This window comes from Cnephaeus nilssonii, assembly GCF_951640355.1.
Source record: "Cnephaeus nilssonii genome assembly, chromosome: 1".
Lineage (NCBI taxonomy): Eukaryota > Metazoa > Chordata > Mammalia > Chiroptera > Vespertilionidae > Cnephaeus > Cnephaeus nilssonii.
Genome location: NC_137072.1, coordinates 86550974 through 86839331, shown reverse-complemented (window position 1 = coordinate 86839331; position 288358 = coordinate 86550974). Strand labels below are relative to the sequence as shown.

Genomic DNA, 288358 nt, shown 5'->3' with positions numbered 1-288358 from the left:
TAATTATCTTTTGGGGAAAAGGGGCCAGATTTGGAAAACAAAATGATTTAATATAGTCTGTGATTCTTTAAAAATTAAATTGAATTGAATTCAAATGCATAATGGAGTCTATTTTTCTACTTACTATATACACTCAATAAATTATAACTCTCAACTTGTTTTGTGACTTGTTAAAATAATTTCAAGTATCTACACATAGATGGTTCTTTGTTGATATTCTTAAAGAATATTCAATGCCAAGTTTGATTTAATTGTAAAACTGTGTTTTAATGGTAGAACACAACCACCATCAGAAATTTTGTCTAAAATAGCATATTTAGTACTGCATGTTATTTTAAAAAAAACTCTTACTATAAGAAATAATAATATTTTCATTGCATGTATTTATTCATTTTCTTGAAAGCATGAAGGAAAACCCAATGGGTGAAATTTGAATAAACAAACATGTATTTTAAGACTTGCATTCCCAGAAATCATCATTTCATTATCTCCTTTTCAATCATTTTTCAAATATAATAAAGGCAAAGTACATTATTATACTAAATGGAATGTGTTGTGCTAAAACTCTAGTTTATAAATATTAACTCACACACAAATTGCATATGGGAATAATTTCAGTATTACACAAAAGTCACAGCTATTCATTTGTTATTTTTTCTCATTATTTTAACATTTTATGTCACCAAGTATCAGCCGAGGATCTCAAAATAAAGAACATAGCTAAACGCTACAACCCACAAGAGGCACAGGCTGAAGTAAATTTCTCAGAAAAGGTATGCAGAAAGCAAAGTTCTTTTACGTCTGAAAAGGCTTTTTCTTGCCCTCATAGTTTATCTGGGTCTAGAATTCTTGGTTATAATACCTTGCTTCACTATCTTCTGGTTTTCAGGCCTGCTGCTGAGGAATGTGTGCTACTCTCATTCTTGTTCCTTTGTAGTTGAGCTTCCTTTTTCCATCTTGTGGCTCTTAGGATCTTCTCATTTTCTTATACTCAGGATTTACAGTTATTATGTCTAGTGTAGAGGGTTTTAAATTCTTTCTACTTATTTTTCAGTAAGCCTATTCAATTTGATTATGCTTTCTTCACATCTGGGAAAGTATTACATTCTTCCTTTACTAATTTCCTATTCTTTGCTTTCTCTCTTTTATCTTTTCTATTTTTTCAATGTCTTGTTCTTTCTACATTTTAGGAAATTTTCTTGATTTATATTTAAACTTGGGCTGAATTTTATTTGCACAATAATATCCGTATTTCCAAAAGCCCTTTTTAAAATAGCAACTTTACTGAGATATAATGCAAAAAAATGTAAAATTCACCCTTAAAAGTGTACAATTCAGTGGTTTTTAGTACATTCAGAGTTGTGCAATCACCACCATTATATAATTTGAGAACATTTTCATCACCCAAGACAAAACCATAACTAAATTTCCTCAGCTATGAAAAAGATATACAGATATAAAGCCATATATATTATAATGTAACCTGAATGAAATTTCAGTTCGGAGACATAACTGTACTTGGCTATACCAGGAAACTGAGAAACAACAAAAATGAGAACATTCTAGTAACTATAGCTACAACTGAACTCTGACTTTTTAAATATAATAATACTGTCATAGCATCATTTTTATTGTATTTAAAATTTTTAATAGAAGTATAAGTTCATCAAAGGTAAAAGAGGAATAGAAGAGTACTAAATGATGGAACAAAACAAACAATAAAAATAAACCTCTTATTTTCAGCTACCCAAAAAGGCTTTGCTTAGAATAAATGAAAGAAAAGGCACCGCAGCAAAGAGAGAGCCACCTGCCAGAATGTAGGGGTAACTCTAGACTCGGAAGCCTCAGGTATAATGGAAGTGACAAGTAAAACATAAAGCATACAAATTGTAAGTGTACAGTTCAATTAATGTTGACACATGTATCTATCCATGTAACCACCATCCAGCTCAATGTATAGAATATGTCTAGAAGAGTCCCTTGTGTTCTTATCCAATCAATAACCCCACAAAGGTAACATTACTACTCTTATCTCCATCACCACAGATCATTTTGTCTGCTTTTGAACACTATGTATATGGAATTGTACATTTAGTATACTCTTTTGTGTCTAGCTTATTTTGTTAACATTATCTAAAATCTCCATCTTTCTTTACTGTATTTTATCGCTCTAGTTTCTTCATCCTTTCTGCTTTGACGGACTTGGGTTTTACAATTTGGGGCCACTGTAAATAATGATGCTATGAACATTCTAATACATGCCTTTTGTTAGACATAAGCATTCATTTGTATTGAAGAAATGCCCAGGTGTGAAACTGCTGGGTGGTGGGTGCATACTTAGCTTTAGTTGATCTGTCAGTTTTCCATAGTTGTATCAATGTCTTCAGACATTTTAAATTTGATTACATTTAACAATTTAACATAATTTTTAGACTATACAGGTAATGTTTAAAATGAGGCACAACTGTATGATTGTTTTCTTCAAGGTATTTTATGCTGCATAGCAAAAACCCTCATAAGAGTAAGAGAAAACAAATTATACATTTTAAATTTGATTCAATTTAACATAATTTTTAGACTATACAAGTAATGTTTAAAATGAGGCACAACTGTATGATTGTTTTCTTCAAGGTATTTTATGCTGCATAGCAAAAACCCTCATAAGAGTAAGAGAAAACAAATTATAATAGAAACTATATTACCATACTATTAGTATGTATCTTTATTTTTTTTCTCATTATTTGTTTACTAGTACATGTTTATTTACCTACTTTCTTACCTAATTATAGAGAGAAAGGCCTGGAGGACAAGATTCTAATTTAGAAACAAAGATTGTACTGAAGAGCAAGATGGTGGGGAGGAGGAAAGGTACTTTAAACTTTCATTTTACAGATGTTATAACTGGAATTTTCTAGAAGCATGTGCTAATATTACTTTTTAAATATTCTCTTGATTCTGAAAGAAAATCATGTATGCCTCATATAGAATGAACAGACATGTATTTTTCTCTAGAAATTTTGAGTTTATTACTATCACTGATTTATACAATAGATGAAGCATTATTATTCAACAGATGAAGCAATAGAAGAAGAATAACTGCCTGCTTCCCACCACTATCGAGACCACAGGGCAAAGAAATCTGGTTAACATGCAGGTGGAAAGATTTAAGTCAGACATGAGAAAAAAAATTTCAAGATCGGGATGACCAATACACACAGAAACAAGTTATTAAAGGGGGAAGAGGGAAGACATTACCAATCTTCTCCCATAAGGATTTGAAGGTCAGTGTATACAGCCATCTGTATAGTGAAACTTGGATAAAGCCCAGCTGGGAATGGATGTCCACTTTTATAACACCATAAATACTGAAGACGGTTTTCTGGGATATCCTTTAAACAGTATACATTTCTTGTAGCACAGATTTTTATCTCTACAGTATTACCAAGAGAGAATAAGAAACTAACATAAAAAGAGCATTTTATTTATAAGAATCAATTCAATCAAATGGGTCCAAAGTTCAGAAATCTATTGCAAGACATGTTTTCAGGATAGTACAGAATAAAGTGTAATTGCTACATGACCAGGGGTCACAAATAGAAAATAAATAGCTCTCCCTGAAAGTTATACAAAACAGTGAAATATAAAACCACCAGAAACACTTATGGCTTGGCTTTCTTTGGAAATGGAGCCTTCCTGAAGTGACTTAGACATTGCATTAACGTATATACACTCAGCAAAGAGCATGGAAAGAGATAGATGGATTACCCCTGCTATCCAGGGGCCAGACTACCAGGCTACCAGGGAAGGAGCATTTCCTTGGTGGGTCTACTCTGACTTGGAAATAAATGCCTGTTCTCAGGAGAGCCTCTACATAAAGAAACTTCCACCCTGCAGCCAACAGCCTTCTAATCACATCATTTTGTTTGTTGGGCTTTATAAATTTCTTGCCCATATTCTCATGTTAAGGATCCCTTAAGTTGAGAAAACATAAAGATCAATAAGAGGAAGAGGAGGATGAAGAAGAGGAGAGAAAAAGAAGAAAATGAAGATGTAACAATTTAAGTTAAAAAAAAATATAGAGCCACAGGTAGATGCTTGAAGAAGGGACCCTAGAAATTCAGATTCCCATTTTGCAGATGAGGAACAAGAGAAACAGAGGCAACTAACTCTGTTTTAGGTAATAAAGTATAAAAGGAAATCATTTGTTTCGTGACTTTAACACTTTCATACATTATTATTTATTAATTCAATGAAAACTCTTTCTGTCTCTTTCTCTAGATTATCTTCTTCTTCATACCCTAAATGGATGTATCCCTTAAGGCTCTGCCTCCAACCCCCTTCTCATTCATCCTACCTTCTCTCTCTGGATGATCAATCTTATATTTCCTTTAGAAATATTTCTATATTCCTTATATTATATTTCCTTTAGGAAATTATGTTTCCTTTAGATTAAAGCTTCAACATAACCACTAGGTAACCAAATCCCAAATCTCTACTTTCACTTCTGGAAACCATTACTCTAGTCACATATTTCCCACTGAGATGATCAGGGAACAAATCCTGCAGAGAGAGTAATTCCACCCCTAGATCTGGTAGAGTACTCTTCATATACAATTACATGGCCATTGGTCATTATTTTCATAATGTGTTTTATCTGCCCAGAAGGCAATAACTAATTTCATTAGGCTATACACTCCTTTTACAGAACACCTTAAATTTCACAAACACTATGTTTCATATATGTAACCATCTCATCTAATTGTATAGGTACTAGAATCCCCATTTTGCAGACAGAAAAACAGATTCAGCAAATTTAAATAGCTTGTTCATTTGAAAACAAGATAATATTTTATGTTTCCTATCAACAACAAGGATCTAGTAATTGTCTATTACTTCTACATCTGGATATGTCTAGAAAAAATTTCCATGAGGTTTCCCCTCTTCTATTTTCACATCTAACTATGATTCCAATGATCTCCAGGAAACTGCCAATGTTCCACTGCAGAGGATATGGCACCCTTTTAAGTAATGGTTCTCAAAGATGTTCCACAGACCCCAGGGTCCCTGAGGCACTTTTAGATAGTCAGAAAAATCAAAACTATTTTCATACTAGTACTAAGATGTTACCTGAATTTGTTACTATGCTGTATTTGCACTGACGGTACAAAAACAATGGTGGGCAAAGTGCTGGTGCCTTGGTGTCAATCAAGGCAGTGGCACCAAATTAAATAAACAGACAATTTCACTTCAGAATGGCCATGATGAAACTGTAAGTGTTATTAATTTTAATAAATCTGAACCCTTAAGCAAATGTCAATATTCTGTGTAAAGAAATGAGAAATATACAAAAAGTACTTCTGGTGCATACCAAAATACAATGATTGCCTTGAGGAAAAACACTGGTGTGACTGAATTGTGAACTGTTCACACTATTTTATGGCACAAAATTTTTACTAGAAGACAACGGAAAAACTGGTTCTTCACACATTTTCCCCCAAAAAATGAATGAAATGGGTCTATCACTTCAAGGAAAACAACTGACAGTTTGTATTGTCAATGACTAAAGTCAAATTTTCGTGTGAAAATCATAATTCTGGGAGACTTGTATTTGTCCCCATATCTTTACATTCCCAATACTTAAAGATTTTCTAAAGATATCAATGGGGATAATAACAAGTGTGGTTTTGTTATATCGTATAATATGTGTCAACATCTGGACAATGTGCATAATTTAGAGAACCATTATTTTCCAAGTGTCACAGGATATGTCTGTCCTTTCAAAGTGCAAGAGAGACCAATGGATTTTAATATAACAAAGTATAGAGAATTTAATGACATGGATTCATATTCTACATTGCAATTAATCTATAATAAATTTCAGTCCTATTCCTTGTCATATGTAAGGCCTTAGACAACTTAAATTTTCTCTATTCCAGTTTCCTTACCTGAAAAATAGAATAGTAATGGTACCTATCTCACCAGAATTACTGTGAGAATTAAATAAGATAAATACATGTAAAGAATTAGAAGAATACCTGGCACATTGTAAATACTCAATAAATGTTATTTTCACTTTCTTATCATCTTTATGTTCCTTAAAGCTCTCATATATATACAGAAGTCATGTAACATACTGGAAGTCATGATTTTTTTTTCTTTCATTTTATGACCCTGTAACATATTTCCTTCTAGGAATCTAGGTTCATCCTTATTCCTTTACTTCCAAATTTTGTTCTTCCATTTCAACTTGATAGTTTGATTTTTAAACTCATAAATAATTAAGAATTTGGGCTAGGAATCTCAGCAAAAAAAAAAAAATTTTTTTTAATTCCTTCCAGTAAAATGTACTAATATTTACTAGATATCTAAGAGCAGGTTATAACTAAGAAAACATTTTTAAAATATAGAAATAAAGTTTCCAGAAATAAATTCTACCTATTAACCAGATTCACTATCTATACTCCATATTAACAGAATTATTTAATCAAAAAAAGTAAACCACCAAATTCCTTTTCTAAAATCAAAACATTAGTTCTCTGACTTTTTAATCAAAAGAAAAATGCTATGCCATACCTAGCTGGTTTGGCTCAGTAGATAGAGCATCGGCCTGCGGACTAAAGGGTCCCAGGTTCAGTTCTGGTCAGGGGCACATGCCTGAGTTGCAGGCTCAATCCACAGTAGGGAACGTGCAGCTGATCAATGATTCTTTCTCATCATTGATGTTTCTATTTCTCTCTCTCCCTCTCTGAAATCAATAAAAAATATATTTAAAATAAAAGAAAAAAAGCTATTTAAAACTTAAATTTCATTCAGCCAGATTCTTCTAAGACTGAAGACAAAGCTGAATGTGGTGAAAAATGAAAATGGGAAAAATAAGATGTGTAATACCCTGGTGAAGAAAGGATAACATTTATGTGACTCGACAATTAGCAGATAATTCTAAAGGTGAGAGGCCAAAGCATGTCTGTCTGCTCAACTGTTTTGCCAGCACAATAGTTCATTCATTAATTCAAAACCACTCAAAGAGTTTTCATCCACATTAAGAAGGTAGGGAGGATTTTTTAAAGGGGAAGGTGGGAAAGTATGGGTGAAATAGAATGAAGGAAGGGTGGTCCAAATCAATTTTGATAGTTTTAGATCAACTAAAGAAACTAAAAGAATTATTATTTGTATACAAGGACTCTCCTAGAATTCCGAAAATTGAGTCTAAGAAAAGGGGTCATTCTTGAGCCCCAAGAGTAGTGTGTACGTATTCCCTCCCTACTCTTTTGACAGTTTACAGATACTTCAATACTTTTATCTACATGCCATGCTGGCTAAGTTGGCTCACCAATTAGAACAGGCTTACTTACATGAACTCCCTTGGAGCCTGCAGTCACTGTCTATCCTGGGTGAAGTGGATACACTTACCCATACTCATCTTGATTGGCAGGTTTTCTCTGCTTGCTGCTTCCACTAGATGTCTCCGGACTTCCATCACTGCCTCTTTGTGCTTGGTGTTCAGTAAGGCTTCCCACAGGGCTTTGGCTGCAGTATCACTGCAATAAAACCACAGAGAGCTTTAGAATAAATTTCTACCAAATAATGGAAAAGGCTGAAAGCAAAATAATTTCTAAAATATCTTCTTTGAGCACTAAAGTAGTCTTTCCTACTGATAGATTCTAGGCATAGGATTAAATGAAGACCATCTAATCCATTTTAAACAGCACAAAATATTGAGATATTAGGGACACAAAACCAAGCAAAAAAAAAAAAAAAGGAATAAAAGCTATATTGTGCTTTGAGAAGTGGGGGAAAACTATATGATATTTTTTAGGTATGATACTTTTTTTTTTAGATTTTGCATTTTAAAGTATTTCAGAGAACAGTTCAAATTGCTACAGTAATATATAAATGCTATATAAGCCAAAATTAATACATGTTCAAAAAATGATTTATCAGTGATTATAAGCATAACAATGTGAGATAACTTACTTGTATGGAAAGCACAGAGCAATTAGCAATGAGAATTCCTGTTAAGAAACTACTCAATAGAATTCCTAATGAGTAGGTTTTCTATTGAACGAAAATAAAGAATTAGGCTAAATAACCAAGGTCTACTTTCGGCCTTAGGTTGGAAGGATGGCACATCCTTCACCATTAACTAGGATAACAGAAAGAAGCCCTGCATTGTGCAGGGTCTCATCTGGGCTCACTTGTCCAACAGCCCTCTGTCTCACCCACCACGTCATGTTTAAATTATAAATGAGCACAGTGTTCTTCCCGGAAGACCTCTACATCAGCCAAGTATACACATTTGTAGTAACGTTTCAAAACCTGAATATAAAGAAACAAAGATGACTTCTGTCCCTTTCCAATGACTTTTTCCTTCACTTAAAACTCTACTAACATCTCTTACTATCCAGTTAGCTAATAGTGTGAAAATGAATGAATTTTTAAAGTTTGGTTTTAAAAGTTATATCTAATTAGATATTAATTTAGCTTTAAAGTTATACCTAATAATATATATCTTTTAAGTTCAAATTTGATTGGGAATAATGGAATGATGTACTTCAGTGCTGAGTTTCATGTCTGGCACATACTAATCTTTCATTAAAGAGTTAGTTGTATTAACATCTATTTTTTTTTCTAGTGAACTAACATCACTGCTCAACATATGCTACTTGTTTAGATCTAATCAAAACTGTCATTATAACTCTGCACCCAATATTCTATGTTTAATTTAAATAAGCAGGTAAACTACAAGCCAAGCCCATTCCCGTGGCTGAGATATAGATAAATACAAGGAATAAGCTTTCAATGACTTAAAGGAAGAAGAGGCAGAGATACAAACAGAGAAATTATCCCCTAAAAGAAGTGTGATAAGAGGCATGATCAATGCTGGCACAGATGTAGCTGGTAGCTCAGAGGAGGGCTCTAATCCTGGCTTGGAGGGCAGAAGCTCAGAAATTGGTTTCTACTGGAAATATGAGCAAGTACACAGATACATGAATTCCAAAAACAGCCAAGGGAAGAAGTTATAACTGAATCTGGGAAGGAGAATGGTAAAGAAAGTCCACAAAGAATATATAAAATCTTTATCACAAAACAAGAGGAAGGAGGATGTTTCAATATGTGCAGATTCCTAGGTACACAACATGAATGAGGACTGTTTTGTTCCATGCTAAAGTGCCAGGGAAGGGGCATTAGAAGTAAGTGCAAAAGAGAAGGTGGGAGCTACTCTCGTAGGGTCCTGCATTACTTTCCAAGGCTTGTCAACTTCAGTCTGTAGGTAACAGGTCGCCAATGAGCATGTGCTTGATTTCACATTCTGATTAGAGTACCGTAGCTGAGCAGTTGTGAACAGTCTTAGTCATCATTCAAAACTAGGTCTATTTCCTGTGGGGTTTTGGGAAAGTTACTTAACTTCTCCAAAGCTCTGAAGGCAATGGAAAACCACTACAAAATTTTGAGCAGGGAAGTTAGTCCCAGTTTCCCCAATTTATAGTACACAATCTTTCCCTACTTTCATTCTCCAAAGCACTTCTCTGCAAAACACAGGGATTTCTCACATACTATCAACTCTGTACACAGAACTTCTAGAGTATTTACTGCCCTCTATTCCATGAGTATAATACAGAGAGTCTTCAAGATCACAGTAGGTTAGGCAATACTATGGTTGCCCCATCAGATTAGTGTGGTGATTGAAATGTGGGCTCTGGGGTTAGATAAATCCATGTTCAAACTGACCATGCACTCTTCACCCACAGTAGCTACATGGCCTCTTTAGTCTTCCTCAGGCACTCCAAGCTTAGGCACTCCTTTGCCAGTAATTCTCTTCCTACAAATATCCCCTCTCTCTTCAGGTGCCTGCTAAAATGTCACCTTATCAGAGAAGTCCTCCTTACTGCCCTATATAAAAGAGTGATGACAGCCCATCCCAGCACCGTAACCTAGCACTGCCCTCCCCCCCATTTCCCCTTCACTGGACTTTACTGTTCTACATAATCCTATTACCATATGACTTATTATATGCTTCCATGTTTGCCTATCTCCCTCATAGAAGGTAAGGTCCTTTTATGAAAACAGGTCCTTATTTTACTCATTGCTAATTTCCCAATACTTAGAACAGTGCCAGGCCTGTGGTAGGTACACTTAATAAAAATGAATGAATGAATGAATGAATGATGCTTGCTAGTTATGTAACCTGTTCACATAACTAATCCTTTCTTTACCTCTGTTTTCTCATCTGTGAGATGGAGGTAATAATAGTGATCACCTCACAGGTTGTAAGAGTTAAATAAGATAATGTACATAAAGCACAATAAATATGAGTACTTATGTGGTTGTTACTACTACTACTACTACTACTACTATTGCTACGAAAAATATTATCTTATAATTCAATGTGTTCAAGGGTTTGTATATAATTAGGTGAATTCACTTCATTATACTGAATAATTTTTACACAACACTGATTTGTTCATATTAATTAAGTCACTTGGGGCTTGTACTCTCTGGTTCTTTTCTAGTAAAACATTTTAGACGAAATACATAGTTTCCATGATCTCTAACACTGATGCCAACTCATGTTTCCTGGAAAATTGTTTTTTTAATGTAAGCCATTCTGATTGTCTAGATATGTGTGACAGTTTCTAATATCCAATTCCTATACAAAACACCTTACTAACCCCCGAATCACACATGGTCGCTTTAAAATTACCCAGTTAATATTAATACACTAATTCTGGTTCTCTAAATAATCAGCACTGAAGAAGTCAAGATCATACTTACTGACCACTCTACTGTGTTCTGCACCCATGTCTTCACCAATCACTCTGTTACTGCTGCTTGGTGGTTTATACACATACTCCTATATGAGCATCTGAGTTGAGTATGGGCGTTAATCACTGCCTTTCTCTAATATGCTCAGAAAAGTCAATCCAATAGACATTTCACACCACTGAAGTTTCACATGAAATCAATTCCTGATGTTGAATTGTATAAGTCAAGAAAAGTTCATTGAAATCCATTCTATAATCACGATGGCATATTTTATATCATTCTTTATCCTCTCCAACTGTACAAACTCTCTATTTTCCTGACGAGGAAATGAGCACTGCACAGGGGCTATCACAATAGGGCCAGTGTAGTCAACTAGTGGTAGTCAGTGCTGTAGTCTAGTAGCAGCATGGGTTCTGGAACCAAACAACAGAGGGTTCTTCTTATTCTGCCACTTGCTAGCTCTATGTCCCTAAGAGAGTTACCTAACCTCTCTGTACATGTTTCCTGTTAACTAGGGATGGTAATAGTTTCAGTGGGTTATTATAATTGAATGTACTAATATATCTAAAGCACCTAGAACAATGCCTGGCACATATTAAGTAATCAATAAACATAGCAGCCCTGGCCGGCTTGGCTCAGTGGATAGAGCGTCAGCCTGCGGACTGAACGGTCCTGGGTTTGATTCCGGCCAAGGGCACATGCCTGGTTGCGGGCTCGATCCCCAGTGAGGGGCATGCAGGAGGCAGCCCATCAATGATTCTCTCTCATCATTGATGTTTCTCTCTCTCTCTCTCCTTCTCCCTTACTCTCTAAAATCAATAAAGAAATATAAATAAATAAATAAATAAATAAATAAATAAACAAACAAACAAACAAACAAACATAGCAGCAGCAATAGTAATAAAAAATATCAAAGGTCATCCCTAGCTGGTTTGGCTCAGTGGATAAAGCATCGGCCTGCAGACTGAAGGGTCCCAGGTTTGATTCCGGTCAAGGGCACATGCCCAGGTTGCAGGCTTGATCCTCAGTAGGGGGCATGCAGGAGGCACCCTATCAATGATTCTCTCTCATCATTGATGTTTCTATCTCTCTCGCTCCCTCTTCCTTCCTTTCTGAAATCAATAAAAATATATATTTTTTAAATTAAAAAAAAATCAAAGGTCAGCATTTCCTCATAAGATATAGGAGGAAACCTGTTTCAAAAGCACATTAGTCATTTTCATCAACATGTATACTCATATGGATAATCACTGCCAGTAGCTTCGTTTTTTAATGCAGAATTCATTATGATATCCATTGAAAGACTAAAAACTTCAATTTAAGCAATCCCTTTATAATGGCAAGTTGATGTAAAGAATTTTGATATAGATTAGAGACTTAGAGCTATAGTAAGTCAATTTAATGAAGATTTTTAAGCAATGACTTCTGGGCCAGCTTCCTGCCCATTTATTTAATTACACTGAAATTCTGGAGACTGAACCAACAGGATATTTTAACATTAGTTTTGCCTAGCTGATGTGGCTCAGTGGTTGAGCGACGACTTATGAACCAGGAAGTCACAGTTCTCCCATTTAGGGCACATGCTTGGGTTGCGGGCTCGGTCCCCAGTGAGGAGCATGTGGAAGGCAGCAGATCAATGATTCTCTCTTCATTGATGTTTCTGTCTCTCTCTCTCTCTCCCTCTCCTTTCCTCTCTGAAATCAATAAAATTATATTTTTAAAAACTAAAACTAGAATTGTTACTTTTATGAGGAGTTCGATTCCATAAATATTTCCAGGCTGACTTAAAAAGTAGATGCACAACTTTTGTGGTAATGTGAACATTAGAGGCAATGTTAAATTAATCATCCTTACATCTGCAGCAGGACACTACCTAACCCAACACAGATGAAAACCTATTTTGAATTTTTGAAGGCATCCAAAGAAAGTTTTATAATATGCCTGAGAAAAACAGTACTATTTTAAACAAATCAAACTACTATTAGATTCTATTTATACCTAATCTAAACCCTTTTTGCTCTACTGTAAACCTTAGTCTTACTTAGGGTTAGTCTTCTCTCTTAAGTTTAAGAACAGCTGGATAACGTCTTTTTAACAATCAGGCCCACCCAAAAATAGTGTTTTTCTTTTTTACATGAGTAATTTAAGATTTTTGAAAAGTAAATAAAATGTAATACTAGAAAATAATTTTAAATACCATCACTACATTCTATTTTAGAAGCATTTCAGGATTTACAATACAACTTCTTATAACTCATTTGATCCTAACTTCATGAACTAAACTAGTATCCCTGACCCAATTTAAAGACCCTCAGAGAAGCCAACTGTTTTACTTAAGTACACTCAACCTGTAAATGGCAAAACCAGAACTCATGTCCAGGTACATGGCTTCTGAGCCCAATGACCTTTCTACTATACTATGCCATGCTTGTATTATGCAAATCATCAAAGAGCATCAATTATGTAGAATGTCAATTATTTTCAACTTTTCATGATGATTTTCTTTTCTTTTCTTTTCTTTATTTTTTTTAAAATATATTTTATTGATTTTTCACAGAGAGGAAGAGAGAGGGATAGAGAGTTAGAAACATCGATGAGAGAGAAACATCGAGCAGCTGCCTCTTGCACACCCCCTACTGGGGATGTGCCCGCAACCAAGGTACATGCCCTTGACCAGAATCAAACCTGGGACCCTTGAGTCCGCAGGCCGACGCTCTATCCACTGAGCCAAACCGGTTTTGGCAGATGATTTTCTTTTCAAATCCTTAATACATTCTCTATCTTCCCCTTAAGTTTACAAGTGGGCCCCACGTAAGACAATGTAATAGGGCGAATAGTGAAACAAATCCATAGTAACTCATGAAGCAGGTAAAACTTGCTCTCAGAATTTTGAACACTTTCTGTTTTAAACAGTATCATACTATTCCCCTTGTAGGTCACTATAGTCATTGACAGTCACTTTGCTATACAATGCCAATCACTTTTATTCAACTCCCTTCTTTAACTGTTTCTCTCCAAGAAGATTTTGCGAATTTTAAATCATTCTGCACATATATCATTTAAACAACTAAAAAGGCAAAAAAAAAAAAAGCCTAAATTGCCCTGAGGTATTATTTCCAATCTAGATTTTACTTGATATTCATTATATTCTTGGAAAAGAAAGAAGGAGAAATAGCCTCTAATGATTTACCACTGATAAAACTGAGAAAAATGTTCTACTTTTATATTGTACTAGAGGCCCAGTGCACAAATTCGTGCACGGGTGGGGTCCCTCTGGGTGGCCTGCAGGGATCGGGCCGAAACCCACAGTCCAACTCTGCCTGTAGCTCCTACCTGCCGCTCACGCTCATCCCAGCCCCACTGTGCCTGCCGTGGGCTCGTGCCCAATCAGTCCCAATTGGGAGAGGATTGCACTGCCACAACAGCGCTTGCCAGCCATGAGCCCTGTGTCTGGCACCCTCCCAAGGGGAGTGGCCTGCATGATCGGGCTGAAACTGGCTCTCCAACAACCCCCAAAGGGTTCTGGATTGCAAGAGGGTGCAGGCCCAACCAGTGCACCATTGGGCTGGGGAGGGACCACGGGAGGGCTCCAGGGCATGTCCCGCCCATCTTGCTCAGTCCCGATCAACCAGACCCCAGCAGCCAGCTAACCTACCGGTAGGAGCATCTGCCCCCTGGTGGTCAGTGCATGTCATAGCAACTGGTCGACCAGTTGACTGTCTGCCCCCTGGTGGTCAGTGCATGTCATAGCAAGTGGTTGAGCAGCCTTAGCATATCATTAGCATATTATGCTTTGATTGGTTGTTCGGTTTGTCTGCTGTTCAGTCTATTTGCATATTACCCTTTTATTATATAGGACTAGAGGCCCAGTGCACGGGGGGTGGGGGAGATCCCCTCAGCCCAGCCTGCACCCTCTCCAATTCGGGACCCATTGGGGGATGTCTGACTGCCAGTTTAGGCCCGAGGATCGGGCCTAAACTGGCAGTCGGACATCCCTCTCACAATCTGGGACCGTTGGCTCCTATCTGCTTACCTGCCTGCCTGCCTGATCGCCCCTAACTGTCCCTGCTTCCAGCCTGATCACCCCTAACTGCCTCTGCCTGCTGGCCTGGTCGCCCCTTACTGCCCCCACTGCCAGCCTGGTTGTCCCCAACTGACCCCCTCTGCCGGCCTGGTCATCCCTAACTGCCCCTCCACTGGCCTGGTTGCCCCTTACTGCACTCCCCTGCCGGCCTGGTCACCCCACACAGCCTGCTGTTCAGTCGTTTGGTCGTTCCTCACTAACTCCCCTGCTGGCCTGGTCGCCCCACGCAGCCTGCTGTTCAATCGTTACTGTTACTATGATGGTGTCCCGGACAATTTGCATATCCGTCTATTATTAGTATAGATGTTTCAAGGAATCTATTGAAACAAATAATAGAATATTTGTCCTATGAAAATATCCATTTTGTTACTATGAAATGGAATTAGTTTCAACATGGTCAGTAACTACATGTCAAATACATATTTAATGTATGTTCTTTTTGGTTAAACTGATAATCTTGTATCCTTAAAAATCAAACTATTATAGCAAATTGTCCAGTTTGAAGAAGACTACAGGCTAAGAATATAAACACAATAACCTGCTACAATTAACTTTTTTAAAGTCTCAGAGGACTTCTGTATATGAAGATATGGTTCTTTCAGTTAATGCTTGGCTCTTTATTCACCAGAATTACTCAATTATGAATGAAATCTTAGAGTTGTTTTCGTTTGGCATGTATGAAATGTCAAGTGCAGTCTGCTAGAAATTAACAGGATAGTCGTCACCAAATAAAATATAAATGAGACAGCATTAACTTTCAAAATGTGGCTGAATGTTGAATCCTGGTGATACTTCAATCAAATGAAAGGCATGCAATTAAGAGACTGAGGGTGAAATGTGAATGAATAGCATTATCTTGTGACTAAACTCAGAGAAATGGTTTCTTCAAGGCATGCTCAGGAAGTAAAGCTTACTCACAGGATTTGTAAGAGCAATCACAGTATTCCAACAGAAATACAATGATCTATAATAATAAAAGCATAATATGCTAATTAGACCAGATGTCTTTCCGGATGTCCTTCCTTCCAGACAAAGCCACAGCAGGCAGGGGCCGCGGCAGAGGCGGCAGAGGCCCCCGGCCACTGCGGCAGCAGGTGGGGGCCAAGGTCAAGGCCCTTGCATAAATTTCGTGCATCAGGCCTCTAGTAACAAAATAAAAAACAAACAAACATTTTCAACTAATTTTAAACAGACAGCAATCTGAGTCATAGTGTTTCCCAGCAGGAAATAATGGCTTCCATCAGTGGTGAGCTTAATGAGCTCTAAATGTAGGTTTGTTAATCAAATTATTCATAAAGGTTTCAACAGTCATCTTTCCTCTTGACTACTTTTTAAAACAATTACCTCATCTTTAACAAAATTATCTGTTACCCTTCATTTCAATAGGAGAGAAAGCAGCTAAACACAAAAGGACAGTAAAGTAGACCCGTGGCAATGGAAAGGCAGTGGGGGGGAACTTAACCAAAGAACTTACATGCATATATGCATAACCCATGGACACAGACAATAGTGTGGTAAAGGCCTGGGGACAGGGGAGGGGATCAATGGGGAAAAAAGGAGGACATCTGTAATACTTTCAACAATAAAAATAACTTAAAACAATAAATATAGTTAATATATATTATGTTTGTTTCAGGTGTATAACATAATTATTTGACATTAATATACATAATAAAATTATTACCATAAGTCTAGTAACCATCTGCCAAGGCTATTATGATATTATTGATTATATTTCCTATGCTGTACATTATAGCCCTGTGACCTATTGACTTTATAAATGGAAATTTGCATCTCTTATTTCCCTTCAATTTTGTCCCTACCCTCACCCTCCTTCACCTCTGGCAACCATCCATTTGTTCTCTGTATCTATGGATCTGTTTCTGTTTTGTATTGTTTTGTTTTTTAGATTTCACATATAAATGAAATCATACTGTATTTCTCATCTGTCTGACTTATTTCATTTAGCATATTATTTTCTCTAGGTTTGTTCATTCTTTCATAATATGAGCACTTCCTATGTATTGGGCACTCAGTGAGGTGCTACAACCATGGCTGTGAGCAACCTCCAGTGACCTGCCCTCAGGGAGCTAGGAATCTAGCAGGGAAGCTGGAACGGAGCATGCTCCTGCAGAGGCGACAAAAGCAGAGAATGGGAGCTCTGAGAGAGTAAAATACCTAACCTGGTCTGGGTGTGTGAGTGGAGGTCAGAGAGAAGCTGAGGATATGACAGTGAATCCTGAAAAGTGAGTAGGAAGTAGCCAGTTGAAGAATAGAGTAAGAGCAGTCTAGGCAGGAATAGCATCATGGGTAGATGTCATGAGAAGAGAACTTGAGACCTTTGCAAGGAAATGAAAACAAGCATGAATGGAATATGAAGATCTAATATGACACTGCCCTGAGCTCATGACAAATCATGCAAGGCCTGGTAACCCACATTAGGGATTATACACTTTTTTCCAAGGGCAACTAAAGGGTCTTCAGCAACAGACTGACCTAATCAGGTTTACAGTAAAAGATCACTCTGGCCTCACTGTAGAGAATGGATCTCAGGTCTGAGTGAGAGGCTACCACATAGCCCAAGCAAGAATTAATAATAGCTTAACCTAGAGTGACTTCCTAAAGCTATCAGAGTATATTATTCCCCTGTTCAAAACCATTCCATACTTCCTACTAATATTACAGTAAAATCTAAGCTCTTTATTTTTATACTAGACGCCCAGTGCATAAAAATTCATGCACTGGAGGGGGGTCCCTCATCCCGGCCTGCCCCCTCTCACAGTCCGGGATCCCTCAGGGGTGGGAGGCAACCCGGTGGTCAGGGGAAGGAGACACCTCATCACACTTGTGCTGCTGCCACTACCGGCAGTGCAAGCCTCTGCCAGCCCTGGTTACCTGAGCCTCGGGTGGCCCTGGGCGGCTGGGTAGCCGCCATCCAAGGCTTGCCTGCACCTTGGGCCGGTCCTGGGCGGCTGGGGGGCTGAGGGGACTGAGGGACTCCGGAGGCAGGCACGCAGGGTGGGCCCGGCCTTGCCACACACCTGCCACCCCAGTAGGGCTGAGGGGACTGGGCACCACCATCTTGTGGCTATGGGCGCCACCATCTTTGAGGGCATGGCAGTCAGTTAGCATATTCCCTCCTTATTAGCTGTGGGCACTGACATCTTTGAGGGCAGGACAGTCAATTAGCATATTCCCTCCTTATTGGCTGTGGGCACCGCCATCTTTGCAACAGCATGAGGGTCAATTAGCATATTCCCTCTTTATTAGATAGGATTATATCTAAAACTTTATCTCTCGTCTTCTTAGCTTCATCTATTAGGCCTCAGCCACGCTGGCCTGATTTCTGCCTCTTCAATGGGATTAAGTACGTTCCCAACTCAGGGCTTTTGTATTTGCTATGCTCTTTGCCAAGAACCCTCTTTCTCCAGATGTTCACTGATTAGGTCTCATTCATTCAACAAATGTTAACTGAGCCCCTATCAAATGCCAGTTCTATACTAGGTAGAGCTCAAGGTTTACCACCTTGACCACTCAAGTTAATTTGTCACTCCTTATCCAAATTCCACTTGTTTTATTTTACTTTATTTATAACATTTGGAAATTGTTATTTCTGCTCCTGAGGATGAAAATTATATATCATTAAATAAAGTTTATTTTATTGACTTGGGATTAGAAATGATGAGAGGGCATTAAATACAGAAGCTTTCTGGCTTAACCATAATGTCAGCATCCTGGGCCCATGGGTGGCAGGGCACTCAGGCCACCAATATACCATGGCCCTCAGCTGTGCCAGGCACTGTTGGTGCAACAGTGTATAAGGGTGAACAAGTCAGAGACAGATCTCTCAGCAAACTTCCAAAGTCTAGCTGGAGAGAATAGACCAGTGATGGGCAACCTTTTGAGCTTGGTGTGTCAAACTTCGCCAAAAAACTGAGCATAACTCGGGTAGTGTGTCACTTTGAGGAAAAACTAACTCCAAGACTCTAGTCGCAAATGTTTCATCCTCAGGAGCAGCAAATGTTTTATCCTCGGCATGCGGCCACGTGTCATCAGAAATTGCTACGCGTGTCAGTGCTGACACGTGTGTCATAGGTTCGCCATCACTGGAATAGACACTAGTAATGCTATATAATAAAAGGCTAATATGCAAATTGACCGAACGGCACAACAACGGGTCACTATGACGTGCACTGACCACCAGAGGGCAGACGCTCAACACAGGAGCTGCCCCGGTGGTCAGTGCACTCCCACAGGGGGAGCGCCACTCAACCAGAAGCCGGGCTTATGGCTGACAAGTGCAGCAGTTGTGGCGGGAGCCTTTCCCACCTCTGCAGCAGCGCTAAGGACTCCTCAGAGGATGTCCAAGTGGGCCTAAGCTGGCAGTCGGACATTCCCCAAAGGGTCCCGGACTGTGAGAGGGTGCAGGCCAGGCTGAGGGGCCCCCTCCCGAATGTCGTGCACCAGGCCTTTAGTTATAATATAATGCACTATGAACTAAATTAAGAAACAAAGGGTGCTATCTATGGAAGCAAAAACAAAGGTAGAAGTGGAAAGAAAGAAAGAAAGAAAGAAAGAAAGAAAGAAAGAAAGAAAGAAAGAAAGAAAGAAAGAAAGAAAGAAAGAAAGAAAGAAAGAAAGAAAGAAAGAGAGAAAGAGAGAGAGAAAGGGAGGGAGGGAGGGAGGGAGGGAGGGAGGGAGGGAGGGAGGGAGGGAGGGAAAGGGAGGGGGGGGGAGGGAGGAAGGGAGGGAGGAAAGAGCAACATGTAGGATGACCAAAAGGTAGGAGAACAATGAGGACCTGAAATAAATTTAGTGTGGCTATAATTAAGAGTGTCAACATGAAGGGGCAGGGGAATTAGGGAGCAGGCAGGAAAGGAGGAAAAACTGGAGAAGACAAAGCCTGAAAAAATAAGCAGGGAGCATATCTAAGAAGGCTTTCTAAAACAAGTCAAAATTTTTAGTCTTTACCCAAAGGGCAATGGAGAGCCACTAATTTTACCCAGGGAGGGTTAGAAGCAGATTTACTATTACTTGCACAGCTGAATAAATAGGTGCATAAAGAGCCAGTCTTTAAATGTACTTTAAAACTATAATCTTTCCAAAGTGTGCAGATAAAATTTAACTTTTAAATATTACCAAACTATGAGAATATAATCCATCCATTTCTTTTTATGAAAGGTCCTTATATTGTATTCTTGTTTATTTATTCAACAAATATGAGTGTCCACTATACACCAGGCCCTGTTCTTGGGGCTGGGGATACAGTCGTGAATTAAACAAATATAAAACCACTTTCCTATATAATTCATATTCTGGAGTTTATTATCTGAACACAGCACACAGAAATCATAAAGTAAGAGAAATTACAATCAAAGTTTCCTTACAAATCAACCAGTGTGCTTCACTCTTACAGAGAAGAAAACTGTGACCATGAGAAATTAAATACCTGTTCAAGGCCATAAAGTTATGGTGGAAAAGCCACTCTACTACAGTAATGACTAGAAAATAAAAACTGCACAGGAGCTACTAAGGACACCAAATAATCACATCAATAGGAACTGCCTCTCTTGGTTCAACGAATGAAAGGAGGAACTTGTCTTAAGGAGTATTTTTTTATACACTGTCATATTTGTTAAAGAATGTTCCCATAACTTTGTGATACATTGTGGGAAAGGATAAGATCACTTCAAAAATGTTAAACTAAAATATCACATTGGAGTACATTTTGGGGAGGAAGCAGAGTAGAATGGAAAAAAACATGAACCCTGGTGCAACTTGTTCTGTGAGCAAGTCACTGGTATCTACCCTTTGAGTCTCATCAATATTATTTATCTCTTGCACTACAGAAAAGTGATTTTCATTAATTTGTTCAACAAGAATAAAGCACCATATAAATTTAACTTGTTTTATTCTACTGGGACAAAGGCTATTATTTTAAATGTATTATCCTATATAATAAAGAGGTAATATGCAAATTGACCATCACTCCAAAACACATGATGGCCGCCCCCATGTGGTCAAAGATGGCCACCACAAGATGGCTGGCAAGGGAGGGCAGTTGGGGGCGATCAGGCCTGCAGGGGAGGACAGTTAGGGACAACCAGGCCAGCAGGGGAGGGCAGTTGGGGGGGACCAGGCCTGCAGGGGAGGGCAGTTGGGGGGGACCAGGCTTGCAGGGGAGGGCAGTTGGAGGCGACCAGGCCTGCTGGGGAGGACAGTTGGGGGCAACCAGGCCTGCAGGGAAGGGCAGTTAGGGGTGACCAGGCCAGAAGGGGAGAGCAGTTAGAGGCAATCAGGCCAGCAGGGGAGCAGTTAGGTGTCGATCAGGCTGGCAGGGGAGTGGTTAGGGGGTGATCAGGCTGGCAGGCAGAAGCAGTTAGGGGCAATCAGGCAGGCAGGCAGGCGAGTGGTTGGGAGCCAGCAGTACTGGATTGTGAAACGGGCAGTCGGACATCCCTCAAGGGGTGCCAGATTATAGAGGGTGCAGGCTGGGCTGAGGGACACCGCCTCCCCCTTCCCAGACCCCCCCCCCCCCGTGCATGAATTTCATCCACCAGGCCTCTAGTTTGTTATAAATTATTTATCAGCATAATAATATTGTGTATTATATACTTTCAATTTGTATTCAAAAACAAAAAATGTCCCCCCAAAATGCATGATCCTTCTATATCAATCTGTAGCTACTACAAAATATATCTGTGTGACTGGTTCCAGATTATAAACATATTAGAATGTCTTTAACAGTGCAGAAATCATAACCATGTGTTAATAAAACTAAATAAAAATCCCCAATAAAACACTGTTTAATTCCAGGATAAACAACTGCACACTAGCTTTATAATGTTCAAAGTAATAAAAGGACACTCTCCAACTGATATGTAATCAAGGTTTCATCTCTTTCCAAGGAATACTCTAGTTTATCATTTCTTCCTTCAAGATACCCTCATTCAGCACTGCCATTGGCTCATGAAACCTCTTTTAAAATGGACCAAAACCTAATATATAAGCTATTTAACCATTATATAAAATAATTCGGGGAATTAAACTTCATCACAGTACAGATAAACATTTTTTAATCCTACTTTCTACCAGCTCAATAATGACAATACCATAATCAACACAAACTTTAATAATTTCCTCCCGGCAAACAATAAAGCACAGGAGAGACTTTTTCATATGAATCCCTAATGCATAAAACAGATGAACTCAATATGAGAATTTTAAATCACTAACACCATTAGGTTACTTAAAAAAACCAAACACACATCCCCTCTGTGCACATTTTTCTAACTCTGAAAGATATACTTTGAGTTCCTGTAAGTTACTTTCATGACCCATTCCAAAGGCCAGCACTTGCTCCACCGGGAAACTCTACTTTAGGCTGGATTACATCTGTGTGTTTTGGCTTGAATTCAAGACTTAGATAGTTAAGGATTTGTTCATGTGTCAAGAAACTCTAAAAGAAAGAGTTAGTGACAGTTTTATAAAGGCTCGTAGAAGCAAACTCATCTGTTCGCTTTACCCCTTCTGTCATTCCACTCCATGAAGAAGGGTCATTTCAAAATCAGCATAACCTATTATTCTATAGTGATTCTAGACTCTTATTCATCTATTCACCAAGGGTGACACCATTGTACCTATACACACATATGTGTGAAGTCCCAAATATACGAAATTGGGAAAACTTGATTTGTTAAAATGATTTATAGTCTTGTTTTATTCTTCACTAGTTTTGGGTTAGATTTTGGTTCAAATAGAATATGAATTTATGATGTTCCTATCATTTTCCATATTAACACCTACATATTTTGTTAAGGTATTTTGTACTATCTGCCTTGGCACCTTAGAAATATAAAACAGTGTGAAGTATTATCGCAGATACAACTCTGAGATGAGAACATATAATAATTACCTGACTGGTTTGGCTCAGTGAATAGAGCATTGGCCTGTGGACTGAAGGGTCCCAGGTTCGATTCCAGTCAACGGCATGTACCTTGGTTGTGGGCACATCCCCAGTAGGGGGTGTGCAGGAGGCAGCTGATCAATGTTTCTCTCTCATCAATGTTTCTAACTCTCTATTCCTCTCCCTTCCTCTCTGTAAAAAATCAATAAAATATATTTTTTAAATAAGAACATATAATAATTATATCAATAAGAGGAGTTTGTTTAAGGGTCATAATCTGTTTAGGGGGAAGAAAAGAGAATTTATTTTGAAGATGCATTTGCACAGCAAGCACACTATTTTTACTTATAATGAGGATGAGGTAGAGTTTCTCATAAAGCAACACTAATCAATTTGAAGTGTTTTCAAGGTTGTAAGATAATTAATTTTCTATGAGTGTGCTGTGTGGCAAAACTAGAGGACCTCATTTGACTAATAATAAAAAGTAGGGAGCTTTGCCCTGGCCAGTGTGGCTCAGTTGGTTGGAGTGTCATCCTGTGCTCAGAAGGTCGTGAGTTCGGTTCCTGGTAGGGGCGCATGAGAAGAGCAACCAATTGATGTCTTTCTCTCACATCAATGTCCCCCACCCCTTCCTCCCTCTCTAAATTACAATACAATACAATACAATACAATACAATACAATACAATACAATACAATACAATACAATACAATACAATACAAAGGAGCTTTATATCGATGTTTAATTTCTCTGCTCCATGAAATCCAAAAATCTGGGAACCACTTCTCAAAGCCCTAGACCTAAGGTACAGAGTAAAAAAGAACCTTCAGGTTTCCTTCCAAATTTCTGCAGCCAAAATTACTCTATCAGTAAAGGAGACAGGAACTCAAATAAAAACCTAAAATGAAGAGGTAACAAGTTCATGTCTGGAACATCCTCTATAAGGAAGAGCATATTAAGGAAGGCCCCAAACAACCAGCATTCACATTTAACCTCTTGGCCTAGAAGCACACTGCATCCTAATAAATGTCATCAATACTGTTTTGAAATATATCCTGAATTTGTTGTGTAGGCATGGAAACATGCATAATTGAAAATGACTGTCACAAAGGAAGAATTTTTTATACTCACAGATTCCTAAAAATAGGAGGCATGGCACACCACACAGGGCCACATGAAGAAGAACCAGTGTTGGTCAGGAGACAGAGGAAGCAAGGGGAAAACATGGGCATGAGTCCTGGTTGTAGTTTTCATGGAAACGAATGGGTAAGGAAGGGTAAACAGGCTAAGCAGGCTTAGGATTGACTAGTTTATAATTTCAGTGTTCTAAAGGCACTATGCAAGGCAATTAACTTATTTTTACCTCACTTAATTCTTACAACTGTAAGTGGCAGGCACTGTTATAACCCAATTTTCAGATGAGGAGACGGAGGTTCAGAGAGCATAGGAAACAGTAATACTTCAGTATCAAAACTATATGTCAAGAGTATTGTTTAAGCCAGTCCAGTTCCTTTCAGAATACTGAAGGGACGTGACTTCTAATTCTCCCCAAAATCAATCCTGAACGAACTAAAGAAAGAAAACACCAAGATATGAAAAAAACCTATGAGAGAATAGCAAACCATGACAAAGCTGAGTTTATGCCAAGTATGCTAGAATGACTCAGTATTTGAGTATCTATCAATGCAATTTGCCACATTAACAGATGAAAAGAAAGAAACCATATGATCTTCTTAATAGATTCAGGAAAGGCATTTTACAGACTTCAACACCTGCTTATGATTTCAAAAAACAAAACAAAACAATTCCTAGTAAATTAGGAACAGAAGAGAAACTCCCTTAACCCGATAAAGATATCTACAAAAAGCCTATAGTGAACATTATTCTAAATGGGCAAACATTAGAAATATTCCCTTTAAAATCAGTACTAAGACAAGGATGGGCATCATCACCACTCCCATTCAACACCGCATGCAATAGGCAAGAAAGAGAAAGTATCCTCTCATTCCTAGAAGATATGCAGTCTTGCTATCAGTTTTGTCAAGTACAACACAATAAACAGGAACAGATCCATAAATATAGAGAACAAACTGATTGTTGCCAAAGGGTAAGAGGTAGGGAGATTGAAATAAAAAGAAATTCTAATTCACCCAGAGTCACCAGAATCATTTAGTTTGCTTATCCACACCAGGGCTAGGAGATGCTTGATAGCAGTCCTAAAGTGTATGCACTTAACAGAGCTAAAAAACATAAGAAGTAAAATCTAATAGAACTGAAAGAAAACAATAGACAAGTTCACAAATATAATTAGAGATTTTACACCCTTCTCCCAATGTTTGATAAAAATAATAGACCAAATCAACAAGCATACGTAAGAACTCAACAACACCATCAACCGACATGATATAATCAACACTTATAGAACACTCCAGCCAACAATAGCATTATACACATTCTTTTCAAATGCCTGTGGAATATATATATCAAGATAGATCATATCCTAGGCCATAAAAAACCCCTCAATAAATTTAAAATAATTGAAATCATATGAAATGTATTTTCCATCGACAATCGAAACTAGAAAATAAATAACAGAAATGTAATATGAAAAATCTCCAAACACTTGAAAACTAAACAAAGCACCTCTAAATAATTCACGTGAAATAGAAAGTCTCAAGGGAAATCATAAAATAAATGAAAAATCATCAAAATAAAAATACAACATGCCTGGCTGGCATGGCTCAGCAGTTGAGTGTCAACCCAGGAACCAAGAGGTCACCGGTTCATTTCCTGGACAGAGCATATGCCTGGGTTGCAGGCTCAATCCCCAGTAAGGGGCATGCAGGAGGCAGCCGATGGATGATTCTCTCTCATCATTGATGTTTCTATCTCTCTCTTTCTCTCCCTTCCTCTCTGAAATCAAAAAGAATATATTTAAAAAATAAAAATACAACATATCAAATGTACAGTGTATACCTAAAGCAGTGCTGAGAAAATTTTACAGTACTAAATACATATATTAAGTATTTTTTTAAAAAGAAAAAATGTCAAGCCAACAGCCTGAGCTCTCACCTCAACAACCTAGAAAAAGAAGAGCAAAATAAACTCAAAACAAGCAGAAAGAAGGAAATAATAAAGGTGAGAGCATAATTCAATTAAATCTATATATATAAAAGGCTATGTCCCTCCGACCGTCCAACTGACCGACCAACCGGCCAGCACACATGACGCGCATTGGCAATTTAAAAATAAACGTTGACTCGTGCATGCACGATACATATAAAGCTCTTGTTGGCGCCAATCACACACGTGTGTTTCAATCTGTCATTGTTGATTGTGAATTTGGTTGTTTTTGTTGACATATCTATTATAGAGAAAGGGCGAATAGCGATATTAAAATATTTCTACTAGTTAATGTGCACGAAGCTGTGCACCGGGCCACTAGTTATAAATAAAAAACAATACAGAAAACACAGAAACATAAAACTGTTTCCTTGGGGGGAAAAATCAATAAGTTGACAAACTTCTAGCAAGATTGAAAAAAAAATAGAGAACACAAAAAAATACCAATATCAGGAATGAAACAGAAGATATCAATACAAAATCTACATATATGAAAAGGATAATAAGGGAATGCTAGGAACCACTCTACATACATTTATTTGATAAAAAAATAATATCACAATTCACCCATATGAAATAATTTCAATAGTCTTATAACTATTGAGGAAGTTAAATTTATCATTTAAAACACTCCAAATAGAAATCTCCAGTCCCAGATGGCTTCACTACAAAATTCTACCAAAGATTTAAGAATTAATACAATTTATACACACCCTTTTCCAGAAAATGAAAGATAAGAGAATACTTCACAATTCATTTTATGAAGCTAGTATTACCATGAATATGGATGCAAAAATCTTTAACAAAATATTAGCAAATAGAACACAATACATAAAATATTAGCAAATAGAATTCAACAATACAGAAAAAGAATTATACTCCATAACCAAGGGGAGTTTATTCATGAATCAAGGCTTGTTTAATATTTAAAAATCAATCAGTGCAGCCCTGGCCAGTTTGCTCAGTGGTTTGAGCGTCGGCCTGCATACTGAAAGGCCGCAGGTTTGATTCCCATTCAAGGGCTTGATCCCCAGCCCTGTCAGGCTGGAGGCAACCAATCAATCTCTCTCTCTTTCTCTCTCTTCTCCCATCCCCCCATTCCTTCCACTCTTTCTGAGAATCAATGGAAAAAATGTCCTCCAGTGAGGATTTAAAAAAAATCCCATCAGTGTAATCCACCATGTTAACAAATTAAAGAAAAAAAAAATCACATGATCATATCATTGATGCAGGAAAGGCTTTAACAAAATTTAATGCCCATTCATGATAAAAACTCTCACAGAAATAGAACTAGAGGGACACCTCCTTAATAAATAAAGAGCATCTTCCAATAAACATAAATAAATATACAGCTAGCATTATATTCTTAATGGTAAAAGACTGAATGCCTTCTCCCTAAGATTGGGAATAAGGCAAGGATATCTGTTCTTATCATTCTTATTCAACCCAATACTGGAAGTTTTAGCCAGGGCAATAAGACTAAAAAGGAAATAAAAGACATATGGATCATAAGTAAATAAATAAGACTCTATTTGCAGGTGACATAATTGTCTTAATAAAAAATTCCAAGGAATCTAACAGATAAACTCCTAGAACTAGTAAGTAAATTCAACAAGGTTGCAGTATACAAGACAAAAATCAATTGTATTTCTTTATACTATCAATGAACATGTGGACACAGATAATAAATTTACAGTAACATTTACAATCACTCAAAAAAAAAATGAAATACTTAACATGTAAACTTAACAAAACAGGGCCTGTATGCTAAAAAGTATAAAACACTGATTTAAAAAAAGATGAAAGATAATATAAATAAATAGAGGCACATCAAGATATGGGTGCAAAACTCACAGGAAAAATGTCAATTCCCCCCTAATTGATAAGGTTAATATCATTTTTATAAAAATTGCAGCAATATTTTAAAGATATGGATAAGATTATTCTAAATTTTAAATAGAAAGGCAAAGGAACTATACAAAACAATTGTGAAAAAGAAGTTAAAATGGAGGAATCAGTCTACCTGACTTTGAGATTTTTTGTACAGCTATAGAAATTAAGATTGTGTAGTACTGATAGAGTGATAAACATGCAGATCAGAATATAGAACCCAGAAACAGGTCTAAGCAAATATGCTCAACTGATTTTTTAAAAATATATTTTTATTGATTTCAGAGAGGAAGGGAGAGGGAGAAAGAGAGAAACATCAATGATGAGAGAGAACCATTGATCAGTTGCCTCCTGCATGCCCCACACTGGAATCAAGCCTGGAACCTGGGCATATGCCCTGACTGGGAATCAAACCAGGATATCCTGGTTCATAGGTCAACGCTCAATCACTGAGCCACGCCAGCTGGGCTCAACCGATGTTTTTAAAATATGTTTTTATTGTCTTAGAGAGAGAGAGGAAGGGAGAAGGATAGAGATAGAAACACTGATGAGAGAGGACCATCAATAGGCTGCCTCCTGCATGCCCCTTCTGGGGGATCAAGCCTGCAACCCAGGCAACGTGCCCTGACTGGGAATCAAAGTGGTGACCTCTTGATGCATGGAACAATGCTCAACTGAGCCACACCAGCCAGGCTATGCTCAACTGATTTTTGTTAAAGGTGCTAAAGTGATTCAAAGATGGGACAATAAATAGTACTGGAGTAATTGCACATACATAGGCAAAAAACAACCACCAAAATGACCTCAATATGTCTTACACCTGTTAAAAAATTAACTAAAAATGAATCACAGACTTAAATGTAAAATTATAAAGCTTTTAGAAAGAAAATTACAGAAAAATCTTCAGAATCTAGGGTTAGGCAGACAGAGTTCTTAATATTCTTAAACAATCTATAAAAGAAAAAATTGGTAATTGAATGTGGGAACACTTGCTCCTCAAACCCACACATACTTCTGAATCCTGCTCACAACGCCAAGTGTCAGAGCAAGTTCCTCCTTGAACCCTGCTTGCTGTGCCATTGTTGGAAGCACAGGTCCTTCTTCCTGCCAACTAGGCCAATTGTTGGAACTCAGTTCCTTTATCTTGCCCTCCTACACCAACTGTTGGAGTACAGTTCCTTCATTCTGCCTCACTACGCCAACTATCGGGTCTGAGCCACTCTGCCAGGGACTGGACCTCGTGGGATTCCAGGTATTCGACGACGGAGAGGCCATGAGAAGTTGTAGGTATATAAGAGAGTACTGTACAAGCCAGTGGCCAAGTAGTGATTGCTAACAAGGAGCCACTAGACAAAACAGTTCTTCAAAACAAAGTCCCATACAGAAGGTAGCCACATACCAGTTAGGTAACAATACATCTTTCCTACATAGTAGCCTCCAAAATAGGAACTATACAAGAGCCATCCTTAGAGCAGCACCTGCTGATCAGTAATACATCTTCCCTATAATGCAGCCTCGTACTGGCTGGTCAGTAACAACTTTATACTACTTAGACAAGAGGCTTCTTTCCAAATAGTGACCTCAGTCTTTTGGGTTATAGAAGGGCACATTGCGCAGTGTACATACAGATTACTGTGGCCTTGCCCTTGCACCTGTGTATAGTCCTGGGACACCATGATTAAGATTCCGACCCTCAGAGTGGCCTTGAGCATCTGGCTAACTCTGAATAGGGCCCCCCACACTGAACTTCATCAAAGTTAAAAAAAATTTTACCTTGCGCAAAGACCCTGTTAAGAAGATGGAAAGAGAAGCTACAGAATAGAAAAAATATTTGACAAAGCCTTATATAAACTCAATAATAAAAATAATCTAATTAGTTAATTGGCAAAAGAGTGAAGAGATATGTTATCTAAGAAGCTATTCATATGGAAAGCAAATAGAGGAAAAGATGTTCAACATCATTAGCCATTAGGGAAACTCAAATTTATACCACAAGTTATCTTTGAACTAGTTCTTTTCCCAGGCTGGAATGTTCTAGCCCCTGATTCAGCTTCACTGAGGTCTTTGTTTGAAAGACATCTCCTTAGAAATGCCTTTCTACCTCCCCCATATACTTTTCACCACCCCAAATCCCTAGTCACTCTTGGTTCCCTTAATTTTTATCTGCTTCATCGCACTTATCCCCGGCTGACATAATATATATCTGTTTGTTGTCTGTCTCCCCCGTTAGAACAAGTTTCATGAAAGCAAAGATCTTGTCTTCATCAAGTGTCTGGCACAGAGTAGTCAATAAATATATATATTTTGTTGTTTTTTGTTTGTTTGTTTAATCCTCACCCAAGGATATTTTTCCATTGATTTTTAGAGAGAGGAAAAGACAGAGAGAAATATCGATATGAGAGAAACACATCAATTGGTTGCCTCCTGCACGTGCCCCAACTAGGGACCGGGCTGGGAAGAAGCCTGCAACCGAGGTACATGTCCTTGACCAGAATCGAACCCAGGATCCTTTGGTCCACAGGCCGAGGCTCTATCCACTGAGCTAAACTGGCTAGGACTATATTTTGGATAAATTACAACACAAATTTACATGCTCAAAGGGTTTACTTTCATATTCCTACCCATGACATTTTACCCAAATAGACTTCCAGGATTTCAGACCTCCCCTGCCTTGGGCCCCCAAAATGCTTTATTTTAATGCTAAAACCATAGCCTTGTTCTTAGTTCTTCCTTTATACTCCTTCCAGTTCTGCTAGAAGGACACCTAGCACCACTCTGTTGATCCCAGCTACCCCACCACCAGTCATTATCCCACACTGTTATTAGAAGTCAGAAGGCAGAGTAAAAGGACAGAAAAGGGCCCTCAGGCAAGCATACCAGCAGGTGTTAGAAGAGAGAAACTGTAGTCAGAGTTGTGGGACAATCCTGGTGTGCTGTTCAATACCCTCTGGCCTATATAACATAAGACTCAGAAGCACCCCAATAAAAGTTGTGGTTGATTAACCCAATAGGAGTTAAATTTTTGGATTTGTTGACTTTTGCTTGGCAATGAACATCAATTTAATTAGGAACTTGTCACTCAAGTGTAATAAGTCTTTCCATTCTTTCTTTTCCATTTAGCTAACTTCAGAGGGCTCTTGGCTTTGTTTAAAGGAGCCATAGTTTCCATTTAAATTATGGATCCCAAAGCCACAATGACCCAGAGTTCAGTCTTCTTACAACACAGACCTCAAACCATTTAAAATGTTTCAATGTGAAAAAGATTCTGGGGGTAGCCTGCACATTCTCTAACTAACACCATAACTGAGTTGCAATACATGAGAAATTATAGTACAAGAATTTCTACCTTCAAACCTTATTTTCTCAATATGCATTTCAATGCTTTTGAACACAATTAACTATTAAACATAATTCTTTATTAAGAAACATAACTTAAATGTCTCTGGCATGTTGAATTATTTAACTACTCCTAGCGAACACTTCTCCCCTCATTTTTAGAAAAGAACTCTGCTTTACTTCTTCCCCAAATTACTCATTAATTCTGTTTTTTAACCCTGTAACTGAGACCAGATGATCTTTAGACTGCCTCAAAAAGGTTAAATATAGCAGCTGTATGCTGAGAAGAGGTAGGCCTTTCTTCTACTTAATTTGTAATTTTTACCTAAAAAGTAAAAAAAAAAAGTCAACTGTCAACTTTTGTAAGGAGGTCCAAGTGGGGAAGAGGAGATCTCGCCCATTGCCAGCAAGGTCATTCATAACACTGCTATGTGGTGACACAGCCTCTCAGGTGTTGGCTCTCCACCTCAAACCCAACATTACACATTCAGTTACTTAATGTTTTCATCCAAGTTCAGTAATTCTTCTGTAGGTAAATTTATTTTTATTTTTTAAGTTTCTTTATTGATTAAGGTATTACATATGTGTCCTTATCCTCCCATTGACCCCCCACCACCCCACTCATGCCCACACCCCTCTGTTGTCTGTGTCCATTGGTTAGGCTTATATGCATGCATACAAGTCCTTTGGTTGATCTCTCCCCCTACCTCCACCCTCCCCTACCTTCCCTCTGAGGTTTGACGGTCTGATCGATGCTTCTCTATCTCTCGATCTGTTTTTGTTCATCAGTTTATGTTGTTCATTATTTTCCATAAATGAGTGAGGTCATGTGATATTTGTCTTTCTCTGACAGGCTTATTTCACTTAGCATAATGCTCTCCAGTTCCATCCATGCTGTTGCAAATGGTAAGAATTCCTTCTTTTTTTACCACAGCATAGTTTTCCATTGTGTAGATGTATCACAGTTTTTTAATCCACTCATCTGCTGATGGGCCTTTAGGCTGTTTTCAAATTTTAGCTATGTTGAATTGTGCCACTATGAATATAGGGGTGCATATATCCTTTCTGATTGGTGTTTCTAGTTTCTTGGGATATATTCCTAGAAGTGGGATTACTGGATCAAATGGGAGTTCCACTTTTAGTTTTTTGAGGAAACTCCATACTGTTCTTCACAATGGCTGCACCAGTCTGCATTCCCACCAGCAGTGCACAAGGGTTCCTTTTTCTCCGCATCCTCGGCAGCACTTGTCATTTGTTGATTTGTCACACCATTCTGACAGGTGTGAGATGGTACCGCATTGTCCTTTTGATTTGCATCTCTCAGATAATTAGTGACTTTGAGCATGTTTTCATGTGTCTCTTGGCCTTCCTTCTGTCTTCTTTCAAAAAGTATCTATTTAGGTCCGTTGCCCATTTTTTTATTGGATCATTTATCTTCCTTTTATTAAGTAGTATAAGTTGCCTGGAGATGTTGGAGATTAAACCTTTATCAGTGATAACATTGGCAAATATGTTCTCCCAGGCAGTGGGATTTCTTGTTGTTTTGTTGATGGTTTCTTTTGCTGTGCAAAAGCTTTTTATTTTAATGCAGTCCCATTTGTTTATTTTCTCTTTAGTTTCCATTGCCCTAGGAGAGGTATCGGTGAAGAAACTGCTTCAGCACGTGTCTGAGATTTTGCTGCTGTGGATTCCTCTAGTATTTTTATGGTTTCCCTTCTTATGTTTAAGTCCTTTATCCGTTTTGAGTTTATTTTTTTGTGTGGTGTAAGTTGGTGGTCTAGTTTCAGTTTTTTGCATGTATCTGTCCAATTTTCTCAACACCATTTATTGAAGAGACTGTCTCGACTCCATTGTATGTTCATGCCTCCTTTGTCAAATATTAATTGAGAATAGTGGTTTGGGCCGATTTCTGGGTTCTCTATTCTATTCCATTAATCTATTTGTCTCTTCTTGTGCCAGTACCAGGCTGTTTTGAGAAGTGCCTTTATAATACAGCTTGATATCTGGTATTGAGATCCCACCTACTTTGTTCTTCTTTCTCAGGATTGCTGCAGCTATTAGGGGTCTTTTTATTCCAGAAGAAATTTTGGAAAGTTCGTTCTAAGTCTGTGAAATATGCCATTGGTATTTTAATGGGGAGTGCATTGAATCTATAGATTGCTTTGGGTAGTATGCACATTAATTCTACTAGTCCATGGACACAGTATGTTCTTCCATCTGTTTACATCTTCCTCTATCTCTTTTTTCAGTGTCCTGTAGTTTTCCGCGTATAGGTCTTTTACCTCCTTAGTTAAGTTTATTCCTAGATATCTTAATTTTTTTGGTGCGATGGTAAATGGGATTTCTTTTTTAGTCTCTCTTTCTGTAAGTTCACTACTGGTGTATAGAAATGCCATAGATTTCTTGGCGTTAATTTTGTATCCTGCTCCATTGCCAAATTCATTTAATAAGTCTAATAATTTTTTGATGGAGTCTTTGGGTTTTCTATGCATAGTATTATGTCATCTGCGAATAAGGATAGTTTTACTTCTTCTTTTCCAATTTGAATGCCATTTATTTCTTCTTCTTGTCTAATCATAATGGATAGTACTTCCAGTACTATGTCGAACAGGAGTGGTGAGAGTGGGCATCCCTGTCTTATTCCTGTTTTTAGGGGAAATGGTTTTAGTTTTTGCCCATTGAGTATGATGTTGGCTGTGGGTTTGTCATATATGGCTTTTATTATGTTGAGGTATGATCCTTCTATTTCCGCCTTGCTGAAAGTTTTTATCAAGAAAGGGTGTTGGATTTTGTCAAATGCTTTTTCTGCATCAATTGATATGACTATGTGATTTTTATCTCTCAATTTGTTTATGTGACATATCATGTTTATTGATTTGCAGATATTGTACCATCCTTGCATCCCCGGGATAAATCCTACTTGGTCATGGTGTATGATGTTTCTGATGTACTGCTGGATCCAATTTGCTAGAATTTTGTTGAGGATTTTGGCATCTATGTTCATGAGGGATATTGGCCTGTAATTCTCTTTCATTGTGTTGTCTTTATCTGGTTTTGGTATTAGGGTGATGCTGGCTTCATAGAATGAGCTTGGAAGTGTTCCTTCCTCTTGAATTTTTTGGAATAGTCTGAGGAGGATAGGTTTGTTCTTCCTTGAATGTTTGGTAAAACTCCCCTGTGAAGCCATCTGGCCCTGGGCTTTTCTTTGCTGGAAGCTTTTTGATGACTGCTTCAATTTCTTCCATAGTTAACAGCCTATTGAGATATTTAGATTCTTCCTAATTGAGTTTTGGAAGGTTGTATTTTTCTAGGAATATGTCCATTTCCTCCAAGTTGTCTAGTTTGTTGGAATAGAGTTGTTCATAGTATTTTTTCATAATCCCTTGTATTTCTGTGGGGTCTGTTGTTATTTCACCTCTTTCATATTTTATTTTGTTTATTTGGGTCCTCTCTCCTTCCTTCTTGGTGAGCCTGGCTAAAGGTTCATCAATCTTGTTTATCCTTTTAATGAACCAGCTCTTGGTTTCATTGATCTTTTGTATTGTTTTTTTTATCTCTATGTCATTTATTTCTGCTCTGATCTTTATTATCTCCTTCCTTCTGCTCACTCTGGGCTTTTCTTGTTGTTCTCTTTCTAATTCTTTTAAGTTGTAGAGTTAGATGGTTTACTACCATCTTTTCTTGTTTTTTGAGGTAGGCCTGTAGAGCTATAAACTTCCCTCTCAGGACTGCTTTCATTGTATTCCATAGATTTTGGATTATTGTGGGGGTTTTTATTGTCATTAGTTTCCAGGATGTTTTAAAAATCTTCTTTGATCTCTTTGGTAATCCAATCATTGTTTAATACCATGCTATTCAGCTTCCAAGTGTTTGCATTTTTTGGATTGTTTTTATTGTAGTTTATTTCTAATATTATGCCATTGTGGTCTGAGAAGGTGCTTGATATGATTTCAATCTTCTTGAATTTGGGGAGACTTTGCTTGTGACCCAATATGGGGTCTATTTTTGAAAATGTCTGATGTGCACTTTAGAAGAACATAATATTCCGTGGCTTTAGGGTGAAATGTTCTGAAGATGTCAATTAAGTCCATCTGATCTAGTGAGTCATTTAGGATTGCTATTTCTTTGCTGATTTTTTGTCTAGAGGATTTATCCAGTGATGTCAGTGATGTATTAAAGTCCCCTACTATGATTGTATTGTTGTCTATCTCTCTCTTGATATCTTCCAGGATTTTTTTTTTATGTATTTGGGTGCTCCTGCATTGGGTGCATATATGTTTATCAGGGTTATATCCTCTTGTTGTATCGATCCCATTAGTATTATGAAGTGGCCTTCCTTATCTCGTTATGGCCTTCACTTTGAGGTCTATTTTGTCAGATATAAGTATTGCTACCCCAGCTTTTTTTTCATTCCCATTTGCCTGATATATATTTTTCCATCCCTTCAATTTCAGTCTGTGTGAGTCCCTTGTTCTGAGTTGGGTCTCTTGTAGACAGCATATATATGGGTCATGTTTTTTTATCCATTCAGCCACTCGATGTCTTTTGATTGGAGCATTTAGTCCATTTACGTTTAAAGTTATTATTGATAGGTACTTGTTTGTAGCCATTTTATTTTTTGTGCCTGTGTTCCTTCTTACCTTTTTATTTCTTCTTTTATATATATATATATTTTATTGATTTTACAGTGAGGAAGGAAAGGGATAGAGAGCTAGAAACGTCGATGAGAGAGAAACATCGACCAGCTGCCTCCTGCACACCCCCCACCAGGGATGTGCCCGCAACCAAGGTACATGCCCTTGACCGGAATCGAACCTGGGACCTTCCAGTCAGCAGGCTGACGCTCTATCCACTGAGCCAAACCGGTTTCGGCTATTTCTTCTTTTTACAACCAGTCCCTTTAGCATGTCTTGCATTGCTGGCTTGGTAGTTATAAACTCCCTTAGCTTTTTTTTGTTTGTGAAGCTCCTTATTTCCCCTTCAATTTTGAATGATAGCCTTGCTGGATAGAGTATTCTTCAATCCAGTCACTTGATTTGCATCACTTTGTAAATTTCCTTCCGTTATTTTCTGGCCTGGTGTATTTCTTTTGAGAAATCATTTGATAATCTAATGGGAGATCCCTTGTACATAACTTTCTGTCTCTCTCTTGCAGCCTTTAACATTTTCTCTTTGCCCTGAACATTTGCCATCGTAATTATGATGTGTCTTGGTGTGGGTCTTTTTGGGTTCATCTTGTTTGGGACTCTGTGCTTGTGTGACTTTTTTCTTCCCCACATCAGGGAAGTTTTCTGACATTATTTCTTCAAATAGCTTTTCTAACCCTTGTTCCTCTTCCTGCTGTTCTAGCACCCCTATTATTTTTATGTTGCTTAGTTTTATGTTGTCCCACAGCTCCCTTGGGCTCTCCGCCTGTCTTTTATTTTTTTTCTCCAATTGCTGTTAAGTTTGGGTGTGTTTTGCTTCCCTGTCTTCTAATTCGCTAATTTGGTCCTCCGCTTCTCCTAGTCTACTGTTGAAACTTTCCATGGTGTTTTTTTTTATTGCAGCTATATCACTCTTCACTTCTTCTTGATTCTTACATAAGTTGTTGATTTTTTCATCCATCTGGTTTATGAACTGTATGACCCTTATTCTCAATTCTGTTTCTTACATATTGCATGCCTCTGTTTCACTTTGCTGCTTTTCTGGCGATTCCTCCTTTTTTTCCTTAGGGGGTTTCTTTGTTTACCCATTTTTCATTTCACCAACCAATCTAGATGTCAAGTCGTGCAGGGGCTGCTCCTTGGGTGGCAGTGGCTCCTCGGGCTGCGGTTGCTCCTCAGGTGGTTGAGGCAGTGGCTGCTCCTCAGTTAGCAGCGGCTCCTCCGGTGTGTGCTGTGCTGTTCACAGCAGGGGTGGCTCCTCTGGCTGGTGCAGGCTCCTCAGACAGGGGCGGCTGCTCACATGGCTGCTGCTCCTTGGATGGGGGTGGACTGCTCACATGGCTGCTGCTCCTTGGATGGGGGCTGGCTGCACATAGCTGCTGCTCCTCGAACAGGGTGGGCTGCTCATGAGGCTGCTGCTCCTTGAATAGGAGCAGGTTGCTCACAGGGCTGCTGCTGCTCGTACGGGGTTGGGCTGCTCACGCAGCTGCTGCTCCTCGGATGAGGGACGGGCTGCTTGCATGGCTGCTGCTCCTCAGATAGGGGTCGGGCCACTCACACAGCTGCTGCTCCTTGGATGGGGTCGGGCCACTCACACAGCTGCCGCTCCTTGGACAGGGGCAGACCATGTGAGGCTGCTGCTCTTCGGCCTGGGGCGGGCTGCTCGCAAGACTGCTGCTCCTTGGTCAGGAGCGGGCATGCTCATGTGTCTGCTGCTCACATGGTTGCAGTGCCCTGGGCTTTCTCCAGGGGTCCTCTGCCCCTCCTGGCTGCAAATTGTCTCACCAGCTGAGTCTACTTCGCCAATTTGGGGTGGATGTTATTCGTTTCAGCTGCTCATTCTATCTGCTCCAGATCAAGGCTCGGGACACATCCTTCTATTCTGCCGCCATTTTGTCCTCCTCCCATAAGTAAATTTGAAACCAAAGTAGTACCTCTGATTCTGCTCTAAGAAAAATTACCTTTCTTTTCTCTAAAAAGGTTATAGTTTAATTGATATTCAGAAACCAAGAAGAGAGTAGAAAATTTTATCATTATTTAGAGGTGATTTAAGAATTTTTTACTTTGAGGATCCAGTAGATGATTCAATATACACCAGTATCAGGTTACTTAACAGTGTGAACATTAACAAAAATTGGCTCATAGGTGTTTAGTTGAAACCACTGCTGCTTTTGTCTCTTATCTATAAGATCTACTCTGTTTATTCCATTGCTCTATAATCTAGGAAAAAATATTTTCCACCTCTAACATGAAAACTGGGCTTAAAATATTGTTTTTTATAAACCAGGGTCCCACAATTTATAAATTCATTGGTTTACTTATACATTCACTCAACTAAGTATGTGTCAGAGAGTTGGTATGGTAAAATAGCAATGTGCCTTAAAATTTTAAAAAATAACTTTTTAAAACAAAGCTCATAGATTCAAAGAACAGATTGGTGGCTGCTAGAGTGGGTGGGGAGTGGGGGAGAGAAATGGGTGAAATAAGTCAAAAAGTATAAACTTTGTTAAATAAGTCACAGGGATGTAATTTACAGCATGGTGACTATGTTAATAGTACTGTATTCTTGATTTGAAAGTTGCTAGAGAGTATATTAAAAGTTCTCAGTACAGCCCTAGCTGATTTGGCTCAGTGGATAGAGTGTCGGTCTGTGGACTGAAGGGTCCCAGGTTCAATTCCGGTCAAGGTCACATGCTCGGGTTGTGGGCTCGATCCCTGATCTTGCAAGAGGCAGATGATCAATGATATCTCACATCATTGATGTATGTTTCTCTCTCTCTCTGTCTCTGTCTCTCTCCCTTCCTCTCTGAAGTCAATAAAAATTTATTTTTTTAAAAAAGTTCTCAGTAAAAGAAAAGAAATTTGCAACTATGTATGGTGATGAATGTTAATTACTAGTAGGCTTATTGTGGGGATTGTTTTGCAATGTATACAATAGCAAATCATTAAGTTGTATACCTGAAACTAATATAATCATTTATATTATGCCTCTATTAAAAATAGCAAAAAACAAACAAACATGCCCTGACCAGTTGCTCAGTGGTTAGAGCATAGGCCCACAGATCAAAGGGTCTCAGGTTCAATTTGCAGTCAAGGAAATGTACCTCAGCTGCAGGTTTCCCAGCACCAGTGGGGGTGCGTACAGGAGGCAAACAATAGATGTGTCTCTCTCATGTCAATGTTTCTCTCACTCTTCCTCCTCCCTTCCACTTTAGAAATCAATGGAGGGGGGAAGAGACAAAAAATTGTTTTTAAATAATAGCCTGATTCAATCACTTAGGAAAAGTTTGGCTTAGGGCCGATTATTTAAGTCTCTTTCAACTTCCATAAAAACAATGAAGAATTAATGGGGGCAGAAATAGAATTTTGGGGACCCGCTATAATTGTGAGAAATAGTAATCAAGCTCTGTTAACTGTGATTGTTTTGTTCTGATTAAAGAGGCACATTCTAACCTGGCTGGGAGTTGCACATGGAACCTGGGAGCTCACCTGGAAATGCAGCCCATCCTCCCCATCAGGGAGCTGCCTATAATCATGGACAGATTAACAACCTTGTTGTAGAAACCAGAGTCCCCAGCCCTTTGAAGACCCCCAGCCCTTTGCATATCACCAGCCCTTTGAATATCTCCAGCCCTTTTCATTTCGCAAGCCCTAGGAAGACCTCCAGCCTTTGCATACCCACAGGCCTTTGCAAATTACCTGTTAACTGCCCATTGGCATAACCTTTTGCCTACTTCCCCATGTGATCTTTGTCCTTTTACCTAATATAAGCAGCTGGCTTATGGGGAGAGGCAGATATATTTTTATGGATGACCTGCTGCTCTCCCATACTGCTGGCAGTATTGGAATAAATGCTCATATATGATTCAACCCTGTCTCTGCTTAATTGGCTCAAGTAGTGACAGGCAGCACAGACCTACTGATAGTCTGGTTACAGAATAACATCTACCTGTAGAGCAGCTTTTTAGAATTAAGTAAAATAATGCATTTTGAAATACCTAGCATAAATGTCTGACAAAATTCAGGCACTCAGTGTTGCTGTCCTTCCCTCTCACTGACCTAGAAAATGAGGTGAATTTGAGGAAAAGTACATAGAAAATTCCTATTCTGTAGGAAGTTAATGAAAAATAAGTAACTTTAGTGCTAAAATGAAGTACATAATACTTTTCATCAATTTATATAATCATTTTTATACTTGGCCTCAAATCTAATAAGATTTATCCAATCATTTATTCATTCTTTTATTCCGTTTACTAGCACTTACTAAGAGATCCAGACACAGTTACTGCCTTCAAGGAATTTACAAACTAGTAGGGGAAATAGACATGTAACAAATAATTACAATGCAATGTTTTTGCATTTTGATAAAAGTTTTTAAGGAAAGAAGGGCTGGCTCTTGGGGAAGGAAGACAATGTCATGGGGTAAAGCTTTGTACAGGTTCCAAAGCGACAACAACTTTCCTTCCTGGGAACATAGAATCCTACCTTAACCTAGCTTAAGAAGGAAGTAGTGTTTTTATTTAAATCTAATCTCTATCTTTAATAGGAAAAATATTCACCTGATTGAAAAGACGATATATACAAACTGATTGATAGATCCTCCCTTCCCCCAACTGATGGAAGGAGTATGATGTAAACTCCACCTGCAGCCCGAACATTCCTGAACACCTTATATGGACTGTACATTGAACCACCAATCAGCACCTGCCAAGTACCCTAAGCCCCCTATTCCTAAGTCCCTAGGTCCCTAATCATGTGCCTTACATGAAACCACCAATCAGCGTGTGCTGAGTGCCCTAAGCCCTGTCCCCTCATTTCCTCCCCTCAAAAGGCGTGTTCACCCCAGCACGCCCTCTCTTTTTCCCTCTGGAAGGGAGCCGGCAGGGTCTTCTCCTCCAATAAAGCCTGTGTCCTGGTTCTCCGGCCCTCTGTTTCATCTTTCACTGATATATTTAGTAAGACATCTCCCATCTTCCTCCACTTTCATTCATTTTATTAACTTCTCAGTGTGCCCCCAGCTACCCAGCAACCCTCTACAGAGGTGGCCAATGTCATCAGTTCCTTATATATTTTCCTGATATATTTAATGCAATGTGAATATATATTTCCCCTCTTTACAAACAGGTATACTACACCTTGCTTTTTTCCCCTTAAAATATGTCATCAAGCTCATTGCTTATCAGTACATAAACACCTTCCTCATTCTATTTTATTTTTTTTAAGATTCATAATGCCTTTACCTCATTCTATTTTAAAAGCTGAATATTATTTCATCATATGAATGTACCCCAACTTAGTGAACTGATAGCCAGTAAAGTTATTTCCAGTCTTGCTATTACAAATACTGTAGTGATTAATAAATATGATATATCATTCCACATGTATGCAAAATACATCTATGAAATAAAATTCTAACGTTGTATTGCTGGGTCAATTTTGCTATATTTTGCTAACCCAGTGGTCGGCAAACTCATTAGTCAACAGAGCCAAATATCAACAGTACAACGATTGAAATTTCTTTTGAGAGCCGAAAACTGACTTCTGAGCATGGGCCACGAAGTTTCAATCACACTGTACGTGCGTGCCCGCACATGGTATTTTGTGGAAGAGCCACACTCAAGGGGCCAAAGAGCCGCATGTGGCTCACGAGCCACAGTTTGCCGACCACTGTGCTAACCCAATGAGTGTCTAAAATATTCAATACTTAGAACCTATACGTCCCCAACCTAACCTCTCCTATGCTCTGGTTTGGCTGCACCCTCTGTCTTAGTCTTAGTCCAGCAACCTTCCTCCACTCATGGATCCTACCCTAGCAGCATCCATCACCATGCATTCCTTCAACAAATATCTCCTGAGTGCCAGGTACTGTTCTAGGCACTGGGGACATAGCAGTAAAAAAATAAATATCAGTCCTCTCATGAGAGAGAGAGAGAGAGAGAGAGAGAGAGAGAGAGAGACAGAGAGAGAGAGAGACAGAGAGAGAGAGAGACAGAGAGAGACACAGAGAGAGAGAGAGAGAGAAAGAGGATAAGTACATTAGAAAATGGTGAGGAGAAAAACAATAAAATAGGGAAGGGAAATATGAAGTGCTAAGATGGACAGGAAAGAACTAATTAGAAGAAAATATGGAGTAAATATACATCTGTAGGGAAGAATGATCTAGGCAGAAGGAACAGCAACAGTAAGTGCCCTGTGGCAGGACAGTGAGTGCCCTATTGGGGAAAAGAAAGCCACTAGGTTCGAAAAAAGCCAGAAAGGGAGAATAAGAGATGAGGTCAGAGAGGAATCTGAAAGCCGCTGACACACAGTCTTATAGGCTATGGGAGGAGAAGTGGGCCCTGCACAGAACAGAACCAGTAGCACCAGAGGTACAGAGTTAGGCCAGAGCCAGGGGCACCAAACACAGACATAGTAAACACAGGCAGAAAATCAGACTAAGGGTACCTAAGGAACTGAAAGAGCAATCGGTTAGGGAGAATGGAGATGGGACAGAGAATGAAACCCACTTAAACAGAAGAAAGCCTAGCTGGTTTGGCTCAGTGGATAGAGTGTCGGCCTGCGGACTGAAGGGTCCCAGGTTTGATTCCGGTCAAGGGCATATGCCTGGGCTATGGGCTGGATCCCCAGTAGGGGGAGTGCAGGAAACAGCCAATCAATGATTCTCTCTCATCATTGATGTTTCTATCTCTCGCTCCCTCACCCTTCCTCTCTGAAATCAATAATATACATATATATACATATATGTATGCATATATATATAAATATACATATATATACATATATATAAATATAAATATAAATATATATATATATATATATATATATATATATATATATATATATATTTTAAACAGAAGGAAAGCATAAGAACAGAAAAGATTCTGCCTCCTTCTTGAATAAAATATTCCACATAATTCTGTGACCAATGGACAGGGACTGGGGAGCCATGTGATAGTGCATTTAAGTTATCAATTTCTCATTTGCATTGGCAGTACCTTCAATGGCTATAATTACAAACAGGCTTCTATAAGATTATATTAGAAATAAATATTTTTAATCTAACTTAGAGAGAGGAAGGGAGGAAGAGAGAGAGAGGCAAACATCAATGTGAGAGAGAAACATCATTGGTTGCCTTCAGCATGCACCCCGATTGGGGATTGAACCCACAACCTGGGTATGTGCCCTGACCAGGAATCAAACTCACCTCCTTCTGGTATATGGAATGACACTCCAACCATCTGAGCAACACTGGCCAGGGCAGGAATCAATTTTTATTATCAAGGCTGATGTCACAGATAGAGATTTGCTTTTTAAACATTATTCCATTGCAGGAACATTATTTATTGCCAAGCACCCATCTGTTTTGCATTTTAGTACTAACTTTTTATCCTCACACTCATTTCACTGAGAAGTTTCCGGGGGTGGTGTTGGAGGCAGTAGCAGTGGTTGTTATTTTGATAGAAGTACATTATATGCTAGCAAAGCTGAATTTATTTCAATTTCTCTTTTGCAAAGCAATTAATCAGTGCAATCCCCTCAGTTTCCAATCAATTGTAAAAACTACCATTTTATCTCAGTTATTGCTTTTTTCCTAAGTAAACTTATTATTTTATTTATTTGAGTAGCATACAATATTATATTAGTTTCAGGTGTGCAACAGTGACTCGACATTTATATATCTTACGATGGGATCACCACACTAAATCTAGTCACCATCTGTTCACCATGCAAAGTTATCACAATATTATTGACTATATTCCCCTTCACCATTTTCATCCATGCCCCAACCGCCCCCCTTTCCCCCAGCAACTATCAGTTTGCTCTCTGTTTTAGACCTTTATTTGCTTATAATTTTTTCACCATCCATCTCTTTATCTTCTGCAACCTCACTTCTGATCTATTTCACCAACCTACTCTCATTAAAGCTTTCTTCTTTATTCAGATCCTTCTAGAACCCATCACCACCTTTGACATTTATGAACACACTCCCATACTTGGGTGGCACTTAAAGCTCATATTCCATGACAACACTCACTCAAAGTCTGAGCAGAAAAGGCACCCACTGTAAACCAAGAGCTAGAGGAGAAAATGTATATGAAAGAATTTAGCTGTAAGTGCTCAGAGGCAAAGCTGAGTCACAAATGGGGCACAGTTAGGAAGAATTTTTATTTTAAATCCAAGAGCCTTAGAAGTCATCTAGGCCAATACCTTCATTTTATAGATGAAATAATGAGGTATAGAAAATGTATCAGTTAGGATGCCTTTAGTTACAAGTAATAGAAAACAGCAACTCAATTTGGCTTAAATAATAAGTAACTATACTACACTAGAGGCCCGGTGCACAAAATTCATGCACTGGGGCGGGGGGGGGGAGATCCCTCAGCCTGGCCTGTGCCCTCTCGCAGTACAGGAGCCCTCAGGGGCTGTCCAGGACCCCTCGCTCCTTACCGCCCACCTGCTCGCTGCTCCTTAGTGCTGCCACGGAGGTGGGAGAGGCTCCTGCCACTACCGCTACGCTCGCCAGACATGAGCACAGCTTCTGGCTGAGCGGCGCTCCTCCTGTGGGAGTGCACTGACCACCAGGAGGCAGCTCCTGCATTGAGCTTCTGCCCCCTGGTGGCCAGTGAGCATCATAGCAACTGGTTGTTCTGGTAGTTCTGCCGTAACGGTCGCTTAGGCTTTTATTATATAGATGATAGTGGTCCAGACACATTAACCCCATTGCTGCTCTTCTCTGTGGCTCCCTTGGCCACTCCACCTTCCAAGTGTTAGCTTCAACTTCTGGATGTGAGCAAGTTGGCCTAGCAGTTCAGGATTTACGTCAGAGTCCTGGCCACTGAGGGAGGAGGATAAGGGGAAAGTGTGTCTTTTGTTTGAGTCTCTTTTCAGAAGCAAAGAAATCTGACCAAGAAGACTCTCTTGTTACTTCCCCTTTTCTAAAGAAATCACTGGCAAGGGAAATGGGATTCCAAGACTGGTTTAGGTTAAGCTTATGACTAAGCTTGGGGCAGAATGAGGACTGAAGAGTTAAAGTTATTTAATAGGCCATAATAAAAATGTTACTTGTAGATCTAACCCATATCTTGATTCTTACATTTGTTTCACCACACTTCTCAGAATTCACTTGCTTCTCCTCCTGTTCATTAACAATGGATTCTACTCTTCTCTCTTTTTGCAAACTTCTCTGGGAAATCACATATCCTTTTTATAATTATGTTAGGGATGTTGTGAGAATTAAATAAATCTATATATATAAAAGGCTAATATTCAAAGTGTCCCCTCAAGAGTTCAACCAGGAGAACGGGAGTTTGACTGCTCACTATAATGTGCGCTGACCACCAGGGGGCGGTGCGGAACATGGCGGGCAACCAGCGGCAGCAGCAGGGCGCTGAGGGAGTGAGGGAAGGAGAAGGCAGGGAGGTGGGGAGGCGGGGAGGCAGGGAACCTGATTGGCCCTGATAGCCGGGCCAGGCCTAGGGACCCTACCTGTGCACGAATTTTGTGCTCTGGGCCTCTAGTTACTATATATAAAGTGATCAGAACAATGCCTGTTACACAACAAGTGCTCTGTCAGTGTGTGGTATTTTTATTAAGGGGTATCTACTTAGCTGCCCAGCATCCCTTCCCCTTCTTTTGTCAAATGTTTCCGTTTTCCTTTGAAGAACTTCCCCTCCACTATGCCATACAATCTTGTCACAATTCCTAGTCACTATGAATTGGTCCTCACCCCCACTGAGCAAATGGTGGGCACAAGGCCCAAATCAGGCCAATCTTACCTTTCCCCTGGGACATGAATCTTAAGGAGAATGACTCAGATAGAAAACAGTTAAAATTCAGTCTCTCTAGGGTAAGGCCTTGAGCAGGCTTTTCCCAAGTTTTTGCCCCCTAGACCCCTGAAACTGGTTGTTCTTTCCAAAATCTGATTAACAGTTCTTCCTTTGATTCCATTACCTATCTAATCTCCTCTTAATAAATCCCTTTTGCTGAAATTAGCCAAAATTGATTTGTTGTTTGTATAAACATTATATTGAACAAATAGGCCTTACCAAATTAAATCATGAAGTAACCTTACTTTTGTCTCTTGTTGTCTCTTTATATCTATTCAAAAGCCAACTCTTCTCTGGCCTCTGCATAGAAGTTAAAACAATGGCTTGCAAGTCAAACATTCAGGGCTCAAATTCTATCTTCATCTCCTGCTAGCTATGTTGCTTACTGTCTCTTTGTCTCAGTTTCCTTAACTTTAAAATGGGGGAGTAACAACAACTACCTCAACTGGGTTACTGTAAAACTTAAATGATTTCCCAAATGTAAAATGCCTGGAAGTGTGCTTGGCAAATAGTAAGTCCTAAAAAATGTTAATATTGCTGATGACAATGGTTGTCCAGTGAGGTTATCTTTCTTCCTCACAACCCCTGATTGTTTCCATACCTATGCTCACCTTGGCCCTCTTACCTTTTTAAATCCTTCAAGACATTATTTTAAGCACCACAACTTCCACATTGATCTACATTAACCTGATACTTTGTTTATAGGAAGTACATAATTTATAGCAGCTATGTTAGTCTTGATTTACATTTTTTTAAATAGAGGCCCGGTACACGGATTCATGCACTGGTGGGGTCCCTTAGCCTGGCCTGAGCCCTCTTGCAATCCAGGACCCCTCGGAGGATGTCGGATAGCCAGTTTTAGCCTGATCCCTGCAGGCCCGATCCAGACAGAAGGAAGCCCAATCCTGTGCATTGGGCAGCTGTCCCCTGGTGGTCAGTGCACATCATAGTGACCGGTCATTCGGTCGCTTAGGCTTTTATAAATATACTAGAGGCCTGGTGCATGAAATTCGTGCACGAGGGGGGGTGTCCCTCAGCCCAGCCTGCACGCTCTACAATCTGGGACCCCTCTCACAATCCAGGACTGCTGGCTCCCAACCACAAACCTGCCTGCCTGCCTGATTGCCCCTAACCGCTTCTGCCTGCCAGCCTGATCACCCCCTAACCACTCCCCAGCCAGCCTGATCAAGGCCGAACTGCTCCCCTGCAGGCCTGGTCCCCTCCAACAGCCCTCTCCTGCCAGTCCGGTCACCCCCAACTACCCTCCCCTGCAGGCCTGGTTGCCCCTAACTGTCCTCCCCTGCTGGCCCAGTCACCCCTAACTGCCCTCCCCTGCAAGCCAGGTCCCCCCCCACTGCCCTCTCCTGCAGGCCTGGTCCCCCCCAACTGCCCTCCCCTGCCGGCCCAGTCACCCTAACTGCCCTCCCCTGCAGGCCTGATCACCCCCAACTGCCCTCCCTTGCAGGCCTGGTCCCTCCCAACTGCCCTTCCCTGCTGGCCATCTTGTGTCGGCCATCTTGTGTCCACATGGGGGCAGGATCTTTGACCACATGGGGGCAGCCATCTTGTGTGTTGGAGTGATGGTCAATCTGCATATTACTCTTTTATTAGATAGGATAGATTGTACCTATATGTAAATCATGACTACCCCAACAAAAAAAGTGTTCCTGGAGGTCAAAAATTTTATTTTATCCTATAGGCCCAGTGCACGAATTTGTGTACAGGTGGGGTCTGACTGGCCTGGCCCCAATCAGGGTGGATCGGGGCCAGGTCTTTGGGAGGAGCAGATGGTGGGAGGTTGGCCGACTGGCCTGCCTGATTAGGGTCCGATCAGGGCCGGGCCAGCTGTGGGTGGTGGGCCAGCCAGCTCCACCCCGAAATGTGGTGGGGAGGGCCGATCAGGGGTCTGCAGCCGGGGGAGGGCCATGGGTGCAATCAGGGGTCTGCAGCCGGGGGAGGGCCATGGGTGGTTGGCTGGCTGGCCCTGCCCCTGATCAGAGTGAGGGGGCTGATCGGGGCAGAGCCGACTGGGGGAGGAGCTGCAGGCTGATCAGGATGGTGGGGGCCCATCGGGGGTGGGGCCAGCTAGGGGGAGGGGCTGCAGGAAGTTGGCTGGCCAGCCCTGCCCCCTATTAGGGTAGGGGGGGCGATCAGGGACGGGGCCGGCTGGGGAGAGGGGCCATGGGAAGTTGGTCTCGGGCCGCTCCTCGATCAGGATGGTGGGGGCCCATCGGGGGTGGGGCCAGCCAGAGGAAGGGGCTGCAGGAGGTTGGTTGGCCAGCCCCACCCCCATTTGGGTGGGGGATTGATCAGAGGCAGGTCTGGCTCGGGGGAAGGACTATGGGCTGGCCAGGGTGTGGCGGGCTGATTGGGGGCAGGGGGAAGGGCCGCAGGGGAGTTGGCAGACCAGCCCCACCCCCCTGATAGGGCTGGTTCCCTGGCCGCAGTGGGCATCATAGTGACTGGTCGTTACAGTCATTATGGCGGTCTAGTCGCTGGCTTTTTATATATATAGATTCTTTTATGTTCTTTATAGTACTTAGTCCAGAGTGAGGCTCTGCAAGTTCTTAGTAATTAACTTTTGAATGGCCCTCTGAACAGCTAAGTATATGTGCTGCTGGAGTGAGCACATGGCCCATTTTTTTTTACTGTTGTATAAGCTTACAAAAAAAGACAGGCTACAGAACTTTCAGTTTTCTTCCCATAGTGGATTATACACACTCAGCATCCAATCTTATTAATCTACAAAAAAGTTGAAAACTTCAGGAGCTGAAAATTAATTCCAAATATGATAGGAAATTCCAAATGTATCCTTTAAGGTTGATATTTGAGAGCTTGTTTGGAGGTTCTAGCAGGGGAGCGCAGCTACTCGTATACCCTTGACCGAAGACCGGTCCTCTCCTCTGGGGGGAAGGTTGTCCCCTTCGACCGAGCACGCAGCTTCGGGAGGGACGCACATGGATCGGTGAGGGAGGAGGGGGACACCCGCCTAGCCAGCCAGATCAGCCGAATCAACCCTGGCGATCAATGGGGTGACAGATGTCGCAGCCAGATCACCCTCACATCCTAAGGTTGATATTTGAATCTATGGTGCTGAAAGGTTTTGTTTTGTATAAAAACTAAAAACATGAAGATAGGGGAACAGATACTCAGATACTTCCCCGCTTCTGATGCTTTTCCTCATAGAATTGTTGATGAAGGACAAAGTAGAAAAGGTAACTATTGTATCTTTTCATTGTCCTGTTTCTGAAGAAATGTTCTTTTATTTTTGAAACTCTGCATAACATAAAGTACACCATCTTTGTTCTCTAATTTCTCTAAGCATGTGAAAAAATATACACAGAAATAAAAACTTAATGCCCAGAGCATACTATTTACATATATACAATGGCACTGTTTCATAGCTATGTGGGCAGTTTTTTAATCATGTGGAAAAGTCAACTGAGAAAGAGAAATGAAAAAAGCCTAGACTCAATTCCATGTGAAGCTGTTTATGAAATGGAGATGCATAAATTGGCTTTTAACTGATCTTGGGAACAAGTTTATATTACATCTAAATGACACCTCTAGAAAATTCCATTCTTGTTGGCTTATTGTTGTTTACTGGATATGGTTATTCTGGTTAGAAAAAAAAAATGTGGGTGTTTTTTTTTAAATGCTATCCACTATGAATTTTTCAACCAGACTAACTCTTCATTGTTTTTCTCTCTACAGAACATTCTAGGAAAGAAAGAAAAGGGAAGAGAGTAGGAGGAGAGGGGGGAAAATCTACTTATCCTACTTGGATTGTGCAAGACAGCCTGGTGCAACCATATTCTGATTCTCTTCTTCATTCTGCAGTGCAGTGAGCTCTACCATGTTAACCATCACATCATTGGTGTGGCCAGGGAGCTGGGGAAGCACTGAAATGATCTTCTCTACCAAGTTGTCTCCATGATGTCCAACCGCTCCTGTTTAAGCAGACAGAATTATGAACTCACAAAATGGGAGGAATAAGAAGCTGAATTAATGTTTTAATGATATGGTGGGCATCAATGAATACTGAATGGATAAATAATCAGCATATAGTCAGCCAGGTAAATGGTGTCAGAGGATGATACTATATTGAAATATGAGAGCCAAATTTTACTGATGAAGATCATAAGACCCAGAAGGGCTTGCAGACCTGACAAGGAATAGCAGATCTCCCCTCTGCTAGATCCATATCTTCATAAAAGCAAGTGTTTATCTAATTCACCCTATATTCACCATATCTGGCAGGCAACTTGGCAGCTAGGTTCTCACTAAATATTTGCTAGATAAAGGAAAGAATAAATAAATTAATAGTAACAGTTTACAATGGTAGAGGTATTTATAGAGTGCTTTCTGTGTATCAGGTGCTTTACATTTATTAACTCTTCTAATAACAAATGACTAAATGAATCAAATTGAAATTCAAAACCAATGACACAGTTTAATACTTTTCCTATGAAACCAAGTTATCCTTCCAAAAGCCATTGTTGCTTGAAAGACCTCTCTCCAACAATGGGTGGGACTTGGAACATTTACTTGTTTTACCCACTTTAAGCCAATTAACATTTGCTTCCTAATGTCTCTCTGTCCTCTATCTCTATCTTTATCTCTGTCTTTCTATTGTTTTTTGCCATGTCATATTATTTGGGCAGAAAAACTACATAGAAAAGACAAAACCAGGAATTCAAGAAATCATCTTCATTACCATCATCATCTTTATCACAATAGCTAACATTTATTGAGAACTTAGGATGTATGAGGTATTAAGCTCCATACTACATCTATTCTCCACTTAATTCTTACAACTCTTAATAGGTAGGTGTTAATATGCTCATTTACAGAGTAGAAGACTCATTTTAAATAACTTGCTCAAGCTTACACAACTTTTAATATATATTTTTTATTGATTTCAGAGAGGAAGGAAGAGGGAGATATAGAAACATCAATAATGAGGGAGAATCATTGATCGGCTGCCTCCTGCATGCCCCTGACTGGGGATCAGACCTGCAACCCAGGCATGTACCCTGACCATGGCTTGATTGGAATCGAACCGTGACCTCCTGGTTCATAGGTCGACACTCTACCACTGAGCCACGCCAGCCGGGCAAGCTTACATAACTTTTAAATTACAAAGCAAAAATTCAAATTCAGGAGGCAGAGAACTCCAAAAATTATACTCTTTTCTTAAAAAATAATAATCAGGCTTATAAAAGTGACTTAAGACAGAGCCAGCATGAGTGTTTTTAAAGTGTCTTTTGATGTTAAATAAAAAAGTTCTAAAAAAAGAGTTCGCACATCAGTAGAATATTAATTGATTAGACCTGGAAAGGACCACATCTTATTTATGTTGTCTATGGTTTATGATTGTTTCCCCATCTCTCAGATTATGAGCTCCTCATTAAATACTTGCTAAATGAATGACAAGTCACTATAAGTGGCCCTGAGATCCAGAGGTGGGTGAAAAGTCTTTAAGTGAAATATATCTTTAAACTAAGCCTGGAATGGAGATACATTATTAATACTCACTTAAAGAAACCCAAAATTCAACAAATTCTCTAAGATAATTTCATATTATTTTGTACACTTTCCTTCCACTAGGTCAGTGGTCGGCAAACTGCAGCTCAAGAGCCACATGCGGCTCTTTGGCACCTTGAGTGTGGCTCTTCCACAAAATACCACGTGCGGGCACGCACGTACAGTGCGATTGAAACTTCGTGGCCCATGTGCAGAAGTCGGTTTTCAGCTCTCAAAAGAAATTTCAATCGTTGTACTGTTGATATTTGGCTCTGTTGACTAATGAGTTTGCCCACCACTGCACTAGGTCATCTGTTAACACCTCTACAATGAATTAGCACCCTCCTATGAAGAATACTGGCATCTGTAGACAATGTCAGCATAATTACTTTTTTGCAATCTCTTGAGCTAGATACAGCTGTTGTTGTTTAACAAGGCAGTGCATGTTGAAGACGTATTTACCCATCACAGCATTTAACAAATTCATTGCAATTGCTAATTTGCTTGTTGTATCTCCCTCTAGACCAGTCAGTGGTCGGCAAACTCATTAGTCAGCAAAGCCAAATATCAACAGTACGATTGAAATTTCTTTTGAGAGCCAAATTTTTTAAACTTAAACTATATAGATAGGTACATTGTTATTAACTTAATTAGGGTACGTGGTATTTTGTGGAAGAGCCACACTCAAGGGGCCAAAGAGCCGCATGTGGCTCGCGAGCCGTGGTTTGCAGACCACTGCTCTAGACTATAAACTCTGTGAGATCAGAGACTGTGTCCATCTAGTTCATCTTTGTATCCTCAACTTGACAAACAGTAGGAGGTCAATAAAATACATGCTGAATCAGTGGAAGTCCCAGAACTTTGGAGAGTGCTTATGAAGACCTGCACAACAATCCCATTTACCTGTGAGATCCAGAGTTCTGTCCACAAAGACCACTGAGGCCCTGCCCGTAGAAGTCTTCCTCCTGTTCTTGGCAGGGGCATAATTGGCCAGATCTGCTGCTATGATCCGACTGAAGGGACCTACAGCAAAACATTCCTCCCGTACTCCTAAATGCTCACACAGTGAACTGAGGCCTGACACCAAGCATCTGATCTGCAGTAGCAGCTCAGGGGGCAGGGCAGTGGCATCCACCTCACCCAGGCTACCCAGCCTCCTCTTGTCTGGTCGGGCACTATTAAGAAGATGCACATCCTGGGGTAGCAGTGGAAAAAGGGGAGCAAAGGCTGGCGTCAAGGCAAGGTAGGGAGCAGCAGGGGCTAGCAGCAGCGGGATGTGCAGCACCTTGGCGGTGTAGTTCATGTTGCCCATCCACTCACACAGCTTCTCCTCCAGTTGCTCGAATACTGGCTGCTGCCCCTCCAGCTCGGCCGCCGCCGCCGCTGGCACGTGATTGGCCGTGAGGTGGACCGCGTGGTTCACGGCGGTGACCACCACACAATACTGGAAGTGGCTGCGGCAGATGATGTTCCGTAGGGTCTCCACGGTTCGGCCTTTCAGGAGGCAGCTCAGCACAAACACCGCCTTGGGCTGGTGAGCTCCGCCACCAACTGCTTCGGGCTCGAACTCCCGCAGGTGACACGCAGGGCCCCCCACCGCCTCCAGGAGCCGGGTGGGTCCGCAACCCCAGTGCAGGCTCTCGGCGCAGGCGGCGTCCAGGTAGACCAGAGCCCGTTTCGCTTTGGCCAGCACCTGGTCCCAAGCCTGCTGGGTAAAGGACTGTACGCCCGGGGCGCTCATCGTTGGGGATTCGCAGACTCGGGGACAAAAACTTTCCCTCAGAACTCACAGCTTCCGGGAATTGGGCTCTTTGGGACTTTGACAGGCAACTCGGGACACGCGCTGCCGCGTCCCACTCGTCCAGAGGCTGCGCACGGAGATGACGTCACGGGGCGTGATTGGCAGGCCCGGACGCCCGCTTCTGTAAGAATGCGGCGGGCTGGGGAGCGGTGGGCGGGGCTCCGTGGCTCTGGGATTCCTGGAAAGCTGAGGGAGAGGAGAAAGCTGCCTAAGGAATAGCTGAACTATGTTCTTTTCTTTTCTTTCTTTCTTTCTTTTTTTTTTTTTTTGAACTATGTTCTTTTCATCTCCCTGTCTGCTGAGATTACCTTTCCCTGCCCCTGAGAATCCAAAGTATGATACTTCCCTAGAGATGAGCACATCTCTTTAAAAGTGCAGCCCCTTTCTCCATCTAAACTCAAAGCAGCCGCCTTGCTGGAGTGGCTGAATGAGTGAGCTGAGACCTATGAACCTGGAGGTCCTGGTTGGATTACCTGTCAGGGCACGTGCCCGGGTTGAGGGGCTTGATCCCCAGTGTGGGGCGTGCAGGAGGCAACTGATTCTCCCTCATCATGGATGTTTCTCTCTCCTTTTCTTCCTTCCTCTCTGAAATCAATAAAAAATATATATTTAAAAAATAAATGAATGAATAAACTGAGAGCAGCCAGAGCTAAAACAACTAATGTAATGTTTTGTAATTTATAGATGTTGTCATATACATTATTGCACACAGGCCTCATAAACAACCTCCTGGTCTCATTTCCACTTTCTCCGTCTTTCCTCCCTCATCGCATTGTCAAAAAGTCTTAGTCTGCTTCAAAAATCTGAAAATCCAGCCCCTTCTCCTCATCCTTGCTGTCACTGCCTTAATTCACCATTACCACTCACCTGGACAATTGCAGGGATCTCCGATCATTTCCCAGCTTTCCTTCTCTTCTCCCTGAAATTCAGTTTTCTTCATAATAAGCTAAACTGGTCCTACCGTTTTCCTGCTTAAAAGCCTCTGCTAGTTCAGCTGCCTAGAAAATACAGCCAGTCTTCTTAAAATGGCACCAAAATCCTTCGTGATTTCTCAGTTTCTCTCCAGCTACTCCCAGCCTGGAACTTTATATAACTGCACAATTATGTCAACATATTGAGCCCAGAAGGTTTCATGGGTTCAATTCATTGAATTCGTATTGATTAAGCACTCACAAAGTATAATTACTGTACTAGATTCCAAAGATACAATGATTAATAAAATACATTCCCTAATCCACAAAGAATTTACACCAGGCAAACTCCTAACAAAAATAATCAATGTAATGATACCTTCCAAGTGAGGATATTCCTAAGTCACCACCACTACTATCATCATCCTATCTTCCTTCTCAGCCCTCCAATACAAAACATACAGTTGATATCTCTGGTAAGTACTTGCCATATCATGGGGTGAGTTTTTAATATTTTATTGATTTCAGAGAGGAAGGGAGAGGGAGAGATAGATAAAAAACATCAATGGTGAGAGAGAATCATTGAGCGGCTACCTCCTGCATGGCCTCTACTTGGGATTGAGCCCACAACCTGGGCTTGTACCCTTGACTGGAATAGAACCTGAGACCCTTCAGTCTGCAGGCCAATGCTCTATCCACTGAGCCAAACCAGCTAGGACTCATGGGGTGAGTTTTAACATATTTGTTTTCTTTAACATACCTAGTCTGCTACAATATAATAGGTGTTCAATAAATGTTTGTAGAATAATGTTCAATTCATATCCATAGAATAAATAATATAGCCAACTAACTTTTAATGGACTTGTACAATATTCCAGACACTGTGTTGGACTTTGCGGATATAAAAAGAAGTAAGCCACAGTGCCTCTACATCTCTGCCTTCTATCCTAGATCTTATTGTGACAGGATAATAAGAAGCTAAGAAGCCAAAACCGGTTTGGCTCAGTGGATAGAGCGTCGGCCTGCGGACTCAAGGGTCCCAGGTTCGATTCAGGTCAAGGGCATGTACCTTGGTTGCGGGCACGTCCCCGGTAGGGGGTGTGCAGGAGGCGGCTGATCGATGTTTCTCTCTCATCGATGTTTCTGACTCTCTATCCCTCTCTCTTCCTCTCTGTAAAAAATCAATTAAAAAATATATTTAAAAAAAAAAAAAAGAAGCTAAGAAAATTCCTGGGCAAGTGGAATAGGGAAACTGAGACAAGAAAATTAAACAAGGATAAACAATTTGAACAACTTAAAGCTAGCTTGTGAATCACAAGAATTAATCTTCCCCAAATCATGGACACTTGAAAGCAAATGGTTTATACCTCCCCGCCCTAACCAGAGAATACATAGCTTAAATCACCCTGGTCTGGGAAACAGAGAACAGAGACCCAATTAATGTCAATTGTGTCAGCTAAACCCAAGGACAAATGACATTAGGGGAACAAATAACAAAATCCCCATTAAAGCCAGACAGACCCAAGATAAAAGTAAAGCAAGAAAGCAGACCAAAGAGTGATCCCCAACTCCCCTATCCCCTCATTTTGATGCATTAGCACATTAAAAATGCACCTGGAAAGCTGGTGAATATTCTGCTGAAACCCTCCCCTAAGATTCTTGTCCTTGGGGGGTGGGGGTGGGGAGAGGAGAGACATCCTTTCCTTCAAAAGCACCTGAATTAAAAGAACTCATATACAGAAGCATGGAATAGATTGGGAAATCTCAGAGGGAACGCTGGGGAGGGTGGGTGGGTGGGAAGAGATCAACCAAAGAGCTTGTATGCATATATGCATAACCCATGGACACAGACAATAGGGTAGCTAAGGCCTGGGGTTGGGGGAGTGGAGTGGGGAAGTGGGGTGAAGGCGTGGTTAGATGAGGTCAAGGGGGGCGGGGAAATGGGACATATGTAATACTTTCAACAATAAAGATTTTTTTTAAAAAAAGAACTCATACATGTAAAGCAAGCAAGTGCAATAAAATGTTGCAAAAGTGATGATTTTTTTAAATGCCTAAGAATGACAAAGTGGGGGAAATAAATTCTGACTGGGTGAAGTGAAAAAGGGAAGTGGTCAGAAGTTTCATATAGAAAATGAGTTTTTAGTTGCCTTCAAAGAAAACCAGGTGTTCACCAGGTGGACAGGATGGAGAGGAGCATTCCTGGCAGTCCAGGCAGAAAATGCAGCATGAACAAAGCGAGTCATGAAACCATAAAACATGTTCTTTGCAACTACAAATAGCTTAGTACAGCTGGAGTGTATTGTATAAAGAGAGACTCAAGAAGAAATAGGAGCTAGGAACTAGAAAAGAAGGGACTAGATTAGGGTGAGTCTTATTTTTTATTCTAAATAGTAGCAGCCAAGGGGGAACTATTAAAGTATTTTTAGGAGTGGAAATAATTTGTTCACATTTGGAGTGCAGAAAAAAATTTAGTAAGACATGGACAATTATTTGAATGCAGTAAGATTTTGAGCTGAGTGCAGTTAGGAAACAGTAACAGCAACCACTCAGGCAAAGTAGATAAGTACAGGTGATGTAGTAGGATAGTAAGAAGCTAGGAAAATCCCTGTGCAAGTGGAATGAAGAAATTGAGACAAGAAAATTAAACAAGGCCAAACAGTTTGGGCAACTTACAGCCAGCTTGTGAATTGCAAGACCTTATCTTCCCTAACCAAGGACACTTGAGAGCAAATGGTTTACACCCTTCTCCCTAACCAGAAAATACATAGCTTAAAGCACCCTGGCCTGGGAAAATAGAGATCAAAGACCCAATGTATGCCATTTGTGCCAGCTAAACCCAAGGACAGATGAAGTTGGGGTACAAATAAGAAATACCCCATTAAAGCCAGACAGACCTAAGATAAAAGTAAAATAGTAAAACAGATCAAAGAATAATTCAGAACTTCCCTATACACTCATTTTGATGCATCAACATATAAAAAATGCACCTGGAGAGCTGATGAATATTCTATTAAAACCCTTTCCGTAAGATTCTCACCTGCAGAAGAAAAAAAAAAAAAAGAATAAAAAGTCCTCAGGACAAAGACTCAATGTGGGCTCACTCTAGAGCACACCCATGCCCCTTGCCAAACATGAACTTTTTTATTTCTAAGGGTCCCCAGGAGATCTGCAACCAGGGAACAGTGGGCAGCTGCAGTGCCACCGGGTCTCGCCCTGGACCCTGTCCAGGCCCCTTTTTCTCGGACTTCCCAGTGAGCTAATAACAGCCACTCCTTGGCTCGCTTCTTTCTATAACATTTCTAGAGAGCCAAAACAGAGCACAGCCTGGGCTCTCCCCAGTTGTTTCTTACACCCTCATTTCTTCCTTTGTTTCGCTGTCCTCAGCATTAATAAACATACCTTCAAACCCATCTGGACTCCTGCTGTGAAATCTTTCCTACACAAAGTCAAGAACCCAAGCACTCCAGACCTGCTGGGCAGGTCCCTGTCTGGTAACAGTGATAGACATTGAGGGGTGTCTAAGAAATGTTAAGGAGACAGGGCCAGAAAGCCTGGTGACTGGATTGACAAAACGAGTGAAGCAGAGGGAACATTTCCGATTAATGCCCACTTAAGTGGTCGTCACTGAGATTTGGAAAATCAAAAGAGAAGCAGTTTGGGGAATAAATGTACTGCGTTTGGTTGGGACACGTTTTTGTTTATTTGTCTGATTGTTTTAATTGTAACAAAATACAGGTAACATAAAATTTACCATCTTAACCATTTTTAAGTGTACAGTTCAGTAGTGTTAAGTATTTTCACATTGCTCTGTGAACAATCTCCAGAGCTTTTAAATTCTATACAGTCTATCCATTAAACAACCATTCCCCATGTCCCCCTCCCTTGCCCCTGCAACCATCATCCTATTTTGTGGTTCTAAGAAGTGAACTCTATTTACCTCATAAATGGAATCATACGATATTTTTCTTTCTGTGACTGGCTTATTTCACTTAGCATAATGTCCTCAAGGTTCATCCGTATTATAATATGTGTCAGAATTTTCTTCCTTCCATTTCTTGCTCTCAGGTGTTATGGCAGAGTAAATTAATTCCTGCTAAAATGACATGCTTAAGATAATAAGATTTACCTTATTTAAATGTGATTTGTATTTCACTAAAAATAGCCAGCAATTATTTCCCATGCCTCATAAAATCAAGCACATCTCCCTTTACCTTATTTCTAAGTGCTGCATATGAGTGATCAATTTAAAAATTTACTAAGCACTTTCCATGTGGTTGACATTGTACGAGAGGATCAGCTGACTACAGAAAAAAACACACCAAACTTTCTCAACATTAAAGAATGTGCAGGTTATATAACAGTTAGATGTAATAGATGATTTAATTTTCCAAAAAACAACTGGCAATGTAAAATTTAGTGTTGAAATACATAAGAATATAGAGGAAGATGGGTAATTGAGGCTTAATTGCTCATGGACTATCTAGAGAGAACGAAAACCTGTGCACATGTGCAGTTATTCAGGTTGTTCAAAGGACAAAAGGCAGGAACCAATAACTCACCACCTGCTTGCCACTAACTTGTTAAATGCTTTGACATTTGAAGCCTCCTTTTCGCTTTGGTATCCTCCCAAGAAGAGGGTGTGAAATTTATTTTAATAGATTGATTTCCTGATGAGGAAACTGAAGAACACTGAGATTTAAGCAACATATTTAAAGTTGGCAGGAAATAGCACAGTTGGGCCTAAATGACATTCATTTAAAGCACATTTATGAGTACTTGCTATCTACTAGATACTAAGCAAAGCACTTTTATTTGATCTTCAACTCTTGTGCTCTTGTCATCATTTTAATTATCTACTAAGCATTTCCTTTCAGTAATTCTCAGAGCTAGCTATATTAAAACTGATGCATCGTTGTTATTGTTTTGCCAAGAACCAACAGATCACAAAAAATAATAAAAGGGAAAACAAATATAATCAGAATATATGGAGTATTGTAGTTTGATAAGGTCTTAATTTTATACATCTTCAAGCTACCTGTCTTTGAAGTCTCCCTCAATGAGTAGGGAGAAAAAGACACTTTTAACTAAGGAAGCATATCCAGACAAGGAGCTCAATTCGGAAGCAAGCAGGAAGAGGATTTTTAAGACTGGCTATTAGTGATTTATAGGCTTCCCTGCTTGTGGGAATCTTCCTTTCAAAGCTTAGCTCAAATGCTACCTCCATGAAGGCAATTCTGATGCATCAGTTATTATTCAGTAATTCTTCAGTTTAACTAATGCCTTGAAAGACAAGCTCATTTCAGGCAGCTGAAAGGCAAAAGAGGCTCCTCAGCAAAAAGAAATTGTTCTACGAAACCACCAAAGTTCATTATATGCTCATGGAATTTATATATATAAAAGGCTAAGTGACTTACCATCTGTGCGTCCAACAGTCTGACTGACCAACCGGCCGGTACATATGACGCACACTGGCAATTTAAAAATAAACGTTGACTCGCACATGTGCGATACATGTAATGCTCTTGCTGGTGCCAATCGCATGCATGTGTTTCTGTCATTGTTGATCATGAATTTGGTTGACACTTCTATTATAGAGAAAGGGCGAATAGCGATATTAAAATATTTATTCTAATTAATTTCCTTTCAATGTGCATGAATCTGTGCACTGGGCCACTAGTGATAAATAGAACTATAAGTGATTGCCTTATGATACTCCCAAGCAGAATGTAAAATCTTCACTCCATTACTGTCGGTAAAGGGCAAGATATTGTACATTTAGGTTTATTGGCTGTCTCCTCATTAGAATGAAAGCTTCACTAGAGGAGGACTTTGTTTTTCTCCCTGCTGAATCTGCATAGCCAAGAAGAGTCCCTGGCACTTGGTACATCCTACGTAAATATTTATTGAATAAATTAAAAAATGGGAGGAGAAAAAGTGGAATTTAGGAAAGATTTCACAAAGTTGCTTATATCGCAACAGATTTCAGAAGGATGCAGGGATTATCCTAAACAGGTAAGGGAGACTGGGAATGGCAGATAAAATAGAGTTCAAGACTAAGGGGGATTAAAACCACATGATTTATTTAAATTAGACAAAATGGTGTTGTATTGTTAGGATGTAAACACTTTGTGCTTTTTTTATAGCATATCCACCTTTTCTCCTGTAGGAGAACTAATTGTTTACCACCTTTTCCAAATAGAGAGTTCTTTAAGAATGGGGACTATGTTTTAGTTATATCTTTATTTCAAATTTCTTAAACAGCAGGTATTCAGTAACTGTTAAATAAATGGAAAATGGTGTTTATTGGTTGGAGAGTATGGAAACATATTGATTGATTATTAAAACGAAAATGGATTTCTTTGTGTAGAAAAGTGTCTTGTTTGAAAACTTTAGAACAGAAAGGGATTTAGAGATCATCTAATTCAGTTTTCCCACTTTATAGATGAGAAAACAAGCATAGAAATGTTGATTACCTGAGGTCAGCAACTAGGTAGTTATAATTAAGAACTAGAACACCAGTTTTAACCAATGATGTATCATCTTCTTAAAAGATGTGCTCTCAAAAGTGGCTTGAAAATTCGGCATTATCTACTAAAATAAAAACTGGACATACTTTGTGATCTCTCTTGGAGAAAGACTTGTACCAATCTGCAAGAAGTCATTGACAAGGATCTTCATTGTAGGTTTTTTTGTGTGTTAAAGTGAAAAGTTGAAATCAATCTAAATGACACCAAGAGAGATATAGCCATATTTACTTTATGAAAGCCATGCTATGGAATATTATGAAACACTTAAAAATGGACATAGTTTGATATATATGTACTAACATGAAAGGATCTTGAAGACATTGCTAAATTTTTTTGTTTTTTGTTTCTAAAGCAATTCACAGAAAGATACATTCTGTGCTGTACCCTTTAAGCCTTGGGTTCTCCCAATAAAACAATACAATTCACCTGATACCACTTTATATGTGTGGAAAATACCACACATATAAATAATACCACTTTAAATGTGTGGAAAATTTCAGGATGATTCACAGCAAACAAGTCCTTTGGAAAGGACTACTGGATGAGGGGTTTTTGACCTTAACTGTAATGTTTTGTTTTAACAAGGAGAATGCATTATTCATATATATATGTGTGTGTGTATATATATACATACATATATATATACACACATATATATATATTAGTTTTGCTTTTGTTTGCTGTTAAAATAAAATTTTCAAGAAATTAGACATGAATTATGATTTATTTAGTAAGAAACGGGGCTGAGAGGTAATTATTCTGTATAAAGGCTGCTACAACATATGAAGAATAAAATAAGGCCTTTCGGAAGATTAAAAAAAGCAGATGAGAAGGTTGAGATGAGAGAGCCTCAAGGGCAGAATGGGACAATGGATTACTCGCAGGCAAAGCAAATATGGGTTATGGGAGGAAAGGTTGGGGGAGGGGGGGTCCTGGTGTACGCAGGAAGCCACGCTAGAAATCAAGAGTTAAAAAGGCCAAGTGGGATTCCACAGGGGCGGGGCTAATATGGTGCGCACGCGCAACTAGGTCCAGGTGGGCCGCCGCGGCGGAAGAAAGCCACCTATAGACGCTGCGCCGCTCGGCTGCTGCGCATGCGCAGGCGGGCCGGGGCCCGCGTCTCCTTTGCGGCCTCTGCTGCCGCGGCCGCTTCCCGTGGAGTTGAGTCTCGTGCTTTCTTCCTTCGCTCGCTGGCGGGTTCGCGCCTTTCACGTCCTCGGGCAGCGAGGCTGGGGAAGGGGTTGGAGGGGGCTGTTGACCGCTGCCTTTAAGTTGTGCTCGGGGCGGCCATGTCGGCCGGCGAGGTCGAGCGCCTAGTGTCGGAGCTGAGCGGCGGGACCGGAGGGGATGAGGAGGAAGAGTGGCTCTATGGCGGTACGGAACTTCCTGTCCTTTCTCTCTCTCCCGGATTCTCGCAGGCCTCCCCTCCCGGCGCGCAAACGGCCGTCCCCTCTGGCCCCTCACGGCCGCGCCGGGGGCCTCCGGTACGGAACCTGGTTCGGCCTACGTCAGGCCGGGCGCGGGGTGCGTGTTCCCCACCGGCCTCGGCCTCCTTTCGCCCAGCCCACACCCCCAAACACGCTCGCACCCCGCGGCGGCGGCGGCGGCGGGGTCGGGCCCCAGACCCTCGCCCTCCGCCTGGCCGGGACTGCTCGGCCACCTCGCCTCCGCGCTTTTTATTTTTTACTTTATTTATTTTTTTTTTTAAAAAAGACACGATTCTGAGCAGTGCTGGTGTGTGTCTTCCAGCCCCGTGGCTGTAGGATGCCCTCCCTGTCCCTTTAAGCAGCAGCTATTGTGCAGTGGCTCAATAAAGGTGATGCTGTGAAACTAACGTCTTGTTTCTTGATGGTCAGTTTGTATGGAATGCACCTGCAAGGGTACCTCCTTGTCTGAAAGTCGTGCTTTAAAAATAATTAAGAGAGAAAGAAAGAGAGATGGGATACCTTATGGCCCATAAAGAAAACCCCGAATGTCTCCCGTAGGTATGAAGGTGAAGTTTTCTTCTCTAAGAGGCTGCTCTTGAACCCACATCCTGGCAGTACCATGCCCCTTAGGCTTACAGTTGTCAGTCTCGTCTCATGCATTCATTTCTCTCGAAATAAATTTAATACATCTTGGCACTTTCTGTTTTGAAAGGCACTTGTTCAGACATTTGCTTTTTAACTGTTATCAAGTCACAGTCCCTTCTTGTTTGTTACAGATACTAGATTTGAAAATTAATATTTGTTCCTTGCCAGGAATGTATATCCTTGATTGTCTTTAGAATAGTATAGTGAAAGTGTAGGTTTGAGCACCGTGATGATGTGACTTGGACAAACTTTGATTTTTGATAAACTTGTAAAATAAAATAATTTGTCTTTGGTGGCAAGATTTAGCAGTAGTAATACTCTTTGATGTGTAAATGTGTAGGATTTTTTTTTTTTTTTTACGAAGATCTAGAAGCCTTTAATACCACTTTAAGTTTATTTTTATGGGAGTAAAGTCTGATTTTTATTTTATTTTTTCATAAAAAGACATATCTTGTTAAGTTATTATAAGGTGATCTAACTTTGGATGTGCTTATAGGCCCATGGGACGTGCATGTGCACAGTGATTTGGCAAAGGACCTAGGTTAGTGCTTGTGATGATCACTTCAGATTTTCATACTACTAGTTTCTTTAAGAGTAGTTTGTTTGTTAATTTTATTTATTTATTTATGTATTTTTTTTGGTAGATGAAAATGAAGTTGAAAGGCCAGAAGAAGAAAATGCCAGGTTAGTGAAATTTCTTGTTGATACTTAACACAGATACTGTGATACAGCGGTTCTATCAACAAGTTGTTAAAATTATTTCATTGTAATCGTGGGTTTGATTACATTTTGACTAAAGGTTGGAAGATATTGAATCCTTGGGAGTTTATTCCTGTTTCAGGACCTAATCTTACACTAGTCTGTTTATTTGCTAGTAGCTGAGGGGACAAAGATTTTAAAGTAAGGGTTTAAATACTTTTCAGTGTTAAGTAACTTTTTATTCTTAAGTGGAGTATACAGTATATCTATTAAGACTGTTAAGAAAAAACTTAAAAATTTTTTTAAAATATATAATCTTAAGTTACAATGAATATTTATGATGGTGTAATGCACTTTGGTTATAATTTCAGCATTTTGTATTTAAATGCAAAGTAAAATTAATGAACTTGACACAAGATTAGTTCCCTTTTTTAGGTGACTGGAAAAGTATGAGTATCGTTTATAGAACATGTACAGGGAGCCAGAAACTGAATTCTAAATTTCAGAACAGCTTCTGTATACAAGTTAATGGATATGCTGACATTACTCTGATCAGAGGCCTTAGTGTTCTATAATGGGGAAAGGGCTGTTAAAAACAAACGGCTTTTAGAGAATATTTGGTTTTAATAAATGGGGAAATAGTACTTCACAACCACTAGGATGGCTGTAATAAAGACAGCAACAAGGTATTGGTGAGGATATGGAACCCTCATACACTGATGTTGGGATTGTAAAATGGTGCAGCTACTTTGGGAAACAGACTGGAAGTTTCTTAAAAGATTAAACACAGAGTCACGATATGATTTAGGATTGCCAATCCTTGTTCTGTACCTTAAGAGAAATGAAAACATACATCTACGCAAAAACTTGTTAGGTTCTGTTCTGCAGATTTATGTGAAACAACCTTTAACGAGACCAATTCTGCCATACGCTAATTGGTATAAACAAAGTTATGTTCCTAAGCATCTCATCAATGTTCATCAAAGTTATGTTCCTAAGCATCTCATCATCTCATAAGAAAACAATGTTCATGAAAGGATGTTATTCGGGCACCTTCTGTACATGAGTATTCATAGCATTATTCATAGTAGCCAAAAAATGGAAATAACCAGTGTCCATCAAATAATGGATAGATAAATGTGGTATATTTATACAGTGGAATACTATTTGACAGTAGAAGGAAATGAAGTATTTGTGTGTTACAACATGGGTGAACCTTGAAAACATGCTAAGTGAAAGAAGCCAGTCACAAAGGACTGCATATTGTATAATTTTATTTATATTAAATGGACAGAATATGTACATTCATAGAGATACCAAGTAATTAGTGTTGCCCTGACTGAGTACAGGGCAAAATGGGAGTGACTAATATATACAAGATTTTTTTTTGGCAGGGGGTGGGGGGGGGGGTTCGTGAAAATGTTCTGGGATTAGATAGTTGTTATTGTTGCACTATTCTATAAATATACTAAAAACCATTGAGTTGCGCATTTGAGATGAGTGGCTAGTGTGGTGTATGAATTATATCTCAAAGGTGTTATTTGAGTACAAGTGAATGGAGAGACAAAGTAAGAAGTATAGATAGAAATAGCTTTGGGGATGCTGAAATTAGCCTATTTTTCCTCAAAATTATTCCTTATATCGGAAGACATTAAAAAAAAAAACCACTCATTGCTATATTTGAAATTTTATCACCTGGCGTTTAAATTTATGTATTCAACCCAGTTTCTAATGCTAATCTTAGCCACAAGGTGAGGATTTGTGTAATTTATAATTTGGAAAGTAATTAAATATTTCTTTATACCCTGTTTTACAGTTAGTTAAGAAATTAATTGATAACAAGGTCCAGAATCACAACTAAATACACCTTTTTTTGAGCTAATTTTTATTTCATTTATTTTTGTTAATATCAGTTTTTGGTTATAATTCTTGAAGCTTATTTTCTGATTAAACATTCTTTAATTTTAATTCCACAATACACAGCTTGATTAAATTTATTGGAGAGGTGCCTTTTGCCTTGCCTGAGCACTACCAAAAATGTCTTTATATTCCTTAATAAAACTTTATTTGGTGAGCTATTAAATTTATTTAATCTTATGGGAAAGATCTATCCTTCAGATTTTATTTTTCTAGAAAATGTTTATAATTTTATCATGTTTTTAGCATTTTAATGGTGATAGAGAATTAAAACTTTTAAAAGTTTATTGGGGAAGAGAGCAACAAACCAGAGTTCTAGTATCCAGCTTGGTGTACATCATTGCATCTCTCCAAGTGAGCTGAGTCCTTGTTAGAATTTTCCCCAGCTTCTTTGTGACTGGCTTATTATTAAAACCGCTGCTCTTCTTAACCATTGCATTATACTATCTCCAATTCTCTCATGTTTTATCCATGTTTTGGCTAACCATATTGTTTTTTGACATAAACAAGTTGAACTTCTTTCTGGCTACCTGAAAGCTTATTTAAGCAGGAGTAAATGTACCGAAGAAATATAGTTGCAGGTTTTTCTTGACTCAAGCAGTAGAACAGTGAAAATATAACAGATAAACTATAGTTCTTATTTTTCATTTTACTTTATTTGGAGATTGTATTATAAAATGCCAAGGTAGAGAGATTAAATTAATTTATGTAGAAACTACTTGATACAGAATGAAGTTTAGAAGATAGCAGAAATCTAAGTAATTGTTAGTTGCTTTGTACTTGCATTTCCTTTTCTATAAATTTCCTTTTCTATAAATGAGGTTAATGGTTAATTCCCACTATGAAAATTATAATTATTAAAAAAATAAGAAACCAATTAACTCTATAGTACTAGAAGTTGTATTTGATTGTTAATGGCCAAGTGTGATAAGACATTTGTGAAAAAGATATAAGAGAATAAGAGTGTCTTACTATTGTGTCAATTTTGTCATAACGGCAAATTCAAGATAACTGGCCTTAAAAAAATAGTTTTTTAATGCATCAAAAGTAGTCTGCAGCTATCATTAGTGTCAAATTGGAAAACAGTCTTAAATGAAGATAAACTTTTTTATCTTAAAATTTATTTTCTATACAACAAGGAACATACTAGTACATCCAATAAAGAGATGAAACAGAAAGCCAGGAAAAACCATGTATGTTAACTGAATACTAAAAGAGTTAATGTCATCATATTACAAATCTGAAAATAGGAAACTTACATAGTCCTTGACAATTACATTAGTTTTGGCACACAGAGGATGTTCGATAAAGATTTAGGATAAGTATAAATGTGATGCATATTTTTACAATGTAAAAAAAACACCCACCTCAAATTATATTCCACCATTAAATTGCAAATTTGACACCATTAACAAATTTGGAGGCAGTTCCATTCTATTTCTAATGTTGAGCAAGGCATGAGAAATACAGAGTAGGTAGTTTTTACTATTTATTTTCTTAACATCTAGTGGAGACAATTTTAGGAAACTATCAGGCATAGCTTAAAAATACTAGGATACCTTATCTGTACTTCTCAGAAGTAATACTAGGCATATGTACTTATTTTTGTTGTTTGTAGTGCAAATAATCCTCCATCTGGAAATGAAGATGAAACTGCTGAGAACGGCGTACCTAAACCGGTAACATAAGGATTTGAAATCTAGTTACTTCTCTGTTTAAAATCTTTATCAATAGTTTTGCCTTCACTTAGGAATAAAGCCAAAATTCAATATGACTTTCATTATCCTGCTTCATCTGGCCCCCTCTTAACATCACTTACCTCATCAGGTGCCATCAAAAGCATAACCAAGAGAAGTAGTGAGAAGATTTCCGATGAAATAGGGCATGTGCATAGGCTTGATGTTTATTTCAAGGAACTGAATGGTCATAGATCATCTAAATAGATAATACCCTGATTTTCAAAGCAGACATTTGAGTCTTAAAACCTAAGTTTGATGGCCATGTTTTTTATTTTTCAGCAAAAAGGTTTTTTGTATAAGTGATAGTATTTGACCTCGTCCCTGTTGAAAGTGATGTTTTTTTGGGTGTGTGTGAACATATTATGGGTCCTATGACTATTTTTAACATTTTACTCCCCTCCCCATAGTTACTCTACAAGTTTGTATCAAAAATTATTTTGCCTAGTTTTTCTACTTTTAAAATTGACTATTTTGTGACGAAGCACAAAATAGCCTTTTAGAGCCAAAACAAAAGCTTGTAAATGGCCTTTCTTTTACTCATAGAAACAAAGTATTCCCTCAACCATTTGCATGCAGGGCCTCTTATAGGTGTAAATGAATTCCAGGAATAAGTGAGGTGCTCCCTAACTATTTGGTGCTTTTTAAATTTTTTGTTAATCCTCACCCGAGGATTTCCCATTGATTTTTTTTTTTTTTTTTTTTTTTTTAGAGCAAGTGGGTGGGGATTTGGGGGGAAGAGAAACATTAAATTGGTTTCTTCTCACACACACCCTTACTAGGCCATTAAGGACCCTACTACCCAGGTATTCGCCCTTGACTGGGAATCACACGCACAAGCTTTAGGTTATCTTGCCAATGCTCTACCACTGAGCAACACTGGCCAGGGCTATTTGGTAGTTTTTAACCTTGACCCTGTGACTGTTAAAATTGTTTTCCTCTTAACTTTATATATTCTTTTCACCAAGAATTTCTCAAATACTTTTTAATAATTTTATCTTCTCTATATGTTAGTAAATTGCGTTAGATCCTTTTTGCAAGAGGAGCAGTTATAAATGATAAAATGATGATGGTGAAAAAGGTTTTCGCATTCTTATCCTTTTTATCATGTAAATCATTGAAGTTATAAATGAATTGAAATAAGGATCAGTTCTGTGAGCTTGTAACTTTTTTCTGTAAATCTATAGCTTAATTGTAAAACGGTTACTTTTTCATTTATTCATATCAAATATTGAAATGGATTATTGAATGTATTTTATAATTGTTTATGTTGGTATAGAAAGTGACTGAGACTGAAGATGATAGTGATAGTGACAGTGATGATGATGAGGATGATGTCCATGTCACTATAGGAGACATTAAAACGGGAGCACCACAGTATGGGTAAGTTATTTTTAAGTAACAATTGTGTGACTAAATCAAAGGTAGTATGCCTATATCAAGCCATTAGTGGTTGATTTAATTGTTTTTTACATTTTTCCATCTTACCATGAGTTGCTAAGAGAATAGATCTTAAAAATTCTCAGCATAAGGAAAAAAATATTTGTGACTAAGTGTGGTGATGTATGTTAACTAAACTTTGCAATTTAAACACATTGCATCATGTTGTATACCTAAAATTAATGTTATTTTTTAAAATCTATTTTTATTGATTTCAGAGAGGGAGAGGTAGAGAGAGAGAGAAATGCCGGTGATCAGAATCATTGATTGGCTGCCTCATGCATGCCCCCTACTGGGGATTGAGCCCCGCAACCTGGGCGCAGTATATGTTAAATTTTAATTGCAGCTCATGATAAAAGGAATTTCACCATGACAATATCTCTTTTCTAAAGATAATTAGGTAAAGTTACATCGGAGTAGCAGTATTTTTGATTCTTGAAATTAAAGTTTTTATAAATGAATTGAATACAACAAATTCTTTAGCTAGAATTAGAAAACCTTAAATTGCAGTTTGCATCTGTATTGTTTTGCGATTTTATTGCTTATCCAAAGCTGAGTTTAGGTTTTTAATTTTTTTGTCCAGTAAAAACAGTATCAAAAGTATTGCTTTTTGATCCTCATAGTGTTTTTTTAAATTATTAATTATCCCGTAGACTTTTTTCAGTAAAATTCTGATTCAAGTGAGTGACTCATTAAGTATGTATAAAATCTTATGGAAATATTGGAAGGGAATATATTAAAGTACAGGTTGTGATTTTGTTTTGGTGTTAGCATAAGAGTCAAGGTTGTATTGTGTTTTTTTAGATTGGATGTATAATGTAGTTGTGCATTGGGCACATAAAATAAACTTTTCATTAATTGTACTATATAGTTTATTAAGCAGCCTTATCTGGAATCAACCAATATATATACAATACACATCAGTACGTTTGAAGATGGGTGGGCAAAAGTAGGTTAATAATGATGCTGCTGATAATACAATAAGTAATAAATAAGGCCGAAACCGGTTTGGCTCAGTGGATAGAGCGTCGGTCTGCGGACTGAGGGGTCCCAGGTTCGATTCCGGTCAAGGGCATGTACATTGGTTGCGGGCACATCCCCGGTAGGGGGTGTGCAGAAGGCAACTGGTCGATGTTTCTCTCTCATCGATGTTTCTAGCTCTCTATCCCTCTCCCTTACTCTCTGTAAAGAATCAATAAAATATATTTAAAAAAGAATATAAGAATACATTGTTTACTATATTCACAACTGTAAATCTACTTTTCCCCACCCCTACATTTTATCTCTTCAGTAGAGCCTTTGTTTTCAAAGTTTTTTATTTCAGGAACTCACTTTTACAATATAATAATGACTGCCTGTGTAATTTTAAAAGCCTAGCAACTTTTTTTGGGAGCAGGGTTGAGAAGAGACTAAATTACTTATGTTAGAGGTAGATAACTATTTTTGGGAAAAAAAAATTTTTTTTATTGATTTTTTTTTTTTACAGAGAGGAAGGGATAGGGATAGAGTTAGAAACATTGATGAGAGAGAAACATTGATCAGCTGCCTCCTGCACACTCCCCTACTGGGGATGTGCCCACGCACATGCCCTTGACTGGAATCGAATCTGGGACCCTTCAGTCCGCAGGCTGACGCTCTATCCACCGGCCAAACCGGTTAGGGCAATAACTATTTTTAAAATATATTTTCATTGATTTCAGAGAGGAAGAGAGAGGGAGAGAGAGATAGAAACATCAATGATGAGAGAGAATCATTGATCAGCTTCCTCTTGCAGGCCCCCTACTCGGGATCAAGCCCACAACCCGGGCATGTGCCCTTGACTGGAATCAAAATTGGTTCCACAGGTCAATTAACAGGTCCACAGGTCAATGCTCTGTTCACAGGTCAATGCTCTGTCCACTGGTCAATGCTCTGTCCACTGAGCCAAACTGGCTAGGATGAGGTAGATAACTTTTGAAGTTCTCCTCATTCCCACTTTTAAAGTAAATAGTGTTGGACTTATAATATGTTAGCAGGCTTCTACGCTAATAGACCTTTACCATCTGCATTATGCAAAAGAAACACTTTAGTATGATATACTACTCATGGCATATTTAGCAAATACTTTTATTAGTATATAAAATTTGTATTTGCAAGTATAGAGCAATGAAAGCAAATGGTGATTTCTTTTATTAATATGACCAATTTTTGGTAGGAATCACTTGCAGATATTAAATACACAGACTCCCATAGTACTTTCTGAACTTTATGTCTTATAGCAATTTCTAGTCCATGAATTCTTACGTTTATACATGTTTGGACTCTAAATTCTTTAAGAGTAGAAATCTTGGTTTATGAATTTTCCTATTCCTTATATTGCCTTACATGTAGTAAGTATTCAATAAATCTTTATTGACTGGGTAGACTACATGTTAAAACAATTGACTTTGAATGTATGCACCCTGACCTGGTATTGAACCCTTAACCTTATTTTTAAAAATGTATTTTTTATGCATTTCAAAGTAAGCTACACATCTTTCTGAAGGGTGTAAAGCTTATTTAACCTTGATAACTCAAGACATATTCCTTGAAAATGAAAGAGAACCAGTGAGAAAATTAATTAAATTTAGTGGCTATTTACTTTGTGTACACTTCACAAGCATATTTAAAGAACAAATTGTTTGAGAAACAATATTAAATTGGTTTATTGTTAGCTCTTAGAAAGTACAAAATAGAATTTTTTGATAACATACTTTTGTTACAAAGTTCATTTTATCTATACAGTAAGAAGAAAAGCTGGTAGGAACAATTTATCTTGTATAGAAAAGTAGTTTCTTAGCTATATCTTTGAGATTCTTTCAGTAACTACTTTTCAAAGACAGTTTGGCACTTTACTAATTGATGATGGGGTTATCTATAATAATAAAAGTGCAGTATGCTAATTAGGCCGGGCTGCGAGGGAAGCCCGGGTCCTGGTTATCAGAGGAAAGCCAGTGCTGGCAGCCAGGGGAAGGAAGCCTACTCATGCACAAATTTTGTGCATCAGGCCTCTAGTAAAAAATAATATAATAGTCTTTTTTTTTTTTTACCAGAAGTAGTGAGGAAGACAGCAATACTTTTAGCGAGTGTAAGTGCAAGAATAGGAACGTATACAAAGTGATTTGAAAGCTTTGAGAGGAGAGTTGCTATAAGCCTACAGGTGTTGGAAGATGCTAGAGGAGGTATTTTAACTTGTTTGAATAATTCTTGAGTTAAAAGGAAGGGAAGCTGGATGATTTAGGTAGAGGATACTGTTTAGATGCAGTGCAAGCATGGTTTAAGGAACCACAAGCCTGAAGGATAAAGGCAAATGAGAAAGGATGGTCAAAACTATTTAAGGAGAAGGGAGTTAGACTGTTTTTGCTGTGTTATCATGGAACCTTTGTAGGTTTTTTTTTAGGCAAGCCAGCTTATTTGCAAAGATAAATAGTAGCAGTAGACTAGTTAGATATTAGTTGTCAAAGTGATTGTCCACATGAGATAATCCAAACTAAGCCAACAGCAATAGTATAGGGATGAATGGGAAAATAAGGTATATCTGAGTGAGTATTAATTAGAAGAAGTAAATTGGTAACTGAATGGTTGTGGATGGAGAGGGAGAAAAGGACTCAATGACTTTCAGGTCTCTAGAGCAGTTTATTGAGTACATAACAGTGCTATGTAAGTGAATAACCTAGGTGTCAAATTTAGTACATTGGAGACCAAAAGGTGGAAATTACTAGGAAAGTCCAGTTGGCTAAACTTGGTAGGGTAAAGAACCAAATTAAATAACATGGATATAATGTGAGAATATGTCATTGTAAACATTGTCTATAACTTGAGGTGTTACTAATATCTTTTTGCTATGTGGGAATTGAGCCTTCTTCCTTACCTACTTACTCACTTTTGTCCCTTTTTCCCTAACCTCCCCAATAATGTATACATCTATTTTGGTCAGTATATTTGATTTTCCTACTCTTACGTAAGAATGCATTATATAGAAAAGCAGGAAAGTGTCTATAAACTCATTAAAGAAAATGTATACAAGGTCTATGGGATGTTAAGTGACTTGGCTAAGATTATACAATTAATAAACTTGTATTTGAACTTGAGTCTGTGTGACTGAAGTTTTTCCCTCCCTCTATCACATGTATGTTACACTACATTAAAAAAAGGTGCAGCTCAGTAATTTTTTAGAGTGTATAGATTCATGTAACCATCCAAATCAAGATATGGAACATCACTAGTATTCTAGAAACTTCCCTCTTGTTTTCTGTAATCATTAACAACAGACCACCACCAAGCACTGATCTGCTTTCACTCTAGACTTATTTTTGAATTTCATGCAAATTCATTTTATGGACAGATGTACTCCATGGGTATTTGAAAGAGGATTTACCAACAGTATCAGGTGCAGGAAGGATTAAAGGGAGGTCACTGTATTTGGGAATAAGGTAGAGAAATTTCATTCTTGCAGGATTGCTATGTATGTTGCATCAACTAGGAGATGAGGAAATGAAGAAAAAGCATATAAACTCTTTATTTTCTTCCCAGCCAAATTTTCTGTGAAGTGTGCTATAGTGGGATATTGAGTTAGTGACAGGTAGGTTTCTGAGATGGAAAACAAGTCAGACTTTTAAACAATACTTTTATCTTTTATTGAGCAAGTGACAGACTTTGAAATTAGTTTAAAACATTTTCTAAAATGTGTGAGTCATTGTCAGTTTATTCAGTTACTATGTGATTGTATAATTTAATTTGTATAATTTCATGTATTGCTATTTCTGTTTAAGTTTGTCAGGATAATTTTTATTTTGTTTTTAGGAGTTATGGTACAGCACCTGTAAATCTTAACATCAAGACAGGAGGAAGAGTTTATGGAACTACAGGTAAAATTTTTATTTGCAGCTGCATCAATAGAAAAATAAGACATATATCTGAGTAGGTGATAGGTTGTACTAGGTCAATTAAAAATGCCAGTTTTGACCATATAGCACAGGGCTAGATAATAAATATTTTAGGCTGTATGGGCCACATAGGATTCCTGCCATCATGTTTTGCTTGTTTATTTAACTTGTTTGTGATACAACTGTTTAAAAAGGAAAAAGCATTTCTTATCTCACAGACTGTACAAAAACTGATATAAAACATGGAAGTTAGCAACTTCCTAGTGGTACAGGAATCCCTTATTGTAAATAACAAGTCCCTAATCTCTTTATCCATTTTATGTTATAGCTATACCATAAAGTTTAACTTCTATTTACCAGTATGGTAAGCATTACTCCAGTGCTTTGTTTGGAACCTTAGCCATATTGAGTGCTAGCAACAGTAAAAAGGTGTCAGTGTATCTCTCAGCCTCTTGCTAATGTAGCTTCTTCGCCATTTTGTAATTTTATAAAACAGGAACAAAAGTCAAAGGAGTAGACCTTGATGCACCTGGAAGCATTAATGGAGTTCCACTCTCTGAGGTAGATTTGGATTCTTTTGAAGATAAACCATGGCGTAAACCTGGTAAGATTATATTGGTTTCAAAAGATTTATAGTATAAACAGTCATTAGAAAGTATTTTTCAGTATCAATTTAGAATATTATTGTTTTAATGTCATTTTTATAGTCTTAAGCTCAGGAGAGTAATAAAGAATTAATGTAATAATAAATTAATCATTAATAATGAATTTGTTAAATTTTGCTGATAGCCTAGCATTGTAGTAAAGTAGACTTGCGTATTTTATTATAATGCATTTCTAAAGGAAATAATTCTGATAAAAAGTTCTTATAGTTCTGTTGCTTTACGGTAATTGGGAGAGCTGGTAAAATTAGAAAGGGTGATAAGACTAATAGAACTCTAAATTTTATTTTACAGCTTATTAAATTTTATATGCTGCAAAACAATAGAATTGAAACATTTGTGTACTAAAAGTGTGTTTTATCTTTAGGTGCTGATCTTTCTGATTATTTTAATTACGGGTTTAATGAAGATACCTGGAAAGCTTACTGTGAAAAACAAAAGAGAATACGAATGGGACTTGAAGTTATACCAGTTACCTCTACTACAAATAAAATTACGGTAATTAATAAAATGTTCCAAAATACCCCAGCATTTTCTACTGTTCCAATTTTACTTCTAAATAAGTCACTTTTTCTTTAAAGGTGGTTAAAAGCTATACGATAGTTTAAAAATTCTGTTCTTGTTACCATGTTGGGTTTTTTCCCTTTTTTCCTTTCAGTTTCATATTAATGATTTTCTGATGTTCTTCGTTTAAGTCTCAGACTAGCCACAGCTAGTTTGTCTTTATATGGCCTATCATTTAAAGATTATGTGGTATCTTAATGGGGAATATGTTATTTAACTTAGGCCGAAGACTGTACTATGGAAGGTACACCAGGTGCAGAGATCCAAGATGGCAGATTCAGTCTTTTTAAGGTGAATTTTAGTAAATTATCCTTGGTTGCTCTCATTTTTTTGTTCTTGAGTCTGCTTCCATACCACTACTCAAGAACAGTAATAAAGTGGAATAGCTCCTATTTTCCAAACCTTCAGCTTCCTGGTGACTGACAAAGTTGCTGATGTTTTATCTCCACTTTTGCAAGCATGTGAATTTATAGCCTATTATACTAACAATTGCCAAGTAAAACTATTCTTGCTGTATGTTGTGATTTTATTTTGAGTTACAGTATATGTTTGTAGGAGATAATAGTTCACACCAGTAGGTTAAGCTCATTGTGGATCATGCTATAATCTTTATCAGATTTAGGGATTTATTTTACCTAATTTTATTTTTAAAAATGGTAAGGAAGATGGCTTATTATCAGCTTGACACTGAACTTATTGGTGTAAAGATAGATCAAGAATCTTTCTTATTCTTTGAGAGTCTCTTAAGAGATAAAATAGGATAAAACCACTAACTTTAAATTAATACTTAAAAGAGGAGTAGGGTTTAGTGAGGGACTTTCATGTTGATACTATTACCACTTGGGTATCAGGTCTTGACTTCTGGCTTCATTTCATATAATCACAGACCCAATCCAAAGAATAATATATTTTCATACTTTTGCAATACATAGCAACCTACTCTTCTCAAAACCTGTTTGTGTACTGCTTTCTTGACCTTAATTCTTAATTATTGATACTTGTATTGAATGACACTGGGATGAAGACTGGAAATGGCTTTTAGATTGATTTGTATATTTAGGGAAATTTTTGGACAGGAACTTTTTTGTGCTTCTTTTGGGACTGCAGCTCTGTCCACTGAAATAGTGCCTTATGCATGTGCTGTATCCACAGATGCAGCTACTCTGCTGGGACACAGTTCTGTGTAGAGAATTTAACTTGTAATATATGCTCTGTTCTGGGTATTTGCTGCTTGTTCTGCTGTAACTATTTTGAAAGTGTGTGATGCCGTTTTTTATATTTTAAGTGGTCATCAGGTTCTTTTTGGTGATATCTACTTATTTAGACATTGATCTATCTATATATAATAATAAAAGCGTAATATGCTAATTAGACCGGACAACCTTCCTGATGAAGCCGGGGCTATGGGGGAAGCCCGGGTCCTGGGTGCCAGAGGGAAGCTGGTGCCTGCAGCCAGGGGAAGGCAGGTCTACTCTTGCACGAATTTCATGCATCGGACCTCTAGTTGTTATATATGATTATAATGAATAGATAAAAAAGTTGTTTCGATAACGAAATAGTTCATTTGTAGTGTTGCTTTGTATTTTCTTCCAACAGAAATGAGAACTTCCTTTGTAAACTGCCAGCTTCTATATACTTGGTCTTTTTGCAGTGAACTTCATAAACTAAAAAATAAAAAAGAAACTCCTAGGGCAGTGATGGGCAACCTTTTGAGCTTGGTGTGTCAAACTTCGCCAAAAAACTGAGCATAACTCGGGTAGTGTGTCACTTTGAGGAAAAAACATTATTTCGCAAATGTTTCATCCTCAGGAGCAGCAAATGTTTCATCCTCGGCATGCGGCCGCCTCAGCGGCCACGTGTCATCAAAAATGGCTACGCGTGTCAGTGCTGACACACGTGTCATAGGTTCGCCATCACTGTCCTAGGGACTGGTCTCATATTGAAGGTAGCCATTGTGAATGAGTTTTTTAATATAAATACTGTCTATCGGAAAATTATTTTTGAAGTTTCTTTAGGTTATATGAGAGGAAGTCATTGTTTCATTCTGATTTATTAGGTTCTGAATGAATAAGGGCATGAATTTGATCGGTGTAGTCTAAGGACTTTTCCTGCCTCAATAATGTGGTTAAATATCACCTATTAAAAATAAATAGGGTATGTATTTTAATATGTGTGGCTCACATTTTTTTCTTTATGTATATTGAGGTTTGTAGGATATATTTTATTGATAATGCTCAAAATCTGCAACTAATGGTGTGTGGGAGTGTTTGGCATTTTAGGCTACAATTTGATTTACATTGAATTTCAGAAAAGTTTCTGTCACCTTAAATTTAAGAAATATCCTTGATCAAATTTCTGTGGGATTCTTCTCTTTTATCTATTCTGAAACTCTAGAGTATAAAAATTTAAAGGTGTAATTGGTATTTCAAATATGCAGGGGCAGATTTCTTACATATTAAGTACTAAAATGTATATTTTAGACAAAATGCTATAGAAATTGGAGAAATTAGAGTTAGGAAGTACTTTGGGATTAGAAATTGCATTGGTTCATTCTATTTCTGGTGTGTGTCTTGTGTGTGGTGTATGTGTATGTTTTAAGTTTAAAGTCAGCTTTAATGGTAGAGAAATATATGCAATTTTAATCAGAGCCTTGAGAGTGTGGAGAAGAAAACATATTGGAGATTGAGGAAATGGCTTGGACAAAGAAACATGTCTTAATTGAGTAGAATTAAATGAGAGAATTATTTAAATACTAGAGGCCCGGTACATGAAATTCGTGCACGGAGGGGGGTTGTCCCTCAGCCCAGCCTGTACCCTCTCCAATCTGGGACCCCTCAAGGGGTGTCCGACTGCCCGTTTAGGCATGATCCCTGGGATCGGGCCTAAACAGGCAGTCGGACATCCCTCTCACAATCCAGGACTGCTGGCTCCCAACTGCTTGCCTGCCTGCCTTCCTGATTGCCCCTGACCGCTTCTGCCTGCCAGCCTGATCACCCCTAACCACTCTGCTGCCAGCCTGTTTGCCCCCAACTTCCCTCCTCTGCCAGCCTGGTCACCCCTAACTGCCCTCTCCTGCAGGGTTGATCACCTCCAACTGCCCTCCCTTGCAGGCCGGGTGCCTCCCAACTGCCCTCTCCTGCTGGCCATCTTGTGGTGGCCATCTTGTGTCCACATGGGGGCAGGATCTTTGACCACATGGGGGCAGCTATATTGTGTGTTGCAGTGATGATCAATCTGCATAGTACTCTTTTATTAGATAGGATAGAGGCCTGGTACAGGGGTGGGGGCCAGCTGGTTTGCCCTGAAGGGTGTCCCGGATCAGGTGGGGGTTCCCTTGGGGCGTGGAGTGGCCTGAGCGAGGGGCCTGTGGTGGTTTGCAGGCCGGCCACGCCCCCTGGCAATGCAAGCGGAGTCCTTGGTATCTGGAATTTATTTTCCTTCTACAATTGAAACTTTGTAGCCTGGAGCAGAGCCAAGCCTGGGGCTCCCTCTGAGGCCCGCAGCCATTTGTGTTGGGGTTATAATTGAAACTTTGTTGCCTTAAGCGGGTGGGCCCGGCCAGGGTGTATGGAAAGCTTTGCTTCCCCTGTTGCTGGCGGCAACCCTGGCCTGCTCTCTCAAGCTCCATTCTGCCGCCATTTGTTTACCTTCTATAATTGAAACTTTGTAGCTTGAGTGGAGGCTTAGGCCTGCAACGGCTGGCAGAAAGCTTGGCTTCCTCTGTTACCTAGGAAACCTTGCTCTCTGTGGCTGTAGCCATTTTGGTTTGGGTTAATTTGCATACTCTCTCTGATTGGATGGTGGGCGTGGCTTGCGGGTGTGTCGGAGGTATGGTCAATTTGCATATTTGTCTATTATTAGATAGGATTAGTCTTACTGGATCAGAGAATTCCTTTTTGGAAAGGAGAAGAGAGATGGCTTTGTGGAATGTGGTTGAATTTTAGAAAGCCTAGAAACAAAGAGTATGAGTTAGAGGAGTTACAGCCTATTGTGAACAGGAGAGTGATTTAATAAGTTAACACTATTCTGACCTCATTTTGCGTTGTGGTTGGAGAAAGAAAGTGCAAGCTCTTACCCATTTATCCACCATTTGAACTGGAATTATTAGGGTTGGTGAGAAAGAGAAGAAAAATACCTTCCCCAACTTTCTTGTTATATGAGCACTTCCAGTGTGCCTAGTATTTTGTTAGATGTTACAGAAAGACAATTTCTGTGTTCAAGGAGCTCATGATGAGTGCCATGCACATAAGGGGGGCTCATGATCTGAGTGAAGTGTCCGTATGAAGAAGCCACGATATATTGTGACAAATGTTATGTTGATGGCTTTGACAAAGTACAGTAGGGAGTTCAGAGGAGAGAGTGAGTTATCCTTCATTGTGGAGTCAAGCAAGATAAGAGAGGTCATAATTGAAAGATGAGAGAGTTTTTATTAGGAGAGAAGGGAATATAGAACATTGTTCTCAGAGAGCAGCATGAACAAAACCAGATAGCGTGTAAAAGGAGAATGGAGGTAGATGAGAGAAACTATAGAATAGCCTGGAAATGGTAGAATTAGGGCCATGATGAGAAAGACCTTAATCTGAAATTAGCCTACCAGACATTTGTGTGTAAGCGATAGGAAGCCATTTGAAAATTCTTGAGTAGAATAGCATGGGCAAATCTGGTTTATAGAAAACAAAAAACAAAAAACTGGCACCAGAGTAAGTTGTATACTGTAAGGGGGAGAGAAGGGAGTCAGAAACCAGGTAGGAAGCTGTAATAGTACTGTGGGAACGAAATGAACTAGGACCCGAACTTATTCTGCTGAATAGACAAAGCAACAGATTGAGGAATTGTAAGTTCTTTTCATATCTACATCTACTGCAAAGATTTTTTTTTTTTATTCTTGGAGATAAGCAACCTGTTTTCCTCTTTAACTTTTTTTTTTTTTTTTACTTTTCATTAAGTAAATTTTCAAACATACTAACAAGATGAGAGAAATAGTACAAATAACCTCTCCATGTGTTTACTATATATAGTGCTTCATGATGATAAACATTTGACATTCATTAAAGTCTCTTATATACTTCACAAATAGGTTTTATTGTTGTTTTGGTTTTGTTAGTAAAATGAAAGAAGATGAAGTTTAATAAGTATAAAAATAGTCACTCAATTGGCTACAAAAACAATTGTGTAATTATATAATTTGGAGCAAGGGGCAAGAGAGGAGTGACTGGTGGGTATGGGTAACATGTATGTGTAAGAAAAAATTGAACACATCCTTCTCTTAAAATATTTTATGTCCATGAGTGCACATACATAATTTTTCTCTATGAAAGTATTTAAGGGCTTTGTCACCAGTATTCTCAAATTGCATAACTATGTGTCTTGGCCTCTTATCATCCATTGTTCCAGGCGTTCATTTGTACCCTCTTAATCTGGAAGCACATACCCTTCACTTCTGGAATATTTTCTTCTATTATTTTTTAAGTTTCTTTCTACTTGCTTCTGCCTTCTGGACCCCCTATTCAAATATTAGACCTGTTATGTGGGTCTTCTCATTTTTTTATCTTTTCTCTCTTATACCTGTCTTCCATATTTTGGGAGATACTTTCAGCCTTACAACCCTAATATGGGGGTTATATGTACTAATATGTACTTTTTCATTTCTGCTGTTAATACTGTTAACTAGAGGCCCGAAGCACGAAATTCGTGCAAGGGCCTTGGCTCCCACCCGCCATGGCTTTGTCCGAAGGATGTCCGGTCTAATTAGCATATTGTACTTTTATTTTTATAGCCAAGAAGATTGTCTTCAATATTTAACTGTAGCATCCTGTTTTTGTTCATGCATGCAGTGATGCAATATTTATCCCCCCTTTGCCTCTCATAATATATTACTATTAATGATAGGTTTATTTTCCCTGCATAGTCTGTTTACTTAAAGTGGATTTTTTTTTATTCCTCACCCGAGGATATGACTTTATTGATTTTAGAAAGAGAGGAAGGGAGAGAGAGAGAAACACTGATCTTAGAAACATTGATTGGTTACCTCCCCTGTGCATCGTGATCGGGGATGGAACCTGAAACCTAATTATGTCCTGTCTGGGAATGAAACCCGCAACCTGGACATGAAACTCGCAACCTGGACGACACTCAACTAACTGAACCACCTGCACAGGGCTTCAAGTTGATGTTTTAAGTTTATTTTTGGTTTTTGACTTGGACTTATCTCAAATGTTTCTTGAGCCTTGGCCATTCAGCCATGAGAGAGTTGACCACCAAAAAGGTGGTTGGAAGCTCTGTGCATATGAATATAACTTGCTGAATGTAGGCCTTACTGTAAGGTAGGGGTGGGGAATATCCAGCGCTCAGGGCATATATAAGGCCTGAGAAATCATTTGGTTTAGTCCTGCCAAGACATTAGAGGTGAGTTAATGAAATGTTTAACCAAATATAGCAGTCTAATTTTTAAGTTGATAATTTTGTATGGCCCGAGAATGATGTTATAAATACCCAAAAGGCCCTTGACAGAAAAAAGGTTCTCCACCTCTGCAGTAGGGCTAAGCTTTTCTCACAGCCCCTGATTTCAGTATCTTTAGGTTGTTTTTCTTTTTTGTGGTAATCTCATTTTTTTCAGAGAAGAATTTCCAGTGTTCTACCTAGAGGATTTACACTTGGGTGATTGGAATGTTGTCAATTACTGAACCTTTTGGGATCCTGCCATGAAAATTAATTGTCTTTGCTTTGTCATTGCTTATTTAGGATTCAGTTTTCTTTCAGTCTGCTAAATCAGTTACTATTTTTTCATCTGCTTTCAAAATCCTAAATTTTGTTGCTCTCCCAATCTTTTTGTTCTTGTGGGTTGAAACAAAATTACGATAATTAAGTTATGTTGTTCCTTCCCTTCCCCTTCCCTCCCTTCTTTCCTTCCTTCCTTTCTTTTTTAACATTATTATAGATGTCTCTCATTTTCCCCCCCTTTACCCACCCTCACTCAGCCTCTGCTCCTCTTTCCCTCCTTCTGGCTATCGCCATACTGTTGTCTGTGTGCATGTGCTATGCATATATGTTCTTTGGCTAATATCTTCACCTTCATTATCCAGTCCCTTCCATTCCCCTGCCTTCTATTCCCCTCCCCTCTGATTGCTCTCAGTCTGTTTCATGTATCCATGCCTCTGACTCTATCTTGTTTATTAGATTTCACAGATACCACAGATGGTATTTGTCTTTCTCTGTCTGGCTTATTTCGCTTAGTATAATAATCTCCAGGTCCATCTGTGCCGTTGAAAAAGGTAAGACTTCCTTCTTTTTTGCAGCTACATAGTATTCCATTGTGTAAACTTACCACAACTTTTTTTATCCATTCCTCTGTCGATGGGCATTTGGGCACTTTCCAGATCTTGACTATTGTAAATAACGCTGCTATGAACATAGAGATGCATATATTCTTTCTGACTGGTATTTCAGTATTCTTAGGATATATTCCCAGAAGTGGTATCACTGGGTCAAAAAGCAGTTTCATTTTTAATTTTTTAAGGAAACTCTACTGTTTTTTACAGTGGCTGCACTAGTCTGCATTCCCACCAACAATGTATGAGGGTTCCCTTTTCTCTACGTTCTTGCCAGCACTTGTTTGTTGATTTATGATGGTAGCCATTCTGGCATGTATGAGGTGATAGGTTATTGTGGTTTTAATTTGCATTTCTCTGATAATTAGTGACATTGAACATTTTTTTTCACATACTTATTTCCATCTGTATGGAGAAGTATCTATTCAGGTCCTTTGCCCATTTTTAATTGGATTGCTTATCTTCCTGGTGTGGAGTTTTAAGTTGTGTATATTTTAGAAATTAACCCCTAATCAGATGTTGTATTGCCTTTTTTTCTTTATACTATTGCTCCTCTATCTTTTTCTTAAAGCAGACCCTTTTACATTTCTTGCAATGCTGGTTCGGTGATCATGAACTCATTTATTAGTCTTTTTTATGTCTGAGAAGCTCTTTATTTCAAATTTTAAATGATAGCTTTTTGGATAGAGTAGTCTTGGATGCAGGTCCTTGTTTTTCATTACTTTGAATACTTCATGCTAATCTCATCTGGCCTGAAGTGTTTCTTGAGAAATCAACTGCCAGCCTTATGGAAACTCACTTGTAGATAATTAACTATCCCTCTTGCTGCCTTTAAGATTCTCTCTTTGTCTTTAACATTTGCTATTTTAATTATGATATGTCTTGGTGTGGGTCTCTTTGGATTCATCTTGATTGGGATTCTGTGTGTTTCCTGAACTTGTGTGACTTTTTGCCTCACCAAGGTAGGGAAGTTTTCTGTCATTTGTTCAAACATATTCTCTGTCCCTTGCTCACTTTCTTCTCTTTCTGGCACCCTTATGATGCTAATGTTTTTACATTTCATGTTGTCCTAACGTGCCCTGAAACTATCCTCATTCTGATTATTTTTCTTTTTTCTGCTGTTTGAATGTTTGTTTTTTATCTTGTCTTCTAAATTGCTGATTCAGTCCTCTGCTTCATCCAACCTACTTTATTCCTTTCAGTATAGTCTTTTTTCTTTTTTGGCCACTTTGGTGTCATTTTAGGAAAATACCTATTTAGTTCTTTGGCCCAGTTTTTAATCATATCTTTTAAAATCCTCACCTGCGGACATGCTTAGAGAAAGGAAGAGGGGTAGAGAGAAAGAAAGGACATCAGTTACCTTCCATACATATCCTGACCAGGGATCCAACCTGCAAACCAGGTATGAGCCATGACCGGGAATCTTTTTGTGCAGAGGATGATGCTCAACCATTCCATCTGGGCCCTTGCAGTGTATTCTTGATGTCATTCTTCATTTCTGACTGGTTATTTTTTATGGTTTGTATGTCCTTTTTCATGTGTTGTAGTTTTCACTAAATTTTTTGAGCATACTTATAACCATTACTTTAAGCTCTGTATCTGATAAATTTCTTGCCTCTATTCCATTTACCTCTTTTTTTTTTTTTTTTTTTTTTTTGAGATTCCTCCTGTTCTTTCAATTGGGACCTGTTTCTTTGTCTCCCCATATGACTGTCTCTTTTTGTTTGTTTCTATGTATTAGATTGAACCACTATGACTCCCCATCTTCATGGTGTGGCCTTAATTAGGTGTCCTTTGGGACCCAGTGGTGCAGTCTCTGATCTCCTGAGCTGTGTGCTCTAGGAATGTCCCTTGTGTGGGTTATGTGGGCTCTCCTTTTGTAATTGGGCCTTGATTGCTGTTGGCCTGTTCATTGTTGGGATCTACCCTCAGGCTGCCTGACTATGAGGCTGAACCCCAGCCACAGCGTGCACCATGCTGTACAGGTGTAGTCTCTTGGTGGTTTCTTCTGCCAGTCTTTCATTATAAGTCTCCTCTTCAGATAGGCTTTAGTTGGTAATTCAAGATGATTATTTCCCTATTTAGTTTTTATTTCCAGCTTGGTTCTGAGTGGAGGTCTGAGCGAGATCCACCTACTCTGTTGCCATCTTGAAACCTTCTATGTGGTTTTCTACTTTTCTTTTTTTCACCTTAACATTATATGACTAATATTTCCCTAGGTTATTAAAGTTTTTAAATAAATAACACTTTAGTTTCATAATCCATTATTTTGGGATTTTAGATACTATCTATAATAATAAAAGTTTAATATGCTAATTAGACTGGACAGCTGAATGACCTTCTGGACATCCTTCTGGAAGAAGCTGCAGTGGTAGGGGCCAAGGCAGAGGCAGTTAGAGGCGATCAGGCAGGCAGGCAGAGGTGGTTAGGGGCGATCAGGCAGGCAGGCAGGCCAGCAGTCCCAGATTACAAGAGGGGTCCCGGATTGCAAGAAGGTTCAGGCCAGGCTGAGGGACCCCCATTCCCATGCACAAATTTCATGCATTGGGCCTCTAGTTTTGTTTATAATGTAAAACTTTTATAAATAATACTGTGTAGGGCAGGTGAAGGAAATTTCACAAAGTAATTTAAATTTTGGTCCAGTGGTAGCATAATTTAGGTAAATATTTAGCTTCTCAAGGTTACAGACTTCAGTCAACTTTTGTTTGTATATGTAAGCTCTGACATGAATTTGTTTTTAGAAAATCAGTCATGGTATCTTACAATCATATGGTAAAATATTAGATCATGTGAAAAAATAGTAGGTTCTGATTAAACAGATTTTGAGTGTGCATAATCCTGAGTGAAATCCTAAAGACAAACAAGTAGATAATGTAAATAAAGGCCATTGTGACTAGGCATAGTAAAGATAAGTTGGGGAGGAATAGAGGAAAACAAGATGGGAGAGGTTTCCAAGGCCCATGCCATGTAAATCTTTCAAGGCCATTATAAGAAGTTTAGCTTTTACTCTTTTAGCATTGGGAAACTATTAGAGAATTTTGAGCAGGGAGAGACATGAATTCATTTATACTTTAATAAGATTGCTTTGACTGTGTATAGAGGATGGAATTAAGACAGATGAGACCAAAGTAGAAATATAAGTTAATTTAGTAGAATGGTTGAGATGTGTCAGTGGGTTTTACCTAGCTTTTAGGAGTGGACATAGTCATGAATGCTTGAGTTTGGTATTTATACTAATAAAAGCCTAGGTGGCCCTTGCGCCCTCGCATCATCACAAGATGGCCGGCAGGGGAGGGCAGTTGTGGGCAATCAGGCCAGCAGGGGAGGGCAGTTGGGGAGGACCAGGCCAGCAGGGGAGGGCAGTTAGGGGCGACCAGGCTGGCAGGGAAGGGCAGTTGGGGGCAACCAGGTTGGCAGGGGAGGGAGTTGGGGACGACCAGGCTGTCAGGGGAGTGCAGTTGGGGGCGATTGGGCTGGCAGGGGAGCAGTTAGACATCAATCAGGCCTTCAGGGAGTGGTAGGGGCGATCAGGCTGGCAGGCAGGCCAGCAGTCCCAGATTGCGAGAGGGATCCCGGATTGCAAGAAGGTTCAGGCCAGGCAGAAGCGGTTAGGGGCAAACAGGCAGGCACGCGAATGGTTAGGAGCCAGAAGTCCTGGATTGTGAGAGGGTGCAGGCTGGGCTGAGGGGACCCGCCCCCCCCCTACCCCCAGTGCCCGAATTTCATGCACCAGGCCTCTAGTATATTATAAAGGTAAAGTTAACATTGGATGTTCATATGTATTGGATAATGGCTAGGTTTTTTTTTGTTTTGTTTTTTGTCTTGAGCAGCTCAGAAAATGATGGTGCCATTTACTTGAGTGATAAAGACTTAGAGAGGATCAGATTGGAGGATAGTGGGAAATCAGTAGTTTTGTTTTGACCTTGTTAAGTTTTGAGATACTCATCAGGCATGTAAGAAGTTGGATATAAATTACTGGAGCTCAGGGGAACAGTTGAGACCATAGTGTCTGACATTCTGTGGAAGAGAAATGCATTTCTTTTTCTGTGTTTTCATAGCATCTTTTATCTCACAGATTCTTTTTTCATAGCATTTATTGTATTGCTCTCATTGTTTTTATGTCTGTCTTTTCCCACAGTCTGGAGTTTTGTTGTATTTCTCTGTGCTGTCTCAGCTTCTGGTACAAATAGATATTTAGTAAATGTGTGATGAATGAGTTATGTTTAGTTCCCATCACTACATTTTGTCAATTTTACCTGTCAAATATCTATCAAATCATTTTTTTTTTCTGATCCTCATCATTCCTCATTAGGTTCAGTGCCTTTTAAATGGATGTTTTTCTTTTAAGCAGTGGAACTCTTTTTTAAAAATAAAATGCCAATGTAAAAACCCTAATTATATGGGGGCACCAATTAGGGATTGCGTTCAGAAGTATTAATAAGAGATCTGACTATAATGGCTCAAATATATAAGTAAAGGTTTCTTTTTCTCACAATGATTATTTGAGAGGTAGATGGTTTCTGGAATTGAATCAGTGGTTTGACTGACTCGGGCAAGGTTTCTGAGATTCTCTTGGCCTTTGCCTCATGGGAAAAGGAGAGTGATGCTGAATTTAGTCTGAACAGGGGCAGTAGAATACAAATAGGCACAAAGTATGGTGTGATGTTATTCAAGTGTAGGGCAACTTGAACTTATTTTGTTTAAATATAATAATTACAGTTTTAAGATAGGAAGGTGAGTATAAAAGCAAGAGTTCATAAAGGAGATTCATTTCACCATTGTAAAGGTGAATAACTGGTTCATACTTAAAGGATCTGATAGGAACAGAAAAGGTGGGACAAATCTGGGAGAAGTTGTGGAATAAGTGTATTGAGAAGATAGAATAAGGAGACAGCTGACTGACTTCCAGCTTGCCAGTGTATAGAACTGGCAGGATATTGATAATGGTGGGAAAATGTGAGGAGTGGTATAGAACTGCAGGAGTAGATCATTAATATTTGTATTATAACAAATCACAGTGTGAATAGAAAATGATCAGAATGGCTAAAATGGCCACTGGTGATTTTCTTAGCTAAAGGGTAGTGAATATAGAAGGGAAATATTGTTCAAAGCTCTTCTTGAACTCTGAAACGTGGAGTGGTAAAGTGGTAATCTAAAGGAATTAAGGAAAGTCCTAAAGAGCTATAGCTTAGTGGACTTTTAAGTGGCATTAATGTGAAATTTTTAGTCGTTGGGAACACTTTGATCCCATAATCTATCTTTGGTGTCTTTCACCTAATACTATTCTAAAATAGGTAAATTTTTATTAAATATCCAGCAATAAAACATTATTTAATTTCAAATCATATGTCACACATTTATTTGAACACCTTCAGTGTATTATTTTTGAGTATTTAATTAAACAACCTAATAACTTTTTTTTTTTTTTTTTTAAGGTACAGCAGGGAAGAACTGGAAATTCCGAGAAGGAAGCAGCACTTCCATCTACAAAAGCTGAGTTTACTTCTCCTCCTTCTTTGTTCAAGAGTGGACTCCCACCAAGCAGGTTAGTGAGATAATTATAACTCAGTTTATTGAAGGCATTGGTATCTTTTCCTTGTGTTAGTGCTATATGAAAGATGAAAGCTCTGAATGTGCTACCAAAGAACTGAAAGCATTCTACTTTGTTTTAGTACAAAATGAATTCTTTTTGAAAAACTTACCTGGGTGTTGGTCCATCTAAAAAAATATAAGTGAGTGAGAAATGAAGTATAGTACTATAGTTATATGTGTGTATACAGACAATTTTACATTCAGGAGAGGTGGTGCTTAGTATCTATACTAATAAAAGGGTAATATGCTAATTAGACCGGTCATCCATCTGGATGTCCTTCCGGACAAAGCCACGGTGGTGGGGGCCCAGGTAGAGGCGGTTAGGGGCAATCAGGCTAGCAGGGGAGAGCAGTTAGGGGCGACTGGGCCGGCAGGGGAGATCAGTAGGGGCGACCAGGTTGGTAGGGGAGAGCAGTAGGGGTGACCAGGCCGGCAGGGGAGAGCAGTTAGGGGGATGAGGCTGGCAGGGGAGAGCAGTTAGGGGGATCAGGCAGGCAGGCAGAGAGGTTAGGGGTGAGGCAGGCAGAGGCGGTTAAGGCGATCAGGCAAGCAGGCAGGTGAGTGGTTATAACCAGTGGTCCCAGATTGGAGGAGGATGTCTGACTGCTCCCGAGGGGTCCCGGATTGGAGAGGGTGCAGGCTGGACTGAGGGACACCCCCCCTCCCCCGCCGCCGTGCACGAATTTCATGCACCAGGCTTCTAATTCTTATATAAAGAATTATTGGACTACCTTAAATCCAGATCTATTCTCCTAAAGGCGTTTTACTGATTTTAGTAACAGATTGTAGAAATTTCAGTCTGGGAGATCTTTCATATTAAAAACATCTTTCTTTGGTTTGTTGTGATAATATCTAACTTTTGTGTTTCTCAAGATATCAATTGTAAGAGGTAAATGTGCTAGAAGATGTCCTTTTAATTTAAACATGACAAATAGCTAGCCTATTAGCAGAAAAATAGTAAAGGATTAGATAAGACTAAGGAAGTTCGATGTTAGCAGTTTAATGTGTTAGATTGACTTAAATCAGTTATTTCTCTGAGCCTGAAAATTAGTTAATAACCCAACTACTACTAGTTTTTAGCCAGATCATTTACCTTTTGTGCTACTTGCTTGTATTTATTTTATACAGTTCTCTGTTTTGTTATTCTGCAATTATGAATTGCTGTAAGAGATTATATTTTATAATATACAAATGCAGGAAGAGACTTTATGTAGTTTAGCCCTGAAATAGAGTTTCTTGAAACTTTTAGCTAAAATTAAATGTCACAAAGCCATTGGAATTTGACTATCTCTTCTCATCTTAACAATTATTAGTCATAGGCATTTCCAAATATAATTATTTAAACTAAATGCAGTTTCATAAAATTTTGGCTAAGAACTTATGATAGCTGAGATATATCGATTCTTTTAATATGTGGTATTCTTTTGTTGTTGTTTTTCATATTTTAAAAGAAGTCAACTTTCATTCATTGAATTTATGGTGTTCTACTGTGTAGTGATATTAAAAGCTTGGACTCTAGAGCCCAAACTTTAAATTCTGGCTCTGTTTACTTACTAGCTGTGTGTCCTTGGGCAGATCTCCTAATCTTGTTCTTTCATTTTCTGATCCATAAAATATAGTAGTAATACTTCCCTTATCGGGTAGTTATGTATATTAAATAGATTAATTTATGTAAAGTATTTTAAAACAGTGGTACATATATACATAGTAAATATATACTCTGGATATAAATCTGCTACTATTATAATTAAACTATTTAAAAATCAATAACAGTTTTTTTGTATTTTGCCTACCTCTCCCCCCTCCCTTTTTTTAAAACTTGGGCCAGATTATGTAGAGCATTATAAGGGCTTTGGCTTTCCTATAAGTGAAATGAATGGGGATTTACCAGCAGATTTTGAGCAGAGGAATGAAATAATCTCCTTTAGGTTTTTAAAGTATCAACTACTATATTAAGATCAGACTACAGATATATTAAGGGCAGAATCTGGAAGGCCGGTTAGAAGGTTGTAACGATTATCTACGCAAGAGATAATGGTAACGTGGACCAATGTAATAATGGTGCAGATGATGAGAAATAGCCAAATATTGGATACATTTCAAGAGGTATAAAAGATTGTGTACATCTTTTATACTGAGATGGAAATGACTACAGGAGGGGTAACTTTTGCATGGAGAAGACTGAAAGTTCACTTTAGGACATAGTAAAATTGAGATGCCTATTAGATATGCAAGTGGAGAATTTATGTAGCAAGTACATAATGTGGATCTGGAGTAGATGTGAAAGGTATTATGGGCTGAAGATACAAATTTGGGAGTGACCAGTGTTTAAATAATATGAGATGAAACTGAATCAGATTACAGAAGAGGTAAATATTGATAGAGAAGTGGTGCTTTGAGGCACTCTGAGGTCAGAAAAATAAGGATGAGCCAGAAAGAGGAAGACGAGTAGAGAAGAATGATTAGTGAAGTTGGAAGCAAACCCAGTGTATATCTTGAAAAGGGTCCATTTCAAAGTAGGAGGAGTGATTAACCATTAAATAATACTTACTAAGAAGAAGAATACTGAGAATGACTTTTGGATTTTAAAGTGCAAGGGTCATTAGTGATCCTGCCCAGAATCATTTTCAGTGGATATAAGGTGAAGATTTGGAAAAAAAAAGTTTATTTTTCTGTTTTCTTTTGTTTTTTATTCAAGAGAGAATGGGAAGAGAGGAATTAGAATGAGAAAATAGGGATAATTTTTTTTTTTTTGAGAGGGGGGCAGTATCTGGAAGGAAATGTGGGGTCAGCAGAAAGCTTTTTTTCAAATGAAAGAAATTACAACGTATTTGTACACTTAGAGGAATGAGTTACTAGAGAATGGACAGTTGTTAGAACAGTGACCTTAAGGTCAGAGAGGATGGGATGTAGTATGCAAGTGGAGAGCTTAGCCTTAAGAAGGAGCATGGACAATTCACTCATAATAACAGAAGCGTAAGTAGGATATGGTGAAGGCACTGGGTAGATAATGGTGATGGGAACAACTGAAAATTCTCTTGTTATTGCTTCAGTGTTTTCTCAGCAGCAGAGATATACAGGCTTATCTGGTAAAAGTGAGGATTTGTGGAAGGCGTGTTCAGTGTTTGAGAAGAGAAGAGGAAGTCTGAAGTAGTCATTTGGAGGTGAATAAACTAGGGGAAAGGAGTAGGATTTCTAGGCGGTATCTGTAAGGAAATGTGGAGTCAAGAGAGTACTTGATTTTCAAGATGGGAGAAATTACAGCATTATATATGCTGATAGGAATGAGTTAGTAAAGTGAAAAATTGATGACATGGAGGAAGAGATAACATTTCCAGCTTTTCTTGAGGTTAATGGCCATGGGTTTATAATAAGTCATCTTGCTCTGGTGTGTTTCTCTTGCCCTTGTTAGGTATTCATGTGTTTATGAAGAGTAGCTACTGTTGGATTTTACAGAGGTTGAGATTATATCAGGGGATAGGCAGGGACAAGCAAGGTGAGAGTGTACTTGAGGGAGGGAGTGTCATGATGGACCATGGATCTAAGGAGAGATGGGAGACAGTGGTGGGTAAGGGACAGTGTAAAGGAAATGAAGAAATGATAGAAAAATTACCAGTTTTACTAAAAAAAAAAAAAAAGGATAATTACCAACACAATCTATAGAAACATACCTAGCATGTTACTTTTGTATGTAAAGAATAGTACCCATTTTTAATTAGGAAAGTTTGTTTTCTGGATTCTTCTTCTGTTTTCTGGTCAAAAGGATTTTAGTATCCATTATCTTAACTCATTATTTCTCTTATATTTATTAATTGGCATTCTATTTTAAAAATGAGCTTTCTCATCTCTCAGACTTACATTTTTCAGTCATACGTATTTTTATTTTATGCATGAGAGAGAGCATGTATGTGGCTTTTTTGTATGTGTGGTATATAAACTACATATATGATTCATATATACTGTAATTAATATTCATACTCAAATTGTTCCAGATTTGGTCCAGGGGAGCCTCTTCAAACTAGCTCCTGTTATCTGTTGATATGTCCCCTCCTTTTTTTGGAATTTTTTTATTTTTATATTTTGGCATGACCAGATGTTCCAGGCTTATCTTGTAACTTCCCTACCCCTTCCCTGGAAGTAGCCATTTCTTAAAGGCACTCTGATGCCTTTTAGTGGGAAATGGTCATTAGAAAACAACATCTTGCCACTGTTTATGCTCATTCCTACTGGGGTGTTCTTATTTCCAGATCTTTTCAGCACCCAGAGCTAGAAAAAAAAAAAAACCCAAGCAATTTCAATATGAAATTGCCATGTGTATATTCTATTTAGAAATTTTAATTATACAATCACCATGGTTTTTCCCCCAATATTTGACACTACAGGTTTCTACTTTTCTTTTTCTAGTGCATTTCCCCTTTCCTGCAGTGAAAACCTAGTTTCCAACAACTTCAATATTTCTCATTTGCTTCATTTTATAATACACACAAAATACATTAGAACATCTACACCTACCATTACAAAACTAAGAGTTCAAGATATCTTTGCAATTCTTTTTTTTAGATTGAGGGTATATAGTCAAAATACTGTGTTCGAAAGTTGCCTTCAGAGTGATTATATTAATCATTTAAAAATATAACTTGATCTATTGCTTCTGTTTGTATTCAGTATTAGCATTTCTTTTCCTTCATGCTTATTGACATGCTTGCTTTTTACATACATATGACATTTAATGTAGTTTCAAAGCAAGGCTATTCAAAGTATACTAAAATTTGTCACTCTTTCTCCTATTTCTTTCACTTCTGTCAATAATCAGTTTCATTTTATTTCATTTCTGGTTTATTCTTTGTGTTGTTTTTATACATAAACAGATACATAAATATATATATATTTTAGAATCTTTGAAAGAATAAATGACTTTGAAATGAATTTTTATGAAATATTTAGTGTAGGTTTTTATGAAACATATCAGTGTTACTGTTAACTGGCTACTCTAACAATACTTATACCTTATTAAAGAATTTAGGAGGGGAAGAATATGGGGAAAGAAATACCAAAATTTTGAATAAGATTTTGTGAAACTGAATAAATTAATGTTATCTATAACTAGAGGCCCATTGCACAAAGAGATTCATGCAATAGACCTTCCTTCCCTTGGCTTCTAGCACCGGTTTTCCTCCGGCACCCGGGACCCAGGCCTTTGCTCCAGCTGGAGTCTGCCTCCTTTGCTGCATACTCTGGCCAGAGTCTGCCGCCTTCGTCTTCGCTGCAGGCTCCAGCCAGAGTCTGCCACCTTTGTCTTCGCTGCAGACTCTGGCCAGAGTCTGCCGTCTCCATCTTCACTGCAGACTCATGCCAGAGTCTGCCATCTCCGTTTTCACTGCAGACTCAGGTAGGAGTCTGCCGTCTTCCATCTTCGTCTTCGCTGCAGACTCCCGAGTCTGCAGTCTTTGTCTTTGCTGCGGCTGGAGTGCCACTCTTGTAGATCCCTTTGCCCCCTGCCCTCCCTCTCATAGCAGGCATCCTGCCCCACCCGGCCACTCTGCGCCTGGAGCAGCTGGGCGGCCGCCATCTTTGTCCTTCTAATTTGCATATTCCCTCCTGATTGGCTGGTGGGCGTAGCAGAGTGATGGTCAGTTTGCATGTTTCTCTTTTATTAGTGTATACAATAAAAGCGTAATATGCTAATTAGACTGGGCAGCCGAACGACATTCCAGACGAAGCCGCAGTGGCGGGGGCTGAGGCAGAGGCAATCAGGGGCAATCAGGTAGGCAGGCAGGCAGGCAGTTGGGGTGATCAGGCAGGCAGGCAAGCAGTTAGGGGTGATCAGGCAGGCAGGCAGAGTGGTTTAGGGGCAATCAGGCAGGCAGGCAGAGTGGTTAGGGGCTATCAGGCAGGCAGGTGAGCAGTTAGGGGCCAGATTGCTAGAGGGATGTCTGACTGGTGGTTTAGGCCTGATCTGCAGTGGGATCGGGCCTAAACTGGCAGTTGGACATCCCCCGATTGGTCCCGGATTGTGAGAGGGTGCAGTCCAGGTTGACAGGCCCTCCCCCACCCCCACCCCCCTGCACGAATTTCGTGCACTGGGCCTCTAGTTAATTCATAAAGGCTCAGAAATTTATTTCTCAGCTACATGTTACAACCTGAAGAAAGTATTGGTGCTTTTCTGCATTTTCACATGGTACCATCTATGTTAAATATTTTAAAAAATATTCTAGAATTAATAAAATGTTGATGACATGTCTATATTTAAACACCGTTAGCTGTCTTACCACAGCAAATATTTTATGTGACTTGAAGAGAATAATACTATAGGAACATAATTAAGGATTTTAGAAAAATCGTGTTGAGAGCGGGGGGGGGGGGGGGGGGGACGGAACCAGGGAGGGGTCAGAGGCAACAATATATAAGAAAAAAACATAGACAATTTATCTCACCAGAAACAGCACCTCTTCTCAGTCCCAGACAAGTTCTGCCTCCAGAAAAGCCAATTCAAGCGTTGGGAAGTGGCAGGATCGATATGGGAGGGCCGAATCACCTGATCTAAGGTAAGGCTATTTATAAACATTGGATACTCTCTGATGTTTAGATCATCAGTGTGGTCTTATTGGTAAGATGATAAATTTCTATTAGACTGTGCCATATTTTTACTCCCTGAGTTTTTATTTCTTAGCATAGTATTGAGGGCTTAAATTGCTTTATAAATAAGGCCTTAGCACCTCATGTAATGCTTCTCATTTCTCCAGCCTTTTAAAAAAAATTATCTTTATTGTTGAAAATATTATAAATATCCCCCCTTTTCTCCTTCATTGACCCCCCTCCTCCCCCACATCTGCCCCCCACACCCCCGCACTCCCCCTCCCCGCCCAGGCCTTCATCACACTATTGTCTATGTCCATGGGTTATGCATATATGCATATAACTCCTAGGGTTATCTTTCCCTACCCCCTCCCCAAATGCAACTGTGCTAATGGGTGCTCAGTAAATGTTTTTCTCCCCCTTGCTGCAGGTTTAATTCTTCTTTCTCATAATGCACCCTGTTAAAAATCCCTCGGTGCTTTTCACTCTTTGTTGGAGAAAATTTACTTTCTGTGTTAGTATTTAGGAGCTATAAAATTGGACTCCACTGACTCTTTCCAACCTTTATATCCCAACTGCAGTGAATAAATCTGCTAATAGGAAGTGGTCTCCAGCTATCCTAGGAAATGCTATTTCCCTTATTGTTGCTATGCTTTTTCTCATGATCCACCCATCATAAAATTTTGGTTTGTGTTCTAAATCTTAAATTTACAGTGTCTACAGCCCTGGATGGTATTGTAAACTCTCTGAGCCTGTAAAATGGGAATAATAATGTCTATCCTAAGGGACATAGTGAGAAGCAAATATGTTAGGGTATAAAAGTGCAATGCCAACAGTAATAAGTCTGAGCAATTATACTTAACTTGACTTAGAAATATAGACTAAGATACCTTCCTCATTTGCCATTTGAAGTCTTAAACAATGATGGTATATTGGGGGACGGGGAAAGTATTATGTTCTTGTTATAGAATTTTAAGCTTTCTTCCTGGGCAGCTTGATATTATGTGCTTTTTTTTCCTTTTTAAATAAATCTTTATTGTTCAGATTATTACAGTTGTTCCTCTTTTTATGTGCTTTTAATTATTTTCACTTACAGACTTTAAAAAAATGTAAATTATGATTAGATATCTTTGATTATAACATCTAAAAGAAAAGCAGAGAGAGGAAAGAAACATCAAAATTTTATTTTCTTTTTTTGGAGGGACTTCATTATATATTCCTCATGAGTAATAGGAATTTCTAGTCAACTTTCTTTGATAGGATTTCTTGTTAGGAGAAAATAAGCTTAGACATTCTCAAAAGTGGGTATTTGTCTCAAGGTCAAAAATATTGTCAACTTTTTAAAGGCTATCTTAACTATAAGTATAGTAGTTTGTGCAGATAGAAATATACAGGGTGGGATAAAAGTAGGTTTACAGTTGTGAGTATACAAAACTGACAACTTATTCTTATATTATTATTTATTATTATATTATTTTCATTCAAGTAACTATAAACCTACTTTTGTCCCACCCTGTATTATCTATATTCTTAGAATAGTATCAATTGCATGTGTTGCTTTAACAGGTTATAGCAACTTACTATTATTTTAAAAGTACCAATTGACACTTGTTCAGATATATTATATACAGTATTGATTAGTCTTAGTTTTTATGTTTTATATTTCATATTTTTTTTTATTGATTTTTAGAGGGAGAGAGAGAGAAAAAAAAACAACACACGTTGCTTCATTGTTCCACTTATTTATGCATTCATTGGGTGTTTCTTGTATGTGTCCTGACCAGGGATCTAACCCACAACCTTAGTGTATCAGGATGATTGTCTAACCAACTGAGTTAGCTGGGCAGGGCCTTCATCTTAGGTTTTTTTAAAAATATATTTTATTGATTTTTTACAGAGAGGAAGGGAGAGGGATAGAGAGCTAGAAACATCGTTGAGAGAGAAACATCGATCAGCTGCCTCCTGCACACCCCCCACTGGGGATATGCCCGCAACCAAGGTACATGCCCTTGACCAGAATCGAACCTGGGACCCTTCAGTCCGCAGGCCGACACTCTATCCACTGAGCCAAACTGGTTAGGGCCATCTTAATTTTTTAAGACCAAAATTCTGCTTGAAGAAACAATGGAAATTTCAAGAGTCATTTGAAACAAAGGAAAGTTAGATCTGACAAGTGTGGAGTGGAATCTATAGTCTATGAATCTTTCCACCTTTAGTATTTCTGTGGAACCCAAAAGTTTAATGGCAGTGCTTATATTGTAATTTATATATATAGTAACTAATTGCATTATTATAGCACATAGCACATAACGAAACACTGGATTTATATTTAATCTGTTCAATGATGTGGAAAAGCAATTTACTGATCTGAAAAGGGCCAGACAATAAGAGCTTTCATTTTCATCATGCTACTATTGGTAATGAATCAGCTATTTTTTGTATGTAAAGAATAACTATCTTCTTAAACTTATAGCTGTTTCATGACATAAAACAGATTTGGATATTAGATTTGATTTTGTGCACATGTGAATTAAGGACAGTTCCCTAAAATCTCTAGGCCTGTTTCTACATTTGTAAAATAATAGAGCTCTAGGTTGTGCTATCTGGAAGGCCTTATTAATCCTGAAATTTTATTTTCTGGCTGGTCCCTGGTTTACATGGAAAATGAGATCTGAGAGATTAGGGAATTTGGCCAAATTCATGGCTAATTAAGAGGCAAAGTCAGGGCTATAGTCCTATGTTTTCGGCCTTTAATATCTGCAATTCAGGCAAGTTGACTCGTAAGCAGAAACATAGAAATACTTTAAAAATCCATTATTTTTAATGTAACTTTAAACTTCACATTTGTTTCTTTTGCTAATATTATTTTAACATCTGGAAATCCTTTTATATCAATCATTTGGCTTAGAATTTTTTTACTTAAAATAGTTGCTTTTGATACCGTAGATTTTTCTTCAAATAAGATAGTTTACAGAGGAAATATTCTCAGATCTGAAAGTGATACATTGCAGTACTTACACTATATGATCCATCTCCTACCCACCATAAAAAAGACACCTTGGAATCAAAACTATTCATTCTGGTTTTGTGATTAGTCTCAGGGAATGTAGGTAGTAATAAATTTGAGGCTGTACTTTTCCACATGTTTTATGTTATTGAAAATTAAAAATAAAACCTCTAGATAAAAGGTAATTTTCTTTTTTTAAATGGTACCACACACACACACACTTTCTTATGAGATAGAAAATGAGATTCCAGCTCTTAATTAATGTGGAGTATTTTTTGAAGTATTGTTTACTTTGTAAAGAGCAATTAAATAATGGTTGAGATCCTTTTCATAAGTTACTATACAGTAAAAACTCGATATAATGGGCTAATTTGGATGAGAGAGGTGTTGTTAAAGCTGAAGTCATAAAGTAGGGTTTCCAAACGTATGTTTAAAAATTGACAAATTAGTTTACCTGTTTTTACTTATGTAGACATGTTTGTGTAATTGTAATTAAGTATGTATGAAAAGTTGAGTTTTACAGAAAAGTTTTCTGTATGTATTACTGTAATTTTAAATTTATACTGAATAGGTCTAGTAAATGCGTGCATTCACAAGTCACCGTGAGTAAACAAATGCACACAGCTGAGGCATGGCTTCACGCAAAATTGCTGTAGAAAGTCATGCCACGTGACAACAGAACCATCACCACGCAAGATAAGATGTAATCACGTGCTAATCATTCTCCAAACATTGTTTCTGAGTGGTTACTCTTGGATTTAAATATATAGACTAGTTGTAGACATGTAATATTTATGTCAGCAAAATTGCTACAGTGTTTTTTCTAACATATGGCCTATTTTCTGAAATTTGTTAAAAATAATTAATAACAAAAAAATAACCTGTTAATTTAATTACTAATATAAGCAAATCTTGCTTAAAAGCATTTAAAAATTAACCGGGTGTTAATTTTCACATATACCATATGGACTAGAAATTTTGTTAAATCCGAAGTACATTAAATGGAGGTCCGCAAAAATCACGGTTTACTGTGCTTGGTGTCTCGGGCTTCTGTCATTCTTGTTCTTATAGAAAACAGTATTTTTCAAACTTTGTTTATTAGTGTTCTGCAAGCTAACTATGTGTACATAACAATGGCATTTTATTGGTGCAACTTTCTGTTATCAGATTTGTAATTTGTAAAGCCAATTAGAAGAATGAAACCGTTTTAGTGAACACAGTATGAAATTGGCAATATGAATGATTACTATACTTATCCTAATGTTCAGTTTATTTCTTTGTTTTGTTTTCATTTTATAATATCAAATTCTGATTTTCTTAGGTAATTAGTTACAGATCCAATATTGTTTTGTTAAGTTTGTTTATCAATGTCAGTGCTTTTTAACTGATCCGGATTCTTGAAAGAGGAATAGTAAAATTGTTTTTTGATGTAGAACCACTCATCTATTTAAATGTGCTTGCATTCTTATAATAGACAAACATTGAACTTATAGTAATAAAACTAGATGTTAAGTGAACATTATATTTAAGAGAGACCTTTACATCTGTTCTTACACCAGTTACTATTATGTCTTAATGAAATAATGTACCGAAAAGATGCACCTGTACCTTTGTAGCATTTGATTGATCACTCTGCATATTACTATATTGTGCAGCTTATAAGATTTTATGTGATGAGACATATGAAGGCTTTGTTTTTTTAAATATTTTACTGCAGAATATCTTTTCCTCTCAATGATACATTAAAATGAAATTAAGCATAAATATGGTAGATAAAGCTTTATTTCATGCTCTTGCATACAAATGAGCACACTTGACCACCCAATGAACACATTTATATCTTCCAGTGAGTTAAATTTTAGCATCTTTCACCTTTAGGCTTTTACGATTTTTTGTTTGTTTTTAATATAGCTTAAAAAGGAAACATTCAACAAATTCAGGCCCCAGAAAATTAGCATAGAAAATACTTCTTGAAGAAGGGAAAAGTTTTGGAGTTCTTATCTGAGCCTGAATCCTGGTGCTGGTATTTTACTGAACAAAAGAGCCTTTTTCCATATCTGTAAAAATGAAACGAATTGGATGCATACCTTACTTGCAACCTACTTGTGAATTAAATACAGTGGAAACTTGGTTCTCGAACTTAACTACTTTTGGAAGGCTGTTCAAGAAGTGATTTGTTCAAAAACTGAATCATCTTTTTCCATTGAAAATAATGTAAAGTGGATTAATTCCAGACCCCTAAATGATTCCCTGTTTAATCTTTCTTATATACTGTACATGTCTATCTTCTCTTGGCTCTGATTTTGTCACTTAAAATTTCTGTTTTATCTCTGTAAGCAGCTCTTATACCCTTTCTGGTACATCAAAATTACCAAAACACTAGAGGCCCATTGCACGAAATTCATGCATGGGTAGTGTCTCTAGGCCTGTCTGGCGATAAGAGCCAATCTGTGGGGCAACTGGCTGGGCGATGCGGTGTGTGTGGGGGGGGCGGCCCCCACCTTGATCACCTTCTGCAGGGTGATGGGGGGGCGCTGGTACTTGCCTTGGTTGGCCTGGGGCCTGCGGGCTAGGGACAGCTTCTGCATTGAGTGTCTGCCCCCTGGTGGTCAGTGCACGTCATAACGACTGGTCGTTTGACCAGTCATTTCACCATTTGGTCGATTTGCATATTAGGTTTTTATTATGTAGGATATCATTTTAATTTAATTATATTATAGCATCAGAGGTGTTTTCATTTTCATTTGTGCCAGAAGGAAAGGTGGAGTCTCTTGAGAACATTCGCTGCCTATATTACACTGTAGATTTAATGAAACTAGATCTCATGTAATTAGTTTGTCTCTTTCAGCTTTGTGTACTGTATGATTGAGTCCCGTATAAGGAAGATAATCTTGATAGCTACATTAGCTGTCTGCCCTACTGATCAAATTTTTAAGCTCAGTTAAACTTGTGCTGTGTGGAACACAGTATGAAATCCAAGTTATGGAAGATCCTCATTATGAAGCTCTACTACATCTTTTATGTATTGAAATAAAAAGTCCTACATCAAAAACTTACAGAATAATACGGTTGGATACTTTTTTCCAGTAGCATCAGAAACATTGAATTGTTTAATTACTCATCTGTATTACTATGTACTCTATTACTTTAGTACATGCTTATGTATCTTTCATAAAATGTTTCCAAACAAAATGGTAACCTTCACATTTCTGATTAAGGTAAAGTAATTTGTATTTAACAATGCCTGGGCAAAGCCCAGCTGGAGTCAGCAGGTCACTATTCGATTCTGATCAGGGCACAATCCCCAGTAGGGGGCATGCAGGAGACAGCTGATCAGAGATTCTCTTTCATCATTGATGTATCTATATCTTTCTCCTTCTTTCCTTTCTGAAATCAATAAATATATATATTTTAAAATGCCTGGGCAAGGAAGTGTTATTTTTGTGGAAATGTAAGGAATTAAACATTTCCGGACTCCCTCTAGAGATATGTATTTGTTAAGGTTAATTTCTCATTTGTATGTTTTTAGAAGTATAGTATTTGCCATTGTGGATCTCTAGAAATGAAATAATCCATTTAAAGCTGAAAAAAAATAGACTTTTCTGATCATATTTAAAATAAACTTTAAGAGATATAGTACTCCTATATGCTGCAGAGGTTTTGAAAGCAGAAGTTCATCGAAATCCATGGTGAAAGATTATAGAAATATTTCTCTCTGGCACATAATTAGAATAAATAATCTAAATTTAATTTTTGCTACTTTCAACAATTTGGAAAATTTACAATCCAAATTGAAAATTCAAACAAATTTATGAGAATTGTTCTTGATTGGAATAAATTTAAGAAGATGGAGAGGGGGGAGAATCCAGCAATTGAGAGTAGAAAGGTATGAAAAAGGAAATCGTAGAAATGAAGATTTTACAGTGAAGTTTATGTAGCAATAAGTTTTAGAGAAATCCTGGCCTCAGAATATATACCTTTATCTGTTAGGATGTGTGAATGTGAGTTGTGTGTATATATCTTTGATAGGAAGTTTATAGTGGGCATAGCTTCATCATTATTTTAAGTTTGGGGGAAGAAATTGGAGCAATATTTATATTAAAGGTATTTGGATTTTTCTAATGCATTCATGCTAGGTTAGTTTCCCAGCTTATTGAAGTGTATAAGTTAAGTAAAATCATTCTTGGTCTTTGAGTTCATGAGGGTACCTAGGAAATCAGTGACAAAGGCATAAAACCAGAAAGGCTTGAACTTTTAAAATAATTTTATTAAAAGTATAGAGAATGGGTGGTAAGTGGGCAAGATGGTAAGTGGGAGTTGACTGTGTAGTTGAAGACATTTCAAATGTCATTATATACTTTCTATAGGGCTATTTTGTTCTTGTGAACATAAAATTATGAGGCTTTTCAAGCTTTACTTGAGACAAATTTATACCAACTCTTGATTTTCCAGAAGTCTTATATTTCTCAAAGGCCAGTTATCTTTCTGGAAGGCAGCAGGACTCAAGGGAAGGGTCTGTCTGTATGCTTTAGAATCAGACACAAGTTTGAAAAAGTTAGTTTTGCCATTTAAATGTTGCTGCGGTCAGTGACATTACTCTGGGCCCTAGCTTTATAATATCTAACAAGAATACAGTAGTTTTTTAAGTTAAGGATTATTGTGAAGTTTAGGCAAAATAAATACCATTCAACAAATGGTAGCTGCTGTTTTTAGTCATTTTAGGAACCTAACTCTGGTAATTGTGGAAGGATATATGGTACTTTGGTGGTTCTAACTTTATAAGTTTCTTTTTTTTCTTTTTTATTAACCCTCACCCTATGATATTTTTCCATTGATTTTTAGAGAGAGTAGAAGGGAGTGGAAGAGACAGAGAGAAGCATCGATGTGAGAGGGACACATCGATTGGTTGCCTCTGCATGCACCCCAGCCAGGGCCTGGGGCTGGAGCCTGCAACCGAGGTGTGTGTCCTTGACTGGAACCAAACCCGGAACCCTTTAGTCTGCAGGCCGACGCTCTACCCACTGAGCAATACCAGCAAGACCTACTTTTATAAGCTTTTAAAGGTAGAATTGTTTATAACAAATACAGATGAAGAGAAATTAATCTAATTTGCATTAATTTTCATTGCCTGTTCCTACAAGTTCTTTATCTGAAGCATTTATACTTCTATGAAGTCCTTAACTATACTAAATGGCTTTTAACATTTAAAAAATTTTTTTAACTTACTAGATTTACCTGTTGAATTTGCAGCATTTTATGGTAGACAATTTTCCATCTACTCATATACTTTAATGGATTATAAATACAATTGGAGGTGTGGCAGACATGAGTTTTTCTATCTAAAGGCAAGTTATCAGAAATGCAAAACTGGTTCCCTTTTTGTGCTTTCTAATGCTCGGAATAAGTCACTGAGGAAGATATCCTGTGTGTATCAAAATAAATATTTTCCGGCCCTTTTGGGGAATTTCTAAAAGTTTCTGTAATAGAACTGTATTATGTGTTATAATTATAGTGGCACAAAAATTTTTTTTTTAAAAAATATATTTTATTGATTTTTTACAGAGAGGAAGAGAGAGGGATAGAGAGTTAGAAACATCGATGAGAGAGAAACATCGATCAGCTGCCTCTTGCATACCCCCTACTGGGGATGTGCCCGCAACCAAGGTACATGCCCTTGACCGGAATCGAACCTGGGACCTTTCAGTCCGCAGGCCGACGCTCTATCCACTGAGCCAAACCGGTTTCGGCTAGTGGCACAAAATTTTTATTTCCATTTGTTTAGCATTTATTACCTGATTCAATTCCACAAGGATAAATTCATTTGGATACTATTAAAAAATAGTGCATTTAGAAGAAAACCTATAAAAATATTTAAATCTGACAACATCATTGGATGTGTTGGCATAAGTTTATTAATAAGATTTTGTGTTTATGATAGCAGATTAAGGAAATCTAATTCAGTGAAGTGTTTTCAGTGTGTATTGTAAGCTGATTTTATTTTAAAGTACATTGCAAAGGGTTTTAGATTTATTTCTCACTTGCTATTTGGTTATTTTTAACCATCTAATTAGGTGAAAGTGAATTGATTGAATTTTTATGTTACAGGAGATTACCTGGGTCAATTGATGTTATTGGTCAGACTATAACCATCAGCCGAGTTGAAGGAAGGCGACGGGCAAATGAAAACAGCAACATACAGGTTTAGTACTTTATTATATTTTTAAATGAAAAATTATATGCATGTTCTAATTTAATTTATCCTATATAATAAAGAGATAATATGCAAGTTGACCATCATGGCCTCGCACAAGATGGCTGCCCATGTGGTCACAAGATGGCCATCCCCATGTGGTCACAAGATGACTGCCACAAGATGGCTCTCAGGGGAGGGCAGTTGTGGACAACTGGGCCGGCAGGGGAGGGCGGTTAGGGGCAACTGGGCCTGCAGGGGAGGGAGGGCAGTTAGGGGCAACCGGGCCTGCAGGGAGGGCAGTTAGGGGTGACCAGGCCTGCAGGGGAGGGCACTTGGGGGGGGGGGACCAAGCCTGCAGGGGAGAGCAGTTGGGGGTGACCGGGCCTGCAGGGGAGGAAGGGCAGTTAGGGGTGACCAGGCCTGCAGGGGAGGGAGATTAGTTAGGGGCGACCGGGCCTGTAGGGGAGGGCAGTTAGGGGTGACTGGGCCTGCAGGGGAGGGCACTTGGGGGGGGGGGAACCAAGCCTGCAGGGGAGAGCAATTGGGGGTGACCAGGCCTGCAGGGGAGGAAGGGCAGTTAGGGGTGACCAGGCCTGCAGGGGAGGGAGATTAGTTAGGGGCGACGGGGTCGGCAGGGGAGGGCAGTTGGGGGCAACTGGGCTGGCAGCGGAGGGCAGTTGGGGGGGGGACCAGGCTGGCAGGGGAGGGCAATTAGGGGCGACCTGGCCTGCAGGGGAGGGAGGGCAGTTGGGGGGGACTGGGCCGGCAGGGGAAGGCAGTTGGGGGCGACTGGGCCAGTAGGGGAGGGCAGTTGGGGTTGACCAGACCTGCAGTGGAGGGCATTTAGGGGTGACCAGGCCGGCAGGGGAGGGCAGTTGGGGGCGACCTGGCCAGCAGGGGAGCAGTTTATGCGTCGATCAGGCTGGCAGGGGAGTGATTAGGGGGTGGTTAGGCTGGCAGGCAGAAGCGGTTAGGGGCAATCAGGCAGGCAGGCAGGCAGGCAGGCAAGCGTTTGGAAGCCAGCAGTCCCGGATTGTGAGAGGGATGTCCCAGATTGGAGAGGGTGCAGGCTGGGCTGAGGGACAAACCTCCTCTCCCCAAGTTCATGAATTTCGTGCACCGGGCCTCTAGTTCAATATATATTCACAGTGCTATGCTATGTGTTGGGTGCACAAAGAGATTTAAGGTATAGAGTCAATCACTCTTTTATTACAAAAGCTGCTCTTTATAACCTTTGGGGTTTTTTATTTTTTTAGTAAGAAATTTTTTATTGTTATAATGTATGGCTTCATTGGACAAAAAGAGGAAAATATTGGGAAAGTCTAAAGAAAATAAAATCACTCATAATTCTATTATGTAAATAATCACTCTTAACATTCTGGTACATCTCTTCCCTTGTCACTAAGCAAGATTGAGATACTATTATATTTTTGTGTATCCTTTTTTTTTTCTTTTGAAATTATCATTTGCATTTTCTCATATTCTTAAAGCTATAACTTAAAATCTCTTTATGATAACTTTATGGCTATATCATTTATTTAATATGGTTTTTCTCAGGGGAAAAATTCGTAAGCCTGTTTTCAAGTGAAAGAATGAAAGGGGAAGAGTAACTGGGATAATTCAAGTTAGAACTTTACCAGCTGAAACTTTCAGCTATTAGCTTGACCACACTTTTTGTTTTATTATTTCCTTTTCCTAAATGGATTTTATTGGGGTGACATTAGTTAATAAAATTATATTGGTTTCAGGTGTACAATTCTATAATTTATCATCTGTATATTGTATTGTGTGTTCACTCCATGTCAAGTCTCCTTTCATCACCCTTTATATCTCCCCTTTATCCTCTTCTTCCTCCCCCCACCTCTTTCCCTCTGGTAATCACCATACTATTATCTGTGTTTATAAGGTGTTTTTTTCTTAATCCCTTCACCTTTTTCACCCAGCTCCTTCAACCTCCTCCCTCTGACAGCTGTCAGTCTGTTCTCTATCTATGAGTCTGTTTCTATTTTGTTTTAGTTACTTTTTGTGTGAGTACTTTAAAAATGTACAAAGTGTTTTGATTTTTGTTATCCTAATATATAAAAAGCCAGGGGCTGTCATGACCGAATCAACCGGATGGACGACCGAACTGCAGGCTGCGTGGGGCAACCAGGCCGGCAGGGGGGAGCAGTTGGGGGTTACCAGGTCGCCAGGGGGAGCAGTTGGGGGTGACCAGACCAGCAGGGGGGCAGTTTGGGGTGATCAGGCTGGCAGGGTGGGCAGTAAGGGGTGACCAGGCCAGCGGGGATGGGGGGGCAGTTAGGGATGAACAGGCCAGCAGAGGGGGGCAGTTGAGGGTGACCAGGCTGGGTGTGAGGGGGGGGGGCAATTAGGGGCGATCAGGCAGGCAGGCAGGTAAGCAGCTAAGAGCCAGCGGTCCCGGATTATGAGAGGGATGTCTGACCTGCAGTCGGACATCCCCTGAGGGGTCCTGGATTGGAGAGGGTGCAGACTGGGCTGAGGGTACCCCTTCCCGTTATGAATTTTGTGCACTGGGCCTCTAGTCTTTAATAAATTAATCATGTAAAATGTTCTTTTTAGCATCTTGAAAAGGGGCACAAAGAGATTTCTAAAATGAAGATAGTCCTCGCTTTCTCCCACCATCAAAATGCTATAATTTCTTAAAATAAATCTCCTCTTCATTAAAAAAATAACATCAGTATATGCCTTACAAAAATTACTGTTCATAAATGGAGGAAAAGTTAACGGAAGGAGGGATTATATGTTTAAGTTATATGCTTTAGCTAGTAAGGATTTGAGAAGTATAAGCTAAATATATATTATGTTGCCTATTTCTGCTATGTTTCCTAAACTTCTTTGTGAGTTATAATTTCCTTGGGAGCTTGTCAAAAATCCAAATTCCTTGGTGCAAATCTCCTGTAGATTTGCTGCCTGTTCCTTACCTGTTTATACATATCAGTATTTTGTTATCACTTTTACTTTTCAGGTATTAACGCTTGTTCTTAAAGTTACAAGGGTCACATCAAAAAGTCATTTACATATTTGGCTGCCTCTTGCATCTTGTTGATGCATGCTTTACAGTCTCTTACTTTGCAACCTGGTGATGACAGGACCTGTTGCAACGAATATCTGGTTCTGCTGCCATGTTACTGTTGTTTTTTTTAATCTTCATTGTTGAAAGTATTACAGATATCCCCCTTTCTCCCCCACTGTTCCATTCCATCCCCCTTTCTCTCCCTACCATGGGTTATGCATATAAATTCTGTGGTTAATCTCTTCCACACACATCTCTCCCCCGCATCCCCCCCCCCCCCCCCCGAAGTACTCATGCCATGTTACTTTCTTAATGCTAGTATCTGGGACTAATGAGTACATTGCCTTAAAATTTTTTTGTTTTGTTTGTTTTTTACATCTTTATTGATTAAAGGAAGGGAGATGGATAGAGAGATAGAAACATCAATGATGAGAGAGAATCACTGATCCGCTGCCTCCTATACTCCCCCCTACTGGGGATCAAGCCTGCAACCCAGGCATGTGCCCTTGGCCGGAATCGAACCTGGGATCCTTCAGTCCACAGGTCGATGCTCTATCCACTGAGCCAAACTGGCTAAGGCCCTTAATGTGAATACTTTAACTTTGGTTGGGTAACAAAGATAATCTTTATTACATTATATTTATAAAGTACTTAATTGTCTCTTGTTTAGAATGTTTTATCAATTATGTTGTATTCAGAAGTCTTTTTGTGATGATGTCAGTTGTTTTTCCTGGGCTTTAAGTACGTGTGTGAGAATGTATACTGACGTCTGTGTATATACATACACATCACACAGAAAATTACTCTCAAAATATGTGTATGAGAATAAAGCTTTTTACTTTGATTCTTAGATTAAATGAAATTAACTTGCTTGAGTTTAATTGCAGATAAGAATGTTTATTTATTTTTTAAAAATAAACTATGCTCTAATTTTAGGTCCTTTCTGAAAGATCTGCTACTGAAGTAGACAACAATTTTAGCAAACCACCTCCATTTTTCCCTCCAGGAGCTCCTCCTACTCACCTTCCACCTCCTCCATTTCTCCCACCTCCTCCAACTGTCAGCACTGCTCCACCTCTGATTCCCCCACCAGGTAAATAGTACATAAAACATTTGGTTTTGGAAAAAAAAAGTAAATAACCCATGAATGTTTCTTTTATTTTGAATTTAACAATTAAAATATATCTATTTAAAAATAACATTGATTGCATTACATTAAAAGTAATAGATTATGAAATTATATTGTCTTCAGTAGATTTACACTGAAACAGATATATACGTGTCTTGCTATTTCAGCATAGCAGAGACAGTATACAGAAATTGAGAAGAATGTAGAGATACTAAAATGATCCAAAAATATCATATTCCCCAAACTAAAGCTGCTAATTATATATTTATAAGCCCATATTGAATTATAAACAATGTTAAGTTGTTTTAAAAAATTTTTTAAAGATGCCTTTAGAATTGGAATAGATTAGAAAAAAAATTATATCCCATGAAGAGATTTTTGAAATGAAAATCTCAGTCTGGTTGTCGTCTTTATACTGGTTTCCTTTTAGGAGATTACTTCTGGATGCCAGGTACCTGGTATTTACTTCTTTTAAGTGAGACAGAAAATTAATGTACATTTTTATTATACTTGTAGCCACTTTTGATTGTTTATTAAAAACTAGATTAGTGTCAATAGAAAATATTACAACTAATCCCCAAAATTTAGACTTTCAACCTTTCATTCAGTGGCCTTTATTTTATTCCCAATAAGATTTTAATATTTACCCCCTTAACCAATTTTTAATGAAACTAACAAGATAGATTTAGATAATAATTACTTTTTTTTCTAGGGAGAATGCCTAGAAAAATGGTAAATATTAGCTATTGGTCCTAATTAGACTGTATAGTACATGTTAAGATTGTAGTATATGTCAGTTTATATTTAAGAGCCGTGACCACTCACTTCACTTTTACAAGAGAGCTGTCTTTGTTTTAAGGTGCCAGTTATGATCAGAATATGGTAATCCTAGGCCTCTAAATGTTCATTATCACATCAGCCCTAAAGCCAAAACACCTTTGGTTTCTTTCATTGTCACCTCTACCTTCAAAGGATTAAAAATTATGAAAAATTACTCTGGCTATGGAGAATCTTGTTTTCTTAAAATAAAGGAGAAAACTGGATAAGGATAGAGGTCCTTACTCCAGGCAACATTATTTCTAAAGTTCAGTTAATTCTTGGTCCAACAAGAATTTTTGTTATGAAACATAAGCCAGAAATTGTGATTGAACCCATGATTCTTGTGTCTTTAATATGGTGAGAATTAACTAAATAAAAAGCTAATGACTTAATGATTCATAAATTATTTCTTTGTCCTCTGAAGAAAGATAAAATGTATAAATAGTTAATTTTGAACATATTTGATTTAATGAGACTGAAAGATGATTAATATATATATGTGTGTGTCAATAGAAAATATTACAACTAATCCCCAAAATTTATACTTTCAACCTTTCATTCAGTGGCCTTTATTTTATTCCCAATAAGCTTTTAATATTTACCCCTTAACCAATTTTTTTATATATATATAAAATAATAGACCTTATGCTAGATTGCTTTATAATTGTATTTAAACTTTACTAGGTACTAAATTTAGAAGGATTTTTTTATTTACTAGCCAAATAGTATATTCTCATTTTATATAGTTCAATACTAGCTGTTTATTAAGGTGAGAGAGTGGTGATATGTATTAATGATGAAAAAATAAATATCTAATTGGTATAAGAATATTTAGTAGCTCTGGGAGATATTGCTGATAGGCACTGGCATTATCTGAAAGTAGGCTTTTTTCAAAATGATACCTTACTCCCATTTTTTGCAATATAATCTCTTTAAAGGACAATAAATCTTTTAATATTGTTCATATCTCTGGAATTCTGTAACAGATTATTTTTGTTGCATAAACTATATATTTAATGTTAATTTTCAGGTACACGCTTTCCATATTTTAAATGTCTGTCCTGATTTCCTTTGATGCTTATTTTTAGATTATACTTCCATAATGTCCTATCACATTTAAGGAATACAAATATAGATTAATTCTAATGTTGGTTTAAGCAATACTTAACTGTGGTATATTTGCTGGATTGAGGTGAGAGAAGATAACCAATTCATACAAAAAAACAAATATTTGTGTAAGTGGAGGCTAACTGAAATACCTCTCATTTTTATTAGATTGTGAGCTGTTTCCCCATAGTGCTAATCACAGATATCTTGTGTATATTTAAAATTTTCCAAATATATTAGCTGATTGAGTTAGAAACATATTTATGTAACTGTAACATGGGGATTTTCAGATTTATAGTTGGTACAGTCACACAGGCACTTACCAATCAGAATGGGCACTGGCTTTAACACTATAGCTGCATAGGTACATAACAGTAGGTTTTGATTAAAGACACATTTTGACATCATTTGCCAAAGAACCACATGATTACAGTATATTCTATTGAGTTTGCTGTCATTTATATCACCTTAAGAACCATATGCAACTAGCCTGACGGGTATGGCTCAGTGGTTGAGCATCGCCCCATGTACCAAGAGACAACTAATTCAATTCCTGATTAGGGCACATGTCCAGGTTGTGGGCTGGATCCCCAGTAGAGGACGTACAGGAGGCAGCCAATTAATGTTTCTCTCTCATCAATGTTTCTCTAAAAACAAAGCAAAACAAAAAAGAATCATATGCAGCTAATGAAAGAAAGCACTGTGGCTCAGGAGTCTTTTGGAAGCATTGCCTTAATAAGTAAGCTCCATTTTTCTAGTAGAAACCCTAGGTTTTCTTTGTGCTTTGCTGAGAAATACTAAAAGGCAAAAAAATCTTTTGAAAATTTAAACATTTTAATTTTGCCTTTGTTAGCTTTCAAAGGCATAAGTTTTTAAAACTATAGTCCTATATATGATGGGACAAATAAGTAATAATATATTGAGCCCATATTTTTGGGTGTTAACCAGTTTTTTCATACATAGTGATATCCAGATTTGCCTAGAATAATCCTACTTTATACCTTTTATCCTTGCATGATTATTATTCACTCACAAGTGCCCTATTTTGGAGGATAAAATTTTTAGTCAACTCTATAGTTGTTTCATAGCATAAGTAGATAGTTACTCCTTAGCAGTGAAGAGGTGTGGTAGACAATGCTCGTTCAAGGGACATTTACTGTCAGATAGTTAACAGGAGAGGAAAGGTATGTTGCCTCCTCTTCTCCTCAAACACACATCTACAAACATACATGAAACCTTAGAAACTGAGAGAACAAAGTATTTCTGGCCACAATAGATTAGTATGAAAAGTAGAGGAGACTTTGTATTGGAGAGCAGAATAAACATTTAAGGGACGTGTTGAGACTTTTTGGAATTTTTAAAAGGGAAAATATTTAATCTGGTTCCTTGTTGCCAAGCTAACAGCTTGAAAACAAACTGATTATTCAAGATCTTCCTTAATTTTCAGAAAATCTATTTTCAGTTTCTAGTGAACCAGATCTATAGTGTTAGTGTGATTTCTATGCATTGGTTGAGTAATAATACAAATAATAGCTAATACTTACTGAATGCTTACTATTGAAAAGTTATTCTGAGCATACTTCTTGTATTAACTCAATTTTATTCTTGATAGCATCTGAAATAGACATTCTAATTTTACAGATGAGGAAACTCGGGGGCTCAAGTTGTTTAAGTAATAGCTATAAAAGTAGCAGAACCAGAATTCTAATCCAGGCAATTTTGCTTGAAAGCCTATTTTACTAACAATGTTGAAATGAAGCATTCATTACCTCTGTCAGGAAGGCTGTATTATTGGATTATGTGTACTCACCCCAATAACATGTCTTAAAAGCCTTTTCTTTCTTTTTAAGTATTTCCTTGATGTTGAAGTGCATGCATATATACATATCTGTGGGTAAGGAAGGTTGTAAAGAACAGGAATCAGAATTTAAAAAAAAAAATGTCCAGTTCACTGAGGTATTTCTATTTGCCTCATTTGTGTTAAGAAGTCTGTTTACTGAATAAACTAGTTCTCATATACTTGTTTATTACAAGAAAATTTGTAAAATTGGAAGGCTTGATGTTATAGAGTAGTTGATTTTAATTTTTTCGATTGTGGTAAAATATATAAACAAAATATTTATGATTTTAACCATTTTGTAAATGTATAATTCAGTGACATTAAATACATTCACAATGTTGTGTAACCATCACTAGGCTCTGCACTTAAAACTTTTTCATCATCTATAACAAAAACTATGTACTCGTTAAACAACAACCCCTTCCTACTTACCCCAACCAGCCCCTGGTTGCCTCTTTTTTTTCTTTCTTTCTTATGAATTTGCCTATTCTAGGTACTTCATATAAGTGGAAAAATTCCATATTTGTTTGTGTCTGGCTTACTTGTTTTTAAAATAAAATAACCTTAATGATTATAAACATACTTTTAATAACTACGTTCAACCTATTACATTTAACGGTAGACTTTTATTTTTTTTATTTTTTATTTTTTTAATATATTTTATTGATTTTTTACAGAGAGGAAGGGAGAGGGATAGAGAGCTAGAAACATTGATCAGCTGCCTCCTGCACACCCCCCACTGGGGATGTGCCCGCAACCAATGTACATGCCCTTGACCGGAATTGAACCTGGGACCTTTCAGTCTGCAGGCCGACGCTCTATCCATTGAGCCAAACCGGTTTCGGTAGACTTTTAATGTAGGCTTTTAAATGTTAATTTATTTTAGTGTCCTTTTTTATCTTCATTTTTTAATAATGGAGTTTATTGACACAAGGCATATATGGTATAATTCATTTCTTGTTACCTCGGTCAGTATTAAGGGTCATGTGATTGTGGTTTTATTTGTCTTGGGAACAGTTGAAATCCAGCTCAGGAGTAGAATTCTACATTGAAGAAGACTCTTTGTTTTACTGAGATGTAGCCCAGTAGTCTGGACCACAGACAGGTCATCCCTGCTCTTAAAGCCAGATATAAGGTTTAGTTATTTACCTAGATTTCAATATGTGTAAGCTCCTGCATTTTAAAAGGAATTAGATTTCTTCTTAAAAGATTGTCAAGTATGTCAGTGTCTTCTTTTTTTTTCCAATTTTTTTATTAAGGTATTATATGTGTACATATCTTACCATTGCCCCCCCCCACACCCCACTCCCATATATGCCCCCACCCCCCAGAGTTTTGCATCCATTGGTTATGCTTATATTGTCAGTGTCTTTTATTACTCATCTAGTACTACAAATGATATGAACTTGAAAATCTTGTTTATTTCTTAAATATCTTAATTCTGAGGTTAGTGATGACACGTGGGGTTGGGAAGAAAAAGCAGCTTACATCTGGAGTCTTCTGCATTTCTTCCAAGGCCTACCAGATCTTTAGATTACTTTTCTGTTAGCAGTATGGTTCTAGCACAATGACTCTCAGTCCTTGTGGTCACAGAGTCCTTTACATTTTTAAAAATTACTGCAGAACCCAAAGAGCTTTTATTTATGTGTGTTACATCTATTTTTTGTACTAGATATTAACTGAGGAATTAAAATATTATATTTAAAATACTTATTTTAAAAAATAGAATACACCTATTATGTATTAATATTAAGACTATATTTCCTTGAAAAATAATTATTTTTCTAGAGCAACAAAAAACATTTAGTGCAAAGAGTGGCATTGTTTTATACTTCTGCAGTCTCTTTACTGGGTGCCTTAATAGAAAACTGGATTCTCCTGTTTGTTCCTGCATTGAATCTATTGTGATTTCACATGTCACATACATAGCCTCTGGAAAATGGCATTGTACACCTGTAAGAGAATGAGGGTGAAAATGGCAAATGTTATCTTAGTATTTTTATGAAAGTAGTTTTGGCCTTGCAAATTCCTTGAAGGGACTTAGCGACCCCAGGAATCTCCAGGTTACACTTTGAGAACTGTTGCTTTGGCAGAAGATTGGCCTATATCGGATGAGTATTATTAGCATCTTTGAGGAAGTACAATTTTGTCTCTTTAATTGATAAGCCATTTCATGAATATAACATTAATTAAGCTGTTATAGTTCCATGAAGGTTTTTGGTTTTACATAGCAGATTGCTTATTAATTGATGCTATTTGCCAAAAATGGAAGCATTTCAACAATGTCTTTTACAGAAGTACTTTGCAAAAGAATTCTTTGACGTTTTTGAGAGCTGTACTCATTTTCTCTTATGTTTTGTTTTTCTCTGTTAAAGAAACAACTGTCTATTGTGTTTTTAATATACTGAAAATAGGGACTATTGCTAATTACCTATAATTAGTAGTATATTCTGGCACAATTAAAAATTAACTTAAATGTAAGTTTAATAGAATTAAAAGCTTCTTCTGAATGGTGATTTTTAGGATGTTGATTTTTGAATGTCTTCTTTGCCCATGGATGCTACCTTTATAATTGTATTATTTTAATAACATAGATGCTGCATTTTATATAATTTAATTTAATATTGGACTCTTATTTGTTTGATTCTTCCAATCATTTTGTGATTATATATGAGCTAATAGAGATCAGTTCCTTTACAAGATTTTTTGTAAAAATATTTAACTTTCTATCAGAGATGTTTTTGTTTGTTTAAAAGAATTTTAATTTTTTGTAGCCTGTAGATTATTTTATAAACTGGGGGATTAAGAGATCTTAATAAGGATAAAATAGTTCATTTCATATATAGTTACCATAAATCATCATCTTTACCTCTTAGGTATAAAGTATTCTGGTAACTTTGTTACTAAAGTTTTATAACCATAGCACCTTTTAACACATTTTTTCCTTTAAAATTATTTCCATTGTTTGTATCTTACAATTAATTGTTTCACCTTAATTATTAAAAAATAGTTTTACAGTATTCTGTATACTATACTTGTTATAAAAAGAGTAAATGATAGATGATATATGTGTATATAATTTTAAGAATACTGGTACATAGAAAAAAGTATGTTGTGGAAGGTGATAGTTAATGATTTTTATAAATCTTGACTTTATACTCAATTTCTATGTAGAGATTTATGTATGAGCTTGATGAATTTGAAGTAGAAATCATTGAGACTTAAGGGAAGTAATCAGGTTTTTTATTTGTAACTTAATAGTGGTGTTGAAATTTGGAAATTATCTGAGAAATAGGAACTAGAAATTTGGAAGTTACCAGTGAGGACCTTTCACATAATTCTGCCATGCGTTGTTTTTTTTTTTAAACTTAATAGAGAAAAATGATAGGTAGTTATTATATAATATATTATATAACCAATATAATAGCTATATTGGTTAGCTATTGCTGCATAATAAATTATTCCAGAATGTAGTGGCTTAAAATAATGATATATTTATTATTGAACAGCCTTTTTGGTGTTATAAATGCAGGGACAGCTTAGCTGGATCCTCTCTTTAAGGTCTCTTACAGACTTTGAGATGGTTATTTCATAGGCTTGATTGACAAAGAATTCATCTCCAAGCTCACTAACCTCTTTGTTTAAAAGATTTATTTTTTCTCCAACGTGGCAGCTTATTTCATCAAAGTATGAATGCCCAGAAATCATTAGAGGATACCAGCAAAATGGAAGTCACTGTCTTTTGAAATGTAATCATGGAAGTGACATCCCCTTATTTTTGCTGTATTTTGTTAGAAACAAGTTATTGTGTCCAACCAGGACTCAGGGGAAGATATCAATACCACAGGTATAAAAAGGCATAAATACCAGGAGGCACAGGGATCATTGGAAGCCATGTCCCATAACTCTTGCCTTAGTTATCTGTATATGTAAAAGCCGAAGCGACCATTATGACTGAATGACCAGAACCCTTTTGACCAGTCGCTATGACGCGCATTGACCACCAGAGGGCAGATGCTCAACACAGGAGCTGCCCCCTGGTGGTCAGTGCGCTCCCACAGCCAACCTCCCGTGGGCAGCGTCCGGTGTCCATTCCTTCTGCGCCTGGCCTGGTGACCTCGCCTCATCTCCTGACGCTGTGGCCTTCAGGCCCTAGGCTGGGACAGGGAACTGGGGTGGGTGGTGGTGGACACGGCCCCCCGGCCCCTTTCCTAGGGGGGCCGAGGGCCGGCTCACTCCTCGGGGCTGGCGGCCAACTTCCTGCACCCTGTCCCTCCCCCTGGCCAGCAGGCCCTGATCAGCCCGGCCCTGACTGGCCCTGATTGCTGCCGGCCAGGCCTAGGGATCCCACACGTGCATGAATTCGTGCACTGGGCCTATAGTACAAAATAATCATGAGCAACATTGAGAATGAGTTCATAGATATTTTTTATTCGTTTTTTTCTGCTATTGTTGAATGTGAAGCCTCTTAATTTTGTGAGAATTTAAAAAAATTATTTTTAGTATATTTTGCAGGTATGCTGTCTTTGTGTTTCTTTGCTTTAGTTTTTCAGTCTCCCAAGTAGGATTTCAGGTCCCCCTACACTCACACTTTACATTTAAGAGTGTGTGTTATATACCAGAAAAATTAAGTTCTCTCCTTTTTCTTTTGATGATGCAGATAGTATATAGCTGTCATTTATTTTGCCTGTATTGAATATTGAAGTATTCAGTAGTGCAGATGAGAAGTTTAGAATCTAATCTAGTGTTTCTCACAGTATGGTCTTTGGTCAGCAACATCATCATCTCCCCTTTGTTAGGATTGCAAATTCTCTGGCTCCACTCCAGACTTCTGAATCAGACATTTTGGGGAGGCTCGGCAATCTGTGTTTTAACAAACTCCAGGAGGTTCTTAATGATTGCTGAAGTTCCAAAACTACTAATCTGTTCAGGTTCTTAGAATTTGGATACTACTTTTCTAAAAGCTTTTGGCCAGTACTAGATATCTTACTTTTACTACTGTTATAAAACACTTTCCTGGAAAATAAACATTTTCCCCTACTCATTTTACAGATAAAGGATACAGAAAAGAAACACAGTACTTGCCTTGTGTATTTCAAGTCTGTTGGCTAGGCAGCACATGTGTTGGCCAATAAGGTCGGAGTGTTAAGAGCATGGGATTTTTTAGATTAAATTTTTCTCTCCTTACACTATTTCTCTTTTGTTAACAAAAGTCAAATGCTAAAGAGCGATTTGTAGATGGAGGATTATGTTGGCCTAACATAATATCACATGTTAAACTTTCTTAGTTGAATTGAAAATATATTTGATAATTGTCAAAGAATTGATTATGCAGTGTTTACTCAACTTTATAGTTATGTTTCAGTGAACATTTACCAATAAAGAGCTGCATTGAAATATCTTATGTAGAATAGAGGCCTCATAAAAGGTCCCTTTCTAGCTGTCATGCCAACTTTTTGATGTGTAGATACTGATTGGAAAGGCATCTATATAGACAGCATGATTTTTCTTTGTGTTCTTAATTCCTTTCAGTTGATATTTTAAAAGTCTTTCCTATGATACTATTGTAGTAAGATTCAAATTAAAAGCAGACTATACTTAACGATTTGATTATATGTCTTATCACTGTTTTGTGAAAGTTTGACAACTTAAATGTTTTTGAGGACTAAATTTTGAGAGGTCTGATTAGTAATTTCTTAGTTATTTTGCATGAATTCACATTTTAGTAAGCTGTAGTGAATGTGAGCATTAGCTGAAATGATACATTCTGCTCATGTGTTCATTTAGGTAAAGTTGTTAGGATTACAGAGTGGATTGCTGAATTTGATACAGTTCTTTGTCTTAAACATGTAAGAATATAGTCAGGTGTTTAAATGTAAAAATTAGGTTACATAGTGAAGTTCGATAGTGCTAGACAAAAACCTATACTGTTCTAAAGAAAATCAGGTAATAATGGATATTAAGAATATTGAATATGCTCTGCCTTTCTTACTTTTTCCATTCAGTTAGGTGTCTGGGATTCTGCTGGCTTGTATTGTTTGCTGGATTCTTTTAGCTTAGTAATTTAAAAAGCAGCAAGATAACCACAGGGATGGATCAGAATCGCCTTTAAGTGTACATCAGTTTATGTAGACTTATGAAGGCATATTGATTTTTGAAAGATGATAGCTGCTTTACATATCTTTTTCATTCCTATTGGTTTTATAAGTTTATCATACTCTTTATTTCATGGTGGTTAAATCAGATGGGCATTCTCCATTTTAAGGCTACTTGCTGTCTTAAGATCTTTTTATATAAACCTATTCTGGTAAAACTTAGAGAAAGTTTTAAAATAAATTATTAGCAGATTTTCCATTGACAAGAAAACTTTTTAAAAATATATATATATTTTATTGATTTTTCACAGAGAGGAAGGGAGAGGGATAGAGAGCCAGAAACATCGATGAGAGAGAAACATCAATCAGCTGCCTCCTGCACACCCCCCACTGGGGATGTGCCCGCAACCAAGGTACATGCCCCTGACCAGAATCGAACCTGGGACCTTTCAGTCCGCAAGCCGACACTCTATCCACTGAGCCAAACCGGTTTTGGCGACAAGAAAACTTTTGAAAGTGATTCTCTTTTCATTATTTTTCCCCATGCATTTAGTTAATGAAATAATTATTTTCCCTCTTTGGACTAATTTTGATAAGACAGGATTTAGTAAACCGTTTTGACTCTGTTGAAGTTATGGTATAAAATTTTTATGAAGTAATTTTTTTCTATTTTCCTACTTAGTAATGCTATTTTTCTTCAAACAAAAAGTAGTTACAGTGTGCATGCCGCATAAGCTTTACGTTAGGATTTAAGGGCACATTTTACTAGTATAAACTTAGAATGTCTGTACATAGTTGAAAATTTCTTAAAGTTTATAATGTGTGCAAATGAATGAGAGTCACTCAAATTAATATTTTCTGACTCCTGTAGAAGTAAATTGTCTATATTAACATGCCCTGTAGATGTATATATATGAATTGACTATCCCCCTTTCTCTACTCCCACAAATCAAGGGAAGTAACCTACCCCCCTCCTTTCAACCACAGTAAAAACAATACAAATCAACACTTGAATGTCCCACATAGCTTTACTAAGTGAATACCCATCATCTTCAGAGTTACCTTGCAGTATCTACAGCATTAAAGAGCCCATTGATCAATTTCCCTATTAAAATGTTAAAATAACAAGATCAGATGTTGATCAAACTTAGTGTTATTTTCATAGAGTTGGATATTTGTGTATGCACAAGTGTGCTCTTTTTTAACTGTTGTCTAACTTTGTGATTACAACTTGTGGGGGAAACCTGTTATCAAGTTGTTAGACTGGGTTTTTCATCAGGAAGTCAGATGTTATACTCGAATTGTTGGTCCTCTGCAAGAAAATAGAATGCTTCTCTCCAGTGAATAAGCCAGGATAATGAGGCGAGGGGTTTTAATTCAAAGGTGTTTTTTGGTGATGGCATAAATACATTACAGATTATAAAATCCAATTACTATATTAAATTTCATCACTTGTTTTTTAGGTATTCCAATAACTGTACCACCTCCAGGTAAAACTTTTTCCATGTTTTCTCCATCATTGTTAATAAACATGAAATTTCAAGCCTATAGTTACAGGAGGGACAGTGTTGATACGATTAGAATATGGAATAGGCTATTGGGATTTCAAGGTCCTATTTTCAGCTCTGCCTTTGCTTCATTCCAGTTTTAAGATAATTAGTTTTCTTATACCTGTCTTACCCATCTCTGTAGAAATAGAGATTCTGAGAAAATTCTCACCATGTCAATTGGTTGAAGAGAACTGAGTATAGGATAAAAAAATAAAATTTTTATTAAAAATACCAAGGAATTTTTTATAAGATAAAGTGACTGTAAGAGACAAGAGAGATCATTTATCTTGACTTAATTATGGTTTCTGATTTTTTTTTTTTTACCCTGCTGGCATAACTCAGTATTAGGAGAATATATGTTCTGAGCCACACTGTTAGGTAGATTGATAACTGGACAGACGGTTGTTCTCTGAGTGGTTAAATTGTTCATTGTTATAATGGTATGATCAATAGTTATATGTGGCCCAGTGTTATTTTAAAAAATTTTTTTAGGGTTTTTGGTAGTGTGATACAAATGTGGCAGCAAGTGTGTTAATTTAGTTCAGCATTAAAAGCCAAGGAGCATAAAGAGAATGAGAAGTGAAAGTTCTTGGAAGGGTGGGTCTAAAATAAAAATGACCTTGATAAACAGAAACAGTGGAGTTTAGATAGCATAGGAGAGTATACATATTTAGATATGAGATAGTCATTGATTGTCTATGAATGTGGCTGAAAAAGACTTACCAGGAGAAGTTATAAAGGAATCATTGGTGTATCTTTTTAGTTTAAAAAGAAATGTGATTTTAAAAACTGTATAAAGCAGGATTGTGGACTCTTGAGTACTAATGTGGTAATTGCTAAACTGTATACTTCTAAGATGTTCAGTTGAGGATTTATAAATCCCAAAACTGGATACAGGGAAGATAAGCATGGTGAATTTGAAACAGCTTGTAAAAGGGCCAAAACTGATTTAATTGGACTTTTGAGAAGGGTTAAGAGAACTGGGATTCATTTTTACTTAGAATACTAAAAAGGAGGTCTAGTGGAAATGTTTTTAATATGTAGAAGGTGTTAGAGAATATGACAATGGATTGTTTCTTGCCCTCATTCAGGATAGCATATGTATTGCAGTGTGAGGAATTTAAATAATATACTTTAATGCATTTCCCAGTAGTGAGAGTTGTTAAAACTAGGAAGCAATTGGTATCATAAGTTGTAGAATCTTAGTCTTTGTTGGGATTCTTTTTGCCTATTTGAATTGGAAAGTATAGAATAGATTAACTGTTAAAGGTCCCATTTAGCCACATTCCATGGTATTACATTTAGGTATTGTGAATTATTGAGAATGCAGACCTCATAATATCAAGGTGCAAATTATTTTCTTTCCAGACTAATGCAAAACTATAATTATATGCCTTTATTTGTAAAATAGTTTTTTAGGGTTGTGCTATTAAAACATATTTTATGATGGATATTCTCAGCCTTAAACAGTTATTATATCTACTGGTAAGATTTTATTTATATATTACACATTTTAAGGAAATTTCTACACATCTAAAACTCAAAAAAATTTTAAAAGAGGTAAATGTTATTTTATTTGCTTTTCTACTAAAATATTTCAAGTATAATATATCTGGTGGCAACACTACTGTTTTATATATGGAAAAGGTAAGGCATTGAAATTAACTTTCTCATACTCACAAAATGGGCTGTGTGTGGTGCTGAAAATAAGACCGAGTGTCCTGACTCCCAATTTGTGCTCTATGTATTAGACAAGACTCTTCATTTAAAATTTTATTACTTTAATACCTGTTTATAAGCTTAAGCTCCATTTTTTTCTGTCCATTATAACATAGAGAAGCATGTTACGTCCCCAGAAAAATTTAGTGATATGTAGCAACTTTGTTTCTCTTTTGCCATTAAATATACACTCTCTTAACGTTTTTTTTCCTTATGATTGATTGTTTCAGGTTTTCCTCCTCCACCAGGTGCTCCACCTCCATCTCTTATACCAACAATAGAAAGGTAAATAATTGTATATATTGTGAAATTTTTATCATTGATAGGCTTTTGACAGAAGAATCATACATATTTTGGTAATATTTTCAAAGATTTGATTTTATAAACAGTAGTACCTGCCTTTTAATGAGTAAGTCTAGATCTATGTTAGTTACTTTGATATAAGCCTTGGACCTATATAGCTCAATAACAAAACACAAAAAAACCTAAATGATAGTATTTTGAAATATCTTCCCTTGATTTATGACACACTGATTAAAGAAACTCCTAAATTGATTTTTGAAAATTGACAGTAGTCAATTTTGTGGAAAATACAAAAAGATGGCTGGTAATCATGAATAAAGCATGTCTGTTTTAGGATTGGGTAAGGACAACTGTTCAGGGACCATAATAAAGAAAAGCTGCCTTATTCCTTGCTACCCTGCTGCAACTCAGCTTCCACAATGGAGGATTGGATCCATTCTGCATGGGAAAAGCCTTATTTTTATACCCTGCATTTATGGTTTTTGTTAGTTGGAATGCTGTACTAAATAATTTTTACCTCATGGATGGCAATAATGTGTTTAACAACAGAGGCTTTGGAATAAAAAAGAACTGGTTCACATTTTGCCTTCATAATTTATCAGCTTTGTGTTGCTATGCAAAGTTTATAACTACTCTTTGAGACTTAGTTTCTTCTTTTACCAAGTGGGGTTGATAGAATTGTGAAGATTAAAACAGATAGTGAATATAAAGCATCAACATAATTCTTGATAGATAGAAATCACTAATGGTAGCTATAAATATTTCTGCTTAATTGGCAAATAAACTCTACAAAATTAGTGTATTTCTGAAAAAGTGATTTAAATGATATTAGAAGACAAAAATTGTGAGAACCGTATTATATTAATAGCAATAAAACCATGCATATGATTTTCAAAGAACATGATAAAACTCAGTGAAGTGTAACTTGTGAGAACATAAAGATTTAATTTTATTATTAAGTCCTTCTTAAATATATATTTGTTTTCTCAATCAAAATGTTAAGTATTATTTGTTGATCCTGTCAGTAGAGCTGAATTTCTGATTGATAACAGACCAACTTTTTTAAGACTTAATTTTAAAAAAAATATATTTATTGATTTCAGAGAGGAAGGGAGAGGGAGAGAGATATAGAAACATCAATGGTGTGAGAGAATCATCAATTGGCTGCCTCTTGCACGCCCCCTACTGAGGATCGAGCCCGCAACCCAGCCATGTGCCCTTGACTGGAATTGAACCTGGGACCTTTCAGTCCGCAGGCTCACGCTCTATCCACTGAGCCAAACCAGCTAGGGCTTAAGACTAAATTTTAATTAAGTTTTAAATATTGTTAGCCTCAAAGTTTCTGTTATCTTGTGAGTTAAGATGAATTCATTGGATTATTCATGTTATACTAGTAAGCTATATTTTTCTTTACAACTGGGTATTAGGTTTAATATATTTGGAGGTTAAAAATCCTGTGTTTTTACTATTAAAATTTAAATTATAGAATTAAAGCTTATTGTTGTTGTTAAAGAAGTCATAATTCTGCCTTTATGTTTTGTACCAAACTATTAAAATTTAGAACTTATTTGAACACATAAAAATACATTTTTTCTTCAACAGTGGACATTCCTCTGGTTATGATAGCCGTTCTGCACGTGCTTTTCCATATGGCAATGGTAAGTGTTTTTAGTTACCACATTCAATTTGAATCAGTAAAGGACTTAAAATATTTTTATAGCAATACAATCATACTTCCATGGTTTAAAATACTATTTTACAGAACAATTAAAAAATATTAACTAAAGGAGTAAGTCTTACATTTATGGTTTCTTAACAGAATAATTTTTCTTTCTTTATTGACTATACTTTTTAAAATTAATTAATGGTGACACAACAGGGATATTGATACCATGTCTTTTCCTAAAAGGATTTAGGAATTTTTACCAAATTGTCTTCATTGTCCAAAATCTTTCTGGTTTTTGTAGTATCCCACTAGCCTTGTTCTGATATTTCCTCATCAGTGGTTCATCTTTTCTTCTAGATCATTTGGCTAGGTCCTCAATCATGTTCACTCTTAATAACTTTATTCATTCCAAGAGCTGATACCACTTTTAAAAGTGCTGTGCAGTGTACTAGGTTTTAGAGATACAGTAAACTAGACCTAGGCCTAAGTTTGCCCTTATAAAATTTATAGGCTAGTGAGGAAATAGCAGGTGATAGAAGAGGGTGTCATGGGAACATAGTGCAAGGGGTCTCCCACTCTAGAGGGGTGGAGCTATAGATGATGTAACTTGGATTCAAAGCATGTTCAAAGACGTGGTGAGAATGTGGTGGGCTTTTTTTTTAAAATGTTTTTATTGACTTCAGAGAGAGGAAGGGAGAGGGAGCTAGAAACATCAATGATGAGAGAAAACCATTGATGGCTGCCTCCTGCACCTCCCCGCTTCCCCACCCGGGGATAAAGCCCACAATCCGGGCATGCACCCTGACCAAGAATTTAACAGTGAATGGTGACCTCTTGGTTCATGGGTCGACACTCAACTACTGAGCCACACCAGCCATGCTGGTGGGCTTTTTTTATGAACTGAAAGAAGTGTGGTGTGGCTGGAGTGTAAAGAATGCATGGTGAATGCCTAAAGATGAGAAAAGAACATGCAGGGCCTTATAGTCCTACCTTATGGTTTCAGCCTGATTCAGAGAGCTGTGAGGAGCAGTTTAGTGTTATGGTGAGTTGTGAAATGGCTAAATTTACATTGGTAAAGGTCCATTTTGGCTACCTATTACGAGGAAATTGTGGGTGGTAGAATGGCTGAGATGCATGCTTGATTGGGAGAACAAGAAGCTGTTGGAGTACAGTAAAGTGCTGTATAAGGACACTTCTGTCAGTGATGGACCAGACCATATATATGACTGTGTCCCATCTATAATAATAAAAGCATAATATGCTAATTAGACCAGATGTCCTTCTGGACAAAGCCGTTGGTGGTGGTGGGGGGTGTGCCGGGTCAAGTCCCTTGCATGAATTTTGTGCATTGGGCCTCTAGTAAGATTATAACGGAGCTAGAAAATTCCCATCACGTAGTCACATGCTTCTGGTGATGCTGTTATAAGTGCACCTACTGTGTTGCCAGTCATATAAAAGTATAGCACATACAGTTATGTACAGTACATGATATTTGATAATGAAGGATTATGTTACTAGTTTATGTATTTAATATGCTATACTTTTTATCATTATTTTTACAGTGTGCTCTTTCTACTTATAAAAAAATGTTTGCTATAATACAGTATGGCATGTTATGCCAGCCTCATACACCTCATGCTTACTGCATCTCTTGATTGCTTAATTTTTTCTTGTGCTTGATGTAATCCTGTGTTGTTTTGTACAGTAACATGCTGTACAGCAAGCATGTCAAACTCAAGGTTTAAGTTTATATGGGCTGCAAAAAAACAAAAGCTTCAATTTTCATAGAAACATAGGTTTATTTCAGTAGAGACATGCTGAATACAAAGGGCTGAAATATAAATGAGTAATCATTAAAATAATAGAACATTTTAATAAAAATTAATATTTTTTCTTGAACATTAACTTAACAGACACTGAATAACTGCACCAATTAATAAGTGTAATGCGAATAAACCTATTTTTCCCGTTCTCTGAAAGCGAAATATTTCTTGTTGTGCACACTAAACAAGTCAGTGCAAGACTAATGACGTGGCAATCAGCTGCTAAAATACTCGCCGCTAGTATTAGTGGAGAGAAATGGTGCGCGTAAGGCGTGTAAGGGAAATGAATGCACCACGATTATAGTGATCAGTCATTAGTGAACATTGTAGTTCGTTATTAATAATTATGTATAATAGGATATTGTAAAAATTAAGTTACGACATTTTTATTAAGATATTTCTTACATACTGTTATATTGGCTGGGTCGCAAAAATATTTGTTGTGGACTGCATGTGGCCTGTGGCCCGTGAGTTTGCTTGCTGTACAGGCTTGTAGCATAGGATCAGTAGGCTATACCAGATAGCCTAGGTGTGTAGTAGGCTGTACCATCTAAATTTGTGTAAGTTCACTCTGATGTTTGTACAAAGAAATTGCCTAATAATGTATTTTATAGAACGTATCTCTGTCGTTAAGTGTGGTACACGACTGTCATCCATGGGAATAAATTATGGTGTCCTCTTTTTAGGTAGAACCATTGGGGAATGGAGGAAACTGAATAGTTCAAAGTCTTATACAGTAGAATTTATCAGTCTTGGTGATATGTTTGCTATAAGTATCAGTCATATACTTATAGTTAGAGGGTTGTACTGTCCTTCAGAACCACCTTGTTCAAAGCCACATATGCCATTCATTCATATCAAAAAGTAGCCTTTCTGTTGCCCTGGCTGGTTTGGCTCAGTGTATACAGTGTCGACGCGCAGACCAAAGGGTCTTGGGTTTGATTCCAGTCAAGGACGCATACCTGGGTTGTAGGCTCCATCCCTGGCCCCAGTCAGGGTGCATGTGGGAGGTTTCCCTATCTCTGTCTCTCCCCTTCCCTTCCACTCTCTCTGAAAATCAGTGGAAAAAATATCTTCTGGTGAGGATGAACAACAACAACAAAAAGGCAGTCTTTCTGTTGACTGACTTGTTTCACAGATTATACCACTTTTTTTTTTTTTTTAAATGAGTTCCCAGGAAGTCATACTCATTGGGTTGAAATCTTTGTTTATGTGTCTTTTATAAGTCTTCAACCATTAAATGGAGACCAAAATTTTCCCATAAGATGAAATTCACTGAGAATACATTATAGCACCTTAGTCCTGCCATTTAATAAACACTCAAATATTAGCTGTTTTATTTATGATTATCCCTACCATGTCCCACAAGCTCCAAGTTCCTTCCCTTTTCTACACTGTTAGGCAGTGTAGCATAATTGTTAAAAATAGGCCCTGCAGTTAGACAGCCTGGGTTTGAGTACTAGGTCCAACTTATCTTAGTAACTAACTTTGGATAAGTTAAATAACATAAGTCATTTTCCTCATCTTTAATATGAATTTTGAACACAAAGTGCTGAGTGTAGTACCTGTAATATGTAAGTACTTGATAAACATTACCTATTAAATTAATTAAAATTTTTACCTCTTATAGCACTTGTCATTTTGTGCTTTGTGACTAAATTCCCTGTGTATGTTTTGCAATACAAGTGAACATGAGGAATAGCTCATATCAGAAAGAATAAGACTTCATTCTTGAGATTACATGCACAGTTTCTTTGTGGAAGATTTCATTTAAAAAAAATGCTTATTAAACACTAGAGGCCCAGTGTATGAAATTCATGCACTGGTAGGGTCCCTAGCAGCTGCCAGCTGCTGGCTGGGGCCTTCCTCTCTTCCCTTGGCCAGCCCCACCCCCTGGTCAAACTCCTGGACGAAATCCCAGTCCAGGGGACAATTTGCATACTATGCTTTTATTATATAGGATTTTACTTTTTCTCAAAGTATTATATGCATAATTTTAATCCCTAAAGCAAGCATTTTATGCTCACTGTTTACCACCCCTAACTCTTCTCTGAGGTTTTTTTTAAAAAAAATAAAGGACTTTTTCAGTAATAATAATTGTAAAACATTGTAAAAATTAAATACAAGAAAGTTAGGAGTTTTCTTTATCCTGTCAAACAAAGCTTTGGAATGGAGATTGTACTTATAAAATAAGACCTAGTTAAATTTTTTTGAAGGAATATGGAAGAACATAAGCACTTTTAATGGTTTTTAGTTCTGATAGTCTGCATAGCATTTCTACATAATATCACCTATTTCTTATTTATATAACTTGAGATATCATGTGTTATCTTTCTACTGTGTTACACCTGTATCTTGTTTACTTACTATCTCCTTTTCCCACCAGGGAAATGTCAACATTATTTTTGTTCCTTTTTTCATTTATATACCTACCCTCTTTTTCTTATACCATCAATCACAATTGTTCATCTTTCTAAGCCTTTACCTCTTCCCCCCTGCTTTCCAGCTTTGGCCAGCTGTACTCGTACTTACAAGATTTAAATTTTGTCCTGCAACCAAAATTATCTGTGCCCTGGCACGTTTTTCATTCTAAAAACTAAACAGTAATCTTATTTACATTATTATGACTGTGTAAACATTGTGTATTATAGAGATAACTAGAGGCCCGTTGCAGGAAGATTCCTGCAAGAATAGGGCTTCCTGTGGCCATCTCCGCCGCCCTGCCTGCTTCCCTCCCTTCTCCACCGCACAACTTGCTTCTCCGCAGCTTTGCTCCCTTCTGCAGCGCTTGGCTTCCTTCTACACTGTCTTCAGTCTTTGCTCTGTCTGGATATGCTAATTAACCGCAGTCTTGGTTGGGTTAATTTGCATACTTGCTCCTGATTGGCTTGTGGAGGTATGGTCAATTTGCATGTTTCTCTTCTCGAGCTGTGACTGGTTTGGCTCAGTGGATGGAGCATCGGCCTGCGGACTGAAGGGTCCCAGGTTCGATTCCGGTCAAGGGCATGTACCTTGGTTGCGGGCACATCCCCAGTAGGAGGTATGCAGGAGGCAGCTGATCGTGTTTCCCTCTCATCGATGTTTCTAACTCTCTCTCTCCCTTCCTCTCTGTAGAAAATCAATAAAATAATAAAAAAATAATAAAAAAAATTTGCATGTTTCTCTTTTATTAGTGTAGATTATAAGCCACTCAAAGGAGAACATTCCAATGGCAAATATATTAAAATTATTGTGATATACTTCATCAACTATGTAAAGTCATACTACATTTTAATTGTGGGTTCATATTTGGATCTTGACTTTCTCAACTTTGAGTTTATTAAAAAAAATGTTTTCCAATGCATATTTTCCCCCCAAAGTTTTTTTTTTTTTTTTTTTTAATCCTTACCTGGGGATATTTTCCCTGTGGGTTTTTTCTTTTTTTCTTTTTTTTTTTTTTTAGAGGTGGGGGGGGTGCTGGGAGGGAGATAGAGAGCGAAACATCACCTTGAGAGAGACACACACTGATGAGTTGCCTCCCATACACACTCCCGACTAGGCCTGGGGATTGAACCTGCAACCAAGGTACATGCCCTTGACCAGGAATCAAACCCAAGACTCTTTGGTCTGCAGGCTGACGCTTTACTCACTAAGCAATACTGGCTAGGGCTCCCTTAAAAGTTTTCAAATTTTGTTTTTCATGTGTACTTCTTTAACCCATCTAGAAAATGGATTTTTGCCTCTGTTATAGAGTAAAGGTATAATTGTCCGAGTGCAATTTGTTGAATAAGTCTATCCTTCTTGAGGGATCTGTAGTGTCACCTCCATTCATGTATCCAGTTTCATGTATGCTTGAATCTGTTTGTTTGCTTTCTAGACTATTCATTTGGTTTATTTAACTACTATCTTGTGCTAATAATGCCATACTATCTTACATGTAAATTTTATAGTAGCTCTGCTATCTCATTCAGCAAAATGTACCTTATTCAGTATTCTTGAGCCATTGCTCTTGCATATTCATTTTAGAATCAGTTTTACAAGTTTCATGAAAAGCTGTTGAAATTTTGATTAATAACTGGCAAATATATTATGCTTATTATATGACAAACACTGTTAACTAATGTAATCCTGACAGCCTTACAAAGTAAGCATACTGTTATTATTTCACTTTATGAAGGAGGAAATTGAAGAATAGCCAGATTAAGTAATTTTTCCACTTTCCACAGAAAGTGGCAGAATCACGACTTGAAACCATGCAGCCTGGCTCTGGAGTCCTTGCTCTTATACCATAGTATTGGATTTCAGTTGATGCTCTTATCAGGGGTCCTCAAACTTTTTAAACAGGGGGCATGTGGCCCGCGGGCCGTAGTTTGAGGACGCCTGCTCTAGATCAGTTTGTGTGGAATTCACGCCTTACAACATGATTTCACCTATGAACAAGGACTCACTCTTCATTTAAAGAGATGCTTTTTAATGTGTTTCAGTTACATAATTATCTCTATACACTTGCATTTCTTCAGTTAGATTTAGATATAGGCACCTAATGCTTTTGTTGTTGTAAATGATATAGTCATTTGAACTGTGTGTTCTGTTTGCCTATATTGAGAAATAGAATTGGTTTTTGTTTTATGTATATTTCTATGTAAATACAGATATATACATAAATAAAAAAAGATACATATATTGATCATGTAGCCATTTACCTGTTGAACTCTCACTATAATTTGTCAAGTCTCTTCAGACAATAATATCAGCCGGTAATGATTTTGTGCCCCCCCCCCCCCCCCTTTATCTTACATTCTAAGCCCTCAATATAACGAAGTATTGAAAGTGGAGTTCTTAACATCTTTTTTTTTTTTACACTTTTATAATTTTTGCTACTTTACTGTTAAGTTTTTGATAGAACTCTACATCAGATTAAGGAAAATTTCTTCTAATTTTCCAAGTGCTTTTGAACTATATGAATATTGACTTTTATCAGCTGCTTTCTGAGATCATCATACTGTTTTTCTTTAGTCTATTAATGTGGCAGATTTATAATATTTTTCTAATATTAGGCACTGTTTATTTGTTGACATACATCTAACTTGGTCATGATTAATTACTTTAAAAAACACTGATTTGTCTAGGATTTTGACATCTAAGTTTATATGTAAGATTGGCCTGTGATTTTCCTTTATTTGTACTATCCTTAACTGGTTTTGGTATTGAGGCTATATAAGCCACATGGGATAAGTTAGAGAATGGTCTTTTTTGCCTTTTCTCTGGAAGTTTGTGTAATATTAGAATGGTCTATACTGTATAAGCTCATAAAAACTCAGCTGTAAAACAATCTGGTTTTGAAGGAAGGTTTTAAATTACTGATTTAATATCTTTAATAGTTACAGGATGATTAAGATTTCTTTTTATTCTTGAGTCACTTTTCTTTGGTAATTTATTTTTAAGAAGTAGACTGAGCTAAGTTTATAAATGTGTTGGTATCAAGTGTATAATAGTTTATGTATTGTTTAATCTCTGCAGGATCTGTAGTTGTGGTCCCTTTTTGGTTCTAATATTGTTTATGTGGCCTCTTTTTTGTAATCTTGTCAGATTGTTGTGTTTTATTTGTCTAGTATTCAAAAACCAACTTTCTGCTTTTTTAATTGTGTGGTAGTTTTCTGTTTATTTGATTTCTACTTTTTATTATCTCCCTTCTGTTAGATTATTCTGTGCTTTTCTAAGTTCTTACCATATTAATTTTCCATATATATATATATATATATATATATATATATATATATTTAAGTTTACTTTCATTATTGACAGTACTACAAATGTTCCTCTCTAGTACTTTTTGTTTTTTCTCTTGTTTTTAAGTACCAAAACTTTTGTTTTTAATCTTTATGTTTTGTTTTTTGTGTGTTTTTTCTTTAGTTGCCTTTCCCCACCTTCCTGGTTCTGCTCCTTCATGGCCTAGTCTTGTGGACACCAGCAAGCAATGGGACTATTACTCAAGAAGAGAGAAAGACCGAGACAGAGACCGAGACAGAGACAGAGACCGAGACCGAGATCGTGATCGAGACAGAGAAAGAGAGCGCACCAGAGAGAGGGAGCGAGAGCGTGATCATAGTCCTACACCAAGTGTTTTCAACAGGTTTGTTGAGTGTGCTGGAGTTTGTATACATATATTTAATGTGTACTTGACAATTTGTATTTGATTGTAGGATGGAAAATTCGATTTAGTTGGGAAAGCATTGCTCAAAGGGTATTTAGGATAACCATTTTAAAAGCATCAAGGCTATTTAATTCATAGGGATTCTCATTAACTAAAGCAATAGTCTTCAAATTTGTTTGTTCTCTCTTAAAAGAATTTTGAAAACTTTGTACCCCCTCACATATCTTGCCATCTAAAATGTTTTTTTCTTTTTTTTTTTAATATATTTTTATTGATTTGGGATAGGAAGGTAGAGGGAGAGAGAGATAGAAACATCGACGATGGGAGAGATTCATGGATCAGTTGCCTCCTGCAAGTCCCTCATTGGGGATCAAGCCCACAACCTGGGCATGTGCCCTTAACTGGAATCAAACCTGGGACCTTTCAGTTCGCAGGCTGATGCTCTATCCACTGAGCCAAACCAGCTAGGGCATAAAATTTATTTTTTTTTTCATTTAAAATTTTAAAATACATAGTTGAACAGATTTTTGGGAGGAAGGGGGCAACACAATTCAATCCAATTCATTTAGAAATTAAAGTTTCAGTTTTCTTATTTTCTTGGAAGAATATCAAAAGGGTTTTACCAAGACTTGTCAAAAGACTACCAATTATTTAACTTAATATGCTCAGAGGTTTGGGGAAATTAAACTGCTATTATTACATCTTGGCCAGAACAATCTTTAAAAAAATTAAACACCTTTATGTGTGTTAAATATTTATTTCTAGCAAATTTCCTTTATTCCATTTATGGAAAATAGCTACCATATAACTTAATTGGTAAAAGACAGCTCTCATTGTCAAGTCAGACAGCCAAATCACATCGGTTCTAATTGTAAAAAGTCTGGCTTCATTTGCTGTTCAGTCAAATGAGTTAATCTTTATTCCATGTCTAAGTCTAATAAACAGACTAGCCACAGAGCTTAAAATAAGATGCTGCCTTTCAACACTTTGCTTTTCTTGAAAGGGTTTTTTTTTTTAAGCTTTTACTAGTTCAGGGAAAATTCTTATGATTCCCACCACACTACGATATATATGAAGTTAGAACTCCCATTTCTTACTCCATACTTTGTTCTTAAAGGAAAGAAGGAAGATTTTCCTATAAGATAGGAAAACCTGAAGTCCTATAGATGCTTTATGATTCCTTGAATAAGATAATTCTCCCTGGCACTAATATTATAAATTAGATCTGTTTGAAGCCATGATGACTTTTATACCATGAGCCAATATACCATAGTAAAATTGGTGAAAGGAATGCCTTTTTTTTTGTAAAGGGCAGGAGGGTGATTTCGAGAGAAGAATTTTTTAGCTGGAGAAGTGGCGTGATGTTTTACATTAGGCATTTCAGATTTAGGAAAGAGTAAATATGGATGTTGAGGATCTGGAAATTGACTCCCTAAAATGTTCTGTGCTTTTGGAAAGAATTCATATATTGCTGTGGGACTGGCATGTACTGCTGACCTAAAGAATAAGTTTCTAATTCTTCTTACAATCCATAAGTTACAGGTCATGTACTTTTCTGGACTTTAACCCCAGTTCTCTCCCAAGGCAGTGCACCACATGTTCTAACTACGCATGACTGATTGCTGTTCTGGGAATCCCTCAAATTTTTATACTTCCTTTGTTCATGTTGTTCCTTACCTCTCTGCCTCACAAACTTTTATTAATTCTTCAAGGTCCTCTGTGAGCTTCTCTGAACCTGTAGGAATTAATTTTGTTCACATGTTCCCTAAACACTTTGTTTTTTTTATATCCTCACCCGAGGATATTTTTCCATTGATTTTTAGGGAGAGTGGAAAAGGGAGGGAAAGACAAAGAGAAACATCGATGTGAAAGAAACACATTGATTGGTTGCCTCCTGCATGTGCCCTGTCCAGGGCCCAGTCCGGGGAGGAACCTGTAACTGAGGTACTTGCCCTTGACCGGAATCGAATCTGGGACCCTTTGGTCTGCAGCCCAATGTTCTATCCACTGAGCCAAACCGTGTAGGGCCACTTTGTTTCTTAGTAAGTCTCTTTAAGGGCATTGACCACCATTTTTCCTTTCTGTACCCTCAGTACTTTGTACAGTAATGTCTGGCACATAATGAATATGTCAATGAATAAAATGACATATTTCAGGGAAGGAAGGTGAATACAATAGAGAAAGAACAATTTTTGAAAACTATTGGTGAAACTTAAGTAGAAGCTCTTTATCACAATCAAATCATTAATTTGGGCATCTTTCTTATAACATATCAGTCTAGGTACCCTCACAGTGTAGAATGAAGATAATGTTTTTATACCAACTATTTTTAGGGATAAGATAAATGTAAGATACATAGACAATTTTCTGAGTTTGCTGGATGAAATGAAGCAGTATATCAGTTCAGAGTGTGAGGATATGCTTGATTCAAGCAGCATTTGTTTTGTTAGTTGTGGCCATCCTATCTAATAAAAGAGTAATATGCAAATTGACTGTCACACCAAGACACAAGATGGCCACCCATGTGGTCAAAGATGGCTGCCCCCATGTGGACATAAGATGGCCGCCACAAGATGGCTGCCACAAGATGGCCTGCAGGGGAGGGCAGTTGTGGGAAGTTAGGGATGATCAGGCCAGCAGAGGAGGGCAGTTGGGGGTGACCAGGCTGGCAGAGCAAGGCAGTTGGGGGAGACCAGGCCAGCAAGGGAGGGCAGTTGGGGGGACCTAGGCCTGCAGGGGAGGGCAGTTGGGGGGGACCAGGCCTGCAGGGGAGGGCAGTTGGGAGCCAGCAGTCCTGGATTGTGAGAGGGATGTCCGACCGTCTGTTTATTGGGATCGGGCCTAAATGGGCGGTCGGACATCCCTCAAGGGGTCCCAGATTGGAGAGGGTGCAGGCTGGGCTGAGGGACCCCCCCACTGGGGGACACCCCCCACCCCCGTGCATGAATTTCGTGCACTGGGCCTCTAGTCTAATTATATACTTTTTAATCCAAAAGGTTCTTGGGGATTATCTAGTCTAAATTTCTACTTACCAGGTGAGGAAATGGAAGTGTAAAGAAACATAAGACAATGGTAGAGCCATACTCTCAAAATGTGATTGAGATCGTACTTAAAATCCTCTCTAGTCTTGAAATTAGGTAGTTTAAAAATTTTCTCATTTTCCTTATTACTCCCTATGCACTTGATTTCCCCCCCCTTTTTTAGTGGGGGGGGGGGTAGAAGGGAGAGTGGCGATTCATTCTTTCATTTATGTAATTGACATTTTCTGAGTCCCTCTTATGTACCAGGCACAGAGCTTTGTGCTGAGGATACAGAATTATTCATACACTGCCCATTTTGATTTAACCATATAAAGTCAAGGTGACTAGGACTGGTTAGTAGTTTAAAACTTTACTTAAAGCAGTGTACAATAAGAAACTGGACAGGATATATTAATCTTTTTCCTTTCTATAGTTACTAATAATATGACTTATGCTTTGTAGGCACATGATAAAATTTTAAATAAGTAAAGGTATGATACATATGTGTTTGTGTGTGAGTGTGTGTTTTGTGTTTCTGTGGTGGGACATGTACTGTTAACTTAGCCACGTAGGTCAGCATGATTCTGTCAAGTTCAAGAGCATTATTTTCCAGAAAGTTGAATAGTTTCTAATGTAGTTAAAATACTTGAGATAGCACTGTTATCTCTAGAATGTCCATACTCACAAGTTAAGGAGCTTAATGCAAAACTTGATAGGAAAGAAGACTAAAAGAAATGGCTTTGCTAGAGCTTATAAGTTTTCTTTGAATAAACATAAATAATAAAGTTTATAGAATATTTGAGGCTAAATTATCTGATTAAATTTTAAATACAGGCATTACTTAATTTTTATTGAAACTAAAGTGTTAATGGTTAAACCACATTTAATTTTCAGGTTGCTATGCTTTAGGGCATCAGAAGTCAGTGTTTACCTTAACTCTGACTAAAAGTTCAAGGCAAAAGGTGGAGGAATTTTGTGTTGTTCTGAATTATCCCAGGACTAAAGTGTTCTCTGGAAAATCCAAGTGAAGTATAAGTAAAGACCCCCCCCCCCCACCACCACCACCACCTTTTTTTTTTTAAAGACATTTTAGTGATACGGCATGTATGTGTTGTGTCACGAATTACAGGGTCATTGGTTTGAAAATTACAAACCAGTTTCAACATCTGGTCTTTAGGCCACTTAATTGTGGGCTAGAATGAAGTCTGTTCGTTCAAGGGTATTTGAATGAACTCTAATGATTTCCAGACCCAGAGAAACTTGTGCAGCAGCTGCTTACCAAAGAAGGGACTAGAAGAAGGGATCTTTATAGTTCATGTATGAGACCAAATCTTTTATCATCTGTAGAAAGATTCCCATCATATGGCTGCCTTCAGAATCTTAAAAGGCCTCACTCAAAGCTGTCAAGAATGGTGTTAGGGTGAGAAGGTTATAGATGACAAATTATGAGATAATTGACTCTGTTTTAATGTAAATCCAGTTGGAATCATTACAAAGACAGCCTCATTTTTAAAGAGGATAATATTTAACTACCATATTCATTTGTCCTGGTGTAGGCTAATTATTCTGCTTCAGAAAAATTAACTAGTATAGGATCGGTCACCTTTACAAAAAAGGTTCTACTTCTGAAAAATTTAGCATTAAATTTACTGAAGATGGTGAGCCTGTATATCAGCTGCCATTTATTGAGGGCCTTCTCTTGTACCAAGCACTTACAAATGCTATTGCCAGTTCTACAACAACCCTGAAAGAGATTGTTGCCAATTTTACAGATGAGAAAACGGATGCCTAGGGAGGTTGGTTAACTTACCCTAGGCCACACATTTAGTAAGTAGTAGAATCAGGATGTGATCCTGGGCCTACTCCTACTACTCTACACTGTCTGTCATGGCACATTGCCTTTTAGGTGACATGCTTTCACTTTCCAAATATAAATTGCATATTTATGGTTAAGAAAAAAAGTACCGTATTTTCCGGCGTATAAGACGACTGGGCGTATAAGACGACTGGGCGTATAAGATTTTCCTGGGTTAAAAAGTCGTTTTATACGCTGGAAAATACGGTAGTCCAATATATCTAATCCCATCAATATAGTCCAATATACCGTATTTTCCGGCATATAAAATGACTTTTTAACCCAGGAAAATCTTATACTCCCAGTCGTCTTATACGCCCAGACGTCTTATATGCCGGAAAAATACACACACACACACACACACACACACATATATATATATATAAAATGTATGTATCTTAATATTTTCTTGTTTGGGGTGGGGGAGGCCTGAAGGGGGTTAATGGGGGGAAAAGGAGGACATATGTAATACTTTCAACAATAAAGATTAAGTAAATAAAATTGTTTAAAAATCTAATGTATGGAAGCAATAACAGCTTGGTCAGCAATATCTCTTGCATTAGACGTAGCACTACAGACAGACTCATTATTTTTGCTAAGAAACCACAGACTGATTTGTTCTTTTATATGGTTTATATGTTCACCTTATTCTGTCTCCTATTGCTCCTACTCAGATCACTCAACTCCTTGATGCTTTAAACATTAATTTAATCATTTGTATATACTTCTAGAAACCAAGGCTCTTTAGCACACAGAGCTCTAGAACAGGGGTCCTCAAACTTTTTAAACAGGGGGCCAGTTCACTGTCCCTCAGACCGTTGGAGGGCCGGAGTATAGTTTAAAAAAAACTATGAACAAATTCCTATGCACACTGCACATATCTTATTTTGAAGTAAAAAAACGGCAAAAACACCCGCATGTGGCCCGCGGGCCGTAGTTTGAGGACGCCTGCTCTAGAAGATATTTTTATTCCTTCTAAGTGAGTTTACTGATATTAGGTTGTGGAAAGTATTGACTTCTGTGCTGAACAAAGAAAAAGAAAAAAAAACAAAGGATTAGGAGGAGGATGGAGAGAAGAATGTGAGTGAAGGGAATGAAGAGAAGACTGCACTAGGGAGGTAAAGTAAGACTAGCCATCAGTCTCTGTTTACCAGTTCCTTCTATCCAGAGTCAGAAAATAGAGGTGCAGCTTTAAGTTTATGCATTTGAAGTTAACCATGTGAATCTCTTCTCACCACACACATATGTAGTATTAAGTAATTGGGATGTCAGAATGCAGGTATGTCTATAAGTAGCTTTTTTGCCTGCATTTTGTGTGGATATTGTAGAATTTGCTTCCCATATGCACCCTGACACGATCAAACCCACAGCCTGGGTATGTGCCCTGACCGGGAATCGAACCCGTGACCTTTCAGTGTATGGGACGAGTCTCCACCCAACTGAGCCACTGGCTAGGGCTGTTCTTCATTTGTGTACCTCTTTATTAGATGAATATACTTTTTTAAAAAAAATGCATTTTATTGATTTTGTACAGAGAGGAAGGGAGAGGGATAGAGAGCTAGAAACATCGATGAGGGAGAAATATCGATCAGCTGCCTCCTGCACACCTCCCACTGGGGATGTGCCCGCAACCAAGGTACATGCCCCTGACTGGAATCGAACCCGGGACCCTTCAGTCCACAGGCTGACGCTCTATCTACTGAGCCAAATCGGTTAGGGCGATGAATATACTCTTTATGTAGTTGAAGAACCTTTATCTACTTTCTACTCTGTAGTCATTGTGAGCCAGATATTTTTAGAATCCTAACTGTGTGCCCAAGATTTTATAAGTAATATAAGAATTTTGGTTTGAGATGTAAAATAGACAAACATGCTTTTAACTCTAAGAGGAGGAAAAGAAAACTGATTAAAATGTAAATGAGTTGCAGCTCCCAATTTTTTGAAGAAAAACAGCATTGTTTTATAAAATTTCTACCTGTAACAATTATGAAAGCACAGAACAAAACTGGTCCCTTATAACATGATGTGCAATTTTATATTTTGTGTTCTTGTATTAGATGTACTAATTTGGGAATGGCATTATTTCCCTCTCAGTTCAAACATTTTGCATATATTCTCTATAAGATGCTAACGTAGGGGCTTCTGTTTTGGACTCAGGTCACATCTCTTCTTTTACAGTTTAGAATGAACAGTCCAGTTGTTAATAAAAGTTGTTTCTATTCCAATTTCAGTGATGAAGAACGATACAGATATAGGGAGTATGCAGAAAGAGGCTATGAGCGTCATAGAGCAAGTCGAGAGAAAGAAGAACGACATAGAGAAAGACGACACAGAGAGAAAGAGGAAACCAGACACAAGTCATCTCGAAGGTCTGTTCTTTAATAGTGAATCACTTTGAAGTTGAGAAATTGATTTGACTTCAGAAAGTAAGAGCAAACATTTCCCAATAACCAGTAGAGCATATATATTCTAATTGGAAGATTAAGAATAATCTTTTGAAATAGTTGGTTCCTTTTACGCTTCAACAAAGATTTTTAAATCTAACAAGTCTGTATTTAATACCAGTAAACCAAAATTATCATGGAATATGAGAGAATTCAGCTTATTACAATTATCTTGTTGGGAGGGGGGAATTTGGCATATGAACCAGTCTTTAATAGTAAATATTATTAAAGCAGTTTAATCGAAGAAAATTCAGGGCCTTGTAGTCTCAAAAACAACAGTAGCACACACATATGTTAAATTTCAGTGCCTATTACTTACCTAAAACCAACCCTAGAAAGTATTTCTGATTTAGTTTCTCATTTATAATTTGGCTTTCAGAATAAAGTATATGGGCTTTGGAAATCTGGGGTGATGTTGGTGAAGATTAGCTTATAATGTAAATATAATCTCAGCATAAAAGTCACCACCCAAAAAAAAACAACAACAAAAAACTGGCTAATGGGTTAAATCTTTTAACACCCAGCATTGAGAATTTACCTAGGCAAGTGGATTTTTGTCATCACTTGTGTACTTAATTTAAAAAAAAACAGTGTGTTCTTAAAAAAATTTTTTTTTTTAGTAATAGTAGACGTCGCCATGAAAGTGAAGAAGGAGACAGTCACAGGAGACACAAGCACAAAAAATCAAAAAGAAGCAAAGAAGGAAAAGAAGCTGGCAGTGAGCCTGCCCCTGAACAGGAGAGCACCGAAGCTGCACCTGCAGAATAGGCCTGGTATAACCTTTTGTGTATATTCGTCCCAGAAATAGATACTACAAATCTTGTTTATTTTTCTGGATAATGTTTAAGAAATTTACCTTTAATCTTCTGTTAGTATAAAAGCTTTTTCCCCCAAAATAAAAGAGTGAATTTTTCATGTTAAGTTAAAATCTTTGTTTTGTAATATTTAAAAAATAAGATTACAATGATTTTATATCCAAGAAAGTATGTGAGTGAGTCACTCATCAGGGAATTTAAAGAACTGTGTTTAGCTGTGTACATACAAGTATCTGATAAAGGCCAAGGTTCCACCTTGGCCAACATTTCCTTGAGTTAATCAAATATTAGTCTCTCCACGTTTCTCTGCAAAAGGCATCAAAGGGCACCTCTGAATCTTGAGAGTAGTCTTTTATCATTACTGCTGTGGCACTGTGGCTTAGCATATTAAAGAACTCATACAGTTTTGATACCACAACTTTTTGATAGCAGGTGTTCAGTGTTCTAAATTGAGTTCATGGTGAAATTGGGGAAAATTTATATGTAAAAGAATGAATCTAATGGTATTTTGGAGGCCTCTGAAATAATTTAAGTGTAGTTTGTAGCAGGCACTGGACACTCATCACAATTTTGAATTCCCTCATGGCCGTCTATATGAGGCTGGTTTGGCTTTTCTTGATGATTTTCCCAAGGCTCATTGGTTGAACAGCATGCAGATTTTTTTATATTGTGAATAAAAAAAGTGACAAGAGCTTTAGTTATTTCCTATTAAATCTAAGGAAAAAAAACAAGTTTATAATCCTCTGAGTAAATAGTCATTATAATCCTCTGAGTAAATAGTCATAATAAAAATGAATTTAGTATCACATACTTAAAGACAACTATAATTTTAAAAAATATTTATTTTTTATTTGATGAAAGAAACATTTTCCAGTAATGCACTTTTAAAATCATTTGGCTGTAAGTTATTTTTAAAATATTCAAATTTTTAATTTTATGATTCGAATTCATTTGAGGGCATACAAACCATTTCAGCTGTTTAAGAGCTTTTTATTAAATAGAAAAATATAAACGTAAACGTAGAGTGATGCAAAATCCACCACATTGAATAAAAACTATTAGTAATTTTTGTTTTGAGAATTATATTTTCTGAGGCGTAATTGGCTTTCATTAGATCATAATTTTGCTGATATTAAAGTTCACATTTTTATAATGTATGCTTTAAATACAAAAATTGACAAGATAAATATATTGTTTCAACTTTTGTGATTTTCTATGACCCATCAATTCTATAAAAAAGTGCCAGGCCAAGAAACAATAGTGAGAGTGATTTTCCCTTTAAGTTCTTTTAGCATCCTTGCCAAGCAAGCATGTATCATTCCTGATGTACTTCTACCATTGACAGCAAGAAGAATGTCACCACATCTAAAAAAATAAAACAAGGTATATGATTATTTTGATCCATAGCTGAAATTAATTCAAGTTTAATTGGAGGTCCTAATTTTTGCTATATCTGTCAATTTTAATTAAATTACTTCTCCCCTCCTCACTTTAAATTCTGCAAACTCTCTAAATTCAGCTTGTATTAGAAGGGATTCATAAGCAAGTTGCTATATGGGACCAAGTAACTATAATCATTTTGGATTTCTTAGAAATTGCATGCTACATAAATGTGTTTAATTTCTGACCAATATGAAAGGTATAATACATGCCTTTTTTCAAGAAGGGCCATGCTTTTTTATGCACAAAAATGCATAAAACAAAATATTTGAATATAAATTTTATACATTTTTTTTGTTAAAATAGTTGTTATTGTTACCTAATTCTTCCATCATTATATGCTGGTGTTCCTTCAACAATGGATTTGATAAAAAAAGGTTTGTTCCCATTGTATTCTTCATAACCTCCTACAATGCAGAAGCCCAGACTTCCAGCTGTGTTTCTTCGTAATACAACATCTTTGCAGTTATACAGGTACCTGCAATAGAATGTAATCAATATATAAGCAGTTAAGTTGAACTCAGTTAATAATTACCGTATTTTCCGGCGTATAAGACGACTTTTTAACCCAGGAAAATCTTCTCAAAAGTCGGGGGTTGTCTTATACGCCGGGTGTCATCTTATAGGGTGGGTATATCCCAAACTCTATATTTTAACTGGAAAAGTTGGGGGTCGTCTTATATGCCGGAAAATACGGTACTGTGATTCATCTTCCATTTCCTTTTTTGACATTAGTTTTTAGAATAAATAGCACTAGATGGGTCTCACTCAAAATTGACCTTTGTACTGTTAGCTTGCTTTTTCTTATTGAACTTCTGTTTTCCATTGTTAAACACACTTTAACAAATGACACCATCTATTTATGTTTTGTTTATATGTCTACTGGGAAAGATAATCATTGATTTAATGCCTTAATTTATATTAAAAAGTTGGATATGCATAAATCCTTATTGGTGAACCAAATTCAAGTATACTTATTATGGATGTCATTTTTACTTGTAGGTTTAAAAAATTTTCTTTTTAAATTGATCTGAGAGGGAGAATCATCAATTGGTTCCCAACTGCATGCTTCCTCACTGGGGATTGAACCCATAACCTGGGTATGTGCCCTGACTGGGAATCCAACCCACCACCTTCTGGTGTACAGGACAGTGCTCCAACCAACTGAGCCACAAGGCAAAATTCTTTGAATAAATGATTATTCTCAATTAAAAAAATTTCAAACCTACCCTAATTAATGCATTTGTTGAAATTTGGACTTTTGAAAAATATTAGTTTATATGTATGTAGTTCTACGTGTTTAATAAAGATTAGAGACATAAGCAGGCATAAAGTGAATGGAAAATATATATTTAAAGACTATAAGAATGATTCATAATGGAGTATAGAAAACTGGCAGTAAATGGAACAGCAAGTTATAAAAGGAATGGGAAGGGAAGAAGAGACCAGAGGTCTTCTGTAAATGAGTAGAATTTTCAGCTAAAATAGAAATATAGATTGAAGAAACTATTTCTTTTACTATTCTGTGGTAGTTGGATGAGTGTTAACATAGGTGCAGGCTAATGTGCAAACTGTATTACAATTAGGATAGAAGGTCTATGTCAGGAGCTGGATTTGACTCGAAAATCCCTGAGTCCAGAAACGTTTGAAAAAAATGAATATTTTCATGTTGACCAAAAAAAAAAAATATTGGTTTGTTTATAAGCTGTACCTTAAAATTTTAACTGCTTTTTGAAAAACCAATAAAACGTCTCTTGTGAAATGTTTTGTTAAGTGATGATGACATTGGTCAGTAACATTTGTTAAACTAATTTTAAGTCAGCTTTTTTCCTATTTTGAACTCACTCAAGGCTTAATTGAAGAGTTCACAAAGTATAAAGAGTAGCAAGGAGTTTAGTAATTTTTCTAAATAAGAAAATTATGGTTACCTCAAATAATTTAGACTGTTAAAAGGAGTTGATAAATATGGTGAAGTTGGTTGCTACTGTTTTTTGTTCTTTCACTAGCTGTTCCTTCAAGGACTCCACTTTTCAGTGGACCTCAATATTTCACTGAACCCCCCTATATTACTAAAGTGTGGTTTCCAAAATATGTGCCTTTCAGGGTCTAGAGGCAAAACATTTTTGTCATAATAGCATGATCTTTGCCTTTTCACTCATTTTCTTATGAGCATAAATTTTTTCCAGAGAACACATGATAGGTGATCTGGCAACAGATAGAATGCAGAAGTAGATATGAGTCCACTAATCTTCTATTAAGCCAAATGTTAAAGAGGTTTGCAAAAAAATACACAATGCCGGTCTTCTCACTAACTTTTTAAAATAATGTCTTATGAGAAAAGCAGTATGTTAACATAATGGAGTGGATTATTTTAAATAAGTAAAAAATTCTTCGTATTAATTCATAAGGTAAATATCATTAGACATAACCTATATAAACAAAAGTTCTTTAGGATCATCAATACTTTTTAAATCTGTATAGGGGTCTTAAGACAAAAACTGGGAATTTCGGCTCTATATGTGTTTATCAAACTTGGAAGTCCCATTGGTATCTCAGACTCAATATGTTCGAAACAAGTAATATTTCCCTATTCTTCCTTACTGTGATAAAATAATTGCATTGATGTCCCCAAGTGGCTACCGTACCCTGGTGTACCCAGTTGTATAACTGTGGTGTCTTCCTATTCTGATTCTGGACTCAGCCATAAGAGCAACAGTGGAATTTTTGCCACCACCAGGCAAATCTTAGGTACATAAGTATGGCCAGCCAAGATCAATCAAGCCTAGCCTGAATCAGCTGAGCCCCCACAGACTTGTGAACTAAATATTACATATGGTTACTTGTTAACTGAGGTTTTGCAGCATGATTGTGAAAATACATAATTGCTATGCCTACTCCTAATTTAGTTGTATCCCTTCTGCTTTTAAAAAGTTACTAAAGAAGCAATTAGGAAACTTAAAAATATAAATGCAAATTCCATCTTAAAACTCAGTCACTATATATGAAAGAGAACTTCCAAAGGCAGTGAGAGTCAAAGAGGGATGATGGAAGAGGGAATGCCCATAGCTGAAGAGTGCAGTCCAAGCTGGTAGAGTCCTGGGGGCCATAGTGAGTGGTCCACTGATAGCAAAACACGCATCCACTGGGAACACCAGAAGTAGGCAGGCTGACTGTTAGCAGAGCGTTCCCTGGGCCCAGTGTGGCAGAGAAGAAGGGCATAAGTGAGGTAATAACCCAGTCAACCCATATGGACAGAAAGTAGCCTGCCAATGCGGTAGGGTAAAGAATCAGCGGAGACATACTACAAAAGTGGGAAGGTAACTAATAACAGTAACAGACAAAACCCACTCACCAGAAAAATGCTGTAGAAAAATGAAGTTTTAACCACATTACTGTGAATTTAAACTACTTCTGAAATAATTATAAATAAGAGATCAAGGAAGATATGAGAGAATAAACTGACAGAAGAAAGAAGTGAAGAAATAGAAAAACAAAGATATACTATTGAAAAACGGGATATGAAGGACAAATTAAAATAAGGATATGAAGGACAGATTAAAATAAGCAAAGAAAACAATGGAAATAAACAGTTGAAAAGAATTCAAGAGAAAATGAAACACGAGACATCAAATACATATTTGGATTCCCTGAAAAGAAGAACCCAAATAAGTTACTTTGAACATTAGGTGAAAAGACCAAGCCACACACAGATGGGAAGAAATGAGATCACACTTCTCTACCCCACAGTTAGTTAATAGTGATGCGGTGCCTACAAAGTCAGAGTGTGATCGATAATATATCCAGGCAAACTGCCATCTGGTTGTACAAACGCACTTTACTAGAACCAGTTCCTATTGTAGGAGCTGTCACTGTACAGTCTGAATTTTTATTGTATTATTTTTGATATCTACTGATATGATACCTAGCATATAAGATTTTAAAAAATCAGTACATAATAGTGTGTATGGTACTACTATGTGTGTGTACAGAGATATCTGCTTTTGCAAATAAATAACCATGCCCATTCATTTTACATTTTGTCCATGGCTACTTTCATGCTAACACAGGACTGAATAGTTGCAACAGAGACAGTATGACCCACAAAGCCTAAACTCTGACCCTTTTCAGAAAAAGTTTGCCATCCCCTGACACAGATACTCCCTGGACAAATACACAAGGAATTGGTGACAGATTATGATCTGAGGGGACTGGGGTGGGAGATACAACCTTTCACTCTATACCCATTGGTGCCCTCTGAGATTTGTACTGTGCTTATTAAATTACTACTAGGTGAGAAGAGAGATGGAGGAAGATAAGCATTGCCAGGGTGACTGAAAATCAGTGGTGTCTACTGGCACTATTTTCACAGTGCCCTTCTACTCTTTTCAAGGAAATGAGCAAAATCCACACTATTGTGGCAAGAGCATACAGGTGCCCGCCCACAGCCATGTAAAAGGGGGAAAGAAAACCATTCACTTGGTCGTATTTGGAGTAAAAAGTTTCTCACATTTGTCCCATCTTACCTGAGTCTTGATTATATAACAGAATAGCTTTGAAGCACAAAAAATGATCTATAATAGAATGCAGTTTCAAAAAGATTTTTTTAAACAATAGAAGTAATATCCTCTTCCACTTAGGTTCAATTCTAAATGTTTAAAGTTTTTAAGCTGCCTCAATGCTCAGCTGTTTAAAAATGTACTCATTTAAAATTTATCAATTACTGAAGGCTCAAAAAGGAATTGAGGACAGTTTGTATTTGAGTCAGGGATGTTTTATAAACCTCATTTAAAGAAAAAAAAAAAAAGACCTATCTCCACCCTCAAGAAAAATGTACTAAAACCAAACATCCTGCTCTCGTTCATTTAATTCTATCTTCAGCATATCATCTTCAGTGACTCCAATATTTAACATTTAAATCATGCATTTGGAATTTGTAAGAATCTTCTGAAGGCCAAGAGTTAATGTTTGTGATGCAGATGAATAAAATCCAATTTATCTGCCCTCAGAATATTTAATTTGTTTACAGCCACTTAGCAAGGCTACCCCCAAATCCTTTCCTGAAGTGTCTGTATGAGCCAATTAAACAGCTATATACTGTTAAGATTCTAGTTGCAACTCATTAAAGTGACAAGTCAGCTGCTTCCTGAAGTTATGTGCAAGAACTCACAAGAGTAGGTACTAAGGAGAGAAGATGAGAGATGCGTTCTCAACACATGCATAAGCATAGGTGAAGGCAAAGTGTTCTGCGTCGCTTTAGGTTTAGCCTGGGCCACCCGACGGCTCGAGGTAAAACCATAGATGGGAGTCATCCTCCATGCAAGATCCTAGGGCTGCCCCTACTTGAGTGAACACCCTGAATTTCAGCATCCTCTCCCTATCAGCTGAGCTCCCTGATGCAAGAAAACTGAAACGACTCTACGTGGCAGACCTGTGAGCACCTCATGATGAATGCCTAATGTTTCCACATCCAGGCTTTTGTCCCTGCCCTATGATTTCTGCATGCATTTTCAGTTACAATTATTTCAAATAGCCCCACAACCAAGCCAGGGATTCATTAAGATGCTAGTGCCATGAGTCAGCCCAAGAAAGTGAAAGAATGGTAAAAAAATACATAGTTGTTTCCTCCCACACCTCCCCAAGGATGTCACATTGGGACTCACCGTGGTAATTCCAGCCACATGACCCAGGAGGGGGACCAGTCACTGGGCGGGGCCATGTTGTGGTTGGAGTCCAGGGCTGCTGGGCTGTTGCATTCTTCCTGGGACTCACATTGTTTGACTTCCAAAGCTTTAAGAACCATCAAGGAGGATGTGCTTTTCAATAATGCAACGGCCTTGTTCCGGCTGACCTCTGTTAGTTCAACCCCATTCACATTCAACAAAATGTCACCTGGTGGTCAGAGAAGCAGAAGCTATCCTTAGTGCAATAGGACCTTCTGCTTCCAGTGCAAAGGAGCAGGGACTGACTGATGGATGCGGTGAAGTAGTGAGGGTGGGGCACATGTCAGCCTCTTGCATTGACATGAGGCTGGATTCTCATATAGCAAATGGTGAATTGTGTGCATTCTGCAAGGCATTGGTAAGTCATGTTTAGAGGTTTCTAAAGCATACCCATTGGTGTTTGGCTCTTGTCATTAAAAAAACAAAACAAAAAGGAGGAATAGCCTCATTTACCATTTAATCAAAGAAAATCTACACTTTCACTCCTTTTTTGTTTTATGTTTTTAGCACAAAGGGAGAGCACTTGGCAAAAGCTTTCAGCACCTGCACAGAGCCTAGTGTATGATAGGCACCTAATACACATGATTTGAATGAATAAGGAACTACCCCTGAGAGTATCTGGCATGGAGTCTACAGCAGTTAAGAAAAATGGGCCCTGGAACTGTGTTCTCAAAGAGGTGGAAAGAAGAGTTAACATTTCTATTGATTGCACAGGTGCTAAGAACTAGCATTGGTTAAGCACCTACTGTGTGCTGGACCATTTCCTTACATATCCTATAATCTGCTCATGTTCTCTCACAAGTCACTTCCTGGTTGACCTCATTATTCTGCACCCAGGTGCTTGGATAAAAAAGAGAAGCAAGAGAAACTAAGATACATACCTCCCCTGCCTCCATTTTCTGTTCTTTTATCTCCTGATCTTTCTGCCTCCTTTGAATAGCTTTTTTATATAGAATAACCACAGCAAGAGTAAAAAAGAGGGGAAAGATGGGAAAGGCCTTGAGTCCTTCCTGACCCGAAATAAACATAGTTAGGTTGGCTGACTGAATCCCTTAACATGCCACCCCCCCTGGCTCCATAGACTGAGCAACTGTACTTCAGAAACTTTACATTTTATCTCTTGAATCTGAATCCTTAAATAACATAATTGCCCAACCATTTGAGTTACCCCTTCATGTGAATAGACTATATTATTAAGGATACGCATTTGACATCTTCATTTCAGAAGTCCAGGACGCACAAGATTAAAGTAACAAAACACTTTTCACCAGTGGGAAAGTACCTATGGCATGGTACTTTCACTTAATATTCAATCAAAGTCTATCCAATTACTTCCCCTATACAGCTCATAAAATTGAATAATTCATGAATAGTTTCATCACCGGATAAATCCAGCAAAGGATCACTTAGAATAAATGGAACAAAATTATGCCATTTAACCAAGGCAACTTGCTCAGAACTAGCATTTTCCTATTAATTCTTGGCATAGTTTGCAGTACTTGCTTTACTAGCAAGCAAGGTGGCGCCCACATCAATCCACTTGAACTAAGGAGGGTTGAAACCCAGTCTGGCAACTACACTCAAACTATTCATGGTCAATGGGTAACAGATGTCCCGGCCAGATCACCCTCACATTTGCTTGTTAAATCTGGAAACAGTTACCTAACCTAGCAAGCTGCTAATTCCTCTTAACACTGCTGCCCCAGAACCTTAAGTTTCTTTACTTTTTACCTGTTTTTATTCTTCCATCTCTGCTTATGACTCCTCCAGGTTCAACACTGATGACGTAGATAGGCAAATCCCACTCACTGTGTGATGCTCCCCCTGAAACAGTCATCCCAAGAGATTCGCTGGGGTCTTTTCGGACACTGACCACCTTCTCATGACAAGTGACTGCAAGAGGGAGGTGCTAAAGGCACAGACAGAAAAACATGGGTTTGCATTTCCTACATACAAAATGGCACAAATATATGATAGTGGTGTTTGGTCTCAGAGAAAGACACACATAGAGAGAACCCTTGTTTTGCCACCCTCTCCCCCAGCCCCTAGGGCAGAGTTATATTATCCCAAATTCTATAGGCTGATTCAGAGGAAGTTTACATTTCAGTAAAAATTGACCAATAAAAATGGAAGGAACTGTACCCCAAATTTTTCAAGTGATTCATTCCTGATAGTCGAGTCAACATTTTGGAAATAACTCATTTCATTCATGAATAAATTTTCTAAGTTACAAAAGTAACCATATTTTAAATAATAGTGCCAGTTAACTTTATGCAGGTAATCAATTATAGAAATTCTAAAAAAAAAATGGATTTCATATATATGACTCTTAAAAATTCACCAATATCTAAGTTTCTCCCAGTTAGCATCTTTACGCTTTAGTATTTCTAAATATGCAGTCAGTTGTACTTTTTCATTTTGTTACATAAAATATATATACATAATATAAACATACAAATATAGTATATGCAATTGTATAGTATACACTGGATAAACTTTTGAAAAGCAAATTAAGAGAACTTATTTTGATTTAATAGCACTAGACAAAAACCATGCAAAGCTATATTCAGCATTATCTTGAAGCAATTATGTAGAGAAGGTCAAGGGCACTGCTTATCAATGAATACATATCAATGTATACTTTTTCAAAAATGTATTCTCCTCCCTGCTGGTGCAGTGATCTAGGCAGCGGTCACCAACCGGTGGCCCGTGAGATCCGAAAGGTTGGCGACCGCTGAATTTTAGGGGACTAAGACTGTGGACATGTGCACTGCAAATAAATATAACACTTGGTCAAACCTCAAAGAAGTATCTGGCTCAAAGCATAGCTATAGTTATACCTAAGGAAGGAACATTTAAAAGCACATCTGATTAAAAAAAAAAAATCAAGGTACAAAAAAAGTGTAAGTGTGCTAGCTCTTTTAAAAAAAAGAAAAATGATTTGTATTACTATTTGAATTTCTGTAAAGAAACTGGGAGAAAAATTGGTTTCCTGGAGGTAGGTGGAACAGGGACTTCTTAACATATCCTTTCCATTTGAACCCTATATATATATATATTATCCAGCAAATCAAATGAATTCTAATTAAACATCTACAAATTGGGTGGATGACATCATATAGAACTATTTTACCTGCAAGCACAGGGTCAATTTTAAATGCCTCATTAGGAAGCAAGATAAGCCTAGGCTTTTGTGTGCATTTATTATCTTATGATTTCCTGCAGTTTTAAGTTAGCCATGTCTCTTAATGGCCTTATTGCATACAGTAATGGCCTATTACTATACCCCTAGCGTTGACCATAGTAGCATTTAGCACATTGAAGATGGTTTTAAGTACATGTTTGCTGAATAAATGGATGAATACATTGCAAATTGCCACAAATGGTTTTTGGTAGTAATAGAATAATAAATCAGAAATTGAATAATTATGACAAGGTATATATTATAATTAGTACTTGTAAGGTCTGGATTGTGTTTATATAAACCCCAGAACCTTGAAGATAATGGTTATCAGATGAGGGTTATAAAACTGAAATAAGACTTTCTTCAGATAAAAGTTTCAAAATAAGGACTAGTAATAGTCCTAGCACTTCGGCTAAGGCCAAGGAGTAGACTTAAGAGGGGCTCTCAAGATCCATTCTCAGCACATGACCTTTCCCTTCTGAAAAGCAATTAGATGCAGGATGTCTCTTCCTTTAATTAGAAGCATCTCTCAAAAGAAACCCACTTGGAGATGCAGGCAGTTCTGAAATGCCTCCAACGTGGCAAGAATTCTAAACCCAGAGACTCCCACTGGCTGCCCTGCTGCTTCAGCTCATTCCTGGGGATATTCACAAAGCATTTACTCCTGATGCTCACAAAGAAGGGCTTCATTTCATTATTTCCACATGTGGGACAGGGGTATCGTAAGGGTAGTTGATCAATCTCCCAAGGTGATGTCTAAAACACAGTCTGGAATATTCTGAGAAACAAGGATATCTCACACACACATACCTCACACACTATCTCATTCTTGAACAGCTGCCTAATACTTCGTGTGGATGTGTTATATTCCCCACTGATGACAGGCTGTTTGCAGTCTTCTGCAAAATTAAACAGGGACACTGCAAACATCTTAGACTCACATATCTTGTGCACTTGTGTAACTATTTCTTTAGGCTAATGTCCTAGTATTACAATGGAGAAATCAAAGAGCTTGGGCATTTTACATTTCAATAGATATTGATTGATAAATTACCTTTGAAATGGTTTCTATCATTTATTATCTCTCCAAGACATTGTGAAAATACTGATTTCTCACAATGGTGCTAGGTTTTATCCATCTTTACCAATATTTTCCCAGGTGAAAACAAATATTCCAATAACTTAATTGCCTTTCTTTGTAGTAAGTTTGAACATCTTTTATTGATATTTGGGTTTTTAACAGTAATTAGCTTATGAGATTTGTGATAATGTGATCACTCAAGCTCCTTCTAGCTTCATCTATGAAATGGGTAAGAATGCCCATGTACAGCAAACCTGTGGCTAAAAGTTATATAACCAAATGGAAAATAGGACTTTTTGGTTTTTTAAAAAAAAGGTGTTATAAAATTCATTTGAAAGTAGCAAAAGTCCAAATCTTACAAAATATTCCCAGAAGTTACATTGGCTTCACTCCTGCCACTCCAGTTAATAGGAATTTGTGAGGCTTTAATATTTGTTGTGAATAAATATTGCTGGAATAATGTGCAGATTGGCCAGCTACACACCTTTGGGAAAAGGAAGGAAATACCTATTTGTTTCCTACTTAGGTAGGTCCAGGCAGGCAAACCAAGACTTTTTAAAAAACCAGGTAAGTGAAACAGGTGTCAGGAGGAAAATTGGGACCTGCAACCCAGGATGTCTGATTCTAAATCCATGCTCCTCACTATCCCATTTTGCTTTTAGAGGGAACACTGAAACGCATGATCTAAATAAACTTATCAATGTTCAAGCATCTGTCAGAAAAACACATGAAAGAACTAATCACCCAATTTTTCCAGAGGGAGTTTAACTAGCTCAATGACTACAGAACTCAACCCAAATCAAATTGTATCAAATAAATCACATGACACACGTTTTGGTTGCGGAAAGCTATGTCCTCCCGGCTGCAGAGGTGTGTCATTTATGCTTTTACATGCAAGTTCCTGGAGATCAGAACCTCCTTTCACTTCTTCGGTGTCTCCCAAACGGCCTTTCTGCACTGAGCAACTACAGGCTAAACAGCCATGACTGGACTACCCCAGATAAGAAATGTGTCCATGTGTCCTGTGTCTCCCACATACTTGCTTTACCCACAGGAGAGACACGCCTGTGTTAGGAATGGAAAAGCCCAGTGCTCACTGAACCCTCTGTACCCAGACTTGCCTAACTGGTGGGGAGAGGAGAGTTAAATACAAGAAAGATCTTCTCCCCCCCCCACCCCGTTTTCTTCCCCACACCCCTTCCCTACTTTGGAGACTTGAGGGTGCTCCCTAATGTTTAAAACATGATTTATGATAAAACAGTTTAAGCTGATTAAAACATGTCAGGGCTACCAGTGTACTATCACTCAGCTACAAAATTACATAATAGATTATTTGCTTTGGGTTTTTAACCCTTTGCACTCACTTGCTTTTTTCTCGATTCCTTTATTCTAATGCTAACCGTGTCGAGTCACACTCGACATCCGAGTGCAAAAGGTTAAAAAGCATTTTAGACATATTAAAAAATGCATAAAGATGAACATAACCTGCCCATATACCTTGCAACCCAGTGTCAGACATACATGTCCCATGTACAGCTGAGGTGCCTCTCTGACTTCCCTCTGGTCACATTCCCCTTCCTCTCCCAGAGGTAACCACACTCCTAAACTTGATGCCTATTGTTCTTTAACTTTTGAATTCATTAAAAACTTTTCTGTCTCACAAATCTTGGTTTGTCTTCTTTGGTATTTCTTTGGGTAATTTCACTTCCTGCTTTCAAAAAGCCATGTTGTTTCCTAAACAAAATACAACTTTAGTAGGATCATAAAAAACTAAACCATCAAAGAGCCATCTATGTCTTCATTGCATTTTTAAACATGCCCCTTTTAATGTGTGCGTGAGAGCATTTCAGAAGGCAGAGAGAACTATAAATTAAAATGAAAATAATTACAATTTCTACTGGGCCAGTTTGTTATGCATGTTTTCCAGGAATTGAACATGAGAGAGGGTTTCAGCAAAAATTTGATCAGACCCTCCTGGCTCTTTCCATGATTCATTATGGTTAGGTAGAAGGGGTTATAAAACCACAGGGCTGGTGGAAGCTTCATTCTTAGTGGTTTAGTGAGCGAGGATATAATATGGTCTTGCTAACTCAATTATAATTAGTTAACTAGATTAAAACTTTAATTAAGAGAATAAACTAGTTTTCTATTAATAGCATTAAATTTATTTAAACACACTAATGGTATTTACTAGTGCAAAGACAACAGGGAATGCTTACCCATAAAATGTTTTAGCAAGGAGGTACTTGGTCTGTTGAGATTGCTTATTGTAAATAAACCTGGAATTTATGGGTTTATGGGGCATAGCTGGCTGGTAGGCTGGAGAAAGGGGAGAGAGAGTATCCTTGTAGGCTATGTCATTAACAGCATATGAAGCAGAGATGTTCCAAAATCAAAATTTGAGTATAGTTTCTACATACGTTGCTCAAAAATTCAAACTTGTGAATTATTCCAAACCAAAATCTAGCATGATGTGGCATGTAGACATTCCGTAATCTGATTCAGGAAGAGCGGGCTATCTATAAGAGTTTTTAGTTACAAGTCATTTAATGGAACCAGATCCCAGAAGAAATGGCAGCCAGAAATTCATCACCATCACAATAGGATGCCAAGTGGAGGCGATTGGACTCAGCTTGGTCTAAGCAAGGTGTGTGTTGCTTAGATACCCAACCAAATGGAGACGTTATGGCGCTGCCTCTAACACTGGCCACAGGCAGAAGTAGGAACTGGGCTGAGGCACCTCATTTAAAGAGGGGCTGCACATTGCTTCCCTGCAGATTCATGCTGCTTCATCCCCCGTTTTTAAAAATGCTTCTGGATTTGAATTCCCTAAGATAGGACATGTGCTCTTTGGTTTGCCCAGTCCGCACCACTTGCTAGTGTTACATGAACTTCAAGTGTTTATATTATTTTTTCTGGGTCCTTCTGCAAAAACACACACCCTAAAAATAGCAGGGGGATTGCTCCTTTTCAGCCAGACTGGGAACTTCAAAATCCAGAAGCCAAGCAAACCTCTTGCTTCATTTCAAAGTGAATGAAAAACAGTCCTTAAACAAAATGAGTTGAAATAACATGACATCCATTTGGCTTAGACCAGAAATTATGAGGTCTGCAAGATCAGGTTTCAAAACTCTCCTGCATCTTCCTCTCTCCTGCTTGGATGGGAGACACCTGCTATCCCACCAGGTCTTGAAGATGGGACTCTGGGCTTTTACTGTTACAAGATAAGTCACATAGTGTTTAAGTGATGAAATCCAGAGATGACACTTAGAAATGTTAATGTGTGCAGCCTTCCTGAGAAATAGCTCACCGCAGAAGCAGTGGACATACCCTGCTGGGCCTCACCTTGGGGTTGTGGCTCCTGTCCCCTGGCCCCGAGGACCGGCTGCCGTTGCTGCTCCAGCCGGCTTCCTGAAAGATGTCAGGACTCTGCTGACGGGCCTGGCGGGACACGACGAGGTGGATGCGCCTTTCACTGGCCTGGATGATAAGACACAGGCGTTAGCACTGGGAGCTTCCATCCCAAGCATCCAGTCACCAGGGTTACCAAGATGTGTGAGTTGGGTTTTACCTTTTTTTTATGGAAAAAAAAAAAGTGGTTTCTAGTATTTTTCATGGCAGTGCCCACTTTGTAATTTGACAAGAACACGAGTCATTTCCTTTACCCCTTATCCAATGAATGGCTCTACCGTACACAGCCTAAAATGTTGTTTGAGAAACTTTCCAGATAGAATAGGGTGTACAGTGTAAAGTAGCAGCCCCGTCAAACTCCAGACTGAAGGTCTGAGACCAAGGGTCAGCTATAAAGAAAAAGCAGTAGAGTTATTGGCAGGAATATTACCGCCGCAGGAAGAGAAATTCTGCGTCTGACGGTTTCAAACATCCGGGTACTGGAAACAATGAGCACTTCAGAACTACAGGGGTGACCCAGTGGCCCTAACACAGCCCGATCAGAGGCCTTTCCCTCAACCCTTTGTTTTTCACCTGACTACCATTAATTCTGACTACCAGTCCTCTCTGCTGTGTATGCTGATACTTGGACAGAGTGTTCCAAATAGCAAATACATTCCTTATTGGTAAGGTCCATTCCACACCATAAATGTGCAGGTTGGCTTTCTGCCACCGAGGAGTTTCATGTGTGCTTGAGAGCATGAGAACTGCTGGTTGCTGAGGCTCCAGCTCTGCAGGGCAGTGAGTCAAGACCTTGGGCCTGTGAAACATACATGAACAGGGCCTCCCGACGGCCCGGTGAAGTAGCCACTTGAGCTGACCCATCACTCTAGTAAAAGCTAACAGTGCCTGAGGCATGGCTAGATTTGATTAGAAAAGTCCCCTTCAAATACTAGATTTGGGGACAAGGAAGGTAGAGAAGAGAGGAGTAAGTTCTAGGGGTTCCCACCTTTATCCCTCCTCCTGACCACTCACAACCACCGCAGACCTGACATTGGCCTGCTTGCCTTCTTCCGTCGCAGCCGTGGTCATCAGACCACGGGAAAGTCAGGCCACGGAAGGAGGATTGCTTCGTTTCTGGATTTGAATTCCATTAGATAGGAATTCAAATGAGCTCAGAAAGTGGGGACTGAGCTATTTGCTTCCTGCCTCTTCTCTGCATCGTCCTTCCCACAGAACATAACTCACTCCCACTCTCAGGAACTAGGACCTTGTTTGTGGAACCTTAAGCAGTAAGAACCCACCAATGACATCAGATCCCCACTGTGGTCCAGCACAGATCAGCCCAAACCTTCACAACTCTGCATCCTTATATTAATCAACATCTCTCCTCAGAGCTTTTTGAAAACCTAGGGGTCAATTGGGTGGTTGTACATTAGATGAACGTTTAAGAACAACTGCTGAAACACCATAAGGGTGCTTATTGTAAATGGTAGATGGTGGGCCAGTCAAATAGATTCATTTCACATAAAGTTAGCAAATCCTATCAAAAAGGAAAGTTCAAGTCCTTCGCTCATTTTCACTTCTGCGGGTCTACCCGGTACTTGCCCTTTCTCTGTTCCTTCACCCATTTCCACTCCCCTGGTGTTTTTCATCACATCTAAAGCCCATGTCAGAACAGAACAAAAATAACAAGCCCAGGAAACAATAATGAGCAAGCTGGAAGATTATTTTGTAATCACTGTCTCTTTCTTAATACTGTAAGCCTCACTTATCTCAATGAGGTTATCTTTGTGAGCTTTCTGAAGCAAAAATTATTAAGAGATAAGAAGTGGCAAACATTCAAATCAAAACTTAAATGGCTGAGCCCAAATTTGCTTATCTTCAGGGAAACTCCGATGTTTCGAAGGCTCTGGGCAGCAGGTTTGTCTCTAGGCCATCATACTGTGCTGCGTTCACTCTGGACCAGGAATGTGACCTGACCACCTCATAAAAGTTTAGAAAATCCAAGACTTACATGTCGAATCAGCTTGCCAGGCAAAATCCAAAATGGCAAGGAACAGCCTTCAAGAGCTATTTAATTCACATTGCGAGCACGAATTTCTCACTGGATTTTCAAATGCTGACTTTTATTAAGTTGTTGGCAGGAAGAACACTCCAATAAATAACCCTGGTATCGATTTACGTGGAAATAAATTCCCTGCAAGGCTGGATCTGTGGCTCTCACCAGCCACCTTATAAATTGCTCTCAGCAAGACTCTATCTGATGCACTTTCTTTCCTAGCTTTTGAAGTCGAAGGTGGAAAATGGGCTAATGTGTTTGTCCTGGCTCCTACTCCCAGGAACAGCTGGATTCAGTGTCGAGAAACAGGCCTTAGCATCAGTCTTTCTTTCCACGGAGATGAATCTGGTGTGAATGTGGAGTGAGGGTGAGAAGGTGGGCGAGGGGGAGACACAGACTGAATGAAGGAGAGAATGGCGGAAACTTATTTCATACAGACATAAACATGTGCCAGAGAGATGGGCGCAGCAGACCCGTCATTTAAATACACGCTCGAAGGAAGAACATGCTGTAGGTCGGAGGTAGGGCAGCTTCCCTCTTGCATCACGTGGGTGGTGCAGTTTGGATGAGAGGACCGTTGAACAACTGTGGCTGGCTCAAGCAGTAGACAAGGCAAGAGCTAGGTCCTCTCACTTGGAAGTTCCTCTCCTCTCTCCCTAAGCACCCTCAGTGTTGCTCTAGACAAACTCTGGGCACAGCGGTCCCAAGTTGCACAGCCCGATGGCTGTTCCATATACTCCTTTCTCTTCCAAGGAAGATCCACGCATTAAACTCCTTCTCTCCTTTCGGGTTAGAGGAAAGGGATTCTGATGACATCCACATTCTCCACTGTGCACCTCAGCTTGTTGGCAGCCATTCTCTCCCCGCAGCTGGCGTATGCCTGCTCTGGGCCAGGCACTTCACTAAGAGCCTTGGGGACATGCTCTTGCCCTCAGGGCCCTTGTCCTGCCTCAGGGACAGTCAGAAGCAGGTGCCATGAAAGAGATGTGGGTAACACACAGAGTGTCAGAGGCAGAGCCAAGTACTTCTATGTGAAAAGATAGGAAAATCCTAACACTTAGAGAAGGCCAGAGGATTAAAACGGAGTATCATTTCTCATGGAAAAGCTTGTTTTTGGTTGTTCTGTTTAATGGCTGTTTTTCTCTAAGCATTTGAAATTTGACTAAAAACTCCCAATAATATTTATATGATGGGAGTAAGCAGAGGCCATAGCAGGGAACCATAGTCCAGCAGCCTCATTTGTAGGTAGCCCATTAAAAATAATAAAATTTCATCTCTAGTAGTCAGGAGGAGTCTGGGAGTGTCTGGTTCCATCACGTTCAGCCTGGAAATGGCTCTTTCCCCTATAAAATTTACTATGACTGAAAAACGGCTCATATCGTCAGGATGCAACATGGACCAGAACGGAACGATGAAAATCAAAGATGCTACTGCACCAGGAGCCAGGAGAGGCATTTCGCAGAGCCAGTTATTGGAGGGAGGGGTCTTTTTACCATCCTGGCATTACATGAGTCCACGAGGTCACTGAGAGAGAGAGGGTCAGCCACAAATAAAGGCAGAGCAAGAGAGCACGGAGTAATTGTACTCAAGGTGTACATTTCTCGCCCAGCCAAAGGCTTCACCTATTCATCTGGAAAGGAGGATTGGAATTAAACCAAATGGTTTATAGCATTTGTTGCTTTCAAATATGCATATGTGTGTGTGTGTGTGTGTGTGTGTGTGTGTGTGTGTTGTTTGTTTTTTTGCTGGTGGACCAGTTACACCCAGAACCTCATTGATGGAGTTCCCATTTTATCATTTCATACATGCATAGGGGACTGTATGTTTTTTGAAGCCAAGAATTCCATGGATGTCTGCCTTCATCATTACTGATCAATTGAAAAATGCCAGTGAGGTTCCAGAACCCGGCTATGGAACACACGACAGCCTTCCAGCCTGGCTCTGAGATCATGCATGGCACACAGACCCTTCATGGCAATGCAGACAGCAGGAGGCATCAGAATAGGGCTGCTGATTGCTATGCTAGAAAAATACCAAAGCCGTGAGTTATTCCTAGTGATATGGCAACGTCCTACACAACAAGGTACAGAAACAAAGTCCTTGTCCTAAGCCTCCCTCCAGTGAGCAAGAGAACTTCTGAGAACAAAAATACATCTCACTGAGCAAAAGCTAGGGGGCTCCAGAAACATACATTCAGATGAGTTAATGGTGCACGGTAAGCTGATATTCCCCCTATGAGCTCCATGAAAGCAAATCTGGTGTGTGTCAATTTGTTCACTATTGAAATGTTAGCACCTAGCATAGTGCCTGGTACATTTTAAAAAGAATTTGTGAATACCTTCTTCTTAGAGGCCACAGCTGCAGAGCAACCAAAGTCTGGCCAAGGAGAAAGGAAATCAAGGAAGCTGTGAAGAAAAGATGACTAGGAACCTTAGGATTTGACCAGGATGGAAAACAAGATTTGACATAGCAATTTGGTGTATTTTCCCCACTAGATTCTAGCTCCATATTCATCCTTACATTCGAAGAAGCACATATCTTTTAGGGACTAAGAAATTAATGATGATGGTGCTATGACAGATACAGGGTCATGCAGATGTCAGTGACAAGGTCAAAATCAGAATTTAGTTTTTGAGTCCCTGAATCTGCTGATCACTGACTCAGCAGAATGACCCCACTCCTTTGTCTCAAACAACTTTTTTTTTAATGGTATCTAGAAACACATGCATGTGAGGTAGATTGGAGAAAAGTAGTGAAGTTTCAATTTCCTATAATATTTGCAACATGTAGCTGTGATGAGAGTCACTCCTAAAATTCTAAGCTGTACAGTTTATCAAGTCATGCTTTATCATGAATGTATGAAATTTAGAGCTTTATGTAAAAACTAGAGGCCCGGTGCATGAAATTCCTGCATGGGGGGGGGGTGTCCCTCAGCCCAGCCTGCACCCTCTCCAATCTGGGACATCCCCCTCACTATCCAGGACTGCTGGCTCCCAACTGCTTGCCTGCCTGCCTTCCAGATTGCCCCTAACCGCTTCTGCCTGCCAGCCTGATCACCCCCTAACCACTCCCCTGCCAGCCGGATTGATGCCTAATTGCTCCCCTGCCAGCCTGTTTGCCCCTAACTGCCCTCTCCCCTGCAGGCCTGGTCACCCCTAACTGCCCTCCCCTCAGGCCTGGTTCCCCCCTCCCAACTGCTCTCCCCTGCAGACCTGGGTCCCCCCGCAATGGCCCTTCCCTGCAGGCCCGGTCGCCCCAAACTTCCCTCGTCTGCCGGCCTGGTCACCCCTAACTTCCCTCCCCTGCAGGCTTGATCGCCCCCAACTGCCCTCCCTTGCAAGCCTGGTCCCTCCCAACTGCCCTCCCCTGCTGGCCTGATCCCTCCCAACTGCCCTCCCCTGATGGCCATCTTGTGGTGGCCATCTTGTGTCCACATGGGGGCAGCCATCTTGTGTGTTGGAGGGATGGTCAATTTGCATATTACTCTTTTATTAGATAGGATTATTTGGACTGTAAGAATTCAGTTCAGAAGAATGTTTTTAAATCTATATAGTAACCTATGAGCATTACATTTACCACAATCCCATGCTAAGAACATTTCTTTAAATAGGGATTTGATGCTATATTTGCTGTGCTCATCTGTAAAAAGCACACAGATCTAGCAGGTCTCATTTCACTGGCTCCAGGGAACAAAAGTGTTGCCTTTTCCCAATTATGTAGTGGAACTCATGAGCTGAAATTGCATATTTAGAACAAGTAGGTAACGTGTATAGTTTGCTATTTGCTTTCTGGCTCTGTCTAAAGGCCAGACACCTTCTTTTTAAAAATTTGAAGAGCATGGTTGCCAGTTGTTCTTTGAAGAAATAATTTTTCATTTAAATAGTAATTCATGCAAAGGAGGAGGGGAATCACACATATGTCAGTATTAATGAAAACCCATCTTATCACCATCTCTACAACTAGCTTTGCATTTTTTTTTAGCTTCTGCATTGAGTCTGGAAGTTGCCTGGGGTAAAAAGGCACAAGGAAGATACTAAAATCTGAAATTCATGATTATTTTATTTATTAAATGCATATATTTGAACTCCTATGTAAATAGGCACCCACTGATCCAGAATTACAGATAGATGAGAACACCTCAAAATAGGCATAACTCTCAGAATTAAATCATTCTCATGTGGGACACTGGATAGATATAAAAGCTGAATTACCAAGGTATCGAATGTTCAGATGTCTTTTTGCCTTTAGGCTCTCAAATCTTTGGTCCATACTTCTTTGTTCTCTCATTTTAGGTTATGACACCAGACAGTTCCACAAAGCTGTCTCTTTCACAGTTATTCTAGCCATGGTGCTCAAAAACCTTAAGTCAACATGGAGAAAAATAAAGTTGTACTAAGTTCTAAATCAGTCCACTGCCCACAGCTTCTATCTCCTTACATCTCCCCTCGTCAGGAGCCTGACTTTCTCTGTCTCTAACTCTGGGGTCTGGCACCCAGGCTGCTGCTGAGTAAGCTGAGGTTAGGACTCCACATATGTAAAGTTGGTCAAATTTAAAACAGTTGTGGTTTCCCTGTAATAACTTTTCCCTGAAATAATGTGGAGAGAGGCAGAAGCGTGGTACTGTGGGAGAAAACATGACCAGAGGCCGTGTTGCCTGGGAACTTCTTTGTCAGGCAAATATGAGTCATGGAGTAGGTACAAGGCCAATGCTGCCACGGGTTGGCTGGAAATCTGAGTTTTAACCTTTGAAGGGTGTTTAGTTGAAGGCCCGCAGCTTGGTGTGTGTTACAAGTATCACATAAATAGGTAAAATCCACTCTTGTGATTGCTTAACTGGGTTTTCCCAACATTCTATTTTTTCCATTTCTTTTCCAACTAGCTTTGCCCAGTTTTTTTTTTTTTTAAAAATTATCCTCCCTTGCTTATAAAGCACATTGGCTTTGTTTAGTAAGCAGAAGAATCTTTTAGGAAGTCCCACTATTAGGCAAGATTTCATAAATTAACGTTCTCAGGGGAAAAAATGTTTTTCCTCTTCTGTTACTAATCTACAAAAGTAGCATGCCATATGTAATCATATGTAGGATGCCAAATTTTTCCAAATGACACAAGTAGGGGAGGTTTTGTTTTGCTTATTGCAAAGTATGAGTTGGCAGACCATCTCCAGAATGAATGCAAGTTGCACTGGTTGACCTGCAGAGGGCGCTAACAAGTGTAACACAAAAAGTCTAGTTTTTACAGAGAAAAAAATTAACGTTTAGAGTGCAGTTTCTTTATGAAGAAAAACAACAAGGACTATTTCTTTTTCATGGGTTAATGTCTTCATAAACATTGTCTATTTTCTCTCTCATTTGTTCTCAAACAGATAGGAATCCTCAGTTTAATAATGACCTGACTGTATTTGATATCAGAGACAGGAATATATTCCAAGCTTTACAAGGTCAGGAACTGTGTCAGTCTTATTCCCCATTGTACCACCCACCTCTTGGCACATAGGAGGTGCTCAGCCAGTAACAACTGAACAAATTCAAGTGGACAAAAATAAAGATTCTAGCCCAGGCCAGCATGGTTCAGTTGGTTGAGTATCGTCATGTGAGCCAAAAGGTTGCTGGTTTGAGTCCCAGTCAGGGCACATGCCCACATTGTGGGTTCGGTCCCCAATTGGGGTGCGTATGGGAGGCAAATGATTGATGTTTCTCTCTTTTCCTCTCTCCCTCCCTTCCACTCTCTCTAAAAATCAATAAAACTATTTTTAAAAATAGAGATTCTATCTTGGGAAGAAAGATTTGGTGCTTGTGCTTTGGTAAATGGTTTGACAAAAAATCCCTAGAGATGGAATGTGTAAATTATATTTTATATTTATTTACATTTTTATACTTTGACTCAATTTATTCATTCAACAAATATGTATTGAGTATTTACTATTGCCAGGCATTTCTCTAAGTGCTTGAGATATAATACTCTAACATACTCTACTAAATTGGCAGGTAATAACTAGCTGATAGAAAAACAACATAAAGCAGATTAGAGGATATACAATTGTGAGTAGTAAGTGCTATTTTAAATGGGATTGTCAGAGTGACATTTGAGAAGAGACCTGAAGTGTGGGAGTGAGTTTTACAGGTACTTGGAAGAGTCTTCCAGTCAGGACAGCAAGAACGTCCCACGTGACTGAGCTGGGTAAGCAAAGGGGAGAATACTAAAAATTCTTCCCTTTGCTTAGGACATAAGTAAAGGCCAGATTATGTATGGCTCTGCAGGCCAGTGTTAGGTTTGGAGTTCTTAATATAAGTGTCTTGGGAAGCACCAGAGAGCTGAGCACAAGAGAGGGAGATGATGGCCTTGACTTTGTAAAGTGGGCGTTCTCACGGCTGTGTGAAGAGCAGAGGCAGAGGACTGAGTGTGGAAGCAAGGAGACCAGGTAAGAGGTTCTTACGGTGGCCAAACCAAAGCTGATGGCCTGGCTGAAGGAAAGTGGTGACAAATGGATTGCGGGAGGGGGATATTAAAAAGAGTAAAGATTCTTTTTGGCCCAAGTAACTGGGTAAATGGTGGTGCCATTTTTAGAGACTGGGAAAGACTGAGGGAAGAGCAGGTATGACAAGGGGTGGAGTGGAAGGAAGACAAGGGTTCAGTTTTGGACATTAAATTTGAAATGCCTTTTAGACATCCACATGGAGAAACCAAGCGGGCAGTTGAATATGAGTTGTGGTCTTCAGAGGAGTTGAGGCTGGGCCTGTGAACTTGGGAACAGATGGCATAAACTCCAGAAGGGAAATCCTCTTGTAACTCTGCTTTAATTTACTGCCTGCATAACCTCACACCCTGCTGGGAAGACCCATTAGGCTGAGAATCACCTTGGAATTAGGACATCACTGAGAGCCACAGTTCAGGAGCCAAGGCACAACGTGTCCTTCCTATTCTGGTGGACGGAGCAAGCCGGGTAAGGCCCCTTGTCCCCTCTGCTCAAGTTGTCCACATTTAAAATGACAGTATTCTCCACCATTTGGTTCTCCTCAAAGAACAGGGATGAGACACACATGATATTGAAAAGTGTTGCCAACACCAGGAACTCCATGGCTGGAACCCGAAGGTGGGAAGATTTATTAGGACTTAGATAATCAAGTCCTTAAGGGCAGGTTCTGCTATGTCACCCTCCATGGATCTAGGTATAAGATTCAGTCAACTACTGATGCGAATTCACTGTTGAAGTCACTTCAGTCGCTAAGTGGAAGCTGACACGATGGGCTGGAGAATGGCAGATATTCTTAAGACACCCTGCTCCAGGTATTAACCACTTCCCTAACAGGCTTTCCAACATGTTCTTTTGTGTTGTATCTCCTTAGAATGAGCCTCCCCGCCTCGCCCACCCAGAGAACTTCTGATTTCTCAAAGCCCCGGTTCAAGATCTTCCTCCTCTGGAGAATTCCTAGGCCCATCTAAGCAAAAATCTCGCCTTTATCTGTGCAGAACAGTGCTTAATGTCTCCATTCCAGGACTGTCACGCCACGTGGCAGCCATTTAGAAAAAGCCCACCTGCCCTATTGGATTGTGGGCTCCTTTGGGAAGACAGCCGGAGTGTCATCATCTCTCTGTTCTCTGTACCTCACCCAGGACCAGTCAAGCAGCAGAAACGTAATACATATTGAGTGAGTTAAGTGAATGAATGGGTTAGTATTAAAAACAACAACAACAACAAAACCCAACAGAACAAAGCCTATTCTTCTAAGAATAATCTGGAAGCTCAGTCAACGTTGGAAAAACTAATGGTGACTCAGCTTAAGTCAACAAGATGCATGCTGGGGTTTGATGACATCACACTGGTTGGAAAGTGAATTATTCTGAACCAATGTTGCGCTATTGGGAACTCTATTTGCCTGAATAATCAATAATTTCTCTCTCTCTTTTATTAGGGAATTTCCTCCAAAGTTTATACTTGAGTTTCTGTGGACTTTCCAGGGGGGCCTGGATGTAGCCAGAGAGACGAGGCTTAGCCTTAGCCAATCCTATAGTGGCTCTGTCCACAGGATCGCTGGAGGGTGCATAGCCAGACTTCTATGGCAGTTAGTACAAGGGGATGACTTGAATGTGTCCAGAATGTATCTGAACGACCCCTGGGTCTGCACCTAACATACTGGGTACAGGGATGACACAGCCCTGCTGACCTTGAGTGATCTTACCCTGGTGAGCTTACAGCACACAGCCCAATGTGTTTACCTGCATTAGACTGATGGATGGCTGGCCAAACCTAAGGAATGTCCACAACCCCAAACCACATTATTTGCTTGAGTAATGTTCTTACCCGGCCCTTCGATCTTGACTCCTCGAATGGGAGGCACTGTATGTCACCTTGGTAGTAACAGGACACAGGGTCAGGGGGGTGGAGTTTTTGAGCCGATCTAGGAAGGACCTGTGACCCACCTGGATCAGGTGAGCTGCGCTCTCTGGGCTGCCGTATCTGAGGTCATGCCCGTTGATGGCTAACACACGGTCGTTCTCCTCCAGCTGGCCATCTCGGTCCGCCACACCGCCATCCAACACGTTGAAAATGAACACCCCAGGTTCATCCACCTTGCGCACCAGTTTGATGCCAAGCTGCTCCTCAGGGCTGCTTTTGTTGAGAATCACATGGAAACTGTCCTCGCGGGGCCCACAGCTGTCCAGCGCCTGCCCGTTGCTCCTGCTCCGGAACTTCTGCTCCCGCAGCACCGTGAGCCACAGCACCCGGCAGGGCTGCCGCAGCAGGCGCAGGGCGTAGTTGTGACGGACGTTGCTGATGTCCATCCCGTTGACCTGCGGGAGGGGACCCAGCTGTCAGTTCCGCCTGCCACGCCCCTTCCCCAGAGGCCCAGGCCCACAGAATCACCAGGGCCGGTCCACAGAGCCGCTCTGCTCTGCCCAAATAGCCCCATCTTCCCACATGACTCCACATGACTTGCTGTGAGGTCACCTGTACCACCGTCTCAGGTCTCAGTGGAGACCATCTTTCTGCTACCTCACCCTGACATAAGCCTTCACATTTATTTATGCGATCCAAACTCTCATTTTTTCATTTGGAGTTGGGGGGAAAAAGGAATCAAAAGTAGGAAAAGGCAAATGAGAATAGAAAACATTCCATTGAGCTCAAGGATAATAGTAAACTGCTGTTCAATTCAAACTGAGGTGACATTTTTTTTTTCTCTCCAAAGCCCCCAGATGAATTTTTCTCCCTGGGTCACCCATACTGAATGTCAGTCCCCACTACTGTGTGTGTGTGTGTGTGTGTGTGTGTGTGTGTGTGTGTGTGTGAGAGAGAGAGAGAGAGAGAGAGAGAGAGAGAGAGAGAGAGAGGGAGAGGGAGAGATGGAGAGAGAGATGGAGAGAGAGAGAGAGAGAGAGAGAGAGAGAGAGAGAGAGAGATGGAGAGAGAGATGGAGAGAGAGATGGAGAGAGAGATGGAGAAGGGGAGAGAGTCAGGTCTGCAAGGTCTTTTGCCCATGTTCTCAACAAAAGAAAAGAAAATATCTCTGTCGTTTCAAACAAACTGATGTGAACAGAAGTTTCTAGGCTCTTTCATTGAAAGGCTGGGTCACTTTATGATGCTACTTAAAGATCCTCCAGCTCAGCCCTCTCATTTGTGCCTCTTTAAAGATCTGCCTCCGGATGCCTGGTGGCGCTTTCTGGATTCGATTACCCTGCTAAGCAGGCGCAGCCCCCAGCGGCAGGCGCTGCTCTGGAAGAGGAGATTCACACCGCGCCCTGTGCTGAAGGAGCGAGGCCCCACCGAAGAGAAACAATCTTCTTGAATTTCTATGGTTTGGTAAGAAATCTTGGGCTTGCAGCCAACTGTTAGAGGAGCTTCGCAGTGAGGCTGTAAAAGGCCTTCCTGCAGCGTCCAGTCGCCAGTTTTCTGCTGCGTCTCCAGGGTTGGAGGGAGGCTCCCTCCTGCACAGACAAGGCCCGCCATCTCCATCCAAGCCCAGGTGAGCTTCAAGACCTGGCTCTGCTTGGCTGCCTTATCCTGTGTCTGGTTTCCCCCATCATGTCCAGGCCAAGAGAAGGTCAGGGTCGCCCGCTACACAGTCCTGGCAGCTCTTTTGCCTGCAAGTGCCAGTTGAAGGCCGTAAGAATCAAAATGTTTTATTATGCAACCCTCCCAGGCAGCATAGTTTCCACCAGAGCTGGGAGGACGCCATGCGGAGTATCGCAGATTGCACACGCTGACTGTCCCTGGGGGTTGATGGGCCCTGCCTTGTACTCCACCCTCAAAAGCCAATCGGGATTTCAGCTTTTTCTACGATAAGTGCTTTCAATTTTCTCTTATTCCAAAGAATAAGAACTCCTGGCCAAAGAAACTGCTCATGATGTGTCAGGAGCTGGCCCCTCAGCAACCTAGAAGGGGTGGGATGAAACTGTCATCTGAGTATCAGACAGGAAATATGTGACCAGGGAGAAATCCCTTGTTCCTTCTGGCACATGCTTGACTTCTGTCTGATAAACAACTCTTCCTTTATCCTTTCTCTTCTTCTGAAAATTACTCCCTGACGTCCTTCCCCGCAACCAAGCCTCACAGGACGGTAATGCCCAAAGCTTTCTGTCCCCCACCTGTCTCCCTAGAATGTCTGTGGGTTGGCAGGAATAATTTAGGGATGACATTTCTTTTTTTTCATGGAGGGCCATTAAGCAACAGGAAATTTACTTTAGAGTCGTGTGCGAATGCAAATGATAAGATAAAAATACAAAGTGTTCCATTAGTCTACTTTAAAAACAATTTCAGAAGACATATTATGCTCTAGTTTTGTATTATTTTATATTATATTACATAAAGTAGGAGGGAGGGGTAGGAAGAAGGAGAGAGAGTAAGAGGAGAAGGAAGAGAGGGGAGGTAGAGGAAGGGAAGAGAGAGGATGGAAGAAGCTAGAGGGTAAAGAAAGAAGGAGGAGGGGAAGCCAGACAAAATGATAGAGATAGAAAGAAATATTTATATAAAGAGAGAAAGGAGAGTGAAAGAATGAGAAAGAGAGAGAGGAACAAAGACCTATCTCAATTAAATTGTAAATCTCATATTAAGAACATATCAACATAGTAACTATGAAAAGTAATTGCTCCATATTTATTTTAGTATTTCATCCATGCATCCATCCATCCACCCACCCAGTTAATTGCTCTGAGGTGATTTTTATTAAGCTCCTTTTCATGGCCTCACAGCCATGGTCTCTACCTTTAGTATGATGTCTCCTGGCAGTAGCCGGCCGTCTCTGGCAATCACCCCATCACGATAGATGTGCTGGATAATGATATGGACCAGCGGGGTTTCACTGCCTCCCACAAGCCTAATGGAGAGGCTTTCATTGGGATCCACTCTATTAATCTTGATGCTGGTAATTTCACCGTCTGGAATCAGGTGATACAACCTTGGAAAGACTAAAATGGACAAAGACAGTATTTACTTTAAGACGCCCACCCAATGGACATTTCCAACCACTCTTCCTCTTGCCAAACTTTGGTTTCAGCCAAACTAAACTATGCATACATGTTTTCCATTTTCCTTCCTGCGTGCCAGCATAAGTTTCTTTGCCTGGAATGTTTTTTATTCTAGGCTTGAACCCAAGTCTTCCTTCAAGGCCTGCATAAAATGATCCTTTCCAATTAAACTCTGCCCTGTTCCCCCGTCCCCTGTTCTCTCTAAACATCCCAGTTCCCATAAAACTCTCTTCATTTCTCATAGCATTCAACCTTCTATTATTTTTCATGCCCATTTATTTTTAAAAAATGTTTTGTTTTTTTAAGAGAGACAGGAAAGGAGAGGGGGAGAGAGAGAAATGATGAGAGAGAAACATCGATTGGCTACCTTCTGCATGCCCCCTACTGGGGATTGAGCCCACAACCTGGGCATGTGCTCTGACAGGGAATCGAACCAGTGGCCTCTTGGTTCATGGGTTGATGCTCAACCACTGAGCCACACTGGTCTGGCTCATGCCAATTTCTTATATCTCCCATTGAACTCTAAGATACTTGAGGACAATTTCTGGCTCCTCTGGAGTTCTGTGCACAGATCTCTGCACATGGAGACTGCAGTCAATGTTTGGGTGAACAGAAATGAATGAATGAATGAATGACCCACCCTATGAAGTGGACTGCAGTTTCCTCACTTACTTATCAAGGAACAAAACAGAACAAATCTGCTCTTACACTCTCTCAGATCATTTTGAAGATTTCTTCCAGAAAGTCCCCACTTTTCAGGCTTAGGGGCTCACTGGTCCTCTCTACCAGACACGTCTGTCAATAAAGGAAGTCCAATAGCCCTATTCATGATTAAGAAAAGAGCCCCAGCCTCAGTTGGTGGCTTTAAGAGGTTTGGGCCACTGATCTGCCACAATCACTAATTCAGAGCTAGGAGACTCAGAGATCATCATGGCTGGCGTTTGCAAACTTGATCTTTGAACTGAGGACTCTTCTTTCTTGTGAAATATGTCCCGCGCCCACCCCCACCCCACTGTGCCCACACACAGATCTGCTCTAGTCGGTGTGCAGCTAGATAGCAGGTCAAGCCTTTATTTTTCAAGTGAGGACATTTGAGCTCAGAGGGGGGAAGTGCTGTGACTGGTTGGAGGTCATGTCACTTAGTTAGGTGGCCCTCAGAGCCAGGTCAGAACCCAGGGCTCCTGATGACCACCCTTCCCATCACCTGCCTCAGGTGCCCCTGGAGTCAGGGGTTCACAGCCAGGTGACAGTCCCCGGGGGGCTTTCCCTATAGATCGGTAAGCCAGCAGCGCCACCGGCACGGTGCTCCACCTGGGCTGGGAGAGAAGTGTGCAGAGGGGATGCCTAAAGTGCCGGCCAGGCTACACCGAGTGGGTGGAGGAAGGACTCCTCCCGAGTTGCTGGAGGCCGGAGTTTGGATGAGGAGGGCGGAGATGCTTCTGTCTCCTGTAGCTGCTGACAGCTGCTTCTGCCCCAGATTCTCCCTTAATTAAGTCATCTGGGAAGATCAAGACCGCATGCCTGGTTCCGCAAAGTACACTCTTTGTGACTATTATCAAAACCCATGACCCTAGTCCATTTTCCCTAATGAACTCTGAGTTCACTAATGAGCCCTCAACTCTCTAGGAACAATACAGAAAGAATTCAAGTTATTTCCAAGTATTGTAGAACATGAGAAACAAAGCAATTTAGCGGCCAGAGAGAGCCAGAGACATTGTAAATGCGGGTCCTTAACCTCCACTGGGATTTAATTTCAAGTGAGTGAGTGGCTTTGCTGTGAGGCTGTGGGCAGCCGTCTCAATCTGCCAGTTCCTGGTGCTAACAGCACGGGGGTGACCGAGTTCATTAATGTTTAAGCTACTCCAGTTACATTAAGTAGATACACCGCAAGCATTTGTTGGAACAGGTTTGGCGACAAGGGAATGGAAATTTAAAAAAAATTATTTTGAGCAAAGAAAGATTTAGAAAGAGTCAAAGCTGCCAGTTTTTTTCCTCTCCTCCCCCTCTCCCAGCAGATTTACAAAAACCATACATCCAAACCTAGTTGATTTGATAATCCGAGAGGACACACCCAATCACACTTGTAAATGATGCTAATTAGAGCCATCCCAGGGAGACCCCAGTGACCTTAAAGAGTTAAAGTAAGTTTTAAACTGCCGAACTCGTGTTGGTCTAGGACCGTGGTCGGCAAACTGCCGGCTTGTGAGCCACATGTAGCTTTTTGGCCCCTTGAGTGTGGCTCTTCCACAAAATGCCACGGCCTGGGCGAGTCTATTTTGAAAAAGTGGCGTTAGAAGAAGTTTAAGTTTAAAAAATTTGGCTCTCAAAAGAAATTTCAATCGTTGTACTGTTGATATTTGGCTCTGTTGACTAATGGGTTTGCCGACCACTGGTCTAGGACAAAACAAACTTGTTCAATATTCTGTCTTCCCTCATGGACTAAGGAATGTAATGTTATTTACTAAGAGTTTAATATAGGCTGAGCATTGAGCTAAGTGATTGGCATGCAGTTTTTTGTCCTAACAATCCTATGAAGTAGATAATTATTATCCCTGCTTTTTTAGATGGTGAAACACCGAAGCTTAGAGAAGTTAAGTAACCTGGCCAGGGTCATGTAGCCAATAAGTAGTAGAGACAGTCTTTTACGGATATAAAGGTATGGCTAACCCACACCACGAGAGTTCACCAGTATCACTACCAGCCCCCCTGGGTCCTCCTACCTCACCCCATTCCAGGGCAATAGCTTCCCGGAGCATCTCAGGAAGTCCGTTCTCTCCCTCCCTCTCTAGGTCCCCTGACACAGAACACGGCTGCCACCCTCAGCTTCCTGAAACACGGCTCCGGTCCTGCAGCAATCCCACCCACGTTTTCAGGTGGATACAAGTCCAGACTCCGAATGGCATCCAGCACCCTCTCTGATCGGACCTAAGGAATCTCCCACTACTTTCCAACACGGTCAAGATCCCAATGTCCACCCAGATCCGAAACCACTCCTTAAACAGGGCCAACACTGCCCTGCTCGGAACCGACGCTGCTCTCCCTGTGGCTGCCATTGTCATCCATGTGCACCTCACTCGACGGCATTCTATTCTCTTTTAGTCTTGAACGAACCTCTTGAAGCCAGGAACTGGATTTTATATGCTTCATAAAAAATTACAGAGCCTCGGCTGGTGCCTTATACATAGAAACCTCTTATTAAAAATGTTTCTGCAATAAACATGCAAATAAATCTTATTCCTGCAGGAGAGAACTTTATATAGAGTGTCATTAAGGAGCCTTTAATAAGAAAGGAAGACTGGCATAAAGGAAGTTCTAACCATGTCATGTATTCATTGCACACACACTCAGCAAACACCATTATGCACCAGATCCTGTGTTTGGCTTTGAGAGTACAAAAGCTCAGAAGAAGAACCCTTGACCTTATAGGTACAGTTATAAGGAAAGGTGGTCATTGCGATAATAGAGATCCAGGTGCTTTAAGAATACAAAAGAAGGGGGACTGAGGGAATCAGGGAGGGCTTCAAGGAGGAGGCAAAGCCCATGCTGGAAGGAGGCATTAGAATGCCAGATGAAGGAGAGTGGAAGTGCAGGCTGGACAACAGCATGGAAGTGAGCAAAAGAGTATTTACAGGACTGGGATAGTAAATGCAAGCAGTGTGTGTGTGAGTACATGTGTATGTGTGTGCGGGGGAGCATGTGCGTGCATGTGTATATGAGTGAGCATGTGTGTACAGGGTGAGAGGTGATAAGTGAGCAAGTGTTATAACACTGCTTACAAAGTCTCTGAAGGCAGTGGTTTGGGCTCTACCAACCCCCCGCCGCCCCCCCGCCCCCCCCGAGAGAAGGGTACTTAACCAGTAGTTAAGAGAGTGGGTTCTGGAGACGGAGACCTGGTTTATAATCCTAAGTGTGCCATTTTCTAGCTGGGTGACTTTGGGCTAGTGACCTAATGTCTCTGGGTCTGTTTCCTCATCTGTAATATGAGCATGATAATCCCTTCGTGTTGTGATATCTAAATGACTTAGAACACTACCTAGCACACAGAAAAAGCTCATTTTTTAAGCTAATATTATTACTACCCTACAGTTCTAATATAAAAAGAAGGAAACGGGACAGTATTTCCTCAGCTCCATTTATATTTGAGAAAACACATAGGATCTAAGGTCCAATAACAACTTTGCGTGGATTCTAGAGCCACATTACCGGCGTTCAACATTTAGTAAGGTACTTTGGGCAAGCTAAGGAACCTCCCCCCTATGCCTCAGTTTCCTTATCTGTCAAACAGCTACTTTCTAGGGTTGTTGTGTGGATTACACGAGCAAATGCATAGAAAACACTCAGAACTATGTTATCATACCTAGTTGTAATAAGAACCACCAGAAGTTACACAGAATTTCCCAGGCACTGTTCTCCCTGCTTTTCACTTAGCAACTATGATTATTCTTTGTATGTGCTAAGCTAGTACCTGAAGGTGAGGGTTCTCCCCACGTTCCCCTCAGCCTATGGAAAAAGAGAACAATGATTTCTGCTTGCAGTTACTTATATGAGAACCAGGCTAATCGGGGTAAGAAATATTTTATACCCGTGGGAAGAGAGTTGTCACAGAAAGTGAGTGGCGGTCAGGCTGTCATCACCCAGACGTCATTCTGGAAGGCCAGCCCATTCCCGGCCTGCGGGGAGTTCATTTACCTTCAGGGGGAGTGGTGCTTTCAGAGTTTTCTCCGCCCTCGTCAGCTTGATTGGCAACCACGCTCCCACTCTTGGTCCTTCGCAGAACACTCAAAGCTCGGTTTATTTTTTTAAACGATCTGCTTCTAATGGAGGATCGCTCGAAGGGCCGTGCTGAGGAAAGGAGAGAAGGAACAGTGGCCACACAGTCACAGAAACACGCCCTTAGGCACGCGTCTGGTAAGACATGCGCAGGAAAACATGCACACTGATCGCTGCTAGGTGGCAGGGCGATAGAATTCACTTAGGAATGTTTTCTAAATTTTTCTAAAAGGAAATTGCACGGCTTGTTTAAAATCTGCTCTTCTTTTTTTTTCCTGGACCGGACTGAACAGACCAGCACCTTTCTTGAGCAGCATGGATGGGAAGGAACTGACATGGCGGGCGTGATGAATCATTAGGCCTGGCTTCAACCCCTTTCACCAACTCAGATTACACACATTTTTAATGATCTGAGGGACTCGTGGTTCTATTTCACTTTGGAGAATTGGACATTGCATTGCTACCAGAATGACTTCTCTTTAAAAAAAAAAAAAATTCGAGAACTTTCCAGAGTGACTATTCCACGGAGGGCCACCCCAAGGCAAAGAACCCATTCCCGGACAACCACCCATTTGACTCACCCCTCGTTCGGTTGCTCCGGCCAGAGTCCGATGGGCTGTCGGCTGGCTGCCCGTCCTCTGCCGCGGACACGTAGGCAGGGTTGTCCAGGCCAGGCTCGTCTGTCATTAAGGCGATGGTGGCAGCTGCAGAAACGTCCGGGAGGAGTGTCGTGGCCGCGAGGCTCACACAGCCGTCCGCACAGCCATCCTGGGAGCGCCTCTTCCTGTCCTTGGTCAGGCCATAGTGGGAGGCGCCTTTACAGCTGCAAGAAAACCAGGAGAAGTGGCTCCAGCTTTGCTCCTTCCCCACCAGCCTCTACTGGAGAGAGGCCCGCTTGCTACGCTCCAAGCTTGATTGTTCACCCCTAGATCTACCTCCCTTTTCATACATCCGTACTCAGCATACCCTTGTCAACAAAATGAACTGATAATTTGAGATAAATTTTGAAAGATGCTCCTTGCATTCTCCTAAAGCAATCTCTGGAATGCACATGCATGAAAGTTGTCAAGGTGTCTTCGTGACTAGGGCTTGAGGCTGGTGATCGTCAGCTATCTGGATGGTAATTCCTTCTTGCTGATGTTTATTTTGGCCACCAAAGTGCTTAGTCACATTCTCAGTCCTGTCTTTTGGGTTTAGCTCCCAGAGCTCTGAACATAAATACCAAGTTCCTCCCAGAGTCCATATTTAACTGCCCGTGGAAACAGAGTCGCCCCCACCACAAGGCCACAGGAATTCACTCGGCATTGCTATTCTTGAGAGGCGGGCTTGCGAGCTTCCCTTCTCTACATCTGGGCTAGTCTCAGTGATGCTCCCACGCACTGCAACATTTCATTCATTGTCATGTCTTCTAACATTGGGAGAGTAAAACAACATCCACAATCTTAAAAAAAAAAAGGACACAAAACGTAATTGTCTATACCCATTTACCATCCATGTTAAACAGCAGGCCCACGGGCTAGGGGACCAGGGTTTGAGTAGATCTAGGTCCATATTTTGCTATGAATGTACTTCTGTGTGCCACTGGGCAAGTCGTTTCAGCTCTCAGGTAGGGTTTTGGTCAGAAAATGGTGATGATTGAACTACCTCATTGCACAGTGGTGAGGAAGTAGCCACAGACAGCCACACCAGCTTCTACAGTTGTTGTGAGGGCAGAGATTATATCGGTGAGCCCTTTTAAGAAGTGGCCATTTGCATATAATGGACGTGCTAATTAGTATTTTTTTTTAAAAATCAACTCATTACACAAAACCTTATATGGCTGAGCCATTTTACACACTTAATCTTAGCCCCAAGAACAAGAAGCGACGAGCTATTTTAAATAACCCAGTGGAGAGCCTACTTGGAGTGATGCTTCATGTAAGATGCTTGAAAGTAAACAGAACCAAATGGCAGTCTACAGTCAACATGCAGACAGGATTGATAGGGCCCATAGAACCACAGAGCGGGTGAAGAGCAGGGCCTATTGTCCCAGTCAGAATTCTTGCTTTCAAGTTTACCAAGCTGTGTGATCTGGGGCAATTTTGTTAACCTTGTTAAACTTTCTAATCTGCACATACACCTTGGGTTGCTGTGAGGTCTGGCTGACATTAAGTCTTGTTGAGAGTTTAGTACCTGACCAGATAGATAGATGGTTTTCAATAGATTGTAGCTGCTTGCACAATCTATCCATTCTAAGATGCTCCTTTTTTCACACTCTCACATCTCTGAGGATGCATGGGGGCTGATGGCTCATACAGCTTCTGTTGCAAGCTGAAGCCATGATGCAGATGCCACTGCCCCAGCATGGTAACCATGGCACAGCTGTCCCTCTTGTCACCCCTACTGAGTCACATCCACTCTCGGTACCACAACATTGAGTTTAATTGCCATTAAATGTCTTAGAAGAAGTTACATTATGATTCAGGATTGAAATGAAAAGCTACTGTATATTTAGAAAGTCTCAAAAACAGCAGTGGTATGTACATTTGGTATCGGCAAAGCAAATATTCCTTGTTAGAAGGAGGACAGAAATTCCACATTTTCTTGCCAGGAGACAAGCAAATGCTTTATTTGCTTAGAAAGATACCCCCCAAGGAGATGAAAAGTGGTGTTACATTTTGTTACTGAGATCATGCAAAAGGATTGGCCTATTTTTATGCCAAACAACACAACTAGAGGGCAGGAGAAGTCACCAATTCATCTCCGTGGATTTCAAAGCCCCAAGTGTCTGATGTGACCAATCCACATATCACAGGGATATCTTTGAAGGTGTTTTGAGATAATTCAACCAGTGGCAGATTTTTACATTTTCTTTTCTTGTTGATACATGAAATATAATGTTTCTTATAATCAGTGGCATCTTAGATCGGATGAATGTGGTTTTGCTATTGGTAGAAAGGGACTTTGATTATATAACCCTACACCCTTATCTTATCGAAGAAGAAACAGGCCTCCAGCTTCTAATGCTTGTCTTTCCCCACTGAAAGCGTTCAAGGTCCCTGTTTGAATTGATGAGGTTTTACTCTTCTGATGAGCTACTCTGGCTTGCAATTGTTCTGCTTAAAAATAGCAAAGCGGCTGATATGGGAAACTAAAAAATTGGAAGAAACACTGTGTGATGGAAAAAATAAAAGGCAGCGTGCATTTGAGCAACTCCAAAATCATAAATACACGAGTGGAACACTTCCATGCAAGCCAGCAGTGTTTGGTTAGCAATGCATGGGAAGGAAGTTCCTAGACTATTTAGTTGGACTGGGAAGAGTCTCTTTTCTTAGGCAGCAATGCCCTTGCCCTTAGCCATGTGCCCTGCCAGAGCAGGAAATGAATTTTCCTATTGGACAAATGGCTGGCAAAGGGACAAGCCATGGCTTTCGGGGGTGGGGGTGGGGGTGGGGGGTGGGTGGGAGGGTAGGCATAGCACATCCCAGTGGAAAAACGGTGGCATCCTATTCTGCTGCCTCATTTGTGAGGAGGTTAAAGATTTTAAAAGTATTCCAAGGCCAGAGCATTAAGAAACCATTGCTGTTTCACACCCTTGGAGTTCCAAAGACACATTTGAGTCCAGGAAAGGAAAGCCTCATAACATGGGTAAGTAAGCCTTCCCCATGGCCTCATATCACGGCTGTCCTTAATGATGGCCGGAGAGGTACAGAATCTAGACTTAATTTACCTTTCTGGCTCATAAGCCTTCGTAAAATGGTTCTGCTAAAGCAACTCATACTTGTGCAGTGTTGCCTACTCCAGTTTCTTGGCTTAGCTTGAATCCGAGGCACAGAGTGATCTCTGAAGGTAGCAGCTTGTACTTAGTAATTATCTCTTTTGTGTTGACTAATACTGGGGCCGCTTGATTTACAAGCACAAAAGAGGGGAGGACTAGAGGAAGAGATGATTAGCATTGGCCAGTACAGGAACAGACGGTGAACCCTGGGTTGTGTTCAAAGCAAGCAGGATTTATTCTCCTTTTAAGTTATCCTGAGCACTAAGTACTCTCAGGTGGTGATGGGCGATGGCCATGAACTTGAAGGATGAACATAAGGAACATGGAAAACCATTTTTCAAACAAACCATGCACTTCTGATATGCTCTCTGTTCAGCACAGCAACTCTGAAACTCATTTATTTATTTTTTGATGTTGTTAATAATGGAGTTGGGATCTTGAGCTCCTATATCAAAGTGAGCTAGATGCAAGTTAGTCTTAATATAAGAATGCTGATGCTGGTGCACCGTGGAATATTGTCCTTTTTGCAAGGGTGGGGAGCAAGAAGAGAAAATGAATACCCTTCTTGTAAAAATTCCTGAGCCCATGGTTTCGCTATTAACAGCAGTTGACATGAAGCAGGATGGACCCAGGCATAATTCACAGAGGCTCTGATGGGGCTCCTCCGCTGAGTGCAGCACACCGGGCAACACAAGCTGACTTGCAGGGGAGGGCTAGCTTCTGAGGGTGAGCTATCCACTATGACAGAAGAATAAAAGCTGTCCACAAGAAAACGAGTCTCAATACTCTCATCACAACAGTCTGGGTAACTCTACAACCTTCCTTTGATCTAACTTTCCTTACATTCTTTCTCTCTTGGTTCACTTCTGAATTAGGTAAACATTGGGGCTGCTCTTCATGTTGAGTTCATTAATTGCCCGGTCTGGTCCTACTTGAAGCAAGGCTTGCAAACTCATATGCTAGTCAGGTGAGGAAATGAGGGAGGTCGGGTTGGGAGGGGAGGACCATGGTGAGCAGTGTTTCAAAAGTGCAGCAGCCTATACAGCTACAGACTTTGCTGAGCATTGCCTCAAGAAGACCAGCTCAAGAGCAATTACATAAAAATAAAATAAAATAAAATAAAATAAAATAAAATAAAATAAAATAAAATAAAATAAAATAAAATAAAATAAAATGGTACATCTAAATTAGAAAGAAGTAAAACTGTCATGTTTTGTAGGTGACATGATATTATACATAGAAAACCCTAAATACTCCACCAAAAAAACTGGTAGAACTAACAAATTCAATAAAGTTGGAGGATACCAAGTCAATATACAAAAATATGTTGCATTTCTATACACTAATAATTATGTCAGAAAAAGAGTACAGAAAAGGGAACCCTTGTACACTATTGGTAGGAAAGTAAAATGGTGAAGCCATTATGAAAAACAGTATGGAGGTTCCTCAAAAAATTAAAAAGAGAACTACCATAGGATCCAGCAATTCCACTTTTGGGTATTTATCCAAGGACATAGAAAACTCGAATTTGAAAGATATCTACACTCCCGTTGTAGCACTTCTATAGTAGCTAAAATATGGAAGCAATCTAAGTGTCCATCAATAGATGAATGGATAAAGGAAAGGTGACATATATGTGTGTGTGTGTGTGTGTGTGTGTGTGTGTATATATATATATATATATATATATATATATATATATATATATATATACTAGAGGCCCGGTGCATGAATTTGTGCATGGGTAGGGTCCTCCTGGGTGGCCTGCAGGGATCGGGCTGAAACCCGCAGTCCAACGCCGCATACAGCTCCTACCTGCTGCTCCTGTTCATCCTGGCCCCACTGTGCCTGCCGCGGGCTTGCGCCCAATCAGTCCCGATCGGGAGAGGCTCATGCTGCCACAGCAGTGCTCACCAGCCCTGCATCTGGTGCCCTCCCAAGGGGAGTGGCCTGTGGGATCGGGCTGAAACTGGCTCTCTGACATCCCACCGAGGGGTCCCAGATTGTGAGAGGGCCAGGACAGGCTGAGGGACCCCACTGGTGTACGATTGGGCCAGGGAAGGACCGCTGGAAGGCTCCAGGGCATGTCTAGCCCATCTTGTCAGTCCTGATCGGCCAGACCCCAGCAGCAAGCTAACCTACCGGTTGGAGCATCTGCCCCCTGATGGTCAGTGCACGTCATAGTGAGCAGTTAAGCAGCCTTAGCATATCATTAGCATATTACGCTTTGATTGGTTGTTCTACCATTCGGTCTATTTGCATATTACCATTTTATTATATAGGATAAATCACACACACAATGGATTATTATTCAATATAAAAACGTAATGAAATTTTGCCATTTGTGACAATATGGATGGACCTTGAGGGCATTATACTAAGTGAAATAAGCCAGACAGAGAAAGGCAAATACCATATAACCTCATATGTAAAATCTTAAAAAATAAACAAATAAAAACCAAGCTCATAGAAACAGAACAGATTGGTGGTTACCAGTGGTGGGGAAGGGGTATTGGTGAAATGGGTGAAGGGGTCAAATGGCACAAACTTCCATTTATAAAATAAATAAGTCATGGACATATAATGTACAAAAATGGTGACTATAGTTGATAATGCTGTATTGCATTTTTAAAAGTTGCTAAGAGAGTGAATCTTAAAAGTTCTCATTGCTAAATTTTATAATTATGTATGATGATGATGTTAACTAGACTTATTGTGATCATTTTCAATATATATATACATAAGGAATCATTATGTTGTACATCTGAAACTAATATGCTATATGTCAATTATACTTCCATTTTAAAAAAAGATCGTGATACACACATAAACAAAATAAAAGTCACATGATCATATCAATAAATGCAGAAATGGAATAGGATAGAGAGCCCAAAAATAAACCCATGATAAAATCCAACACCCATTTATGATTAAAAAATCTCAGCAAAGTGGGAATAGAGGGAACATAACTCAATGTAATAAAGGCCATATATGCAAACCTACAGCCAACATCATACTCAGTGAGCATAAACCACAAGCGTTTCCCTTAAGATTGGGAACAAGACAGGGATGTCTGCTTCCACCACTCAACATAGTTCTGAAGTCCTAGCCAAAACAGTGAGACAAGAGAAGAAATAAAAGACATCCAAATTAAAAATGAAGAAATAAAACTGTCATTATTTGCAGATAACATGAAAACTCTGACTAGAACTGATAAATGCATTCAGCAAAGTAGCTGGATATAAAGTAAATATCCAGAAATTAGTGCATTTCTATATACCAATAATTGACTATCAGAAAAGGAAACTAAGCAAACAACCCCATTTACAATTGCATCAAAAATAATAAAATACCTAGGAATAAACTTAACCAAAGATATAAAAGACCTGTACACAGAAGATTATAAAGACACTGAAGAAAGAAATTGAAGAAGATAAAATAAGTAGAAGCATATACTGTGTTCTTGGGTAGGAAGAATTAACATCATTAAAATGTCTATACTACCCAAAGTAATCTTTAGATTCAATGCAATTGCTATCAAGAGATCAATGGCATAATTCACAAAACTAAAGCAAATATCCCCCAAATTTATGTAGAACCACAAAAGACCCTGAATAGCCACAACAATCTTGAGAAAGAAGAACAAAGTTGGAGGAATCACACGATGTGATATTGAACTATATTACAAGGCCATAGTAATCAAATAGCATCGTATTGGCATAAAAACAGACATATAGATGAATGGAATAGGATAGAGAGCCCAGAAATAAACCCATGCCTTTATGGTCAATTAATATTTGACAAAGGCGGCAAGAACATACAATGGGGGTAAAGACAGACTATTCAGTAAATGGTGTTGGGAAAATTGGACAGATACATACAAAAAAAAAAAAAAAAAGAAAAAAAGAAAAGTAGACCATCTTCTTACACCATACACCAAAACAAACTCAAAGTGGATTAAAGACTTAAATGTTAGGCTGGAAACCATAAAAATACTTAGAAGAAAACATAGGCAGCAAAATCTCAGACATTTCTTGTAGCAATATTTTTTTCTGATATATCTCCTTGGGCAAGGGATATAAAAGAAAAAATAAACAAATGGGACTACATCAATCTAAAGAGTTTTTGCATAGCAAAGGAAACCATCAACAAAATGAAAAGATAAACCACTGAATGGGAGAACATATTTGCCAATGATACATCTGATAATGGGTTAAAATCTAAAATTTATAAAGAACTTATACAATTCAACACCAAGAAAACAACCTAGTTAAAAAATAGGCAAAGGATCTGAATAGACACTTCTCCAAAGGGGACATTCAGATGGCTAACCACATATGAAAAGATGGTTAATGTCACTAATCATCAGAGAGATGAAAATTAAAACCACAATGAGATAGCACCTCACACCTGTCAGAATGGCTATCATCAATAAATCAGTTAATGATTGGTGAGATGTGGAGAAAAGGTAACCCTAGTACACTGCAGATTGGTACAGCCACTGTGGAAAGCAGTATGGCGTTACCTCGAAAAATTGACAAATGGAACTGCCTCATGACCCAGCAATTCTACTTCTGGGGATATATCCAAAGAAACCCAAAACACTAATTTGAAAGAATATATGTACCCCTATGTTCATTGTAGCGTTATTTACAATAGCCAAGATTTGGAAGCAGCCCAAGTGCCCATCAATAGAGGAGTGAATAAAAAAGCTGTGGTATATTTACACACTGGAATACTACTTGACTGTCAAAAAGAAGGAAATGTTACCCTTTGCGACAGCATGGATGGACCTGAAGAGCATTATGCTAAGTGAAATAAGCCAGTCTGAGAAAGACAAGTACCATATGATTTCACTTATATGTGGAATTTAATGAAAATAAAAACTAACAACTAAAATAGAAACAGACTTATAGAGAATAGACTGACAACTGACAGAGGGGATGGGGGTTGAGGAGCTGGGTGAAAAAGGTAAATGATTTATGCAAAAAAATTAAAAAATTAAAAATTTTTAAAAAAGATCAGCTCAGTGTTGCTGAAGCAAGCCATTTGGAAGCTTAAATCCCCAGTTTTTAACATGAAATCTCTTGATTTTAAAAGTTGGCAACAAGTTCAAAATTTTTAAGAACATCATGTTGGCCAAACAAAACACATCTGTAGGCCAGATCTATCTCAAGGGATGACAAATTGCAACTTCTGGGAATAAAATAAAACTGCCAATGTGGGTGAGTCAGGCTGATTTCTCTCTTTTCAGTCCTCCAGGAAGCAACACTAGCATTGTCTCACTCTCCCCCTCACCCAGCACCCTCCCTCCCCACTTGTGTGTGCATGCATGCACAGGGGAAATGGCCCGAAAGGGGGTTCTCTTTCATTATTTGTCCCAGCCCCATTTCTGATCCAAGTCAGACTAAGATTGAATTCTCAACTGTTTCTCTTTCACTCCTGGGAGAGCTCATCGCTTGCCCAAAGCTATTATATAATGGGAGAGGGAGACATCCAACCCTAATGGGGGTATTCGCTGTCAGGCAGAGAACCAAAATTAGGGATCTGGAGAAAGCAAGTTTCCCTGCCGATAGCTTCAGCTGTTCTGCTGAACAGAACTCAGACTTTGCTCAAAGGAGGTACCCAGGGGCCAGGCTGAGAGATGGATGCAAGAGAGGAGATGGTCGCTGTAAGAGAGCAACAGGCTCTCTCTCCTTTGTGTTCTGGAGCAAGGCAGCTGGGAGACAGGACCCTGGAAGCCTCAGGAACTACTGTGCTCCAACTCACAGAAAGTCTTTGTCACCATGCTAGCGACCCCAGAGTCTCAGGTGGGCCTTGGCCATGCATGCTCAGCTCTCAACTCCAGCTCCAGGGCCACCACCCTGCCCTCCTGACACCACGCCTCCATGGCTTTGCAATATGTCCTACCTAGCCTATCTCCCTGCTCCAGTCTTCCTCCCCATTCCCCATCCAACCCATCCTGACCACTCCAACACCTTCTTTTTACTGATATTCCAGGACTTTCTTGAACTGTGTTGATCATGACCTTACTACAGGCATGCAACACATGTCTACATCACTATAGTCTGGCAATCCAGAAGGGTTTGGGAAGAGGACAGCTAATGCCTATTGATCTACTATGTGCTGTGCGTTATGCTGTACTTATGTGGTCTTTTTTACCCTCCTAACCAGCCTGTGCTATTAGTCAAACCACCTCCACTTCACAGATGAGGATATGAAAGCTAGAAGAGAAGAAAGCCTGGTCCAGGTTCCCAGAGGGCAGCTGGGGTTGGAATCCAAGCTGGGGGGTTCCATGCTTTCTCCCCACCATGGCCTGGCCTCCGGCCCAGAGCCTCCCCTGCACTCCAGGCTCAGATATCAAACTGCTCACCCCATGTCTTCATTTACCTGTCTCACAGGCACCTGGAGTTTCATGCATCCAGACACCCTAACTTTCCCTGCCAAACCAGCTCATCCCGCATCTTCCCCATTTTATTAAATAGCACCTTATATCTGTCCTGTCATGCAGGCCCAAAACCTCAGAGTTATCCCTGCTTCCTTTTCTTCTCTCAACACCCCAAATATAATCCAGCAAGCTCTCTCCAGGATCCAACTACTTCTCATCACTCCCACTGCCACCACCCTGGCCCAAGCCACCATCATCAATGCCCAGATTACTGCAACAGCCTCCTGAGAGGTTTTCCTGTTCCTACATTCACTCTCCTTTCCCATCTATTCTCAACAGAGCAGCCAAAGAACCCTTTTACAATAGGCCACCATCTTACTAAACCATACGATCCTTACAAGGGCCTGTACTTTCTGTCCCGTTACTTCTGCTCTCATCTCCACCCCTCATCATTCAGCTCCTGCTGGTCTTCACACTGGCCTAGCATGTGCCCGATTCCAGGGCTCTGCATTCTGCTATGGTCTAGAATACTCTTTCTCCAGATGCCCTCCTGGTCTAGTTCCATAATTAAGGCAATAGATCCAAAGTGTAAACCTTTATCAAGATGGCTTTCTCACATTGGTGCCTGGAAAAGAGCTAGCTCATGGGTTCCCACGTCACTCCTGGCCAATGGTCAAGGCACATTGGCTCTGCCTCAGCTGACTGGGTAGCTGTCTTGCTCCACAGGGTATAAAGGACTGGAGGGAAGGGACAAAGCTTTGCAAGTGGGTGCCAATCACAGGGTATGCATATCACAGATCCCCTAGGGCAGGCACTCAGCCAACAGGTGTTAAGTTCAACGAACCAGAAGCTGCCTCCTTGGTGTTCTGTTTGTTCAAATTCACAAACTGGGAATTGATGGATTCACCAACATTGCTGATACCATGTAATTGTTGTGGCTTATTGTGTGGCTTCTCCCTCAGCAAGCTCAGAATTTTCCTTTTCATTGCCCTACACCCCAACTCAAGATGAGGGAAAGGAAGACTTTTTTCAATTTCTCTTTTGTTTGTCACATACTCCCCTAATAACTTAATAGGATTTTATTTGATCTGTGTTTTTAAAAAAATTATGCACATGCTAAGACTAAGAGTAATGATTACCATATACATTCTTTTGTTATTTTATGCTGATCCAGCAGAGTTTTTAAAGAGTGATTTGAAATACATTTCCCATCAATAAACACTTAAGGGGGGACCTCCTGAGAAAGAGGAAGCAGCAAAGTAGAAAAGGCACAGACTTTCAAGTTTAAAACACCTTGGGTGAATCCTAGGTCTGCTACCTTGAGCTCTGTGACTCTGAACAACTTCCTTAAATCCTCTAACCCTCATTTCCCACATGTAAGATGGGCAAATAATGTTTATTTACTGGGGTTTAAAGAGTCATGCAAAGTGCCTAACTATCTGAAATATAGTAGTAACTCAATAAGCAGTGACTAGCATAGTTATTATATATCAGGCATAATGTTAGACACTGTGAGTTCAAAGAAAAATACTACACAGTGTTTGCACTTGAGGAGACTAACGCGAAAACAGTAAAACAACCAAGCCACGTTATCAGAGAGAGTTAGAGGTATGAGCCAAGTGTTGGGAGAGCTCGAGGAAGGGGCCCCTCATTACTCTGCCTGGACTAATCAGGAAAGGCTTCCCGAAGAGGTGAAATCTGAGCTAAAGCTAGGAAAATGAGTGACACTGGCCTATCAGACTAGTTGTGAAGGCCACATTCAAAGGCCCCAAGGATGCAAGTGCATGGTAGTTGCCAGAAATATTGGGTTCAGTGCAGACTTTGTCCCAAGTGACACTGACAGGTAAAGAACAGAGCTTAAATGAGACCAAAGAGGAAGAGAAATGCTGGGGGGGGGGGGGGGTTTGGGGGGGAAGGAGGGGGAAAGGGTTGAGCAGAAGGTGCTGGGATAAAAAAAAACCCAAGACACCTGACTTCTAGTCCATTACCCACGTCTGGGGTTCAGTAGGGCTAAGCCATGGTCTTGGGGGCCAGAGACAAGTGGGCATTTGCAGGAGGCTAAAGCAAACAGCAGTTTGCATATTAATGCAAAAAGAAAAGATTGGAAGGCCAATGGACTTTGATATTCAGAAGGGCTGAAAATCAGCATAATATTGCCCTGCTGGGGGCTCAATGGCTCAAGGCAATTTCCTAACCTGATAATCTTTATACTATTTACCAAACCTTACCTTTGGTCTGCCTGTATGTATTGCTAAAGGGAAAATGTGTATTCAAATAAATAAATAGCGGACCAGGCCAGAAGTCGGCGTGTCTCTTCAAGAAAGAGGCTCCACCTGGTCCCCAATGCCTTCTAAATTCATATTTCTTGTATAGCATTTTCATTCGTGCATCAGCCCCTCCTTCAGATCCTGAACCCTAGCCGTGCAGGTCGTGGCAGGCATTGAGAAGTCTGATGCCAACACAGAAGAGGGTCAGCAGGAGCAGGAAGGATGAAGTTGACAATGGAAGGCTCAAAGTCACCTCCTAACATAGATTCCATGACCATCAGTCTAAAGCGGACCACCACTCCCAGCCTACCAGTCACCACTGTCACTTCCTTAGCACTTAAATGTTTGGAAGTTATTTTGTATGTTTATTTGCTTTTCTTTTAAATAACTGTCTCTGCCTGCACCCCCCACCCCAAAGCATATAGCTTCCGTAAGAGTAAATGTTCATGCTTGTCTGCTTCACAACACTGTGCAAACAGCACTCATGGTCGGAGTCAGCCGTGTGTATCAGAGCAGCCTGAGAGATTCTGGGAGCCTCTATGTTTTTCTTGCCCTTTTATTGGATGTTTTCTGTTTATACTTTTACTTGTGCCGGCCCAGATAGGTTTTAATCATTGCAGGCATCCTTGATTCTTCTTTTGAAAGAATATAGGGTGTGTCTTTTAAATGCATCACTAATATTTTATGACCCTTTTAATGCAAAGCACTAGAATTCTTTATTGTGTATAAGATAAAAATAAATGCATCAGTCATCCTCTTCCAAAACAGTCCCATTGGAGCTCTCTGAGCCCACCCTCGAGCAGGACCCAGCCTTGCTAATTAAGTCTTGATCATGTTACTTGGAAAAGACGCAAGTGACAGCAACACAACATCTATTAATACCACTCCTCTGGTTTTCACAGCTTGGTCCTGAGCACAGGACCCATTTCAGAAACTTTTTTGAGTTCTGATTGGATCATTATTTTCTATATTTCACTTGCTTTACCTGCAATTTCTTAAATAATACCTCTTCGGTCTAAGAACATTAGGTAAGGTCATTATTCCTTATTTGGATTACTTTTTCTCCCCAAGTTTAAACCCTTATTCCCTGGGGTCATATTACATGGCCACTCACTTAGCTAGCAGAAACCATATGTGAAAAAAAATCATTAGCACTTTTGTGTAGTCATGGGTGAAGTAAACATCAGTTAGTAAGTAAAAGAGGTCAGAGCTTGGGCAAGCCCCCCCTCTGGGAGTCAGTTGAGGCTCTTGAGTATGAACTTGAACCCTAAAGGTCCTGACCCTGGAGCATCCAAGGACTTCTTACATCACCACCAACCACACACTCCTTGCTCTCATTAGCTCCCATCTTCTGCTTCCAAACCGCTGGGGAAGATGTCCCCAGCAATTCCAACCACCCCTGCCTCACTTGTTAATGAATACCAGAAAGAGAAAATTCAAAACAAACTGGAAAACGACATGAAAATGCAGGCCAAGCTGTAGGCAGCCAGAACCCCAGTCTCTTGACTTGGGCGGGGCAGAGAGAGGTGCAGGATGCTCTTAAAGTAGAATCAGCTCAGGAAACAAATGGTCCAATGCCAATCTAAATAAGCACACCTGACTCAGTTTACCAAGTATGCTGACATGTTCCCATGGAGTAGATCCACCGTGCTGTGCAGGATTGAGAAATGTTTGGCCCATCTGTCCAGTGTCCATTTTTATTCTGGGGGAAGGCAGGGAAGAAGTGGCTATTCTTTTACCTTACGTTAATAGCTCTCCTTTTCTATTTTTTCTATTAGTTTACAGACTTAATCCTATAAGACGATCTGTAGCTACATCCTTTTGTCCTTCTCAACACTAATTAATAACTTACAATTACAGCCAACACAGTACACTTACTCTGGACCAGACACTATTCTATGTGCTTCGTCCATATTAACCCATGCAGTCCTCACATCATCCCAGTGAGGAAGACCCCCTATCACCATTTTGCTAATGAGAAATTAAGGCACAGAGAGGCTAAGTAACTTTCCCAAGGTCACACAGCTGGTAATTGGAGGGGCTGGGATTTGAACCTAAGGCAGATAGACGTTTAGTTGAGGCATGAACCTTAGGATGCAATGCACCCTAGTGCCTGATAATTCCGAGGTGACTGCAATGCGAGAGGCAGAGAAAAAGCACAAAAAATTAAAAACAGGTTACTTATAACTGTATTCTCTTTATGATAAATATTTTTTCATGGCCAATTTAGTGGCTGCTCTGTGGACTGCATACAGCATGGGCTGGCGAGTGCGGCCTGTTCTGATCAAGTGGCGGCGGCATCTTCAGGCTGCAATTGACAAGCATGAGCTGTGAGCTTCCAGCTGCCTGTGCCTTCGCATCTGCTCTGACAACAGGGCCATTGTGAGTGCTGCTTGCTTGGTGGGTCCGTGGGCGGGAGGCAGCTGCAGTGGTCCTCACATGCCCTTGGGCTTGCTATCTTCCTGCCATTCTTCCTCCCTGAAAATAACCTGATTATCTCTCAGAATGGGTGTGGCCCCAAGCCTCCTAGGTGGCAGAAGCTTAAAATGATCCTGTCTGCGTGTGTGGGCCCCTCTAGGGGATTTACTTATTCCTCCTCTAGAGGGAGCCCTTCAGTCCAGGCATTCACGTTCAAGTACTCAGTATAAATACACAGCAATTGGGGCAAAGCAGGATTTATCAGGAGAAAAGAGGTTTACCTGTCATCCCAGGCTGGCTAGGAGCACACCTTCTCTCCTGTTAATCAGAAGTCATAGGAGAAACCACCTGACTGTCCTTTGTTCAGTGCTTGGTCTTTATCGCTAGGCATGGCAGTGGGGTTTATCCTGTTAATCTCTGCCCCAGCTGGGTCAGATTACCCCCATTTTACAGATGGGGAAAAAAATGATGCTCAGAGGCATTAAGTAATTTGTCCAAGATGACACTGCACTAAAGCAAAGGAGCTGAAAGTCGATCATACCTGTCTGGGACTTTGTTGTTGATTTAAACCCTGTGTATCACTGTCAAGGTATCTTATGATAATACTAGAGGCCCGGTGCACTAATTCGTGCATGGGTGGGGTCTGGCTGGCCCGCCCCAATTGGGGCCTATCAGGCCAGGCTGGCTGGCTGGGGGGAGGGGCCGCAGGCAGTTGGCTGGCCGGCCCTGCCCACTGATGAAACTCCAGGGACAATTTGCATGTTAGCCTTTTATTATGTAGGATGAATAACTAACACACGTGGTTCTTAACATGGATCAGATGGTTCTAAGCACTTTGTTCACTTAATCCTAACAAGAACCTAATGAGGTAGATGTGATTATTATCCCCATTTTGTAGATGTGAAAATGTAATAAAAAGCTTCGCTTGCCCAAGGCACACAGAATCTAGGGTGACCAAACACCCCCATTTGCCTAGAGCTGATTGGGGTCTTGGGATGTGAAATTTTCAGTTTCAAAATGGGGCCAGTCCCAGTCAAACCAGGACGAGCTGGTTACCCCTTAAGTGGCAGCGATTGAGCTTAAGGTCAGAGTTGCAACTCTGAGTAATATGCTCTTCCCCATGGTATTCTGCCACGTTTTTTTTTTTTCTTTTCCTATGTTTTGCCCAAAGATTTAATAGAAACAGAAGCAAGTTGGGTGGGGGCGTTTGCGGTTTCAGGTCCACCCAGCGTGTGCTCACATGACAGCTTTTTAGAAGGGCTTCCAGAGGGCCACCCCAAACTGCTGCATCAGCACATCTCTCCCAGCAGCCCTTGCAGGTCCAAACTTCATGAAATCCCAGGGCTCCCAGAACGAGAGGAATCCACTCCACTGTTTAGCTAAGAGCCCAGCCCATAGGCAGGAGGGCCTGATAAATACCAGCGCTGCTCCCTGGGGTGACACCTAAGGATTCTAGCCCCGAAACAGATGTGAAATTGACAGGAGTTCATGAGGGATGGCTGGGGGCTCGGGCCCAGTCCACATGCCAGGTCAATTCTTCACAGAGACGTCAGGATGGTTTACCCACTCTGAGTCTCCGGCATCTTCGGAGTCACGAAGACTTTTCCCTGGGCACTTGGGGAAGGAAGAGCAGACACTCTTCCTACTACAGATGATTTGAGTTTTTCTTCAACTACCCATGAATTAGGGGGTGTGTGGTGGTCATGGCAATGGTGGTGGCTGGAGGCGGGGGAGCATCTTCTTGTTGGTTAACATTTGGTCCCTGCAATTCTTGGTTTCCATTCAGAATTATCATCTTTACTTTTTAAAGCACTTAGAAACAACCAAAGTCTAGCTTTTCATTTCTGAGAAGTCAGGCTATGGATCAACTGTTCTATTTCAGGACTGACTAGGAAATGTTTTTAGGACAACTGGGAAAGGGTGGGCTGCATGGCAGCCAGGGTTTCTAAATATCGGAACTGGCTGCCCAGTGAGGTTTTCTGAATGGCTTTGAAAGCAGCAGCCTAGCTTTCCCACCGCCCGGGATGCGTCTTACTTGAGCGCCTTGAGTTTTTGTGAAGTCTGCACACCACAGGGGCTGCCCGGGTTCTCACAGCTCAGTATGGCGATGGAGTGTGGGGGGCCGGAGAAGGTGGGATGGTGTTCGAGTGGAAATCATTCCCAGACGGCGCTGTGAAGCATTTCCTTCATTCCTCAAAGCACATTCCACTCCACTTAGGAGAACTATGAAATGCTTGGGTTTCACCAAAACCTTTCTGAACTGGGTATCAGGAGCCCTCCTGGGTCCACTACTGGACACTCAGATACTGAGAAAGTGTGTTCTCCCTCACTCAGTTTGGGAATGGGTCATGTGGAGATATTTGACTCTTTTTTTTGCCAAGTCTTTGTGCATGAAACAAACAGAAATTCAAAATTCCCAGCCAGTTTCTATTTGTGAATGAGCTTCCTCATTTAACCTTACTCCTTTTGTGACTATTTAATTCCTCAGAACTCTGTCATGCAAATAGGGGAGGGAGTGGATTCTTCTATTTGCAGGAAATGCTGACTTCTATTCACTTATTGGATAATTAAAAACCTCTTCTTTCACCCGGCCTGCGTGGCTCAGTGGTTGAGTGTTGACCTATGAACCAGGAGGTCACAGTTCGAATCCCTGAGGGGGTTGCAGGCTCCATCCCCAGTGTGCAGGAGGCAGCTGTTCAATGATTCTCTCATCATTGATGTTTCTATCTCTCTCTCCCTTCCTCTCTGAAATCAATAAAAGTATATATATTTTTAAAAATCCAAACCCTATTTTTTCTCCCTCTCTCTTGCTAGGCTACCTTTTGGCTATTGCTCTGCTAAATTTCTTTGGCTTGGCAAAAACTAGTCACTACACTAGACAAGGCATTTTTCATCGAGCATGTCTACAAACTCATCACACCCACCTCCACCACAGTTCTCATCCAAGCTGGCCTCTCACCTGGAGTAGCTGCTGTTTGAACAAATCCAGCTCATTTTATCCAAAGCTTGACTCTGATCTCATCATCTCTATTGAAGTTCATAGTCATCTTTCTTCTCTCTGAGCTCATTCATCCAGTTGTTCCACAAATATTTGAGTGACTACTAACGTCTAACAAATGTAAGGCACAAGGTTAGGTGATCCTAAGACTTGGCCCTCCTGTAGTGAGTAATCCAGCACAGAAGACAGAAGACAAAAAGCACAGTGTGAGCCACACTTGCTTTACCCAGGACTCAGTTTCATTACATAATGACATGGAGTGCTGACGGATGTTGGATGGGTCACTTCAACTAGAGTGTGAACTCCCCGAGACTGTGTCTTTTGTATTCTCCACCTTTCATACGTGGTTCAGAACATGACAGATACCTATGATTTTTTAAAATACAGAAAAATTAAAAGAAAATAACTCATAACTCTACCCCCAAAGAAAACGCCTGCTACTCCGTTAGTATATATTCTCCAAATCTCTTTTTTCAATGCATAGACACACAGATACATGTTTATTTTTTTTGTGTTGTTTTTCCATAACTAGACCAAATGACATGCACATTTTTATAGCTTCTAAAATATACTGCCGAGTAACTCAGTCATCACAGTGTCAATATGCCTATTCTCCCATCTCAACCTTGGCTAAACAATAGAATCGCCTGGGAAGATTTAAAAAAATCCAGCCTTTCAGGTACTTCAGACCAATTAAATCAGAATCTCTGGGGTGGGTCTACTAATACCTGTGTTGTTGTAAGGCTCCCAGATGATCCTAATGTGTACCCATGGTCAAGAACCACTACCCCAATCCTTTCCATCTCACTGATTATTTTAATTGAATGTATTACCCAATCTGCTTAGAACTGACAGCCCACTGACCAATCATTACTGCCTGAATTCTTGAAATCTTGCATCTCATTGTTGACGTCTGGGTGACCAGGTGTTCTTGCTTCCAGGGTAGCTATTCAGTTATTTTCCTCCCTGAAGGCTATGCTGGGAACCATCTCTGGCTAAGGACTGGGACTCACTTGTGTAGTTCCCTCAGGGAAAGAGGGAGAATAGAGTTTCTTTTGCTGTTACATGTGGACTTGGGAAAAGAGAGAATTAAGTCTCACTGCCATCCTCTTCACTAAAGAGTGTCCACTTACCCTGACCTTCCACATGTGCTTGTGTGTATGTGTGTGTGTGTGTGTGTGTGTGTGTGTGTGTGTGTACCACAATGTAAAAGCACAAATCAGTAGTTCATCTAAAACACTAGGAGTTGAATTCTTACAGTTTTATTTTTTGCACAATATATTTAATATATAATCAGGTAACTCATCAAGGATGGCCAATATGATCAGAAAACATAGGTTAAAGGGTAAATTGAAAGGCCATTTTAGCAAACATACTGCTGGATTCTTATGGCTTAAAATAAGCCACATTGAAGTTTTCCCCATTATCTTAAATGATTAAAACCTTTAAATAGAATTTATTGAATTCTCTTTCAGCTCTAACTATGAGCCTAAAATAATAAAACCCTATTGGGAGCCAAGCTGAGTGCTTGGTATATCTTAGACTTATTGAATGATGATGCAGGAATATTTCAATAATAGATTCTTGATTCCAACTATCTATCTAAAAATGTTTCTCTATTTCTGGTTCAATATCCTCATATAAGAATCAAAATACCTTTAATACCAACCCCTACTTTCTCACACCCCATTTATTTCTACACCCACTTCTCCAAACACACACACACACACACCCCATACACACTTAGCTTTAAAATCCTTGAGGTGAGTAAATATCTTAAGGTACTACTTGCCCACTATATGTTCTTAGTGAATGATTTTCAATAAACAGAGTTTAGGATTTGCCTACATGTTCAAGGCTCTGTCTCTACTATTGACCTTTCAACACTTCCGTGTCTAGTTTTGACTGCTGTTGCCGACTGAATCCTAAGCATGGCTTTAGCTCCTACTTTCTGTCACTTGTAGGCTGACGGTGCCTTTTGGGTTTCAGTGCATCTGATTTTTTCCCTCTTTTACTGCTTTAGAAATTTTATGATCTCTGGGGAAGGGAGAGCAAAGAAAAGGAAATAGAAAAAAACGACACATAAGCAAAACCTAAACTTTGGCCACTTGCCAACCATCCAATTTATCACTCAACCTGTTCATGACTAAATTCTATCATCAGAGAACTAAACTGAAATCAATGGGGTCAAACATTTCAATCTGTCCAATTATTCCACTGGGAATAAACAGAGTCCCAAGATTTATTAGGGCAAAGTGGACTTCCAAGTTGTTCAAACCAAGCTTTTACCCATCCACCAGCAATGGATGCTGGGAAAGGAGGAAGTAAAGCTGCAGAGCATTATCACAAACAGCAATAATTTATGTCTCTATATGATGGAATCTGGTGCTAACATCCTTCGGATCTGAACTCTTAGATACACTAAATTTTTGTTAATATGTTAGGCATTTCATCGATTATGAGTTGTTTATAATAATATAAATACGGATGAATAATTGCATAGACCTCCAACTAAACAACAGGAATCTTCCAAGGAAAGACCAACCTAGGCATGGGTTTATGTTCCCGGCCAAGAGTACATAAAGGATTTTTATAGACAAAGGTTATATTTTGAACTTTGAAAATTATTATCTCAAGCTGTATAATGAGTTTTCAAATATAAATATGCAACTCTCACATAAAATCAGACAGTGGTCTGCTAGAAAGAAACCCTAGGTTTTCTGCTTCATAGGTGAACTTGAAAGTTTAGTTTCGGCCTTTTCAAGTGAGGATGGACCCAGATACATTGCAGAAATCACTCTGGATTCAGGTAGTTTCAGACACTTGAAACAATGAGTAGCTCTCTTACTTTGCCAACATATGCTCTGTTCCCCACTGTTCCCCTCCTCCTGCCTGCCTGGAAGTGACGAGGATTTGGTTAATTATAGTAGAGGCTTTCATTAATCACGATATGGGAACTGATCTTCCGAAGACAACTTTTTCTATTAACTTAATTGTAGTCTGGCTGGTCAGCCTGTTCTTAAATTGACCATCACTTGGATTATATAAAACTGACGGTTTTGTATAAGGGTCTTTGTTCTTCCAGAAAACCAGGAGATTTGGCTCATTATATCTGCTCTCTTAATGTTAATAGTATTAATGTGTTTGGGGAAAATATGGATAAGAAACAGTCCTATGGTTTAAATCAAAGTGTGTTTCCCTCCCTGTTTTAAAATTACAGTCAACAAGGCTTTCATTGGATCTTGGTAGCAGAATGATCATTATCTCATTGAAACTGTGATTTGATGATTTAGTCCTGGAGAGTGGAGTTTTCTGTCCTGGGAGCAACCCAAGAGCCAGGTTTGGAGGTGGCAGAGGAAGTAGCGTTCAGGGGAACGAACATTAATTGAGCCCTATGCTACCCTTTCATATATGGTGTCTTTCACCTTTAATAGTAACCACCAACTGTGGGGACAAACGTGTTGTTTTTCTCCATTGCACAGTTAAGGAAACAGAGTCTGAGATGCTAAATCACCCATCCAAAGTCACACCAGAAGGCCAAGATGACTTTCCTTGAAGTCATTCAATTCTAACACAACTAGTAAATGGCAGAACAAGAAATGGAAAATGGGTCTATAAGACTTGAAGACTGTATCTTTCTACCCAGTAAATGTTACCTCCAGGACTAATCCAATTCCTGGAAAGTTCATTGGGTTTCTGAAGAGACTACATGTAAGGTCTAGGGGAAATAGACATAGATGGGCAGTTTGGTCCTGAGTAAAGGTGTGCAACTGAGGGCTTGAGAGGGCTGACACACAGCTCGTGCACCTCTTTCCAAACCAAGTCCCCGCAGAGGATGCATCTGCCAAGAGAAAGGGGCTCTTTCTTTGCAAAAAAAGCTCTGTCTACTTGCCAACGGGGTGCTTTCTCCTAATTTACACATGATCTGAAGGAGGCCTCATGTGGAGGGAATCTTAGAGTGTATAGGAGGAAAGCTTCTAGAAAGATCTCATGCATTGCCCAAGTAGTAGTAACTTACATTTTATAGCCCTTTGTAGCCACAGGGCCTTCACATGCCCTGACTCTTCTCATTCAGTCTCATTTTGAACCCCCAAATTTAAGAATAGGCTGACCATCCAGACTACAGTTCATTTAGAACCCTCATAGGCCACTCCATGTGGACTATGATTCCCCCTCATTACAGATTTAAAAACTAATTAAAAGCTCAGCCACTTGCCCAAAGTCATACAGCTGGTAAACCAAGAAGATTCAAGCGTAAGTCTCCCCCCGCCCCCCTTACACCCCCCCCCCCGGCCCCTTACTTCTATTTTTGCAGTTCTATGCTTTCAGTCTAACCTAGCTTATCTAGCTAACCACACACAAAGATGCTTGGCTGCCTGCTGGCAACCTCAGCTCAGCAAATCTAAAAAACATTTATCCTTCAGACAAAAAGTTCACTAGCCAACCCTGTCATGGGGAGAGAGTGGTCAGTTAGGATGGTGAATGGAAATAGCTCAAGCCTTCAGAACTTTCTCAAGGTGGGCTCAGTCACTGAACGTTCTTGGATCAAAACCACAGCAGGCAATGTGATTATCCTGTGGCTGAAACAGCCCTTCCCTTTCAGGAATAGTTGTCTGAAGGCCAGGAAAGGGGGCGTGTCTGGAGGAAGGCACTGGCAAGCTGGTCTGATGATTAAAATAATAAGGTTCTTTGTTAGCTGGGTCACATTTTTAGGAAATACCACCTGGTCAGTAGGTGCATTTTAGGAATTGCACCCTGTCATTTAATAAAATGGGCAAAGGGGTAATTTGCAAATTGGACTTTGCAAATTGCCAGTATCTATCTAATTATTGTTTAATCAAAATAATCACTTGGTTATTGGAATTCCATTCTTAAACATACAGGCCATTTGTTTGGAAGCTGCCTAAAGGAAGAGGATTACAACAAATTTGGGGACTTTTTAGAAAAGAAAATATTAAAGATTCCATGATAAATCTCTCCTAATCAATGGTGATATGAATAATAAAATCACCCCCAATCACTGGGCACATTCTTAATTGTCCAGCCCCATGCTTATATTAGAAATTCAATTTGGGGGATTTACAAATATTGATGTAAAAGCATGAGTACTGGTTACTATGTAAGTGAGAGACAATAGCTACTTCCGAACTATTTCCATAATTCTGAATTCTTGTGTCTGAATTACCAACCAGTCAACCCACTAACCCCTGGCATTAAGTGGGGGAAACCAACAAACCATTCTTCATATCAGAATGACCACCATAATGGAGAGACAGTACAGAGCTAGCTCTTTTAAACCCTTCTCTCCACATACTGGGCTCCTGGGTAGTCCAATTGCAAGCCAAAGGAGCAAGCTAGGACCATGATGCTCTATTCCCTAGCCTGCTTTGCTGAATACTGACAACACCAAGTTCAAGTATACCAGGTCCTGCCAGATAACAATATGAAGTCCTAAGAGTCCAGGTAGTCAGTCAGATAGAAGCCTCAGCTTCTCTCCCTTTCATTTTTCTTCTCTTTCTCCATCAATGTCCTGCCAAGGCCCTGACATGATTATGCTTCCCTGACAGGCCTCTGAGCGACCTCTTGTTCGGGTTCACATTTTTCCTCTCTCTTCCTCTCTCTGCTGCCCTCTCCCTTCTTTTGTACAAAAGTGTGCATGCACATGTACTGTATGGACTGAATTGTGCCCCCCTCCATTCATATGTTAAAATTCTAGCCATAGTACTTAAGAATATGACTCTCTTTGGAGATAGGATCTTTAAAGAGGTAAAGTTAAAGTCCCTAGGGTGGCCCTAATCCACTATGTCTGCTAGTCCTTATAAAAAGAGAAAATTAGGACTCAGAAAGAGATAGAGGGAAGATCCTGGGAAGTCACAGGAAGGAGACGGCCATCTACAAGCCAAGGAGAAAGGCCTGGAACAATCTTCCCTCACGGCCCTCAGAGGGAACTGACCCTGCCGACGCCTTGATCACGCGTGGACCTCCAGCCTCCAGGACTGTGAGGAAGTAAGTTCCTGTTACTGAAGCTACACAGCCTGTGGTATTTTGTTCTGGCAGCCCGAGCAGACTAATACACACCGCTTCCGCCTTCTTACTCTCTTTCTTCCAGTGAGCTGAACTCAGCTGGCACTGGCTGAGAACTTACTCTACTTTCCTCTAGCAAGGAAGTGCTGTGGATGCAAGGTAGGGAAAGAACACTTTATGGGCAACAGAATTGTGTGATTTGCAGAAAACTGGGTCAGAAATTAAGAGATGCCACCTGTCCTTTTTCTACACCAACTCATTGTGTTTTTAAGCAAACCACTTACGTTTTGGGGGCATCTTCTCATCCGTAAAGTGAGAGGCTTGAAATTAGATGATTTCAAATGCGCCTCACAATCTTAAAATTCTATGGCTTGGCCCGGCTCAGACACCGGGTGCATCTCGCATTCTACACCCCACAGCTCCCTGGATGAGGCTCACAGAAACAGGCAGTGCTCAGGACAATATTTAGTTTTTAAAATGTTTTTTAATATAAATTATTTTAGCTTGAAGCTAGTTGTTTGGGTTTGCCTACTCTGATGCTTTCCCGCCATGTAAACATATAAGCTTGGGGGGAATGTAAAGGGAGGTGAATGAACTCATAACCCTTGTGTAAACTGTGAGCGAGGGTTAACATGAGACTGAAATGCCCCACATTGGTGATACATTTGAGCCAAGCTGCGGGTAAGCCACAATTTCCGCACTTCATTTTTCTTGACGTTGGACCGTAATGAATGCTCGGAGTTCTAAGAGGGATCTTGGAACAAGTCCTTCAGATGAGGGTGTTGTTGCTCTTTGTTCTATCTCAGCAACATCCTGGCAATGCACTTATTTCTTTCTCTTCACCAGTGTTTAGGGGACAGACACAGTGGGGCTTCTTTGAGGACTGGAAACCACTTTCTGCCTCAATTGCTCTTTTTGCTTTTTATTGTTGGGGCTGCTACAGACATATACAAGCCACAGCTGACACCCCAAACATCTATTCATGTCTTCCAATGAAAAACAAAGGCAATATCATCTCTAAATATAACTGTGCAATGGCGTACATCCTTGAGAAAGAGATGGACCAAGGATACAAGTATCATCAATATATTCAGTGTCTCCTTCAAGAAGGCACCTGTTGACATAAGGCATCAGCTACAAAAGTTGAATGCCCAAAGGGACCCCTGGTGCTGCCAGGCTACAATAGTCTTGTTTTTAAATAAAATGTCTGCTTTCCATACAGATCCCACAGAAGGCCTTTCCCCTTTCCACAGCACTTAGTCCCGAAAGGAAGCTCTGCTCATGCCAGTTGGAAAATAACATCCCCAGTTTGACCATTAAGGGAGGAAGTTCCAACCACAGGAGCCAGACTAAACGAATTTCTGAAAGCATCCACATCATTCATGCTACAAAATAGGCGTCTGAATTGGCTTTGCTGGTGTCCAGTGTGTGCTGGACTGTGGGCTGATGGGTCTCTGCTGAGGATGCCTCCCTTCCGGGCTGATCAGGGCCGGCCTCCCCTCAGGAAAGCTCCAGGCTGCCCAGAAGTGGCTGCCAGGCATTCTCTGCTCCAGACATCCCCTCTCTGGGAGTCTGCTACATAGATGCTCTCTTCCTTTTGGGTCTAAGGATCCCATCAGGGGAGCCTCTTTATTGTTTTCCTGGGTTATACAACAACAGGAACATTCCCTCCAAAAGGACTGCTATTAAGCTCATATGCTCCCTAGATGCAGAGAGGCCACTCACAAACACAGAGCACAACTTTGTTTATTTAGTTAATTGCCTTCTGGACAACACAGTGGGCCTGGCCTGGGAAGAGGAGAGCTGAGATTTACCCGTAACACTTCTGTAAGCCTCTAGGGGGCGCTGGAAGCAGGGGCTGAAGGACACAGGGTGCTGAAAGGGAAGAAGAGGTCCAATAGGGCACACACAGGAACTAGATTTGCCTGAGATGCTTGTTAAAAATAGAATCCTGGGCCCCACTCTCCCATTAGAGTTAAGACAGCAGTTCTCAATCAGGAGCAATGTTGTCCCCCAAGAGACATTAGACAATGGCTGAAGACATTTGTGATTGTCACAATTGGGAAGGTTGCTACTGGCATCTAGTGGGTAGGGGCCAAGAATACTGCAGAATCCTACAATGCACAGGACAGCTTCCCGCCCCCCCCCCCCCCAAACAAAGAATGACTGATCCCATTGTCAATAGAGCCAAGACTAAGAAACTTGGCTCTATGGGTTAGAGGGAATGCCAAGTACCTGTGTTTTTTATTTATTTATTTATTTATTTATTTAGGTATTACATGTGTGACCTTATCCCCCATTGCCCCCACCCCCCTACCCGGCTTGTGCCCTCACCCTCCTAGTGTCTGTGTCCATTGGTTATGCTTATATGCATGCATACAAGTCCTTTGGTTGATCTCTCCCCCTTCCCCCCACCCTCCCCTGCCTTTCCTCTGTGGTTTGACGGTCTGATCGATGCTTCTCCATCTCTGGATCTGTTTTTGTTCATCAGTTTATATTGTTCATTATAATCCACAAATGAGTGAGATCATGTGATATTTATCTTTCTCTGACTGACTTATTTCACTTTGCATAATGCTCTCCAGGTCCATCCATGTTGTTGCAAATGGTAGGAGTCCCTTCTTTTTTACTGCAGCGTAGTATTCCAAGGTGTAGATGTACCACAGTTTTCTAATCCACTCATCTGCTGATGGGCACTTAGGCTGTTTCCAAATCTTAGCTATTGTAAATTGTGCTGCTATGAACATAGGGGTGCATATATACTTTTTGATTGGTGTTTCTAGTTTTTTGGGATATATTCCTAGAAGTGGGATCACTGGATCAAATGGGAGTTCCATTTTTAGTTTTTTGAGGAAACTCCATATTGTTCTCCACAATGGCTGCACCAGTCTGCATTCCCACCAGCAGTGCACGAGGGTTCCTTTTTCTCCGCATCCTCGCCAGCACTTGTCATTTGTTGATTTACTGATGGAAGCCATTCTGACAGGTGTGAGATGGTACCTCATTGTCGTTTTGATTTGCATCTCTCAGATGATTAGTGACTTTGAGCATGTTTTCATGTGTCTCTTGGCCTTCCTTATGTTCTTTTTTGAAAAGTATGTATTTAGGTCCTTTGCCCATTTTTTTGATTGGATTGTTTATCTTCCTTTTGTTAAGCTATATGAGTTCCCTGTAAATGTTGGAGATTAAACCCTTATTGGAGATAACATTGGCAAATATGTTCTCCCATGCAGTGGGCTTTCTTGTTGTTTTGTTGATGGTTTCTTTTGCTGTGCAGAAGCTTTTTATTTTGATGTAGTTACATTTGTTTATTTTCTCTTTAGTTTCCATTGCCCTGGGAGCTGTATCGGTGAAGATATTGCTTTGGCATATGTCTTGAGATTTTGCTGCCTGTGGGTTCCTCTAAAATTTTTATGGTTTCCCATCTTACGTTTAAGTCCTTTATCCATTTTGAGTTTATTTTTGTGTATGGTGTAAGTTGGTGGTCTAGTTTCATTTTTTTGCATGTATCTGTCCAATTTTCCCAACACCATTTATTGAAGAGACTGTCTTGACTCTGTGCTTTTAATAAGCTCTCTAGGTGATTCCAGTGCGCACTGAGGTTTGAGCCCCTGCCGATGCCTTGGCAGTTGACAACATCAGGTTGCCAGGGCAGTGAGGGTGGATAGAGACAGGAATGCAAGTACATGGAATATGCCCAAATCAGGATCAATGAAGACAATAATTGCCTACTTCACAAATTTACTCTAAGACAGACCCTTGGAAGACTTTAATAATAGGTTTTATATGGGACTGTAGACATGAGTAAGTGCAGATCCAGGTACCCCAGGCAGAAAGTCAAGGGTTTGAGCAGCTGTGCCTTCGAAATATCAACCTCACTGCCAATTTTCCATCATTACCTTTACAGATTTAATTCTGTAAGAGCATTTGCAAACCCTCTCTCAAGTGCACTATGTTGCTGGGTAGGGCCCTATCTTCAACCTTAAGTGTTATAAGTTGATAATGGGGAGAACAGAAGTTAATTCTATTGACTTGTATCTTGTATCTTAGTCATTTGGTGTGCAACAGGAGGCTAAGAGAAACTATCTGTCTTTGGGGGGAAGATGTGAAAAAGTTAAAAAAATCTTAACTATTTTCTTGTGCTCAAGACAGTACCATATTGAGAATCAAATGACTTGTGCTCTACTTTTTCTCTCTCTATTCAGCAGCCATATACTTTGGCCAAGCTGCTCTCTGGGGGCGTCAGAGTCCTTGCCCTTGATGATGCTGGACCTAACTCACTGCTGGACCTGTCTAACTCACTGCATTTCTGTAAGGATCACCAGGAGAATGACTGAGAAAGGGCCTTTTAAAAAGTTACAATGGAAAGAAATGATTGTGCTTGTAGATGAAAGGAAAGAAACCAATAATATTAACCTGATATGAATAAAAATGTGTTTTTTTCTATTAAGTCATGGAGTTGATGGAAGGTATCTATCATTTTCTTGGGATAATCATGAATCCTCATGGCTGTAAAGAATCAGAAGAGAAACCGAAGTAGACTTTTTTTTCTCCTGGCACCATATTTAAAGGTTTAGAATTTTCTTAAAGGAACACAAAGGATATAATCAAAGTCATATGAGACCTACCAATATTGCTGTTTCCATTACAAACTAAGCCTATTTAATTAGGTCATGTAGACCCCATAAACAACTTGAGACCTGGCTTTGTTGTTTTGGTTACTTAAGGCATGCCTCTTTGCCAATTCTCCTGCAATCATTGTCTTTCTCCTGAAATGTTATTTCCATGACATAAAACCTGCATCTTGATGTGACCATAAGTGAACTATTTCCCTGTTCATCCAAAATAACAAACTTTATTTTACTCTGGTTACCTACAAGGGCAATAACATTAATTGACTCATGAAACTGAACACTACTTTTATGACCATTTTCACCGTTCTGTTCAAGTATGCTTTAAGACACCATGTTAATGTTTTCAGAGAAAAACATTACTATTATGTGAACAAACAAACAAAAAAACACCTCACCAAACAATAACAAAAACAAGGCAATCTCCTGATATGGATTGGAATGAGATGTGGGATGGGAAGAGCCAGGAAATATGGGTTAACTCAATTGTCAGTCCCAGATGCCTCAATCAGCTCCCCACTCCTAACACTGTATATACACTCAGTCAATTCCCATCTCTTGGCACCACCTCACCCCACCCCATTTCCTCTATTATTTCTCATTCATCTATTGGCTCAGCTCATGTGCACATGGGATTATCTTTACATTTATGTTTGGTATAGTGCCTGATAACTGTAGACAAAGGCACCATATCCCTCATTTTACAGATGGGAAAACTCAAGTACCAACTATTAGACTTAGTGAAGGTCAGTATTTCTCAGAGGTTTTTAGGGAATAAACCATGGTAAGCCTTGTGGGTTAATCACTTGACCCTGACCCAACCTTTCCACCTACTTTTACTAAGCATTTTAAAACACCTTATAATTGTCTTACCATTGTTTTATCAGTTATTCCACCTTACCCAGTAGCATGCTTTTTCTTATTTAACCACAAAAGAAATGGGTAGTGAATGACTAAGGTTGTTTCTACATAAATGAGATGTGCTCTATGAACTACTTCTATAGGCTCAGGTTCAAGTCAAACAAAAGCTCATGGCAATGTCATGGGAAATACCTACAGGATTTCCTCTGGCAACTGAAGCCACCCATCACCCAGCGAAGATGGGAGATTCTCACTAAGGGCATAGCTATCAAAAGAGTCCTCTGAGGCACACTGACCATGAAGATAAGCACAAAAAGTGTCATAGTCAAGTATCTAGAAATGTTACCAGGTAGAACATTGCCTAGATCACGAACAACTCATGATTTTAAAAGGTTTACCTTTTCTCCTCCACCTCTCTCCTAGAACACAGAATGTTCCATAGATGTACCTTTTAAAAATGTGTTCAGCAGTCCTGCTGTGCCAGCTCTGGATTAGAGCTCAGAGCCACCACACTTCTAGTCTAGTGCTTCTATTCCCATGTCACGTTTTCTTCCAATATATATTTTTTAAAATTTCATTTACAGTTGACATTCAATATTATTTTATATTAGTTTCAGGTGTACTGCATAGTGGTTAGACCTTTATATGATTTACAAAGTGATATTCCCGACAGGTCTAATACCCACCTAGCACCATACAGAGTTACTACAATATTATTGACTATATTCCCTATGCTGCGCTTACGTCCCCCACGACTGTTCTGTGACTACCAATTTGTACTTCTTAATCCCTTCACCTTTGTCATCCAGTCCGCCAACCCTCCCATCTGGCAACCATGAGTCTGTTCTCTGTATCTATGAGTCTGTTTTGCACCATCACTTCTTTGCAAAGAATTTTATACACACCAGTGTGACACAGCCTCCTGGAAAGAATGCTCTAAATGCCTCTCAAGAGCCTTTGATTACCCTGAGGAAGCACAAAATGTTCATGAGAAATCGCTCCTTTGTCTTCCTATAATTAGCTGGTTTTCTTCCTCTTCTTGATTCTACACCTGATGATGCATTGACTTGGCTAAACAACAACAACGTAAGTAGAGACTACACTCATTACCCTATGATATAAATACCAGCGTCAATGTGAAATGTCTGCTCCAACCTCAGAATCATTACTTTCTCTGTAGGTAGCAAAAATGTATCTCAAATATGGCTTTCACAGTGATCATTTCCTAATTACTTAGGAAAACCTACCTTTTTGGATATTGCTTTATTTATAGCTCATACCAGTCATTACCCTGGCATGACATTAGCTGAAAAGTCTCACCTCTAGGTCTTTTTCTTTGCATTTCAGATCAGTAGTGGGGGAAATACTGATTTTTTTTGTGTGTGTCAAAAGTCATTTGTCTTAAAACACAAGAAAAAGATACATGTGTATAATTTTATCAAGGTTGCCAACTTGCATGAACACCTGGCACTTTTTATGGCATCAAACACCCAGCAAATTATAAAGGAATTATGAGAATGCCTGTAAATGCTTTGAAATGGTAAACACCCTTCAATTCTTCTATGTACAATAGCCTGAGGTCCACCCTTTCTTAACTGACTGAGCCTTCTGTCTGAGGGCCGAGTTCTAGTTCTTTTTATGCCTAGCCTTGTTCCTGGGTGGAGAAGGAAGAGAAACTGGTGTTTCTATCAACAGGTAGCCAGATGCTGGTTCTTCCCAAAGCACTGATTAGTTTAGTTTTTTTTCCTTTTGTAGTCACAGTCACACACACACACACACACACACACACACACACACACAGCGCGCGAGTACACACACAGAATGAACAGTTACAAAAGATTGTGATACGGCCACTGTTAAGGTTCCTTAGTATTCTCTCATGCTCTCCATCCCTCCATTGATTCTTGGCCAACTTTGCATCAAGCATGAGGCTCTGCCTATCCTCTCACAGAGCCAAGGAAGAGAACATCTTTGTTACTGAAAACTAAAAGAGGAGGTTTCAAATAAACAGCATTCCTTCCTCCTCATAAAATACACAACCTGGTCCATCCAGTTCCTTCTTTTCAGGTGACGGTGTGGGAAGTCAGTGACCAGGGTGAGCTGGGAGAGGCTGTCCTAAGGCCTGATGGGGCTTGGCTACTCTCAGTACTGCTTCTCCAATTATTCTCATTCAGAATGTGAACTATTAGGGGACACAAAGCATGTGAAAAAATTTGCATAGCAATTGGTTTCAGTCAGCTATTGGTTAAATATAAGTGTCTCAGAACCCCCCCCCCCCCCCGGGAAAAACCCACCCCCAAGCATGGCACCCAGAACACACAGGGCCGGCTGGGTGGGTGTCTGGATCGCTCCTGGGGTGGGACACCATGGCGTCTGGGTTTTACCTGCACCCCTCTCTCTAGCCTGGCCGCAAACCACTGTGTGAATGAGACTTTTTATGGCATCAAACACCCAGCAAATTCAAGCCTGAGTCAGGAGCAGCAGTGACAGGAAAACACTCCTGGCAGCACGGTCTTTTGCTACCTAGACCAGCTTCTCCTTATGGTTTAGCTGCCTGGGGGCTCCTACTAACCCAGGGGCAATGCAGGAAGGAGGCGCACAGGTAACTGGAGATGAAGCATGAGATCAGAACCCCTATGCTGCTTCTCTGAATGGACCGGGTTCCTCTCTGGAAAAGCACTAAATTGCAATTGAGGCCCAACTATTCAGCACGAGTCTATTTTAGAGAAGTCAGAGTCTATCCTCTTGCTCTGCCAGATGGCTTAAGTCTAGCATCATGGTATGTGTTTGGATAAGAGCTCTTCCCCATGTCTCGCTTGATTTGACTGTGATTCAAAGGCTGTGATGGAAAGAGCCTTCAAACTCACAGGTGTGCAGCTCACCGGGGACACCACACAAACATTCAAAGCGCAGCAGCCACGAGTGTCCAGGCTCTAGGAAAGGCCAAACACGAGCACATGGGAACAAGGGCCCTTCGGGGCAGAGAGAAAAGAGAAGGTAACTGAAGACCCTCAATGGGGACAACATGTTCTGCAACTTCTGGAAGTAATCAGAGGGAGCAAGCCAAAGAGCGGATTAACATTCATGCACAGACTTAACTGGCCACGTCCGGGGATTCGACTGGTTGAAGGGGATCCAGCAACAGGTCCCACTGAAAGTGGAGTCAGTTCCAAGAGCTATCTGCTTTGAGTTGTGTGTTTTCTTAAACTTTAAATAAGGTAGATTTCCTCACTAAAATCAGATTGGCCGTGTAACCATCCCACCACATCAAAGGCACTCTCTATGGAAACCACACGGGTCAAGGGCTCCCTGTGTCACAAGCAGGACCACAAGGGGAACTACCAGATGCTGGAGGTACCAGATGCCCCAGGCCATGGACTAGAGAAATGCCTGTTGTCCGTTTCCCAGAAGGTCCCCAGCAATGCTTTCTCCTCTTCTAGTCCTCCAGTGTACAGAGTCTCAAGCAGTAGGGAAATCACGCTGCCCACCCTCCACAAAGAGTATATAGCATTTCCTCACTGAGTTAGGTCTGGGATGGTACAATGCTCAGATGTTCCCTACTTCCTCCTTTTCCAATTATTCATTTATTTTAAAAAATATTTTTATTGATTTCAGAAAGGAAAGGAGAGGAAGAGAGAGATAGAAACATCAATGATGAGAGAGAATCACTGATTGGTTGCCTCCTACATGCCACCCCACTGGGGATCGAGCCTGCAACCTAGGCATGTGCCCTGATGGGGAATCGAACCATGACCTCCTGATTCATAGGCTGCTGCTTGACCACTGAGCCATACTGGCTGGGTGCCAATGACTCATTGTTAAGTACTATACAATTTTAGAACTTTGAAATTTCTCCCCTTGTAGCATAAGCATTATGATTCTTACAAACATTCTTTTGTTTGCAGAAAATGATTCAGTTCCAACTTGTTTGGTTTAACCTCTGCTCTGATGTCTTCAAAGTGAATGTGTACAGAGGCCGCCCAATACCAGGACTGCTGTTACCTAAACCCACACCATCAGAGACATTGCTCACTACATGTTTTAAGAGTAAAAGCAGGCTCTCAGAGGACAGCGACAACAGCTTCTCGTCAGAGCCCACTGCAGTGAGGCTGCTGCCACTTAGCCACCAGCTGCAAAGAGTATTGAATACCTGAGATCCTTCCATGGGGCATCTGTGTCAAAGGTTGGCTTGGCAACGTGGTTAAACATGGAAGCAGTATTTTCGGTTGCTCCGGTTATTTTTGCACGGGCTACTCTAATGAGTGTCAAATCTAATGCCATTTAAATAAATAAAATTTAAAAAAGGCACAGCAACTGCACTCTTCCTGCTAACAGCCCCAAAGGACAATGGGGCTTCACTTGAATATACTCCAACCCCAACGTCAGAGCCAAGGGCCACACCGGCTTGTAAAGCCTGTTAAGAACAGGGTTAAAGCACTGCAAAGAGCGTCTTCTGTTGGAGTAGCCATCGGCATGGAGTGGTTACAGGTTTAAGGGTCCTTGCTTATTGGGGTCAAACATTTGTCTTTAGTAAAATAAAGGCACTGGACTACTTTCTAAAAATAAATGCCAGAAATGTGTTCTATGACTTCAGGATTCTCCAGTGGGTGGGTGGAGGCATCCACTGAGTCAGGATACAGATAGCAATTGAATCAACTTCAGCAAAATGCTCTCTAAAATCATGTTGACTTGGCAAGGTCATGTTAAAGAAAGCAGTTAGGTTGAATACAATGATTTCTCCAAGGAAAAGAGTGACTCATTAGTCCCAAACTATCTGTATAGTAGAAAGTTCTACATTTTGGGAAGATGACAGAGGTTCCCAAGAAGCTGATCAGCATATTCCATTGCTATTTTTTTTCCTGAAAGGAATTTAAAATTTGTGATTTTTTAAATTCCAGTTTCTAACAATTTATATCAAATAGGAAAAGTAGACACCTCTTTAGTCATGTGCCAGAAACTCAGGATCACAGAATAGTTCTGAGGATGAATTCTGGATACAAGAACAATAAGATGCCCAGACAATGGATTGTATGAATTAAGCTCAACAGAGAAAAATACATGAGTTGAATCAGAACTTAATACTTAGCAAAAGCATTAACATCTGTAAACTCACCCTGAGTCATAAAAAAGTAGGCCATGAAGCTTGAAAACACACAGATCTACTAAGTTTTTAAAAGAGGCAAACACTGAAATAAAAATGTTAAAACATGACATGCTAAACTCCTTTAAAATATATTTATAAGTACAAATAAGCGAAATTTGGAGAATCAGAAACATAGATAAGTTTGACAAAAAAAAAAAAAATGTCCAGAAATACTTGGCAAAGACAAACACATAAATCAGCTGTTCCAGATGACACATGTCCTTGGGGAGTGAAAGATTTTGACTAATATGCTTACTGAACACTGGTGCAGTAAAGATGAATAATTAGTTCTGAAAAATTACCTTGCACACAGGGGATGTCAGGAGATTGGAAAGAGACCAACCACATGTGATAGTGATGCAGCAAGAAAGCAGAAGAAAAGAGTAGTGAAAAATTAGTGTAAGATACATGAAATTGTTGGTTTAACAAAATGTGGAATAAATATCAGGGAATCAAAATCTAAAGGTTTCTTTAGGATGAATAAACACAGAACAATCTGAATTTAAATGACCACAGAAGAGTTTATGAGATTATTTTAAAGACTTTAATACTGTTCATGTTGTAGTTAAGAATGTAAAGGGATGGAGAAGGGGGCATTGAGCTGACTGTGCAGTGTCTTCGGAAAGATAGACCCCGAATAGCTGCAGCAATCTTGAGAAAGAAGAACAAAGTTGGAGAGATCACAATACCAGATATCAAGCTATATTACAAAGCCACTGTTCTCAAAACTGCCTGGTACTGGCACAAGAACAGACATATAGACCAATGGAACAGAACAGAGAACCCAGAAATCGACCCAAGCCATTATGCTCAATTAATATTTGACAAAGAAGGCAAGAGCATACAATGGAGTCAAGACAGTCTCTTCAATAAATGTTGGGAAAATTGGACAGATACATGCAAAAAAATGAAACAAGACCACCAACTTACACCATACACAAAAATAAACTCAAAATGGATAAAGGATTTAAACGTAAGACAGGAAACCATAAAAATCTTAGAAGAATCCACAGGCAGCAACATAGCAGACATATGTCGTAGCAATATCTTTACCAATATAGCTCCTAGGACAATGAAAACTAAGGAGAAAATAAACAAATGGGACTACATCAAAATTACCTATAATAATAAAAGGTACTATGCTAATTAGACTGGATATCTTCCGGATGTCATTCTGGACGTCCTTCCTGATGAAGCCAGGGCTGGAGGGAACCCAGCCCGGGTCCCGGGTGCCTGCCAGCGGCCGGAGGAGGGAAGCCCGGGTCCTGGGTGCCAGAGGGAAGCTGGTACCGGCAGCTGGGGGAAGAAAGGCCTACTCTTGCATGAATTTTCATGCATCGGGCCTCTAGTTTTCATGATTAGTCCGAAGATTCAAAACGGGGGCTGAAAATGGACAGAAATCGCAAACAAGCATGGTAGTATGCTCGTGGTGGGAGGTGTTTCAGAGCGCATCTAAACACTCCACCATCACATCAACCTGACTCAACACCTGACCAATGACCTGGGACAGGGTGTCACAGAACGTATTACCCAAACACTCAGTTGGGATGTGCCACAGGAGATGCGATTCAGGAGGAAGAAGAACAACAACAACAATGAAGAACTATGTTAGACACATCTACAGTTGAAGAGAATCCACCAAAGCATAGATATGAATAAGCTGGAAAAATTTAGGAAGCAACACAATTTAGGGATGAGAAAATGAAACATGAATTCACACTGAGCAAGAATGGGGGTAGTGTGGAGAGGGAGGCCATTAGTATTTGAGATCCCATGCAAAATTATATTCAGAGGATGTGATCCAGCGTGATGTTTAACCAGGTAAAAACGCAGCAAAGGTAAAAGCAGAAGTAGCAGGATCTCCCATCCACCCAGCCAGCCCAGGTGCCAGCTCCTTTTCCATGGGCCCCACTGACTGCTCACAGCAATCCTGGGCTGTCGGGATCACCATTCCCATTTTACAGATGCCACAACTGAGGCCTAGAGAGGTCAAGCCCACGTAAAGACACACAGAGCTAGTAAGTGTCAAGTCTAGGGCTTACAAACAGAACAGCCAGACTCCAAAATCACAATCTCAAATGCCCTCACAGCTCCATCCCTCACTTCCTTTTGGTTTCTGCTCCAATGTCACTTTCTTAGAGAGGCCTTCTTATAAAAATAAACTTAGATAAGGAGACACTTTTACTTCATACCACTTATTTCTGACTGACATACTATGTTTACTTATTGCTCTCTTACTGCAATATGGTATATTGCAGAATTCTTAGAGTCTAGACCAAGCATGTCAAACTCAAAGGCTAACACAGGCCAAATAAATGAGGCATGCGGCCCATGGACGGCGAGTTTGACATGCTTGGTCTAGACCCGTGATCAGCAAACTGCGGCTCGCGAGCCACATGCGGCTCTTTGGCCCTTGAGTGTGGCTCTTCCACAAAATACCACGGCCTGGGCGAGTCTATTTTGAAGAAGTGGCGTTAGAAGAAGTTTAAGTTTAAAAAATTTGGCTCTCAAAAGAAATTTCAATCGTTGTACTGTTGATATTTGGCTCTGTTGACTAATGAGTTTGCCGACCACTGGCCTAGACCATGCCTGGTATTTCATAGGTACTCGATTAATATTTGTTATTAAATTATATGCTTCCTTTTCACCAAGTGTAAACGCAATTCATCCACCAGCAGGTTACCTAGTTTGAAAAATCATACTTATAAGTATGATTATAAGAACACTGAACAGAGAATAAGAACTTCTAAGAAGTAGGAAATGTCTTGCTATATATTTTTAGAACATTAATTTACTTTATTGGACAAAGCATCAATCCAATAATGTAAAGTACTGTTTTTATCAATATAAACTCCCTGCCTTTGTTAAATGTTAAACAAATAAAGAATGTGAAGGAGAACCAAGTCACTGGACTTCTTTGGGGTTCACATGCCTCCACCCAACCCCGTCAACCACACCAAAAAAATAAGAGGAGATGAAGGTACGCGCATAGAAAACAACTGAAAAGTGAAAGTCAACCGATGCTTTCCTTAGTGATACTGAGCAAGTGAATGGGGAGCTTAAAAAAAACAACAGCAAATTGACCACATTTCCCACAGAATAACCTAAGCTGCCTGGTTATTTTGTAATTGAAGAAACAATGCCTCAGTTATAGGGAACACTGTTTTTCTCAGCCTCCTTCATCCTCCCCAGTCCTATAGGTGAGCCCTAGACACCCTTCCTGTCTAGTGGCCATTTGGACTTAACCTCTCTGAAGCAGACTGAATGTTTGGGGGTTTTAATGGAGAATCAGCACCTCTCAGGTGTCAAATCATTCCTCTGTGATGTTAAAGCAATTATAATGCCCTGATGAGGGTGGTTAGAACTCAAGGAGGCTGAAAGAGGGGAAGCCTTCAGTCACTAGACACCAACACCACTGCCCAGTGCTCATGGGTATCTTTCCTAGAGAGAAAAGGACATACAGGAAGCGAGAGAGGGAGCTGGCTTGTGGAGTAGCGAAGACGAAAACATTAAGATAGCTAATGTTGGTCACTAACGCCCATGTGCCAGGCACAGTACATACGCATGACCTCATTTAGTCTTAACCCCACAAGGCTGACCTGAAGTGCAGGCAGCTGCCTGAAGACACACAGTAGTAAGTGACAGAGCCAGTGACTGTTGGGCTCTGGCATCCAGTCAGGATCATAATGCTCCATGACCCACACATCCCTGATGATACTCAAACCTTCACAGGGTTTCTTTCTATCATGGGGGCAGCGGGGGCAGGGGCTTCTACTTTTGATGGTGCCCAGGTGTTGTTCTATAAAAACAGCAGCAAAATTGGCAGAAAGGGTTGTTCCAGATGCCTTTACAAAAGATCCCTTTGATCCTCTTTAATCTATCACCAATTAGCTCATGAGGCCAAGAACATTTTTGGCTGACCACTTGAAAGACGTTTTTGGGACCACTTGTAGTCAGTCCCCTTATGCCTGCTTCAGTGGAAAAAATAATTGTATATGCTAGAAAGCTCCATCTTCAGCATAATTTTAACTGGCCAGAGAAACTGCCCAAATATCTCACCAAGAAACGTTTCATCCATAAAGCAATTTACTTTTCTGAATCCACCTCTGTCCCCAAACTGGCCCTAGTGAACTGTAAAGGCCAGCCCCCACCCAGCAATGCCATCTCCATGGCAGCAAAGGGAGTTGCGGGGTTGAGGGGGTGGGGGTGGGAAAGCCCTGGTTCTAGAATCAGGATGCCTGTGCTCCAGGTTGGCAGGACCATTAAGGGAGTTTCCTTAAACTCAGTGAACCTTGGTTTGTCATCAATAGGATGGGGACTCACTGCATTTGCTGAGTGCACATGAGGCCATTTATCATCCCCACATCTGTTTACAGTGCTCTTACAATGCTCCAGGCATCACTAAGTGCTTCATGTGCATTGCATCTAATTCTTACCCCATGACTTAGGGACTATCATTAAGTACCTAAGATGAGAAACTTGAGGCCCAGCTGAAGTTAAGTAATGAATCTAGCTGAGGTGACACAGCTGGTAAGTAATGCAGCAGCATTTGAACTGAGATCCAAATGACTTCAGAGGCCAGATTTTTAATCAGAAGCTAATTCATGATTGGGCTCTGCCCTGCCTTTCTGCTGCCATCCTTTATAGATAAACCTTTAGAATTATGTGCAAATCCCTGGAATGCCATATTCAGATGTAAAGCTTCATTACTGTCAAATGGCCCCAGGTTGTATTTGTACAAAATTGGGCAAGGACATCCCACGACAGCATTCTCTGAGCATGCCCAGATGGTCAGACACGCTGAGAGGACATTACGTTCCTAACATGTGACATGCACGGTCACATGCATTATTGTATCACATCTATGCTATAGCTTTGCCCAAAGCTGTTAGTTTAACATTTTAACAACTAACTCCAGTTTTATTATTTCCCGAGGACACATTAAAATAATGAATGCATTATCATTGTTTTCCCCAAAAATGTCATGATCTTATTCAGGGTCACAGAGCTTGTTACGGTCAGGGCTGAATCATTTGGGTAAATTACTATGCCTCAGTTTCTTCTGTAAAATGGAGAGATTGGGCTAGGTCATCTCTATGGCCTCCTTTGACTCTAAAGTCTATGGTTCTGGGTCACAGACTTACTAGCCAAATGCCATGCCAGAGCCAGCCTCCCTCTTCAGATTGGGGGAGGGAGACAAGGAGTAGGGAAGAGAAAGGAATAGGAGCTGCAGTGTCACGGTAACAAGGAAAGAAAGGGAGTGGCTGAACAATGAAGAAGAGTGGGAGATGGAGAGTCGAGAGAGAAGGGGAATGTGGCGGAGAAGAGCCCACTGGTGGAGGTGGAGCTGCGTGGGAGGCGTGGTCCGGTCCACTAACAAATGACTCAGACTTCACTCCAAGCTGCTAGTTGCTCCTTTTTCAGCTCAGGTAAGTCACTAACCTGGCTCTCCATGGAAGGAGGGAGGGAGAGTGGAAGGAAGGGAAGGAGGAGAAGGAAGGGAAGGAGGAGAAGGAAGGGGAGGAAGGGACACAGACACACACTGGTACTTTATGCTCACACAGGAAGGGGGTTACCGTAAGATTGATGACTGTACCTCAAGGCATGCACGAGCCCTTCCAAGAGCCTGACCGGGACCTAGCAAGTAGGAATTTATGACTGTCTTTTTTTTTTTTTTTAAAGGACTCCTCAAATTCGAAATACTTCCAGTTTCACAACCCTGGACCCTCCCGAGCACCACTCTTGGTGTTTATGAATGCAGGTGAGGTTGAAGGTAGAGGAAGCTGCAAGAGAGTGGGGTCCACATGGGCCACACGAAGGAAGGGGCGGTGATCAAATAAAGGAAACATGACTGTGAGAAAAGACGTCTGGTTCTTTAGCCCGAGAGTTTTCGTTGGCCTGCAGAAATGGGTCATTTCCTGCCCTATTCCTTCCAAGGCCAGTCCCACAGACTGGCAGTGGGTAGTCTCCTCTGTTGACTTTGAACGTACTGTGTTCTAATGCCAATGAGTACTGAGAGCCTGTTTCCCCGTGGTGGTCTTCAAAGTGACGACACTCACAAGGATCGTGGGGAGACTAATAATAGAACTCTTATGTACAATTTCCTCCTGCCCTTTAAAAACATTGTGTTTTATAATGGACATAATAACACAGTAATACATGTGTATAATGTATAAATAGATAACTATACATATAATAGGCATATGGATAAATTTATTTATTAATATAGGTCTGTATCAAGAAAGTTGGGAGATTATTGCCCTGGGGAGAAGATATTCCTCTATTCTCTTAAAGTTCCCCTCTTAAAGCTTTTGGGTGACAAGGCCATCAAACACACTCACCTTGGTTAAACTTGGTTGAATGCTTTGAATCTTGCCTCCTTTACATTTATTTCCCTTGCTTTGATAGTCAATCAAAATAATTGCTTTATTTTTCTCTTTTCCAGTTACTAGCTCAGTATTTTGAGTTTGCCTAAGTTATATTCTTCAAAATGTACCTCAAGAATGCCTTTGCATCAATGGAGTGTGCATGGGGACTTAAGAGATACGGCAACCAATAGCAAGGTATAGACCTTATTTAGTTCACAATTCAAACAAACTGTTAAAAGGAAAGTTATGAGATAATAGGGAAAATTTGAACTGACCTCATATTTGATAATAAAGAACTATGCTTACTTATTTTTGGTGTGATATTAACGTTATGGTTATACTTCTTAAACAACCTTTATCCTTTATAGGTAAATACTGAAACATTTGCAGATGAAATATGATGCTTGAGATTTGCTTCAAAATAATTCAAGGAAGATATAGATGAAATAAGATATCCATGAATTGTTAATTATTAAAGATGGGTAATAAGGTACATGGGGATTCATTATAGTCTTCTACTTTTGAATTGAGATTTTCATTATAAAAAGATAAAATAAAATAAAATCAACCTAACATGAAGCAATCAGTGTATCTTAAAGAAATCCCCATTTTGCCTTTCATCTACCAACATTTTTTTTTGGCATGTGACCCAAAGAAAGGCCAACACAATTTGCCAAGCACTGGAGTGGTATCTTGAAACACCTGGGTTTTGCATTTTAGACCAGAAAGCAAACTGTCTGGGACTGAAGTTGCTTTATTTTCAGGTAAAAGAGAACTTGCTGATTCCAAAGGAGAAAAAAAATAAGATCATTAAACAGGACCACTATGCTCTTTGAACATCAAAGAATCGTTACAAAGCAACATTGTGATGAGTTAAATATAAATGAATCAGGAACATGCGGCTCCAATTTCCTTCCAAATACACACATTTGTCGATTTAAGGGAAAATGCCCTATTAAACATGTGCTGAACTGCAATCCTTTGAAAGACGGGAAGAGAATCACTGAACCCGAATGGGCCCTGACTTTGCTCCCTGAGACTGGACCTTTGGAATATGATTTTACCACCTCACCCCATTCCCTCTGCAAACTCTACCTCCTTCCTTCCAGGGCCTAATCCAAGCTCTACTTCAAGTCCTCAAAACATATGACTTAAAAAAATGTCCAGAGATCAGCAACATTTGTTTTCTTTTCAATTTTGATGAGAAAGAAAAATTCTTGGAGACTCAACTTAGAAAGCACTTACTGGCAAATCCATAAGCCCTGTTGGTTTAAACTTGGAAAGTGGAGATGAAAAGGGGGCCACATACTAAACCTGACAAGCTCAAAGGAGGCCTGCATGGCCGGCCTTACAAGCTCAGAGACCAAAAGTAACCACATAGGACGGTCTGAACATAATTCTAAACTAAAAGCGAGTCATAGAGGGTAGTTACATCCTAGGCCTATGGCTTCCTTAACAAAGGGTAATCTTTGCCTTCATTGAGTCTATTGTCTTTTTGCATCTAGATAACATGCCCTTGGAATCTCAGAGTGATCTCCTTTTCCAGGCCCCTTAGGGAACCCCCACCGCACCAGAGCGGGGCCACAGAACCCCGCATTGTTATCTTGTTCCCTGAAGACCATCTCTATGTACCCACCAGTGTAAAAGAAGTATGTGTTTCTCCATTTTATTTCTTACCCAATCTCAGAGATTTCCCTTCCTTGCTTTCTATCTCAATCTACTGCCAATGGATTTCCTGTAACCCTCCCTATGTCTCATCTTTTGATTCTAATCTATAAAATATGCTGCAAAACTGCCATTCTCCAGAGCATTTTCTCAATCTGTTGAATTTTGCTTCCCGGCAATGGTCATCTGTTTGGCTCAAATAAACTCATAAAAATTCTCTACAGGCTTGGACACTTCTTATGTCGACAAAAGTAACGGGAGTAGTTAACACAGTGAAAATGAAGTGTGGAGGAAATGGATGCCGAGGTAACCCCACTGTCCTCTCACTCATCCCCCCTCTCTCCTCAGTTACGCAAGAAAGAATTCAACTGCAACAATCTGGACGTGTCTGTGTGGGTCTCTGACTAGTATAAAGCTGTTTAAAAAGATGCTTCCCAGCTTAGGCAGTTTCTGGCCCAGCACCTGGCCCAACTCTGCCTGAAGTCAGCAGGGGGAAAATGAAGTTTCTTAGGCTAGGCCTTGACCGAGGGGAGGGCAATGGAGACGTCGGACCAGGGCCTAAAGAGTGAGCTATAAAAGTAAGGCGAGCAGTCCTCTCGCTTGAAGTCCCGAATGCCGGGCGGTGTGAGGAGAGGCGCTCTCTGGCCTGTGGGCCCCAGAGGGAATGTTCTTGCTGTGTCATGACAGTGCAGTTTGTCAGAGGGGTGTTGTGCAGGTTGGTCTGAGAGAGTTCTGCCCGGGAGGTGGGTGGTTGGACTCCTGGGCCTAAGACGGGGTCTTTGACTTCTGCGCCCCCTCCCCCACTACCCAGGAAGGAGCACCCAGGGCCGCCTCCTAACTCCTATGCTCTCGGCAGCTTCTCCAGGAGACCTTGTTCTTTTACAGGCCTAAGGAGTTCAAGTTGCAAAACCAGAGTCCCTCATCTTAATTTTCCCAGCACAAAACTCCAGTGGGAATAAACCTTCCCCGATTAAAACGTCTCTCTCTACAGGGGTCGGGAACTAGTGTAATTTTTCTCTCCAGATACTGGCACAAATACTGTTCACAGTGATGACATTTACCGACCAAAACTATTTGCCTGTAAGCTAGAAAGAGAGCCAGCATTTCCCGACTTTCTGAGAAGCCACACAGCTATGGCAGCGGCACTAGCTTCAGGGACCCGTCATCCTTCAGCGCCCCTGCCTGGCTGTCTTGTTGATAACTGGGTCCCTACAACAAAGGACAGGTATCTCCTTTGAAAGGTAGGGCTCCCGCTTACTCTGCACCCACTCAAAACTCAGTCACACTGTAGGCCGTGGGCATAAACACAGTATCCACCGGAATACGACCCAAAAGTAAGAAGTATTTCCAAGGGTGCCAGAGCTAGCAATCTCCAAGGTGGGGGAAAGAGGAAAAGCCTTTTAAATGTTCTGTAAATGCCTTTTGAGAGTTGAGTGTGTTCCATAAAATGCAGCTCACCACCCACCAAACTCTAAGGTTTTCTCCGGAATTCTTACTAAACAAAAGACTGAAAGAGCTCGTTGGCCAGAGACACCATCTCAGGCACTTGAACACGGTGCTGCTTTTCCCCAGCACCGGAGAGGAGGCTGGCTTGCACATTATCCCCACGATAACAATCCCTTCCACAGAATCCGAACCGGGGTGCTCTTGACTACAGCTTGCAACATTTAGGAATTGGCCAAGATAAGAGGCAAATTCATTTCACTCAGTTCACCTTAAGTTGGAACGGTGCAGAGCCGGGTGTACAGATGTTAACATTCCCAAGCTCTCCCCGCAAGGACTGACCTGGTGGAGAGACAAGCAGGAAGGCCGCTGATGACACAGCACAGAGGAGGCGCAGAGAGTGAGCGTGGCTGCTCCACAGGGGCAGGCAGGCTGAATGGCGGCCGAGCTGCTGCGGCTAAGGGTTCTTAAGCTGCAGTGCCCACGAGGATCACCTGGGAGCTTGTTAAGAATGAAAATGGGATGGGCCCCATAAGGATCACCTGGGGAACTTAAAAAGAAACATGGATGCCGCCAACAAGGTTTTGTCTTGTTTTGATTTAGAGCCCAAGCACCTGCAATTTAGAAACCAAATCTAGCCAGGCCAGTGAGGCTCAGTGGTTGAGCATTGACCTATAAACCAAGAGGTCAGGGTTTGATTCCAGGTCAGGGCACATACCTGGGTTGTGGGCTTAATCCCTGGTAAGGGATGTGCAGGAGGCAGTCAATCAATGATTCTCTCTCCTCATTGATGTTTCTATCTCTCTCTCCCTTTCCCTTCCTCTCTGAAATCAATATATATTCAAATATCTATATATATAAAAGCCTAAGAGACCGTCACAACTGAAACAACTGGATGACTCAACAGGTTGCGTGGGGCGACCAGGTTGGCAGGGGGTTAGTGAGGGCCGACCAAATGACTGAGCAGCGGGCTGCGTGGGGCAACCAGACTGGCGGGGGCGGGGGTTAGTGAGGGACGACCAAACAACTGAACAGAGGGCTGCGTGGGGTGATCAGGCTGGCAGGGGGGCAGTTAGGGGTGACCAGGCCGGCAGAGGGGGGCAGTGAGGGGCGACCAGGCTGGCAGGGGGGGGCACTTGAGGGCAACCAGGCTAGTGGTGGGGGGGCAGTAAGGGGCGACCAGGCCAGCCTGGGGGGGGGGGCAGTTCGGGGCAATCAGGCCATTGGGGGGGCAGTTAGGGGTGATCAGGCAGGCAGACAGGTGAGCAGTTAGGACATCCCCTGAGGGGTCCCGGATTGGAGAGGGTGCAGGTTGGGCTGAGGGGACCCCTCCCCGCGCCCCCCCACCCCCCGTGCATGAATTCATGCACCGGGCCACTAGTATATTACATAATAAAGAGTCCACCACTTCCTTTTGTTTTATACTCATATTGAATTTGAATGCCTTAAGACACTATAAACAGGATGTCCCAAAAATGTATACACACTTTGAATATAACTATAAAGGCAGTGCTTATTAAAATACATTTCCTTTTCATTTAACAGCTATCAGCTGTTAAAGCATGTGCACATGTTTATACATGTTTTTGGAACACCCTGTATATACAGGCATGGGCAAAAGCAGGTTTATAGTTGTGAGTACTCGAAACACAGTTTATTCTTATATTATTGTTTATTTATGAATTATTGTATTATTTATTATTATTAACTATTTGCCCACCCCTGAATCTACTGTCCTCTGCAGTTGACCAGAGAGGCCACCACTTCCTTTTGTTTTATACTCAAATGATGCACATGTTTAAATAGTTCCTGCCTGGTTCCTGTACAGCAATCATGTCAAACTCGTGGCCCGCAGACCGCATGCGGCCCACAGCGAGTATTTTTACGGCCCCGCCAATATAACGGTATGTAAGAAACATTTTAATAAAAATTTCATAACTTAATTTTTACAATATCCTGTTATACATAATTATTAATAACTAACTACAATGTTCGCTAATGACTGATTACTGTAATCGTGTTGCATTCGTTTCCCTTATGCGCCTTATGCGCAGGCGCACCATTTCTCTCCACTAATACCAGCAGTGAATATTTTAGCAGCCGATTGCCACATCATTAGTCTTGGACTGACTTGTTTGGTGTGCACAACAGGAAATATTTCACTTTCAGAGAACAAGAAAAATAGGTTTATTTGCATTATGCTTATTCATTTTGCAGTTATTCAGTGTCTGGTGAGTTAATGTTCAAGAAAAATATTAATTTTTATTAAAATGTTCTATGATTTTATGTTAACAATTACTCATTTATTTCAGCCCTTTGTATTCAGCATGTCTCTATCGAAATATACCTACATTTCTATGAAAATTGAAGCTTTTATGTTTTTTTTTGCGGCCCACATAAACTTAAACCTTTACTTGGCCCATGTTAGCCTTTGAGTTTGACATGCTTGCTGTAGGCATTTGAGTTTAACAACCTCTCCCTCCTCCCTATCCTTCCCCCCCCTCCGCAACACACACACACACACACACACACACACACACACACACACACGGCCACATGCTTAAATGGATTAGCTCCAGGTTTTCAGCTGGGTCCTTGAGGGGACAGGACAGACCGAGACAATCCCACTCAGATGACGGTGGCAGGAGGAAGGCAGGCTTCCCGGAGCCTCCCAGAGCCTCCACCCAGTCCCCTGCCTCCGAGATCCCAGCAGCCCACGGTGGTGAGAGAGGGTCTCCATCTCAGGGCCACATAGCCACCACCCAGGAGCCCTCTCCCAAGACTGCCAAACGGGCCCAGCAGCCCCACTCACTGCTCTCCACTGCCATTTCCCAAAGCGCTGGTACCCACCCAGCCACCTCCTCACAGCCTATTTGCCTGTGCTATTTTCCTCGCCTGAAATGCTTTCTCTTTCCATCCCTGATTTTGCCTACTTCCTAATTACATCAAGATCCAGCTCAAACCCCCAACTTCTCTAGCAGCATTCCATGACTAATTTCACTGAAGTGGACCATCTCCACCTCTTCTCAACGTATTACCTACCCTTCTTTTCAAAGACTTTTTTAAAAAAATGTATTTTATTGATTTTTTACAGGGAGGAAGGGAGAGGGATAGAGAGTTAGAAACATCGATGAGAGAGAAACATCGATCAGCTGCCTCCTGCACACCTCCTACTGGGGATGTGCCCGCAACCAAGGTACATGCCCTTGACCGGAATTGAACCTGGGACCTTTCAGTATGCAGGCTGACGCTCTATCCGGTCAGCCAAACTGGTTAGGGCTTTAAAGACTTTTTTATATCGCTTGTGCGTATTCATTTTATCTTCTCAATTAGACTGTCAGCTCCTTGCGGGTGAGTACTCTGCCTAATTTCTTACTGCTGTATCCTTACAGCACCTGCCACAGCACCTGAAATGCGTCCTTAATTCACCGGTTAGTTCACTGTCACCAGTAGCATCAGGTAAAAACTGCACAAACTTCTCTCATAAAGCATCCCCAGCAACTAGAAGCCTCCCAGAAAGTTCTATCAAATTAGTTTGGGAACAATGTCCTGGTGATTTCCTGGCAGCGTGCTTCCTGGATCTCTTCACATTTTGGAAAGAACAGCCTGCTTGCGTCCACTCAACTATTCCACAGAAACGTTGCCTTCGATCCACGTACTTGTAGCAAAGAAAACCTCCCTTCAAAGAAGCTATAAAACTGAAAGTACTTCACTGGACAGGCTCCTCAGTAGCACCTGCAGTGAGTCGAATGGTCACCCCCAATGGAAATTGAAAAAGATAGGTCTAGCCACCCGGAACCTGTGATGTGACCTTATTTGGAAAATGGTCCTTACAATTAAGCTAAAGAGCTCAAGATGAGATCATCCTGGATTATCCAGGTGGGCCTTAAACCCAATGACAAGTGTCCTTATAAGAAGAGGAGGGGACATAGACAGAATTGGAGAAGACATAGAGAAGAAGGTGATGTGGAAGCAGAGATTGGAATTATGTGTCCACAAACCGAGGAGCACCCGGAACCACCAGAAAGTGAAGAGGCAGGGTCGGGACCCTCCCTGGAGCCTTCATAGGAGCCCTGCTGACATCTTGATTTCAAGCTTCTGGCCTCCTGAACTGTGAGGAAACAGATTTCTGTGGTTTTAGGCCACCAACGGTGGGGCGTTTTGTTATAGCAGCCAACAAGGACGTAGGTGGGGAAGGGGCAATGGGGTGGGGGGAGGGGAGGCTTTGGCCCTAGCTTTCAGAGACACCAACTTCAGCATTCATCAAGAGAGAGGAAGGGACTTTCACAACCCCAGTTAGTTCTGCCATTGTGTATTTTTCTAGAAAAACTTCCACGAGGTCCTTGTTTCCCCAGAGGCGCTCACTATTCAGGCTTACGCCAGATACTTTCTCTTTGAACCTGCTTATCTAAGGTGGAGTGGAGTTACATTCCCATGAGGAAGGACCAGATAATCCTGAAATGTCGAGTCCTCAGAATGAATGGCCTTTCTCCAAGGTCCTAGGTAATTTGCTCCTTCCTCTACTTAGCAAGCATTTATTGAGCATCTACTGTGCCGAACAAATTGGTGAGTCTGGCTAATAACAAAAGAGGCCTGGTGGTCACCACAGATTCGTGGGGATGGAGGCATCTCTATCTAAATATGACCAGCCACGCTTTTCTAGTCTGGGCTCTAGGAACCCTTGTCAGAGTCCCTCTGTTCATTTGCCCACTGACTCTAATTTACACATAAGCCAACCCTTGCTATTTTCACCCGTCTGGTTAGTAAGAAATACATTTTTTTGGCAAATATTCCAAACACTGAGGCACACCCGGCAGCACTTTTTATATGATTGCTAGAAGCTGTTCACATCCTTCTGCAACCCTCTATCCAAGCTTATTAACAGGAGGAGCCAGAAAAATATCATTGTAGAGGTTGGGGACATGAGTCACTTCCTCTTATAAAACAGACATGGGCCATAGAAGAATGTCTTTCTTCCTTAGAGACACATAGTGAAGGATTTAGAGGTGAAATGTTATGATGATTGCAAATTACTCCAAACCACTTCAGGAAAGAATATATAAATGAGGCAAAGGTGGCAAAATGTTAATCATTAAATCTGGGTGATAGGAATACAGGTGCTCACTACACAGCTCTTTCTGCTTTTCCATTTGTTTAAAGATTACCCCAAATAAAAACAGAATGGATATGTGTTTTTTACATATAGGGCTACCTTTCCTCTGTGCTGACACGGAGTGTGTCTCGGGTATGGAGACCAGCGGTTTCAGGAAGGGATGGTATCTGTTTCAATGAGAAGTGCCCGAGAGAGGCTGCAAATCTGTGCGTGCAAGCTCTGCTCTTAGGTTCTATTTATGGAAGGAACAGAAGACACATCTATTGAGAAAAAGCAGAGTACAAAAAAGAGCAGCGTTGGCATAGAAGCAGGAAAAAAATGCCTCGTTGGGAAAGCACCGCATCAGAAAGACGTGTTTTTCTGGGAAGTCACAGACAGCTGAGCATCGCTTTACACGGCTGGCAGGGTGATTTGTCCAAGTGCATCCAGTGCATGTGGAATTTATTCCTCTAAACAAGCATACCAGCCGGGAACTGACTCAGGTCCCATCCCCAACATCCCCGACACACCAACCCGGGCAGGCACAGTGACCGGGGGACTCACAGTTCTGAATACAGGAAGTGCAGGTTGCCCACATTGTCAATGTAGTTGGCAGGGCTGAGCCAAGGCAGAACCAGCAACAGAAGCGCCTTCATGTTCCGAGCAGTGTGCTGCTTTCTTCCCGGCCACCTTCTCTGTCAGCTGCAGGGGTCCGGCCCAGCCCAGCCCCTTTACACAAACCTTGCCATGTCCCCACAATCAGTAGACCATAAGGAGTCTTAGAGCCCTTCAATCGAGCCCCGCTGATAAATAAATCATGGGCCTGTAAGAGGATTGCACCCTCTGATTCTCAGACAGGGAAATATGAGAACGGAGGGTCCCACCATGGTTGGCGAGAGGGCTTAGACTGAGAGCGAGCAGGCTGATGCCCGGGAAAGGGACCTGCCCCTCCTGCAGGATGCCGACTGGCTCTTGAGGAGCAGCTGGTACATTTACATCACTGGCAGGGAGCAGATGGGCTGGAAGCTGAACTGTGCTGGGAGAGGGCAGGAGCATGGCATACTCGGGCTCACGGCATGAATGAGCAAACAACCAAGGCTGTCCGCCAGCTCGCAGAGGAAGACACTGAGGAGTTAGCAGCTTGGGAAAAGCGGCTGGAGATCTGAGCTCACTGTGAGCCTGCAGACACTGCGACACAGAAGTATGATATACGAACTGACTCCGCCTCTGAATGTATGGTTAGAACATGCATTGAAGGTATGTTACCTCCCACTGCCCTGACTGCTCTGACACGAGAGAAAGGGTGGCTTCCTTGCTAATTTTTGAAAATTATTCTCTTTGAGGAAAACAAAGAGCCTTGATAGATATGAAGTGCTGTCCAAACAATGTTCAGGCTTCTGTTCTGTGAGGAAAACAGCCCTCCATGCCTCCCTCTCTGCTGAGTGACTGAAATAAGCTCTGGCACCAGCTGTAGGACCCAGGCATTTCATTTGAGCTCCTGAGCCTCAGTCATCTCATCTTTGAAATGGAACTAATAATGCCTCACTTGCTTGGTCCAGCTTGGGCCACATCATCTCTTCTAGCTTTCAGATCTGTGATTCCAGACTATACTATCTACTTGACAGTAGGACTTCTAAGCAGGCCTAAGCTCTGGAATGCCACAGAAGCCCCAGGAGTCCTCTCCTTCTACTCCATATTCACGAAGATCAAAATCCATTTTGCAAACTCTGGGCCTGAATCTTAATAGAAATGGCTCAAAGAGATAATTTCCTTAATGACAACCAAGCAATCACAGCAAACTACACTTGCTGGGAAGACCAGAGAAAAATCTATGGGATGAGACCAACTGCAATAAACCGTGTAGGAAGTAGGAATTTGGCATCGGCGATCTGCATTTTCCTGAGGCGGGCCTAAAAAAGATTAAATACAGTAGACTCTTAGAATGTGCAGATTTAATTTCTACAGTTTAAATCCAAGGTAAGCAACCTTGATAAAGCGTGGCATGAATTAATGTTGTTGAGGCCCTACTTTGAATTCCATTCCCTTTAAGTCTGGTATGCAAGAGTGAGTCAGAGCTGGTGAGGAGCAGCAAAAAGGAAGTAAGGTTTGGTATTTAGATGCTGGAGCCAAACAGGCTTAAATTTGAACCTGAACTCTCCCACATACTAACTGTGTGACACTGAGCATGTTGTTTAACCTCTCTGAACCTCCATTTCCTCCATGGTGAAAGAAAGACAATAATAATAGGGCTGCACTCATAGTATTGTTATGAAGGTAGAATGAGATAATGCCTATGAAGAACAAAGGGCTCCATGAGTGTTTGCTATTGTTATAAATATTGTTAATAATAATTACTAATGATAGTGAATGAGCCTAGCTGGCCGCTCAGCACCTATCTCCAAAAGGCTTTGTTATTCTCGTCTGTCCTTTCTTTCCTCCTGTACATGAGGAACATGACATCACAGTGTCCTGAGACATGCTCTACTGCATAGCTCATAACCCATAAGCAGCATTGTATATAAGAAAGCGTGTGTGTTTCAGAGTATACTGGATTGCATTTCTGATCAACTTGAACATGTCAGGTTGCCTCTCAAAGTCTCTGTGAAAAAAATAAGAATGCCTGTCTTTTCACTCTTTGCATTTCAAGAGGATAAAATTCACTAATGGATATGAATGCAATATAAAAGTGAAGGTATTGGTTTTTGTTGTTCTTACATCACTGTTGCAAAAACTGCCATTTGCCTATCCAATATCTAATCTCTTCTTCCTTTTTTTAAAAAAATATATTTTATTGATTTTTTTTACAGAGAGGAAGGGAGAGGGATAGAGAGCTAGAAACATCGATGAGACAGAAACATCGATCAGCTGCCTCCTGCACACCTCCAACTGGAGACGTGCCCGCAACCAAGGCACACGCCCCTGACCAGAATCGAACCTGGGACCTTTCAGTCCGCAGGCCGATGCTCTATCCACTTAGCCAAACCGGTCAGGACATCCTCTTCTTCCTTTTAACAGAACCCAAGTTTTGTTCATGGTGATAACGTACTTAACATCTCTCACAGATGGGTAGCCATGTAATACAATATTGGCCAATGAGGTATAAGCAGAAATTACTGGGTGAAGCATCCAAGAATGTTCTTTAAGGAATGGTGTCTCAGTCTGCACATTGTATTTTCCCTTTCCTGTTTTGTTCTTCCTACCTGGTTCTTTCTACCTGGAACTTGGATGTGATGCTGGAGTCTGAGCAGCCATATTGAGAGCATGAAGTGACAAACTCAAGAATGAAAGCTAATCTGAAAAGCAGCAGGATACTAGATTTCTGATGGCACCATGACAATATCATAGACTTCCTACCCCCAGAATTTGTGGTAAGTCAGAGAAAGAAAACTTTTAATAGTTAAGCCAATATAACTTGAATTTTCATTACCTGCCATCAGATGTAATCCTAACTAATACAATCCCTTGGGAATGAAAATTTCACCTTTAAACGGTCACGAATTTCTCTGTGGCTTACTTGTCAGTAAACAGTTCTAACCCTAATCCTTGACTGTCATCTTATTTATCCTTTAAATGTCATCTCAGGTATCACCTACCAACTCCTATTTTTTGGTCTCTTTTATCTTCATTAAACAGGGAACTCCTTGAAGAAGGAGTTCTACTGATCATGTTCTTCATCATATCCTCACCATAGTACCTGGAACGCAGTAGATACTCAATAAATATTTGTAGAACCAAAAAGAATTTGGCTCAAAGAGTCAATTTTTTTGGACTAGCTTTCTTGATCAGAGACAAGTTAACAAAATAGGACTTCAAACTTATAAGAGCCATGGTAGGGGGAAAGCATTATATAGGTGGATAATAAATGACCAGGAAAAAAAGTAAAAAAGGTAAGGAAGATTTCTGGGAATGAGTACCCAGGAGAATGTTATTTCTTTAAAGAACTGTTTGGAGCACAGTCTGATGGAGATTCAATGGTTCTGTCAAAAGTAATGCAGAAACATTTCTTCCATGCCTAGGGACATCAAATTAGTGGCTCTCAGCTAGGTAAGGCCAGGAAAATGTTGGGTTCAGGGCAGGAAAGTTACATGAAGGATATATGTCAAGGATATAGGGAGATGTTGAGCCAGGCAGTAATGACCAACCAGACTTGTAACTTACCTGCCTCCCCTAGGGTGACACTCCCCCAGACCTTCAGTCCAGCAGTAAAATCTTCCCTGCACTGTACACAGCTAGCTGAGCTTGTGTTGGACTGAACACACACCAGAAAAGGGTCCCTGATAGAAGTAAAGGTCAAGAGATATTCCAGGGTAGGTCTTTGGAGAAGAAACTCCCAGGACACTGGGCGCAAAGTCAATCAACAAAATAATACCAGAGAACCTTCAGTCAGGTGTGCCAATTGTATTGGATTTTCAATCAGGGCTGATTTCAAAACAGTGAACAAAGATCTATTTATTCATGCTTGTAAATACTTAAGAACGGACAGCTTTATTATCTCCCATTTCTATTATCCTATATAATAAAAGTCTAATATGCAAATTGTCCCCTCAGGCGGTCATTCGATTGGGAGTTTGACCAGGAGACTGGGAGTTCGACTGCTCCCTATGATGTGTGCTGACCACCAGGGGGTGGCATGGAACATGGCGGGTGTTGGCAATGTGGCACTGGCAGTGGGCTACAGTAGAGGTGCTGCTGGCCCTGATGGGCCCCGACGAGAGCGGGATGGTGGAGCAAGTGAGCAGGCCGCGCCAGGCAAGGCAGGTGCGAGTGAGGGGTGGGGTTGAGGGGAGGGGGGGTCTGATTGCTGCACAGACAGGGACCAGCGGTGGTGGCAGGGGGTGGGGCTGCCACCTGGCTCCCAGGCACTGAGGGAGCCAGGCAGGCCCCAGCCCCAACCAATTGTCCTGCAGGTGGGATGATGGAGCAGGTAAGGGGACATCACCAGGCCACAGCGTGGTGCCAGGCGGGGCTATGGGGGCTGCAGGGCTGTGAGGCTGGAGGCACGAGCTGGGGCCTGATCCCTGCAGGCCACCCCAAGGGATCCCACCCATGCACGAATTTGTGCACCGGGCCTCTAATCTTTCATAAGAGAGAAACTAAAGGGCAAAGTGACTTGTCCTATGAAACAATTCAGTGTGGGTGTGCTTTCAACTTCTCTCTTTTACCTTTAAAATGTCATTTCCTAAGAGGCAGATATCGTGGCTCTTATAGATTTTTCTTTCAGGGCCTGGCCTATTGCGGATCTTGATAAATATTACAGATGCAGATGATGATATTACACAATAAAGTTGTAGTCTTGAGCCTAAGATCACTCCCACTCACAATCAAGGAAGTGAAAGCTTTGCCTCCTCCATACACCCCCTGATGGTCTAGGCCAAGAGGAATGCATTGAACTGGCCCTCTGTGGCGCCCTGGCTATGTCTGCTGGCAATGCCCCTTGGTTAGGAAGGCTGCCATTTGATTCGACAAGCCCATCAGCCTCGTGGGAATTCTTTGCAGAAGACCCATGTGAGGGCGACTGCAAGCATCTAAGAGGGCAGAAGCCAACAGAATTAGCCAGAGGATTTCAAACATTAGTTCACATGCTCAGATTTACTCCCATAGAAGAGCTCTCTAGTCTGAAGTCAGAAACAATTGTCCAAGGAGTTGCTGGTCCAGCCTGTCATGCATACCCACAGTCGGTCCTAAATGTTTTCCTTAAGGGTTTATATTCAACTAAGGATCTGAAGTGCTTAGATAACAATGTTTATAAATGACACAAATTCTGGGGAAGACAGGCAGCATTTGTTTACAGATGAGATGCCATCTGCCTGCATCCCTGACTTAAGTGGGCTGCTATTATTAGCACGATCCTATGGACAGGCCATAAACCGAGACCTTGGCTGACGGGGAAAACATTTCTCTCTACCTGATGGTCTTTTCTAGAGAATGAAAACATTCCTGATGTGGTTATTTCTGCAAGATCTTGTAATTAAGGAGCCAATTCTCATTTTACAGGTAGATAAACCTAAGTATGGAGTTTCCCATGATGCTCAGGACTGAGTTCTCCTGGACACACTGGGAGGGAGTGTGTGGGTTCCTCTGAGTTGCACAGTGGTTTTCAACCAGAATTAATGATGAGTTCTCCATAGTAGGTAAATTCTGCCTGCAAAGTTTACATTCATATAGTGCCACAGGCCAAAGAATATATTTTTTTAAACTCATTACATCTAAATCCTGACACCAAGATGCAAAATGGATAAACAAAGCTATCTTCTAGTACAAACCTATGACAACACCCCCCTGCAGGCAGCCACCAACCTGGAGGCCTCACATAGAAACGTAAGGAAACACTTGCCTCTTCATTTCCCCAGTTCGAGGATAACTATTTAATCTTAATGTCCCTTCTCAGGGGAGAAAGAGGCGGTCTACTGGCTCAGGCCCAGGCCTAAGGCCCAGGAGAGCTCTGGACTCAGGTTCTGGATTAGTTCCAAATTCTTCATCCTTGCCAACAAAATGCCCAGGGGCTGGCAGGAGAGGAAGTGTATATTAAGCATTTGATGACTAACATGCACCATATTTTTGGAAATGTTGGTTTCAACCTACTTAGGAAGTTGAAGTGTGGAGAGGATCCAGAGCGCGTGCTGAGGCACCGCGCCTCCTCCCGTGGGAGTTTTCCCTCCAGAGAGCTGCTGACGGGCACCTGTGAAGGGCTCCAAGGCCACAGCTCATAGACGTGATTTTAATTAGTTTTGCATTTTTCCCCTCCCTGTTGTTTTGCCAATGTGCATGCTATTCTCAGCTGAGGGTTCATCAAGCCTTTATCCCAGGGTTCCTGGAGGTGTGTGGGCCACACAACCTGCATGGGCGGTGAATGAATTTCCCACTTGGGACAGCTAGGTGGGCTTGTGGCATCTCCCTCCTGGAAATCCCACAAGTCCTCATATCCTCTTCCCAGCCCTCCCCCTGCCCCACTTCTGCTCTGGCCTTGCCCTTAGGTCCATGTGCCATCTTATCCCGATTTTTAAAAGGATATTCTGGGCCCCAAATCAGTTCGAGGTGAGGGGGTTCGGGGAACCTGCTGGGTTTTCACTTTCTCTCCAGAGAGCACCTCCATGTATTTCCTTATCCCTCTTTCCTCTTTCCCCCTTTTCCTGAAAAACTCCTGTGGTGGGCAGAATAATGAGCACCCCAAGATGTCCACCTCCTAATCCTCAAAACCTATGAATCTGTTACCTTACAGGGCCAAAGGGACTTGCAGGTGTGGCCAAGGTAAGGCTCTTGAGATGAGGAGAGGAGCCTGCATTATCCAGGTGGATGCAATGAGTGCCCTCATGAGAGGGAGGCAGTCGGGTCAGAGTCACAGAAGGAGATGTGATGAGAGAGAGAGAGACACAGAGAGAGGTTCTATGCTGCTGGCCTTGAAGATAGAGAAAGGGGCCACAAGCCAAGGAAGGCAGATGGCCTCCAGAACCTGGGAAAGGCAGGTAAAGCAATTCTCCCCACACAGCCCTCTCAGTTCCTTGATGTTAGAACCTTGAGACCCAGGTTGGACTTAGAACCCTCAGAACTGTAAGATAACACATTTTTGTGCTTTTAAGCCATTATGTTTGTGATCAATTGTTAGAGCAACAAATGGAAACCCAAACACAAATGTGCAAATTGCAACAACCCAGGAGCATAGGAATGTGATGTGTGGAGGGAGCTATACCAGGGCCTTCTTCTCAGCTCCAGTTTTGGCCCCGGTTCTGCACCAGCATCTGCAGCTCCTACCTCACCTCTGACCCCAGGCCTATTTCCCTCCAGACAATACCTCCCCTACCTGGGTAAAACTTTTAGCAAAGGTCACAAATAGATTCCCTATCTCCTTCTCCTCTAGCCACACCTCCTTCCAGTCAATCAGAGAAGAGGAGCATCCTAGCTTAAATACCAACAATAACAGAGGGTCAGAGGCAACCCAGGCACCTGAGTTTGATGCATTTGGTTCTACATCGTGGGGAGAAAAACGAGTTCCCTGACATAACTGGTATGGAACCACGTGGGAAGCATCATACCCAGGCCATTGCTTTGGAGACAAACGTCATGTTAGAAAATTGGCATGTCCCCAAAGACAAAGACAGATTCATGACCTAGGAATGTGACCTTTAGAAAAAATATCTGCACCTGCCTCTGGTCATGACAGAAACCAAGATAAACACCAGCTTCCAAATTTCCTCTTATAAAAGAATTGTGGTTTACTGTTTACACTTTACTAAACACCTTAACTGTCCTAAGAGAGGACCTCATGTGGAACAAGACCCAGGGCCGCCCTGAGGAATGCCCAGAACATGGGAATGCAGGTGGACAAAATCAGAGGCGGGCAGGTGGTGCAGGCGATAGTGCCCACCAGCGGGGCCGGCCACACCATCGGTCTGCTGCCAGTGTGTGCACCTTGGCTGGAAAGTTCATAGAACAATTCGCTTAAAGGACAAAAGTTTTCTAAATTTCTCATTTTAATCCTTAGTTGAAAATATCTTATATCTCTTCAAAGAGCAGCCGGGCTTTGCCAATTCCCATACAGAGGAAGTTCTAATAATTGTGGGTCACGTTAGGAGACTTTTTTTCTTACATGAAAAAACAAGCAATGCCCGACTGGAAATCTTATTGGGGACCATGAACCTCAGAGAAAGCTGCTCCCAGATCTTTCCGGTATCTTTTGCATTTCAAAATGCACACATATGAAATTAGCCAGCCACAAGAAGGCAAACACCGAATGATTCCTCTTTTCTAGTTTCCTAGACTAGTCAAGTTCATAGAGACAGAAAGTTGAATCACGATACCAATTCTGGAGGAGAGGGAGAGGGGGTGTTTGGTGAACGGAAACAAAGTTTCAGTTCTGGAAGATGAAAAATGTTCTGAGGATGGGTGACGGTGAGGGATGATGCACAACAATGTAAATCACTGAAGGCCACTGAACTGTACACTTAAAAATCATTAAAATGATAACTTATACCTTATGTCCATTTTACCACCAAAAAAGAGAAAAGCCCTGTAAACACATACATAACACAACTTGACCATGTGCCATTTCCTTACACGGAACCCTGACCATAACACCTACCATGTTACTTATTTTGAATGAGTCCTTCCATTGGTTGCAAAAAAGAAGACAAACTAAGCTTCTCACTGAGCGACCAGGACCTGGGAGAAAGCCCCGCCCTCAAGAACAGGTGAGTCCCAGCTGCCCCTGGAGGGCGGGGCTTCTCGGGATCTGCCGAGGAAGAGGCCCTACCTGGTTTGGAAGTGATGCTCGAGATCACAGCGCTGCAACACCTCGGCGCAGTGCTCGGCGAACGGGCAGGTCACTGTGAGCTTGTTGAGGAGCTTGTGGACCAGGATGCTGGACTTCTTGCAGTGCTGGAGAACCAGGGGCTTGCGGTCCAGGGGGCAGAAGTCCTTACTCACCAGGAAGTTGGTGAGGCAGAGAGTGCAGTAGGTGTGTCCACAGGGAGTGTCCAGGGGGTCCAGCAAGGCTTGCAGGCAGATGTGGCATATGAGGTCATCGTCCACATCTTCTGTGTAGGTGTAGAAGTGATTTTCCTCGGGGGAGTGGGCTTGGCCACACACCACACACAGGGGCTCAGGGCTGGGATCCGGGTCATCGGCAGGGTCTGACTGGCTCATGGTTGACTGCGGGGACAGGATGACAGGAAACCAATCCAGCAAAATGATATTTCCTCGGGAGCCAATCAAGATCTTCTAGGAGCCATCCACAAACCTAAAAGGGAACAAGAGGACATCTTTTTTTCACAGCAAACGGAAGACCCTGTGTTACAGACAGGAGACCATGCTGCCTGTAGACAGAGAACCAGCCTCTGATGCAGAAGGCCAGCGATGAGTGACAGGACCGTGGGGAAACCACTTTGCCTCACTATGCCTCAGTTTAACCATCTTTCCAGAGGGAATAATGTTTACCTTTAACCTTCTCATGGTTAAAATCATTTGGGTACTATCTGAATAGGCATTACTGCACGGTATGTAGAAAGTGCTCAATAAATATTCGTTAGTATTCTTGCATGTATTGCTATCAAATTCATTTTATCTACAGTCTAGCTCAATTGGCCTAGAAACTGAAATCTATCACTCCTATGAGGGGTCTTTTGGCTTTGTTCTAAGAGTACTCTTTTATTCAATTATATATATATTTCAAACCAGTAGAATACTATCATATTATGTCTTTTCCTTTGGTATAGGAATCCAAAATAATGGAGTTATCAATGTACCTATTAAAATCTATGAAGTCTCTTGGAAAATCAGTCAATAAATATTTATTTTTTATTTTTATTTATTGATTTTAGAGACTGAGAGAGGAAAGGGGGAGAGGGAGAGGGAGGGGGAGGGGGAGGGGGAGAGGGAGAGAGAGAGAGAGAGAGAGAGAGAGAGAGAGAGAGAGAAGCATTGATTTGTTGTTCTCCTTATTTATGCATTCATTGGTTGATTCTTATATTTGCCCTGACAGGGGATGGAACCTACAACCTTGGCATATCAGGACGATGCTCTAACCAAGGGAACTACCCGGCCAGGGCAATAAATAATATTTCTGGCACCACCTCTGATCTAGGGAGTGAGTTGGGTATAGAGACCTTACAGAGATCTTTAAAGGCTATGTCCCTGCTCTCATGGAGTCTCCAGTCCAGGGGAGTGGGCATGAGCACAACTCGTTAGCAGCCCAGGTAAGCGGTGCAAACAGAGGTATGCACCAGAGAATCTGGGTCAGCTCTCAAGATGATTAGGAATCCCATACCCACACTACCCCCCAACTCAACTTTGTTCTTTTCTGAAAGTAAACGAAAAGACTTAAAGCGTTTCACAAGAACATCAAGACACACGAATAACCCAATAGGAAATTAGCCACATTTGGAAATAGCATGCAGTCATAAATTGTGTTATATCTTTTTTCTTATCCAAATAAAGTCCAAGGCTGTTTGTACAAACATCGCCTTATCTCAAAAAGAAAATATACTGACTTCAAACTTCCATTGGGTCAGCTTTGTGTTTATATTTCTGTGCTGTGCTAATATGCCAGGAAGAACACTCTGGTCAGGAGGTTGAAGTAAAACACCCCAGAATGTGAAAACATTTAGGAATCATAGCATTTTCTTTAGCATCAGAAGGGACTACAGACGGCTAAGGTAGAGGGTGCAGGAGAAAATGAAGTTGTTTCTACTCAAATTTTATGGAAATCTACCCAATTGCAATTTGTCATCAAGGCTGCTAGAAGGTTCTAGAACCACGCAGGGAAAAATTTAAATGGCATGAGAAACAGTTGAAAGATAAACATAAAAATGGAAATGGGCCACCCAAAAGATTATCCTCTACCACAGAAAAAACAAGGTTCACTTATTTTGAACTAAAGCTCTAGAGTTTGACATGCTTGCTCTAGATCTTTTACAAGTTTCTCTGTAAGAATTTGGTCAAATACTCTCACAGGTTTTGGCCCATCTGTTCTCTTTCATGGGCTGTACCAGAAAATGACAGGAATGTCGCTCTGGTTGTACCACTGAAAAGACAGCCTCACATTCCGGGCCATCCATTCCCTCTTTGGTGAGACGGTGGAGCAGGCCGGGTTTTTGGATTTCACACTATGCTCTGGGAGGTATCAGATGCCTTCGCCTCTTCCAGTGGAGGAGGGAGGAAGAAGGAGCTGTGGCCCCTTCGCCCCGCCCAGTCTCAGCTCCACTTGGTAGCTTTGACCCATCAGCTTACTTATAATATTCTGTTTGAAGAACACTGGTTTAAAAACAAACGAACAAACAAACAAACAACCACCGCACTAGGTACTTAAAGTCCCTTCCAGAAATAGAGTTCTGTGATTCTGTGCTGATAAATTGGAGGTGTTTTGCATTGTTTTAAGTGATTAGCTCTTTGGGAAAATCCCTTTTTTCCCCTTTGTTTTCTAGCAGTTTTTTTGAGCTTGACCTGTGCCAGGCACTGTGCTAGGGGCCTGACATATTATGCTATGTAATCCTCACAAATCCCCAGGGTTTTTTGTTTGCTTTTCATTTAATAGATGAGGAAACTGAAGAGTAACTTGTAAGTAACTTGCTAGCCACACAAAAAGAGAAACAAAACCCAGAAGGGACTGCTGACTTCAGTTTCTGCATCAATTTTGCTGCTTGTCTCCCAGCATCTTTCCTGATTATGACTAGTCAGAATCCCAATAACATAACTAACCAAATACAAGAGCTGTGAGAAATTAGAAGTGTTAAAATCTCATTATGTCCCATTGCAAGTAGGTTTCTCCAAGCTCTCTGAATCAAAAGTGTACTTGACTTTATTGAGGGCTAAAATGCCTGAGATAGAATTAATGGTATGGGGCAAGCAAAAATGGAAGGTTTTAGACCCAACTCCAACCTTCCTTCCTTCCTTCCTTCCTTCCTTCCTTCCTTCCTTCCTTCCTTCCTTCCTTCCTTCCTTCCCTCCCTCCCTCCCTCCCTCTTTTTCCCCCCCTTTCCCTCTTTCTCTCCCTCTCCCTCTCCCTCTGAGAGCAATTTGAATTCTCTGGCACTTAAGCATGTGCATAAACCAGATTCTTCATATACTATTAATGTAAACACTGCTGTATATATTTTCTAACTTTGCTTTAGACTAAATAAAGCCTATAAGAATAAACACAGATTATGAGAGAACTGACTGAACAAGCAGTTTTGGCTCTAAAGAAAGAACTAGTGAGACTTTAAAAAATATGATTAAGAACATTTACCTGACATTTCTTATTTCCAGTTTACGTGTTATAAACATGTATGATCTATCATGCTTTTAGACATAGATGTGCCTCGCTGCTGGACTGAGAAGAAATGATAAAAAATCATTAAGTCTTAAACAGGAAACTATTTTCTTCCTCCCAAATGAACGAGAGGACCTGTCAGCTTTGGGCTCCTTTATGTGTCAGCCGTCTGCACTTCCCGCCCCGGCAGAGGGAGAGAAAGCTGTGATATGGCTTCTTTCTTTTTTTTTTTTTTTACAGTTGGAGAAAGAGCATAGACGTGGATTCCCTCCTTGGTTGTGCATATGGGGGTTGGGAGAGGTACAACCCTACTCTGGCTTAGGAACCATTTTTTTCTCCTCCACCTCTGATTTGGGGTAGACTAGAAGCCTGAGGTTTTTAGAGATGTGTGGCTCAGTGGTTGAACAGGAGGTCGGGTTCGATTCCTGATCAGGGCACATGCCTGGGTTGCAGGCTCCATCCCCAGCCGGGGGCGTGTAGGAGGCAACTGATCAGTGATTCTCTGTCATTATTGATGTTTCTATCTTCTCTCCCTCTCTCTTCCTCTTTTAAATAAGTAAAAATATATTTTTTAAAAATCAGTTGGAAAAATCAAACAGCCTTTGGAGTACAGCCTGTTGGGAGGTAGAAAAATTTTTTCATGAGATGAGTTCCCAGAACAATGGAGTCCCTGGTGTGCTATGGTCCCTCTAACTCTCCCTTAAATGCACGCTAGCATTACAGACAATGCTTCTCTGATGAAGTCACCAGGGTAAACCAGATACTCACTAGAAAGGCTATGGAGAAACTTATCGTTTGGCATGCTGCACTGACAATTTCACATTTTCTCCTCCTAAAAGGACAAAACATAACTCCACAGCATCCTTTCAATAGCTGCACGAGTCATGGTTTTCCAACAATACTAATGGGACATCATATTATGAAAAAGAATCCATCCTAAACAACCCACGTGCCCATCAATAGACAAGTGGATAAAACAAAACAAAACTGTGGTACGTATATACAATGGAATATTACCTTGGAAATAAAAAAGAATAAAATCTTACCCTTTGTGACAGTATGGATGGACCTAGTATGCATTATGCTAAGTGAAATAAATCAGACAGAGAAAGACAAATACCATATTATTTTACTTACATATGGAATCTAAAGAACAAAATAAATGAATAAACCAAAAAGAAACAGACTCATAAACACAGAAAACAGACTGATGGTCTGAGGGGAGGGGGTTGGGGGACTGGGAGAAAGAGATGAAGGGCCTGACAAGTAAGGCGATAGTTACCATACAGTCCTGGGGATGCAAAGTGCAGCATCGGGAATGTAGTCAATAATATTATGGTAACTACCATCTGGTATGTGTGGTGCCAGGAGGGTACTGGAACTATCGGGAGGATCACTTTGGAAAGTATGTGATTGTCTAACTACTATGCTCTGTACCGGAAAGCAAAACAAAATAATATTAAAAGTAAACTGTAATTGAAAAACTTAAAAAAGGAAGGAAAAAAGAAAGAATCCATCCTTATAGTCAAAGGGCATCTTGTCCTGCTTTGGTACTTTAACCTCGATGAAACCTTGTAGCCATTGACCCTACAGGTTGAACGGGGGCTTTGAGAGATGGTCCTTAAATGCAACAGGCCTTTATTCCTTTATAAAACAGAACATTCTGCCTCTGGAAAGCATTAACTACTAGGGAGGGCGAGTCCATATATTGAGCAAAAATTTGCCTCTCTAGAACTCACCCAGCCCTCCATAGGTGCCAGCATTATCCTAGGAGCTATTTAGAATATGTATCGCTCATTAAGCCCCCTAATTATTTGAAGACAGAACCCACGTTCTCCCCCAGGTTCAGCAGCCGTAGGTTCACCTGGCATTCCTTCAGGTTTCAAGCCTCTAGAAGCCCATCCACTCTCCTCTGCAAGCTCCCTGATCTATCAGTGTCCCTCCTACATTGCGTGGGGAGAATGAACCCCAAACCTCCAGGACAGAGTAAAGTGGGACGAACCCCGAGACTGTATCTGTTTTCTTGGGGGTGGTGGCAGACTGAGCAGGAGACTCTGCCCTGAAGGAAAGCTATTAGCAATTCTTGGCTGCAGAGAGGATAGAAAAATCAAGGTTAAGCAAGTAGAAAACTAGGGCTCTTACAAGCAAAACCAAGGGCTATGAACACCATTTAGAAAATGCAAAGATATTTAGTGGCTTTGGGTGGATTTATGTAAACAGAAGAAAAATCCTCATTGGCCAAACAGTTCCATGTTAGAATCCCTAGTGTACAACCCGATCTTCAGAACAAATGGTATTTGGGGAATCTGGGGCTTTCCATTTGTTTGTAAGCACTCCTTTATTTTGATAAATCGTGTTGTCCTAAAATTCACCAACCCAATAAATAACACAAGAGAAATGGGAACCATTTAAACAAATGGCAAGTCAGAGATACTTTCTCCTACCCAGAGCACAAACACTGATTAATGTTCACTGAAATTCATGAAAAAGTTAAACTAGTGGCAGGCCAAGAGCAGCTAATGAAAGGGCCACGGAATGAACTGGAAGCCCTGCAGCTCCAGATGCTCCTTTTCCCTCCCCTTCCCAACCTGCCCCCCCCCCCCCCCCCCCCGCCCCGGCAAGAAGATGCACAAATGCCTGAGAAGGAAAGTGTTCGAGGGGACTAGTCACCTTGGACTTCTCCCTTCATCCAGGGGAGGGGCATCTACTCGAAAGCCATGCCTATGGGACACTCCTGCTTGGTCTACGACAAACATGTTCACAAAAATCCTCTGAAGACATTTCTAAATAACAGATACATTTTCCCCACTTGTGCTGTGCTGATTCATGCTGCGGCCTGAGGCAAAAGGAAAAGTGTGTCTCCTGATACATATGTTTTTGTGTATTTTTTCATGGTGTCATTAAGGGAGTGGAAAACATCTGGGAAACGTGAAATGTAAGCATATTAAAAAAATCACAATATCATTTTAAGTTTAAATATTTTATTTACAGAAAAAGCAGAATTTTAAGAAATAGTTTCACTTTCCTGGCTTTAAAGGAAGTAATCTCAACTATATTTTCAAAAACTACCTCTTTTCTTATCTTGTTTTTAATTGAGGACATTGACAATTTCTCCTGACTGATAATCTTCAATAATTTTTAAATAACTTTAGCTTACTGATCCTGTCCTTATTTCAATACAGTTTGATCTTTTGTTCACCATGGATATTTTTGCACTAATTTTGATTTTTTAAAATAATCATTAAAATATTACTTATTGTGATTACTGAGATTTTTGGTGCCATTCAATTTTGTTCAGTTTTGCACAGGAAGGTGAGTTCCTCATTTGCCTCACCTTGATCATGACCCTGCTGCTAATATTTTTGGAACCCCAGTAGAGAGAGTGGGGTTGTCAAGACTGTGGTTTGAATGCAACTCTGCTACCAACAACCTCTCTGGGCCTCAATATTTCCCTCCAACCTAACCTGGTTCCTAGCCACACAATGCAAAACCGGAGAGATACAACCTTGTCACAGGTATGCCGCTAAATTTTAACCAAGGTCTTGTTTGATTGTTGCTCCAGCTGGTTATTATATTTATTAGAGATGCCAGGAAAGCAGTTTGCTTAAGGATTCATGAGGCAAGAGGAAGAAAAGAAAGAACTTGCCTCAAATAAGTGTAATCTAAAGCCAGGTCCCCTCAAAGTTCACAAATGATTGGCTCCTGAAAGAGCTCTGTTTTGTGAGTGTATAAGGAAGTCCAGTCAAGTGGTGGAAAAGTTCTCTCTGGCAAGGACAGTGTGTGGACTGTGACGTTTTAGTAGCTGTGTGGGTCTCTACCCTACTGTATTTGTGTTTGCTTCACAATTTTTTCTGGCTTTCTTAATGTTGTTGGAAATCTTTTAATCCCTTCAACCAAACCTAATGTTTTACAGCATGTCTCAAACACAGAAAGTCTAAGAACCCCTGAACCAAATGATCTCCAAGGTAATTGTTTGCTGCAAGAAACTGAACTTGATGTTTTTTATTGTTGATGACGATGCTTTGAAACGTGAATGAAGCTATGTGGGGTGGAATAGCTGCAGTTCGGTTTCAAGCTGGTCATTGGGGCCACCCCTCAGGGCAGAGATCACAATCTCAGTCAGAAGCTCCATCCTGAAAACCAGAAGCACACCAAGGAGGATCAGAGCGGCCAGTTCCACTACCTTGGCGGCCTTGCCCCTCTTTCTAAAATAAGTACCCAGCAGGCATGGCTGCCTAACCACTGCCCTGGCCCTGGCTGGAACTCCTAAGTTGGATTATGGGGAGGAAAGTAATTGCCAAAATTAGAGCAAACTCTATCGTCTATTAAACAAAATACATTTACAATTACATTTTAGAATATGGATAAATGTGTCAATCATCAATATCAACTAGGTACAATAAATGTTTAAAATAAGTATCTGTTGTGAGCTAATGTACATAAGAGGCTGGACAAATGGACTATTCCTTAGCTTAGAGACACATCTGTAATAGGAAGGAATTAGGGGCTTTAGTGATCTGAATAAAAAGTCATACATGGGATAAACAATGTTCTTGAACCAAGAGCCTGAGTAGGAAGCAGGAGTCCGGGGGGTAGAGTGACATGGGGTGGTGCCATATACTTTGCCGAGGAAAAGGAGAGGGAGCAGAGGGATGGCAGGTGCTTATGGGCTGTTGCAAAGGTCAGGGTTAGCTCTACTCCTAATTAAGATCTAAATCTATGGTCTCCAAGAGGGAGTAGGCAATTCATTCATGCAATCAGTGAATGATACTAGCCTGCATAGCATTGCCAACACTAGAAAGGACAGAAAAAAACATATAAACGGCCTTTAAAGAGGTCAAAATATGGCCAGGAAATTGGAGGAGAATTGAACTAAAAGAAGGCAAGGAAATACCTCTGAAGTCAATAGCGGAAAGCATAGATATTCAGAAAGTGGGGGAAAACAAGGGAGGTAGTTATGTGAGAAGAGTCCCAAGTACTAGTAGCTGGTCAATTAGATGCAAGTTGAAGAAGCCAGGGCAGGTCTTCACGAGCTGGTTAGAGAGGAGCTTTGCCTTCCCTGACAGGTTTTATTGACTTTCCCCTGGGGCGTGATGGCACACCTTGCATACTTGGATTTGCCTGTAAGAACTCTGTCCCAGGAAAGATGTCCTCCCATTTCCTGGTCTAGCGACATGGTCAGATAGAGCTGGCCCTCTACCGACAACTAAAATGAAGGCCCAGTACTTTGCACTGACCTAGGGCACACAGTTGTCATAGGAACCTGGGAAGGCTGATGTCAGAGGAGAAGCAGGGTGTTCTTCCACCCAAAGCTAAAAGAACGATCTCAGGAAGTGCTTATGGCGTTCGTTTGTTTTTAAACAGATCATCTTTTATGGAGAGAAGAACAAGATGAAGATATTTGCACTGTCAACATTCTTCGTCTGTGTTTCAATTCTACAGGTATTCATTGATCACCTATCACCTGCCGGCACTGGTCTTAAATTCTGTGAGTGTTCCCACAGGGAATTCAATTCATCTTCAATGAATTTAAGCCTAATTAGGAAAATAGAGCATACATATAGAAAAAAAAAGTTAAAATATTGCAAGAGGATATAAAGTAAGTATGGAATGAGTATGGTCTTCTAAAATAAGAGCCAAAGACAAGGTTGGAGGGAAAGGGACGAGAGAGCAGTGGAGTGTGGCCCAGAACAGTCAAGGAAAGTCCTTGGAAAAGATGGAGAAAGATAAATGGGATTTGGCCACGTGGGAAGAAATCCAGGATTGGGGAAAGAACCTGAGCAAATTTCTCAATCAAGGAAGAGGAACACACACAGTGGTGTTTGTTGTTCCCACATGATAGTCTGTAATTGAAATTTTAAAATGATTTATTTAGAAGTCACAAGAGTTTCAGTTGGGTAAGGATCTTAGATTCTCACCAAGTGCAGGAATCCTCTTTGCAGCATCCCTGAGGGATGACCTAGCAGCTTCTGCTTGAAACACCTCCAGTGATGGGGAGCTCATCAGTTTGCCAACAGCTGTGACCTTTTCCTTTGTCCTGCCTTTCAGTGTAACAAAGATCACATTCGCTTTCTCAAAACACGACAGCCTCCCCTCCCCCAAATTAAAGACACCATTGGTGGTGGTTTCTCTCATTTATTTTTTCTTTTTGTCTTTGGTTGTTCCAGTTGCCTGTCTTCCTGGGTATTCCAGGTGGTAGTAAATGGTCCTTTCAAAACAGGGCATCTGGAAGTGAACACTTATCTAGTTGTGGATTAATGGGCTCAAGATTCTGTGGAATAATCACTAATCCCATTCTTAACCAGGTCTGTGTATTAAAGCAACCTAAGGTGGCCTTTACTGATTTGCTTTTGTAGATACACCACACTGTTGACTGCAATACTCAGTAGGTTGTTAGAACATAAAGCACTACTGTGCCTTAAACATAGAAATAAATAATGATAGTGGCAAAGGCTGCCTATATTTTTTATTTTCTTTATTGATTAAGGTATCACATATGTATCCTTATCCCCCCATTGCCCCTCCCACCCCCCTGCTCATGCCCTCACCCCCCTAGTGTCTATGTCCATTGGTTATACTTATATGCATGCATACAAGTCCTTTGGTTGATCTCTCCCTGTTCCCCCCAACCTCCCCTGTCTTCCCTCTGAGGTTTGATCCATGTTTCTCTATCTATGGATCTCTTTTTGTTCATCAGTTTGTGTTGTTCATTATATTCCACAAATGAGTGAGATCATGTGATATTTATCTTTCTCCAACTGACTTATTTAGCTTAGCATAATGCTCTCCAGGTCCATCCATGCTGTTGCAAATGGTAGGAGTTCCTTTTTACAGCAAGGGCTGCCTATATTTTCTCCAATTATTCAGTGTCCAAGTGAACAAGGAATCTCTCCATAAGTAGTGGGAGGGGCCTGTGTGTATACATGTCAATCCAGGTATGTAGGAAGTAGATTGATGGCTCCCCTCCCCAAAGATATAACCATGTCCCAAACCCCAGAACCTGTGAATGTGACCTTATTAGAAAAATAGTCTTTGAAGAGGTAATTAAGGATTTTGAGAAGAGATCATCCTGGATTATCTGTTTTACCCTGAATCCAATGACAAGTGTCTAAGAGACAGAAGAAGAGAAGACACAGATGAGAGGAGAAGGTGATGTGAAGGCAGGTTGGAGGTACACAGCCACAGCGAGGGAGCACCTGGAGGCACCGGAAGCTGGAAGAGGCGAGGAAGGATTCTCTTCTGGAGCCTTCGGAGGAAGTAAGGCCCTGCCAACACCGTGATTTCTGGCCTCCAGGGCTGTGTGAGAATAAATCTGTGTTGTTTTAAGCCACCAAGCTTATGGTAATTTGTTGCAACATCCCTAGGAAAATAATACAGGGGCTATGTATTTCCAGGGGAATCCCCCAGAAGTGGGGTGAACATTCCCAGTGAGGCACTCCAGCACTTCTCCACACGGCTCAGGAATCCGAAGGATGTTGGGGTGGCAGCTGCTTAGGCTGCTACATACTTAGGGATAGCAGTTTTGGCCTAGTATAAAATGTAGTAATTTCCTTTTAATCCATTACTAAGTTAGAATACAGATATCTTCAAGGATAACTGTTAAACCACATTTGCAAGGGCCCCAAGCGGAAAAGAGGCCACAGGTAGAATGGCTGAGGGTGTGTGTATTGTTGAAGACATATTACAAGCATAACAATAGTACTTAATGAGGACTATGAAAACATTAGGTGACTCATGTATTATGGGAGTGTGCAGGAGCCTAAACATGCAGCGTTCTATTCAAAAAAGGCCACGTGACTGACCCAGCATCATCAACAAGTTATGCAAATCATCTCAACAGATAGCAATGGCATTTTTAGACTGCACCATCATGCATGTGCTGTTGCCATGCACTGTGCCAAGAGGCCATTAAAGAGAATTCCTGGGGAGCTTCCACTCTGCTGTTGGTGGACTCTTTGGTGTCCCTGTGACAAATGCATCAAACACAAGAAGCAAATAAGAGTCACTGGGAAATAATGGTGGAATTTAAGTCCATGCATTCCAAGTCACAAGTGAGCTATATAGGAAAAATGGCCCTGGTTAATTGGGACAGAATTCCTGCCACTGGTAGAAGTGTACTAGTCAGTCTATCATGTCAAGACAGGTGACTTCCTAGAGCAGGGGGTGCGGGTTTTCTAGAAAAGCAGAGGGTGAAGGGCAGGGGTGAAGAGAATTGGAATAAAGAGACTCTAATAAAAATGGCAAATTTCTTGTCAAACCTCTACTTGAAGCTGAAGTCTATTCTCCCCCCTTCTTTTTAGAATATAATGTAAAATAAAATAATAATCATTACTATTTAATAAGCAGTTCATTAGGAACCAGATACCGTGCTAGGTATTTTACATGTATTTTCTCATTTAATCTTTAAAATGATCCTATGAGATCAGTGATAGAATCTTTTTTACAGATGAGTGTGTGTGCTGCTAAAGAAACACAAATCCTCTGTGGGTTTCATTCATTCACTCATTCAGCAAACACATACCAAGTGCTAAATATAGCAAAAAACACTCATCTTCAATGACAGGGAACTCAGTTCCTCAAAGGCAACCTACGGATTTGGGGACAACTCTAACTCTTAGAAAATCCTTCCTTATTGTTGATCTGAACTGTGTCTCTGGGTAAGTAAACAATAAGTCACTGGGTGTCCTCGAGTCACTTAGAACAAAATGAGATACGAGGAAATGGTGAATGTAAGAGGTTTACAGGAGGCAACCAACATTTGCTGTTTCTGATTTCAGTTCAGTGACGTGTTTTTTCTTAGAAACTTGCATGGTTTTCATGTTAACTCTTACTCTTTGGGGATCGTAAAGAGTTAAATCCCACTGGCCTAGAAGAGTGATATAGTCTTCCTACCAAATAGTTTTCAGAAGCCCTCAATACTTTGGACACACTGTCAGAGGACAATAAATTTGCCACCCACATGAGAGTGAGACTGTGATGTGGGCACATAAATATCAGGAATAGTTGTAACCACCGGAAGTCTGTGATACTATGGCAGTGAGGAGCCTCCCTCAGAGTCCTCTCTTGGCAGCATCTTACTGAATGGCCTTGTAAGTGGTCAGGATCCTTGCAGACCTGATTTTCTCCACTCTAAGAGAGGAATTCAAATCTGAAAAGGAGCCAGGAAGCCAGGAATTACTACTCCAAAAGAATCCACTGTTTGTTTATATCACAGCATCCTCCTGCCCACAGTTCTGCACACACCAGGCATGGCACTGGCAGCTCCCCTGCCCTGGAACTCCAACATAAACAAGATAATCTTTATTAACAGGTTTTCCTTCTGGGCCTTTGGGGACCTTTCGGGAAATCTGTTTTGCTCAGAGTCTTTGCCCCTCAACATACTACTGTTTCTATCATTATTTTATCCAGACTAAGCATGACCTAAGATGCCTAACTCTAACCAATAGAAAAAATGTTTTCTATAATAATCTATACTAATAAAAGGGTAATATGCTAATTAGACCAGACATCTTCCAGATGACTTTCTGGATGTCCTTCCAGACAAAGCCATGGTGGCGGGGCTGAGACAGAGGCGGTTAGGGGCGATCAGGCCGGCAGGGGAGAGCAGTTAGGGGGATGAGGCCGACAGGAGAGAGCAGTTAGGGGGATGAGGCCGACAGGAGAGAGCAGTTAGGGGGATGAGGCTGGCAGGGGAGAGCAGTTAGGGGGATGAGGCCGACAGGAGAGAGCAGTTAGGGGGATGAGGCCGACAGGAGAGAGCAGTTAGGGGGATGAGGCTGGCAGGGGAGAGCAGTTAGGGGGATGAGGCCAGAAGGGGAGAGCTATTGGGGGATGAGGCTGGCAGGGAGAGCAGTTAGGGGGATGAGGCTGGCAGGGGAGAGCAGTTAGAGGGATGAGGCCGGCAGGCAGGTGAACGGTTAGGAGCCAGCAGTCCTGGATTGCGAGTTGGATATCCCCCGAGAGGTCCTGGATTGGAGAGGGTGCAGGTCGGGCTGAGGGATTTCCCCCTCCCCCATGCACAAATTTCATGCACCAGGCCTCTAGTATATAATAATAGTTAAGATGTATTGAGCACTTACTATATACTTAACATTTACATAAAATCATTTCAATTATTCCTCACAAAAGCACTGGGTTTGGTACCTATTCCATTTTCCAGATGATGAACCTGAGACAAAGAGATACTAAGAAACTTATTTAGCTTAGTAATTTACATGGCAGAACCAGCCTCGAATCCAGATTTGTGTGATTCTACCCACTATGCTTTCCTTTCAAGAAATTTATACTAGTAATAGCTATCAGTATGCCAGGTACTACTCCAAGAACTTCACATATTTCAACTCATTTCATCTTCACAATAACTGTTTTATAGCTGGCGTAAAGAGGGGTTAAATAGCCTATCCCAGGTCACATAGCTAGTACGTGGTAGAGCTGGGTTTTGAACCCAGGCAGACTGATGCCAGAGACCAGGCCATTATTCTAAAGCAGTGCCACTATTCCACCTAGAAATGAATAAGTAAGATTACTATGTCCTAGTGAGGCATTGCCCACCCCTCAGCTGTCAGTCTGAACTCTGCCCCCCCTCCCCCGCCCCGAGGTGTGCAGCCATATAGCTTCTGTGAGAGGACAGTGGTGGTTTGTGAAATACACCATTTCAGCATCCCTCTCTTAGGAAAAGGCAGACAAAGAAGCTGATGGGCAGGGAGGTTGAGGTTCTTCTCCAGGGTCCCCTAAGCAAGCTAGTAGTAGGCTCAAGGTTATAAAACCCTGTCCTCAATCAACTAGGCTCTTGAATGATGAAAGCTTGCCTTATCTTTTCAGGATAGGGTGAGACCTACAGAAGGTCCCAGGGACCTGGGAACACACCGGTTTTTATGCAATGACTCAAGGTCATCGAAAGGCAGGGGATATTCCACGAGGGGGACAATCCTATCCAAAGGATTCACAAGTTCCCCTTTCACAGGGCAGTGCAGGCTCCAAACCAGCTGCCTCCTCTCCCAGTGACTGGGCAGGCAGCTCACCCAGACTGCAGCGACGGGTGTTTGCCTACAGGTCTGGAGGAGATTAAGCACCCACCCCATCTGCCGTGGAAATAGCACAGCTGAAAGCAGAAAGGGCAGCCTGCAAGTCCCATCACAGCCAACACAAGAGCATACATCCCCCGGAGACCTGTGGGGACCGCATTTTATCGGTCTGTCATGGGGTGAGAGCCCTGAGCTGGGGAAGGTGGGGGGACAGCAGTGGCCTGCGAGGCTGGCAGAGACCAGTCTGCCTGGCTGTTTAATGACACCGTTTGAGCATTCTCCTGGCTGTGTTCTTTCTCTGATCTGTTAACATCGACGTTAATTACTTACAATTAATAACCATAACCCTGTTTTCTTTCTCTGATCTGTTAACATTGACGTTAATTACTTACAATTAATAACCACAACAAGAAGGATCAGGGTTCCTAACAATTGTAAACACAAGAGATCTTTTGTCTCCAAAGGGTCAGACAATCTCCTTGGAACAACCCAACCCGGAAGACGCTTTCAAGGAGGAGGGACCTGCCTTCACCCGGCTCCCACCTAGCACAGACCTTGCCGCTCGGCGCTCCACGTTGCCTCATTTACTTCTGACGACTACATTATCATCATAGGGATTATTACCCCCCGTTTTACTGAAGAAGGAACTGGGGGTCAGAGAAGTTAAGGAACTTGCTCAGGGATGTGAACGGAAGAGACTGTACATTTTTTCAGTCAGGCCCTATTGCCACATGAACCCAGGGATGGACTTACTACAGTCAGGAGCCACGGTGGCTCTTCCCACCCCTCTGGGCAATACTTCCGTGCCAGTTCTCCAAGAGACCTACCGCATTCTAAGTAACCTGACCCTGAATCCTAGTCTCTGTCATTGTTTCCTTTTTATATCCCGGGACCTGGTAGCCACAGCTTTGTTCCTTTAGTAGATGGAGACACGGACACGTAGTGATGAAATGATTTGTTCAATCATAAATTCATTACTGTGCAAAGAACCAAGAACCATGGTAATCTTGGGGGAGAGGTTTGTGACTTTAAAGACATGTTTTATCCAGAAGATTCGGGATCCACGAGATATTTTCCCCCTCTGTCAAAACTCTGGAGAACACCAGCAAGGGACAAGCAGAGGCCACCACCCAACGCACTGGCTCAGGGGACAAGAACAGACACAAAGGTCAGAAAGAACAATCCACGCCTCCAAGGAGTAAGAGGGAAATTGGCAACCAGCACAGGACGGATTCTCAGCAGCGAGAAGCAACTGAGACAAAAAAACAAAACAAAACACAAAACAAAACAAAACAAACTTCTCCTCTTGTTTCAATTTATACTTTTGAAGAAGTGACATGCACTTTGAGTTTCTGGGTGGTTGAGGAGGAACATAATTCCTCACCAGTTATTCTTTTGCAAACGTATTTGCTAACCAAAATCTCAGAAAAATAGCCAATGAATGAAATGCCTCCCTAGCAGGTGGACTTCTCTCCCAAGTTTCCAGCTCATCCCCGGAGGGAACTGTGCTGGGAGATGGTTGCTTTCCTTCTCTAACCACTGTCGAGTGCGGCCAGTGGACTGTCGAGAACAGAAGTAGTAACGGCTGTGTGCTCAGGACTAGGGAAACCAAAATGGATCCTAGAGGTAACATTACTTGTAAAAAAGTCAGGTCCCCGCAGAACAATCTCCCCAGTATATTTGCGACTAAAAGAGAGAAAGAGAAAAAGTGGACGAGTGCCAGAAAATTAAATGTCAGACCTGAAGTTGCATTCTTGTAAGCAAAGAGGAACTAGTCTTTACTTTAACCGAAGTGAAGGGTCAACGGGCAGCCAGTCCCGAGGTGAATGTAAACAATTCCAACCAGATAGCAAAGTGGTTTTAAAAAGGGTGTTTAGCAAAGAACAAAGAAAGCAGTAGACTTTTCAAAAGAGAAGTAGAGGAGTAGAAGGCGTCTGAGTGGGGAACAGAATTTACCTGTTTGAGAAAAAATTTCAGCGACGGGGGGAGCAATTAAGGACCGTTGAGCAGGTTTCGGTTGAAATTGCCTCTGGTGTGATGAATGCAGAAAGTACGGCAAACTAAAGCAAACACAGCCATTCTGAATTCAGCGGGCGCTGGCCTCCCAACCCCCATTAGACTGCATTGGTCTGTACCTTTGAGTTAAGTTTCAAAAGTCTCTATTCCATTCCAGGGTTAAAAAAAAAAATCAGATCAACTTCCCAGACAAGCAGAGGCTGGATTAATGATTAAGAGAAGCAAAAAGGATTAAATATCTGGCCTGGGAGGACTTGCCTGTGCAACCCAAATGGCACAGGCATCCCTCAGCGCTTCTCTCTCAAAAGGGCTTCTCCCTCTGGGACAAACACCCGAGGCTGGTAGTTTTCATTCCAATTCCTCACTCAGATCCCTTGGGGCCAGGGGTCTAAATGCCACGAGAGACAAATGGCGGGTTTCAGCTCACCTTTGTAAGTGTCCGCCGGGGCTCTCCGAGCAGCAGCCCCACAGCTCTGGTGCTGTGCAGGTGAGTCCAGCAGCTCCCAGGGCAGCCCGAGCTGTGACCAGCCTGAGCCTCGGCGTACAGGTGCCTAGAGGAAGGAGGAGGGCATTGGCTGGTGGAGAGCAGGAAATGTGTGACATCACAGGGAGCCTCGACAGATAAAACATTGCTGGGACCTTAGCTATTGAGACAGTCAGTAGGTCCCGCCCACCTGTCATTTACCTGAATACCTGCAAGCAGGTAGGTGGCGTCTCTGCCTGGACAAATGAATCAGTTAGAGCAATTTGCTGCCTGGAATGTACTTTCTTTCCTGAGCACAGCACGTGACCTGCCCCGTGGACAGATCTGAATTTAAACACCCGGCTGCTCCCCTGACTCCCTCCTACCAATCCCTCCCCCCCTTGCTGCCTGCAGAAGAGTTAGAAAGGGAAGTTTAAACACCAAAAGGAGGAGGTAATTTATCGGGCATTAAAAAGGAAGCGTGTGAAGATGGGCTGCTTGGGAAATAGCTGAGATTCACCCCCAAATGCCCCTTTGAATGGCACTCGTTTGAACCCCCAAGTACTTCTCTTTTTAAACATAGTAACAAACTGGAGGTGGCATTTCAAATTCATTAAAAAAACGCCTAACCGTGGCACTCGTCAGCAGTCTCAAACCTGAGTTTGCAAACCCTTCTCCCAGCCCCCACCCTTCCAGCATTTTAATTCCATATTCCGGAGTCTGTCATCCCCACCTCAGCTCGGTGGCAGTTAGAGTCACAGGGCTACAGTTCACTATAGACCTGCAATTAGGAGCAATTTACATGATTCAGATTCGAATGATAGCACAGTAATGAGGCAGCGCTGTCTGCTGGTTAGAGCCAGGAGGGAGGAGTCAGAACTATTTCTGTCTGGAGCTTGGAGTGTGACCCTGGGCCAGTCACGGTATTGCTTCAGCTTTTCCAGCAGCGAAGGCAAGGACGGTACCACCCAGCCAGCACCGCAGCTGCGAGCTATTACCCCGCCTGTTAAACCCTTTGGCATCTTCCAGAGGATTGTAAACAACTCCCATCGCTGGATTTAAACGTTGTGTATTCCCGTGGCCCCGTCCAGCATCTCTGGACAATTTGTTCAGTCTCTGGAATGTGTTACCTGGGGAAATCGTGGGCTCTCCTTCCCCCGGGGAAGGCCTGCTTGCTCAGAGATATTTATCCGCCCCCCACCCCCCTTAAAGAAAAGAAAAAGGTTGAATTCCCATTTTCCCCCTATTCTGTCTCCTTCTGTCCCTTTTCCCTCTCCCACTGATAGTGGAAATGCATTCATTCCACAGCTTCTAACATTGTACTACTTCAGAGGGTTTCAGACCAGTGGGTTGGTTGATTGGTGTTGTGGTTTGGAGGAGGGGTGGAGGGAGGGTGAATGGGAAGGGGGAGGGGGAGAGGAGCGGCAAGGAGAGGGGAGGACGGAAGGTCTTGATTCATTCCCTTGGCCTTGACATTGACTAGATGCGGGCAGTCATTCGATACCTTGTAAAACAACCAGGGAGCAAGGAGGGAAATTCTAGTCAAGGTCGCGGGGTGCGGGGCAGGCTCCGTACCTCACCTGCAGGAGAGCTGGCGCCTCTCCCAGCCATCTAGCCTCTGCGGACTGCACAAGCTCCCTTCCCCACCTGGGAGCTGGGTGCGCTTTGCAGAGTCGGAAGCTTAAAATAAACCCCCTCATTCATGTCTTACCCAGTGGAAAGTTAGGTGGGGCTACTCCTCTATTTTTAAAAACAATGACAGCAAAGATGAAGGCAGCAAAACCTTGTATACGCAGGTCTTTCAGGAAAAGGTACCATTCCTCCAGTTTGACACTGGATTAAGAAACATCAGCAAAACACAGCCTCCTCCTTCTCTGGCAGCGTTTCCCCAGGGACAGGAGGAGGGGCGGGGGAGTCTGCCGACCTGATGAATCATCCAGAAGATTACCCTCCAGCAGCCTGCGCCACAGCCTGCCTTCCCTGTGTGTCAGTCTGCCTCACCTTTTCCCAAGGGCCCCGGGTCCTACCTGGGAGAGGAGAGTCACAGACAGGCTTTTTGTTTTTGGAAGCGGGGAGGGTTGGAGAGGAAAAGAATTTGTGGGAAGTGATAGTGCATAATATAATGCTTCATCCAAGGGCCTCAGAGTTGTGGGGCTTCACTTCCTATATTCACATCCACACAGACATCTGCTCATATGGTCTATGAATAAAAATTCAGAAAAAGAGTTGAACAAGGAGTAGAGTTCACTCCCAGGTACTGTGTATAAAGAAGTGAAAAAAAAAAACCCAAAAAACCCAAAAGTATTTCACACATTAGCTATCCCAAGTGAGATGGGTCTTGGTATTCCTGGATTTAGAATATTCTTTAAAGATTTTAAAAAAATCAGTAAGGGCATCATTATTCTATTAGGGCTGTTGCATTCTTATGGAAATGAAATTTCTGAAGTATTGGTGAAAAGATATAAATAAAAATCCTAAAGAACTAACACTGAATAAGTGCTTAGCAGGTGTTTCTTACTGTTCTAAGGACTCTTCACAACAACCCCGTAGGTTAGGGACTAGTACTAGTTGCATTTACAGCTGGGGAAACCAAGGCACAGAGAGGCTGACAATTTGCTTAATGACAGCACAACCAGCGAGTGGCGGGGCCAGAGCAGTTTCAGCCTCTGGAAAGAAAGGGAAGGAAGGCTCTGATGTCATGCTCTGTGGGCAACTTCCTGGACGCTCTGAAGCTTCTTACCTAGCCTCTGTTCAGAAGGAAGTGCCTTGAAGAAGTGGCCCTGGGGAGTGTAATTTCTGGGAAGAAATGTCTCCAATTGCAAATGAATTAGTAATCTGGTTTATACATTGAGTATATATGTATAGAACCTATAGACATATGGATACATTTACATACATATTCATGAGAAAAAACACCAGGAAGTCCATCACCCCCGATGCATATTTGAAATCATCTTTTTGAGGCCTACCAAGCCAACCCAGGAAGGGAGGGCCAACTTGAGGGCCCCCTCCAGAATGATCAGTTGTACTTCTCTATGACGTCTTTTATAGAACATGGAACTCCGTACAACTGGATGACAGGAGACAATGTAACCAACCGTAAGTTCCAATATGAACCACTGCCAAGGCGGTTGGCAAATACTAAACACACACTACTCCATTCCCACCGCCCCTACCATTCTCACTGTTATTGCTAAAATGGCATGGTGCCCTTGAGCTCAGAGGTAACCTCAAGATGTCAGTCCAAGCACAGTGCAATTTCTATCCTTAGTTTGACAGGAAGTGGGAAGGGTGATCAGGAAAGGAGAAGACTGGTATTGGCTGGTGCCATTAGAGAAGACTTCACAGAGCAGGGAACAGGAATGGGACGTGGGAGGATTTGGAGAGGTGGTGACAAGGGCAAACAGTCCAGGCGGGGCAGCACTATAGGTGAGGCAGGGGTGATCATAGCCTTTGTGTGTAAGGGAGGAAGCTGTGTGGTGTGGGGAGAGGGGAAAGACCGGACAATGAAGTGTTCATCCTGCTGGGGTGAAGAGGACCCATTGCATGCTACATTTGGTTGGTAAGGTGGGACCAGATTATAAGAGCCTCAAGGACTGACTGCCTTAGGTCTTTGTAGTACTGCTGGCTGCTTCTCTCATGATGATTAAACAGTTTTTAAAACATGTAAGAAACTCAGTATCTTGGGCATGGGGTGGTTTATTAAGAGTGACAATGTTCTCAATGTCAAGCTAAAATTCCATGATATGCCATTTCGGTTACCATACGAGCGTCATTCTCTTTAGAAGCAAGCCTCCTTTGCAGTCACTGTACCCTGTAAATTTTGCTTCTTGGAGAGACAGGTGGAATGCATTAGAAAGCTCTCTGAACTCAAGGTTGGGCCTGTCCTAGTTATCCAGCCAGCTCACTTAGGCTTTTTGATTAGTTTGAATTCTTTTATGTGTCTTGACAGGGAAATCTAAAGGGGGAAAGGAGGTTGTTTTCAAAGCTCTTTCCTTCTAAATCACCACAATGAAGGTTGGCGTTCTCAAGGATTCTCCCTGGCAATGAACACATTGCTAAGCCCATGCCTCGTGATTCGTCAGAATTATTTTTTTGGAAGCCCTGTTTGCTTTCCTCCTATGCCTTATTTGCAGAGTTGTCTAAGAAGACTGAATGCCACAACAAAAGTGAACATATGACATATGCTTTTAATAAAAGGCATCTCTAGAAGTTCTTTGGCTGAAAGTATTTAGCATTACGAGAATAGAATTACAGTATACATTCCATTATATTGGCCCCAGTTTCTCAGTGTTGTTATTTTTAAAACTAGCTTAGCTCCAAATCTTTCATTGGCTAATTACAAGTATTTAACATGATGCAAAGAAGCAGATCCCTGAAGGGCAATTATGGAAAATAGTAATAATCACAAATATCAGCTGATGTGATAGATGCCATCTGGTTCTATGTATGGGGAAGAGAATGCATTTCTCCCACCAACTCACAGCCTGTGTGTTGCCTGGTTTGCAGGTGAGCTTCTAGGATAGTCTTTGAATGTACGGTTTAGGAGCAGATATTCCTCTGGTTTGTGTACTTTTGTGGGTAGAGGGAGTACCTCAGTTATGAGAGATGGCTCACAGTATGTGAGGGTTTACTACATGCATTTTTGGCCAGCACACTTTTCTATCATAGGAATAAAAAAGACTTCATTGTTGGTCTCTCTATCATTGTCTATATTCCACAGCTGTAAATATATTTATGTTTCTATGACTCCATCCTTATATAAACCAGGTCGGTTAGTCAATATTTTGGTGATGGTTGTAGCTATTTTGGAGGCTGTCACATCTTTGTTTCTTTATTGGTATATATATATATATTAGGGGCCCAGTGCACGAAATTCGTGCACTGGGGGTGGGGGGTCCCTCAGCCCAACCTGCTCCCTCTCACATACTGGGAGCCCTCATGGGGAGTGGGCCTAAGCCGCAGTCTGGCCTCCCTTTGTGGGAGGCAATCGGGCTGATCAGGGGAAGGGACCAGCCCCATCACCCTGCTGCTGCAGCCACTGCCAGTCACCACAGCCACCAAGGTGTTTTCATCAACACGGACTCCAGTCCCTTCACCAAGAAAAAATGACAACTTTCTTTAGGTATTTTCAAGATGTGCTTTCATAGGATATGCATTTCTTTCTTTCTTTTTTTTTTTAATCCTCACCTGAGGATATGTTTCCATTGACTTTTAGAGAATGTGGAAGAGAAAGGGAAAGACAGAGAGAAACATCAAAGTGAGAGGAACACTTTGATTGTTGCCTCCTGCATGAGCCCTGATCTGGGCCCCAGCCAGGGAGGAGCTTGCAACCTAGGTACATGCCCTTGATCAGAATCGAACCCAGACCCTGCTGTTGGCAGGCCGAGGCATTATCCACTGAGTCAAACCGGCTAGGGCAGGATATGACATTTCTTAGCCCTCCAGCAGCGGACCTTCCTTTTTTCTCCAGAAGTGTGGTGGAAAAACCCTAGATCACCTTTTTGGATTCTTATTACCCAAGTTACTAAGAATATTACCAGTGGCATACAGGAAGCTTAGCCAATGTGCAGTCAGAAAAGGTGTTTCCTCTATAGGTCATACCAATTGCGGGCTGGGCCCTGCCCAGGCCTAAACCCTCCAGCTCCCTCTGATCTCCGGCTCCACCCCTGTGATCACAAGCTCCACCCCTGTCCAGGCCTGCCCAGACCGAAAGCCTCTGGCTGAGGTTTGCCTGCCCAGGCCGAAAGCCTCTGCCTCTGGCCGAGGCTTTCGGCCTTGGGTAGGGGACCCCCAGCTCCCTGCAATCGCAGGCTCTGCCCCTGCCCAGGCCTGCCCAGGCTGAAAGCCTGTGGCCGAGGCTTTCCTGCCCAGGCCGAAAGCTTCTGCCTCTGGCCGAGGCTTTTGGCCTTGGGCAGGGGACCCCCAGCTCCCTGTGATGGCAGGCTCTGCCCCTCCCCCCTCATTCTGATTGCAGGCTTGGGCCTGCCCAGGAGCCCTCTGGATCAGGACCTTCCCAGGCTGCTCTGGGCACACACGGCCTTACCTCACAGTGACCTGGGTGCCAGAATGTTCCCGGGACACAGGCGCTGGGCGCCTATGTATGCAAATTAACCACCATTTTTGGGGGGGTTAATTTGCATACTCACTCTGATTGGCTATGGGCGTAGCGAAGGTACGGTCAATTTACATGTTTGTCTATTATTAGGTAAGATATCCATTATTATTGACCCAATACCATCCCCCTCGTTAACTTTGGCCCCATCTTGAAGGCTTCCATGTCCTTCTAGATGACCCATCCAGCAACCTTCACCTCCTCAACTACAAGGACATTTACCTCTACTCCTCTTGAGCTGCCCATTCTGAGGGCCACCTCTTGGATCTTTTTATCATCCAAAAATTTTCCATTTCAAAAAAAATCTGAGAATACTACTCTCTACTGTATTCTCTCAACTATTCAGGTTTCTCACCCCCTTACTCAGACTTTGCCTTGTTTTCCGAATTGATTGTGACCCCTGGCTCCTGGACTCCTGGAGGTGGCCCAAGAATAGCCATTCTCTACTGTTGTCACTTCAGGCCTATCGGGCACAGACCCCACTTCTTTGCCAGCTTCCTCAACTTCCTAATGACCTGGAGGAACCATGGCCTGGCCCTCTCTCTCTAGGCACAACGACCAGTGTCACTAGGCCTGCTCTGTATTGCCAGCTGCACTTGCCACCCTCCTTGGCAATCCAGCCAGTGCCTCTTCCTTTCCTCTCAGCAGGCATCCCACCTTCAGTTCATTTGTGTTGCTCCTGCCTGCCTGTCAAACCTCACGGACATCTCCTTATCCTTTCTATTGACACAATACCACCCCCAGCCCCCATGCCCTAGTAACACTGTGTTAAAGGGGAGCACTCCCCACACCCACACTTCCACAGGAAAGTGGTTTCCCACGCAAGGTCTGACCGTGCCCCACCCTTCACTCACTCTGCCCTAGGAGTCCCTGATGAGAAGTGGGAAAGAACAACTGGGCAAGCTCACATTTGCTCCTCCCTTTTCTGCCCTGAGAGTGAGCCAGCCTTTCCCTAAGCTGCTCCACGCTGAATCTTTGCTGGGCAGGCTTCTGTGTGAGAAGCTGCTGTGCCCAGATCTGCCTAGTCTGTGCCTTCAAGCTCTGCTTTTCCTTGTTTTAGACCTTGTTCTCCAACTTAGCCATTACCATTTAAAAGTGATATTTTGGCCTTCAGAATTATTCTTTTGAATTTTCTCAAACTATCTCAAACCCATGTGGGAAAGAGAGGCGCTGTTTATTGGCACCCCCTCCTTGGGTAACCCCCAGAACCTGACTATTTTTGGTTCCCATAACAACCAGGGTCTCTCCCTTCTGGCTCTTCCCCATGCAACACCATCCTAATGCTTATTATTTTCCTTTGCCTGGATTGGTGTTGTGCATTTCATCCATGTTCTCGTACAGAATTCTGGCAGAAACCCCATGAGCAAACTCTACTTAACAAATGAAGAAACGGAGTCACTGACAGGTAAAGTAACTTGTCCAACATGACCAGCTGGTCACAGCCAGACCTGAGACTCAGGTATTACTTCCTTAGCCTGGAAACTCCTACTCCCTATTCAGGGCTCAGCTCAAATGCCATCTCCTTCACAGAACCTTCCTGACTTCCCGAAACAGGCATCTGTGTCTGCTCTGTGCTCTCCACACGCACTACTTCACAGTTACTTTACTGATTGTATTTTTTTTTTTTTTAAATAAGACTGTCTCCTCTGCTGACAGCCAGGGAACATGGCTTTTCATAGATCCTCGGGACCTGACCCAATTTTCACAATAATACTACTATCTAGACATCCATCATTCATTCATTCATTCACTCGCTTAGTCTACAATTTTATTAAGCACCGTTAATATCCTAGTCAGTGTCAAAGGTGAGAAGAATCTGTTTTCAGACATTCACAGTCAATAGAGAGGCAGAGGTCAAGACCAAGGGTTAAAGCACAGGGTGGAAATCACCATAATAAAGAAGTGATGCAGTGCAGTTGCATGAAAGAAGGAAGTGAGCTTGTACCTTCTCATTTAAAGGTTCCAATTTGTTAAAAAGTACTTGCTTGCCGGGCTGGCATGGTTCAGTGGTTGAGTGTGACCTATGAACCAGGAGGTCACGGCTCTATTTCCAGGCAGGGCACATGCCCAGGTTGCAGGCTCCATCCCCAGTGTGGGGTGTGCAGGAGGCAGCCGATCAATGATTCTCTCTCATCATTGATGTTTCTAGCTCTCTCTCTCTCTCCATTCCTCTCTCTGAAAAAAAAAAAAAAAAGTACTCGCTCAAGTTTGCCAGCTCGTAAACAATGGAGCCAACATTGGAGCGTAGTTCCTGACCTTAGAGCCTACGATCTTCCCAGTGGCCCTCACAGCCTCGTCTTGGCCCTCAGCCATGGGGGCCAGGCAGAGAAGGAGGCCCATGGGAACAAGGACCTAACCTGCTCTATGTGCAATGTCAGCCCAGAGAACCTGAGGTCTCTTACAGCTTTACAATTTTCACAGTGTAGAGGTGGGTTCTCTGAGCAGGTAGAAAGACTACTGTTCAGAGTTTTGTGCCTACACCAGGATTGGCTGGCACCTTGACAGAACAACTTGAACAAGACCTGTGCTCTCAGGTGACAGCAACATATGTATTTAGATGAATTGAAATTCCTTTAAATTGGAGTTGGCAACGTCAGATCACCTTTTTTTTTGGTAAAGATCCTCACCTCAAACCTCATAAGCTTTTTAAGTGCTGTGTGATCTAAATCCCATTTAATTTTATATGTTGTGTCTTCAGTCCTCAGTGAATAAGGATGAATTACCATTTTCCTCACAACAACCCTCCACATACTTGCTGTTTAGCAGAGTGTGGTGTCCAGGCCTGAGAGCACAACTTCTTCAAACTTTTCCTGAGAGAGTTGACAATTTATAATAACTAATAACATAAAGTGACTCAGAAAAAGTGTCCTAATAAGGGATGGAGTGGAAAAGGCAAAAGCAAGAGAAGGATCATGTTGCTGGCCTCCTCGGGTGTGAGAAGCACCGAAGAAGCCAATTTTCTAGGTGGGGAACTTTCGCTTCCATCCAAGAAAGGGCAGGTCCTCAAAAACAGGGATACTGCCAAGAAGCTATCCTTCAGTTTTCCTTAGTCCAAAGAGAACTAAAGAAAGAGAATGTCATGAAAACCACTCACATTAATGGGGAGACAGCCCCTTGGTCAGATTCTGGCTAACGGAGTCTCAGCAAAAGAAAGTTCATTAGCGCAGCCGGCATGGCTCAGTGGTTGAGCCAGAGAAGGTCACGGTTCAATACCCGGATTCTGGGTCAGGGCACATACTTGCGTTGCAGGCTCGATCCCCACAGTGGAGAGTGTGCAGGACGCAACCGATCAGTGATTCTCTCTCATCATTGATCTCTCTCTCTCTCTCTCTCTCTCTCTCTCTCTCTCGCTCGCTCCTTTCCTCTCTGAAATCAATTTAAAAAATATGTATTTTTTTAAAAAGAAAGTTCATTTAATTTTTCTCACATCATGAGCAGAGGAAGATGCTCCTTTTCAAGTTGGACAATGAATCCGATTGGGTGCCTTCTTTTTTAGCCCTATGTAGAGGTGAATTCACCATGAGTGCCTGCTGCTAACCCATGATGAGGTGCCTGAAGTAAACAGGGTGGAATTCCTGGTGGTCATGAGGCCAGCGAGGTGGAGCAGTGGACGTGGGTCAGACGACGCGGAGGGAGGGCTTCTCCATGTCCAGGTCTGGTAACTCGGACCCCAGGAGCAGCCATCTCCTCCCAAGCTCAGCATGGAAGCTGTAGTTCCAGGTCACAGTTTAGATGATCACAGAGGAATACATACTTTACCCTCCTGCTACCCTTGGTGAATTATGAGATCACGGGGTTGCCATCCTCATGGCCTTCCCTGGAGTCCCCATCACTGAGTAGCTCCACTAATCCTGAGTTGGAGATGCTGATTTCAATGCAACCCAGGGCCCGGAGGACAGGTGAGACCGCAGGAACTCATGCCCCCGGGGTAGGAGCAGGTCTGAGAAGAGGCCTGCATTTTATTTTCAATCTAGTCAGCTCAATTCAATGAACCTTTAGGAAGAGCTAAGAGCAATGTTATTACCGGTCGGAGGAACAGAGGCCCCAGATCTCCAGGTCCCCTGTTTGTCTTGTCTTAATATGGGGCTTTGTCAATATCAGTGCCAGCCATCAGCCCAGGGCGGCCGGGCTGGTTCTTCCAGTTCAGGTTGTACCCCTAAAGTGGCACAGTCCATGTGGCCAGAGGAGCGGCTGCCCTTCCGGTCCTCTCCCACTTTCCCTGAGTCGCCCCTGGAAGTGGACTGGAAGTGCAGCTTTGTCAAGTCCCGCCACAGGCACGCTCACACTGCCATGTTGGTGACTCTCACGAAAGTGTCTCCCCAGGGTAGCCAGTTCTTCTAAGTGATTGGGCTGCACCTGGATTAACACCGTTCCTGTTACATCCACCTACCCATAAACCCTCAGCTGCGACTATAGTGTGAGTTGGCAGCAAGCCAGCTGTACCACGCTTGTTTCCTCTTCAGTGCCATGTGGCTGTGGGTTTGGGCAGAAGGGACAGCAGTTGTGTTAGCTATGTTCCTTCCTCATCGCTGCTTCTAGGGGCTGCTGCACCCACCTTTGCCGCACCCACCTTTGAACTTGAAGTTGGAAGATCTGTGAGGTTCCTGGTTTATCCTCAACCCATCTCCAGGTAGCATCTCTTTAGAATAAAGGAACCAGGAACCATGTGCCAGGGGTCACCATCAGGCCAGTCCCAAGTGCAAGTCCTCTCAAAGCGAACTCTCCAAACTGATTACCATTACTTCTCCCTGTCCCTCAACCCTCTCATACAAATCTCCCCATTCTACAGAATCCATAATAGTATACCACCCGCCCTCTTTATTCCTGCTTAAATGGCTGTCTCTGTTAACACCATGGTCCACCCCTGGAATGATCACGTGAGATTTCATAAAAAAGAAAAAGTGGATTCTCATCAGGAAACCTTAGGATTCCACTGGTCTGATGGAAAGAGGGACAGAGTGAGAACCAGAAATCAGGGTCTGTCAATGCACATGCCCAAAGTAATGACAACGAAGTTACTCTCTGTAGTGACACAGGGATGGATCCAAATGTAACAAGTGAGCTGTGCTGTCGTCTTGACATCATCACTAGGGGTTAGCCTGGATCCTACCAGAAACAGATGCTGAGATGAGATTAAACACGCAAGGACTTTTATCAGAGAAAATACCTATGTGAGTGACAATGGGACAGGAAGTGAGAAGGATTGGGAGAACCTGTGAAGAAGCTCAATAATGCCTTTGTTGAACAAGTGCACGAGTGAATAAAGTACAGTTTGGAAAGGGAAAGAGACAAATTTGGGTACCAATGCAGAGTTGCTATGGGGTTACAGGCAGGGTAGCTATTCAGCTGGTGTCCATGCTGGGACTATACCAGGTCTCTACTCCTGACATCTGTTCTGATTGGTCAGGCCTATTCTGATTGGTTGATGCCTGTGCTGTAATGATGATTAAATATTTTAAAAATCACTCCCCATTACACAGATTGTCACAGTGCCTGGAATTTTTGATGATGGTTTCACAAATAGAAAAACACTTATTTCTGATGGCCACTCCACAGAAACATAGGGCCACCATTCATACTAACAGTTCTTATGGATCTCTGGTGGTGTGCAGGAAAGAGGGGGGCTGACAAAGCCCACTTGTTCTGTGAATTTGATGGAGGGAGGTTTACCAAATTGATGGTTTGTCCATTTGGAGCTGCTGATGAGCTGCTGCTTTTTGTTTTACCCTTCCTAGAAAAGAATTCATATCACTCGTTTTCCATGTCTCCATTGAAAACACACCAACAACTAACGCTGGTGCACTCCTTATTTGTTCTCTCATCCCAAGCAGAGTACGTACTCCTTAAACTGGAGAATGAGAAAAAAGTGAACGGGGGCCAAATGAAAAGTGACCTTTTGCCAAAGTCCTTAATCTCACAAAATGCTTGAAGTCAAAGGGATGTTTGGGAAGACTGCTGAAATGTCTACGCTTAAAAGCCAAGTGGACAAGAAGTGGAACTGGCAGAGGCCGTGCGGATGTGGGAGTGTGGAGGCAGGGAGGAGCAGAGAAAGTGACCCAGGAACTCACAGAGGTCGTACTGAGGCCCCTGAATTCCCATGGGCAGGGGTATGGGGTTCCAGGCCAAGTGTAACTAGATCTCCAAAGGGTGTGCAAGGGGGCATTCCTGATATCTGTAATGTTCTTAGGCTAGTTAGATTTGTTTGTTTGTTTGTTTCTTTCTTTTTGTTAATCCTCACCAGAGGATATTTTCTCCATTGATTTTTACCCAGCGTGCAAGGGAGGGAGGGAGGGAGAGAAGAGAGGAAGTGAGAGAGAGAGAGAGGGAGAGAGAGAGAGAAACACTGATGTGAGAGAAACACATTGTTTGGTTGCCTCCTGCATGCACCCCAACCAGGGCAGGATTAAACCTGCAACCCTGCCCTTGACTGGGACTCGAACCTGTGACCCTTTGGTGTGAGGCCGACACTCTAACCACTGAGCAACACGGGCCAGAGCTGGATTTGTTTATTTCTTGCAACCAAAAGAGTGAATTATAAACATCAGTCCAAAGTCAGAGACAGACTAATTTGTCTTTTATGTAACACACTGGAAGGTAAATTCTCCAAGATTAAGAGTTTTTCCTCATGTCTGGGAAAAACTCTTAATCTTTTCTGGAGCTGAACCTCTTGGGTGGGGATGGCAGGTCACAGGTCACTTCTTTCAAGGAAAGAATGGTAGTAATGCACAAAACTGGAAAAGCTGATGCTATAGAGAAGTACAGAATTCTAGGGGAAGTGACATGGTATATTATGCACATTTAAATTCCCTTCCATATTAATGAAGGGGTTAATTTCCTGACATAGAGCACATGCTCTTTCAGAGTTCTCGTCATTGCTTCTCTTCTCCTGCGTGATAATGGCTCCATCCATCCCGTCAAACACACACTCTCACTGGAACCAAGGATTGTACTATCCCTGTGCTCACTTTTGGGAAAAACCTCTTTAGTAAGCTCTTTCTAATGACCTGATTGGACAACGGCACCTGTTTCCTGTTCAGACGGACACATTGGCCAACAGCACACAGGGCTCTCTTCTTTCCTCTGTGTCCAGGGCCTGCAGGAAAGAAGAGCTAAAAATACCTGCCTCTTCGTGTGCCAGGCAAAGGTGGAAATGAGATTAGGGCTGGACAGCAGAAAACTCAAGGAATTCAGCCTGAAGATAGCCTGCCTCAGGAATGATCAAACTTGTGAAAACTAGGAAGAAGGAAGTGCAAAAACTAAAGTCAAACCAATAATAACCAAATTAGAGAGAAAAAGGAGAATTAAGGATATTCATTATCATACCACGTGAGGAAAATGGCACTTCCCGCTCACTCCGTCAAAACTGTGCATCTCAACTGGTTTAACAATGACATCCCTGTAGCCAAATCCTTGACGATTCTCAGTCCTAATCTACTGCTGTCCCCTTAGCACCGGACTCCAGCCACAATGGCTGCCTTACTTTTTCTTTCTTTCTTTATTAAAAAAAATAAATTTTATTGATTTTACAGAGAGGAAGGGAGAAGGGTAGAGAGTTAGAAACATCGATCAACTGCCTCCTTCACACCCCCTACTGGGCATGTGCCCGTAACCAAGGTACATGCCCTTGACTGGAATTGAACCTGGGACCCTTCAGTTCGCAGGCCGATGCTCCATCCTCTGAGCCAAACCGGTCAGGGCTGCCTTACTTTTTCTTGCACACACCAGGCATACCTCCACCATATGATTTGGTATTGCCTGTTCCTTTTGCCTGGAATACTTTTCCTCCAGATGTCCACATGGCCAGCTCCATTCCTCCTTTAATCTTAATTCAAATGTCTTCTTCCCAATGGGGCCTATCATGACCACCCTATTTATAATCTCAAGCTCCCAGTCCTACACATCTCACTATACTCCCCCCCGCCCCCCACACACAGCATTTAGCACTTCTAACATACTATTAATTACTTACTTGTTATGTGCATTATTGATTGTCTCCTCTAATAGAATTTTTGAGGTTAGGATCTTATTTTATATACTAATGCTGAAAATAGAGTATCAGACAGAGTAGGTGCTCAATCAATATTTGCTGAATATATAAATAGCAGGGACTTTCAGACACAAAATTTACCTAAATGCCAATGTGATGAAATAAAAGAGGGAAAAGAGACAGATGTAAAAGTAAAAATGTCTGAAGGAAAATGTTAACATCAGCAAAGATGGAATTTAAGTTTAAAATGATTAAACAGGATAAAAAAGAACAGTTTGTCATAATAGACACTTTTTATAATTTTCCAAAATTCATAAAAGACATCTAACTATGGATCCATTCTTGGTTCTCAAACCTTCTGCTGACAGAATACCAGATAGAATAAATTCCTACCTCTCCATCCCACAAAAAACAATATACTCTTAGACACATCATCTTTAAAATGTCAAAAATGAAAAAGAAAATGATGAAGGAAGACAGATGAAAGAAGGCACATTATGATCAGAGGAACAACAGTAGATGACAGCAGACTTCTCATAAGAAGCCATAATAGCCAAACAACTATGGAGGAACATCTTTAAAGTACTAAAAGGTATAGAAACCATCAACCCAGAATTCTAAACCCAGAGAAAAGTTCTCTTAAATATAAAGGGAATTAAGACATTTTTAGATTAAAAAAAAAAGACTGAGAGCATTTATTGACCAACAGACCTGGACAACAAGAAATCTCAAAGGAATTTCTTCAGGTAGAAGGTGTCTGATATGAGACAGAAACTTGGATTTACAAAAAATAACAAAGAGCTCTGGAAATGGCAAAAATGAATGGTCTGTTGCACTCAGTACACTTAACACCATTTTGGGAGCAGGCCTCTAATCCAATCTGATTACACAGGCCACCTTGTCTTTCCTGAATTGCTCTGAAGGAAGCTAGAATGGTTATTTATATACTACCTGGTGTAGAAGGCAAGTTAGTGAAGGAAGAATGAGGTTGGGACCAAGCTTATTAAGGGCAAAGAACTTTTAATTTTGTGTGGTCATGTGTAAAAAATAAGCAATGAAGATAAGAAAAATTCAAGGAAGTAAGATGAGCATTGAAAATCTAAAGAAAAGAAAAGCCAAGGAAGTACTGCATTTCAAATGTTATCACTTTGTTTAAAATGTAATTAAAAATCATACCAGAATAATGTTTTAACCCACAAGCCAGCCTCAAAAATACCAAAAAATGTATATTAATCCAATATATCTCTTTGGACCACATTGGGCAATTCTATAGAAAGACAGAAATCAGGACAGATGAAGTGGCTAATTTTTTTCAAACTGATATAACAATTAATTACATAGTATTCATATATGCTAATTTCTATTCTAAATACTTTGTGAGTATTAAATAATTTAATATTCACATGGTAAGTCAAGATTTGAAGGCAGACATGTTTCCTCTGAAGTCTTTGGTTTAACTTCTGTGGCATGCTGCTCCCCAACACAATAATGAACAAAACCCTACGTTCCTGATATAAAGACTTTATTATGTTTCATGGGTCTACAGAATATTTATGAAGACTGATCATATTACTGGCTGCAAAGAAAACTTCAGCAAATTCAAAGGGTAAGATTTTATAGGTTAAATGATTTGATCCTAATTTAATAAATAAAAAGAATTATTAAAAGATGACCTCAAAAGTGACTACTTAAAAATGAAGTAATACTTAGAGAAAATATTTGGCTCAAAGAAGAAATCAAAAGGGAAATTAATGACCATCTCAAAGGCTATCAAAAGGAGAACTTTATAATGTATTATATGACTGTGAAAATTGTCAGAAAAACTTTACAGCTAAAATGCCTTCCTTGTGAGAAGATGAGAAACTAAATCCACTACCTAAAAAATTATAAAAAGAACAATAGTGATTAGTAAAGATAACTTTAAAAGTATAAATTAATAAAGTAGAAAGAAAAGTAAGTAGTAAAATATATAAGTAGATTTAACATCTTATTATATTAAAATCTATACATTTGATAAACACGTTTGATTTTAAAAAAAGGAGAAAATGATTATAAAAGTTTAGGAAACAGAAATAACAGACATTAAAATGGCTAAAGGTATTAAAAAAGATATAATATGAAACATTATGGCAACAAATTTGAAAACTGGAAAAAACATTGATAAAGAGGAAGAAAAATGACCTGCTTCTTAAGATGATATGATTGTAAACCTAGAAAACCTAAAGCAATTTAGTAAAAATCTCCAAGGTTTAAGAAAAATCTCCTAGAATTGGTACAGTAAATGGATTAAAAAATATGCAAAAAAAGCAAAAAATCATTAGCTTTTTTTCTACTTTCGCAATAAAATAGGAATGAAAAAAACAAAGAATAGAAATGAAAAAAAAATTCACTTAAAATAGTGAAAAAGAAACCCCTATGAAATACTTAGAAATAAATATAACACAAAAAAAGGCGGTGGCGGTGGTGGTGGGGCGGGCGGAATAAACAACTAAGTCCTTCTAAAATATATAAAAGGAGAAATGAAGGTATGGAAAGACAAGCCATATTCTTGGATGAGAAGACTTAATGCCATAAAAATACTAAATTCCCCCAAATTGTGTGCATTTTACTAACACTCATAAGGTGGATATTTCTGGTTTGTTTTTGACATTCGGATAAAGTGATCTCAAAGTTTCTAGAGAAACATAAATACCAAAGAAAAGGCAAATAATTTTGGAAAAATAGAGAGGGAGCAGGGGACTTCCCCACCAGTTATTAGAACCCTCTTTAAAGCCAATATATTCAAATCAGGATCCTGTTGAATCCCAATGTTATTGCACATCCAGGGATATAGTACAAATATATACACAAAAAATATAAAAGGTTAAAGTATAGTAAAGCTCTTGCCAGAAAATCCAGTGGATTATATATACTATATGGTGCAGGAAAATTTTTCTTACCAAAACTGAGAAGTCAAAATCTCTGAGAGAAAGGACAGATATATTTAATGGTAAAATTATAATTTTTAAGGCAGAAATATTATAAAAGTACTAGAGGCCCGGTGCACAAATTTGTGCACTAGTGGGGTCCCTCAGCCTGGTCTGTGGGATTAGGCCAAAACCAGCTCTCTGATATCCCCCAAGGGGTCCTGGATTGCAAGAGGGTGCAGACCAGGCTGAGGGACCCCACTGGTACACAATTGGGGCCGGGGAGGGAAGTGGGAGATTGGCCAGCTGGGGAGGTACCACAGGAGGGCTCCAGGGTATGTCCTGTCCATATTGCTCAGTACCGATCAGCCAGACCCCAACAGCAAGCTAACCTACCGTCAGAGCGTCCGCCCCCTGGTGGTCAGTGCATGTCATAGTGAGTGGTTGAGCAGCCTTAGCATATCATTAGCATATTACACTTTGATTGGTTGAATGACCAACCGGACGACCAAACACTTAGCATATTAGGCTTTTATTATATAGGAATAGAGGCCTGATGCATGAAATTCTTGCAAGAGTAGGCCTTCCTTCCCCCAGCTGCCAGCACCAGCTTCCCTCTGGCACCCAGGACCTGGGCTTCCCTCTGGCCACCAGCAGGTACCCAGGATCCGGGCTTCCCTCACAGCCCCAGCTTCATCTGGAAGGTCGTCTGGTCTAATTAGCATATTACACTTTTATTATAGACTAGAGGCCTGGTGCACAAAATTCATGTACGGGAAGAGTTCCTAGGCCTGGCCGGTGATCAGGGCAGAACGTGGGGTGACCGGCGGGGTGATTGGGGGGCCCCCCGCTAGCACCCGCCTTGGCTGGCCTGGGGCCTGTGGGCTGGGGGAAGCTCCTGCATTGAGCATCTGACCCCTGGTGGTCAGTGCACATCATAGCAATCAGTCGTTCCACCAGTCGTTCCACTGTTCAGTTGATTTGCATATTAGGCTTTTATTATGTAGGACAATAGACCATGGTAGACTTTAAGAAACATATATAATCAAGATAATATAGTTTCTATAATATACAGAGATATACTATAATTCGACAAGGGAAGTAAGAACAAACCAATAGGAAAGAGGGCAAAGGATATGAATGGACAATATGCAGAAAAACAAATCCAAATGACCAAGATACATGAAAACATCCTAAAATTCTCCAGAAGTGAGGAAAATGCAAATTAAACAAATGAGATATTTTATACCTATCCGATTGCCTAACATTTAAACAATCCGTAACACATTGCTGGCAGGGCTGTTGAAAGGGAGTACTTCCATGTAGCATGGCGGGATTGGAAATGCTACAGCCTCTTGGGGAAGCAGTATGGCAATAGCTATTAAAATTTAAAAATACATACATGTTTCAGGCCAGCAATCCTTTTCCTGAGAACCTCTCCAATGGAAATAAGTCATCAAAACGTAAGGATTTATATAGAGGTATTATTTTTTTTTTTGGAGGGAGGGCATTTGCAAATGTGAAAGCTACAATGTGTTTCCAGTAATGGGGGAATGGCCCAATAAACTATGGCATATCCAGATGGCGGAACAAGACAGCCTTTAAGAAGAATGAATCATAGTTGTGCTGGTTGACAGAGAAATTCAGAATGTATTATTGACTGAGTAAAGCACAAGGCAGAAAAAAGATGTGTAATATGGTTCTATTTTTGTAAAACAGACAATGATAAAAAAGCAGCCAGGTGTGTGTGTGTGTGTGTGTGTGTGTGTGTGTGTGTGTATGTGTGTGTGTGTGTACCTGTATATGATTATATAGTCACTAGAGGCCCGGGGCATGAAAATTCATGCACTGGAGGGGGGTGTCCCTCAGCCCGACCTGTCCCCTCTCACAGTCCAGCAGCCCTCAAGGGCGGGAGGAGACCCTGCGATCAGGGGAAGGCAATGCCCCCACCACACCTCTGCTGCTGCCACTGCTGGCAGCGCAAGCCTTGGCTGGCCCTGGTTACCTTAGCCTCGAGCAGCCCTGAGGGTACCTGGGGAAATGGCCAATTGCTCCTTAGGACACACATCTGAGAATTTCAGAGTTGTCTAAATTGTGAACTTCACCAGGATCAAATCTGAAGTGAAATGTAACCAGGCAAGAACACGAAATGGAGATGCCTTTGGTCAGCTCCGCTGTTTACTGCCCACGAGCCTGTCTCCCCTTGATGTTTACAGAATGTTTACACGGTTCACATTCCGTGCTCACATCTGTCTGCCGCCTTCAGCCTCCTTGTGGCGGAGCCATTTCCTTCTCTTCAAAGGAAGCTCCAGGTGCAGAGAGGACTCCAGGGGTGTGGCCCGGCCCGGAATCTGGCTCCTTTTCTTTACTAAAACAGGGACTCGCTTCATCTGATCCCAAGCGGACTTTTGGAGCCATTCCTGAATTCATTCATCTGCTTTAGAACTGAGAGCGAGAGAGAAATGGAGTTTTCCTATTTCCTCAAATCACTGACCCTTGTTGGGTCACGACACTTCAAATGTACTAACGGCAGAAAGAAGCAGGAGGGTAAACATGCACTAGAGAGAAAATGCCACAAGTGAATGAGTAAATAGGCTGTGGGCGATGAATACCATGATGGCCTCCCGTGAATCATGGAGAAATTAAAAATTGTGCTTTCAAGCCATTTATTTTTGGGGTGGTTTGTATGCAGCAGTAGTTAATGGATTGTGTCCAACCCCTTTGCAGTGTGATATGCTTCTCCCAATAGGACTAGGCAACTTTTTCTCCACCCCCTTGAATCGGCCTGGCCTGGCCTGGCCATGGACAAGTGGGAGGTCCAGAGGTGAGGCATTGAGAGCTTTGCAGCGTCCACTCCTGTCCTCTTGGAACTTTGAGATGGCCAAGCTGTGAAGAAGCTCAGGCTAGGTGTGTGTGTGTGTGTGTGTGTGTGTGTGTGTGTGTGTGTGTATGCACACATCTGTATATGATTATATAGCCATAGGTAAAAATAGGAAAGATACATACTAGATTATTAACATGGATTACCTGGGTACATGGGTGGATTGGGAATTGGTATGCGTGGAAGAGAAGAGAAGGCACCAAGCCAGGTGAATGAGAGGCCCTAGGAAGAAAACTGAGGCTCTTGTCAATGGCCAACTCCCAGGTATTTGAATGAGGCCATCTTGGACCTTCCAGCTGAAGGCAACCTCACAAGTGATCACAGGCAAAACCTGCAGAGGAGGAGCTCAGACACCACCAGAATGGTGAGAGATAATACGTGGCTGTTGGTTGAGTCCCTAAGTTTTCAGGTGGTTTCCCATGAATACAGAGACTCGGACATTTTAATTCAGTTTTATCTTGTCTTTCTTTTTTTCTTAGGGTTTTGTATATAATAAGGCTCCTTTCCTATTTTTCCTCCTAGAAATCTAGAAAACATTCCCTGCATGAACACAAATAACTCTTAGGTACTGTCCACTTAAAAGACTGCAAAAGCAGCCCCTGGCTCTTACGTCCACTCTTGAGTATCCTGCACCCAGCACAGCACCGCATAGCCAGTGGGAGGTCAGCATATGCTGACCAACTAAGTATCTCATGGGACACCTGTTGCCACTTTCATCTCATTTTCTTAGTGTTTGCATGTGTCACAAAATGAATGGTCTGGTTGATTGGGCTAACCTGGCCAGCTCTCCAGATGTTTCCTTGTGGCCTCACTTGTCATCTTCGATAGCTCCCAGATCCCAGCCTGGGAGAAGAGATGATCTCTCCAGTTGGTGGAGGACTGAGCTCATTGGTCAATAGTGTAGTGATTGTAGTAATACCTGTGGCAGGAGCAGCAGCTAACTTATCAATATGAAAACCATTATGCCATGCATTTTGCATGAATTAACTTAGTTATTTATCATTTCCATAAAGAAACTGAGGCACCAAGAGGTTAATTGATCTGCCCAAGCTAACTAAGTTCAATGGCAGAGCCTTAGCTCTTAGCCAATACTCTGGCTCTAAATACGGTAATTGTATAGTTACAGCTGGGAGGTTCAAAATAAGAAATATTAAACATAGTCATTTATAAAAGTTACCTAACATGAAGTTGCCTGTAAGTTACAATCTCCAAAACTTTTAAATATCACAGTACTTCTCATTAATCAAGAAACAAGTATTACTGAGAACATAATATATGTCTGTGCTTGTACAGAAAAAGTTATTAAACATATAAACCAATGCAAAAAATAACATCATATAAGAATCTTGGCTCTAAAGGAACTTACACTATTTTGAAGAAACCAGACTTATACCATGAAATGACCAATGAGGAAGACAAGATACAATTTTTTTTTTTTTTAAAAAAAGAAAAGAGCAAAGGAGTTCTGAGACCTCACCTCTTGCAGCGAAGAATCTGAGTCAAATTTCAAATCTCCCTTTCTTCTTGGAGCAAAACCACAGCTTTCCTTTTGGGATGTCACAGCACTAAAAGATGGTTCAATAGGCCAGACTAACCTGTGTTGGCAACTAGAATAATCTCCAGAAAAGAACATTTACTTTGGGATTTAAGATAATCAAAACTGATTACTTCTCAAGGGGCTTAGAAAGCCAAAGCTGTAAACACAGCTGGGGAAACACTTAAATGTGGGTCCATAAAAACTCCATTGAATAATCCATCCTCCTGCCTCATGACGTGGACACTACACCACGTACAGGAGCCTATAGGAAAGCAGTAAATATTTTTATACAACCTTGTTGGTGAAGAGAAAAGAAAAATCTATAGAGACATGCCCACCCACATCTTCTATGTGTGTTATGTAAATATCTTTTTTGTTTTATTGAAGGAAAGGCTAAAAGATTACATTTAGCCCAACCACTAAGTTGTAACACAGGGGTGTTATATAACCAAACCTATAAAAATTGAATTTATCCTCTCAAAATTTAGAGTGTCTGTTTTTGATTGTGAAAAATAAATGTCACTCAATTGTCTAGTCAACAATAGAATTTTGGCCAATTTTCTCGATATAGAATAATTTTAACTTATCAAGACCCTTCCCCCCCCCCCCTGGAAAGATAGGCATCTATCTATTAACAATGATTATCTCTGGCAGAGTGGTTTGGAGTGTTGGTTATTTACTTTGCCTTGTTTTTTGGTGATTTTGAAAAATTTCAGAATAACATTATTTTTTATAATTAAAAGATAATTTTTTCAACATTTAAAACTTTTATTAATGTTTTATTGTCACCACACTTAAAAGATATGATTTTTAAAAAGCAAACTACTTAACTTCTTTACTGATAGAAATTTCTACACTCTTTAAATAATTTGCCCTTACCTATTTTACCTACTAAGTAAATCCTTGTCTTCAGCGCATTTAAAAACCATTTTCTCTTCCAGGAGAATTCTTACAATTAATGCTCACTGATACCTAGAAATACGTATCAAGGCTAAGAATATTTTGACTCGAGTCTTGGAAAAACGTTACACTGAGGAGGAAAAAAATTATGCCTTAAAAATTTCTTTTTCAGATGACTTGCTGTGTTGCTCATTAGCAAGAGACACAAAAAGTAGTTTCTAAAATAATAATAGCCCAGAACCTTGCTCTTTGAGATAACAAGGTTCTGTTTTTGCAGGTGGCTTTCTACTCAAAGAACAAAAACTGGAAACATCCATTGAGTTGCCGTGTTTACATGTGTTGAATCATGCTAATGTCACGGAGCTAATCAAGCCCTGGGGACAAAGCCCTTTATGTCAAGGCAAAGGACCAGCCTCCGATTCACTAGCCCAGGTGCAAACACTTTCATGTGTCTCCACAAAGACAGAACCACTGGGGAAGACCTCCAAGGCAGAGCTGGCCGATAGAAAGATAATGGGAGCCACAATGGGAGCCTACACAGAATTTTACATTTTCTAGTAGCCACATTTTAAAAAGTAAAAATAAGTAGGCTAAGTTACTTTTAACATTATATTTTGTTTAACTAAATATATCCAAAATAGTATCATTTCAATCTTAAAAATGTATTTAGATATGTACATTTCTTATTAAATTTAAACTAAGTCTTTGAATTCCAGTGTGGATTTTACACTTACAGCACTAGTCACCAGTCACCCTGGACTTGCCACATTTCAAGAGCTCACAGTGGCTGCCTTATTGGACATGCAACTCTAAGATGAAAATGTTATTCTCACCAAGTAGGATTATAAAGTCATACATTCTTTAACTTTTGAGATATAATTCACATACTATGAAATTCACACTTTTAAGCATACAATGCAGTGTTGTTGGTTTTTTTTTTAGCATATTCACAAGATTTTGCAATCATTACCGCTAATTCCAGAACATTTTCATCATTCAAAAAAAGCAATTCCATACCATTATCACCCACTCCCCATTCCCTTCTTTCTCAAGCCCTGATAACCACTAATCTGCTTTCTGTCTCTATGAATTTTCCCATTCTGGACATTTTCTATAAATGGAGTCATGCAATATGTGGCCTTTTGTATCAGCCTCTTTCACTTAGCATAATGTTTTCAAGTTTCAACTATGATGTAGCATGTATCAGTACTTCATTCCTTTTTATAATTGAACTAGAGGCCTGATACATGAAATTCATGCAAGAGTAGGCCTTCCTTCCCCTAGCTGCTGGCACTGGCACCAGCTTCCCTCTGGCACCCGGGACCCGGGCTTCCCTCGCAGCCCCGGCTTCATCCGGAAGGTCGTCCGGAAGGATGTCTGGTCTAATTAATATATTACGCTTTTATTATTTTAGATGCTATTCCATTGTATGGATATGCCACATTTTGTTTAGCTATTCATTGATTGATGGGCCTTTGGGTTTTGGCTACTATGAACAATGCTGAGATGAACATTCATGTAAACATTTTCATGAGAACATATGCTTCCAATTCCATTGGGTATGTACTTAGGAATAGAATTGCTGGGTCATATCATAACTCTTTTGAGGAACTGCCAGATTGTTTTCCAAAGTAGTTGCACCATTTTACATTTCCACCAGCAATGTAGGAGGTTCCAATTTCTCCATCATTTGCTATTATCTGCTTTTTTTTTTAATGATGTGAAGTATAAATCACCTGTGAGCATGTTAGAAATGCAAATTCTCAGGCTCCACCCTGGACGTACTGAATTTCAAATTCTGGGGCTGGAATCCAGCAATCACTGTCATAAACTCCCCAGGTGATTCTGATATATGCTAACATTTGAAAATTACTGATCTTGAGCAAACATATCATTTGACCAAAGTTTGTGGAAAAACTCCTATGGGCCAGATAGGTGTTGGGTATATTCAATCTGAATATTCAATGCTGAAACAGGCATAATAACTGTCCTTTCAGTGCTTCGAGTCAAGTGAATTTGATGGGTAAATTGTTGGTACCTTATAGTGCAAGAGTCAAGGAAGGGAGAGAATGGAAATGACTTTTGAGCTCCCAATAAATTTAGAAAGCCAACATCAATTTCAAGTTACTCAAGTATATTTGTCATTCCTATTACTTTCAGGAGAGAATCCAAATTCTATAAGATCACCTTCCAGACACTTTATTAACTGGCTCTTGTTTAACCCCCACCTTCATCTCCTCTGTAGCTCCTTCCTTCCGAAAGTGGGGATCACAGGGTAGGTTGACATCACCTCTGAGCTGGTTAGCAATGCAGAATTTCAAACTCACTCCTGACCTACAGAATCAAAATCTGCATTTTAACAAGAACCGGGGGTGATCTGTGTGCACATTAAAGTTTCAGACACACACCTCTCTTGCTACTCTGAAGACCTAGCAATTCTCCAAAACTGCCCAATTATATTCTGTGTAGCAGCCTCTGCTTGGAATGCCCTTCCCTCCTTTGCCTTCTCTAAACCCCCCCCTTGCTCCCCTAGAGTAAGGTGACCAGATCGTCCTGCTTTTGGCGGGACAGTCCCGATTTTTAACAATTTGTCCCGCGTCCCACTGGTTTTAAAAAAGTCCCTATTCTTTCCAAAAATAGGGACTTTTTTAAAATGCCATTGGACACGGGACAAATTGTTAAAAATCGGGACTGTCCCGCCCAAAGTGGGACGATCTGGTCACTTTACCCTAGAGTCATGACCCCTTTATGACAGCATGCTGACTGTGGGTTGTTTACTTACCTGTTTATCTTCAGTTCTAGACTGGGAGCTTCTCAAGGGCAGGAGACTGTTATTTTTCTCTGTAATTTGCAGAGATTGCTGCCTTGCATATAATGGATGCTCAGTCAATGTTCATTTGATGAAATAATGTGTGGATGAATGAGACGTGGCAAATACCCAATGAGATACCACATGAATTTTATCAAAGGATTTATATTCCACTCTTCATAGTCACATAATTCTAATCACTTGTCAGGTTTGTAGCGTCAAGAGAATCAGACAGGAAGTTAGGGCAAGAGGAGGCTGGGAAGTGCTAGGGGTTAAAAAGAAAATCTAGTTTCTACTTTTGAAAAGTTAACATTATGATTTCCCATTATATTTTGATTTCCCAGATCCCACTTCAAAAGACAGAGGCAGTGACATAAACTGGGATGAGCACTGGGTTGAGAGCTGGGTTCTAAATATAGTGCCTATCAGCGGTTAGTAGCTTTGGGCCTTTCATTTCACCTCCATGGGCTCTGTCTCCTCGTTACTACATGAGAGAGTTGGAGTATGCAATCCCAAAGGTCCCCTCCTATCCCACCATAGATCTTTTAAGCCCTAAAATTCTAACATTTGTGTTATGTAGGCGACTTTTGGAAATTAAGGTTTTATTTGAACAGGCCTCTGGGGGATAATAATTCGTTTCCAGAATCTCTTTTATAGGCAAGGTACACCAAGTTTTATGTTTCCCCTATTTCCCTAGATATCTTTTAAAAACGTTATTTATTGCACATTTATTTTTTCATGAGAAGGAAACTATTGAACGGGCTCTGCCTCAGAAAGATTGTAGGTACGTCCTAAGCCAGGAAGCGCAGGTTTTGATCAAGAGAGTTGGCGTTTGCAATAAGTCCGACTTTGTTCTCAGTGATTACGTTCTTTAGAAAACCTACCCACGTTGCAAAGAGTGCTCAGATTAGAAAGTACTGATGAATTTCAAAACACTAGCCTTGCATTTTAATGCCGCGGTGTCGTGGGAGTGAACAGTAAACTACTGTTGGCTCACACTGGGCCCCTCTCACACATGAAGTATGTGGACCTGACCGGCCTGGAGAGACTACAGTTCTCCTTGTTTGCTCTGTCACTCCCCGGCCCAAGGGCTAGCAATGGGCCATTATCTCTTGTTCTGACATCTGAGGAGAGAATCTGAATGCCAGGAAGGAAGTTTTCCAAATCAGTATAAAAACAAAATCCTCTTATTACAACAGGATACAGTAAAGAAAACAAAAAAGGGAGCTCATGAGAGGGAAAAGGTTTAAAAGAGTAAACAAAAAATATTGTGGAAAAGGAAAAACAAGATATCCCTAACAGTGCAGTTACTTGTATTTACTGGGAAAACCCAGTGTTGCTGGAGAGACCAGAGTATGGCAGTGGGGCTGATGTAGATATTGCCAGAAAGATTGCTCACTGTCTGTGTCACGGGATTTTGCAATCTAACTTATGTAACTGAAAGCCAACAGCATTTTCCTTCACAATGTTATTTCTCTGAGAAGTAAAATATTATTCTTTGGGAGGGGAGTTTTAATGAATTTTGCCCAGAGTGAATACAGTTGCACAAGAAAGGTAGAAACAGCTTATTTTTTCATTACCCAGAGATTAGGGGAAATGTTATATGGCAATATGCAATCTTAAAGAGCTTTAGTAAGTTATCCTTGCTTGGGGCTGGAAGAGATTTCAAAATGGAGTGCTGATGGCATCACTGAGGCTGCACTGTGCACCTGGTGCTGCATGCATGTGTGGCCAGACTAGATCCAAGTTAGCCAATGTGAGCTGCTTGTCTAAAACGTGAGCTAGCTTCATCTCAGTTATACCAGAGCATCGGAGGGGAAAAGACTGGACGCCATGTAGCATGAAAGAAGATGTGTGTGCTTCTCAGATATTTGTCAAGAGTATTGTGACAAAGTGGTAGGAAGAGGGTTTTGATGGAATAAAATATCATTTCAACTGATTGAATTCTCAGTTGAAGTCACATGGATGTGTTTAATTTTTGTTAGAGCTACTGAGAATTTATTTATTTAATTCTCACTCAAGAAATGTTTTCTCTATTGATTTTATTGAGAGGGAGAGGGGAAGGGAGAAGGAGAGGGAAAGAGGGAGGGAGAGGGGGAGGTATGCCTTCCATATGTGCCCAGATCAGGGACAACGTTCCAACCTACTGAACACCTGGCTAGGGAAGAGCTACTGAGAATTTATAACTCTCAAGAATTTTATATGTAGGCCTCATATAATCCTCACACAAAAGGTAGGTCTAATTTTGTCACCATTTTATAGAAGAGAAAACTGTAGAGTTAAATTGCGTGCCCAAGGATACACAGCTAACAAGTAGCAAAGCCAGAATTTAAACCCAGGTCTGTCTGCACCTTAAGGTTAAGTTCTAGGTTTTGAACTTCTTTTAGCTTAAATTACAACTGTGAATTGAAAGATCTTAATGTAAGTAGTTATTCCTCAAAGGAATATAGGTTTTTCTACTTTACAAGTTACTTGGGTAACCTATGCTACTTTCTGATGGTCTCTGACAACTGGGCTTTTAATTTTTTCTTTTCTTGAGCTCCTTCAGGCTCTCCTTCTCACTAGCTATCTCTTCTCAACACACACATGCATATGGCACAATTCTTTACTTGACTCTTTTGTACCTTTTAATAATAATCCTATTTCTTTTCTTTACACAACGAACAGTCTCATTAGCTGCAACATCGTGGCTCTCACTGCCCGTCCTCCCACTCTGCTTAAGCTAGGCTCTCACGGGGCACAAGTGAGCTCTACCCACCAAACCAGAAGGCCTCTCCTGGGCTGCCCTTCACCTTGACCTTCTGCAGCATTTGGTTCTGCAGACCATCTACTTCTTGGAAAGCTGCATGTGCACATTAGACATATAAAGATTTATTAAATGATTGGTTAAATAAAATATTCAAACACTTTCTGAATTCTTAAATACGATGTATATATGGCTAAACACCAGAAAAAATTTTACATATAAACGTCCTTATGTATTTTTAAATAAATCATAAGAAAATGATTCTAATTAAGGATATTGCTCAACATTGTAACAACAGCCCTCTTTTGCAGAGTAAGGAATCAATTCAATTGTTTTTTAAAAAATATTGATATATTTTAGGTTAATATTTTTTTTAAGTGTTGGTATAGCATATATTAGAGTTGACTCAAAATGGATCACTGGCATGATGACTATAGTTAACAATACTGTATTGTACCAGTATATTTGGAAGTTGCTAAGAGAGTATATTTTAAAAGTTCTCATCACAAGAAAAAGTACTTTTGTAACTGTGTGTAGTAATGGATATCTTTAAAATTTATTCTGGTAATCATTTTCTAATATATATATGTCAAATTATTATGTTGTACACCTAAAACTAATGCAATGTTATATGTTAATTATATCTTACATAATAAAAAGGTAATATTTAAATTACCATCACTCCGCTACGCCCACGATTGGGCCAGCGGGTGACACAGGGGGCGGGACTCGGGGTGGCTGGGGTGGTGATTGGGCCGGCAGGACGCTGAGCTCGTGTTGCCAGCGGCAACGCGAGCTCAGCGTCTGCGCCATGGCTGTGCTGCGGCACAGACAGGCCTCTGGGGCAGCGAGCTGGCGTTTTGGAGGTTTGGAGGCGGCGAGGGTGGGCGGGTGGAGCGGCTCCCGGGGAAGGAGTCTGGCGGCAGTTGGACCGCAGGAGCGCGTGGCAGCGGCCCCAGCCTTCCTGGGCGGGAGGCAAAGGCAAGACCCCGGCCTGGGCTCCGGCAGCAGGAGGACCACGCCCCCGCCCCGCCTCGCCCTAGGGGCCCAGGGACTTTGGAGCTGCTGACCAGCGGACAGACAGCTTACACGTGCATGATTAAATCATGCACTGGGCTTCTAGTCTCAATATAAAAAAGGGTCATTGGTCTAAATGCAAGAGCAAAAGCTATAAAACTCTTAGAAGAAAACATGAGTCAATCTTCATGACTTTGAATTAGACAATGGTTTCTTAGCTCTGACACCAAAGCAAAAACAACAAAAGATGTTTTATATTAAAATCTTTTGTGTTTCAGAGGATACCATCAAGAAAATGAAAATAGAACCTATGAAATGTGAGAAAATATTTGCAAATCATATATCAGACAAGGGATTTCTATTACAAAGATATAAAGAACTCTTACAACTCAACAATAAAAAGACAACATGCCAAGCAAAACTCAACAAATAATTCAAATAGTTGGTTCTCAAAGTAGGTGTACCAATGGTCAATGAAATGATTCTCCACATCATTAATTATTATAAAATTGCAAATCAAAATTGTAATATACTACCCATTTGGATAGATAAGATAAAAAAGATAGATAATACAAATGTTGATCCACAATGAGATATCACTTCACACCTATTAGTATGGTTATTATTAAAGAAAAAAAGAAAAAATAACAAGTATTGGTCAGGATGTGGAGAAATTAGAATCCTTGTGCATTGCTAATGGGAATATAAAGTGGTGGACCTACTGCTCAGTACAGTATGGCAACTCCTCAAAAATTAAACATTGGATTATCATGTAATCCAGTAATTCCACTTTGGGGTATATAGTCAAACAAAATTGAAAGCAGGGATCCAAACAAATATTTGTACACCCATGTTTATAGCAGCATTATTTACAACTAGTAGCCCTGCGCACAAATCCATGTGCCAGTAGCTCGCCAGTAGCTCACTGCTGCCCTCCAGTAGCTCTCTGCCCATTGCCCGGCCCTCCTGTAGCTCCCCCTGCTCTCCCATGTCCCCTCCTAGCTTGCTGCCCTGCCCCCTCCTGTAGCTCTCTGCTGCCCGCTTGTAGCTCACTGCCCCACCCTCCTGCTGATGCGTGATCTGGTCGTTATGCGGTCGGTCATTACACGGTCAGTCATTACGCTTCACGGTGTAATGACCATTTGCATATTACATCTTTATTATATAGGATAGCCAAAAGGTGGAAACTACCCAAGTGTCCATCAATGTATGACTTGATTAACAAAATGTGGTATACTCACATAATGGAATATTATTTACCAACAAAAAAGAATGAAGTATTGATATATGCTACCACCTGGATGAATCTTGAAAACATGCTAAGTGAAAGATGTCTGACACAACAGGTCTCATATCATATGCTTCCATTTAAAAGAAATGTCTGGAATAAGCAAATCCATAAAGATAGAAAAAAGAGTAGTAGTTTTCAGGGGCTGAGCAGAGGCGGGTGTGGAGAGGGACTGTGGCTGGGTCTGGGCTTTTTCTTGGGGTGATGAAGATATTTTGAAATTTTATAGTGGTGATGGTTGTACAACCTTATAAATATACTAAAACCACCAAACTGTACACTTTAAAAGGATAAATTTTATGGTATGCGAATTATTACTCATATGGTATATAAATTATAACTCAATAAAGCTTTTGAAAAATAATTATGTATTAGTTACCTGCAAACTAGTATTCATTTTCTCAGTCATTCATTTACCAAATCTTTGTGGAGAATGGTTTGAGGCAGGAACTGTGTTATGTGCTGGGCATAAACAGCAATTTTGAAAAGATCAGTGTGGAGGCTAGATTGGAAGGGTGCCAGGAGCCATATGGACAGTTGACAAAATTGGGAGCCAGCCAATACAGAGAATCATATCTCTTCTCAGTCAAAAGTCATTTCTTTACATTCTTTTCACCATAAATGGGCAAACCAAAGAAAGGAAACAAGCTCTTCTTCAGCTCTTTTATGATCCCAAAAGCTCTGATGTTTCTTAGGGGCTTCAGAAAAGAGCTTTATAATCATAAAAACCAAAGACTTGAGTATTAATTTTACTTTTGAAATCTAATAAAAAACATACCATGCATCTACCTTTGCCAAGAGTCTGAAATGGAAAGTGAAGCTAGGAGCCTAGCAAGTAGTCAGGAATATGGAACCTTCATTCCTCACACTCCTTTGACAAAAAGCTCTCTATAAAGATTGTCTGAGGGTCCCAGGCCAGCTTGGTGGGACAAGAGCGGCCTGTGGGAGCACCGCATGCTCCATCGGTCTTATTTGCCCCAGTTCTGCTCACCGGGTTCTAATGGGGCTGTGGCATGGGAAGTCCAAACTTTGTACCCGGTCTTTGTCTCACAGGCTAATGGTGTTTTCAGGGAGAAGGAAAGCTGAGCTACTGTAATAAGACACTCCAAGATGCTGTGAAGGGAACCAGGTTTAGAGTTTTTGATTACCTATGAGCTTTCCCATCCTCTTAGCTCTTATCATGGTCCTTGAGGTACAGAGTGGGCTTCAGGATATAGCTGTCATGTGAACTGTTTGTTAACATGTATAAGAAAAGACCAATCAAGTGTTGTTAAACGGAGTCTAACAAAGTTGAGCAATCTTGTAGAAAGTTTAACTTCCTTCCAAATAACTTGGTTTGATTCATTCACATTATTTCCATGAGAATTCCTCCTAATGGTGAGCTCTTACACTGAAAGTAACTCAACCACAGATCAACAAAACAAGATTTTCTGCTTTAAATTGATGCCTCCAACTCTGATAAAATGAAATAATACTGACTGAATTCTCCCAACCTAAAGAAAATTGAAGTATTTTTAAAGATCACATAATTGTTGAATGAATTCATGGAAGTGAAGTAATATTATTTCTCTTCTTTAAATGTGCTTATAGCTGGGTCAGCACACATTGGAAGATGGATGCTGTAATCCGTTCACATTCAGTGCTCTGAGCTGAACCAGAATCCGGTGAGCCTCCACGGCCTTGCTGCTCCTCTGAAGAATCTGGAATTGCATCCTCATTATCATCCAGTCCTCCTGCACCTCCCACGGGGGGATGGTCAGCGGCAGTGCTCAGCTCTGGGTCAAGTGGACCTGGGTACATAATTCTGACTTCACAAGTCTCTTAGGAAGCCACCAAAGGAGAAAATCATGGGTGTCAGTTTACAACACTCAACATTGAAGGCATTTTTCTGTAGTGCCCCTGCAAGTTTCCCTGTGGGAGTAGAAAGTAAATTCACTAAGAAACAGAGTCATCTCCAGGATTTCTGTTAGGCAAAGCTTGAAGGCAGCCATTCAGTGAGAAGGATGGGACAAGTAGATGTTTCATGAAGCTGTGTCCACATGCAAGCACACAGGTTTAGGGTGTTTGTTTGGGCTGACTAGGGGGTGAGGGGAGATGAGTGGGGTGGGAAGCCCCCTCCTCTTGCCTCCAGCTGTCCCTCGGTGCATCCAGAAATGGAAACAGGCCTGGAAATTGCCCCTACAGACACCAGAATAATGGCTGCAAGGCCCTCGCCACCTGCAACAGACCAAGTTCATGCGGACTTAAGCCAAGGGGCAGTGTCAGTGCTAAGAACTCACTCTGGTACCTTCTGCCCTTGTGCTGGCCCATCCTTTAAAAAACATCCAAGGCAGTGCCAAAGCGTGACTTCATTCCAAGACCTGGAAGGAGAGTGTGTTGTAAAGGACACAGTCTGCCTTCCAAATGGTCAGTCCACACACAGACCGAAGCCCTGCCAGGGGCTGCTCTGAACCAGCAGATGCAGCAACAGAGCTGAAGCAGAGGTGCAGGGACAAGCCCAGACCTGGGAGATGGAGACACACTCTTCGAGTTTGCTCAGTCTTTGTAGTCAGGATGGTGGTGCTTAGTCTGCGCCTCTGCCCAGCAGATCTCAGCTGGACACACCGAGGCCAACATCCCTGGCTTAGAAAGAACCCTTTGTTTTGTTTTTACATGACAGGCAAACCTTGGTTTAATTTTTTTAAAATGGATGATACCATTTCGAGAGAAAAAAATTAAACAAATCTTCTCTGTGTATTTACAATAAAGACCACAAATATGTCTAGTTTTCTCATTACTCCAAAACACTGCTCCAGTGAAAAGCCCAATATACCTACATTACTTTTTCCATTGTTTCATTGGTCCCGAAAAAAATCTTCAATCATCTTTGGAAATAGGAATATTTTCTCATAAAAATAATTTCTTGGTAAAAAAGAAAAAGAAGGGCAACAACACTGTATGAGTGTTTTCTTCATCTGAGTTATATAGCATTTTAGGAGCTGTTGCTTAAAACAGAGGCCTTTTAAATTAAGAGCGAGGCATTCAATATCTTGTCACGAAGAACTGGATGCTTATACAATCGACCCCCATTATTTGTGGATCCCACAGTTGTGAATCCATGTACTTGCTCCCTGAAATTTCTTTGCAACCCTGAAATCAATCCTGTGGCGCTTTCATGGTCATCCGTGGACATGCTCAGATACATCTGTCTTCTTGTTTCAGCTCTGTGTCCTTTTCATGTTCTACTTATTTAGGGCCATCATTTTTGCATTTTTGTGTTTGCTACTGGTGATTTCACTGATTGAAACAGCCCCAGGCACTGTGCTGAATGTGTTCCGAACGTACAAGAACGCTGTGTTGTGCTCACAGGGAGCACAGGTGAGTTGGATAAGGCACGACTTACAGTGCTGTCGTCAGTGAGCTCAATGTGAATGAGTCAACGATATGTAGGGTGTCCGCAAAAGTGTATACACACACTTTTAATAATGATAAAAGCAGCATTTATTAAATACATTTCATTTAAAAAATTGAACTATTAGCTTTTAAAGTGTGTATATACATTTTGTTTGGACATCAGTATATTAAATAAAGTTTCTTTTTTTTTTTTAATATACATGAAACAAGGTTACATATTGATTGGTTGCTGAAAATGTGTCCAAACGTTTACAAGAAGTTAACCTTTATCTCCTAGGAGCAATGGTTCAGTATTTGCTAATTCAGTGTTTGCGGTGACTTTATAGAATATAACTACAGGGAATTCTGAAAATCGACTATACAACTTTTAGAATTTGGAAGGGCGAATCAGGATAGAGCATGAGAACCATCGACCAGGTGGTCAGGGCCTACCTGGCTATAGAGGCCATTCGGGCAAGGCAGTCCAGGTGAGTTACCAGGGGAACTAATGAGAACTCTGCAGTAAGGCCCACTGGGCTAGAAGTGCAGTGGGCTATGGAGCATGATGATGATGATGATGATGATAATGACATGTGTGTGTGCTGGATGGGGAAAGAGGACAGAGGCCATGAATGAGGGGAATGTAGCTACTGAGAAATAATTTCAGTCCCTAATGGCTGGTTTTCATGGAGTCTGCGTACCTGGTAGAGGTGAGGGTCAGGAGTGGGGTGGGATAATGCCTGAACTGTCTTCTGTTATCAGGATTCTCTCCAGTGAGTCTTCTGTTGATTATTCAGGAAGCTGGAGAAAAGCAAAGAGGAGAGAGTAGAGAAAGAGCCAGTGATAAATATATGAATGTGGTGAAGGTGGGGTCAAAGATCCGGGTCCTCTGATTCTGCTGATGCATTGAATCTTGACCTGAAGGGGAGGCAGTTGAGCCGTGGAGGAAAGTTGGGTGGTTTAGTGGGATATCTAGGGTCACATTATCACAGGAGCTGCCCCAGTATGAGGTCTGCTGATTGGCTGTGAGATTGGCTGCTGCAGGGACCAGGCCATTGTAACTGATCTTGGCAGTCAGATGGGCTGTTCAGTGACCACTGGGGCAGTGGTTCCTTCTCCTGGCCTCCCCTCCTCCCCTCCCTTGCACTGTAAGAGAAGGGTAGCAGATTGCAGAGAAGATGCTGTTGCCTGGCACAGATCACCTTTCCTGGGCTGGCGCACCCATCCCCCAGCTGCTGTGGCTGCTAACAACTTATAGCCACCTCCTTCTCCAGAGACCTGCCTTCTGCTAAACAGACACTCCCCTGCGGTGTTACATCCCCCACATCCCTCTCCACCTTGGCCAAGAGGGACTGCCCATAGACAATGACTGACTGGCAGGGGTACCAAAGCCTGATCCCTTGCCTCAAAGCGAGGTGAATTCCGAAGGGTAATTCATATTCACTGTTGGATCAGAATACAGCTAGAGTAACTGAGCCTATATCCTTGCTTAGAAATTTCCCCTGCCCTATCCTGCTTCCCTCATTCCCCTTCTTCCGAGAGCACTTCCTCAAGAAATCCATTCATACAAGAACCATTGTCTTAGACTCTGCTTCTAGATAACCCACCCTAAAACAAGTACTGATTAGGTAGTCCATGGGTGATGGGGAGGGGAGGGCAGAAAGTATATGAACTTGGGAGTCAGAGATACATACATCTGGTTAAGCCCCAACATCATCACTTCTTACCTGCATGACTCCATCAAGTTACTCAATTATCCCGTTTCCTTCTCTATCTAATATGGGGAGGCCACACATCCCCTGCAAGCATGTCACGATGATGACATGAAGTGCAACAGGAGAATGGATGTGTAAGTCCAGGGCACATCATAGGAATTCAGTAATGTCAGCGTCCCTTACCTCCTGAGACCTTCACACCGCCTCCTTCTAAACTTGGTTCTCCACTATTCTCCTTGGTTCCACATGCACCATGATTTCCTTAGTCTCTCCCCATTCTCTTTCTCCTTCTTTTTATATCTTCCTTTTACTATCTCCTTTTCCTAGGGTTTCTGCACCTTGTTTGCTGTAATGTTTGCCACGTCCCCCAGCCATGATAAACTAAGAGAGATGCACGGCAATACCTAGAAATACAGTGAGAGTCTTGTTCAGTGGGCCATGGCCAGGGAAGCTGGAGTGAGGTTATCGGTTTTTGCCAGCTCAGCAGAGTTATGTTGGGTTCAGTTTTGTAAATAGGACTCAGGGGCCTAGTTTGTGGCTTTTTCTGAAATAGTGTTTAGCCAGGGAAGGATATACTATTTTCCTTGTAACATGAAAATAAAGGCCATTAAAAACCAATCACACTAGTGCTTGACATAAGAACCCTCATTAACATCAATCTTTCTCATCTGGGCCAAATGGTGGAGCAGAAGGGAGCTGATCCCCACAGTCAGGACGTAAGACAAGAGTTTACTGGCTCGGCCACAAACTGGCTGTGGGACTTTGGGGAGATTGCATAACCTCCTTAGAGCCCAGTTTCTCCATCACCAGAAAGGCTCTACAGCAAAATATGCGCCAGCGACTTCACAAGGGACCGCCTAGAATTCATAAAATATTATTTGGGAAGCTCTGGAACTCTGTGCAGAAACTGATTGTGAACAATGTCTTTGGTTACTAATATCCTTGTTAAAAACACTAGGAAACCATTGCAAATCAACTCACTAGGTCATGGAGTAAACTGTGAATCATGTCTGTCCTGGTAGCATTCTACATTGAAGGTGGTGCGAAATCTGAAAGTCACACATTAGCCTTGAGCTCCCAATCTGAACTGCATCTTTATAATAATTATTAATATCATAAGCCCAGTGGAACAGGCTGCCCAGCTCATTTTTCTATCTTTCTCTGGCATGGGACTCCCGTTCTTTTGGGGCACCCCTTCTCCACTCCCTGGTCCTGGTGGGGTTGCAGTCATGAGGTGTCACTGCCCATTCAGCTCACTGACACCCTGCAGGAAGAGTGGTCACTAACCATTTTCCATTTCTCTCTGGTCACAGGGATTGGTCCAAGAGGTGGTGGATTCATCAAGTCAGTAAGAATCGTTTCCCAGCATTTTGGAAGAGGAGTGAGAAGGGCAGCACCCTCCGTCTCTCTGAAAGCAAAAAGTTAGGATGAGGCCCCCACCCACCTTCCCATTTAGATGGATGTTCTTCCTCCAGTATCTGATATTAAAGAATACATGTGATTAGAATAGGATGAGTCTACTTAGTGTTAATATATTACAATTATTTCACTATTATGAGAAAAAGAAATAGAACTTTGGTGTAAGTTTGATATGATTTAATAGAAAACATGTCTATTGGGAAATAGGACATGATTTGATTAATATTCTATCCAATGCATTAGCAACAAGCTATCTTATAGTGGACATTTGCTACTTTCCGCAAAATAGGATGTTTTAAAGCATCGAGCTTGGGAAAGTTGCCGCACAATGGACATTTTCCTCATCTTTTTCATCAGTGCACTGGTCAGTGGCCACAGACTGTACGTCTTTTAGTCCAGGTTGTACTCTCTGCTCAGAGCATTAAAGACCAACCAAGATAACGAAAAGGACAGGGGAGGACCAAATCTTGGGCCTCCCAGATTTAGTCTAGGACTTTAGGATTGGGTTTTGTGTCCCTTTAATTCAAGCTTATATTTCTCACATCTGTTTTACATGCAAATACATATATTTAAAAGTACTTCTTGTTCTAGCTGCAGCTGGGAAGATATCTAAAGCTGTAAATATTTACAAAGTGTACATAAAACAGCAGTGTGGGCTGATACAGCCAAAGCGGAGGATTAGAGCACTGGGCCCCACTCCTGGCTCCATCGCTAATGCCTGTATGACCGTGGGCAGGCCAATTAAAATCTCCGTGTTCCAGCGCTGCATTTAAGAAAAGGAGATACTGATCTTTATTGACCGGCATTCCAAAAGTAATAACTCTTGAGGACAATACCTGCTATTCAGAACAGAAATCAATGAGGAACCTCATTGAGACCTCACTTTCTTTTTTTTAAAAAAAATATTTTTATTGATTTCAGAGAGGAAGGGAGAGGGAGAGAGAGACAGAAACATCAGTGATGAGAGACAATCATTGATAGGCTGCCTCCTGCACACCCCACACTGGGGATGGAGACTGCAACCTGGCATATGCCCTGACCAGGAATCGAACCATGACCTCCAGGTTCATAGGTTGATGCACAACCACTGAGCCACACTAGCTGGGCTATTACTTTCCTTTTTAGGGGAGAGGAGTGGTGGCCTGAAAGGGAGGTATCCTTGCTTGGCTTGAGGAAAAACAAAACTCTGCTGTCTCAACAAATTAGCACCTGCTTATGCACATCACTCCCTGGTCCTGGTGGGGCTGTAACATGGGGTGCAATCTCACTGTGTAAGAAGGCAACAATGTGAACCAAGTAGCCAGATGTGAAATACCCTCAAAGAAGGAAAGTGGATGGCAAAGAATTGTAGCAGCACTTCTGGGACCTAGTTAGCTCTGGTTTCCCCTTAGAATAGAAAGAGCAGGGCTTTTGAGACAAGGACTTGGGTGTGAGGGTGATTCTGTTTCTTACTCCCACAACCTTAAACAAATTACCTCACCTTCGAGTGTCAGGTTTTGAGAATGGTAAAGTGGAAATGATAAGGCCCACATTTTAGGTTGAAAGAATTATACACAAGCACCTAACAAAATGGCACACAGAAGCAGCCTGATGAGTCCTGGTTTTCTAGCACCTTCCATGTATTCATTGACTTCGATAGTAACTTGGCAATAGGACAGCAGATAAAGCAGCCTCCATATTTTGCTACCAGGGAGCAAACCCTTAGCAGGCATTCAGCCCTACATATCCAATAGCTGATGCCATCACTGCCCACATTTAGACTCGAGAGAAATTTCTTGCATTTATAGTGTCCCTTCACATCAAGAAGCAAACATATACAAGGAAACACGGTCAAGGACTTAGTGTAAGGCATCTATCTGGAGTGAAGGTACTACAAGCTTTCTCTGTACACAGACTCTAAGTAGCCACCCTTCCCCTAAAAAAGCACTTGAGGTGATGAACTGGATGACATAGAAGAATCTTGGGTTATGGTAATAATTTAGGACAGAACTAGTGCCTCAATTGTTTCATTTCCCTTTTACTACTGAGAGGACAGAACATAAGCAAAAGCAGTTTTATGAGAGGAAATTCAATTTACACTGGCCAAGAATCTCAATGCAAATAAGAGAACACCACTAATCGGATCACATGCAACCTCACGGTTGCAACATCATAGGCAAGAAGAAAGGACAACTCTGGCGCCCCAGAAACTTGTGTTTTGTTTTCCTCAAAGCCGTAGTTCTCAACCTCCTTTTGGAATCTATTTCCAATGACAAAATATTTTATGACCCACTGAATTCATCTGTTTGTGCCAACCGTCGCATGAAAATATAGTTACAGTGGTCGAGAGTCATGGTGCAACTTTTATGAAATTTCTTGAGGAACTTCAAAATAAAAGATTGATCGATCCCAGGAGCAAGAAAATACTCCCAGTCATGATAATAATCCTTTCATTTGAAAGTGCTTGGTATTGTACACATCCTTTCTCATGTTATTTACTTTTCCACAACAACCCCAGGAAGTTGTAGCATTGCTCAGTCCTCACAATCCCACACTGTAGGTATCCTTATCACTGCATTTCATCATTTCTGAGATACCAAAGGGTGGAATATGCACCTTTATTTTATGTACCACCCAGAAAGAAAGCAGAATGTAGACAATAAAACCACAACACATCATCAATTGGAAAATAATAAAACAAAAAGACCAAGCAATTTCAGATATGTTAAAATGTGAAAGAATGAGCATCTTATGAACTCTGGACCTTCCCTTTTATAGATGAGAAACTGCCTGCCTTGCTCCCGGTCAGGCTGTTGCTAGAGACTGAAGCCAGAAGCACCACCCAAACACAGACCTTCTGACTTCAACCCAAATGGACCCCACTTAGCCAGAACCAGCAATTGTGGAGATGACCTTGGAAGCAAGATGGGAGGCTCCCATCAGGCATTCCTGAAATCACCACTCTTGAAGGAAATGATTTACATCAATAGGTGGCAGCCATCAGGTAGCAGTTTTTAAAATAAAAAAACAATAAATTGTTTTCAAAGGGAAATAGAAATGGCTACCCACCTCCTATCTTCACAATGTAAGGCATTAATACAATACAGGTATAGTCAATCCTCATTATTCATGAATTCCATAATGAAAATGTGCTACTCACTCACATTTGTTTATAACCTCCAAATCAATATCATGCACTTTCACAGTTATTCATGGACATGTGCAGAGCAGTGAAAATTGTAAGTCACCTGACATGCAAATTCCCAGCTGAGGTCAAACAAGATGACGCTCTGGCTTCTTGATTTGCTCTCACATTGTTAGCAAGTGTTTGCATGGTCTACTGACTGTCACATTTTTGTTCTTTTAGTTGATTGAGATTTAGCAACTCAGTTTTCACTATTTTAAATGGCCCCCAATACAGCATGATGACTATCCTATCTAATAAAAGAGTAATATGCAAATTAACTGTCACTCCACGACAAAATGGCGGCACCCATAAACACAAGATGGTGGCGCCCATAAACACAAGATGGTGGCGCCCAGTCCTCTCAGGCCCGCTGGAGTCCCCTAGTCCCAGGGAGGGCTGCCAATGAGAGCTGGCAGCATGCGGCCCGGGCCATCGGCCTGTGAGGCGCCCGTGCCCCTCCCCCCTCTAGCGATCAGCTCCCAGCCACAGCCGGGGGTGTAGGCCTGGGAGGCAGCCGTGCCCCCCAGAGCGATCCCCTCCCAGCGGCAGCCTGGGGTGTCAGCCTCCAAAGGGCCTGTGCCCCCATGGAGTGATCCCCCCCACACACACCTATAGCCTTGGAACTTCCCTTGCCCCAGCAGAGTGATTGGACATGAGGGGGAGGGGGGAATCTGGGCGATGCTGCCCAGCAAACCTCTCCCATTGGGTAGAAACTTCTGACCAGGTTAGGGAGGTAAATGGGTTTTGTTTAAAATCTTTAGAAACCGCAAAGGAAATGTCTGAGGTAGGGTTTCACATCGGAAGTAACTTACAACTAATTTCTGAAGGCAAATGGGGACACTGCAGTTACATTACTGGAGAGTACCCCGAGGTCCGGAGGTTGGCTCTGCAAGGGCAGTGGCGGGTGCTCCCCGCCCTGGTTCCTCAGCACCTCAGGCAGGGCTTGAGCCCACCCAGGAAGGCCTTTTCCCCTACAGTTTTCAACAAGGCAGGGAGGTTTTGTAAACATTAATAAGAAGTGCCCATGCACAAGTCCTGAAGATGCTGGGTCCGGCAGAAATGACAAACCAGGAAAAGAGCAAAACCAGAAACACCACCGATCCCAACATGGATCTTCTTTTTCTTTAGATGATGGTGTGTTTCCCTCTTCTTCGTCTTCTGGAAGCAAGACAGATTCAAGTACTGACGATTCTACCAATGGAAAAGTTAAGAGAAAGAGAGGACAGAAAAGGAATAAAAGGAGAAAAGAAAGAAAGGACAAAAGATGAAACATCAAGAAAAAGAAAGAGAAGGAAGAAATGAAGAAATAACCACATGATATCACCTTTCCAAGGTCTCATGAAATTCCTGTTTAAGGAGTTTATTTTATGACACTTTTAGTTTGGGTTTACATTTTTACTGGTTTTTCAAGACCACAGCAGGTACACTGTCCAATATGTTAAAGAAAAAACCCTATCTAATAAAGAGGGAATATGCAGGGGAGGGCATTTGGGGGTGACCGGGCTGTCAGGGGAGGGCAGTTGGGGATGATCGGGCTGGCAGGGGAACAGTTAGGGGGTGATTAGGGTGGCAGGCAGAAGCAGTTAGGGGCAATCAGGCATGCAGGCGAGCAGTTGGGAGCCAGCAGTCCTGGATTGTGAAAGGGATGTCTGACTGCCTGTTTAGGGGATCAGGCCTAAACAGGCAGTCAGACATCCCCTGAGGGGTC

At 40.6% G+C, this 288358-nt stretch overlaps 3 protein-coding genes across 8 annotated transcripts in view; 1 reads left to right on the top strand and 2 right to left on the bottom strand.

Moving 5' to 3' along the window:
* SCFD2 (sec1 family domain containing 2) overlaps nucleotides 1-52928 on the bottom strand; it is a 330221-nt gene extending 277293 nt beyond the window's left edge. The window contains exons 1-3 of the mRNA XM_079772424.1: nucleotides 52005-52928; nucleotides 49357-49525; nucleotides 7411-7538 (exon numbers count right to left, since the gene is read on the bottom strand). Coding sequence (XP_079628550.1) covers nucleotides 7411-7538; nucleotides 49357-49525; nucleotides 52005-52842 — 1135 coding nt within the window. The 5' untranslated portion in view covers nucleotides 52843-52928. The remainder of the gene's footprint in view (nucleotides 1-7410; nucleotides 7539-49356; nucleotides 49526-52004) is intronic.
* Nucleotides 52929-61451: 8523 nt separating this feature from the next.
* FIP1L1 (factor interacting with PAPOLA and CPSF1) lies at nucleotides 61452-138486 on the top strand. 4 transcript variants are annotated; one of them, XM_079771560.1, is made up of 18 exons: nucleotides 61452-61717; nucleotides 62912-62956; nucleotides 63060-63099; nucleotides 66650-66710; nucleotides 68047-68150; nucleotides 73029-73093; nucleotides 73608-73715; nucleotides 74141-74271; nucleotides 87101-87210; nucleotides 93695-93802; nucleotides 102946-103039; nucleotides 107004-107160; nucleotides 118521-118547; nucleotides 120557-120611; nucleotides 122232-122287; nucleotides 130011-130230; nucleotides 137358-137495; nucleotides 138191-138486. In XM_079771560.1, the coding sequence occupies exons 1-18, from the start codon at nucleotides 61633-61635 to the stop codon at nucleotides 138336-138338; spliced, it is 1752 nt and encodes a 583-aa protein (XP_079627686.1). In that variant the 5' UTR covers nucleotides 61452-61632; the 3' UTR covers nucleotides 138339-138486. The 4 variants fall into 4 exon arrangements, with proteins under 4 accessions (XP_079627686.1, XP_079627688.1, XP_079627687.1 ...); XM_079771562.1 differs by lacking the exon at nucleotides 62912-62956 and having other exon boundaries at nucleotides 61453-61717; XM_079771561.1 differs by lacking the exon at nucleotides 118521-118547 and having other exon boundaries at nucleotides 61453-61717.
* A 474-nt stretch (nucleotides 138487-138960) lies between these two features.
* On the bottom strand, nucleotides 138961-246874 carry LNX1 (ligand of numb-protein X 1). 3 transcript variants are annotated; one of them, XM_079771528.1, is made up of 11 exons: nucleotides 246757-246874; nucleotides 229795-230280; nucleotides 172074-172315; nucleotides 171412-171564; nucleotides 166460-166662; nucleotides 163681-164052; nucleotides 153156-153290; nucleotides 147277-147454; nucleotides 145486-145714; nucleotides 140145-140303; nucleotides 138961-139750 (listed from the first exon to the last, which is right to left on the bottom strand). In XM_079771528.1, exons 2-11 carry the CDS (start codon nucleotides 230184-230186, stop codon nucleotides 139615-139617), a joined length of 2199 nt encoding a protein of 732 aa, XP_079627654.1. In that variant the 5' UTR covers nucleotides 230187-230280; nucleotides 246757-246874; the 3' UTR covers nucleotides 138961-139614. The 3 variants fall into 3 exon arrangements, with proteins under 3 accessions (XP_079627654.1, XP_079627655.1, XP_079627656.1); XM_079771529.1 differs by lacking the exon at nucleotides 246757-246874 and adding an exon at nucleotides 246270-246381; XM_079771530.1 differs by lacking the exons at nucleotides 229795-230280; nucleotides 246757-246874 and adding an exon at nucleotides 221112-221213.
* Nucleotides 246875-288358: the final 41484 nt, after the last annotated feature.

Bases quoted from the DNA above. Each gene is read 5' to 3' on its own strand.
- LNX1 (XM_079771528.1), bottom strand. From the start codon at position 230,186: ATGAGCCAGTCAGACCCTGCCGATGACCCGGATCCCAGCCCTGAGCCC. The intron at 166,663-171,411 runs GTAAATGAACTC...TGTCCATTTTAG, and splicing joins AAGCACCACTCCCCCTGAAG to TCTTTCCAAGGTTGTATCAC. The intron at 147,455-153,155 runs GTGAGGCCCAGC...CTGTGCCTTTAG, and splicing joins ACAGGAGCCACAACCCCAAG to CACCTCCCTCTTGCAGTCAC.
- FIP1L1 (XM_079771560.1), top strand. From the start codon at position 61,633: ATGTCGGCCGGCGAGGTCGAGCGCCTAGTGTCGGAGCTGAGCGGCGGG. The intron at 62,957-63,059 runs GTTAGTGCTTGT...TTTTTTTGGTAG, and splicing joins TGATTTGGCAAAGGACCTAG to ATGAAAATGAAGTTGAAAGG. The intron at 122,288-130,010 runs GTAAGTGTTTTT...TTTTTTCTTTAG, and splicing joins TGCTTTTCCATATGGCAATG to TTGCCTTTCCCCACCTTCCT.